At 40.7% G+C, this 288358-nt stretch overlaps 7 protein-coding genes and 2 long non-coding RNA genes across 16 annotated transcripts; 6 read left to right on the top strand and 3 right to left on the bottom strand.

The window, feature by feature from the left end:
- Positions 1-1508: 1508 nt before the first annotated feature.
- Positions 1509-45502, top strand: otud7b (OTU deubiquitinase 7B). Of its 3 annotated transcripts, none has more exons than XM_085423849.1 (12): positions 1509-1697; positions 28530-28789; positions 30121-30291; positions 31108-31335; positions 32881-32982; positions 33410-33537; positions 36510-36616; positions 36946-37073; positions 38828-38977; positions 40027-40144; positions 42353-42431; positions 43884-45502. In XM_085423849.1, the coding sequence occupies exons 2-12, from the start codon at positions 28705-28707 to the stop codon at positions 45351-45353; spliced, it is 2766 nt and encodes a 921-aa protein (XP_085279975.1). In that variant the 5' UTR covers positions 1509-1697; positions 28530-28704; the 3' UTR covers positions 45354-45502. The 3 variants fall into 3 exon arrangements, with proteins under 3 accessions (XP_085279975.1, XP_085279978.1, XP_085279977.1); XM_085423852.1 differs by having other exon boundaries at positions 40030-40144; XM_085423851.1 differs by lacking the exon at positions 1509-1697 and adding an exon at positions 10695-10740.
- An 8566-nt stretch (positions 45503-54068) lies between these two features.
- mtmr11 (myotubularin related protein 11) lies at positions 54069-92404 on the top strand. Its single transcript, XM_085423853.1, has 17 exons — positions 54069-54642; positions 65099-65168; positions 74463-74599; positions 74760-74829; positions 75714-75853; positions 75982-76066; positions 77759-77906; positions 78220-78307; positions 78764-78852; positions 80187-80314; positions 82557-82635; positions 82963-83033; positions 84616-84788; positions 85010-85180; positions 85390-85608; positions 86216-86542; positions 90217-92404. Exons 1-17 carry the CDS (start codon positions 54586-54588, stop codon positions 90667-90669), a joined length of 2505 nt encoding a protein of 834 aa, XP_085279979.1. The 5' UTR covers positions 54069-54585; the 3' UTR covers positions 90670-92404.
- Positions 92405-92884: 480 nt separating this feature from the next.
- LOC146659878 (uncharacterized) lies at positions 92885-95593 on the bottom strand. Its single transcript, XM_085423854.1, has 2 exons — positions 95225-95593; positions 92885-93347 (listed from the first exon to the last, which is right to left on the bottom strand). The coding sequence occupies exons 1-2, from the start codon at positions 95305-95307 to the stop codon at positions 92999-93001; spliced, it is 432 nt and encodes a 143-aa protein (XP_085279980.1). The 5' UTR covers positions 95308-95593; the 3' UTR covers positions 92885-92998.
- A 5303-nt stretch (positions 95594-100896) lies between these two features.
- Positions 100897-147114, top strand: sv2a (synaptic vesicle glycoprotein 2A). The gene is made up of 13 exons (XM_085423856.1): positions 100897-101348; positions 120218-121010; positions 133688-133868; positions 135711-135862; positions 136057-136190; positions 137819-137908; positions 138414-138521; positions 139659-139747; positions 141151-141315; positions 141807-141940; positions 143908-144114; positions 144743-144902; positions 145324-147114. The coding sequence occupies exons 2-13, from the start codon at positions 120401-120403 to the stop codon at positions 145505-145507; spliced, it is 2214 nt and encodes a 737-aa protein (XP_085279982.1). The 5' UTR covers positions 100897-101348; positions 120218-120400; the 3' UTR covers positions 145508-147114.
- Positions 147115-147260: 146 nt separating this feature from the next.
- Positions 147261-195975, bottom strand: LOC146659880 (uncharacterized). 6 transcript variants are annotated; one of them, XR_014913834.1, is made up of 6 exons: positions 163436-163631; positions 156322-156730; positions 154597-155060; positions 150204-150287; positions 149939-150024; positions 147261-148330 (listed from the first exon to the last, which is right to left on the bottom strand). It is a non-coding gene; the product is annotated as an uncharacterized LOC146659880 (long non-coding RNA). The 6 variants fall into 6 exon arrangements; XR_014913832.1 differs by lacking the exon at positions 163436-163631 and adding exons at positions 157368-157482; positions 159782-163411 and having other exon boundaries at positions 154597-156730; XR_014913835.1 differs by lacking the exon at positions 163436-163631 and adding an exon at positions 194994-195975 and having other exon boundaries at positions 154597-156730.
- Positions 151722-153455, top strand: bola1 (bolA family member 1). Its single transcript, XM_085423857.1, has 2 exons — positions 151722-151818; positions 152500-153455. The coding sequence occupies exon 2, from the start codon at positions 152521-152523 to the stop codon at positions 152971-152973; it is 453 nt and encodes a 150-aa protein (XP_085279983.1). The 5' UTR covers positions 151722-151818; positions 152500-152520; the 3' UTR covers positions 152974-153455.
- Positions 195976-200018: 4043 nt separating the features above from the next.
- nr2f5 (nuclear receptor subfamily 2, group F, member 5) lies at positions 200019-223398 on the top strand. The gene is made up of 4 exons (XM_085423858.1): positions 200019-201230; positions 215778-216058; positions 218222-218468; positions 221603-223398. Exons 1-4 carry the CDS (start codon positions 200864-200866, stop codon positions 221920-221922), a joined length of 1215 nt encoding a protein of 404 aa, XP_085279984.1. The 5' UTR covers positions 200019-200863; the 3' UTR covers positions 221923-223398.
- Positions 223399-257498: 34100 nt separating this feature from the next.
- Positions 257499-259724, bottom strand: LOC146659883 (uncharacterized). Its single transcript, XR_014913676.1, has 4 exons — positions 259548-259724; positions 259007-259086; positions 258535-258630; positions 257499-257772 (listed from the first exon to the last, which is right to left on the bottom strand). It is a non-coding gene; the product is annotated as an uncharacterized LOC146659883 (long non-coding RNA).
- Positions 259725-269227: 9503 nt separating this feature from the next.
- Positions 269228-281189, top strand: il21r.1 (interleukin 21 receptor, tandem duplicate 1). Its single transcript, XM_085423859.1, has 10 exons — positions 269228-269356; positions 272118-272323; positions 272615-272696; positions 272952-273063; positions 274199-274374; positions 274798-274934; positions 275049-275235; positions 275409-275484; positions 276779-276872; positions 279574-281189. The coding sequence occupies exons 3-10, from the start codon at positions 272636-272638 to the stop codon at positions 280279-280281; spliced, it is 1551 nt and encodes a 516-aa protein (XP_085279985.1). The 5' UTR covers positions 269228-269356; positions 272118-272323; positions 272615-272635; the 3' UTR covers positions 280282-281189.
- Positions 281190-288358: the final 7169 nt, after the last annotated feature.

Genomic DNA, 288358 nt, shown 5'->3' on the forward strand with positions numbered 1-288358 from the left:
TTATTATAGATTAAGTGCAAGAGTTGTTAGGTGTGGATAATTAGATTATAGTTTATTGCAATAGCAAGTTGTGCCTTGTTCTCACATAGCAAGTGGGGAGTGATATATGAAATGATGGGATGGAAGAAGAGAAGCAAAGAGTGATTCACAGGCAGAGCCTAAATTATTTCTCACAGTTTTTTGTTGCCTTATGGTTCCAAGCGCTGTCACCAATCTTTGCATTTTGTTATTATCTCATGACACTTGTTTAATCAGCTACCATCTCTCCTATGGACTTTTTAATGTCTACAGTCTCAGATCAACACAGCCCTGCCCTTCCCATATTAGATTCTTGATGAATGTGTGTTGTTGTTATTCAGCCTGGTTCAATGTGCCCCTTTTTAACTTTGAGCACCCGCCCCTTTAAACCTCTCTGCACGGCCCTGCTGCTGGCAGCCAGCTGTGCCAGAGTGACTGAGCCCCAGGCCGAGAGGCCAAGGGCACCCCACCCCCGAAGGAGCCTGAGTAAGCTCCAGGCTCCAGGCGCAGACAAGCAGCCACCAGGAGTGAGCCGGTGGGTACCTGGACGCCCATCCCCGGACACAAAGAACCACCAATGTCTGAGGGCGTCTGCCACTGGTAGGGGAAGTGGTGGAGGGAGATAGGCCTCCATACCATGGAGGGCCTGAGATGTCCCTAGAGAGAGGTGGCGTCAAACAAACAGGCACACACAGATACAAACATCCATTCCCACCCTCATGCTCTCATTGGTTCCTTTTCTTTCACTCAGTTGCAGTGCAGTCCTTGAACCTGATTATTTTCAGAGGAAGCCACTAAACAATCCCCCATGAATCATTCAAGGGCAAGGAAGAGCTTTAAATGTCTTTTAAGAAACCTGGTGAGCTATTCCCTAAAACATCTTAACGAAACACTAAGTTTGTCTTTCATGAGTAGAAAAAGTTTGACATGTACTTCCATTTATTTTTGAAAACAACAAAAAAACGTTTTGCATGCGAAAATTGACATTAATGGTCATGAAAAGTACTGAGACCTATAAAAAACAACTCTTAAGCTGCAAGCAATATTAACCATGCTAAATGTACACGTTTTGTCACAGCTTATTAGTGTTTGTACAATTCCAGAAAAGATGGATTACGGTCGGACGTGTTCCCTGCTGCGTTTTATTTAGCATCGCTAATGACGTAGGGTTTACATCATCCTGGATGACCTCATCCCGGCCACGGTGACGCCCCAGCTATTTTGTTAACTCCAAAGCACCTGTCACTCTGGCCTGAGTGCCGCACTGTCATTGGCTGCGGACACAAAAAACCCACTGGCCTCTCATTTTCTTGCAGCCAATTGGCAGGCGGATGTTTGGCGTTCTCATTTGGTGTTTACTCTAATGGGGAACGTCACTCAAAATGTTCTAGCCCGACCATTGGTTCTGATAAACGTCAATGAAAGAAAACTCCCGCCTCTGATTGGCCGAGTCCTCTCGGGGGCCGTCTGAAACCTTTGGTTGACGTTGTTGTTGTAAGTGGTGGAGAAATTACTTTGTCGCTGGTGGTCCGGTTTGGGATTTTACGCACCGTTCTCCATATGAGGACACTAAAAAGTTAGAAGTCGTTGGTACTGGAAACGTATTTGCTACTTACAAGTTGGCACTTGCTGGAAAACTGAATGGGACGATGAAAACAACATCTGCGAGGCCGCTAAAGGTAAGCAGTAGAGGGATACTCCAGCTCCTAGCGTTAACGTAAGCTACCGTTAGCTTGCTGCTGATTAGCCAGGCTTGAAGTAGCCACTTGCTAGCCAAAGGTAACGGTTCGTTCTAATAACTGAAAAAAATGTACAGGACTTCTTTATGGTGAGCATTCATGCGCATGTCTGGCAGACTTTAAATGGACGATTATAATTACTAATGGGTGCAAATAAAGTTAGTGGGATATGTTTGAACGGTGCATGAACCTCATGCGTTTGAACGCCTCAAATGCGTTTATGTAAGCATGTTTATTGTTCCCTGATATTTCTTCTTCAAAGAATAGTTCTAGCCATTAAAAGCTGGCTCAGAGTCAGCAGTGGGGACAAGCCATCATCGTGTGTAGCGTTAGGATTCAGCGCAGAGCAGAACTGGTTTCTGAATACTGCCTCAGCTGTCAGCTAAGCAGTGTGAACACTGATATCAATTTCAGCTGATCTCTTTAGTAGTTGTGCATCTGCCTGTGGAAGTAAGTTAAGTCATCATCTCGTTTTTTCTGGGAGCTTCTAGTCACGATCCAGCTTATCGGAGTCCGCCTTTTATTTAAGGTGCATGTGTGATGTAACATTGACTTAAAAGACCAGCTCACAGGAAATTACCAGAGCCAGCTCTTCACACACCACAATTTCTAACCAAAACAACTGGGTTTATTGAGTCTGAATAAGCATCTAACTCTGTGTGAGGCTCCTGCCTGAGCTGACGGGTCACAGGGTTCACTGCTTTTTACTCATTCTGAAACTAGAACTAGGTTTATTTGGCATATTTTTCTCTACATCACCACAGCGAGAAAGTATTAGGTTGCACTCTGCCTTGAATTATTTAGGTCTTGTAGTTGTGGACTCTTTTGTTTGGACAGACAGGACAGACAGCCTATATGAAAAGTAGGACAGAGGTACAAGTTCTTCAGTGTATTTGGCCTACAGCAGGGGTGTCAAAAGTAATTTTAGTGAGCAGGGTATGTACAGCTCACTTTGATCCAAAGCTTGTTTGACGTATAAAACCACTGGATAATATCCTTTATATACACAAAATGTCTTTGTGTGAAGAAGTATGGGTACTTAGGAAAAACATTTGCAAATGATAAGCAGTCAAGGATCTCTTAGGCAAAAGGAGTGCAATTAAAACCAGTATTTCCACATTTCATCACTCTATTGGTGTTACATGTATTTTAAAATATATAGTGGCTATTTAAAGGCACATGACCTTCACACATGTATTTTGGATCTCAATAACACAAGTATTTTACTTCTGTCTGTAAAAGCAGAGAGAATTGCAAGTGTCTTCTCTGAAATTTGCACGCTTTGCAAAGCCATCCAGAAGGCCAGGCTGGGTGTGCTTTGACTGCTGATTTTGATTAAAAACAAAACGCACACTGTAATAAACACACAGCAGTGAAGAGGAAGCTCGTTGAGAAGTTAGGTATGGTGTAGTAGGAAAAAGAAACACATTCAGCCCTCCACCCATACTCACTGTTTCCAGTGGCTGTGAAGGATGATGCTTGAAATGTAGGACACACAAGCAACTGCTGATCAGTACCAGTGTGGAAAGTTGAATGAAACTACCAGTGCACTTTGACTGTAATATTTGTCTTTTCGCGAGTGACTTTTGCAGCTCGATCTGATCTGATTTGATCACAGCTTTCGGTGTGTTAATTTGATCAATTTCCAAATCTTATTTTCATGTCCCTGAATTTTCAAGTCCCCATATGTACTGATTTGTGTCTATATACATAAAGTAAATATTTTTCACCTCTAAAGGGTGCAAGAAGTCTACATTTAGAGACTGGAGGGGTTGGTGGTGCTGTGAATCATTAGGATGGTTACAATTCAACAGCATTATTTTGATTATTCAAACTGCTTAATTAAAAAAAAAAAACAGAATTAAACTACAGTGGTTGTCACTTCTTTTTAGCTTAGTTTTCTTGGTTGTCAGCATGACTATGCTGGACAACAAGCCGTAGACATGAATCCTTCTTCCTGTTTAAATGCGTCACTCTCAAAGCTTTGCTAACTGTCATTACGAAAGTAGCCCAATTTTTGGCCATGAACGTGGAAAAATAGATTTTCTTCTCAACAGAGATTTTTTTTTTTTTTTTCAATTTTGTTTTTTTGTTACGTAGTTTAAAATGTAAAGAAAGAGAAAGTGTTGAAAATATAGATTATAAACTTCAAGGTGAGCATTTTAATTGTTGCCTTCTCAGTGTTTTAAAACTGGGCGTGATGTATCTGACTAAATTATGCCAAGAAGTTGTTAGATAACAACCTAAATGATCCTTTTTTTTTTTTTTCTAACAATGTCTGTAATTTGAAGAAAACAACTTTGTTTTATTCAGGATGAAATCACAGGGATTCATATGTTGCTGCATTGGTCAACTAATATGAATGCAATGAAGGGAACATTTATCAACATTTTAAACATTTTTATTTTCATAGGTGCAGTCAGTGAAGTTTTTGACCGCACCTCATATTTGCACCCATTATCTCACTGTTGGTAATTAAAGTGATAAAGCTGCCCAACAGTTCATGGTGGCAACTATTTACCATGATGCTCAGTTTTTCTGAGGGTTTGTGTCAGGTTTCATTATACAAGTCCTCAACACTTGAAGGAACATATTATATTGATTCATACAGCAGCAGAGAGAGCACCTCAGGCGAGTATTTTAAGAGGGGTGTAGCATCCTTCTGACTGCAAGACAGTTTCCAAACTGGCAGGGTGTAAAAGTAAAAAAAAGAAAACTGAAAACAAAAAGTGCTCTGCTGCTTTGTAAATATGTGGATTATAGGCACAGGTATGCAGTCTATTAAATTGCCTTCTCAGTGCACTAAACAGGCAGTAGCTCAGCCTGCATCCAGTGGAACAGAACAAAACAAACATTACTGAGTTATTGCTCTTTGATTTCCCTCGAACCATTTGAATTTGGTTGATCCAAGTTTAAATATGTGGTTTGTAATCTGCAGTGTATCATATGCATCAGATCTCTTAACAGGATTCAAATGTTATGTGGTTGGGAGTTCACAGTAGCCTCGGGTCACAGTGACACTGATGGTGCCCACTCAAGAGGTTTTGTTCTCGAAGGGAAATCACCAAGACCGGGGCTAAAATGTTTTTAATTGCTTTTTTCTAAAGTTGGTTTTAGTTTGGCTAACTTTAAAATACATTTTGCTTTATCAAAAAATAACAGGACAATGCTTACATTTATATCAACCAAAGACCTTTTACCTAAACTCAGTACAAAGCAGTCGCGCTTACCTTCATATTGACAAAGGCTTTGTTTGAGCCAGCGTGCTAAACTGTATCTCACTCAAATTTAGTTTGCAAGCTCTTTTATTGTTAATGAACGATTACAAAACTGTGTGGAGTGGGACATGAGCTTTTTCACCTTCTGAAGCATTGCATGCCCTGCTGTCATCCAAAATGATGAGATGTAACTAGACACTTATATTACCTGTGTAACAGGGTTTGTCATGACTCTGGCAACATGAAGTTTTATGAGCTGATGGTCATGGGCTTATTTGCACACTGTTTTGCAGTTACATGTGGCAATAAAGACAGAGCAGCAGTGACTCTTGAGTTATACTTCACATGACGGACAGCCAGTTGAACTTGTTTGACTTTCTGTATGACTTTCTTTAAGGTTTTGTGCCAGTTAGTGTGAGAGTGCTGTAAACATGTGTCACACACTTATTTTGCTGAATATCCTTTGTGGCTGTCTTGGTGAATATAATGTTATACAAGCTAACCTGTCTGTTTCAGCCATGCAGAGGGTATGAAAATTTAAATTTTCCTCTCGCTGAGTTCCCCCAAACAGCTGCTCACTGTCAGCGGTGCAGTGTCAGTTACACGGCCAGGCCCGTTTGGCCTACTCCCACAGGAAAACACGGTCAGATTAATAAGTAAGTAGATGAGGTTAGTAGGACAACCAGATGATTTTTTTCCTGTTAAGTGTGCATGTCCCACTGGTGGTAAGGCATGAACTAAGCCTTGTTTTGTTTGGACTCTTTGCAGATTTCCAAAAAAGACTTAAAACCCACATCCATCTGTGCTCTTATATCTTAAAGTAGCACTATTTAGAAACACAGGAAGGGGATAAGATAAAAGGCAAAAACAGTTTTAGTCTCTGCACTGCCACAGCGACACGAGGATCAATAGGTGGCTTGTCTCTAAGAGGTCTCCATGTCCAGACAGCAACTCATAAAACTCTTTGCAGCCCCACCCTCCCCACCATGGCTGGTTGCCTGCCAGTCTTGTGACACAGCAGCTAGCCAGTGCCCAGGGCCATTTGTGTCCAGGATGGGTAGATACTATGAACTGAGGTGCTTACCTGGGTGCCAGCAGCTGCTTTACTTTGAAAACATGCATGTTTGAGTCCAAAATTTGTCATTTTATACCGTTTCTTCGTTTGTTTATGAGTAAAATATTTTTATTTGTGTAAAGAAAAACACAAAAATCAGGCATCTGTTGACACTCATTATATACCGTAGTACACTATACTATAGTATAAACTATATTTGATTTATCCTCCAAACTGGGGAAACTCTGTAGTCTTTGACAAAATAGCTATGACCATTAGAGGAGTTTATAGTTCATAAAGGTGAAGTACACTTTATCAAAACAAATAAGACATTTCACTAAAATAAAAGCTAGTTTGAAATCAAAATAAATGTAATTTATATTTAAATAAAAATACTTAGTGGTAATATAATTTATAATTATTATTTTAAATTCACCCAGCAAAATACTAAATGCAGAAAAACAGCATAGCAACTATGAGATGACATTTCAGCCGGTATATGTAACAGTAAAGGTTTGTCTTGCATTTGAGAAAAAAAAGTTTTTATTTATTAAGTGGCCAAAATACAGTGCATACTTACAAAAACTCATTTTAAGCAGGTATTTGAACAGCATTGACATATACATATATTAAATACAAAATTGTTCTTAGGCTACAAGTGCAACTTAGGGATGTCACTGATACACAGGTTGAAACTTTTTACATATCAGATGATATAAGTTAAAAAAATATCAGTAAATAGATGCTGGCCACACAGGTCCTCACCCCATGTTCCAGGTCTCCACTCTACACCCATGTTAAGTTGTGGATAGCAGGATTATGCCCGGTCTGTGTTTAGTTAATTCATGCGGTTGACAGAATAGAGGCCAACGCAAACTAAGGTGTAACAGTTTTATTTGTTCCACCTGAAAAACTATAATCCAATACAGCATGGGCTGCCACTCCCATGAGAAAAGCTGTGGTAGTGAAAGCTTGTTGTATCACTTACTTTGATCACTGTACCACACCAGACTCAAGAATTTATTACAGCTGTACTTGCCAGAACCTCACAGTCTTATCTGTCATCACCACAGTGCTATTTGTCTTTCACTTTTTAAGCAGTGGTTGTTTTATCTATTGTTGCAGATACAACTTTTTCCTTTATGATAGGAATAAATGTTTTCAGCCGATTGGTCTTTGAGGAAGTTTATTATGCTCATTTCTAGCTACATGGTTTTGTTCTTTGACTCTGCAAGGGTAGCTTTGCATGAGTCACAGTTTCAAAAAATCCTCAGTTGTTTTATTGTCCTGTTTTCTCTTCTTTTGGCTGTTCATGGTAAGCAAAGGGCTTTAACAGTGTGTGGGTGGGGCTTGTGTACTCGCTATAATATCATCCAAAGCCAAGTTTAGAAAAATAGTTTGAAATGACTGCCCTATTTGTACGCTGTGTGCGTGTATGAAACTTCAGACATTTTAAAGTATTCTGGATTGTTTGGACTTCTGAAGGAGCTGGTGCACTGCAGCTGATGCATGGTTAACGCAGACCAACATAGAAGTGAATTAAATACATTGGCCCGTTTTAATCTGTACCTAGAGCTGGGCGATATGAGATTTTTTCATATCACGATATGTTTTTTTCATTTCAGGCGATAACGATATCTATCACGATATAAGCCAAATAACTATATTTGTAAGATTTAAATGTGCCGTTGCTCACAAGTAAAATGTGAAATAATCAGCAGCTTGTTTTTATTTAAATATTTATTTCCCATAATAAGTTCAACAGGGTAGATGTACTTAAGGAACATGAGACTTTTTCAGATAAATAAAGGCAAATATTGCAAACTATACAAAAGGCAGCCGCTAAAGCGTTTAAGTTTCAAAATAGAACAAACAAAACAGACTAAATTGTCAATTCCACTTAGAAACAAAATATTAATTCTAAAAATAAATCTTAGTTTGTTTTACAGAAGAACAGACAAAACTGACTAACTTTTGTCAATATCAAATAAACTGAGAACTAAAAGGAAATTCTCAACCTCTCCTTGTTGTATAGCTGAGCTTTTCAAACAGTTTTAACAGTTACTTTAGTCTGACAAAAGCCGAATGACGAATTAGCGCTTCCAGTCAGAGACTGAGGCTACGTCCACACGTACACGGGTATTTTTGAAAACGGAGATTTTCCGTTTACGTTTTAAAAAATAATCCCGTCCACACGTAAAGGCAGAAATGAAGGAAAACGCTGCTATGAACATGCCAAAGCAGCAGGTGGCGCTAGATTCCTAACCGTACCGAAATGTTGGCCAATCAGAAGTCTAGAAGCCTCGGTGGGAAAAAGTAAACAAAGCTGGGGCATAGAAGCAGAACCGAGTCGTATGTGTGGACGGACAGTAACTGTGTGTATATGTAAGCATTTAAACACTGCAGAGAGTAGAATTAACAGTATTGTAGAAATTCATTTCACCGAAACAATAACGTGGCGCACAGTGTGACGCATGCACCAGTTTATTGTATTTCCAGACTTGCTTTCGGCACATTTACAGTGCGGCTACTCTATTTTTTGTCAGACTTGAAATAGCCGAAATACCTTCACACTACGGAACTTCTATGGCTCTTCCGTTCGACAATCTCTCCGGCATTGGAACCATCATCTGTTTTCTCTTCGGTCACGCTCGGTTGATTTTTCTAGTCGGCACACTCATTTCCTCCATTACCCGCTGGCTGCTTCCCAAACAAACACACGTGCGGCTTGGCACTTGTGCTGTATGTAACAAGTCACGCGACGTGACGCTGCGGATGTGATTGGTTCGGCTCTGCGCTACTTAATTTGGATTGGCTGACCTTTTTTTTTTTTTTTTTTTTTTTTTTTTTTGAGGACAAGAGCGGCGAGGTCTATCGCGATAGCTTAATTTCTCTATCGAGTAAAAGTTATATCGCGATACATATCGTTATCGTTCTATCGCCCAGCTCTGTCTGTACCATATTTATCTTTTTGAGTCATTAGTTAATTTTGGACTTTAAAGTACTGCAGAACCATGCTGGTTCATGCAGCAGTCATGTGTCCTGTATTCCACCTTAGGGCTGTTCGATATAACGATATATATCGGATGACGATATAAAAACATCTATCGTTGTATTTTACACTATCGTTTGTATCGTGGTGTCGCAAAATAAACTGTTTACGGCAATATTTTTTCATGGTTTTGATGGTCACTGTAGTGGCTATATTCATTTCTTAAAGTTCTCTCTTTCTCTTATATTTAATATAACCACACGACTGACGGACAAGCGCCTCTTTTTATTCGTTGTCGTTAGCAACAACAACAGTAAAACCATCACGTGTCTGCTTATTTTCCACAAAGTTTTCACAATAAAGCTCAAGATCCTGTTGAGACTTTCCAAAATAAACTGAATCACGTGAAAGAGCATGCAGACTATTTACGGATGAGAAGCAAAAAAGAGCCGTCAGGTGCTAAAAAATAAACCTTAGACTCAAACGTTAGAACAGGCTTTTCCCCGCAGCACGCCGTGTAATAAATACTCACAAAGAAAACGGCGGCCGTTACAACTTATGTCTAAAAATGTATCGTTTCATGCATCGGTTAAAACACTCGACTCCAGGTACACGACGCCCAGCTGGAAACACTTCCTGCAAGTCGAGCTGCCCGAGATTCACAGAACTTTCAGAAAATGTAAAATTTTTGTGATTTATATCGTTATCGGGACGATAGATGTCTTAATATTGGGATATGAGATTTTAGTCATATCGCACAGCCCAATTCCACCTGGTAGTTTACATTGTTAGATCACAGAAAGGCACAGAGGCAGGTGGTGTCATAGTGATTTAGAAACAAACGTTAACTGGGGTTGCACATTATTGTATGGATACAATATGGATAATTAGTTTAACCAGCTATTATTTTTGCTGCTGACTAGTGAGAACAGAGATCATTTAGTTGACTGTTCCACAAAATCTAAAGGTTAACAGGACTCCATCAGGACCAAATGAGGACTTCTGACTGACGGATTCTGGTGTTTAGGTTGGCAGCTGTCTGAAATACTGAAACAAACTCCTAACAAGTGAGGTGATTTCTATTAAATTCTGTCCTTCACAGCTAGAACAACACTAACTGTAAGGTGGGTGGCAGTAAAGCTGGACTCATTGATCAGCATCAGTGTCTTTAAGTGGATGTTCAGTTTGGTAAATTCGGCAGTTGTAGTAAATCACTCAACATGTTCTTTGAGATTAATGTTTATTTCAAAGCATATTATTGGGCATGTGCCTTTTCTTGTGCAGACTAGGGGACATTATCGTCTCCTGCTCTGCCTCGTTGATCCAGGACATCAGGAGTAATCCCACACACAGCCCTAATGAGGAGCCTGTTCCCCCAGGATGACATCATATGGGGTGTGACGTGAAGTCACCCTGCTGTGTATAGCGACTGGCCTGCAGCACGTGGGGATTCACATGAGCATTAGTGCTGCATGCCTGCAGAGGCTGGTGCTTGTTTAGCCGCTGGCTTTAGATCGGGCAGGGCTTGGTTGGCTTCACATTCAGCCTGATTTAGTAGATCTTCACTGTTGTAGGTATTGTACTTGCAAGTCACAGATCCATTTTGTTTCTTGTATTAAGCAGTTTCTAAGCTCTTTTATTTACAACAGTTTTTGTATTGCAGGACTGGAACGAATGTGCTTAATTTTAAAATGGCGCAGCCGAAGATCAAGTTGGAGTGTAAGAAATGTCTTGTATTCCTTGAGGGTTGATATGCAAATGAAAGCAGTAGTCATCTCACTTGCCTTTTAAATGTGAATTATGCAATACTAATTGTTTAGACATGAAGCAAAAAGGATATTTTGGCATCAGTGTCATCCCTGTAACATCAAATATTGCCAGTTTATTTTAAAATTAATGCACGGATCAAAGCAACAGAGGAGGTGATTTTAGTCATCTTTAAGATTGGTTAGGCTTGCCAAAGCAACTTTAGACTTATCACCTTTGGTCAATAATCACAGCTCAAACACTGTAGTATGTGTTATTGTGTAGAAGTGCTTGCATTCACATTCACTTCACTTGGGTAGGACCCACAGGTACAGGGTCATCTAACTATAATTGGCAACGCCCTCTTTTTTTCCCTGCTCTTCTTTTAAAGTCCAGTTGCTGCTAATCATCTACTCTGACCTTTCTCATGTCATGTTTACTGGTAAAGTCTTGGTTACTTGGTTGGGCGGTCCTCCATGTCATTCAGCTGTATCACCAAAGATGAGCTTGTGTCATGTTTGGACATGCACATGGGAATCCTGTGCTATTATTGTAATCATCTTAATTAATTTTCTAGAGGCAAAACACACTTTGTTATTTACTGTGAAAATTTCCAGCCTTTAGAATATTTAGGTAGGCAGTTTTAAGATGGATGCAGAGGCTTGTGCTTCTTCACAGAGAATACAAATCACTGAGTCCACCAAGGCCAGCTGAGGACTTTTGTAAACCGGTTTAGAGTTTAGGATGACAGCTGCAGGAAGCAATTTATCCATCAGTCTCTGTGCTGATGTCCTTCAGAGGCACAGCAGCATTTCTCGCCGGATGTTCAGCAGCACTGGACCAGCATTTGTGTGTCTGTGCACCTCTTTTGGTCTGCAGAGCACAGACTTCCATGAAGTCATGCAGGGGTCATCATTCTTAATGTCTTATTTTGGGTTTCTTTTTGTGTGCGCCTCTGAACCAGTAATGCATTGATGGCAGATTAGCTTCCACTTCCCCCTCTCACTTTGAGGATCAAATACCCTCATTACATTTTCTGCTGTTTCAGTCACCCATCGCACTGACCCTGTGCACAAAGCAGTGTGGTCTCTGTGTGGTATGTGGGAATGCCACTTATAGTCCCCTAAAGCCCTTTTCCACAGCCGCCTGCTTCATGTGGGGTTGTTAATTATCGCTCCTTGACTGGTGATTACTGAGCCTGACTGCAGAGACATGCCCCGGGCATAGCCTAGGACCCTCTGAGGTCTAGTAAACCATCATAATGGACAGGAAAGGAGGAAATAAAGATTGGCCTGCACCTGTATGTAAATGAGTAATCATAACTATCTCAGCATTAATGCTACATGTTACTATATTAATTTCATGATAACACATGTACAGGTACAGTTAAACTAATCAGTTATTTTCTTGGTTAATCTATTAATTATTTGTCAAAACTTTGTCAGTTACTAAAAGTGAAAAGGTTCATCTGCTAAGGATGGCCTACTTTTTTGTTTTTGGAATATTTGAGTCAAGACGTTCTTGTGGATTTAAAGAATTAAATGATTAAACTTTTTCCTTTGTTTTCTTACTGGTTTTGTACATATTTAGTTTTCTAAATTTATGTAAAAGGACCATTCAGGCAGAATCTTAATGACCATGGATCAGAAATCACTTGCTGCTGTCAATTAAGGCATATCCTGTTAAAGAGGAAAATGTGTGCTTGTTTATTTTCATCGAGAAGTTGTTGATGCCACTGTATCCATTATATAAAAATCAGCGCTCACGTTTCTTGTTCTTGTCCACTGATATGTGAGTCGGGTGATTCATGCTGTGGCATTCAGAGCAGTATTTTAGAGGAAAGTGGACTAAGTGAAGTCAAACATCTCTCCTACATGCTCTGCTACACGATGACATCAGCTCTCAGACACTTTGATAAACACTTGTGTTCAGAAGCTAATACTGCCCATTTCAGCTGGCTGGACTTGGCTATTATTACTTTGCTCCAGTGAATATCAGCAAGAGTTTACGTCTGGCTGAAGAAAAAGTTGAAGCTTTCCACTGACCAGGAGACATTTTGTCCTAAACCATCACTGTACCTCAATCAGAACGCCTCTGTGTGCAGACTACATACACTACATGCACTTTGTGCTTACTTGCGTGGTGCATGTATACAGTGTTGGGAAGGTTACTTTTAAAATGTATTCCATTACAGAATACAGATTACATGCCCCAAAATGTATTCTGTAACGTATTCCGTTACGTTACTCAATGACAGTAACGGATTCTGAATACTTTGGATTATTGGATTACTTAATATATTATCATGCTGTTTACAACTACGTGAATGTACTATTGCTGTGTGATTTATTACTGTTACTGAAGGTCCGCGACTCCGAACTGTAGTAAAGGGACCTCTGACTTCTGGGTTCTGTGTCGGGCTCGTAGCCGAAAAATAGCTTTACTTTGTTGTGTGGGTCAACTTTTCTTGCGAGAGACAGAGAGAGGCGTTGAAAGACTGCTCCAACGGAACTTATTGTTTTCGGAGGAAAACACGAACACAGTGTACAGTCGAGTCTTAATAGCTTACTTACAACTGGGCTCGTCAGGCACTCTTCTTGGCTGAAGTGGTTATTATTATATTTACATGCTTCCAGCTCCCGTTTTTCCTCGATGACAACTCGTACCTTTCCACTCCCCTTTTTCTCCCTCCTCGCGCTCACAGACCCATAACGTGTATGGCAGTCCATTCTCCCTGCAACACGGACTACACTGCCCATGATGCTACATTCTTTACGGTGTGTTCACACCGAACGCGAACAGCGAACACCGAAGCTATGCTTGTAGCATTCTGCCTGTTAGCTTAGCACAACAACAACGAAAAGGCGCTCTCTCACCCAGGAAACACACAGTCGCAGAGAGAGAGAGAGCGTCGCCCTGTAACCATGGCAACCGTAAAGCTGCCGCCTGGAACAACAGAACGTAGCTGTCAAACAAAACCCAAACAGTCCTGACCCGCGACAATATGAAACAGGAAAGTACCGCAGTGTAATCCATTTATTTCAACAAAGTAACTGTATTCTGAATACCACCTTTTTAAACGGTAACTGTAACGGAATACAGTTACTCATATTTTGTATTTTAAATACGTAACGGCGGTACATGTATTCCGTTACTCCCCAACACTGCATGTATATCAACAGGGTAGTGTTGCCTCAAGTCTAACACAAAAGGTCATACACTTAACTGCTTTTTGTATACATGCAACGTGTTGGTTTCTGACCAAAACTTATGCTAAAGTCTTTTAAAAGCAACAGTTTACCATGCATGAACAGCAAATAACACCAAAATGTGTGTAATCTCACTACTTTTTACCTCCTGCCTGAAATTTGGTTGCTGGTCCCTCCTCTTAAATTACTTAAATTCTGCCATTTTGACAGTTTAATAATTAACCACTAATTAGCAGATGTCAGTGTCTGTGCATTGTACCTGTACAGATTTGAAACCAAGCTAGCTGTTTGACATAAAAAATCTGAAATGAAAATCAAGTAAATACAGTCATAAAACTTGCTGTAGATATTACATTTGTAGAGGTTGTATTTAGGACCGGACCAAAATCCAAAGAAAACAGCTTTACTGTAATGTGTGGTTGAAAAAAAGGAAATGTATATTGTGGTAAGGAATATTACAGTGTATTGTTGCGTGGTTATGTTCCCATCTTGAAAGCTCTTTATAGGAAAAGGAAAAGTCCAAAAATAAGAGATCATTTTGGTATTGTTAGGCCTTTGTTAGGCCTAAAGAGGTCTTTGACAAGCATTAATTGAGACTTTTCTTTTTAAACAGGAAACTCTGAAGACATGCATTCATACAAAGGAAAGGAAACATAAGCATACTCTAGCTTATTAGGTCATCCACTCTCTAAAAACCTTGCTAACTGGTGTTTTGTGTTTCAGTCAGCTTAAGGACCAGAGAATGATGATTCCTAAGAACAGTGCACTTTCAAAAAACATAAATGGTTTTTGTTAATGAAAATTAGCTCTGAATGATAAAGGATTTCATGCTTTCAGAAGGAGAAGATGACGTCACTGATTTGATTGTCTTTGATTGAAGCATTACACGTTCCTTGGGTTTTGTCCCCGACAGTGTTTAAATCTTAGCCATCAGCTGTTTTTGAGCTCTCGACTGTGCAGACTTTCTATGTTTAAACTGTGATTAGGAGTGGATTATTTTTAGGCTATCTGAAACAGGAGGTTGCTCTAATTCTGGCAGCTCAGATTAGATGGTAACTCTCTGTTTGCATTGGTGGTGGTGCTTACACAGTTGTTATTGCTCTGGTTTAGATGTAAAGATAGACACTCAGAACAAGTGCGCAGCTGTGTAATGGACATTCACGGACCCTGTTTTCATGAACAATGCTAATAGTTGACCTAAATGTCTGTGAATGTGTTTTTCTCCCCCTTATTACCAGTGTCGCACTATTTTTAGACCAGATAAACTGGAGGAATTTCTTGGTTCAGTCATGAAGTTTAAAACGGCTGCAGTGTGCAACTCAAATGTGAAAACTGTGATCAAATGATCTGTAAGTAAATCCTGTTTTCTTCACCTTGTTTTGCCTTGAGCACTCATCCAGGGGAAAAAACAGAGGTTCACATGGATCAGGTTTGCCTGTTTCTGAGCCAGCAAATGGGATAGGCAGGCTGTGAGAGGGACATTAGACTTTGCATATTTTTTGTTTGATGACTGGACAGCTTTTGGACTCATCCAGCTCAGGTGGCACGGCCTGGAGAGGGCGGGCATGGTGTGGAATCTCTGACATCAGCTGTGTGTGCATTCGGGATGGTGGTGTTGTCTTACGCATTACACACACAGACGCCCGCAGATGGTGGCTAAGCCAGCAGGGTTGAAATGTGTTTTTATTTTCCTTGCAGGGAGGCTCATCTCACCTACTTTGTTTAATTTTTTAAATTCCTGACTTGTTTGTAAACATTCGTTAGACCTGACACTTCTTGCAGCGTACTCTTGCAGAGACAAGCCAAGTGGAAGAAAAATAAGTAGGAATGCAGCTATCCAGCTTTTTCAGTTCTCATACCTTGCTTTCTGATCCAATACTGATCCAGTACTAGATTTACATTAAAAAGCTGGATTCCTCACTGAATCATTCTTGTTTATGCAAATCAGCTTTTTTTTTTTCTTGGATCAAAATGGGTCTTTGGGTCGTGACTGTACATGAAAGCATGATTGGTCTGCATATAGTTAATTTGTTGAAGTGTATTCATTTAACTGTTCTTTCTGCTCATTTGATCAACTAAAAGTGTATTTTATGATTATTATATTTACCCAAATGCTGGACTCGATTTAAACATTGCTTTGCCAGTGTTGTAAAAGAAACTAACAGATAATTAAGGCAACAAGAAGCGTTGGTCTGGACCTCGCACCTTTGCACCTGTCGGGACTTTATATCAGTATATAGCGGTCTTACAGGCCTGGACTTTTGCCAAGTACTGTTGGCTGTGAAAACAACAACAACTAAAGTCTCCTAAACAGAATGAGGGGGAAATGTGGTTCGGATACTTCTTTAGTTTTAATCATTATTAGATTCTTTAGATTTACATTCAACATCATACTGCAAATTGTTATAGACCCTGAGCAGGTGCTGAAAGCTGAAGCTCTGTTGTGGTGGCACATTTTGCAGTTAAATCACAAAGTACTGCAAAGACATTACAAAAGGTTGTTGGCAAATGAGCTTGAAACTCTAAATCGTTGGTCCTCCTTGCTATTTTGGCTGTCCTTACTGCAGCCAGTGGACTAAAGATACAAAGTAGGATTGTATTGATTAGATCACCTCTGTAGATTGGTTCATTGTCATGGCATCTCATATAACTTTTTAAGGCAGTATCAGAACGTATCGACATATCAGAGTAGTGTGCCTCTAAATAAAATCAATAACCTTATTTGGAAAGACTATAACCCATCTTTCCTGCAGCTACAACAGAGCTTTTGCTGTTTTTAAGACAAAAGACACTGTCTGAGTCTGATGAAGAAGCTTTTTCTTTTCTTTTTTGCTAATGGACTTGAACTGGTCCGCTAGTCCCCATAATTCATATGTCAGCAACATGCCTGTGCATTTCCCCCTGAGCTGTAGTTCAGTGGGATTATTGATTTTCCTCCAATGACCAGCTTGCTAGCATATTTCCTTTTGTCCAGGGCAATAGGCACACTCAAATTTACTCTATTGATTTCTGAGATGTAACCCAATAGCAACTGAAACCATACGTCTCTCCCTGAGAATGCAGCAGTTTAAAGTCCTAAATATTGTAATTGAATTGTGAAACTGTTTTTTTTTCTCTTCAGTGATAGTAAATTAGTTAAAAGTGCTTCATAAATGAATTAAGGGAAAATGAGAATTGATGCAGACCATGTCTGCGGCAGCCTAGCATTAGCTTGAGGCTGTTTCTGCAGTGCTTCGGCATTATACAAGCCCTTGGAAAGTGATGTGCCTACACTATTCCTATGATGCATCCATTTGCCCTTGAAGATGGGGTCAACGTAGTCGCAAAAGAAAGCATTGCCCGGCCCTATAGAAGGATATTGCAATATAATGAGAGGATTTTGCACCGCTCTGCGCTCTGTTTGCTTTGCTGTGCATTTTCTTGTCCAAGACTGTTGTCTGATAAGGCCATTCTGTTTTTTTAAGCCTTCTACTTATTATGTTGAGGAGACTGAAGCAGCACTTCCTATACACAAGCAGCAGAGCCATTGTGCTGCACCCTTCATATGAGGGCAACTTTGGAAGACCTAGGTGAAGATCTCGATTTTCCTCCATTCCTCAGCCAGGCAATGATCAGCCTCCTTCCCAGCTGTAGCTTTCTTATGTAATGAGCCAGTGTAGGCTGACTGAGCTCAGTCAGTAACCAGATTACAGCGCTCCACAGATTCAGACAGCTGAAGGACAGCCATCTCACCTAGGGCTGCTCAATTAATCGAATTTTAATCACGATTACGATCTGGGCTTTCAACGATCATTAAAAATGACTGAGCCGATTATTAGCCCCTCCCTCATTTATCCGCGACACCTTAAAGGCCGGTCCGTGAAAATATTGTCGGGCATAAACCGGTCCGTGGCGCAAAAAAGGTTGGAGACCGCTGATTAAGGGGACCCGAGGGAAGCTCGGAAAGCTAAGCAGAAATTATTTGGAGAGTGACTGCCGTTGGTTGAAAAGAGTTAAAAAAAAAAAAAAAACTTCAGTGGTGTTGCACACCATTTTATATTATTTTTTTAAAAGTCATTGTTAACCCTTTAAAGCCGGTCAGAGCAGCACGCTCCGTTTTGCGTAACTATTTTTAAATCCCTGTAGAACCTGAACCGTGTAAGCTAGCGCAATAATTTGTTTTGCATATGAAACCGGAGGAGTTGTACTTACATCTGATGCCATCAGCTTGTCCTCGGTCACGGTTTTGTTCCACATATAGCTTTGCAAAAATTGCATAAAAAGCGCTTGCAGGAACAAAAACATAATATTCCAGAAACACGCTTTGCCGATCCGATCAGCTGTTCGTAACACTTCCCACAGTGAAATGATGCACATGCTGTTTTCTTTGCAAATTTGCATCATAGGATTGTTTTTTGTTTTTCCTGCAGTATATAAAAATTGCTGTATCTCCAAAATAAAACTATGAAGACACTCAAAATAAATTTCCTGTGGTGGGAAACTATTTTTTGCAACTTTTTTTGTATTTAAAGTTTTGAGGGATAAACCTCTTAAACTTCTCCAAGTAGAAATATATGTAAACAAAACAAAAGCGATTTTCAAATTTTTTTTGTAGTTTATTGCACTTTTTTGCAATTTATGTAATTACTATGGACTTAATGCATACATATTATTAAAATATGGGCTATAACAGTTGTATTGATGTATAGCAACTTGAAATGCTCCCACAAATGGCACTACAGCATATAAAAAAAATAAATAAAAATAATATAAGCTCTGGTGGACTTGGTTCTATAGTAGGTCTTAAAGGGTTAAATAAATATCGTCAAATAATCGTGATCTCAATTTCAGTGAAAATAATCGTGATTATCATTTTTGCCATAATCGAGCAGCCCTAATCTCACCACACCTTTGTTTTTCTTTCTGCTGGCTTCCTTCAGCAGCATGGTTGGTGTTTACTGTGATTGATTGTTCGCAGCTTATCCACCCTGTTTCTGAAGCACTTAAAAACTGGCTTCGACTCACTGAGAAGAAATCGCAAGAAAGCCATTGCTCTGCTCTGTTTATATGCATGTGGCTGTTTTTTAAGGACAGTATGCTATGCCTACGCCTTGCAGACAATTCAGAGCTTACTGTGACTGACAAGTCAGACAACAAAAGAGTGATTGAGACTTGAGCACATCAGTCATGTGGCTATACAAGTATTTCCTAAAGTATCTCTCTAAAGTCCCCTTGTTAGCTGCCAGGATAGCCTGAGTAGTATTGTGTTATTTAAGCTAATAAAGATCACTGACAGGGTTTTTCCTGGATATATCATTTATATATCAAGGTTTTAGCCTTTTAATTGTAATTTAAAAAACAAGAATATTTTTGTTGATCAAATAACCAGATGTAAAAGGAAAATTCCTAGTTTTCTAAGTGTGTGACCAGTCATGCTTACATATTGAGTCAGGACTCAATCCAAAAATAAAAATCCAGATTGATACCAGAGTTATCCACAGATACACTTCACTTGGATGAACCATGCAAGTATATTAACAACCAGGGAAGTACGTGGTTATGTGTTTTGTTTTGTTTTTGTTTTGTTGTTTGTGTGTTTTTAGTTTGGTGTCTGCTAAACACCTATTCCTGGTCTAGTCAGGTTGCTGATGATGTTGTCTTCTGTTCCATTAAGCTGCTTTCCCATAGAGCAGCGGTCCTCAACCCCCGGGCCTCGGACCGGTACCGGTCCGTGAGTCGTTTGGTACCGGGCCGCGAGAGTTGAGGCTCAGGTGTGAAATGTATGGTTTTCAGGGTTTTCGTTATTTTGTTTTCGTTTTTATCATTAACTCTGTTTTCCTGGGTCTTTTCACGTGTGTTATGAATAAATCTTCTTTTTTTCGGTACCGGTACTAGTTTTATTTTGTTGTATTTATCCGCGACACCTTAAAGACCGGTCCGTGAAAATATTGTCGGGCATAAACCGGTCCGTGGCGCAAAAAAGGTTGGAGACCGCTGCCATAGAGGATCTAGTCCCAATCAGCCAGTGTTTCAGACTGCTGCTGACTGCTCTGGTGGTCTGCATATGAACAGCCGGAGAACTGGTTCATGTGCTGTTAACGATGGTGTTGTTTTTGTATTGCGAAGAGTGTTTTTCTGAGGTGCATCAGACCTAATTAGTCATTTCTGCACTTCTGCTGTAGTCACTTATTGGCAGGTGTGTACACCGAAGCAGATGGAACTGCAGTAATCTGGCCGGTTCATCAGTCTAGCTTTAGCTGCTAGTGCTCACTGCTCTGTCCAAAGACTGGAAGTTTTTTCTTTCTATCCCACCATCCCTCTGTGGTCGAGATGAAGCACTTAGTCACACTTGTCACTCCTGCTTCGACTCCCACCAGCCACATCGCCTCACCCTGTTTGTTTACCTTATGCCCTTTATCTCATTACTCATGTGGTTTTGCCAGGCAGAGAGGGTGTGTTGTGCATTTGCTGAGATCACAGGAAAGGTTTATGTGATTGAACAAAAATAGAACAGGCACATTTCTAGACACTGTGTTTTATCACATACTGACCATTAGAGGGGAACAACTCGGCCATCCTCATCTGGTGAAGTCTCAACATTATTTAGGTAAAGCATACTATCCTCATTCTTTGTGTGACAGCTTCTTTGTCTCTTAAATGTAGAGCAAAGCTTGAGTTTCACACAATCAAAGAAACCTTGCAGAGGAAAAACATGAGGCGGTGAATCTCCCCCTTCACAGGGTTTCAGTGAGAAAGAAAAAGCACAACCTGTGATGCAAATGTAAATATCAGCATTACCAAAAGTCAAAACACAGAACCTGTTCTGCCTAAAGAAGTGGCTTCACTTAACTAACAACTCACTTATTTTTTGTCTTTAACTTAATCTCAGTGCTTTACTTTGCCAGTGTCCATTCAGGCAGGAGTGGAAAACATTAGTATTTGCATCTGTACTGTAAAAATGCATCAGCTGTTATTTATTTAGCTTTTTACAGACAAACAAATTAGATGAGCGATCACAGTTGTAGAGTAGAATTACAGAAGCACGAGAATGAGGCATAGCTTTACTGAATTCTGTCACAATTGGACAGAATTGTTATGTCGATTATTTAACATATTAATTTATTGCACTTAAAGTGTCTTTCTTAAAGGTATTTTCTTAAACAGTCTTGAATGGCCTTAGGAAAGTTGCAGACTTTTGCAAGTTGCATCATTGAGCTGAAGTCAAAAGCCAGCTTTGAGAATAATCAATGCAAAGATATGTGTGCTAAGAAAAAAAAATCTTGTGAATGATGATTCAGACATCTGGAACCAGATTAGCCAGTCATATGTAGAAATCTCCTCGTTTTGTTGTAATGCTGCTTTTCCTTTTACATATCTTTTAAAAAAAAAATCATTTGACCAGTATTCATACAGCATTTCTTTCATACAAATGATCAATTCTCTGCATGTCTGTTAGTGTAGACAGTCAGACTGCTCTGTAGTTTCAGGCCAGAGGAAAACGTGGTTCATAACTCGTGGTTTGCAAACAATGTTGCTGAGCGAGTAATAAGAAGTGAAGGCTTTTGGAGAGTGCGAGATGGAAATTTACAGCAATGAGGGCAGCTCGATGTTTTTGTTTCAGTCGTTTTTGTTTGTCTTACCATAATAGGACTCCACACCATCCCAGCTCTGCCACAGATCTGAGAGATTTTATGCTACATATATATTTTAAAAAGTGCTTTTATCTGTTTGCTTTTTTCAGAAATCAGTTTTTAGGTGTGGCAAAGCTCAGCTTTGTTTTTATTTTGAAATTAGATTTAATTTAACCTGCATTCATGGTAAATTAGTCCCAGTGAAGAATGTGGCAACCATTGTTTCTGGGTTGAGGAAATAAAGAGTAGGGAATAATTTAGCCTGCTGGAACTGGGGAACAAAAAGTGGACAGATATTAGCTGAACAGCTGGAGGGGCATGGTGTTGAGTCTTAATATGCAATCTTAATATTATTTGTTAACTTTTTTGAAAGTATTATGCAGTTATTGAACCTAAAAAACATGCCATTTAAGATTAATTTTAATGTTAATCTATAGGGCTGGGCCATATCATACCGTTCACGGTAATACCATTATAACCTTAGGCAATGATAAGAAAATGAAATATTGTGGTAGAATATGGGTGAACCGCGCATGCGCAGTGCCTTTTTTTTCATACGCACATGGCAGAAAAAGCATGGCGGCGACGGAGAATGAGAAGGGTGAAATAGTTGAATGAAACAGATGAACCAGAATTGGTTTGTGAAAATGCTGCAACTTCAGTGATGTGGAGCTGGTTTGGCTTTCGTCTGTCAGATACACACCACAGCACAATTTTAGGTAGAGCATGTAAGCGGGCCGTCATTATTACAGTGTTTTTCTGAAAATACGTCGCTTTTAAAATCCTTTTATTTTCGGAAAAATCGACAGTGCCCCTTATAATCCGGTGCGTGATAATGGTGATAAATATTTTTGGCCATATTGCCCTTCCATATTAATCTATAATGAAAAACAAATCAATTTATGAAAAAAGCATTAACACCGTCAATATCCAGTAGGGAATTTTGTAGCCCCACCACACAGTGGCCACCACAGGTCCTCCTCCTCCTCAAGAGAAGTTTATGGTTTCAGACTGTGATGAATTAAAGACGTAGGCAGCACTCAGGAAAACTACCTGGTAGTCACAGCAGGAGTAACGGAGTCAAAAGTATACCAGATGAGAAACAGTTTGAAAGCAAGACCTACTGATAAATTCTTCTACTGAAATATTTTGAGTTTTAAATATAGATCTTTTACACCAAGGGCCCCTTTCAGTCATCTTGTTTGGAGCTGAAGTAAACAGTGAGTGAGACCGAGCTTTTAGGGAAGGACAGAAACGCAGAACTTTGAAGGAAAATGCGAGTATCCAGTAGGACAGATCGAGTGGCAAATGTTTTCCTCTGGATTAAACGTTCTTTGTGATAAAGACAATATTGAAGAGAGATCAGGTGGATGGATACAAAATGTAATTAAATCCATAAAAAGCACAAAAACATGATAATTCAAAATGACAAGATATAGATGCTAGAGCTGCAGTTCTCAGAGTTTTGCCAAAATTCACGCCAAAAAAAACCAACAACAAAGATTTTATCCCAATTATTTTGCTATCATAATCATACGAAGCCAGCATTGATTTATTACCAATTTAATATTGTAACACCATACTACTTCAGGGCTCGCAAAATCGCTAGCCCGACGTCCCGGAGCTAGCGATATCTCTGGTCAGGTGACCAAAATCTATCTCAGCCCCGCCCGTCGGGCTATATGATAACCCAACGGGTGGGGCTGAGATAGATTTTGGTCGCCTGACTGGAGATATCGCTAGCTCCGGGACGTCGGGCTAGCAATTTTGCGAGCCCTGTAACTTGTAATTTCACCATAACAAGTGGATAGTTCGTTTGTTTGTTTTTTGCTCACTTTCCACAGCCCTCGTGTAAAACCATAAAAAATGTGTCCTCCTTAAATACTGTAAAGAACAGCAAAGCAAACTTGCAGTCCCAATCCAAGCAACAAAGTGACCCCCTCAGCCCACCAACGGCTGACGCAGTGGGCTGCGGTGACCTCTCCGTCTCCCTCCGTGATCCAGGCCGTTCTCCTGCCCTCAGCTCAGCACCCACGTGTTGTCAGCAGCTCCTGTTACGTAAGCGCTCCTGCCAGACAAAAGCTCAGCCATCCCTGATACAAATCACTGGCTGGCCCATGTTGGCAGCAGCGATAGTACTGCTCAGTAATCCACGCAGGGTCTCTCTTGTTGAGAATGTTTTTTCCCTGGCTGCCAAATGGAAATTTTTGACAATGTAATAATAGATTTTGAGGGCATGAAATACAAGGTATTTGTTAGACGTCATGTTTTGTTGTTTTAAGCCCGCTATGACCATAAAGGTGAACTCTGGCTTTGTAATTACCTTAGGGTGTCAAACTCTGGTGAAGTTTCACAGTGTGCGCCAACACCACAACAATTGATGAGCATTTGATGGATGCCATAAACTTATGGCCTCCCACACTTCCTCTTTCCCTTCAGGGTGTTCAGTGTCATAAACATTTTTATTGCGGTCTTAATGACTTTAATTTCCGCCATAATTTAATCCTGTGTTATCACTTTAGTTTTATTGTACAGCACCATTAAAAAGTTTTACAGTTAAGAAGTAACTGTGATCGAAACGGTTGATTCATGAGTGACCTGATGCGCTCAGATCTTATCCAGCACAGAATAAAAAATAAAATATGTGACTTTTATTATAGTGTAATGCGAGAAGACTTGGAGGACACAGACTGTCATTTTTACCAACTTGATCCTGGAAAAAAGTGTTTTTGAAGGAGGTGCCATTTGATGGTTTTAGTTTTACACATCAGCAGCAGCTAGGTTTCTATTAGTGTGCGAGAACATTCTGTCCACAGCCCTCTGTTTATCACCCTTCCACTTTTTTTTTATATTTAATGGCTCTGAGTACTTTTTGCCTGTGCTGGGAGACTATACATCACATAATGGCACAGGATTATAAGAAAACACAGATTTACATCGTAACTAGACGACCTCTGTCCTCTGCTAAAGCCATCATAGTTGGTAAAACGTGTTGATGCTGCTGCTAAAGCCATCACTGTTTAGCCATCAGAACTTAAGGTGCAGCCTGTACATCTACTATGCTGTGGTATTGTCACAACTTAGTAGCTTCCTGTTTGTATGTTTTAATCTGCTTTCTCCTTTTTAAACGCTTTCATTTCTGTCATTATTATACCAGGGAAAAAAAAGAATTTGCCAGAAAGCTGCGATGATAATTTGAATAGTTCAGTTTTCTTGCAGTGGGCCTCACTTCATTTACAGCATGTCCCTGTCAGTGTAGTAGTTATAGTAGTTATGCTATATCATTTTTTTTTTACTAATGCAATAAAATTGCCCTAATTTGTTTTGTTTTATAACAAAGGCTTGTTAGACAGTGACTCAAAACCTGTCGCAGTGATTCCCAGAGTGTCGGTCGTGGCTTCTGGTCGGCCACAAATGTGCTGTTGGTCAGAATACAGTCTAATCTACGTTTCTGTATCAGTTCAAATGAGATCTCCGCCTGTTTCGTTACACTGCGTGTATGTGGATCAGAAGATCTCACTTAACTGACAAACTGCAAGAATATTGGGAGGCCCTGCAGAGGAGACTGTCGAGCCGCTGACTTTGCAAAGAATGCTCTAGAAATACAGTGCTGCCTGAGAAAGTCTGTTTCTCCCCCGTGTGCCTGCGTGCCTTTAATAATGATAAAGAAACCGAGGGAGGCAGGGAAAGCGAGAGAACGGTGGAGAGGTGTAAGAAGAGTAAACTCGTGACTCATCAGGCACAATGGAAAAGAGTTCACTGAGTCAGATGAAGCAGGAACACTAGGTGGTGGATGAGCCATGAGACTGATGGGAATAGATGACTGTAGGTATTTTATTTTGGGAGTCAGCAGTCACTATAATATATTATTTTGCTCATCAAACTAGTGATTTACAGGCATATAGAGTAACATTTAAAAAACAAACTATCTATAGTTACATTTTATTTCCTTTTTGAACCACATTGATCAGAAAAAAGGGTGGATAATAAGGCTAGGCCATGACAGATCCCTGCTAGTAGTTTGTACCTAAATCACTACTTCATTCCTCCTCCTCATGCTGCTTATCAATAAAATGGAAGTAAAGTGAATAAAAACTCTGCACCACACTACAGTGGATAACAGCATAATTCCCACTTCCTCTTAGTGGTAATTTTTCTTCTTCTGTTACGCATATTCTAGATGATACTGAAATATAATTGAGTGTATTATGACTGTATTATAAGAAAATATATAAAAAAGAAATTGTTTGCCAAATGTTTGGCAAAGACGGATGGAAGCCCTCTGAAGACATAGTAAAGTGCTTACCAGCTCTGTATTTTTAATGTTGGACTAATTCTTTTTTACCTCATAGTGGCCATTCGTGCAGCCCTTCAGTTAATTGTTTGTTTGAAACTAACTGTTGTAGCTCCCCCTTTTGGAAACAAGGTCTTGACAGCAGCTGGATGGAGCTTATGTCTTCACATCCAAAGTTGTGTGGCTTAGATGACCATGTCATGGGTATCTACTCTCACCAATATCATACAGAGCCCAAGAAAAAACAAACACACAAAAAAAACCCACAGTGAAGCATCCTGAGACCTGAGCTTTTGGTGCACCGGGTTTACGTATGCACCCCTCAAACATTCACTAAGGGTGAAAGGGAAAGCATTAGAGATTTTTTTTTCTCTTTATTTCGTATCTCCAACTGAATATTTTTGGTTAATTGATCACGTTGGCTACAGCACCAAAACAAAATAGAGGCCCCTTTGGTTTGATTTGGTCCCAAATTACATCCGTCAGACCAGGGCTACTTTGATTCATAGTCTTTGTCTGCTGTGCATCGATTGCCCTCTATATCCTTTATGCCAACGGCCCGTCGATCCTTACTCTGTCTTTATTTCAGTCCCGATGATGTTTCTGTATTGATTTTAGTGCCAAACTGAAGCTTGCTCACTGTGGGTCCTTCGGCTCTGCCATTGAAATTTGAAGACTAATTGATTTCAAATGAGCGAAAGGCACGACGTGTTTCCTCATACCAAACCACTCCCTCAGGCTGTACTTGGATGTGACACGTCTTCACTTCTTTTACCTCTTGCTTTGCCAGACAGTTATTTCTTTGCTTTATCTTAAATTTATCTTAGTCTTTGCTTAATCTACACTCGATGTACAAGAGTAAATATAAAGTACAGATGTGGCAGCACTGGACTTCAGCTTGTTGGTTCCACAGATAGTATAAAAGATGGCAAATTACCAGTTGGTTAGTGAAGTCTGGTGAGACTTCAAGGTGCCTGTTTTTGTCACCATCCTGGTGTTTTGAAACTTCCTTTCTGACTCCTGATGACCATGAAGGCAATTTAAAAAATGCCTTGGGAATTTTATTCAGTAATACCAGAAACTAGCAGTTCAGTAATCTAGTTCTTAAATGCATCGGGGAAAAATGTTTACTGAGAGCATAGTTCCAGGAAAGATGCATGCACAAGTTGTCCATTCCCATCTTTTTAATTTCTGGTTGAACAACACTTTCATAGCAACAGTTATGAATAATTTGGAAAGTCGCCATTCTCGTTTGTTGGTTAGTAGGGATTTTCTTGGTAAAAGCCATGACCTTTTCCAGTTAATGTTTTCAGAAATATTCATACAGGGTGTTGGTGTTGGTATTTCTGTGAACAAGGTTTCCCATTATTTTCTTGACTGCTTGCTGACTGGTCATTGTGGAGCAATCATAGTCATAATCATTGGACTAAACGAGTGGTATGAAATTTTATATGTAGGTGAAGATGCTGAAATGCTGTCTGCATCAACAACAATATTTTCTGCATTTTACAGGAAATGAATAGCAGCTGACCCAGGGGCTGACAGTTACTACCAATCAAAACAAATCTTCTTTTTACATTAAATGGGAATAAAATTCTTTTGAAGAAACTTTCAGTTAAGATGGTTTAAATGTGAATAAGATGAATCTTTCACATATTTTTTGTTTTACACAACAGCACAACTAAATTAAAAAGTTGGAATAAGAAGCTCTACATGCAGATCAACTCTTTGTCTAGTTTGACACAATTTACATTTGATTGATTTCTTTCTTAATTGCAAACATACAACAACCCTGCTTTCTAGCAGAGATAAGTGCAGCATGCAGGATGGATATATAGATATATAAATTACAAAAAATATATAAATTCTAAAAAGTACTATATTTTTATAGATAAAGGTATCTTTTTTGATGGGCTAGTAAATATCTATAGGGCCAGTAAATTGCTCAATAGCAAAAATGCAGTCTTGGTGTATAGTAGATATGTTGCAGTTGCGCCGTAACAGAAAATGTTGAACAACGTTAAACCAAAGTAAAATTTCCACCAAGCACACCAATCAGTTGTGTGACACTCCATTCTCTCTTTAGATGAGATGCGGAGACACTTCCTCAAATAAATGTAGTTTAGTGGGAAACCATGTAGTAAATTATACTTGGTGCACACTCATTTACTCTTTCAGCAGGTCATATTTGCAGGTGTGATTGAAGCACTTGTCTTGATTCCAGATTTTACAGGGATCATGAGTCATGACTTTTAAATTTTTAACTTGTCAGCTTTAATTAAAGAGTCTTCATAAAAGCAGCTGAAACCACACAGTAAAGTTTCCCACATGACAAACATCACACCTCGCAGAGCTACTCGACTTGTCATTTGACTCCCGTTAGTTTCTGTTCAAGCAGTTAGTGAAACCTGTGCTCTTTGTGTCTCTGCTGTTTTCATGGGCGGGACAAGTGACTGTGAAAGGTGTCAAGTTCAAAAACATCCAGGCCACAACTGGTTTATATTCAAAAAGGGGTTGAATAAGGTTATTATATCACCTTTTGCACTCTTTTCATTTCTTATAAGCTGATTAATGTGGATGTTTAAACTCTGATGGGTTTTTACCTGCAGCCTTAATCTTACTTTGTCGTCTTTCCCCCCTTTTTTTCAGGTGTGGCTGACAGACTAGCTGAAGGTAGAGGCCGACTCCACCTTATCCATTCACTTTGCTGCCCTGTCGGGGAGAGCAGAGTACAGTCTTTTTTGTTTTGTTTTTTTCTTTCTCTCTCTCTCTCTTTCTTTTTAATGCCTGGATGCAACCTGCCAACTTGTGAATTCATGATCACATGACCGTGGATATGGACGCAGTCCTGTCCGACTTTGTCCGTTCCACTGGAGCTGAACCGGGATTGGCCAGAGACCTGCTAGAGGGTGAGTTACTGAGGATAGTAGAATTTCATTATTAACAATATTGTAAAGCTAAAGTGATGAATGCAACATGACGTTTCCTTTCCCCTTCCTTAATGGATGTTAGTTCAGACTGAGCCTTAATTTAAAGTATAGTTTATTGTTTAAATTAAGACTTGAACTTAAATATTAAGACTAAACAAGCAGCAGTGTTTTAATGATGTATTTCACGATGTATAAAATAGTTGGTGATAGCTGGACCCAGGCATAAAGCTTGCTTTGCTTTATATTTATGCTTCTCGCACTTGTGGTTTGATGTGATATTTATTAGCTTTTTGACTGCAAATAATTAGATTGAGATTGAATTAATGAGAGCTGCTGTTGTCACTTTTCTTTCACAGTAGTGCGGTGATTAGTGCTTGGTTTGAATCTTCTAACGTGTTGGGAGTTTCCTGTGTGGAGTTTACATGTTTCTTCTGGCCCTGTGCAGATTTCTCTGTGGGTTTTCCAGCTTCCTCCCACAGTTCAAATAAATCCTTTTTTTAAGTTGATTGGTGGTTCTAAATTGGCCAAGGATGTGAGATAAACAAAGTGTGTGATGATTATGGAATAAAGACGTGTATGAATGCGGCTAACTGTGGTCGAAGGTTCCTGGAGTTGTAAGGCTAAAAAAGCCCTATAAATGCCATTTCTGTTTCCTCCACCTGAGTTCACGCTCTCTATCTCAGCACAGCTTTGTTGCATCACCAGCGTTGCGTTCCAGCTGTGTTTTCCACATCATTAGAAAGCACCACTTTCTTCTAGTAGCTTCCTTCAATGTGAAAATACAGATGTAAAGCGAAAACTTATCAGATCTGTTTGTCTTTACACTTTGATCCCTTCTATTTTTAATCTATTAATTTCATTTCTGCTTCAAGTGAACTTAAAAAAAAAGCAGAAGTGGGGATGTAGTTATAGGAAGTTAACTGGAGATGATGTTCCAGGCAGTGGACTCAGTAAGTGCTTTTGGCTTTTTACTGTTAATTATGCTATCAAAGTCTAATAGAACGTAGGTATTACTAGTGTCAGCAGGGCTCCTGTTGCCTAGCAGCAGCACAAGTTGCAGATAAGAATATGGGTTAAAATGTAATGCATTGCAGCAACATCAGCAAGACAGCGAGCTGAGGCGTTTATCCAATAAAGGAATGTGTCAGCGGCCTTTGGGTACAACAGAAAGCCCGTGTTGCATTGACTTGTGGTAAATATTTAAACTGATGAGGAATCAGTCATTTGCTGGCCAAAAAGATTCAGGTAGTCCTGTTGGAGCAGTTAACTCAGACAGATGTTTCTGTCTCTCCCTTCCTCTCTCTTCCTAGGCAAGAACTGGGATTTCACTGCTGCCCTCAGTGACTTTGAGCAGCTGCGACAGGTGCATGCTGGGAACCTGTCGTATTCGTTCACAGAAGACCGAACGTATCTGGCCCCTGAAAAGGAGATGGCTCGGGTAGGACGGCCTATACTCCATCGCCAAGATGAGGTGGTGCAAGGTGAGGTTCTCAGGAAGTGAGTTAGTCCAAAACATGAGTTCAGTTTGCAGTTTATTAGGTGCACCAACTTAATCTAAATGTTTTGACTACAACAAACATGCAGTGACTACATATCAGCTGATAAAGTGACAATTACAGAGGGTTTAAACCTCACAGTATTTTTGTAATCTGGTGCTCGCAATGGAGGCTTGAGGCTCGAGCGTGTGAGTTGGTGCAGTTTAGGAACCCAGATGACACAGGGATGTAACTGCAAAGGTTGGAAAAGATGAGAAGTTTAAACTTTCTGTATTACTTTTTCATGGTTAAACACTGATATATTATTTTTTCTTTCTTTTTTCCTGAATAGCGACAGTGGTTTAGGAGTAGACTGCAGTAGTTTCAATATGAGTAAAAATGGTTGCAGAGCTGGGTTGATGTCACAGCTTCTGTGATGACCACGGTGTAACGCTGACAACAGCACCAAGTCAGCGAGCAGTTTTCTGATAATAAGCCCTGTTGGTGTTTCAGCTGTGATATGCAAAATTCTACGTTACAATTTACATTGGATGTTTGGGCGAAAGTTTAGTTGAGCTGTCTCTTAGTTTAGGTGAGTCCACACTTTTTAAAATGCAGGCATGTCCCCCTGCTGCCAAAAATAATGTATCATTCCCGAAAGGTTACTAATGCACAGTTTCATTCCTTATCAAATAAAAATACTAGCAATTGTCCTACCGCTTAATATTCTGGTCTACCCTGAGACTAAACATAATAACTACAAATCATAATGTGCAAATATGCACTTCGTGCAACACCTTTTTTTTCTCTCTCTCTCTGTAGCTACAGAGAAGCGTTTGTCGAGGGGTATTTCTCATGCTAGCTCTACCATCGTTTCTCTGGCCCGCTCTCACGTCTCGAGCACCGGCGGTAGCAGCAATGAGCCTCTTCTGGACACGCCCCTGTGCACTTTCCAACTGCCAGACCTCACTGTGTACCGGGACGACTTCAGGAACTTCATTGAGAGGGACCTTATTGAGCAGTCCATGATGGTGGCCTTGGAGCAAGCTGGTTAGTATAACTCTGTACCATACATGAGATTTTAGGCTTGACTTGGTTGCAGATAAAAGACAGTTCTTACCCCCCACGTGCTTTTGAAGTGACACGAGTGTTTGTTGTTTCTATTCCAAAATATATTGCCTACTCCTGCATTTATAAGACAACAGATCTACTGCTTCTGTTTTAAATATTTGGATTTAAAATCACGACATGCTGTTTTAAGTGACGTTTGTTGTGACTAGTTCATGTTAAATTACCAACAAGGGTAAAATGCTATTTTGCAGTGGTAGCTTGGCCCCTTTGAAGAACTTGTTGTGGTGTTACTTTGACCCGCCACTTCCAAATGTAAATTTTGTATCCAGAGTGTCAGCTGGTGGTTTTGTGAAATATATTTTGAGACATTTCTTGTTCAGTCCTTGCCTCTCTGTCTTCCGTCTTCTCCTTGTCGTCACCTCGCTGGGCAGGCAGCATGGACAGCTAAGTTTGTGAATGCCATAATTCGAGAATGAGTCGATGTAGGAGCTTCAAATTTATACCATAGGTGTATCTACTAAACCTCTTTGACAAGTTCGAATCTCAGTGACCTAGACTTAAAGGTCAAAGGTCAAGATCCTGAACATTTGTAAATGTGATAACTTGAAACCAAGGTCTTCTAATATGTGTCTTCTAAGACGCTGAGCGGTAACACTGTCGCCAGTATTTTTAATTTTTTTTCCCTTTCTCCAATGGCTGCCCCACCACGAGTCTAGTTGTGCTCGAAGTTTGTTAAAAGGTTCTTCGTTCCCAAACTTGCCAACTGCTACTCAGAACAGATAATCTGGTTATCGAGTAGTGCTGGGCGATATGACGATATATATCGTGTGGACGATAGAAAAGTGTATTTCGTGCCATTTGTCTTCTATTGTTTCTAACCTAATTTTATAAATTATTACATAAAATATATCATTAACCCTTTAAAACCGGTCGGAGCAGTCACACTCCGTTTTGCCTATCTATTTTTGAATCCCTGTAGAACTGGAACCACATAAGCTAGCGCAATAATTTTTTTTGTTTTGTGTATGAAACCGGAGGAGTTGTACTTACATCTTATGCCATTAGCTTTTCCTAGGTCAAGGGCAATAAAATTGAATCACAATTTGTGTTGAATTTCTTATTTTGTGCTCACCTCGTGTGTGCAGCTAGGGCAGGAAAATAGACTGTTTTCAACATCATTATATTAAATTGTGACAGTAAACGTATAACTCATTCAAACAGCTCTGACAGTTGTAGCAAAATCTGAATACCTGTAAAGGCAGAGGTGTTGTAATCACTAACTCATAATTATAGGCTATGACTTTTGAAGGTGAATTGTTTCATTCCAAAATAAGACAAAATGACACACTGCTAAGACTGCTGACACGAGAGGAAAACCTTCTCTGGAAGTCTTTTGACTTGAAAATCACATGTTGACACAAATGACTATCTTTTTGAGGACTTGCACAGCAGTTGTTTTGGATGAATACTTCACCATATTTGTCATGCAAACATGTGAGTTAAACATTTATTATTCACCTGCAGGGCGGCTGAACTGGTGGACAAAAGTGGTTTCAAACTGCCAGAGTCTGCTACCTCTGGCAACAAGCGGAGATGGAAATTGCCTGCTGCATGCAGCCTCACTCGGTGAGTATCACGGGCCTTTCAAACAAGACCCCAATACAGTGTAGGTTCACACTCCATTAGCATTCATTAAGGGAACTCCAGTGTTAGCTTAAGCACTAATTGCATTTTACAATGTTGCCGTGCACGTTCACTTTGCCTTTACAGCCCACTTAGGACTCCTAGCTCAGAAAATTAATAATGCTCCAACTGTGCAGGCATTGTTCCAGACTTTTATAGTAGGTGTGAGTATAATATTCATGTGCTTAACTTGTTCTCATTAAAAGACAGTTAGACCCTTTAGCCATTGTAAGTTTGTAGTTTTTTTTTATTTGGGACATGACAATACAGAAAAACCCCTGAAACATCTGCACACCTATATGATTAGATGTGGTTGTACAAAAGATTCTGTTGATGTGTGTTTAACGACCTGATTTTGTTTCTGTTGCAGGTATGTGGGGCTTTCACGACCGAGACTTGATGCTGCGGAAGTCCCTGTACGCGCTGATGGATCACGGGTTGGAGAGAGAGGCACTGAAGCGCAGGTGGAGGTGGCAGCAGACCCAGCAGAACAAAGAGGTCTGTCACAGAGGCTGCACATTAGTCTTGACTATCTTTGTTATTCCCATGACTGTATTAGGGCGGTGCACAGAGAAGTTACTAGGCAAGTTGAGGCTTTTCACATGCCTTGCATGCCAGATAAGTCAGCCTGCATAACATTTGATATTTAACGAGTAGCATGCAGTTCAGAAGATGAAGGGGCAGCGCTAGTGCACCGAATAAGATAAACAAGATGTAGTTTGAATTCTGAATCATTAGAATTTAGTTTTCGTTTTTATTTAGTTTCCTCCACTACTGCTACATTTTTAACTGTAAATACTTTAGCTATGGACAAGACTGTCTTCCTCACTCGAGTTTTGAAAATTCAGTTAACTTTGATTTACAATAATTAGTAAAACAAGATATGGGGTTGCACCAGGAAGGGCATCTGTGGTAAAACTGAGAAAGCCTGTGGTGTGGGAGCAGCTGAAAGGAGTAAAACAGGTACATTCGATAAATTGTCTTTTGGCCTTCATTTTCATCAAAAGAAAACTTTTTTTTTTAAATATATTTTTGTAAACCCCTTACCTTCCTGAATTCACTCTGTTCCTGGTTGTGTTATGTTTAGTTTAGTTATTTAAGTTATTCTTTGTTTTTTTCAGTTAAATTATAATTAAAGTACAAAGAAATGGAAACTTGTAAATCTATTTTCCCGCATTTTTGACCAGTATTTAGGATTTATTATTTTATTTTTTAAATTTATTTTTAATTGTGCAGCAGTACTCTGGATTAAATTCAAACATTTTTAGCAGCGCTGTTGTATTTAAAAAAAAAAAAAAGTGGCACTTGCAGGTTTACATATCAAACCAAATTCCCATGTAACTCATTATTGGTTAACTAACTTTTGAAAATTGTTGTTTTTACCATGAAAAGTCACCTTTGTCCTTTTTTTGCAGCCATAGCAACATGACTGACGGCCATATCAAATGCAAACATTGATTCTGAGATGTAACTCTAAGCACAAGTATCTCCACCTTTTTTCTTAGTTGCGTGCTGATAACGCTTTTTCGCAATGTGTCAAAAACAGGATTTTAGAGCCTGTTTTACAAAACACAACTTTTATCCTCATGAAAGCTTAAAATTGTAGCACAGCAAGTATGTTTTTTTTTTTTTTAAAAAAGTGGATGCAGACAGCATGCACATACCCACAGTAAGAGGAAACCACATGAATGACTGCATAATGTTCACAGCAGAATATCTGAGGCATCCTCAAGCAAATCACTTAAACCAAACACGCTCTAGTGGAGCTGCTCCGTGGGCAGTGCTCGGGCCTGTGGCTGCTCTGTGTGAATTTAGGTCATTGATTTTATTTGGTGGCTGTCAAAACTGGCCAAAAATCAAGTTTGACCATTCATTTAAACAAAACATTTGAATATCGTACTTTGTGCATTAATTCCTCACGAGTACAAAACCAGAGTGAGATATAACTGCTTCTATAGCTTCTATATTTATTTCAACATAGAGATGTCCTTTATAAGCTCTATGTAGCATTAACAAATACAGTTATTGGGTTAAGCTATAGAAGAATGGCCGGTTGATACGCTGAGTAAGCTCTGCTGTGACAAACATGGAATAATCTTTTCCTCAACATAAAATTCAAACCTCCAGGGACCTGCAGCGCTTGAAGTTTTTATCACTCATCTATTCATTACTCAGTAAGAAGAGTTAATGTTCCACTATGCTAAGTTTGTAATGTTTACAGACAGGGCTCTGAGTGTTAATCACTCTGTGTTTAGCAGTGTTGGGTTGTGAACTATTTACCATCATTATCACACAGTTGTTATTGTTACTTCCTGTAAGTGTGGCAGTGACAGAGACATTAACATCTGTAATAGGTCTCTTTAATTTTCTATAATAATAATTTTAATATGCAGCATAAACACGTGTCGTTGTTAAGCAACAAGGTAATACCTCTGTGAAACAAAATGTAATATGCTCTAATTACCTCTGGCTTGCTCAGTTTGCTAATGTGATAGCTTGTCTGCCGTCAGTGTAGACCTTTGTGTTTTTCTTGCTTTGCTCATAGTTGGTTCTGAAGTCTTCTCTCCTTCCTGCATTTTGTTAAAGTGGAAGCAGGAAGGAGAAGAATTTAAAATTATTAACTCCAAGTTTGAAATGAAAGCTCACTTTTACTTGTGATGGCAGAGCAATGCAGACGCACCAGCACAGGTCTATATGCAAACGGCAATGTTGACCACTTATAGCAGGAATTAAACACAGTACTATAAATTTAACCTTTGAGATCAGCAGCTTGGACAGAGTTAAGTTCACATCTATCCCTTACATCTGAATTGTACTTCTGGGTCAGAGCCATGTTATAACCAGAACAGCTTTTTAACCCTGCACCGCAATATTCAACGTAACCTGACGTGCACCTCCCAAGAAATGGAACTACAAATCGGGTCAACGCATACCCCGACGTCTTGAATGGCGTGGAAGGTTGCAGTGTAGGGACAAAAGGAGTTTCCGGTTACTACTCAAGATTTAAAGTCTAAATCAAGCTTCAAGTTTGCATCTAAAGGTCATATGGAGCTTTAACCTATTTGGCATCCCTATCATTTAACATACTCTGGACGCGTTTGCCTTGAGTTGTTCAGCTGATATTTGTCCTCTTATGTTTCCTAATTGTCAGTTTAACTGCACACTCGATCACTGCTCTCTTCTCATGCCAGCAGCAGTGCAGCTTTTCCAGATTTTCCACAGATGATTATTGATTCTCGCGAACCAATGGCAGTTTAATTTAATAAAATTTAGAATATGTGTTGACAGCTCTGCTCTGTCGCTACTGTACGAGCGACAGTATGTTTCTAAAGGCTCTAGGCTCAATTGTCTGCATGTAACCTTGAGGTGAGACGCCATAACGTCAGTACATGCTTTTGTGACATTTGACACGGCCTCTCTAAATGGCAGTTGTGTTTGTGTGTGTGTGTGTGCCCTTCTTTTCTCCTCAGTCTGGGCTGGTGTACACGGAGGAGGAGTGGCAGAAAGAGTGGAATGAACTGTTGAAGCTCGCCTCCAGCGAACCGAGAATACACTACAGCACCAACGGCACCAACGGGTAAGGCCTGGCCCGGACAATGCAGTGACTGTTAACCCAGCACACTTAGTCACAGTCATGTTTTTATTCATGAACAGACAAGCACACTCACAGTCACAACTGAGTGACCGGCCCTCATTAGTCCATCTGCTTTTTTACTGTGGCAAAAAAAAGTCCACTGGGTCGAATGCAGTGACTGTAAAGCTATAAAAACCAAAGCCACACTAACACAATGTGGTTTTTAAGTTTTACTGTTAGCCAAAGTTTCAAGTTGGTAGTAATAAACTGTTATCTTTAGTGTAAACAATCATCTCTGATAAACAAGAAACTGTTGCTGTCGTTGTTTCCAGAGTGGAGTCTTCAGACGAGCCGGTTTATGAGAGTTTGGAGGAGTTTCACGTCTTTGTCTTGGCTCATGTCCTTAGAAGGCCCATCGTGGTGGTCGCTGACACCATGCTGAGGGACTCGGGAGGAGAGGGTAAATAAGCCTGAAAAGACTTTTCATTATTTCACTTTCAGTTTAGTTTTATTGTTTTTCAATGTTCCATTTTCATTAGTTTCCATTTTTAACCTGCAGCCATGAAAGTCTGATGAGGGATTGTTGTCAGCCCTCCGGGCGTGCGGCGTGAACACCCAACTTTCTGAGCACTCTAAGCCGAGATCGAGGGGACGTAGGATTTTCAAATTAATGCCTTAGCTACATTTACTAAAACTCTTCGATGTTTGAATAAACCTTTACCTCAAGGTCAGAGGTCAGGTTTTTGGAAAATCTCGTGAACACAATGAGTTAAAAAAAGATGTCACTGTAGATTTTTAGGTTTTTATTAGATGCAAGTTGTAAGTAGTTCAGAATACTTATTACAATACACATGTAAAGATGTCACAGTAAATATACACTCAACTGCCACCTTATTAGTTACAGCAGAAATTAACTAAGTCTGACAACATTTACTGGCTGTCAGGAGTGGCACACAGTGTGGTCCTCTGCTGCTGTAGCCCGTCTTCTGTTTTTTGTTTTTGGACCATCATCTGTAAAAACCTTAGAGCTGCTCGTGTGGGTCATCTTCACTATCAGTGGGTGGGATTGTTGATTTGACCAAACTGACAAAAACTACGGTACAACTAAAGGTGTTTCCTGTATGTTTTTTTTTTTTAATTCCCAATGACCCACTGAAGCCGTGGTCTGCACATCGACAGTCTTTCTGTGCACATGCTGCAGCTTCAAGCTAACAGGCTAGCTGAGACAGAAAGCGATGAAAGCTGTTGATGGAAGACACAAAAGTGGTGTTGCCGGCCTCCTTACACAAATGTAGCAGGGCCTGTTTATTTTCTGTCCAGTTATACCCAGAAAATGTATTTTTCCCCTTCAAAGATCATAATCTGTCTTCATTTGGATCCTCGAATCTCCAGCTTATGAAAGATATGAAGTCACAGACCAGAAATGGGCTTTTCATAAAGTCACGGAACCAGAAAACATTAGCAGCTGCAGCACAACAATCTCAAAGTGATGTAAAGGCTAGTTTTATTTGTATGAGCAGCCAGTTTATGAAAAACTGTGTTTTCCAGCGTTAGTGGAAATTAGTTGGGTACATTCACGTGGGATTAAGATTCCAGATGAGCTCAGCTTTTTTTAAGACTATTTTTCTGTGAACAGGAGTGTAGATGTTTGTCATTTACAGATTACAAAACTGAGGCCAAACAAAAGCTTTGAACCAGATAATCCATGATTCATGATTGCAGTATTTCAAATGAACTCTGCCCTTCTGATATCTTAAAGTTAAAACAAACAGTATGAACTCCTGGCAGCCTTTTATGTTTTCCCCGTGCTTCAGAGGGTTTCTCTGGTTACAGCTGGGCTGTGACGGCTTGCCTGTCTCGTCCCAGGACAGGTCTCACAAAAGACTCATCTTAATAACATTAGAGTTTCACTTCCTTGTGGAATAAGGTTAAATAAATATATTGGAGCACTTTGTTTGGAAAAACAAATGTGAAACCAGCATTCTTGGGAATAAACTGAAGCATGAACAGTTTGCTATCTTTTAGTAGCTGTTGTTGTTTTTTGATAATGATCTTTTCCATTTCAAGTAGATTAAAAATCTTCCAACAAGTGAGGTATTGTCCTTGTATATCTTTATTGTTTACTCGTATGTTTCTGTTGTGCTTTACTGACTGAGAAACAGAGCTGAGGTCCCGTTTCGCAGATGTTTAATGTGCTTATTACTCACCCTCCAGCTTTTGCTCCCATCCCATTCGGAGGCATCTACCTACCGCTGGAAGTGCCAGCTGCCAAGTGCCACCGCTCTCCGCTGGTCCTGGCATACGATCAGGCGCACTTCTCTGCTCTGGTCTCCATGGAACAGAAGGACAGCTCGAAAGAGCAAGGTGATGCTCTCCATCATCCTTTAAAATGATCGCATAAATATTGATTCCTTTTTCAAGGGCTGGTAGTAAGCAGCTGATATCTTAAAGCCATAAAGGCGAGTACATCAATCAGGGGAATGCTTATACAAATATTCCCCCAGAGAAGTTGATGAGTTTCTAGTAAGCACTAGGGGTTTCTTTCTTACTTTACAGCTTGGTGCCGCTGCTTGATGGGGAAGTCCTTTTTGCGTATTGTTCTTGATGATTTATTTGGGAATGATGACTAAAGAGAACTGGGCTTCCATGATCCATGGAGCTCAGCTTCAGGTTGGGCTAAAAATACAAGATGAAAGATGTTATCAGGGGTCCAGTAATGATGCTAACTGGGATATTTTTAAAATGTGTTTTTGTGTTGTTGTTGTTGTTGTTTTTAAACAACTGGAAAAAAAAGATATTATTAACATTAGAGCACCAGCACACTCATGTGTAGATTGGTTTTCCATTTAGTCACAGCTCTCTTCTCTTTTTGTAAGTACTGCACTCTCGCCTGAACTTGGCTAAACTACGGTGAATGCCTCTGACAGTATTTGCACACTAAAAAACTGCCCACAAAAAAACCCCAGTGACCCCAGGAATCCAAGGCTGTGCTTCTGGCTCGGACGTGGCTGGTCTGCTCCTTCACTTTGTGACTTCTTTGGCATGCAGTGAATCTTGGGATAGGTCGAGTCACATTTGTGGGGAGCCTTGTTTATACTACTCCTGATGCAGCCTTGGAAGGATTTGCAATCAAATAAGGACGCAGCCATAGTCTGAATTCCCATGCTAATGTCAATAGCATGGGAATTCAGACCATGCAGTGATTTAATGTTTTCCGATTGCAAGAGTGGAGTCTAAATCCTGATTTTATGCACAGTTCTATACTTGAAATTCACTGCACAGAAAACTCAAAACCATCCAAAGCCAACTGCTAAATATTAAATAGGAGATGAAAGATGCTGTTTGCCCACAGTCCTCACTTATGTAGGTGTATTTTTTTATTGTTTTCTGATGTTTATTCTTGTTTCCACCAGCAGTTGTGATCCCTCTCACTGACTCAGAGCACAAAATGCTGCCACTGCACTTTGCTGTGGATCCAGGGAAGGACTGGGAGTGGGGGAAAGATGACACAGACAACGTGATGCTAGCAAGGTACAAAAAGATTTTACTTTTTTAAATCCAGCTTTGGTTGTCTGTTCTGTTTGGTTTGTCACTTACAAAGGACACGGTTAACAACTAGAGTGGCACATGCTCACTTGTGCGTGCTTGCCCTTATTGACAGCTGTCTCTTTAACACGAGTCTCAGTGTGTAGGGATTGACTGCTGACTCCAGATTAGTGACAGTTAGATTAGCTCAGACGCTTCTCTATGAATGAACCAGAGGAACGAGCACTAAAATAGCCGCTCTGCAAAAAAAACCAAAAAACTTCCACCCTATTTACGTCAGTGAGTGACACCAGAGGTCTTATTCAGATGAAACGGCGGGCTGAGATGATGTTATGTGAGTGGCTGTTAACATTGTTTGAAAAGGTCATTGACTTAAAAGGCCATAGCACAACAAGAGTATACGACAATGAGATGCTTTTAGTGATTTTGCCATTTACTCCACCATTTAGATCCATGTGAGTCTTTACTTACTTTATTTTAACTTTACCTTTAAAGAGCACGTATTCTCATTATTTCCAGCTCAGTCTTTGTACTCGGGGACTCTGACAGAGCAGCTTTCTATGAGTCACTGTTTGGATTAATTCCTTATTTTGTACAGGAGCTTATTTTAAAGTGACTTTTGGTCACACTTTATAATACCCATCATTAATTGTGAGTTGATAGGCAGTGAGAAAGATGGCTTATCTGAGTGAAAGGGCAGGTTTACAAGATGGTAATAAGACCTGCTATGATGGGTGGTTTGGTCATGGTGGCACTAAAAAGAAAAAGAAAAAAAAGAGGAGGCAGAGCCGAGCCAAGGATGTTAAGATTTTTACTTGGAGTGAACAGGAATGACAGGATTAGAAGTCAGTGCATCAGAGGGACGGCTCAGGTCGAGCGAGGCAAGGCTGAGATTGTTTGGACATGTGCAGAGGAGGGACAGTGGATATATTAGACAGATGATGTACATGGAGCTGCCTGGTAGGAGGAGAAAAGAACACCTCAGATAAGATTCATGGATACAGTGACGGAGGACATGCAGACTGTTGGCGTGACAGAGGAGGATGCTAGGGGCAGGGTGAGATGGAGGCGAGTCTTCGAGGCAGATTTTGATGACATGCACACACGGTTGTATATGTCACGTACTTGAAGCTATTTGCTTGTTTACGATTGTAAAACATGGGGGAAAAAGACACCTGTCTTTTTAATATTTGTAAAACAAGTAATAGTAATATAAATTTCAGTTTTTTAAAAGCCAACCACAATTATATTTATAGATGCACTGCAGTGTTTAGCTGTCCTCAGTCTGTTGTTATGCTGTTATATAATAGAAATGGAAATAATAGAAATATCCTTTATTATCCTCATTAAGGAAATTCATGTGTTCCAGCAGGAAAGTGAAAAATGGAGTATGCAGATTCACACACAAGTAAAGAATAAAATAGAAGAAATAAGACAAGAAATAAGTATTTCCTTTACTTATTCGAATAATGGTGCAATTAATCAGCATCTCCTCAACATTACACAGGGCAAATTTACAACAAAAGAAAAAAAATACAGTGAATGTTACATTAAATGGCAAAATTTACTTGTTACTGTTTATTTATGAGCAATTAAAAGTATTGCCCAGCTTTCTTATGCTTAACGACAATGCTGCGTATCCGAGGTGACCATATTAGAGACATTGTTGCTTAATGACATCATTCAGAACCAAAAATGAAAAAAAAAAACCCCATCAGAAATTGAACATTTACAGCAGCCTGAACTTTAGGCTCACCAGGGATTACTTATACGTATGCCAACCTCCTTATTTGATAGATATAGCTGTAGATGTAGGTTCACTCTAAGAAGGCAACTGACTGCCATTTATCACATGAAACAACTTATGTTCTGTTTTTATGCTTTCACATCTTGTTCTCACTGTAAGACCTAAATCTCTCTTCACCGCTGTGTTTTTGTTGTTGACTTCCCTTTGCAGCTTGTTTTGTATCTATTTTTCTGCCCGTTATTATGATGCTTTAGAATCCAGCTCATGACTGTTGTCTGTGTAATGACAAAAACGCTGTTACATTATAAAAATAACGTGATCGGCTACCCAAACAACAACAGTAATTACTTTTCCATTAGCACAGGAAGCCCTGGCAGAAAGTTCCCTCTCACTGAACTTTACCTTGTTTTTCTCTCTCTCTCCCTTTCCTTCCCCCTTCGACCCAGTGTGGCTCTTTCTTTGGAGGCCAAGCTCCAGATGTTGCACAGCTACATGACGGTCACCTGGCTGCCCCTGCCATGCGAGGTAAGGATTTTTAATCCAGCACTTCTTGTGAAATGGCTGACAAGTTAGCTGAGGAAGATGGCTCAGAATTGAAGACTTCTTTAATACTTTGCCAGACAAATCTGGTTTTGGGTTATTAGAAAAGGAACTAAATCCTGATGTAATCAGATAAATGCTTCAGGGGTTGGTGATGAATGTTAATTCCTTCAATTATTACAAACAAGAGCAGAATTTCTTTCCTTTTCCTTTGGGCCAGCTCTCCCTCTGACTGCTGTATATGTGAAAACAAACAACAGTGGCCCGTTCAGGTCAAAAAGTCACGCCATGTAAACACTATCACAAAGCTCCTCTTGTGTCCCATGTGGTAACGTCAGGAAGCTCGGACGAGCAAGTTCATAGCAGTTTCATGGTTATGCTACAAGGAATGGCAGCTTACATGAAGCCCTGTGTTGTTAGAGGGAGTTTTTCTGTTTCCACAGGATAGCCACGTGATGGCTTAGTTTCTGAAAAATGGTGCATTTATCTGATTTCGGTCACTGCATCACTGCAGGTCGTGTTTGTAGAAGTTAAATGACATCTGGACATGTTTTTTTTTTTTTTTCAGCATTTGGGAGCAAAAAAGAGCTTCTTGAATCACTTTTTTCACTTTCTTCATACCTTTCTTCTTTTTTTTTTTTTTTTTTTTTTGGCCTGTCCCGTTTGGCTCTTTTGCCATCAGAATTGTTGTCTAAAGGCAAAGAAAGATGCCCAACGGATTTACTTTACCAAACTGACCATCCCAGCCTTGCCGTAATGGTCCATTTGATTCACCTTTTATTGTTTATTTTATTTTCACTTACTGAATACGGGACAGACTTGACTGGGGGAAAGAAGGGGAGAAAGAAAGAGGGAAAGAGAAACAGCTGAGAAGAGGGACGGGGGAGAAGGGCAAAAGACAAAAACCAACAGAACGGGCAGAGAAAAAAAAATGCATATATCAATCACCTGGATCACCTGCTGAGAAAGAAAAAAGAAAGCAAGCAGAAGAGAACAAGAGTAATAGAATAAACAACATCACAATGATATATGGGAATATGACAGTAAATACTAAATGTTAAACATTATTGTGCAGCACATAAGATCAACAGAACACAGTGTGCTTTGAGGTAGGAGCCAAAAAGGGTGTAGTTTGTGGGTGTGATCACCCGTGTGTACACCTGTGAGCATGGACGCGCTTGTTTTTTGTTTTTTAAAAGGTTCCTTCATGTAATAATCTGCTAGAGGGTGTGGGGGGGGCCACAGCCCCGTCCTCCAGGGCGTGAAGCAGGTATGGAGGAGATCAAAACTCCAGACATCCAGAGGCCCCCAGAACACAAGAGACCATACCTTTCTTCTGCCATAAATGTGGTGGACCTTGGTTATATAGTTGTATAATTTTCTCCTACTTGTCTGCAATTTTTTTCACTAGAACTTGTTCTGCTTTGTTTGTTGCAGCAAGCCCCGCTGGCCCAGCCGGAGTCTCCTACGGCATCAGCTGGAGAAGATGCCCGGTCGCCTCCTGACTCCGGAGAATCGGACAAGGAGTCTGTCAGCAGCAGCTCCAATGGCAACGGAGACACAACCACAGGATCAACAGTCAATGGAGGGGGATCTTTGGCCAAGAACAGCTCCTCCTCTTCATCTAGTTCATCCAGCAGTGGATCAGCAGGGAAGGACAAAACCAAGAAGGAGAAGGACAAGGATAAAGACAAGAAGAGGGCAGACTCTGTGGCCAATAAGCTTGGCAGTTTTGGAAAGAGCCTGGGCAGCAAGTTTAAGAAAAACGTGGGTGGGCTGATGCCAGGAAAAAATGTTGGAGCTGGAGGTGCCAAGCAAGAGGGTGGGGAGAAGAAGAAAGGCTCATTTAGAGGGAGGAAGGGCAGCAAGGATAGCTCGCCTTCTGCCAACGCCTCTGAGGATTCTGGGAAAGGCTCTCCCTCCTCGGGCAGCGAGCGTCTCAATGGAGCCGGGAGCAGCATGAGCAGCAGTGGTGGGAGCAGCACTGAGAGCGAGCCCTACAAGTACAGCGCCGATGTGAAGGTCAGCCTCGGCATCCTGCGGGCCGCCATGCAGGGGGAGAGGAAGTTCATCTTTGCCAGCCTCCTCACCACCAGCAACAGGCAGCCCTTCCAGGAGGAGATGATCCAGCGTTACCTCGCCGATGCAGAGGAGCGCTTCCGGGCTGAGCAGGAACAACAGCGCCGCGAGGCAGAGAGGAAAAGCATCGCTAACAGCCTCCAACCCCCCAAGAAGGAGGTGGTTGGTTGTTCAGAGCTAAGTTACCGGCCTTACGAGCCCAAAGAGGAGCTATCGGAGAACTCGTCGCCTTCCTTCAACACGCTTAAGCTGTCTCCTTTGAGTCCCTCTATGTACTCGGCTGTTGTGCCCATCCCCAGGCCCTCCTTCATTGACCAGCCTCTTCCTGCAGCCCCCCTGACCCAGCATCTTCACATGCATAGCTACGTTGATAATCGACGCCAGCTAGCTGGTGGCTCCTCGGCAATCTCTTACCCTGGCCTCCCCTCGTATGCAACCCTCCCCCGGCACGGCCCCACTGCACAGCCTCCCTCCCATCCCCAGTACAATAACTCGCAAGGCCCCTCCTCCCTCAGTCCTTCCCGCCTCGCACCCTCATATCCCCCCGAATTCGACCCACCGGACTACCCCGGGGCTGAACTCACCACTGGGAACTACACCAACGGCTTCCAGGACATGAGCTCCAATCTAGACTGTCGGAACGGGCAGCCCCCTGTCAGACACTACTCGTTGGGCAGTGCTAGCGGATTGGCCGGCCTGCAGTCCAGCCGCTGTCGGACACCCAACTGCAACTACTACGGACACCCCGAGACGGGCAACTACTGCTCCTACTGTTACCGGGAAGAGCTGAAGAAGAGGGAGACAGAACCGGCCATCCACAGGTTCTGAGCAGACCCCGTTGTGGCTTGAATTTGACGAGTGGCCTTTTTCACGACTGGAGCGGATCAGCCTGTGGATGGACGAGGGACAGGGCAACCACCTCCCTCATCTTTTATTCTTAGCCGTGTCATTACCTGTTGAAAGTACCAAGTGAGGCTACATAACTACAGGATACACAAGGTGGTCTTTGACTGCCAGGGTCACGTTAGACCGTAGAGTAAACTGCACTTCTGTTACATTTTGCTGTGGCTCTTATGCAGGCGTTGTGTACGAGTGTGTGTGTCTGTGTGTGTGCGCGTGTGTGTGCGCGCGTGAGAGAGAGAACTGCAAACTCTCCTCAAGTCTTGGAGTTGGAACGCCTTGCTACTATCTCCTCCTAGTGGAGCGAATGTATATGGCAGGCATCATACATGACACTCATCAATACATGTACAGAACACACATCCACACTAAGTAATACTTACACTACAACATAAACAGAGATGCAAGCACAAACGGAAAAGGCGTGAGTGTCTCTGCTCCATTTCTATTCTGTGATGATTGGATTGGTTCATTAAGGGATGTTTGAAGTCACGTCTGGTTATAAGGTGATTTCAGTGTTACAGATACAGATATTAACACTATTATCATTAGATGCTTGTACCTTGGGAAACAGCACAATTAATCCTCGTCGAGTTGCTTTTTTTCCTCTTTTGTCGCATAAAATGCACACTGAAACTGTCGTGTGATGCTCATGATAAGCGTTCTGTAGGCTGCTGCGGTGCTAATGTTACAGAACGCGTTTAAGACGACTGCTCTGCACTGCACTCATTCGGGCAAAGTAACTATCACTTAAAAAAAATCTGCATTTTTGTCCAATGCTGTAAATTGGATTATGAAGATGTCAGCCCCCCCCCCTTTTTTTTTTTCTCTTTAATATTAAGAGCTATTGACCGGGTCACATGATTGACCGGGCATCATAGATCAAAGACAAGATAGAAACATAGTACGATGGTAAGGTACTGTCCCGGTCCAGAGTATTTCTTCTGTTTGTTGGAATGTTTTTCTTTTTGTACTCGGGTCTTCCTGTTTCCTGTTACAATGGTTGATGTTTGTGTGGCCTCGAGATGCAATAATATGTGAAATGTGAGATGAAACTTAACGTTCAGAACAGCAGATTTTTGGAGACAACAGTCAATAACTTAATTTAGTTGAACATTAGTAAGCACATTTTGGGATTTTTTTAGGAGAAAATTTATGGCTTTGTTACCAAACATGTTGCGTTAATCAGTGGCGATTTCTCTCTCCATGACGCAAACTGACACAAACACTCGCCTGGATGTGAGAAACTGACATGGTATTAACAAATTCTGGGGGGTTTTTTTGTTGTTTTTTTTAAAATATTAATTTTATAATATTTTCCCTCTGTTCTCTCTGAAGGTTTAGAAATGTAAAACATGTTTTATGTGGTCTCCCCTGAAATTTTAATTAATAAGGTGTTCTGATTAATTAGCTGCTTATTGGTTTGGCTATTTACTGCAAATTTAGAGGTTCTGCTGAAGTTTTTTTTTGTTTTTGTTTTTTATTTTTGCATTCGGTCTGTCAAAGTTGGTTGTTTTTGCACAAATTTGAGCACTTTTCCTGATGTCTGTGAACTCAGAGCTTTACTGGTTTTTAGTTGGTGCAGACACTGCCACCTCTGGTTCTGGGAAGTCGGAGACCACGGGTCAGACGATTTTTTGTTGCAGGACGCAGAAGATGGTGTCACCATCTCGCTCAGTGTCCCAGTTGCCTTTTTTCAGCATTTGCAAACCAAGAGGCCGACTTCAAGTATCCACTGCTTGCCTGCAGTTTTCACAAATTCTGTACCCAAAACTCAGCAAATTATTTCATGAGTCTGATGAAGTGGTTCAGTTTGATTTTTTTCTTCTTCTTTTTTTCTTTAAGACTGTTTTAGTTGTTGACAAATTAATTTCTAATATTTATTATTTCCCCCTGTAATTAAGCTATGGTGATTAACTTTGACAGAGCAACTCTGGTTGTTGTACTCTTGTCCTTTTCAGACGTGAGATACTTGACATCATGCTGTTATTGCTTTCTAACACTGGCGACACTGATGAAGAGATCCACTGTGTACATCCATATGTGCAAAATACTTTACGTCAGCTCGAGAAGTCTGACTGTGTTTAATTCGCAGTCTGAACCGCCACATCAGATTCAGAGAAAGAGGTCTGTCTCTTCTGGACTGAGTAAAGAAAGAAGTATCAAATAAGTAACACAGTCAGAGATGTCGTGACGTGGCTGTAATTTGTGTTTCTGGTTTTCTCTGATGAGCTGAGCTAGTGTCAGTCAATGTTTTCATTTTAGTACAATTCCCACATTACTTACTAAACCTAAAAGAATACAGTAATCCTCACCTGCAGCTGGAGCACAGCTGGCTCCCGCGTGACCGGCCTCAAAAGAAAGCATACCTAAACCTCAACTGGCAGTTGGCCTCGTAGATTTGCTGTTGTGACCTTTTACAGAAAAGGATCAGGGTGTCTGCAAAGGGCTTTAGAGAAGCACAATTCAGTCTGCAATACACTGCCTCTTCCAAACGAGGGCGCCCTTCTTTCGTTTTTCTTGGTTTGTACTTTTCTCTCCTGCAAACCTGCAAACACACAAAAACCAAATGTTTCTGACTAATTTCTTCAGGCTTAATTTCACTCTGTGTAACACAGTATTTTCTCTAATGCTGGTCAAAGGACCAGAATTTCTTCAGCTTTTTTCTTTTTGCTGTGCTTTATAGCTTTAACAACATTAAAACACTGACGTTTTGCTCTTTCCCCAAAAGGCATTTGCTGTGTTTGTGTGTCATCATGTGTTCATGAAAGTGGATTTGTTTTCATTGAGATGAGACCCGACCGGCAAGCGTTTCTCTGAGTGCTGATGCCTGTTTTGTTTTTTGTTTTTTTAAATTTAATTATTTTTTTATGTGTATGTGTGCATACCCTTTCCTTCCCTCCATAGTAATAATTAGCTTACAAACCTTTTTTCAATTTAATTTTTTTGCAATGACATGGATGCCTCAGAAACATGTAAAACATCAGACTTTACAGGCTACGAACACTTTTTTTGTATTGAAGAAAAAAAAAAAACAGTGAGAGGATGTATAAATATGTTCGGAGTTATTTTTGTAAGCCCAAAGTTTTACAGTGTTTTTAAAGGGTAAGAATGTATATTGTTGGACATGAAAACAGGTCGGGATTGTAAGAGGCTGTATTTGGGGTATAACTGGCGTTAGGAATAAAGACATTTTGGCTGTTGAAGGTGACCCCGCAGACGAGCCTTTTCATACTCGAGGCTCTCTCATTGCAAACTAATTTCCTCAATGCTGACCTAATAATTCGAGAATATATATTTATAGTGAGATTTTTTTTTTTTAAAATAGGGTTCCTTGTGGAATGTTTAGTTGAAATGATTTTAGGATGTTCTTTCTCACATGGCTAATTGTCTAGCAGTCTGGCTTTTATTTTATTGCCCTTTTTTTTTCTTCTTCTTTAATTTGTAAATGAGGTTTTATTTGCTGCAGCAACCATTTCCTGTGCCAGGTGATATTGACCCAGCTCATTTCCTCCAAACCAGAAGAGAAATGGCTCAGAATTAGTTTGGTGACAAAACCGATCCGATTATATTTTTCTATATCGTTGACACTGTCGTTTCTGTGAGAGCAGAAGATTCCTCCTCAGAAACATTAACATGGAATACTTTTGAGTTGCATGGGACTGAAAATGTTGCATGTAAATGGCAAAACATTCTACCAAATTTGTGCATTATCTGAGCTTAATTTCAGCTGTCCTGGTATTTTAGTTGGTTTTATTTTATTTATTTTATTTTTATCGAATAAATATTTTTCTTTTTTCCTTTTAGTTTTGAGAGGAGAGCTCTAAGGCTGTGTGACAGTGCAATCTGGACAGAAAGAACATCAGATTTTATGTTAGGTTGTTATTATTATTATTATAATTATTAATTTTTTTGCACCGTTTGAATAAATTCTCATTGTATTAAAGAAAGCTTTGTTTTCTCTTTCATGTGCTTTTCATAAGCAAAGTTTCTTTTGTAAAAAATCTCCAAATTCTTTAGTTGTAAAAGGTAAAGCCACAAAGTTTGTGCTATGAAATGAATCCATAATGTTGAAGAGCTACTGCAGAATTGAGTCCATACACCTTAAACCTAAATTGGGGGACCAAGCACAGAACAGTCATCAACAAGTCATTCTCACCTCACCAAAGAGGCGTCCATCCCACTCAGATTCATGAACCACATTAACTGTACAACTGACTCAAAGGGGCAGAGGGTCGTTAAGGATGGTCCCAAACACCTTTAAAGCAATAGAAGTTTCTGGCACAAACCTACTTAAGGTACATAAAGAAGGAAAAATAAGCCAAAACTCTGCAACACTTACATAAAACAACTTATTCTTAGACTGCCCTGTTTTAGCTCGTGGCTTTCATCAGCATGATCAGAAATCATTATTAAAATCAATATTTCTTCTGAGTCTTAGTCAGAAAAAAAAGTGCATTTTTAACATTATTGCGTCACTTTACTGATTGAGCTAAAATCTGGCATATTGTACTCTTAATTGATCATGATTGCAATCACAGAAATTTCTTCTTTTGTATTCTGTCATTAACCTAAGTTCATACAGTCGGGGTTTACGGTTTTCCTATAACTGGGCAGCTCCCAGAAAACATCCTCCAAAAGCAGGGCACCAAATCCCTCCCACCCCTGAGTGCAAGTACAAAAGACCCACGCAGTTTCAGACCACTCACTTTATCAGGAGTTTATTAAAGTAGTTTAGAAGAAACACAAAGAGATTTCACTGAAACAGAATAAACTCAGCAGTTTTCATTGTGTTAATACTTGTGTGTTTCATCTTAACCTTGCTGCATTATACATCGCTGAATAACTCCAGCTCAGATGATGCACGGTCCTGTGTCTGGGACTGTTTTATATATCAGAGAAATCGGAGACCCTTATGTAATATTGAACAGTTTCCCATGTGGTAAAAAATCCAGACCTCTCTCTATTATAGTTCACAGGGACACGTTCTCCCCACCTGTTGAGCAGGGCTCAGTGTCGCTCTACACTATTCAGACTTTCCCTGTTCTCGCTGGAAAGGAATTTCCTCTAAATAGGTTTTCTGTTTGTCTGAAAGAGAGACTGACGCTTTATTTGCTCAGGTTTGGATGAGAGAGAAGAGGACTCTGCAACAGGATCAGAAAAGGAAACAAAAAGAAGGTAAACTAGCAGGATTGTTCTCTTCTTTTTTCTGGTTTCTAACAGCAGAGAGATTAATTTCTATTTTTTTTTTTTTAAATAGATGTTGGCTCAGTGGCTCTGCTACAGTTTCCAGACCAAAGAACTTGACAAATGTGATTCATTCATTGTTTTCTTGGAAACATTTAAGGCCAAACTAGTCGAATTTTCTTCATATGAACTTAAAACAGTTTTCATCTGTATGAAAATAAACACACACAGAGGTCAGCTTTGGCACTACTGTGCACAAACACAAACCCTAATAAGAAGTTTGCAATACTGATGTATTTTCTTCTTTTCTTAAAATAACTATTTCTTGCAAAATTACACATATTTAAAGAACAACTGGTACATTTATAACATGTGTCTCATGGACATACTCCACTGACATGTGTAAACATACACAGTATATAGGCCAAAACTAGGCAGATTTTTTTGTAATTTCTTTAGGTATTCTTTTTTTTTTTTTTTTTTCACTTACTGAATACGGGACAGACTTGACTGGGGGAAAGAAGGGGAGAAAGAAAGAGGGAAAGAGAAACAGCTGAGAAGAGGGACGGGGGAGAAGGGCAAAAGACAAAAACCAACAGAACGGGCAGAGAAAAAAAATGCATATATCAATCACCTGGATCACCTGCTGAGAAAGAAAAAAGAAAGCAAGCAGAAGAGAACAAGAGTAATAGAATAAACAACATCACAATGATATATGGGAATATGACAGTAAATACTAAATGTTAAACATTATTGTGCAGCACATAAGATCAACAGAACACAGTGTGCTTTGAGGTAGGAGCCAAAAAGGGTGTAGTTTGTGGGTGTGATCACCCGTGTGTACACCTGTGAGCATGGACGCGCTTGTTTTTTGTTTTTTAAAAGGTTCCTTCATGTAATAATCTGCTAGAGGGTGTGGGGGGGCCACAGCCCCGTCCTCCAGGGCGTGAAGCAGGTGTGGAGGAGATCAAAACTCCAGACATCCAGAGGCCCCCAGAACACAAGAGACCAAGGAAGACCAACAGAGGGGCAGCTGCGCCACTGTCCCGGAAAGAGCTGAGGAGAGTCCCAGATGAGGGCTCACTCAGCAGCCGCGGAGCAGAAGCCAGGGGGGGTTGCAGTGACGCGCCCGTGAGCTCCGCTGGCAGCCAGCTGCGCCTGAGTGACCGAGCCCCAGGCCGAGAGGCCGGGGGCACCCCACTTCCGAAGTGGCCCGAGCGAGCCCCAGGCTCCAGGCCCCGATAAGCGGCCGCCAAGGAGTGAGCCAGTGTGTACCTGGACGCCCATCCCCAGACACAAAGAACCACCAACGCACCGACGTCTGAGGGAGTCCGCCACTGGCAGGGGAAGTGGTGGTAGGGAGAGATAGGCCTCCAAACCTTGGAGGGCCTGAGATGTCCCCAGAGAGGTGGCGCCTGACACCCAACCTGACATATAGACACAGATATACAGGCACACACAGATACAAACATCCATTCCCCCCCCTCATGCTCTCATATGCACTTACTCCACACTCAACCAACGTGGAGACAGACATAAAGAGACGTTGTACACACGATCACACTCCCCAAGCGTACTCTACAAACCGGGTCTAGGTGCCCCCGCCCCTGGAGGGGGGAACTGCACCCAGACCCAGGTGGTGTTTCCCTTTTCCCTGCGGTGGGGGGAGGCAGACCGCCCCGACTCCGCAGCAGCAGGAAGGCTCCACACTCCAGACCGCAGTCGGACAGCCAACTCCTCCTCCTAGCCCCCCTGCTCCAGCAGGTCGCAGAGAATGGGGGTGAGAGAAGACTCCAAACCTCCCTCCACCCGCTCATTGTAGTGTTGATGCATGTGTGTTTTAGGGTGCATTTAAAACCCAGGAGGGCATGGAGCTACCTGCCAGAGAGCAGCAGGTAAGCGCATGGTCCCTCCTGCTAGCCCTCAATGTCTATGTGTATTTAAAATTGAGAGGTGGGCAACGATGCCAGGGGTGGGGTGTACACCCTGATGGTACTTTGGACTCTGTGTATCGTGCCCACCCCCAAGATCCTATATGTATGTGTAATGAGAGTGTGAGTAATGTGAATGTCTAAGTTGTGGGATAAAATTGAGGCAGAGGCAGCCAGAAGGGGACAGAGGGGGGGGGGGGGTAGCCTCCTCTGCACCCTGGTGACATACCCCTACTCCAAGGCCCTGCATGTGTGGGTGGTTGTGGTGGAGCGGGAAGAGGGAGGCAGCTGGAGATGGGGAGGGAAGGAAGGGAGGGGCAAGTGACCCCTTTGTTCTTCTTTGGATGTTGGCTGCCTTTTTGTTGTAGCCCTTGTCATGATGACCCCACACTGCTTCCATAATGTTGAAGTGTGGACTCTGGAAAGGTCAATCTGTGGCTGATAATTTCCCATTGTGTATGTGTGTGTGTTTTTTATTCACTGTACTTGCAGTGTGTTTGGGATCATTGTCAAGTTGTAAAACAAATCCGTTGCCAATCAGATCTTTTCTGGGTGGTATTTCATGGCGCACCAAGACCTGTCACTTCTTTTGTCTTCCACTTGCTCAGCTTCCTCAAAATTGACTTTACCATGGTGAGATTAAGCCTTCAGTTATTAGCTCTCTGGGAATCGCCTTGTTGTGGCAAAATATTTTATGTCGGTCTTTGGTATTTTTTCTGCAGATTAAAATAAAGAAATATAAAACAAATTTTGTGCTTTGCCACAAGGTGCTAGTGACAAAATAACTAAAGATACATTTAAAAATTGGTTCTTTCTTAAGTTTACTTTTATGGGTAAACACAAACTGGGAGTTAGCACACGGTGGTACTGTACACTGGATTTAAAGTAGTCTGGGTACAGCAGAGCTAAAGATAGAATCACATTTTGTGATGTTAGAACAGAGGCCTGATACCATGCTTAGAGTCCTGATTATCATAAAGTATTATAGATACTGTAGCAGTAATGTAATTTATCCCAATGTTTCATTTTTAACAGATATTTTTAGGTCAGTACAGATTATTTTTCCCGCTTTACATTTGCGCATTGCATTTAATTCATTTTAACTTACATAATGCCAGTTCACAAGAACAGATATTAATGAGTTTACAACTTTACAATATTAGAGAAAGAGTCCCAATGATCAAATGTTTCTCTATGAGAAAACACTTGATGGCAGTGGGGAGGAAGAACCCCTTTTTAACCTGAAAAATACCACGGGCCTCGACTGGTTAAGGTAAGAAGTGAAAGAGAAGAGAGAAAAGACGAAAGTATATTAAAATATGATTAAAGTAGTCTGTGAGTCATGAAAAACGAAGTTAAGCGTGTTACTTGTCATCACTTTACTCCAGTTTTCACATTTCTACCGCTATATCTCTGTGTTGAGTTCAAGGGGTTAAGTGAAAGTAGGTAAAACGGTTGTTCAAAGGAATATGACAAAACTTCCTGTCACAGTCTTTCTTCCCTCCCTTATTAACTTTCCATTTGGCAGTAAAGATGTCCTGTGCCTTTAAGAAGCTCCACACCGCTGCTGCGCTTGGCTTTTCTGTTTTTTCCACCGGTGTGTTTCACTATGGCGAAGGCATAAACAAATAGAGCGCTACGCAATGGGCAGCAAAGCCCCAGTTAACGGTGAACACATCTCTCCGTCACGCCACTTCATAAGAGTCCTCACGGTCTTAGTTCAGTAGGTTGTGCTTTCGCTTTTTTTTTTAATATTTGGTGTGGTCATAGTCTCAGATGCTGTCAGTGACAACAGCGATGAAAATAGTTTGCGTGTCCACAGTGAACACCTCAGTTGTAGCAGCAGCCGGTGATACAGGCTAGCCGAGCGTAGCTGCTCGCCCCCGGACGTTTCTTTCGCGTTTTAACGACTGAACATGGGAAGAGGAGAGCGCTAACGTCGCGACCGTCAGCTCATAACAACACAGATTTTTTTGATCCACTCTGCGAGCTTTAGTCCGCTCCTGCTCTTCAGTTCAGTGCGAGTTGAGCCGTCGTGAAAAATGTTGACAGGATCTAAAACCACGTTCAAAGTGAGACAAATGCTCCCAGACATCAAGGTAAGGTCACAACGCTCCGGCACGGCTTTGTTATTCACTGATACAGGCTTTGGTTTTTTGATCCTTTCATTTGTGACCGCTCGTTTTCCTTCTTCTGTCTTTCTCACACTCACCACGGAGCTTTTCTACACTTGTTTTGGGCTCGCTCCTGCAGCATGTAGCTTCAGTATGAATGGTGCACGCAATTATCGCCTTGATTTATGATTTTTTTTAGAGCAGGTTTGACCTCTTTAAATTGATCTCGCAGTGCTATAACTCATCAGCACTCCTTGCGTGATTAAACACCTCACAGGCCACAGAGCAGGCAGTGTCATCATGCAGGAAACACTGACCGTCATTCACCAAACTGAGCTATAAATGTACAGTCATGTAGTCAGGTTGCAACCAAAAATCTGCAGTCCCTGCTCAGAGGTTCTTCAGGAGTGTTCACCACTCAGAGCTGGAGCTTTGCAGGGGGGAAACGAGCAAAGGCTGCCTCTGCTTCCCTCTGTGGGGATAACAAGGAGATTTATAATTACAGTAAGGGTACATCGTGTCACCATCGTTGGCTGCACACCTAATTAAAGGCCAGTGAAAGGATGGGGAATCTTAATCACCTCTGGGATTCTGGTGTGGGGATTAAATTGTAGCACATAAAGACAAACGGTGCAGATGGTCTTCATCATTAACGTCAGAGAGCTGTGCGGTGAGCGTTTCAGCCTGCTTTTGTTTACTATTAAAGGTCACCTACAGGGGTGTGTCCACAGATTGGGACATGAGGTGGCCACAGGTCCACCCTGAAATATGAATGTGCCAAAAGTGCTGTAGATACGGGCTTTACAGAGGGTTTTATATATAGAAAAAAAGAAATTACCTTTTTTCTATCTATATGACTACATTATTATACTTACCTTATTATGAATCCAGTCCTGTCGGGGCTGTAAAGGGTCTATTTGTTGCAGTTTCTGTTTTAATCCGTTTTCAAAAAACACTTTTTACCTGGATTAATAAAGGACATATAAAAGTCCCTTTGCCCAAAGCTGATTGCAGCTTCTGGCTTGAGATGTGTTTGGGATATGCTAGAATAGGTTATTTCAAATTCTGTATTATGCAGCTTTTTACTTCTACTCCAGTGCGCTTTGGACATAAATAGTGCATTTTGTACTCAGTACCTTTTATTTGAAAGTTTAAGGAAGTTATTATTTTGCAGATTTTTAAAAATATCAATTTACTAGTATATCATTAATTATAGGTAGCTAAAACGACATTAAAGTACTGTACAGATCAGTAATTATGATCCAATGATGTAATTTAGATCATTCTGAATAATGAGTACTTTTACTTTAGGTAATGCATGTTGATCCTGCAGCCTTGAATCACTTTCTTAAAAATACCAGACTTTTACTTGAATAACTCAAGTACAGAGTCCAAATATGTGTTTATCTGCTTTACAAAACACGTTGTGTGTCCACTTTGTGGTGAGAACAGCCATTAATTGTGCAGGGTGTTGCTATATCTCGTGTACAACCAACATGCAAAATGTCATGTAGCCCATAAGCATGTTGTTTATCACAGAATGCTTATTTCCTGTTGCAGTATGACTGTGACTCAAAATTAGCATGTAAACACCTCCAGGTCCACACTCTTATCAAGCGTTTGAAGCTTGGGGCAGATTAGAGAATGAATGAGTCAGTTTCTTTACGTCATGGTGCTGGAAATATGCTCTTCAATGAAAACTCAAAGGCTTTGCAGTTTAGCATCGTTGGGCTGATGGAGCTGATTAAAGGTTGATCTGATTAAATCTCTAGAATGAGCTTGTTAACATATAATGCCTGGAAATGGCAGAAATGGCAGCAGAATTGCACGTTAAATGGCAGACTTCCTGTTGTGTTCAGATGATGGCTATGTCTTGGAATTTTACTTTTGCACACATGTATGCAAAATACAGCTCTGGGGCTACTTTGTTGAAATTTTGTTGGGGTGCATGAACTATGTAAATTTCCAGCACTTCTGATGCGTGTGCAAAATTTGTGTTTAGGAACTCAAAAATGGGATTTCTTTCTCTCTTTTTTTTTTTTTTGTTTTTTGTTACATGCATAAATAATAAAAAAAACAGAGCAATTCCATCATAATTTATGACTGTCACAAAATCAAAAGCCGCCTCATTTGGGAACCGTTGGTTTTAGTCAACTAGGTCAATTCTCTCCACTGTATTTAGTTCTGGCGAAATATTTTGGCTTCCTGTGGCCCCCTTCCTCCTTCTTTGGTCTCTGTTGATAATTTCCTGGTCACGTGATGTTGTAATGAACGGCTTTGACACAGTAAAGGTGATTTTTTTTGATGCTGTCCCCATTTAGGAGCTCCTGAGGGGGTGGGGATTTGAAGAGGCCGTTGGTTTGATGTGCAGCACAAAGCTGTGCGTACACACAGGCAGTATGAATGCGTCAGGATCCGCCTTTTTCCTTCGGGAACAGACTCTTGGCTGTGTCTTTGTGTTGCCTGTCTCTCCTCGGTTATTTTCAGCAGCCGCAGGGGGAAATGGTAACAGATGCCTGTACTCTGCCCTCAAGCGAGGCTTGCATGTGGAGTCGGGTGGGGAGGTGATGTGCGCTGCACAACATCTGGCTGTCACCATGGAGACAGTGGTTTTGCGGTTCAAGACATTTGAATTTGATTACCTCAGAACGAGACTTTCAGGAATCATCACATCCCCCCCGCCTGAACCCCATGTGCCTGAGATTTAGGAAATTAACGTATCTTAACTTCAGCTTCAATGCTTTTATTCATTTCATACCCTCAGCTCACTACTACTCTGAGTTACTGTAATGTAGAGGCTGTGCAGAGGCCACCCACACACTCTTATGTTTCAGTGCCATGAGCATGTGTTAAGATTGGTTTTAAAAAACTGAATCCAACCTGGGCTCATCTCGGACCAGATGGCTTTGCCGTTTGGACGTTTAATCTTCTTGAATCCTGGTGTGTTGCAAAAGGCAAACAAACCGTAATCACACATGGATTTTCATCAGAATTGAGATTATAAATACTTAACACAACAGTGTGACTTTTGAAACATAATGAATTTAACGTTTAAGAAAAATGAATTAAAACCAAAGTGCTTCCAGAGCACTGAATTAAATATTAATGTCGGTTTTCTTGACTTGTGAGGAGTGAGGTTCGGTTTTAGAGGATAAAAGAGCATCTCTGTGACAAAAATGAACAAAAAAAGACAGATGATAAATAATTGTTTGTTTGTTTTTTCCCCAATTATTTTTTATCTTTTCAATTATCAGCTGCTCCCTTATTTCTGAGGGGTCACCATCGTGGATAGATTTGCATATTCAATTTGATTTATCAACATGCACTGGGAGTGCACAGGGCTGGCTTTGTGTCTCCTACTGCAGTCTAAGTGGGATCTTTTGCTTGGGAGGAAAATGTGTTAACCAAAGGGAGTTTGTGACGTCCTAATTTATCAACTAGTGCTGGCGATCTCTGGTATGAAGCTGCACTCAGAAACTGTGCTAATTAGTGCAAATATTAAATTTAAAAGTTGAACCAAGAAGATTGAAAGATGAAAGTCAAGGTCAACTTTATATTTCCAGCACATGTAAAACCAGCGTTAACAAAGATCTCCTGTAATTATTAGTGCAGTTTTTAAGTGCAGCTTCCTGTCTAAGGTTTAATTTGACTTAAAGGCTGAAGAGTAAAAATTAATCTTGAGCAAAGACTTAAATGTAGGAGTAGTTTGTGAATTTCTAAAGTGAATTTAATCATTCCACAGATTTGAAAAAGCTCCCTCACCTCTAGTTTAAAGTCTCAGTTTCAGCTCAGTGAAACAGAAAACAACAGCAGCACTTAAATGCTACAAGGATGCGCAGGCCTGCATCTTGACAGAATAACAGGCATATTCAAGCTTGTTTTGGCTGCGCATTCCCCCTGAGTTCACTCTATCTGCATCTCCCAGCCAGCTTTGAAGCAGTCAGCATGAAAGGCACACACCACAAAGCTCCACAGAATCAAAAATGCCAGAGGACGGATCATCTGAGCGCTATTCAGAGTGGCTTAAGATCTCAGCCCCAATAGAAGTGGGCCAAAGCAGTACAGTCACCCACACCCGCTCCCACGGGGCCCCGGCAACACATTCATCACTAGCCTCTGTGCTGCAGATGCTCCCACGGCTTAAACAGAGCGTAACAATGGGTTCCTCTTAACCCCACAGCAGATTTATGGTCCGGTTAGAAGGGGTATTGATCTGGCATTGGGTGATAATTAACTAGCGGCACCATTCGCTAACGGAGAGGCTTGGCTTGTAGAGGCTCGGTCGTTTGTCTCTTTGACTGTATGGAGTGACTGTGATAATGTCACACACGGGTGGTGAACTGTCACACTTGGATAATGTTCAAGTCCAGCGCTGGTATTTCATTTAAGCCATTTGAGACATTAATCTGCTAGAGAGAGACGAGAGAGTGCTGCAGAGACCAGGCGGAGGACGTGGTGCTGCTGATGGGCACGCTGGCCGCTGCGCATCAGACTTATAACCTTTAAGTCACCGAGTCATCTGTCTAGTGGCCATGCAGCCCTCCCCTCCCTTAAATGAAGAGTGTTGTCAGGGATCCTCTGACAGGAAGTGTAGCGACTGATGACATTTGCTGTCAGATTTCATTCAGGGCTTGTGACAGGGCTGCTTCTGTCGTTTGTTCATGTTTGTCTGGTTTCTATAAACAGATATCTGCACAGAGAGATGTTTTTGGTACTGGAGGCTTTCTGGCTTTGCTTTTAGTCCATGTATTGATTGATCAGTCCATTTGGGTGGGTTTTGCTTGCGTGCAGATAATCCTTCAGTGTGATGAGCCCATGACAAACGTGTTTGCAGAGATTCAGTCATGTAACTAAGAGCTATTGTCTGAGTCATTTTTCCTCTTCTCAGTTATTAATCCATTAGTGTGGATTGATTAATTGATCATTTTTAATTAAAGGTGTGAATGTGAGTGCGAATGGTTGTCTGTCTCTCTTCATTAGCCCAGCTGTTGCTAACATAGGTAACTTGTCCCTGTCCTGTGGTAGCTGGGATAGGCTCCAACAACTCTGAAGTGGATAAGCGGGAGAAAATAGATGGATGGATTATTTTCTCGTACTTCATTCAAACCTATGACTGAAGCATGGAACAGGAAGTGTATCTGCTGACTCCACAGAAGGATCCTATGATTGCTGTGCTCAGAGGTTGAGTCGTCAGAAGTTACCTGGTATCTGATCATTGCCAAGTTAGTGGCATACGGGTGATGGTGACTTAAGAGGTGAATCTTATTGATCTGGTAAAATGTCAAGGACTATCAGTGTTTGTCTAAAGTTGGCATTTAATCTCACAAATCTGTTGACTGCTCTGCTCTCCCATCATAACCAAAGCACTGTTTTCATTTCGTGTGACCTTTGAGCCTCACCGTACCGATCTGACAGTGTGTCATTGTCTGACAGTCTACCACAGCCAGACGGGAATAATGTAGAGGCAGATATAATGAAAGACCATCTGTGTTCTTTTTCTTTTTTATTCAAGCTGAGGGTCAAAGTTCAAGACACATTACAAATCGTAGTGGAGACACAATGGTTTGTTTAAACCAATTACCAACCCGCAGTTCTTTCCAAAGTACAACCGATAGCTGGAAACATTTAACATTAACCTTTGATCGAAGCTCCAGAGTTCACCGCAGTGTCAGGGCATATCTGCACATGATCTTAGTAAAGATGTGTAATCATCGTTTTCTTGGCTAACTGTATCCGTTGTGTAAATTAGCGTTACATTTTGAAGTGCACCGGACATCAGGGCTGGACATCAGCCACAAGTCCAGCGTCAAACATTTTTTAGTCACCGTCCCATTAATGGTAAAAGAAAAAAGTCCTGTGACCGTTGAAATTGAAGTTGTTGGTCTTTCTTGGGCTGCTCAGTTACATCAAAAACCATAATCTCAGTTTAAATGTAGCTGATATTGGAGACAGTCAGAGGCAGCTGCTGCCTTAATGATCCTGATCACAGGTTAATCAATGAAACGTTTCTTGGAATTTACTTGTTCTGTGGAAAGATCGTCTTTCCAGCCCGAGCTCTACTAAACTGTGAGTGAGTCTGAGCTGTTATGGAAAGATGGAGGCGTTGCTGTGAAGGAAGGAGTTGGTTTGATTCAAAAGACAAGAGCTTCATATTCATGAGTGCAGAAAAGGAACAAATTTATCCTGATTTAATAATGATTTCGAACAAAAGTCACAATTTGAATAAAAATTAAAATTGGTTGGCCCAGCTCAGTAAGTGGGCCTCGGACTTGGTGAAGCAAAACAACGACTGAATTGTGAGATTTGCTTGTGGGAGGACTTTGACAGTGCGTCCAATTGTATGCATATGGTTTGTTATGGTACTTGCTTTGTGGGGGCCGCTGTTTGATGTAGGAAATGCATTCCTGGTGCAGGGACACCATAAACACATCGTTATTATCAGTGTTTTTATGTCTACACTGACAGTGTTTTTATATATATAACAAAGTCTTGTTAGCAGACAGTCATGATAAAAGATTTAGAATGATTGCTTCAAGGTTTTCTACAGAAATGGGTTAAACTGGATGTTCACTATAGGCCGACGCATCAATTTCCACATTAAATATTAACCACTAGAATGCCCAGCTCATTAAAGATTGATAAATATTGATGTATAATTTAATATATTTAATAAACAGTTTCTCTAATTTCTGTGTTTCCTTTTATTAAGATCAAATGGAGCTTTGGCTGAAATTCTGCTGTTTGTCAGCATTTAGTAAAGGCTTGGTGCATTTCCACAGAGGTTGGTTGCCCTTCAGGTTTTTCCTTTTGAGTGCGATTCTATCAGATCTTTTGCTTCTGTGGTATCATCTACAGTAAAATATCACAGGTCTAGCTCTAAAGCAAATCCAACGTTCTGTTTTATGTCTGCCGAGAAAAACACTTCAAAGTGGTCCCTGTTTAGCAAAACTGCATCACGTCCTGATTTTTCCTTCCGAGTCACAATGCCATGTGACTTCCCTCATTCATGTAAGGAAATGAAAAGCACAATATAAATAAACAGGCTGTGGGAGAATGGTGGCTAAAAGCTAATGTGCGTGTGCTATAAGCCAGGCATTACACAGTGGGGGTAGCTTTCAAAATAGACCCAGGATTGTTCATATTAACAATAGAGTCCAAATTTTAACTGTATGTTTTGGTAAAAGACTGCAAATAAAATTCCTTCTCCACCAACTGAGGATATTTAACTTCAACATCATTGTTTTTGGACTGGTTAGATCGCCATTCAAGACTTTTGGTGAAGCAGAGACTCCTCAGAGTGATGCAAATTAAAATAATTTTTAAGATGCGGTAAGCAGTTTAAATATAGGGAATGAAAATGGAACATGATGAGATGTATGTCTACCAAAAAATAAGTTTGTTCCCTCGTGATTTTGGCCACGTGTTTGGGGAAAGAAGTTTGTTCCCGACCCAGGAACAAGGCACGCTTACTGCAGAAGTCTGGCTGCAGTAGCAAAGGGAAGCCATGAGCAATGGAAACTGCAATAAGCCCTGGCCACAGTCCCCGAGGGTAAGAGGGAGGGAGTTTGAGGAGGGCAAAAGTGGGGCAGAGAGGGAGACGGGTGGGGGTGGGCAATGAAAGTGATATAGTAGGGTATTCAAAAGCCACACAATGAAAGCAAAAGTGACATGTCAGCAGAAACACGGCCCTGGAAATGTGGTTTTTAAGTGACACGTGAGTCCGAGATTTAAGGGCGGCCTTACTGTGGTCAAAGTATGTTTAAGTTAAAGTAGACATTATCTCAGTTTTCCTTATCTCTTCCTGATTTGCCTTGGTTGTGCAAAACTTGCTTGTGAAGGTTAAATTCTCTGCATTTCACATGTTCTAAAAGTGGGAATCATTCATTCCTCTCCTCTCGTATCACAGCCGGCGCTTCACCTTGTGTTTTGCTGTGTTATTAAAGTGAGTTTACTCGCCTTTCGCGGTGAGGACATGTAGACTTGAGAAATAAATGAATATCTTTGATGTATTTAAAGGGGAATGTGGGTTTTCTGTGGGTGTTGATGGAGAGACAGAAAGAATGTGCAGACATTTTAAAGCCAGATGGGGAAAAAAAAATGAACAATGCTCTGGCACAAACGAAGGCTTGTAAAAAAAACTTTAGTGTCCTAACTTTTGTTTTTCTTTAGCGAGGTCTCGTAGCAGACAGTTTTATTCATTTTAGTTTAGCTCGTAAAATGGCTGAAAATAATCATATTTATGATCTTTTGGAAAATATTTGCAGGGAGAACTGCAATTAGCTGATTCCTGTTGTTTTATTAGAGATTTAAGAGTCTGGATTTTGATTTCAAAGCAAGAAATTTTCCAACTTGACATTATTAAGTGCTCGTAGTATTTTATTGTTCTGTTTTCAAAACGTCACCAAAACTTTGAGTTAACAGCTACAGTACACGTGCACACGCAGGAGTTTTTCCTGCTGAAGAAATGTCAAAAGGCTTCGGGTTTCCTGAGGAAAAACACCACAGCTGTGATCAAAATATTTACCTTTTTGTAAATAATAGGAACATGCATGTTAATCAAAATAATACCGATAATAAATACTCTTTGACTTGATTATATGGAAAACAGTTGCGCTTACACGCACAGCAACTCCCCGAGCACTCAGTTTGAGCCAGGAAAAGCCTGGCAATAAGACAAGCAACAGGTTTCATTTACTCACCTTAAAAAGTAGTGAACTGATAACACGAAAACGAAAAACCATGTGAGGCTTCATTAGCTGAGGTATAAATTTAATATTTTTTATTAAATGACCAGAAATAACAGGAAAAGGGTAAAACGGATAAATGGGCCTCCCAAAGGCCGATTTTGAATCAGGCAGTGATGACTCTGGTATATACACAATACATCTTAGTGTTCACCAAAAGAGGCTCTGGTCTGCCCCAGGACTGGGTTTTAATTTAATTGAAGCCTTATAATAAACTGTTGTTGGTGAAATGGCCAAAAATAACAGGGAAAGGCAAAGATTTCTGTGAAGTAAGCAAAGTTTATCCCCACAAAGTCAAATCACCAGCATTGTAATAAAAATACTTCTAACCAGTTTTTCCACAATATGTTTCTGTTAACGCAGTAAATCTGTGTAAGTTCACAGATTTACTGCCTCGATTAAAAACACAATATGTCGCGTAAGCGTTCGTAGCCACACCTCCAAAGGCTAACATGGAGCCGTGCACACATGTTACATACGCATGGATTTAAAAGCATCGGTACCAAGCAGCACAATTTGTGGGTTTTTTACTACAGAGACAGCCAGACGCTCTCACAGAAAGACAGAAAAGTCAGAGCCATGATGTGTGATTTTACAACCTTCACAGGGAGCAAAGGTCCTCTTTGTCAAGCGCTCCCAGTTTCTTCTTTTCATCAAGGCCCACAAAGCTTACAGCGTCAGGTTTTCACGAGCAGGCCGCTAAAACAGAATTCACCACGCTGCAAAATTGTTAGCATAACACAGGCGACTGAGTGGATTCATTGTTATTGTTCGCGCCTCCTTGCTGACTCGGAGTCTTTTCACGATAAAGCCGGTGCATTAAACGGTGATTAATAGTTTCACTGTGCGCCAAACGCAGCCAGAAGTGTTTGGAGAGAAATCTGAGGCTCTGCAATGTAAATTTGGGCCTTTCCTCTGTTCTGTACTATTTTAAAGCTTTCTTTGCCACCTGTATAATCATACCATCCTCTCACATTGCAGACCTCGGCTTATTATGGGCTCTTAAGGCGATAAATGTAAATGGCCTTCACAAAGGGGGGTTAGTAGCAAAGTTAAGTGGAAGCATGTGTGCTAGTAAGCTCACGGCCTGATTATAGAAACCTCAGTGGCTCTGTGGGCTTGGATTCTGCTCCCAGTCCTGCTCAAGTACGTGAGACCAGAGAAAGCAGGAACAAACAGAAAAGCAACATGGAAATTAAGAATCATGGGACTTTGTGCGGTTGGCTTTGTTTCTTTGTCTTTGAAAACAAGTCCACTGAGACTGAGAGTCAGACTTTAATGAGGGCGTCGGCCAGAGCCATGGTTTAAATGTAATCAAGGCCGGAGGTGACGCGATGCTCCCACCAGGAGTCGACTCGCTGTTGTTTTGTCTGCATTTGGATTTCTCGTGTAAACAGTTTGTGGTCGAGGTCAGAAATAGATTATTCATTTCAAAAGTAGAAAACTTTCATTGCCAGTGTGGTGTTTAGGGTCTCTGTAAAGTGTTGGTGAGGAGGGTTATTTGCTTATCTGATTTGATGAACTCTGTGGGCTGAGGAGCTGGTTGGTTATCTGAGCAAATATGGGACAAAGGTTCATTTCAACTAATGAAGGGGTTAAATATAAAATGAGCCTCGTACGTGCAGGTATATTTTTACGTTTGTACAGAGCTTGTTTGGCTATTAAATGATGTTTATGTCTGCTGTCTTTGCCTTCAGGAGAGGATGCTGAGTCAGACCGGGGTAAACGCGAGGAGTCGAGATCTGTTTGGGCTCCGATGCCTACCAGGTAAGATTATGCTTTTACAAACTGATTTTGTAGTTATGTCTAAAGACATCATTGAAATAGTCACTACTGTGGATGGCAAAGTAATCTGATTTGACTTCCAATTAGGATTTTTGCTTTTTTACAAAAACAAACATTGCATTAATTTTCCCTGTTTGGTTTTGTTTTATAAAGCAGATGCTCTGTTTTCCTTTGCAAATGTGTTTGGAAGTTGGATAAAACACGGGGGGGGGGGGGGACCCCTGTGTTTAAATTTTGGATCCAGTCACTAGTTTCAGATTATTTTGGATAAAATATAAAGTTCACTTTTGAAGTTTTGCTAATTTTTAGAGTCACAAAATTGGATGTGTCAGTTTGATGCTACATAATGCAAACATCACTGTGATGCCTTCCATCTTTTACATACAGGCTCTTTCCTGGACTTGTTTTGTTTCTATGATTTGGAAAAAAAAAAAAAAAGAAACAGCTGCAACATTAAGCCTAAATCCGAACCACATGTTTCCCTCCCCGTGTTCTCCTCTGTTTATTCATTTATGTTTTTCACCTCAAATCTGCTGAATACTCGTATTACAACGTCATTTGCTCTTGTCTTGCTTTGGACTGATTAAAATCTCTGTCAATTTAGTCAGCACAAACTCCACAATGATTTTCCCTGTAGCTTCAAGGTCAGTAAAAATATCTCCACATAAAGCTGCTGCTGCTGCTTTCATTGTTCTCTTCGGGTTAAAATTTCCATATTACACTTGTAGCCCCGCCGGATGGAGGAATGCCACAGCAGGTGCTTTGCCTTTGATGTAGGAAAACATCTGCAGTGGAAAAGCTTGAAACACACATGAGAGAAATCTGTAAACCTCTATGAAGAATAATACAATACATTAGATAAAATCAGAAAGTCAGGTGGCTTTATTGTCGAATGAAATGTGGTCAGACGGAAGCAGGAAGTGCGTTAGTTTCGCACATGTAAATCAGTTCCTGATGAAGATAAAGCCCCTCGTCCTTAAAGCTGCTGTGATGTCAGTGATTTGGGAGCAGTGATGGTGCCTGTGAGTTTCAGTTCATGCTGAGCAGTGTAGAGAGTTTTGTGTCATATGGGTTTCAGCAGCGGGGACTGATCTATGGTGCACTTACACAGGAATTTAATCCTTTCACAAAACAAGTGTTGCATATTACACTTCTTCTTCTTTTTTTTATATATATATCAGATGTTTTTTGGAGATATAACCTTACATGTGTCAGCCTGAAATCACTTTCTTGTGCCTTCCTCGGCTGGTAAAACTCCTGCTGTGGAGAGAATTTAGCCTTCTAGGTTTACCAGGGGTCAAGCCTCTTCCCGAGGGATAATCTGCTGACCAGTGCAGGACTGCCGGTATACAGTGTGGGTTATTCGCTGAGCCAAGGCCTGCTCATATTCTTGTGTCAGCACTGGAGGTTTCCACAAGAATGGCAGCAGACCACAGTTCCTTGATCTGACGCAGGCTAATCTTTAACGCTGCGTATCAGCAGCTTCTCCCAGCTCAGCATCCCAGAGCAGACTGAGTAGAAATGTGTTTGCATGTGTGAGCTGTTTGGGAGTTTATGAGGTCAGGAATCCTATTTGACCCTTTTCAGGTTCAGTGTGTGTGGAATGTTTTGTCCAATTCTTCTCGGTTTTTGTCATTTTGCTCCTTTTATTTTTCAAAGGCGCGATAACAAAGCTGCTAAAGCTAACAGCAGCAATTGCCCTACAGAGCGCATTGACCTGAACCACAGGTCTAATAAACTTAAACCCCTATCAAGTACTTTTTAACCTATGTGTAACTGCTAGTATAAAAGTATATTTATCCTGAGTATAAACACATATTAAATACTGCACCAACCCTATTTTCTCTTTTATTGTTTCCTGTATATGTGTGTCACTGTGACCATTTGGGCCTTGGGGACAGCTGATGAGGTGGAAGTGACCATGAAACTGGTGTGTAAATGAGGTCAGTGTAAAGGTTGCAGTTGAATATAGGTGTGGTTTGACAACTCATTTGTGCTGGTCTGATAGCAGTGAAAGGTTTTATATAAGTCTTCTTTTAGTCTTGTGTGTGTGCATGCATCACTGTGGAAAATGAGGACCTGCTGAGGTTCAAACTGAACGTCAGAATGAGGAATATAGGTGATTTAAGAGACTTTAAACGTGGTGTGGTTGCTGGTGCCAGAGGGGCAGGTCTGAGTATTTCAGAAACTGCTGAACTACTGGGATTTTCCCAGACAACTATCTTGTTTACAGAGGATAGTCAGAAGAAGAGAAAATAGTCGGTGAGCGGCAGTTCTCTAATCACTTATTGATGCCAGAGGTCAAAAGTGGATATCAAGACTGCTTTCAGCTGATAGGAAGGTAACAGTAACTCAAACAATCACTTCTTATAAAAGTATGGAGAAGAGCATCTCTGAATACGGCGGACAGGCTACAGTAGCAGAAGACCAGTCCTGCCAGCTAAGAACAGGAAACTGAGGCTACCACTAAGATGGTAAAACGTGGACTGATCTGATGAGTCTCAATTTGTGCTGCGACATTCAGATGATGAAAGCATGGATCCATCCGGGTATCAGTGGTTCAGGCTGCTGCTGGTGGTGTCTGGGATATTTTCATGGCACACTTTGGGCCCGTTATTACCATTTAAGCATAATTTAAACAAGACAGCCTAATAGCTGCATCTAGGAGGTAAAGTGCCATGTCACGAAGCTCGGACCATCTCAAAATGGTTCATTGAACATGCCAGTAAGTTCACTGTGCTCAAATGGCCTCCCCAGTCACTGGATCTCAGTCCAACAGAGCACCTTTGGGATGGAACATGAGATTCACATCACGGATGTGCAGCCAGCAAATCTGCAGCAACTGTGTGATGCTGTCACGCCAACATGGAGCAAAACCTCTGATAAATATTTCCAGAACGTTGTTGAATCAGTGCCACGAGAACTAAAGTAGCTGTGAAGGTAAAAGGGGGTCCAACCCTGCACTAGCCAGGTGTTCCTGATGGTGTCCGGTGACTTTGTGCGCTTCCACTGACTGACCTTACACACAAACACAACGCATTGTTTTATCTTTTTTTTTAAAGACACACACTTCCTTAATTTATCTAGCCAGCATAATTTGTTTTCCAGCAGTGAGTGTGTTTTCAGCAAACACTCACCGGACACTGCAAATGGTTGACGGCACACATGTGCACGCACGCACGCGCACACAAGTGCAAAGTCTATTCTTAGCCGTTAGCATTTCACTGTGAAATGTCGAAAGTCTCTCCTGCACATTTTTTCCCCTGCTGGCTTTAAACTTCATCTCCTTCTCCAACAGCATCTTACTGTTCTCTGAAGTCTTTCTTCTCCTTCTCCACCTTCATTCCAGCCAGATTAGGAACACAGCTGTCCACAAGAACCTGCCTTATATTAATAGACAGAAGTCAGATGTGTATTTGGAGCCTTGTCATGATTTTTTTTCTTTTTCTGTTGAGATCTAAATTTTCTGTCCTAAAACTACAGACTTGGATTTCAGGCAGGGGAATTTATCCTCTGTAGAGAAAGTGTTGAGGCAATTTGTGAGAACAAGTTGACTTTCAGACACAAAGAAATCACGAGTTAGTGTTACCGATCTGAGTGAAGGGGCTCACGTTGCACCCGTCGACTCGCTCTTTCTCTCTCCCTGCTTGAATGCATACATGCAGACACTCTTCAGAAGAATGGCTCATTTGTCAACCCTCCTCATGTTAAAACCGTCTCATTGGGTCTCGTGCCACCAGCACAGTGATGTTTTTGTTACTTTGTAGCCCGTCTCAAGCTGTGATTAAAAAGGGTCTTAAATATGTGTCCTCTCAAGCCAGACGCATTGATGAGCTGAAAAAGCAGTTTGTGGAATCCAAAATATATTTGCAGACATTGTCTTGTTCTGTCAGTAGTTAAAGGGCAGCATGAGACATCAATGGTGTTCTCATGTGACACCAGGACACAGGACCTCAGAAACCGAGCCGGCCTGCAGGAGGCCTAAACGGGTCAGGACAGCTCAGCAGCCATAGGTAGATCATGTACCGCTTCAATGCTGTGACTGGGGAAGGGGGGAGATACTGTCCATTCACACACAAAGCCAAGAGGCCAGGACCCCCTTCAGAGCATCTTCACAATCCCCTCTTTCCAGAGTCTAATGTTACTGTGGGATTTAAAGGCTGTCAACCAGCTTTACAGCTTGTTGATTGATGGACAAGAGACCTCAGCATCGATATTTGCATACTTGGGTTTCGATCTCGATGTTGAGAAAGGTATTAAATTTTCTTTGTGTTCGTTGCTTTAGATGGATGTCTCAGTAAAACAGTTAAAAAAATAAAAGGATTTTTCACCTTGATAGACACGATCACTATCACATTATCACATGGAACAGGAAGTTTTCTGACACTGGGAGGCTGAGGATTGTTTCTGTGTCCAGTATTTTCTTTGTCAGTACGGATACCACTGTTTCCAAACCTGAGCTTATCCTCCCTGTTGGTTCAAGAGGACAGAAACCTTTCACTCTGCATGCGTCTAGCTGAAAATGAGAAACAAATGTGCATGGAAACAAATAAAACACACATGGTTCACATGCATCTCAGCTGTATTTTCTCATCCTCCACATCGTTCTCTCTCATCTAAACTGAAGTTAGCGTGAAGGAAAGCCCCGTATGCTGCTAAAGTAACACATCCTGTACTCAGTCAACAATGTGAGAAATCCTGACAGTCAAAAACTGTTTCCTGTTTGGACTGAATGTTTTTCTGCTCTGAGAATAGTCTGAGTTATTGAATATGTACTGGCCTTGAGCGTCCAAACTCCAACCCAACATTTTGTTTTGGTGAGCTCTTCCTCCTGTAATGTTTTCAAAGACTAATTCACCTGGAATGTGTAAAGCTGCTGTTGCCATCAAACAGTTTTAATGATATTTGTCTGTTACATGACGCACAGCTGGCCTGACACCTGGCAGAGTCTCAACTCTTTATAGTCTGTTTCCATCTCTGTCTGACTTTCTTTCTGGGAATTTCAATTTTACGAAACCAGTTGATGGAGGAAAAAAAAAAAAGAAAAAAGGGTGGAGCGGAGTGGCAAAAGATGCTGCCTCAGGCGGAGGAGTTTTATGTATCCAAGGATCTCATTCATTCATTTGGGATGCCAAGGTGAAAAGTGAGCTGGACTGGCATGTTTGTGCTGAACCTTCATTTTGAAGATCGACTTGAGCCAGAATGCGAAGCTTTTGTTCCACCGTCAGCAACAATAATGAGATATTGCTATCGAAGGAATCGGGTTGCAGGTAGAAGCATATGAAATTAGTTTCCCCTCCTAGTTTTCTAGTTTTTGCTCTCAGTCTTGGAGACATCACGAGGAGCCCAGGATGGATTTTTAAGTCTTAGCACTGAAAGGATCCAGCTCAGGCCTCACTCAGTAAACTGGGTGAATACAACAGATTAGTGCTAAGAGACTAATACAATACTATAATTTCATCAATACCTACACTAACCAAACTTTTCCATTTAAAAAAATATCCTGCTTTCATAGGCACTACTATCATGGAAAATGCAGAGGTCGAGTTGGGGGACTCTAATTAGTGGAGATGAGACCTAACAGACAGTAATGAGCTACAGCTTTCTGTGTGTTAGGGAGAAACTATCCATAGAAGTGAAAACAGTTTTTCTTTTTTAACCTGCTGTAAACCTGACTTTTAATGCTAAAGTTGGACATTTTAACAGTTGAGTCTGTGGTACTTACTTTACGGCACTACTGTAGCATAATTTTCAGTTCTGGGAGGATTGATGGATGCATGGATGCATGACCACCATGACACCGCACTAGTTTTGCAAGTATTTTTTGCCTTTCCTTTCAGTAGTTATGCATCACTCACTCACAGACAACTTGACAACTGTCCATAGCACTAACAGGATACTCATTAATTGTCGCTGCCAGCTTGTTGAATTATGTTTTTATGTCTTCAGTTTTATATGATTAGACTTCAAGCTGGTTAAGTCGAAGGTCTGAACCCAGGTTTAACTGTTCTTTTACGACATTTGTTACTTACATCGACTCTTTCCTTGGCTTGTATAAACTGTTACAGACTGAATGAAAGTTTTCAGCAAACCACACAAAATCCCCTAAGTATCCAATACCGATAATAATGATTTGTAATTTTTAATGTAAATTGATGAATTTTGTACTTCTAAAAAACGTAAAAGTTGCTACAAGTTGTTACAGCAGTTGTAAAACTGTACCTGGAGCTATTCAGGAAGAGCATAAAAGACTACTGGATTAAACTGTCTCATAAACACCTTCCCTTGTCTAGCTGACTCATGCTGGGATGAATCACCTGCTTACACAAACTTTTTAAATCTCAATAGAGAATGCAAATTCTTCTCCTTTCTCTGCAGGCGTCTCAAATCTGCCAGCTACACGAATGTTTTCGGCTCTGCTGCTCCCCGGAGTGATATTAAAAAGAGGCATGCAAAACCCCAGATTGTCTCTTTTAAAGACTCGTGTTCACTGCCCAAAGAATCCTAAATCTCTGTAGCTGGGTCATGTGTGGTTGGGTTTAATTGATAAGCCCAGCCTAGAGGGTTTTTAATGGATGCTTTTAAAGGCTAAAGGGCATAAGCATAATCACAGGGCATACTGTTTAAGCTCCTCTTGCGCAATCAGCAAATTATGGCTTGTCTTCTTTTTCTTTCTCTCGCGGCATAAATGAGGGTTTTATGTGCAAGGGAAAAGAAATGTCCGTTTCCTGTTTGTGCTTTGGTATGCTCCAAAACATTCATTAAACACAGCCAACATCTCCGCTGTCATTTTTCATATCAGGGCCGTGTTATTGCAGTTCTTTCATTATCCTGAGAAGGAATTCAGTGTTTCCTCAGCACGTTTTTCTTTTTTCAGTTTGGTCTTCCCCCATCTTTTTTTTTTTTTTTTAAATTGTCTTTTGAATGAAATGAAAACATTTGCTTTGTCATGGACAAAAAGGCCATTTTCTCCACGTCTACCCAAGCCCAGACCCTGTTGCTATGGAAACCCACAGTCTAACTGGCAGAGGCTTTGTGTTCCTGTGGTAGACTGTTACCTCACTGCTGTGTGTGTGTGTGTGTGTGTGTGTGTGTGTGTGTGTGTGTGTGTGTGTGTGTGTGATGGTTTTCCTTTGTTCTTCTTTTGTGTTCTCTTAGTGTTTCTGCACATCTGTGTTTGTGTGTGAAAGACTTTTGTGGGTGAAAAGTTTTGTTTTTGGAACTTTGTCCTGGAATTTCAGACGCTTCTTTTCTTTCTTTCCATTTACCCAGAGACATTCTTAACAGGATTACTAGCACACATAAGTACGCTGTTTAGGATGTTATGTGTTATCAAAGCTGGAAAAACGTTCTTTCCTGGGATGATTCCTGCAGACTTTTTGTCTGTGTTGCACTGAACGACTTGTCCAGTGATGCAGTAAAAATGCAGGTTTTCTGATGTAGTTCAAGCTTCTCGTCCTGATCGTGTAAAGGACAAAATGGCTACAACGATCAGAGTTCTGAAGTCAAGTCAAACATGTTTAAGTACTTTGGCTTAGTTCAAGCAACCAGTGAAGTTCAATCATGTGACCATAGCCAACAGCCAAAACATGCACCGCCCCATCTTTGTATTCGCTTTTTCTTTTGGGCTGAGAAAATCGCTGCACACACTTGTTTCAGCTCTATTGTTCATCATCTTGTTCTTGAAAGTTTCACAAAGCAAAGAAGAGAATGGATGGAAAACCATTTTGAAATGAATCTCATTGTTGTTGTGAAAGAATTCAAGTGTTTGTGAAATATTGTAGTGACTCAGAGCTCTGACTCTACTGTTATTTTCAGATAATCGAGTGAAAGTTCCAGACTTTCCGTGTGTGTGTGTGTGTGTGTGTGTGTGTGTGTGTGTGTGTGTGTGTGTGTGTGTGTGCATGGAAGCCAACAGTTAGTCTACACATACAGAGATTTAAGCTGCCACTAAAGATTCCCTCAAATTGTAGATCTGAGTTTTAAACATTTTTGACACACTGCTATTTCAGGATGCACCTATATTCATATCTGTTTAAATAAAAATAAAAAAAAGCCCCTGTGGTGTCTTCTTTTGATCGTACTGTCAGGTGAAGGCAGTTTTGTAGGCTTTGCAGGTCTTTTCTTTTCTTTTCTAAAACTTGTGGTCATCACATTATCTTAGACATTTGCAGTCTAGCAAAAAATCTTGCTGCTTCTGTTTGGATGCACTACCCTTTGAAGCAGGTCGTGTTTCTTTCAGATTTTCATACAAAACCTAAATGCCCCAAAATCACATTAACAGCCTCTATAATTGCATTTCACAGCATCAGATAAATATAGCAGCTCATCGTACTGCACACAGTAACAAATGTTGGAGGCAACATGTTCAAAACAGCAACTTGACAGTAACTTACTGTACCGCAGCCATGTTGGAAAACAGTTTGAGCTGAGTACACACAGACACACACAGGTATCTACGTTATCACACACAATTAAAATGTTAAATTGTGAGTGTGTGTAATTTGTCTTCTTTAAAGGGAATAAAGGTATCCACAGCACACACTTGCAGTTGTATATTGTGGTAATAATAGTACTGTTTACTTGGATTTGCTTGACCTGTCGATGATATTCAAACACCATCACTTCCTGTGCTCCCAAGCGGTTTCTCTTGCAGGTCATCTGCAAATAACCTTTGCAGATGACCTCTGGACAATTGTTTTGTGTTATTTGAGCAGAAATAGATTTTTAAAGAAAATTGCTTTGGTAATGCCGGGCCATACCTGTGGTTAAAATGATTGTTTATGTGCTTGGAAAAAAAAATCTGCCTCATTTTTTCCCACTTTTTTTTTTTTAACCAATAAATTGAACCAAAATCTCAGATGTACCAAAAGCGATACAACTTAAAACTCATATATGCAAATTCATATTTCATTTCTTTTCTTTTTTTGATTTGTCAGAATGTTCAATAAACACTTTGGTTTAAAAAAAAAAGTGGCTATTTCATGGTTCAGGCTTTGCAGGGTTCAGTACAGCGTCGCTGCATTCGTTGCTCTTCTCTGTCCATCCAGTCAAGGACTTGCAACAATTCAAGGACGTAACTTGTGGTTTAAGGATGTTGTTACACCCACTCCCTGCAGCCCACTCTCTTTCATACTTCTTGTTTATCTTTTGTATACTTCCTGTTATGTGCAGGAGAGGACACAGTCATGGTTAGACATGTGCAATATTGAAACTTCTGCCTGATGTGTATCGTCGATGAATTCTTATAACACTTGTGCCACATGTCCTCTTTAGGCGAGTGTGTACTTCAGAGAGCTGTTATGGTGAGGAAGAAGTTGACTGCCAGGGAAGGAAGAGGCTGGCTGTCTGGGACCCTCTTCTGTACTCACTTCAGAGTGGCCTTTGTGCCCCAGGACAGTCCCAAACCTGACGTGAGTCCCTACGCTGCACTGAATAAACACTAAAACATACAGATGTTTGTGTTAACAGTGTGTTTCTATCTTCTGTTTTAAAAGAATGACCCTTGAAAATGTATAAAGTGCATCTGACATCATGGGAACTTTATTTCTTTGAATGATATTTATGACGCAGGACAATGCAGACCCAGTGCTACTAGGAGACCACGATGTGGCTTTGGCATCTATAGAGAAAGTTGTTGTTGGTGAGTAAAACTTCCTTTTTACTCATGGCTTCCAAAAGCATTTCCATTCATGCTATTGATTGATGTTTACTTGGTAAATTATTGCCTTTGTACGACTTCCAGTCACCGGATAGATAAATTGTCTATCATGTCACTTACTGTGAACACAATGACGCAAAGGTTACTAAAAATAAGTTCAAAGAACAGTCTGATAATGTGCAGATTGTTAACTGAGATATTTCTTTGTATCAGTATCGCTGTCAGGAAGTTCACAAAAAAATTGTCTTTGATTCAAAAGGGGACTGATGATGCTCATTTCCAGGTTCATGCTTTCATCCTGGTACACAAAGTCTTTGCGTGTATCGCAACTCACAATAATCCTTATTTATCATTCACTGAGCCTTGCTGCAGCCCCTCAGTTCATGCTCTGTCTCAAACAAGCAGCATTTGTTCCTCTCCCTTCAAACAGAGCCCCCTCTGTTTAAGTCAGCTGATTGGCTGCCCCTCACAAAGCCTAGCCTGGAATAGAAGGTGGGGAGGACTGTTGTGCTCACAGCCACACAGCTATGTACCTGACATAACTGTATAAGGGCTCACAGGGATTATATGTAGAGTATTGGACACGTTTTATATTTTTGATTTATCATCAGTGGATAATCCACTCTTATTTTGAAAGTTGAGTTGCCTGGCGATTCTGGTGCTCTCATACTGGTGCAGTCTGATGGACTACCATCACTACCACTGTTTTAATAAAGTGAGACATCTTTTCACATACCTTGCTTCTCAAATAATATTTAAAGTTTTATTTCAGTTTGCAGGCTGATTTAAAACTCTGTACTCCAGGACTCCGCTGGGCTCTGGAGTCGTCTATGAATCTAAAATGTAACTTTGCTCTTGTGTTTCAGTGGGCCCAAACAGGACCAAGCTGGTGACACCAAACTCCTCGCTGAAGTTCACTCCGGAGGAGCTGGTGCTTTACTGCAGGGACATGCGAGTCGTCTGCTTCCTTTTTGACCGCCTCACTCCTGAGTCACAAGTCCAAGAGGTGTCTCCTTAGCCTAAGCATGTATCCCTAGAGAAGCTGATCTATGCCACAGCCCAGTGATCAGACACTGTGGTGAAAGCTGACGACCTTTGTCATGTTGATGCACTCACTGTGGTTTCCCTCCTCAGATGACCTACAGCATCGCTAAGACCTACCAGCCTCCCAAACCAGGGTCTGTGTTATCTTTCCAGAACGCCGCCCTCGGCAGTGTAGGTGAGTAGATTAAAGTATACAGCTGGCCACTCCTTTCCTGGCACAGAGACGGTATCTTATCTCCACCATTGCAGCCTGTCTGTCATTCTGTTAACCGTTGGCTCTCCCAGGAGCCGTTTAATAACACTCGTGCTTTTGAGCTTACTTTGTTTTGTTCTCGTCCGTATGGATGCAGCCACAGAAATGCTTCTTGGGGCACTGCTGCCTCATGTGTGCCTGCTGGGATGGTAATGATATTAAAATGACTGCGAGTCAATGATCTAAAGTATTTATTACAATCTGTCTATCATTCTGTGCATATTTTAGCTCTAATGAATATTCATAGGAACAACAGCTCAGTTAAAGTGAGAATCACATGCTGTCGTGAATCAGAAACCCTGCAGGAATGTGTTAGGACACACTTGTACAGATTTAAAGCACAGCACATGACTAAGTGTGGTTCTCACCCATTCCAGCTCCCGAAACAGAATGTACTTAAGCTGTGATCACACTTTATCATTTCCCTCCTGTGACTTCAGCTCATTATCATTTTTTTTTTAATTTTTTGCTCCTGTCGATTTCCATCATCCGAATGTGATGTTGCAGATCCTAAAAGTGGGACAAAAATGAACCCAGAACCTTAATGGTTTCTGTTCAGACCATAATGACACATAACACTCACATCCTCTGTGGCTGGCGAGATTAAAAACACTCCCCTCTGTGATGCCACAGTAAAAATACTCTCTCTGAAAACATATGTGAGGCAATCTTTCATCGGATTCAGCAGAAGTTTATGTTAACAATGATTTAAAGTGTGGCTGTGGGAAAGATTAAACCTTGTTTTATGTTCTTTCCCCTTTTTTTTTTCTTAATTAAGCTTCTCAGCTTCAAATGCAAACGAGCCACAATTCACATGTCGTTAATAAAGGCCTGCTCTAAACACCCGCCCTCCATATAGGGACATTTGAGCCTGTCTCTGCAGTATAGTATGCTTAGTGTGCTACATTCAAGCTACGCTAGGCTGGCCAGGCTGAGGATGAATGCCAGTTCTTGGATAAATAATGCAAGCCCCCCTCTGAAACAAGTCATTAGATGACCTACAGTTCACCTCCGCCCTATGGGTCAAGTGTGTCCAGTGTGTGGTCAGTTCTTTGTGTTTTGAATAATACAAGAAGAGCTTCACCTCTGCCAGCGTCCACGCTCTGTTTGACACCAACATGAAACGGTCGCTCTCTTTGCCCATGCGCCGTGTCTCCACCAAGCTTTATGATATTATTCAGCTTCGTACAGAGAAATGTGTCCCAGGCATCCCAAGTTTTTTCCCACGGCTGACCCAGAGAAATAGTTTCTCCTGTCCTCCAAAAAGAGTTTTGTTGGAAAAGGATGCAAAAGCTCAGAATAGATTTCTTAAGAAGCCGTGCCTGCTTGCTGAGCAGCCAGTGCTTTTTAAAATTCTGTTTCTGCCCGGTCTTTATATCACGATAAAAAAGGCAAAAACTTATACCAGAGAAGCTAAACAGTAAAATTATAATTAGCTTCACTGCTGGACTCCCATTAAGATTAGGTTTAAATCCTGCCTTTAAAATGAATAGTGTTGTGTTTGTATAAAATACGATTCAAAGCAGTCACAGTATTATCACACTGCACCTGATCTTGCACCTTTAAAGTGCCGCGAGCATCAAAACGAGTGTTTCAATCACTTCCCGCCTACAGAAATGAAGCAGTTTCTAAGCAACCGTCGCCGAGACGCCCACATGAACTGGTTTGAATCTGCCTCGGACTGGGAGCAGGAGCTGGAACGCTGTGGAGCCACTAGCTGGAGGGTCAGCTCAGTCAATGACCGCTTTGAAATGTCAACCAGGTAAATTCACAAGTGTAACCACACATAACACTAACCAGGTATGCAATGTAATAAAACACATAGAATGTCTGTCAGTGTTATATCAGATTTAACACCAATCCCCTCTTTAGTATGCAAAGCAGCACATTTCAGGAATGTTGCTCGTCCTCGATAAGAGAAAGATTCCACGGCACTAACGCCTTAAAAGATGGTGCTCTAAGTTTTTTACATTTTTTTTTATATGCAGTGACTCATACATCTTCCACTGCTGTTGTAAATTTGCTATTTATATCTCGTCAATAAAACTGAGCACTTTTTTTCTGCTTCCTGTCAGCCTGCCTCGCTTCATCGTGGTCCCACAGAAGGTTTTAGACACCGAGCTGAAGAAAAGCTTCGCCCACTTCAATGAAGGACGCATCCCTGTGAGTGTTCTGGAGTCATGTTTTGTTTTAAATTAACACTTTGCCATTTGTGATTCACCAATTTCTAGGAAGTGTTTGGAAGTATATGCTTCAGAAAATATTCAGCTGGATTTTTTGCAAACACATGCAGAGCTGGGCTGTGGGGATGCTGTTACAATATTCCACATTTGTGTCCAAGAACTCAAGAAAGCACCCAGAAGCACTATTTTCACAGATATCTTCCTGCCTTGAGAAACATTTAAAACTTTTCTTGCAACTCAAATGAAAAAAACAGAAGTTCCTCAGACTTGGTGCCTGTTTCCCAAGTGTCTTTAATATATTATGTCAGAATGATCTCTGAGCTGCAATCATGTGTCTGTATTCGCTGCTTATTATCATTCCAGCGAGACTAATTATAAGATGAATGCTGCAGTAAGAGCGTGTTATTAAAGAGGGTGAAACTGTTTTGTGTCACAGCGCTGGTGTTGGCGACATCCCAGAGGCAGTGATCTACTGCGAATGGCCAGCTTCCAGAATAACATCTACCATGAGAAAGATGACATCAGGTGTGTGTGTTCAATGCTTTGCAAATGGATTCTAGTGCATCAACATTTGACCACCCGCACTTGAGTCTGAGCTGTAGGGTGCAACTTTCACACAGCAAAGTACAGGTTACAGTAAAGTAATAACAGGTCGTCTGCTGGACTCCAGATCCTAAGCTTTAGTCCAGAATGAAGATGCAGACTAAGAAGACTTGGTTCACAGACTTTTGAAAGTGTCTGCACATGGCTTGTTAGATACATTTACATTTGAAGATGCTCAGATTCATAATTTTAAAACCTTCTTCTGCTTTAACTCACCTGTGTGCATTTATTTCTATCACCCGAGAAAATCTATCGATGAACACAAAGAACGAATGAGAGAAACAGAACACTTTGAGGTGAATATTGCAAATCGTGAAAGAAGCACGAGGCTGCAGTTTAACGTGTGAGGTCAGAATATGTTGCAGAATCATTTTACACCAACTGTCATTTTTCAGTATTAACTGCGAAGCTTTTGGCAAAATCAGTACAACTTTTCCCTCCAAGCTGAAACGACATTTGAACCAGTTCCTTCTTTCTGGGGAAATAATAGTCTGCTTTGCACCTTTGCTTCCCAAAGGGCCATTTCATAGATTTATATCCATATGTTATGTTGTGGGTTTGAATTCCACGGCACAGAAAATTACACGGTGTCATGTAGGATTCGGGGAATGAATTGGCATGCATCACTGGTCAGTTTCATTATTTTGCGTGTATTATTTCAGTTTTCTGCCTCCTTGATTATTCAGCTGATAGACATTTGTTTTTATGCATGAATGAAGCGCCATGGACACCTTATTAAATGCTCAACAGCTTTAGTACAACGTACCAGTGTGGACACCCCCATCACTGTGTCAGACAAATATCTGAGCTAACTGCTCTCCCGTAGGCCTAAGAGAACTTATGAGATTTTAAGATTTTAATAACTATTTTTAAAGCCCCTTGAGTCCTCAGTCTCTGACCTGTGAGCTCTGTATGTTCCAGTATGTAGAAGCCTTTTGTCCCAGCGGCCTGCTGCTGAAAGAGGGGATAGCTGAAACCATGAAGTAACTGCAAGATTTTTCACACTTTCTGAAAAAACATCTGCATATAGATTTGCATAAAAGAGTTTTAATTAGTATCGTTTTGCTATATTTTTGGTTACTTTATTGCTCAGAAATGATTCATTCAGGTTTTTTTTTTTGGGAAAAAGTGAATCTCATCAATGATGTAAAGCGATATCAGCTTGCTTACAAATGTTACACTGCCAGTGACAAATGTTTCACAAAGTACGGCAGGCTCGTTGCCATTCGTTAACAGCTGGATGTGCTCTTGTGTAGAAACCTGGAGATGATCCTGTTTGGTTGCCAGTCCTCTTTGTGTGTGGTGGTGGAGCTGGGCGAGGAGCTGCCCTCGCCTGCCGACATCCAGCTGGCACACAGCCGCCTGCGCGCCCTTTGTCTGGGAGGTAAGGACAGAAACGCACACGTCCACACCTGAATGTGTGTTTACACACAGCACAGAGAGGAGAAAGGAGGCATCACAACTGCCGTTATTGATAATCCGCTGCTCATATAAACCTCTGTCAGGACAGGTGTGTGGTCTGAAGGGTCAAAAAAGGGACAATATTTAGCACAGTGGAACAGTGGTTAGCACTGTTGCCTCACAGCAAGAAGGTCCTGAGTTCAATTCCTCCATCTGGCGTGCTTGTTCCCCCCTTGTTTGTGTGGGTTCTTTCTGGGTACTCTGGCTTCCTCCCACAGTCTAAAGACATGCAGTTAGTGAGGATAGGAATGTAAGTGAGAATGGTTGTTTGTGCATATGTGTTAGCCCTGCCACACACTGATGACCTGTCCAGGATGTACCCGCCAGCAACCCTGAAAAGGATAAGCAGAAGAGGATGGATTGTATAGAAGTCTGGGAGTCACTTCTTTTGTGACTTCAGTAACTAATTTTCTAAAGAGTTCTCAGTTGCTGCTTTAACCTCCTAAGACTTTTGGTCTAAATCAGCGGTCCCCAACCTTTTTTGCGCCACGGACCGGTTTATGCCCGACAATATTTTCATGGACCGGCCTTTAAGGTGTCGCGGATAAATACAACAAAATAAAACTAGTACCGGTACCGAAAAAAAGAAGATTTATTCATAACACACGTGAAAAGACCCAGGAAAACCGAGTTAATGATAAAAACTATAACAAAATAACGCTGAAAACCGATAAAAACCCTGAAAACCAGACATTTCACACCTGAGCCTCAACTCTCACAGCCCGGTACCAAACGACTCACGGACCGGTACCGGTCCGAGGCCCGGGGGTTGGGGACCGCTGGTCCAAATAACCCAAAATGTGATGTCCACATATGTGGACGCCAGGTCCTAGGAGGTTAAAGACTTATTTGATACGTGATTATCATTTCATAAATTATGGCCCCATTTTGAAGCAGATTGGAGATGAAGCTTTATTCACCTTGAATTTAACAAGTCATGTCTCGGTGAGTTCTTGTTTGTCACTTCTGAGTCAGAGCAGAAAATGCTTCATCTATCTTTTCTAAGCAGTCTATGGAATTTCCGTGTTAAGCTTCTGCATTTCTCCTACTTCCTGAACAGTCTTTTGATTTAAATCACACCCTGACGTGATCTGCTTTAGTTTAGTTAAAGTCGTGTTTCCAGATCATTCTCTCCTGTTTTAAATAGTTGTTCGGGGCATTCCTGCTCAGATCACAACACTCTTTGTGAGACGGCTCTTACTGGTGCTTTTGTCATATGAGCACAGGCAGCACATTCCACTTAAGAGCAGAGAGGCCAGAGGCCAGAGTGGTCTCAAACTACTGGAAATGCTGAGCCATCTTTCTAACTGTCTCTCTGTCTGACACACACACACACACACACACACACACACACACACACACACACACACACACACAGGAACAGTGTGTAAAGGTCACAGTACTACACACGTTTGTCACCTCAGTGTTTTGTCTCGTTGTGTGCGAGTGTTTCACAGTCCAGAGGATTATTCTGTAGAAATGAAAACTCTGGTACATCTTCACCACAACTAGATTAGAAAATTAGTCTGAACTGAGGATCGTCTTAGCCGGCCGTTCATTTGCATTTATGTGCGTTTTACACTTTTAGGGAGAAAATTGTTATTCTGTCTAATACGTTGATCGTGGCTTTGGCAGTAATAACCACACAGCAGTATTAAAACACCCAGTAGGTGCCACATTTACTGATTTTCAACAAATGAGACATTCGATCGTGGCTCAAGAGTTGGGAGTTCGCCTCGTAATCGGAAGGTTGCTGGTTCGAGCCCCGGCTTGGACAGTCTCGGTCGTTGTGTCCTTGGGCAAGACACTTCACCCGTTGCCTACTGGTGGTGGTCAGAGGGCCCGGTGGCGCCAGTGTCCGGCAGCCTCGCCTCTGTCAGTGCGCCCCAGGGTGGCTGTGGCTACAATGTAGCTGCCATCACCAGTGTGTGAATGGGTGGATGACTGGATATGTAAAGCGCTTTGGGGTCCTTAGGGACTAGTAAAGCGCTATACAAATACAGGCCATTTACCATTCGTGAGACATTGATGAGAATACATAATATTTTAAAGGTATTTAAAGCTTCAGTCTCCAAACTGCAGAAATTGATTTCTTCTTTCATGCATTTGTATTTATGATGCTGCCTGAATATGATCTGGTGCTCTTTTTCTGTTTTGACTTGTAGATATCTCCACATCTATGTCGGTGCCTGATGACAAATGGTTATCTACCCTGGAAAGCACCCACTGGCTAGACTACACAAGGTAACGGCTCTGATTGGCCAGACTGGCAGTGCATATCATCCCTAACAGAAGACACAAGTCTAACAAAACGAAGCCTTTTTGACAGTTTGCTGGCTAAAGAATTCAAAAACTGCGTTCAGGGTCCTGTAAAAACGAACATTTTGCAGACAAATCGAAGCCATGAAAGTTTGCACTCCTCATTTAACAGCATTTAAAAATTGAATTTTATGTTTATAACTTTATAGCTAACACTAATATACAATATGCAAATTGTGTTTGTTAGGTATTGTAACTGTATTTCTTATGTGCCGATTCTGGTGCATGTCACGAACCTGCCTCTGCCTCCAGGTCCTGTTTGAGGAAGGCTTCAGAGGTAGCCTGCTTGCTTCGTGGTGGTCACCTGACTGTGGCACTTCAAGGTGAGTCACGTGACTCCAGAGCCCGTCTCATATTATTCAGTTCATTCATTATTCACAGCACTTCCCTCTCATTAATGCCACATTAGGGCTTACCTTGGAGTAGACATCAGATAAGCAATTGGCCTTCTAAGTTAATTATAGCGTTTAATTAATGAGTTCAAGGAAAATATTCTGTGTCTGACGTCGTATTTTGGTGGACTTTTGAATCTCTTTTTTGGTTTAAACTTCTGTTGTTGGCACATGGATCCATTAAGGCTATTTATAGGTGTGATGCGGTGTTATTGACACTTTGTTCTATTCAGGTGCCAGATGACTCTGCAAGGTTTTCCCTGCGTAAAGAAACGTTTGAGGTTTTGGTCACCCCACCAAGGATAATGCCGTTCCCCCTTCCACTGTTACACAATCATGGTTTGGCTTGCAGCTGAAGGACATTCTGTTAAATAAGCTGAAAGACTCATTGTCTTTAGTATGCGTGGATCGATCAATCTTACAGGCATGTGCAATCGGGCCCTGCTGTGGTGGGAAAGAAGACCTCTGCACACCAAGCTCCTTGGATGGATGCTGGGCTAATGTTGCTTTATGTGGCAGGAGGTGCAGAGGGGGTGCGTCTCTGTGTTGCGTCTCTGTGTTGCAAAGAGGAACGTGCTGACTTTTGTTTGTTTGGACCCGAGCTGTCAACTGATCACCGCTCAGCAGCGAGGCGTTTCAGGTGACGAGGAAACGCTACTAGGCAGGCCGGGTAAACCCAAGCATGCTGCGAGGGTGACCTCAGCGTGCCTGACTGGGACTCTGCTTCACAGAGACAGGCTCTGGCCAACAGATGACATGGTTTTCTTCCACAGAGGAATTTTCAGTGCCCAGCAAAGCAGTTGTAGGGTTATTATTTACTTAAATGTAACAGATGTTTTTGTTTATCAGATGCTTAGAAAAACATGAAATCTAAACTATTTCTGTCAAATAAGGTAACACAGACCAGTCTCGCATACTTTATCCAGACCAGTCATGTTTACTTGCACATTAACTGCCTAAAAGGCCCACTTTGAGTGGGATGGAAAATCACTGGATGATTGTGTTGTTGTTGTTCTGACTCCTGACGTTCTCATTGTTTAGTCTCCCACTGACGTTAAACTTTTGTTGGCCTGTGGCCACGCTGTGCATGAACGTGAAGTAAACAAATCAAACAAAGGGGCATGTCAGAAGATGATCATTTGTAATATTCCTTTAGATTTCATTTTGACTCATTTTACAGACATTTGGCGGATTTCTGACCATCTGGTCTGGCTTCCTGTTGCACGCTCAGTGTAACACTACATTGCTCAGACAATGGCCGTTTTCAGCTGAGGATGTTTACTGCTTGCTGCTGATCTTTCACTTTCTCTACCAGCTAGGCTGAAAGGACGACAGAGCCATGCTCAGTTTGGGTCTGCTAACGTTTTCCTGCACTCTGAGTTGAGCATTAAGAGCAGAATTGATGAATCACTTGCTGGATTGTTTGGTTTTTGCTGTTGCTCAGTGACTGAGTGAGCTACTCGAATAGAAGGCGCGGCATTCAGCATGTGCTCTTCCTGTTCTGACGTCACAGAGGTGGAGGACCGGGACATGAGTTGCGTGGTCTCCAGCCTGGTGCAGGTGATGTGTGACCCCCACTGTCGGACAATGTATGGTTTCCAGGGTCTGGTGCAGAAGGAGTGGGTGATGGGCGCGCACCGCTTCTACAGCCGCATTAACTACCACCGTGACAACGACAAGGAGGAGGTGAGCGGCCATTTTTGAACCCATTTATTTTTCCTCCTAACAAACACAGCCACAAGTTTCCAAAGCTCTTGGTTTCTAACCCTAGTCCCACCCTCACCCTTATTTTGCTTCTGTTTCCTCCTCCTTCACCTTCTGTCTCTCACTTCCATCATTCATTCATCTCTTCCTGTTTGTGCTCTAACTTTATTTACTATGCTCTCTCACTTGATCTTTCCTTCAAGGCTCCAGTCTTCCTGCTCTTCCTGGACTGCGTTTGGCAGCTGTGGTCCCAGTATCCCTCTCGCTTCCAGCTGACAGAAGACTTCCTGTTGGCACTGCATGACAGCGTCCACCTGCCACTCTTCTCCACCTTCCTGTCAAACTGCCAGCGAGAGAGATGCAAACGCTCCCAGGTACTGAACGCCCCCCTATATAATGATTAGTTCAAATAGTGGTGAAGTAATTGATTAACATGCAGTTGCTCCTCATTAGTTAGAACAGCAAATGCTGACTCTGATTCTCCAGATGATTGTAATGATGATGATGATGAGTAGGAAGATGTAGACTGCAGAAAACAGACATTTTCATAATAAATGACACCTCCTACCTCCGCTATACTCAGAATCTCGGGCAGTGCTACACGCCCGTCAACGGCTGGAGAGATGTGCTGCATCCAGATTCTTCCACAGATCCGTCTGACCCTCCACTGCCCCCGGTGTGGGACTGGTCCCTGCAGTACAGCAAGCCGAGACAAAGCCGTTTCACGCAGCCCGTGCCCCCGACTCCTCCGCTCCAACCGCTGCTCAACGGCAACCTCAACACCAACCCCGACAAACACAGGGTGAGGCTGGCTCGTCTACTGCATGGTGCAACACGTCCCCCTAGTGGCCGTGTTTAGAGTCTAGTCTGTGTTAAAGTATATCAGCAGAAATAGGTGTGGGATATTTTTGCTTTTGGTTGGACAGCGACACTTAAGACTTCAGATTGGATTCTACCTAAGCAGCAATTTGTAAACACACAAGTTTAACTTCAGGGCAGAAGAGAAGAAGAGCAGACCACCAGTGTGAGGGTGCAAGAAGAGCTGTTGCAGAGGTTTTCGCATGCATATTTTTAGTAGACTGATATCTTAAGAACTTGGATGTTTGCGTCATACCACTGCTCCTGCTTATGGTACTCGTTAAAGATGCAGCCACTTCAAACTCACTTGTCTTGATTGTCCATAATGGCCTTTAAACTATCTTCTCAGTTTACAGATGTATTATTTTACTTTTATCTAGATAAATGCAAATCAGTGGAATTAACCAGGAAAAGTAGAACCTGCAGGCTCCCAGAGAAAATGTCTTGCGACTGGAAGTTAAACCGCCAAATGTTTTCAGTTCAAATGTACGATTACTGTTGTAGGTGTGTTACAGTTTGCCTGATTCTGACCTCTGACATCTGCCCACCAGCTGACCGACGCCGTCCCGGGCTCAGTGTTTCTGCTCTCGCGGGGCACCTTCTCCTGTCCAACTAACCTGCTTCCGTGGCGCAACAGCAGCAGCAGCAGTTCAGGTGTTTACAAAAAGAGCCACCGGAGGGCGCTGTCCTCTGAGAATGTGCCTGGCCTGGAGAGACTGCTGAAAGCTTGGGCTCTAGTTGAGTTTCCCCAGGCCCTCACATCTACGTCTGGACCTCAAGGACCACTTGACCCCTATGAGCCCTTACTGCCCCTTCTTATGGGCCCCTGCATGGGCCTGTGGAGGGAGTGCTACCTGCGCGGGGCGCTCCATGCGCAGGTATGTCAACAGTCTGATGCAGGCATATAGAAATTATTCATTAAGAATGAGCGGGTATTGTTAGTGAAGCTTCATATGCAGTTTCTCTGTGCATTCGAATGAAGACCACAAAGAGTCCTGAATGTGATGATGTCTTCTGCTTAACACTTAAAGTTTCCAGCTATATTAAACAGAATATTATTAATAATGTAAATATAAACTAAAAGGTCAGTTTAGGAAAGAAAATGTATAAAACACTCAGTTTGAGCTGCACTATTCTAGTTCAAATATGGAGGACTGAAACTGCCAAATTTTAAATGCATCTCAGAGTGACTCAATTACATGTTAATATCTTACAAAATATAAATATAAAATGATTATTGGAATTAATAAATAAATAATTAATTCTGTTTCTATATGTTTATGCATTGACTTATCCATTTTCTTTATTTACAGTCTATTTATTTTTTAAATAATATATTGTTTCTGTTATTTTTACCTTTTAGTCATTTTTACTTTAATAAATTATTTTATTATTTTTTACATTGTTTGCATCTTGCTTGTATATTTATTTATTTATTTATTTATTTATGCTTCATGCAGTTGATGAGCGTTCATTCAAATGATCTCATGAGGTAAACTTTGCACTTGTTTGTTCATTGATGCCAAACTCAAAACAACTGGAACACATCTGAAGGTGATCAGCTGAATAAATGCAGCCAGTCAGGTGTGGCTGTTGTTTTTCTTTTCAAGCGCTGGTGACATTTAAAAAGTTGTAATCTACGTATACACAAAAATAACTGATTTATAAAATGAAATAACTAAATGAAATAAATTACCAGCTCAGTCAACCAGTAGGTGAAAAGCTTACTCCATGACAGCCTCGCTCATTTGCATAATGAAGCAGAAATTTTGGAAAAAAACAGAAAGAATAGGAGTAAATTTGTCAAACAAAAATAAATAATGTAAACCAAATACAAATATAAATACACACATAAATATTAAATGAAAGTTAATAATGGTAAAAGGAAATTAAAAAAATAAAATAAAATGATCTTACCATCTTTTTTATAACTCCTAATTTTATTATTTAAATATTTATCTAATTATATGATTTATTTTCTATTACTGTACTATTATTATTATTGAAATCTTGGCATATTTTAGGGCATATATGCATAACTTTTTGATGCCAGTAGTTTCAGTCCTCTGTATAATTATTATACTGTATCAAAGTTAAGTGTGTAAACCCGGACGTGGGTACCCGTGAACCTTCCTGAAGCCCCCGTCGCGAGCGCTGCACTCCTGTGTCCCGTGTTACATCCTCTCACTTCCATTCCGCTCCTTCAGTAGATGACGTCCTCTTTGATGCGAAGATTAGTCAGAGCAGTTATGAGCAGCTCCAAATATGGACATGGTTCAGCCTTTGTGATGTCTGTACATCAGCGCGTCTATCAGCGTCCCCATGGTGATGTTAAGAATAGTTGAGCACCGTGTGGGTGGGTGGGTGCCTGCAGCTATTTTAAAAGCACTGTGGAGAAATTCTGTCAGGCTGCTGAAAAACCATTTCAGGTTTCAGAGACAGTTTTGTTTCACACACTGCTGAATGTTCCCTTCAGGAACACGAGTTCCTCTTCTTTCTTTTGTTAGAAGCATGGATTCATTCAGGCATTACTCAGTGTTTGTGGTCTGCATAGTTCACGTATTAAACAAACACCTGTTAGTCTCTGTGTTTTTTAATAATAATAATAATGATAATGCATTTTATTTAAAAAAATAGCACCTTTCAAAGCACCCAAGGACTGTTTTTATCTGAAGAACACACACTTCAGGATAATTAAAAAAACACTTACTACAAAATTCAGACTGACTAGAAAACCACTCTAACTGGGTCAGTATCTATAGGTAGGGGGAAGCATTCGTTCCTAGGCTTTAGGGCTCATGAGGTCTTACCTTGAAGCGTTCCCTCACCATAGACTGCATATTCAATGCAAAGTACTGCTGATATACTTTACGTGTTTTTGTGACAAAAACATACAAAACCAACAACGCATCCGTCACTCGAAACTTTGCGGCATCTTTAGAGGCCTTTGCGCTGGACACACCTTTGTCCTGAGGCCTGGACCCTGACCTCGCTGGACAGGAAGAACAGGCAACACTCCGCTCCTCCCAGTTTAGCAGCATAGTTATTGTACAACAGCAGGTAGCAGCTCTGTGGCAGGTTTTTCCTACAGTAGGATGCAGATGTTGAACAAGTTTATTCTGGATTTTATTTGGAACCAGCTGCTAATGCTGGTATGTTTTCACTCCTACTAGTAGTGTGTTCATACATACCGTCCCAATTTCTTGTTTTTGCATATTTGTCACATTTATATGTTTCAGTTCATCGAACAAAGATACGCAAAGTCACACAAAGATAAACGGAGTAAATACAAAATGCACTTTTTAAATGATGATTGTAAAAAATGAGGTTTTTCAAACCTACTGGGCCTGTGTGGAAAAAAGTAGTTGCCCCCTAAACTTAACTGGTTGAACAAACCTTAACAGCAACAACTACAATCAAGTGTTTCTAAAAACTGACAGCGAGTCTTTTCGCTGTGGATCAACGGTGGCTCAGTCTTCTTTGCAGAATTGTTTCAGCCACATTGGAGGGTTTTTCAGCACGAACATCCTGTTTACGAACTATCTCAGTCACATTTATGTCCTGACTTTAACAAGGCCACTTCAAAACCTTCATTTTATTTATTTTTTTCCATTCAGATTAGACTTGCTGGTGTGTTTTGGATCATTGTCCTGCTGCACAACCTGAGTACTTTTGTGCTTCAGAGCATGAACTGATACCTGGACAATGTCCTTCATCAACATGTTTTTTAGCCTTTTTTTTGAGGTTTTTTGGACAGCGGTGGTTTTCTCCTTGAACCCTCCCCTGGAGGCCATTTTCACCCAGTCTCTCTCTTATTGTTGAATCATAACCTCTGACTTTAACTGAGGCAAGTGAGGCCTACAGTTTTTTAAATTTCATTCTGGGTTCTTCTGTGTCCTCGTGGATGAGTTTGAATGCGCTCTTGGTGTACTTATGGTAGGCTGGTTACTCCTGGGAAGGTTCACCACTGTTCCAAGTTTTCTATTTGTGTATGACAACGGGATTCAATGGAGTCCCAAAGCCTTAGAAATGGCTTTTTGACCCTTTCCAGACTGACAGATATCAGGGACTTTTTTTTCTGCACTGATGTTGTTTCTTTAGGTTGTAAAACTGAACTCAGCTTTCCAAAGAAATGTGATTAATCGGTTATGTCATGATTTTAAATGGGGTTTTGATCTGAAACTGTATGACAAATATGCAAAAAATAAGATGTTAGAAAGGGGACGACTACTTTTTCACAGCACTATGATGTGGTCACAATGTTCTGATGTCTTACAACTGCAGCTTGAAATACTGATACATAAATATTTTCTCCACTCATCTTTTCAGTAAGAGTTTCCTCTGGACAAGTTAGTGTCATTAATGGAAAGCAACAATGAAGGTCACTTTTAAAAAGCAGTTTTTAATACCTTATCATTGCTTTCATGCTTTTTAGTTTGTAGTTTTGGTCCCAGAAAAATGCAGGATGAGAAACCTTCAGATTGAGATGAGGTTGGATTAAAGTTGCTGAGCAGTCCCGTAAGTAAAACTTTCTTCTGCTTTCTATTCTCAGGCGTTCTCTCACCCCCTCTCTGCCAACCACCTCCACCCTGTGGAGAGGCTAGCGCAGGAGGTGCAGCAGCTCAAAGACAAGCTAGAACAAGTCTCCACCAGCACGGATCCTACCCCGCCCGCCGTGACAGCCGAGCCCCGGAGAGCCGACACCAACCTGAACCAGAACACCAACAACGGCACCTTCCTCTTCCCGGCGTCGAGGCCTCAGAGCGCAGGCGCTCTCAGAGCAGCACCCCTCCCTACCTCGGCCAACCAACACACCTCCAGGGGCGCTCCCGCCGCCTCTGCTCCACAATCCAGGCCTGCTCACAAAGACACGGGTGGCAGCAGCAAGCACACATTCCTGTTTGGGCACTCGTCTGTGATTGATGCACATCCTGACCAGCGATACTACTCGGCGTCCAGTAACGCCAAGCTGCCTAAGAGTAACGGACCCTCGCTAGCTTCCTGAGATCTGACCGTTTTCCACCCCGTGACCGGGTACTCTAACCAAATGACACAGACATGTCCCTCAGTGGTGCCACGAACTGAGAGGAGCAGACGTGTAATAACGTGTCCATAAGGCGATTAGAAACAGAGACATTGTGACGGACCACATTGAACTGAAGCTGTATGAAATGATCAGTGCAAGAGCTCTTTCCTCTGCTACTTATCACGTGTACTGTATCAAATAATGTGACAAGTCTTTTGTATATTTGAATAAATATTCCTTTAATTAAATTGCAAAGAAAAAAAGTCATGCCTGAAGGTGCTGAATGCTGGAAGTACACCTCACAGTATGCAGAAACCGTCGCCGAGACTATTTCTTTGTAAACTTCCTGATGTCACCCTTTAAGAAAGAGACAGAAAGCTTGTCGTTTCTATTTTTACCTTCTTATCCACGGGGGGGTTGCACTGACAGGGCGGAGTGGAGATAAATGTGTTAAGCGATGGGTCCTACAGGCACTTTTCAGGACGTGATCTAGAATGGACACACTTGAGCGTTTCAATGGATTTAACCTCTGACCTGTGTGCCCTTAAGGCTCCATGCCTCCAGAAGACTTTTTTTTTTAAGTTGGTAACTCTTAATGATTTTTTTCTTTGTTGCTGTTTGTTAACGTCAAATAGAAGATTAAATTATTGTTTGGAAAATAATAATTTCCAAAAACCGTCATTTTCTAACTCCAGGCGCTGCGACCAGTTGAATTTAGGGCATGAGCGCTATTTTGGTACCGCTGTGCTCTCATATCTCTCCGCTCACATGCACGCTGCTCGGGAGCAGCGAGAGGCCTATATTCAGTTTATGGTGTTATGTCAGCCTGGAGTTTTCTGGATGTTTCTGCAGTTCCTGCATGATGAAGATCATTTCAGGGCTTTAGTATGATATGTGTTTGTATTGATCGCTAATGGACATGTGGATACGTGTGATTATTTTCAACCAAAGTTGGTATTATTTGAAAATGTTTCCATCATTTTTATGGTGGTGAAAAAAAACAAACATAATTGTGCTCTTTTGGACTTCTGTACCTTGAGAAGGTAGCAGTGTTTGAAGTAAAGGGAGGCTCAGTTCCTCCTGTGTTTACCTTCTATTTGATCTCCTCACGTCCTGCCTGCTGCCGTATTAGTATGCAGTCAGCATTTAGGTCAAGGATTTGTCTGAAAAGCACAGAGGGAAGTATTTGGTCCTGCACCTTTAAATCCAAACAGTTTGCATGATGTGGGTGTCGAGTAGATGCACTGGCGTCATTCCCACGGATGAATGAATTTGCACCATTGCTAAAAGGGATGTTTAAAGTATCCATTATCATTATTCTTTCTTTTTAAACGCAGGATAACAGTTGTCAGATGTCCGTCTGATACCGGCCTTCTCTCATGTCAAAAGGTACCTCACTTGATAGCACTATGAATTATTCAATTGCTGTAAATATTCATTATGTCAATATTAAGGCATTGACTTCAGCTACAGTTTCAGAGCTTTCCAGGTGTGATGCCAATGGATTTGCTGGTCTTCTGCGGAAAAAGGGGAAAAAAAGTCATCGTTGTCCCGTTGCATGGAAGATCTAATTTGATCTTCAGCTCACACCTGCTGCTGTGTCTTTGTATCATTTCATGTTTTTGGTACTTACATTTGCCAGATGTACATATTTTTCTTTTTTTGTACTCGCATGTTTTGATCCCTGATAAATAAAAAGAGAAGTGTTACCAGCTCTGATTGTAATGACACGGCGTGCTCGTACACTGTTCACACAACCTTTTTATTTTTTAACAAAATAAATATTTACAATATGATCTGGAACACCTAAAAGTAGCACGGCACTGTACAGTGAAGTCGAGATTTCAAACCCAGCTGCATCAAACATACAGTCAGTGTGAAACGGCTTGAGAATCATGTGCAAAATGATCAGTACTTTCACAGGAAATGTTCAGAGTAACAGCGTCTTCTGACAGGAAATGTTAAATATACAAAATATCTACTCCGGTTCGCTTGTGTTCATCTCGGGTTTGGGTTATTTCTGTTTTTCAGAGCTCAGTAGAAAACCTGATAGGATAGGAAACCTCTCCATGATGTCGTGAAGTCTATGGAGATGCATTTGGGCACTTAAATCTATGCATGTTAATGTCATGCATTCTCAGACGTTTCACCTGATTAGCACAAACAACAGAGCAAGATGAAATAAAGTAGGATGACCACGACTCCAAAGTCAACAGGTGGCTTTCATGGCAGTGAATTTAAAAGTCAATCAGGTCACAGCTTAAGAAGTCCAGAGAGTCGGCATCACCCCCGTGAAGCGGCTTCACGTTTACCCCCACTGGCTGCCGTGCTCCTTCCCTGTGTATTGCTCCTGCAGGATGCTGTAGGGTCCATTGAAGTACCCGGAGGAAGATGGACCCAGGCCTCCCAGCTGCCGGATGGACTTGCACATGGGGCAGGGGTAGTCCGACAGACCCTCGATGTCCTCGAAGGCCAGGTTGACGATCTGATCGCAGCAGGGATCGCAGTAAAGATGCCCGCAGGAGAGGCGCTTGAGGCGGGCCTCGTAGGAGATGCAACACTGGCAGTGCGGCAGGTCGGGGCCCAGCGACAGGGAGCTGGTCAGGGAGCTGCTCTCCAGGCTGCCGGCTTGGCTGGAGCTCAACTTAGTGGGAGACCTGAGAGGGAGAGGGAACAGGACGTGAAGACAGCCTGAAAACTACACATTGCATCAAGCTGTTCAAAATAAAATATGATTGTTTAAATCGCAGGTGTAGATTTCAGAGGGATGAGATTTAGACCCCACGTTTGTCCCCTCAGAATAAAAAACACAAAGGCTGCAAAGACCTTACTTAGAAATTCCCCAAATATGGAGGTTTCCTAACTGGTGCTTGATTTGGTGCTTTTCTTTGCACAACAATTCCCCCATGTACTGGTAAAAAAATAAAGTTACAAAATTTGTTTTAAATTAAGAAAAGTAAGCTTTGATTCTCCTGGGGGAGGACATCCCATCTATTATATTTGATACTATTATACTCAACAACAAAGTGGCTTAAATTCTGTACTTTTTCAAGCCAAAGAACTAATATTTGCTGGTTCCAGCTTCTCAAATGGAGCCTGTCTAATTATGTGTTTTTCTTGAGATAAATAAAGACATTTCCATCATAAATGCAAAAAATGTTCCCGTTTTATGATTCCCATTTCTAATATTAGCTTTGTTTGCAGGGTAGAATGAAACATTTGAAGAAGTGACTCAGGATTGCGCTGGTTTCTGAGTCATGTTAATTCATTTTATAGAAATAATAAATCATTAAATACAATGCAACCCTAATCCAATAAATGCATGTAAATTCACAAAGCAATGTGTCATTTTCATGGTTCTTCAATGGCTCTTTACTAGTAAAAATCTCCAACTCAGAATTTTTTTTCCAAATTTGCAATGAATCCATCTCTTATACAGAACAAACCAAATAAAACAAGCATATATATTAGACTACACATACCAGAAATACTGAAAAACTACGACAAAAAAACATTTTAATGAAATATATATAATGTAAAGCCAGGTTGTTTTCCTTTGATTCCAAGCGTCCCAGCTGTGGCCTCACACACAACATCATCTCGTTGACCATCTTAATAGAAGGATTCATGTTAAAATAACAAACACGACAACCAATCAAGTTTTTATGAAAGATAAGAGCTGTAGATATAAGTAAATGGTGCTTTGATGACAAACCTAATTTCTTTGGGACTTGGCAAAACAAAAACAGGACAAATAAGTAGATATTTTGGCTGCTGGTTTATTTAAACCAAGACAGTCTGGGGGTGACAACTATTACTAGTCAAAGCCATGAAAACAGGACACGGCAGGTGTGATGGGATCAGGTTTTTCTGGTGCACGCTGAACACAGATGGTGTTGCTGTGCACACATTTGTTCCTTGGAAAAAACCAATAACTGGTAAAACAAGACTTGGTCACAGTTAGGGTGGAGTTAAGAGGATTGTGCAAGAACTTCAGTGTGTGCTGATACAAATGCGTCTGAGCCTCATTCCCAGCCTGAGTGGACAGCTACCTGTTAACCTCAGGTTCTCAGATTAGGACTTCTTCTCACTGCAGAGTGTGGAAATGCAAGCAGAAAAACAGGGTTTCATTTGAAATGTCGCTGGCAGGATTTCCGAGTTGTGTAACATGAACTGGCTTTCAGGAGGCAAAGCTGGAGCGATTCTGGAAACCTGTTGTCATAACAACTGTGAAGGACGGTATATAAAAACCCCACTCTGATGTGATTTATCATCACAACCTGATTTTAAAACGCCCTCTACGAGAAAACATTGTGCACCAGTGACCCTGTGTGGGGAGTAGTACACGATTAAGGATTAGACAGAGTGCTGAAATTCAGATTGAATAAGCGGACAGATTCGACTCAAACATCGGGCTGTGTTGCAAAAGCACGTCATAAAACCCCGAAACACGAACAGCGAGTGCGGCATTCTGTGGATTTGAGGCTGTGTCCTGTAAACCTGATGAAATTCAGGCTGATCAATCACCGCTCACCTTGACGACGCTGAATCTTTGAAGCAGTCGAAGCTGAAGGCTGCAAGGATCCTCCAGAGCAGATCCATGCCGGTTCCTCTCATGGTAAAATCCAAATTTCATCGACCTGCTTTCTGCCCAGCTTCATGTTTTTCCTTAAAAGCGGAGTCTCTTTAAATTGAGATAGAAACAGTCTTGCGCCACCCCCTTCTCCCTCCACGCGATTTTACACAGACGAATGAAAACGAGGCGCGTTCGTCCTCATCACCATTATCATCATCATGGCCATCCGCGGGCGTCTGAAAGGACGTAAACAACGCGCAGCTTTCATTCCAAGCTGCTGTGCGCGCTGCTTTCTGCTCTCGCTTTTCCTCCTCCGCAGAAAGAGGTGCTTCATTTGCATCAATCAGAGGCACACACACGCGCGCCTGACCCGATCTCACCAATGAGCTCAAAGTGGAGCAGGACACTGAAATGGCCTCAAAATACCTCGGGCTATAAAACAAACGGGTAATCTGGCACTTGCTGCTAAATCTGAACAAAACACATTCTCAGATCAAATCTGCAAACAGCCCCACGTGCCTGCAAGTGCTGCGTTTATTATGTTTATTATGCATTATAAAAATGTTTATAAATTTTTGTCCGTATTGAGCTTGTTGTGCAGTACATTAAAAGTGTGCACATTCACAGGAACAGTGTATTTGAAAGCTTCAAATAATTTTTATCTGTTAACTCAGATATTTTATCCATTTATCTTAAACAAAAGATCACATCTGTAGTTTTTTAATTAAAAATAGGTTTTTCTTTGAATTTAGCATTTTATTTAGTGGTGCAATGACACTGCCGGTTTAGTTCATGTAGGTATTCATTGTTTGGGTTCTTTTAGACATTTTCAGCAGGTTTTTGCATTTTTTCAGATTTCTTAACAATGAATACCATCTCCCTTTTCCAGAAATACTCCAGCAGTTCTTTCACTTAAACAAAACTACATTTTAACTGTAATGTTTTGCAGGATTTGGCCACCAGATGGCGACAAATATTTATTCTTAACCTATATGAGTCATACTTTAGTTACTGGTTGTTTCATATTTCATATTTGAGGCAGGCTTGGGGGGAGAACCTCTCCAGGATGCGACAAAGACAGAACATGAAGCGGAGGTCTATAAAAACCTATATAATTCCTTTTCAATATTACAACACATGCATTAAAATAAAATCACGACTGAACTGTGGTTTCACTTGAAACGTTTGCTGGTTGCAGATTCTGAAATAAAAAGGAATTATTTAAGAAAACAGGTGCCTGAATTTATTTTGTCTTTACACAAATAAAAACATCTCCCTCAGAAACTGATGCAGAGTTGCAAGTTGGTGCAGGCTCAGAAAATTAAGAGTCTGGTGATTAACATTTCCTTCTCAGAGCCACCAAATAATTTTGCTCATAGTTTTAAATGTATCAGTTTTCAGGCAACAATATAAAATAATCCAATAACAATTGTCCTGCTTACTTTTAACTAGAGCACCACACTTGTTCTCTAGTTCTACTGAAAGAAAGAAAACCCTTAAATTCTTTGTGACAGTTTGAGTCATTCTGTGGTTAATGAAGGGTTTCAAAAATAGACACAAGGTCCAATATATTCACACAGATGAGGGCTGCAGTCTTACCCAGGCCGCTCATCATAAGTCCCAGTGCAAGCTTGCATAGTCTGTGTTTCCTCCTGGAGTGATTCATACAGCTTTTAGTGTAATGAATTGCAGATAAGTGCTGCCAGAAGCACAACATTAAACTGGCCCTGACTGAGTTACTGTGTGCAGGAAATTTGATCCTGTTCAGTAATTAAATCGCACATGAACTGGCATTTTGTTACAGCAGGCAAAGAAGATGGAACTGAACACAGTTAGATTCATCAGCTGCAGACAGACACGGACATGCACATGCTCTAGAGCTGCAGCCATCTGCCTTGACTGGTTTGTTCTGTATAAGTGATGGATTCATTGCAAAAAATGGGGGAGAAGACAAAAGAGCAATTTGAGCTTTGGTTCAAAGGCTGGCCTTCATGTTTGAGTATCCACCATTGTGACAGTATGGTCATGTTCCCTGATGTTTGTGTTCCCTGTCTCTGACTGCGTGCTAGTTTTTCTAATATATGTCCAATTCTGTTTCTTTTTTCTACCTTTTCTCTCCTTCTGATTGTCTGCCCCTCTGTGTATATGTAGTCCTGTCTTTCCCTCTGTGTGTCCTCCTTCCATCTGTTGTCTGTGTCCCACATTTCATCGCCTGCGCCACCTTCTTGGCTTTTTTTGTTACTTTGTTTGGACTGTGATGATCGACTTTGTTAATAAAGCTCGTCTTTTATTTTGTCAGTCCGTAATCATTTCTGTCCAACACAATTATTAGGAGAACCTGGTAAATTTCCTAAAGGCTCCCTGAGAGCTCCATTTTCTCATAGATGCACTTCTCTTCATTGCCTTCGTATTATATTCAGAAGTGCAGTCTGCAGGCTTAACTGTGACTTCTAGAGTTTCCCAAAGCTGAATGGTAGGCAGAGCCTTCAGCCACCAGGTTGCTGAGAAACCAGCTTCCAGTCTGGATTCAGGAGAGAGAGAGAAACCCTCTCTAAGACCAGGAGATTAAGTACCTCCTAGCTCCTTAAAATCTCACTGACCTCAAGGGAAGGCAGGTAGGAGAATTCATAAGGATTTAGGAAAGACATAAAACGGTGCACTGAGAAACCGGACAACATTATGCTACGCTCCCTAACACCATGATGCCAGATGTGTACTGTTTTGAAACTACACTGTGCAGAAAATGGGCTACAAAATGCCCATTTTACTCACTGCAATGTCCTCTTAAGATATGAAAATACATCTTTTAACCTAAAAAGCTGCTGTATTTTGTAAAAGCGCACAGTGTCACTGAAAGTTGAGCACAGACGTATTTCTGTGGCCGGTCTTATGTCCTATGAAAGAGGAGAATATTTAAACGAATCTTCTTGTGGTGCAAATTTTTGTTTGCACCACAAGAAACACATCTGAAGCCTGACGTTGTTGTGATAATGACTTCTAGGGTTGTTTATCATTTGCCAAGGTGAGAACATCTTATGAGTAATGAGTGTGTAATTGTCACTTTTGGATGGGTGATTCATGGATTTGAGTGCAGTGTTAAAACTTTGGCACTGTCCTAAAACTCTTCCTCTCTCAGTTCTCATGCTGAGGGTTTACAGCCAAGCACCACTGAGTTCTGTTCCTCTGTTGTACTTTTGCTTTCTCTCTAATCCTTCCTCTCATTGATCTGGGCTGCTTTGCTGTTTTTAGAGAGAAAAACATTCCTAAAACCTGAGCTTACACTGGATTATTTTGTTTAGTAGGCCTACATCAGTCTCTTCCTCATCAGGTCTGATGGTGTTTGAGCCTCTAATTTGTTCTGCTTTTAGCAGAATGCTGGTTATTACTGAAGTGGACTTGCGGGGTCTTTGTATATCAAGTAGTAGTGCACTGTTACTAGATCACCCTGCGACTGCAGCATCACAATAATTTACACTGCTTGGTAAATCTGTCCCATATCTGCTGGATAGTAAGCCAGTGCAACTTTTCCTTCTCATTGTTTGGGATTTCTGTCCAAAATGCCATCTAACCCACCATCCATCTCTTATCCCAGGTAACCTTAAAAGTTGCCGTACAACAAGGGACCTTAATAATTCAAACCAAATTATACAAAACCTTGAATTCAATTTGATATCAGTTAATAGTTCACTAGATTTAGAGAGCTGATATAAATCTACATTGTTCATTCAGCCACATTCAGAGTTTGTTCTTGAAATTTACAAATATTTTAGCAGCTTTAGGGATGAAATTAAAAATTCAATTATTTATTTTATTTATTTATTTTTTTTATTGAGCAAAAAAAAATTCAATTATAATTAACATTTAGGTGATGAGCGCCACTTTGTCAGCGTTCACTGTTTTCACAAATGGTTGGATGGGCCGTCACTATGAATTATGGGATGGCATTTGCTCCTCATAAAGGACGATCCCAGTGTATCCTCTGCTAAAGAAGGTATAAAAGGAAGCACTGAAGAATAAAGTCAGGTGAGCTGCTACAGGCTCTCAGACAGCTAGGGGACTTCCCATGATGCACTTAGCACTTCTCGTCCACTCCCATTCGTTCACACTGCATGTGTTCAGAGGCCAGTACCGTGTGTCATTAACTTTTGCCTTCTCTCTCCTGCAGTTGCTAGTTTGTCCTGTTTGCTGTTGATGGTCTCTCTGCTCCTCTTTTCCTCTCTCTCTTCTTCCTCATTACCCAGCCTGTCGTGGCAGATGCCTGCTCCTCCCTGAGCCTAATTCTGCCAGAGGTTTTTTTTTTTTGAGGGAGCTCTCCTTGTACAAAGTGCTGTTCATAAGTGATAATAAGATGGGATTCTTTTTCTAATATTGTAAGGCTTCGCACAGTTTCATCACCCTCTACTATCAGCATTAGCAGGAGGAGGAGGGACTGGTGCTGGCAGATAGCAGCTCTTTATTCCAATCTGATCAATAGATGACCCAAACAGACAACAGCAGCTGAAAGCCTGAAGCCAAATGAAAGGCCACATCTGATCTGAATGCTCCTGATGACAATCAGACCACAGCTGCAGCGTCAGTGAAAATCTGACAGGAAGTCAGAAGCACTGAAGGCACAGTGGGGGTGTTACGCACAGAGAGAGCAGGCATGATTTTAGACCAATCAGAGTCAAGGTGATAGTATCCTAAGCTGGGGTGTTTCCAGGATTTTTAAAAATGGGGTGGTACAAGAACATTCCAAGAACCAGTCGGGAGGGGGGTCATGGGAAATTCTATCAAAAATAAACACCATATCAAACGGACCATAATTCATTAGGTGTGCTTCATTAGTTACACCTGTTCAACGGCTCATTAATGCAAATATATGATCAGCCAATCACATGGTTGTAATGCAATAGATGCATTCACGTAGAATGGTTAAGATGACACATTAAAGTTCAAGCTGAGCATCAGAATGAGAAAGAAAAGTGATTTCAGTGACTTTTAAGGTAGCATGTTTATTGGTCTGGTGTGCGTGGATTTTCCCACACATACATCTCTAGTTTACAGCGTGTCAGTCCTCTGGGTGTAAATGCCAGATGTCAGAGAAGAACGGCCAAATCAGGGTATGCAGAAGAGCATCTAGCACCTTGAAGCAGAAGAACTACAGCAGCAGAAGACCACACACACGACAAGAGAGACAACCATTCACAACTGTGGGCGATTTAGAATCACCAGTTAACCTACAGTAACATGGCTTTGGACTGCTGGAGTGTCCGGAGAGAACCCACAGCCAGGCACACTGAGAATATTTAAACTCCACACAGTAAGGACCCGGCTGCCAATAAATAACATAAAAACACTAATATAAAAATATACTATCTCCAGTAATAACCTGATTTTTTTACAGCTACAAATGTGCAGTATATTCCTGCATTGAACGGTCTGCAGTTTCCAAAACTGGGATTCTGAATTCCTTTGAGATTCCTTGTAAAAATGTATCACATCCTCACAATATTAAAACCAAAAGGTTTCCTATTGACGCATCCTTGTCATCACCCACACTTTTTTAACACAGCCAATTACAGGCACGAGCCCGAACACGTGCAAGGAGAGGCTCGTCTTGCACACTTCATTGCACCAACCATTTGGGGCACATGGACCAAATGACAGTCTGAGCGAGCTCCACTGATCACGAGCGACAAGAGCGCGTTTTCTACCTGAATGTGCGCGTCCAGAGTGACTTCACAGTATTCAAACTCACCAACGGTTGAATCACAGGGCAGAAAAATGAATCACCTTCACTTCACTTCCTCATGTACAAACCAGCGACCCCCCTCTGGTTCGTCAGAGGAATGGTGCCTGCTGTAAGAGAGATGGGAGCACAGGGAGCAGGAGGGGGAGGAAGCAGAGGGGGCGGTGTCTCCATCTAAGAAGGATGCTGTGTAGTAAGTGAAGGGGCTGGAGGAGGGGAGGAGGAGAGTGCAGCTCTTTGCTACTACGTCAGCGTACATCACAGGATCGCACAGGACCTTTTTTTGCTTCCAATAGTCGGGGTGACTTCCTTGCGCTGAAAATCCCGGTCACCCTAAAACCTCCCAGTAAGGTAAGAAAATGAATAATCTGCTCTGATCAGATCATTTTGTCTTTGCGTCACTTCTTTAATTTTCATAACTGCGTTGTTCCCAAAGGCGAATGACATTCGGGAATATCCGTGTATTTCTGACACAAATCGAGATCTATTTTCCACTAAAACACGAGTTTATAGGCCTGCGCTGCGCAATGCGTTGACCCCTACACATGCATCCAAAGACAGTCAATATTACGCAGAGAATTAATAAGAAACATTACAGCTGGAGAGAAATTAAGGCTAATTTGGGAGTAAAAGGCGCCGTCCGCTCTTGTTCCTGCGGGCAGGTCTTGTGCGCTAAGAGCCATTCTCGTCTTCATCCGTCCCGGCGCACAGATTTCAGACATGAAGAGAAGGATAGGAGCAGATATGAGGTTATATTTTATTACCTTTGAACAGTAAAGAAGACCAGCTTCAAATCACTGCTCCAGTCTAATTAGCGGTGTTGTTGGCACCAATGCCCTTGCCCTTCCTGCCTCTCCTGTTCCGCCTTCCGCTACCACTACACGGTCACAAATGTGCCACCTTAAACCAGCTGCACTCTTCTCTCACTATTTAGAAAGTTTCCGAGCTTGAGTTACGTTTAATTTGTGCGATCAGCTCAAAGGTGCCCGTGTGGCCGGGGTTTCGTGCGCTGCGTCGTGCACCAGAATGACCTTGTAGAAACCCAGCGGGAAGAACGTGACGGAGAAAGAGTGATGGGCATTTTTTTTCTGCTTTCCTCTGTGGTTTTGCTTTGCGGTGGTTTGTGTCAGCGGTGCTGAGAGGACTCTTCTCTGAGAGGATGCTGTTTGGTGTTCATGGCCACAAAATGCTGTAAACTGCGTTTTGAAGGCGGAATATTGCAGTTAATGGATGCGGGAAAACAAATTAGTGATTTGTTTATCGTAGATGATGCATTTTACAACTTTGCATGTGTGATGTCTCGTCCCTGCGGCAGCCATCACTGCAGCTCAGTCAGCCTCTGAGCTATTTATGCATCCAGCCAACAGGAGGGGTTGCAGATACTGTTTCAAACATACAGGATTACTGACAGCACTTAAAAAATGTAAATATTTATCCCCCTATTTAGGCTCGAAACACAGCGCTTGTTACAGGATCTATAATTTGGCTTTCATGTATCTGACATCCAATGACGACCAGTTTATTCTTCAGGAAATGTGTCTTCTGTGTGCAGTTTTCATCCAGTGCAGCTTGTTCTGCATGCAGATGCTTTGGACCTGCAGGTATGGGTGTTTCCACTGAAGCACCAGGAGGGGATGAACCATGCTTACATTTCTAGGCAGAGAGGCCCAATCCAACTACTGCAGTCAAATCCAAAGTCAAATTCAATTCAGTTTTAATTATATAGCACCAAATCACAAAAACAGTCACCTCGAGGTGCTTTATATTGTAATTTTAAGACCTAGAATAATATATACTCCCTCAAACAACCTGGCTGTTGTTGCAGATATGCAACAGAAAATGATTGCTTCAAACATTATTAGATGATTTTGGTAGGCACCAGGAATCAAATACATAAGATAACACTTGCTTCCTTTATTTATGGTGTAAGATTACATTCTGACATTTTCCAAACAAAAGACTGATTAAAAAAATGTCAGAATGTAAACAATCTTAATCTCTAAATGGGTAATTTGGCTGTTTTCTGAATTTTTCAAAAGATTTGACAGAATTTATAAAAGCCTATCAAGATTTTGTATAGTTTATACACCGAAGCATCACTCAAGGCTCTATAAAAACAGGCTGAGGTGCAGGTGAAGGTGTTTGCTAAGCTTGATCCAAAGGAGCAAAGGGAGCTGCTCTGTTTGGTGTTCTCATTTTGTGCCTGCTACCCCTGCTGATTGGGCCGTGCTCCGGTGTGTCCGCTGAGATTAGCCTCGTCACAAGTTACAACTCGCCTCTCCCTGCAGCTGGGGGTGGTGGTGCCGGATATATTTGCATAATGGCTGAAAAAATGCATTAAATAAGTAGGTATGACTGTCTGCGGCAGTGTGGAACACAACTACACACCTGTCAACTTCTCCATCCGGGTGTTGTAAAGTTCAGCAATTAGCACAGCTGTTCCACCACTTCAGTGAAACGCTTCATGGCTTCTCCAGACAGATCAGCTCTTGGCTCGTGATGCTGCTGCTGCTGAGACACTACTCCCTGCTGAAGATTTACTGCAAGGGTGAAAGATAATCGATGGCCTTTTCCCTCATCTCCACATGGTGGTGGGGGGAGTTCAAGCAGCAATTAATGTCAAGCACATAACTCTCCATTAACAACTGAAAGTGCATTTGTTTGTTATCGGCCAGAACCAATATTGTCTCTTCTGCTTTTAATTAGCCTTCAGAAGCTCTTTTATTTTTTCATTTTTGATATACAGTATGGAGTTATGTAATAAATGATTGGTGGTAATAAATCTTAGAGTAAAAGTTCCAAACCTTCCATCATAAAAATTATTTCACAGGTTGAATTTATTCATACCTGTCTCTGGAAAGACTGAGCGACTCAATAGTAATAAATCAGACTAATTATTACATGATTTTACAGACGTGACTGCATATTTTAGAATGAAATATTTCTGTCACTGAAATTCTACTAGCTTTTTCTATTACCTCAAACCTGCTGGTTTATTTCTATAAATTTCGGATAAAAAAAACAATTTTTAAAAGAAGCGCTCTTTTAGTCATTCCTGTGTTTTGTTCTCAGACAGAAAGGGAAGCACAGAGTAGAAATATGATATACTTTATTGGTCTTTGTGGGAATTTAATCCATTACAATCATTAGAGGCTGTGGGAAGCCAGTGTACAGTACCCAGGGACGCCAGTGACTTGGTCAAGGTCACAATGACTGAGCATGTTTTCATTGTGGCAGAAACCAGAAGTGCTGGAGGAAACACACAAAAGCACAGCGAGTAGTGGAGATAAACCTGTGTTCTTTATAATCCCAGCAGGGGGGCAAGTCATCATGTTGTATGGAAATTTACAGGAAAATGGGTCTCAGTTCCCTTATGTTCTGACCTCCACATACAGTAAGGGATCTGCAAAATAATAAAGAAAGACCAGAAAGATTAGAGGATAAGAGAGGGAATCCTCATTAGCTAATGACTTTTCAGTTTCAAGTCTAGTTTCAAAACAGCAACATGGCAATGGGGAAAGCCATCAGCTCGAGGATTCACAGGGCTTCACCAACCAATAAGAGACGTCGTGGTGACTACATGCGTCTGTTATAAACGGTCTCTGGTTTGATCCCAGGATCGTGTCCTTTGAGGCAACAGTGCTGATCCTCATAAACACAGCCTGGTATTATTACCTTGTGAGTGTGGATTAAGCAGATATACTGAGAATTAGCAAGCTTTACCGGTGCTGCGTATATTTTGAAGCAATAAAAATAATCCTGGAGGAAATTCTCAGCTAACTAATCATCTTCTGCCTCCAGGTAAATATATAGTTATTGTTATGTACCAGTACTGACCATAACTGTAATAATTAAAAAAATAACTTTTGGTTCCTCACAAAATATTGATATGAATATTTTGTGTTTCTTCATTTAGTTTTGATTTATTTGCCTTTGTATCACTGAAAGTGTTAGTTCAGATCTTCTCCACTGTAATATTTGACTTATTGGAATACATGGAAGGATTATGAAGCAGATTATGAAGAAACCATGGACGCTGTAATTTAGCACCTCTTCTTCTTTCCTCTTGCTACTATAAATACTGTGTCCAGTAGAATAAAACATGCTCTGTTATGAGATGAAACTGTTTGCTGCTCCAGTTTTACACAAATACCTTTCATGTGCAGGGACCCAAGAGCAAAGCTTGTAGTGGCAACAATCTAATTCACACAAGCATGAAAAAACATTGCACCCATTGTTCACTGGGAGAGAAGAGCTACAGCAGAGTATCTGCAAAGTGCACTGCTAATGATATCTACATGCTGAGTTTGGCCTACAGCAGCTTTATAGCCTCCTTGTGTAATCCCTGCAGCATATTCTTGGGTGTTGGGAAGACTTTAGCTCCAGCCACGGTACGGCATCCTGCTGGAGCAGAACTCCACAATGCACACCTTCACAAGGATGATGCAGAGTTCTTGTCACTGGATTCTAAAGCGTAAGCATGCAAACGTCTAGACCCCAGGGGCCACGGACTCCAGAGGTGTCATTTTTCTTCTTTCTAAGATCATCACTGATGTAATGATCATCTAACAAATATTCTCTTTTGAAGGTCACTTGCTATTACGACATGTGCTTTTGGTTGTCATGGTTGCATCCTGTTCCCAAATATTTACTTTTCTGTGACCTCTGATTATACCTTCATACTTACTTCTTTATAACTGCTTGTTCTCACACTGCCTTCCAGCCTAAATTATCTTCAGCACAGCCACATGTTCCCCAGCTATAGGGCTGGATATTATGACCCTTATTTAAATAGCATTGGGTAAATGAAACCTTAGGAACCCCAACTTTTTACCACCCCCTTGCAGAGCTTCCTAAGTGATGGTGTAACGTTGAGTGCACTTAGTTTTCATTCACCTGTTCCAAGGATGTTTTCATCCTTCTCGAAAAGAATTCCATCTTATCATATTTTATCATTTCAATTTCTTCAAGACTGCCTGCTCAGAGGCTCATCATGGTCATATTGTGAAACAAACCCCCCACCCCACCTCACCCTACGGACAGTGGCTCTTCCAGTTCCTCTTGGTATGATGCAGTGGGACTCAAACCTTCCAAAACCTCATCTTTGGATATTTTCCAAGATGTTTTTTGGCAAATGTGAGACAAGCCTTTGTGGTTTTTTTGGTCAGTAGTGGTTTTCTTCTTGAACTCTTCCATGGAGGTCATTTTTGCCCGGTCTCTTTCTTATGTTGAATAATGAGCTCTGACCTTAACTGAGACATGTGAAGTCTGTGGTTCTTTTTTGACCTCTTGGATGAGTCGTCGCTGCAGTCCTCGGTCACTCCTCAGAAGCTTCACCACTGTTCTAAGTTTTCTCAGCTTGTGGCTCTCACCCTGGTTAAGTGGAGTCCCAAAGCCTCAGAAATGGCTCTGTTACCCTTCCCAGACTGATAGATTTCAGCGGCTTTGTTTCTCAAGTGTTTCTTTAGATTGTGGCTCGATGTGTTGCTGTTTGAGATATTTTAGCCCGCTTTACTTTATCAGACAGGTTCTAGTTAAGTGATTTCTCAAGTGATTCCAACAGGTCTGCCAGTAATCAGGCCCGAGTGTATTTATGGAAACTGAACAAAAAAATGTGGTCAATCACAGTTAATTCACCATTTAACAAGAGGTGCAATTACTTTTTCACACAGGACCAGGTAGGTTTGGTTACTCAGGTTATCTTTGTCTAATATTAAAATTTGTTTGAAACATGTGAGTGTGACAAATATGTAAAATGCTGGGAAATCAGGAAGGAGGCAAACACTTTTTCACACCACTGCATCAAATCAATGACTGTGATATTTGCACCTCCAGTGCAGTTTTCATCCCTCCTTGCACCGCTTACAATCACGCTGGCAAGTGGGGCATTTAATGTGCAGTGGGTCTCTTATTTTGAAAACCGAGCAGGTTCTTTATTCTGTTTCCTGTCCTTTTCATCTGCTCTGTGTAGCTGGATGTGATTGTGATGTGTCTGACTGAGTTGCACCAGCTGTATATCCAGGATTAAATATCTCAGTTATTACCCACAGAGGATAAATCTCACAACTTTCCACCCAGCACTTTATAAATAAGTCCAATAAGTGAACATATCATTCGTTCTTCAAGGCCATCAAGTTAAACCCTACCACATTTCACTTTATCCCCCCAAATCAGGGGTGCTGATACTCCTCTACTCATTCAACTGGAAGATCTTATATAGAGTACATCTGTAACCCGCGCTCACCCCAGCTCGCACTTCCATGCAGTTTGTGTCTGAATCCCGCTTGTGTCTATTGTGATAATAGCGGCTCTGTTCTGTTCTGTGCTGCTTTCCCTGCATCAGAGTTTCCACATATGGAAAGTCGTTGAAGTTTGAAAGCAGACACATGCTGACAGATATACTGCAGATGGAAATCTGCTTTTGACTCTGGCAGTATAATACTGCAGTGTGTCTTTGTAACCCCCCACCGAGCTGTCGTTATGGTTGTAGACTTCTAGCTTATCGTGTCATTAATGCTTAATTCGCTGTAACTGACACATATTTGTACATATTTGTCAGTTTCTAACAAACACACATTCAGCTGCACTGAAACTGCAGTGGACTTGTGGAGACGGTGCACCAGTGCTGAATACTAATGAACTAAAATGACATTAAAGTGAGCTGCTGTAATATGTTCATGTTGTCCACACAGCTTTTTCAGGAATTGAGCTGAACCTCTGCAGCTGCCCTGGGTCTGACTCCTCTTCAGTCCATTTTGCAGCGTGGAAAGCCAAAATGGATGCAGAGAGCTGACGTCACAGTGTTTGACACGGTGTTGCTAGCCACTTTGGTGCCACCAGGGTGACGGTGCACACTGAGCAGGGAGCAGTGATGTGAGTCATGTTAGTTGGGCTGCAGATTCTCCCAGAGGGGAATTGTGCATGCACAACCTAGCTTTGGGATGGGGGTGCAATCTAGTCAGTCTATACCAACCAAACATCGCACCCTCCTCTTATGGCTTTACCCTGGATGGGCCCGAGGCCATGCAGGAACGTGGTGCAGCTGAATAGCTGTCACTTCCTGTGTGACCCTGTGCAGATGTCTCAGTGCGGCTGGTGCGGATGAAAAAGCAGGAACTGGACAGAGATGGTGAGAAGTGGTTTATCGCACCAATACATCACTCCTGAGGGACGAGCCGAATCAGGCACCTCTGTCCTTGTGGCCAGAAAACAAGACATGAATAATTGATGGAATATTCACATGGTCTCAGCTGGAGTTCCCTGGATGCTTAGACTAGGCTAGCTGATAGAAAAATGATGAATGAGGAAGGATGAAAAATGCCGGGTGAAGCTGCCTGAGGAAGATTGGCTGGAGCAGGCTGATGAGTAAAAGCCAGTGTGTTTGTGTGCAACACCTTCAAAACAATGCAGATTGTTCCAGCTCACCCTTCTTAAGACTACAGGGCATTTCAGTGACTTTTACAAGCAGGGGACAAAAACACATACATGAGGATTATTATTAGTGGCAGATATTAATGTTGATGATATCAGACCCGTAGAATGAATAAAAAATTAGCCAATATAAATCACTTTAAACAAAAAACGAGTCAGTTTAATGAGGAGCTTTATATCATTTGTAGTAAGATCTTATTTATGAGTGATGATTAAATGGAGTTGGTGGGTCAGGGCAGTTACAGTTGTCATTATCTCTGGGTAACTGTACCAATACAGCTTACAGATTTAACACATTATTGTTCTGGGAAAAGTGTTTTACCTTTAAGGCAAGCTTCTTTATTTAAATCTAGAAGATTCAGCTCTTAAAAATGGCAGCTCATCAAAAGTGTGCCAGTTTGCAGGTTGATTGGCTAATTGGACTCAGGTGAGACACATTCAAAGAGGGGAAACTCGTAAGTGCGGGGCAGGTGATTACAAGGAGGGAAAACTTCCAAAGCAAAGCAAACAGAGACACAGAAAGAGAGCTGGTGCCAAAACGGAAACAGGAAGTATGGTGAATATCAGAGACACAGACAAAGAAACACAAGCGACATGGACAAGGTGAACAATGGGGAAACACAATAAAAACAAAATAACTTGGATAAAAAGGCAACATTAGACTATCAGCGCCATCCCCACTTATTTTTCCCATAAACTGTCTTTAGATTTTCATAACTGCTCTGTTTGTACAGCCTCCCACAGCCAGTGAAACACATCTATATACTATAGACAGTCAGCTGGCACGTCTCGCTTTTCCACTTTAGTGAGCTGATATGAAATGAACCCGTGGCTGAATGTAATCTCCTCCTGTGGTCTGAGCTCATAATGGCAGCGGAGACCGTGCTTTATTATGAGCATTGGTGGTTGTTGACTGAGTATTTGGGAGGGGGTGGGTGGACCTTACTGACCCCACCCAGAATGCAATGCTCCCGATGCACTCAAGAGAGCAGAAAAGACTGTATGTATCTGAGATATCAGTAGGCTGAGAATGAACACACAGATGTCTGTGTGCTCGGGAGGATTTTATGTGCATCTTAATGGGCTGTGAATAATTAGTTAGATTAGACCTGTTTCCCCTTATTTTCCAGTGTTGATTATAAAGAAAAAGTGTCCAGCAAATGATGGAAGGGCACAGGAAACTGGACTGAAAGCTGGGTGTGAGAAAGCACCACTGAAAAGCAGTTATAACGCCTGAGTCGCCTTGATGAAAGGCCTTGGCTTTAGTTCTACTTGTGTTGACTTCAGAGGGGATTGTGACAGCAACTTACCTGGCATCATGATGATTGCAGTGCTTGTTGTTGCCAAGAAACTGAAAGGTTTGTCCTAAAATACCTTGGTACCAATGAATTTGACACCACAACCTCAGACACCCCCTCAGTCTATTAACACCACGGATTGAGAATGTGATGTGTAATTTGAAGGCCAGCCCGTGAAAGGTACACAATATTGTGAAATACACTGAAAATTATATTAATTTTAAGCCGATTTAATGTCTTTTTGATTCTGGAATGAATCTTTTTCTATCTATCAACATGTCATCTTGATCAAGATGTGCTGAGCCACAGGGACAATCAGAGGAGAATATTCACTACGTGCGTCACAGCATGAAATCAAAGATGTCAGGAGGAATGAATTCAGTGCATGACATTACCAGCCATCTGCAGCTTGCAGGAATTACCACTGGGCCGTCTTTGGCTTTTTCACACTGCTTTTTTTTAATCACTCTGACTCTGCTCGTAACTGACATTAACTTGGATGTGGGGGGCGATCTGATCCCACCTGGATCACTCACTTAAGGTCAGGTGTGGAAAAGGCTTTCAGCTCTCTAAGGCTCACCTCTACGTACAAACATTTGCAGCGATTCACAGAGAAGCTCTCATCACTCAGGCTCGTCTCTGTCACGCTTGCTAATTACTGCGTCTGTGCTGTCAAATGCGCAACAAAATTCAGTGTGTCAATAAGAGCTTGGGTAATAATTATGAATATTTACTGGGTTCATGTTGGTTAGCTTTTTATAATAAGTTGCAAAAATCGTTGCAAGTTTTTACCTTTTAATGTAATGACTGTTATATTTTGCATGGATTGCCATATTGTGCATTGTGCAAGCTGTGCAACAAGTAACATAAATGCTGGTGAGGGTAGTTTTTTTTTTTAAAGAAGTTTTGATCTTCAGTAATAACTCTGCAATCATTTCACCACTCAAGTGGAGAGATGATGGGACAGCTAACCTTTCAGGTTATAGGATTGTCGTGTTTTAGAAGCAGGACAGAGAGGTGTGGTGAGTGCAGGTGAAGGTTTACGTGTTGATGACGACAGGTAATTAACAATGTGCAGTGAAGGGTGGGGGGTGTTACGTTATGTGACTCTGGAAAACACACGGCTTTGCAGTGAGTGTTCCATGTGCTTCATTGTCTAAATTGCACTGCACTTGTCCCACTGAGTTTTATGACCTCTTGTTGTCTTTCACTTTATCCTATAAACTCACTTATTCATGTAAATTCTGGTGCCAATAATCAGTTTGCATTGGCAGTGCACAACCTAATTGGGGGCTTGATATATGAATCCTTCTCAGGTCACTAACGAACACAGTGCAGAGCCTAAAAAGCCCAGTCCTGTCTGGGTGGAGAGGACGATCAGGTGGTTTATTGTATCAGGTTGAAGAGTATGACAACACTTGTCATAAACAGCTGCTGATTGATGAGAACAAACCAACCAGTGAAGCTGTGGTTCAGGAAACCAAAACAAACTGTTGCAAAGATGCTCTCCAAAGAGCCGAGGGCAACTCACTGCAGTAGGCTGCAGCTGCGATCACATTGTGAGATGGACATCAATAACTTTCTGACATGGTCTGAACTTTGTCCCACACCAGTCTTTGGTTTATAATGGCCAATTTTCAGCCTCTATCTGGGTGGTTCTGAGATCAACGCTTAATAGCAGTGATCTGTGTGCTCAATATTCTTTTTCACTTGTGTAACATGTGTGTCAAGTGTGATGGGATCTGATCGAAGCCAGTCTGTTCAGATGATGTTTTCAGTGTTGTTTTATAAAGTGGTTTAAGGGTGATGCTGCTGCGCGATGAACTCTGCATTGGTTTCTTCTACCTCATCCATCTCCTCTCAGCACACCACTGCTTATCTTTTTCTGGGCCGAAACCTGTCTGCTGCTAAGTGGGTCTTGGATTTCCACAAAATAAAATGTCTCATTCTTATCAGTGCGTGCCACAGCCTGGTGTCAATGACAACATCCATTTTATTAGCTCAGTTTAACAGATGCTTTGGATTTTTTTTCTCTGTATGAAAGAGTAACTGTTGAAAGCTCAGGGCCATCAGCGAGCGTTATGAATGGTGGTTATACGCTGCTGTCGATAGAAGTGCCTCATCATTTAGACTAATTTAGTGGCAGATGGGAATCTCCAGTGCTCTTTGAAAGGAATATCAGTGAGGCTTACAGTTTAAAATACCACCGGTTATATGGATAGCTGCAACAAAACAGATTAATGATCACATTATCTTGTCTTAACGAGGGGAAAACCCAAAGTCTGGTTTTAAAAGGTCAATTCTCACAGATACAAACAACATTATGCTTCTTCCATTATCCCTGTAGTGGTTTTTATTTGGAGCAGGTTCAAAGGTGCGCTCAGAATTTAAGGGCTGATGTACTTTGTCTGAGATTCATTACTTAAGTAATTTTTGGTCACAATATATTAACACATGAACACTTTATTCTAACCTGCGAATCTGTTAAGTGAAGCAAATAAAGTCACAAAGATTGCAGTTCCTCAAATGGCCACTTGGGGCTTACTTCAAATGGATGTCAAGCTGCATAGGCTTGTTTGTAAAATGCCAACACATTCTTGGTCCCAAAGCGTAACATATTACGCTATGTGACAAGTTGTCAGAAAATGCCTGACTTTAGAACAAAGATAAACAATGCTGATTTTCTCCTACATAACAACAAAAGAAGGTGAATTTTCATAAAATGCAGATTTAAGGTTTAAAGGTATGCATCATTATAACACTCTGCCTTGACTGACGTGTATTTCCGCTAGCTGTCTGCACTCTTCCACCTTAGTTTATTTCAGTCACTGAACTCTTGACTTTGTGGTGTTGTAACTGTTTGGACAAGTTTACCAGCAGAGACCTTTTAGGCAGGCGGCCTGGTTGGTAATGTGCGCGATGTAGTTGTGCTGTTGCGGGAAATGAGAGACCACACCTCACTGCTTGGTCAAAGAGTGAGAGTAGCAAGACTGTGTGAGAGACTATGGCAGCCAAAAATGTGTCTAGATAGCTTAATTTGAGGTAAGACAGTTATCAACCTGCTGCATGCTGTGTTTGATGCCTTTGGAAAAGGTCAAGTTTGCTGCAGGTTTGCATCGATGACTCTGCTCGTCTCGCCATTTCTTCAAATTTGTCTGTGATTATGAGCCTCGGGTCCACTGAGGTATCGATGTTTGTGTCAAAATGTGGGGACCTGTCCATAAATACACAAACCATGTGCGATGTAAGGCTACATCCATCTATTGTATTCTTTCTGTGATTCATACACATTTAGGAACCACAAGTAACAACAGTATTTATGGATTCATGTTTTTGACCACATGCCAACCGTACGTCCAATATCACAGCTCCTTTTAGCTCTCTTTGTCTCCACCAGCTCCTGAATTACGTACTCATTTACCAGTTCTGCAGCTGGTGGTAAAAGAATGAGCTGTTAATGGTGAAAATGTATTGGCCTTGAATGCAAATATGGCTTTCACCATAAGTAGCCTACTGGCATATTCATTTATTAGAACTAAGATCCTCATGTGTTAAGTTGTTTAAGCAGATATTTTTCTATTTTCTGAAGCAGTTCCTCCACCCGAGTGTGTGACTTGTAACTGTGTGACTTGTGCAGTCTAGACTGCAGTGTAGCTCCAAGACAGCATCATTTATTTAACTCCCATATTTTTTGTTTTGTTAGCATGCTTTTAGGCTGCCGCATTTTATGTTGCATGTGTGGCTGTGTGTAAGGCAGTGCTTCCCAACCCTCTGGCATTGTCTCTGCTCACTGGAAGAAAATAGGATTACATAATTAAGTCTTTCATCAGCAGCCAACGACAGGCGGAGTATTTGCTCGGTTCCCCATTTGACTGTTAATTTATTATCATTTTACACGTCTTCGGAGATGACAGAGCAGTTTGGGAAAATGCTTTGTTTCACAATAATTCTTTGCACGGCACAACTCAGCCAGCCATTTCTGTAAAACTCCCAAAGGCCAGCAAAAGTGTATATTTATTGAAAATCTGTGAACAGGGAGATATTTTCAGTGCTGAGGAAGCAGCCACAGCTGCACACTAACCCTACAAATGCACTCCACCAAACTGTTTGTTATTCATAGGCAGCGAGTCAAGCAGAACACACTCTCATCTCAGCGTCTCCGGCTTGTGAAAGGCTTATCATAAGGTGATGGGATACTTCGTTATATTCAGATGGGCCTCAAGAGTCCCCTGGTACAAAGGTTGTGACCATGGTGATGAAAGAGGATCAGTTATTCGGTTGGCTTCTTAAAGAGTGGTTGATAATAGATTGAGCCATATGCAAACATGGATGTAGAACATTGTGGCTCTATAATGGCTAAAAATAGAGAAACAGACAAACAAATTTGTCATCTGACATGTGACGTAGCTAAGGTGATGCAGGATCAAAAGGTCAGAAATAAGTTAAGAGTTAATGTTACCAACAGTGATAGTAACAGCCTAACACAGTGGTAAGACCCGCCTCCATGTCCTTTTTTGTCACAAGTCATAAAGGTAGAGAGTGGACTGGTTGTTTTGACTGGCTGCTGTCATTTCAAATGACTTCTTCTACTGCAAAGCATTTTCAGTGTTTAGGCAGCTCACTTCATTAGGATGAGTCAGCATTTAAACACTTGAATGCACTGTACTCCAGTCCATTTAAGAGTGTATATTTTCCCTTTCAGATCATCTCTTTGATCCTTTCTAATTTGTGCTGCAGTCTTTACGCTACAGAACACAGACAAAGTGTCTTCCTGCTCTGTCGCACAGTGATTCAGACAGGATGGTGGATAAAAGCTGGAGTCTCAGGTTTATCACTTCTCTCTTTGCAGCCGTGAAATTCATCTTTTTCTGCAGCAGCAAGCACAGCCATCACGGCTGACGTGTTTCTTAATGTGTTCTTGGTAGAATCGCTCTCAAAATTGCTTCTAAAACACAGATCAGAGGAAGTTAAAGCTTTAGACTCAAAGGGGGAAAACCATATACACTTTATACGCCCATCTCTGGCAGTTATCTTCATTATATGAATTCATCCAACACCATCAGGTTGGTGCTAAATTCTAAATTTTATTAATAACGTGTGTTAATTAGGTAACACTTACAAACAGGTTCTGATATTGATGTCGGACAATATGAGACCAAATGGCATTATTTACTTTTTTAATCTTTTGCATATTGTAAGTTCCAATCATATTAAAAATTATACACTAATCAGCCAATTTACTATAGCCAAACCTTGCTAGTACTGGTTTAGACCCACTTTTACCTTCAAAACTGACTTTTGGTTGACTCAACTAGCCAGTTAAGATGCAGGTCATATCCATATTTGTCAGATTGTTATATACAAAAGAGTCTGTAGAATTTAATAAAAGGTCTGTTTAACTGTTTTATGCTTGGTTGTTAAATCTGATAAGCAGTCACTGCTTTCAAATACGAATCTGCAAAGATGTGTAGATTCTTCACACACATCTTCAACCCAGTGACAGAGAAGACCCCCGTTTTAAAGTGTCAGTGTAAAATATGATCTCCACCCTGGCGTCCGGTGCTGCGTTCTGGGGTGGAATAATGGCTAAAAGGATTATTGAATATTATGTCACAGTAAAGCCAATCTTTGACCCTTTAAATGTAAAATGTTATCATGGCATTATTTCCTCCCATTACACATTTGTGTGGACTAACTTCTGAGTTTCTCAGTTTCTTCTGCTTCAACATTTCTAACCTTCTTATTCGTGGGACTGCTGACCAGGCAACAGATTGATTAGCAGCAGGTGAACATGTGAGTCCAAGCTGAGCAACCAAAACAAAGCAGTTTGTTAATATGTCTGTACTGCCTTTATCCTCCGTATGTTTCTGATTTTCTATCTGCCTGCTGTATCTCTATAGAAACGACATTGATGCTTGTTTTGCTTGTTAATAACACATGTTTGAATCTCCTGGCTGGAGCTCCATGAATTGGTCATTCACTTAACACAAACATGCAAGTGAAGACTAATAATGAGCAATGAGCAGGATGAGATCCAGGCTGATGACCAAGCACCAAATGCCTTTCACAGCATTTGCTCGTGCTGTGATGCTGCGCTTCACAGTGTGAATGTGTGGAAAACAAAGATCTCCAGTCTGTTTAAGATAACCTCAGTGCGAATGATGATGGATAGGTGGACCAATAAGTGATGTTGGATGAACTATAAGAATAATTAAATCTGTGCAGCAACCTGAATAGTTTCTGTCAAAATCCATCCAGAGTCTGCGACCTGAGGGACTCACTGTAAGCCAAAAAATCCAAAGCAATAACTCAGCTCCAAATATTTGCTTTTCTCTCACTTGATTTGAGCAGAACTGTTAAGTGAGAAATTTAGTGACCCTGCACCGTACCTCTGAGGCCCAACTAACTTATGTACACAAGAAATCGATGTAACCTCGACTGCTTGTCGCTGCAGTTCAATCTGAAGTGTTTGTGTTTTTGACCCCTGTGTGTTTGTGACTGATGCAGTTCAGCAGTCATTAATCCTTAATTCTCTGCCTGTATAAAGTACAGTGGTGGGAAAAATACTGGAAGAATCAGCTTCTTCACACTGGAAGAAGCTGAACTAGAACAGATACCTGAATTCAAGCTCCTTAGAAAAGATAGCTCAAGCTATAGATTAGTACAAAGAAGTCATCCTGATTGGGCTTTCATCAGCACAGAAAAGAAGATCAGACACCAACTAGGGAGGATCAGAAAGACAAACGCAACAACACTGTCATCCCCTCTGTATCGGAAAAACTCAGGAGAGTCTTCTCCAAGCACGACATCCCAGTGTACTTCAGGCCCAGCCGCACACTCAGACAAACACTGGTTCATCCCAAAGACAAAACTCCTAAACATAAGCTTAACAATTAGAGTATGCTATACAGTGTAGCAAGGAATGCTCAGACCTCTACATTGGAGAGACCAAACAGCCACTTCACAAACGCATGGCACAACATAGAAGAGCCACCTCCACGGGTGTCCACCTGCATCTAAAGGACAAAGGTCACTCTTTCGAAGATGCCAGTGTTCACATTTTGGACGGAGAAGACAGTTTGAAAAAGGGGTGAAAGAAGCCATCTATATCCACTGTGAGCGACCATCTTTGAACAGAGGTGAAGAGGCGAAGGTAGACATTTGGTGGTCTGCCATCTATAATCCAGTTCTGAGATCCCTTCCCACACGCCTTAATGCCCACTCACATCCTGGTCCATCCGGGGGGACACTCCCACTGGGCTTAAATCTGGGACTCTCCACCATTTGACCCTAAAACTAAAGAAGCTTCTTGAATGAGAGGTGAAACATCTTCAAGCAACTTAAAGAAGTCCAGATGCTTTTCTTTCCAAGCTCCTTAGACAGCTTTAAGGATCCTTTGACTTTTCCTTTAGCGCTGGCATAATATCGGCATTTGTTCTTTTTTGTGTGATGTGTCTACACTGTTGGATGCATAGGGCCTTTTCATGTTAGCATGTAGCTCAGAGCACTGCTCTGTCTCACTGTTGCGTCCTTGTGGGAAGATCTTGGTTTAACTTTATTTTTGACATTTTTCACCTTTCATTCTGAGAGGTACAGAGCATAGACAGGAAAGCAGGGAGAAGGTGGATTTACATGCAGGTGATACAGGTGCCATTTAAGTAGATTTGTATTCTGTAACCTCTGCATTTATTTTGCTGTTCTCTTCTAATCCTGACAGCCAGAGTGAAAGAGGATCTCACTGATGCAGTTTTCTCTCGTCTCCTTGGGTTTTGCTTTCAGCTGGCTCTCACTGAGCTTGTTCTTAGACACTCAGTTGTCCCAGCAGACCTCTGGGTCGTGTGATGTTGGCTCGGCAGTCTGTCTGTTCATCACCCCCGAGGCTACACAGGAAGTTTTCAGGGATTCCCTCCCTCCTACCTTCCCAGTATTTAACATCCTGCCCCCTGTTTTGCATCTGTAATTTTCTTGCTATAATAATATCATTGTGCACTTGTTAACACTTTTACAAATGGGCCAGTGTTATTTATAATGAGCAGGAACAATGATAATGAGGTTAGCTTGGCACTTACCCAGTGTTGTTTAATACTGCCCATCTGTAGTGCCTGACATGTTTCTCTAATTACACTGTCCACTGATTTATTGATCCGAGCTCTCTCTGCACATCTGATCACTCCCTGAACATTCGGGCAACATAGTACACTTTTTATGAAGTCCAATATTTCCCCCCAACAGGAGAGAAGGTTTTCCAGGGCCTTTTAATGTCACAAAATGACAACTTTAAAGAATCATTTGAACCTTTTTATTTTGTTATTACTGGTGCCAGCTTCTTGACTACTAAGAGTAACTTTCGTGTTAGAGCCATGAAATAGATCGTAAAATAATTACACACATAATTTCTTTTTATTTTGTACCAATAATATTTTTAAATATTTTTTTGTGAAAGACAATAACAGGGGACTAAGCGAGGAAGAGAATACTTTATACTTTTTTGAGAACACTTCAGGTTAGTGTTCATAATTAGTGAGTAACTATTACAATTCAGTAAAACAAGATTGTAAGAATTTCAACTGTTGATCATTTTTACCTTTGTGACCTGAATATTTCACACTACTGAATATTTACATCATGGTGTGCTTGTACTGATCATATTCACTCTAAGCAGGCAGATAGCGCTGTTCTTTTGACCTGCTGCAGAACATTCAGCCAGCGTTTGTAGCCGTGACGCTCGGAGCTGCTTGATCCCTCAGGCTGAACGTTGTCTTTCTCTCTCCCACTGAGCTGCTGCTGCTGCTGCTGCAGTTCTCTTTAAAGAGACTGTGGAAAGCTACTAAAATTACTTCAGTGCCTGCTACAGCTGCAGTCGACCCTCAGAGACTTTCTCTCCAAGGACACGTCATCTCTGCCTGTTCTCCTGAGCACATACATGTCGAAGATTTGTCATCGCTGCAGGCAAACAGTAAACAATCTTGGAGAAATTCTGCATGGCGGGCAGATGTCACGGCTTTATTAGCTTCCATGTTTGCTTGTGATTTCTTAAGATGAAGCAATGGGATGGAGAGATTTTGTGTCTCAGAATTATTTGATTTACAACCCTGTTAAACTTTACACCATCACTAATGGGTGTCATTGGGTGCAGCCTTTTAATTAGTAACCACGGCAAAGACTGACACCACAGGAAATTGGAATAAATGACCTCACTTCAGTAAGATGACTAGTTAAATCCACTGGACACTAAATAATTTACAGGGTTAATAACCTGCTCACTAAATACATATTATTATTCTTAGACTATACTAGAGTAGCTTTGCATGATTTACATGAATAGTTCATAACAATACTTGTTTGTCTTACGCTAGGCCTCAGTACAGCCCCTCTAAAACAAGCTTTTTATCAATATTTAAGCAAACTTCTTGACTGCCCCTCATAAACAAAAGACTTGCTATAGTTCATGTGAGCATCCACCATTATAAGAATGGATGTGTGATAGAAAATAAGAAACAGTGAAATAGATCCCATTTGAGGATTTCTAAGGACTCAAAGAGGCGAATGTGTCCAGTATTTAACACAATATAAATTGAGACACATTTTATCTCCTTCTTAATGTGGTGAATCATCACATTAATCCTTCCAGTCGGGAACTGTTCGTAGGATGCCAAATTGATCATACAGTAAATGCTCAGTTTATTATGTCTATTTGTTGAGCTTACAGCCTTTTCCTTTGGCACAGCATGCTCCTGTCAGTAAGACAAAACAGAGCAGCTTCACAGAGACAGAGGTGCTATGAAAAAGAGCAGGCAGTCCTGCTGATACAATCAGGATTGCTAATTATGACTCAATGAGGAAAGACAAGTTCTTTTCTGTACAAACTAAATATTTTATAAATACCTAATGATGTCTTGAAAAGGGAATCCTCTATGTGGGAATGACTCTTCAGACCATTTTGAAGTAGTATTATATTCTGACTGTGATATCATGGGATTGCCTGACTGTTTCAAGTATTCAGTGTCTGGATTTAAAAACAGTACATGGATTATAATCACAAGTGTTCTTGGGGTAAACTTGAATTTAACCCCCACCACGGCGGTACTTTCTGTATATGCTGACCTTTGCTGCAGCTCTTTGCTTGTTAATTGCACAGACCTGTGTCACAGCATGGACCATTATATGTTCGGTAGCTCTGTGGTGCACCGCTGTAAATGCCACAGAGTGATTTGGGCTGTAGAGAGAGCTGTGAGATAACTATTAATATAGGCCACTGAGCTCTAGACTCAGTTGTCAGCTTCTTAAAGCTGTCATGTCCTTTTTTTTTCTCCAACCATTAGTGCTGAGCCAGATAATATGTCCTGCAAATGTCAATGCGATGTGAATGCCTGTGGTCCTGTGCATTTCAGTATTAATTACCTTGAACCTAGACTGTTTAAAAATGTGTCTCTGCCTGACAGGTATTGTATGACTCATGCTAACTCTACTCTTTTCTTTGCTTTTCCACAGGATTTATTGTGTCTGAGCCGACTCTGTCCAGCAGCAGCAGCAGTGCAGTGGAGCTGGGAGCTGTCCTCAGTGCTGAATTTATCAGCTCACATAAATACCCATTGCACACTCATGTGCCTGGGCTGCTCCTGATACTTCCTATTCCTTGCAGCAACTGACCAACACCACCTCTACATATCCAAGATGGACGATGACGGTCGCTACAGAGACAGCCGCTCAGACTTCGTCCGTGGCGCCAAGGACATTGCCAAAGTTGCTAAGAAGCAGGTCGGTAAGAAGGTGGGGCGTGGCATGGACAAAATGACAGATGAGTACACCAAACGCTCTTATAAACGATTTGAAGAGGAAGATGACGACGACGATTATGCTGGCGTGCCGAGCAATGATGGCGGATATTATCGCAACGACAGCCGTGCCAATGATGAAGAAGGCCACAGCGACTCCACTGAAGGACACGATGAGGATGACGAGATCTATGAGGGCGAGTACCAGGGCATCCCAAGAGCTGAATCGGGGAAGGCTGGCAGCATGGATGGCGTGACAGCCGCACAGGCACAGCAGTTCAGGGATCTTTCGGCCTATGAGGGCGAGAGGAGAAAAGATCAGGAGGAGTTGGCACAGCAGTATGAGGCCATCCTGCAGGAGTGTGGCCACGGGAAGTTCCAGTGGACGCTCTACTTTGTCCTGGGCCTGGCACTAATGGCAGATGGTGTGGAGATCTTTGTTGTTGGCTTCGTGTTGCCCAGTGCTCAAATAGACATGTGTCTCTCCGAGCCCAACAAAGGCATGCTGGGTAAGACATCCAGATTTCACTCTCTTGCTTGCCCTGAGCTCGCTTGTCAACACTCAGGAGGGGGGATTACATAAGAGCCAATGTGCAACTTTTCTTTCAACTAGTCTACTCTGTATTGTCTCTCTCTCTTTATTTTTTATCTGTGTGCCTCCTTTGGCAGCGTAGGCCACCACTTCACATTTTATCTCTGCCTCATCTTAGCCATTACCTTTGCAGCTTATTCCCTGGTAATTGGTTTTCGACGGCCTCGTTGGCAGTGGAACTACAGCTATTTAAGATTCAACTGCCCATGCAGCTCCTGAACAGCAGCAGAATTTAAAATCGAACGCTCAGCCAGTCCAAACATAGTGTTCTCTGCTTCACTTCAGCTGTTTTTAGCTGGATACAATGTGTGTATTTATGTGTATGCATGTGTGTGTGTGTGTGTGTTCACACTCAGAAAATGAGGCACCTTCTTGGAGTCCAACCGCTTGTTTCTGTGCTGGTACCCTCTAAAGCAGGGGTCCCCAATCCCAGTCCACGAGGGCCGGTGTCCCTGCAGGTTTCAGATGTGTCCTTGATCCATCACAGCTGATTTAAATGGATAAATTACCTTCTCAGCATGTCTTGAAGTTCTCCAGAGGCCTGGTAATGAACTAATCATGTGATTCAGGTGTGTTGACCCAGGGTGAGATCTAAAACCTGCAGGGACACCGGCCCTCGTGGACTGGGATTGGGGACCCCTGCTCTAAAGTAATGATGTAGTACCATGGACAGGGCACACCAGTCTTGAACTTCCTGTAAAATGTATATTTTAATGTATATTCTAATGCACATTTTCTTTGTTTTTTTTCTTTGCACCTTTAAATTTAGAGTAGATAGTTTAAATATTTACCTTTGTAAACCCAGAATATCTGGTCAGGCTCCGAATCCTACCACGCCATCTGTCATTGGCTGTACACCAAAGGCCTGAGTAAGTGAGGGTGAGTATCTGAGGGTGGTGCTGGACGTGTATGGGTACCTCAACACAGTGAGGAGGTGTGTGGTAGCAGTAACAGATGGGTTCAAGGTGGGGTTAGGATTACATCAGCTCTGATGCCCGTATTGTTTTCAGTGGCTGACAGATGAGATCAGGCAGGAATGTTTGTGGACCACAATGTTTGCAGACGATATTGTGATCTGTGGTGAGAACCTGGAGAAGTGTAGGTTTGTTCTGGAGAGAAGAAGAATGAAAATCAGTAGAAGTATGGTGTGAAGATGGTGGAGTTTTAATTGGGAGTGACCAGGATGGACATGACTAGAAATCATTACATTTTTAATCTCATGATGAGCAGTTTGGAGACAAATTGAGAAAGATGTGCAGAAGAAGGATAGTAGATCAGGTAGGAGGAAAACAGGAAGACCTCAGGGACGATTCATAGCTGTAGTGAAGGAGGACCTGCAGAGTGGTGGTGTGACAGGGAAGGATATTAGGGATAGGGTGAGATACAGGCAGATGATGTGCTATGGTCGCCCCGAAAGGCAGGAAGAAGAAGAAGAAGAAAAAGGAGAAGTAAATACACTTCAGTGAAAGCGACGCATGATTTTGATTGAAGCACTGCTGAATCCACTAACAGATCCCTGTTAGAGCTCTGCCTGGACTCTGTGTTGTTGGTTTTATTTACTGTAATGTTGATGAGTTGGATGCGTTCTGATTACATAATTTCCTCTCAGAGGGGTGTTGACTGTTCAACTGTATGCTGCTCGATGCACATCGTCGCAGCAGATGTGGATGTTGAATATCTGTGGTGTTTAAAGTGAACATCATGGGTTCATAAAAGTGTCCTCTGTACAAACATTACCTGTTAATTCTGATTGACAGTTCAAGTGCTCAAAGTTTGTTTCAGCATGAAACTTTCATTTCAGATTAATTTGAACTTTTGGTGATGATAGACATTCTGATTAAGTGCAGGATGTTTTTATCAACAGTATTATATGATTGATTAACTGGGCTATGCATAAATCAATGGAAACAGCCCAAACAGGCTTATGAGACACAATTAAATAAAAAGAAATCAGGGCCATGAAGTGAAAATAAGACAAAAAGCATGATGCCACCTGAGAAGGGCTAATTTACCCATATCCCCAAAAGAACATTTCATTCTGTCGCCCTCAGTGCACCAAAACATTGAATTTTAAAGATTTGGATATTCTTGCATCTTAATCAGGACAGAACGTCTTCTAATTTACATAACTCACACAGTCCGTTATCCTCCTGGATGTTTTTAAATCTGCCAGCTTCAAGGACAAGAGGAAGGGTTCCCCGTAATGTCTTTGATTCCTCAGTGATTTTGCAGTATAAGGTTCAGAATCACAGTTAAGCTTCATTTCAATATTTTTTTGTAGTTTTGGCTTCAACAAAATGTCTTTTTCAAATCTAGTAAACATCTTTGTTCTAATTTCATGTTGGTCATATTAAATTATTCAACATGAAATTCTATATCGCTCATGGAGAGCTGTGTGAAACCTTGTTATTGAGTCGATCTTCTGCCAAATTAAGCAAATTCATCATTTTACATTTTTGCTTTCTGATCCAGGAATCCATGTCAGAAAAGTCAATGTACAAAAGAAATTATGAACATACAGCTAAAGCTGGTCTGTACAGAGTCTGCTGCAGTTTATTATAAATGATTAGTGCCACATTTATGCAAGATTATCACTCAGTATGGTAACACCCAGAGCATGAGTTACTGTATATGTGTAATACATGAAAATACATGCTCAATTGTCCAGATACAGAGGTCCACAAGATCACTTTTGTTCATCTGGGAAGACCTTACCAGAAACGTTCATCAAGATGTATGCTTACGACAGCCAATGGTATTCATGAATGTAGCCTGTATATAAAAGATGGAAATGGTCACAGTGACATCACCCATTGGTTCTGGACTTTGTTGCCACAAATAATCATACTTCTCAGTTAACAACAGCAAGTTCTTACCACTGATAAGACAGAGAGGTCCAACTCAGTGATGACGACGAAAAGGAAAGATGGAAGAAACAGGAAAGAGGCGGAAGGGCAAATTATTAAAGAAAGCCAATGAAATAACTACTTGTATATAATTTTTCAAAATATTAAAAATTATTACATTTTTCAAAACATTTTCCCTCCAGCTCTCAGACAAACACATTAGCCAGTGCATATGATGGATCATTCTAAAAGGAAGTGGAGCAAAATTAGAAAACTTGCGACTTGAATTGCTGCCTAGTCTGGCTGCCATCTATACCTCCTTTCCCCTTCTTTCTCCCTCTGGGTTTGTGTCATGCTGGGGGAGGGGCAGGGAGACACGACTGGCCTCCATTCCCTCCCCTCTTCCTGTTACGCAACATTCCTGACTCATGCGAGAGAGCCTCTTGTGCTCGTACCTCTCTGCATGCAGTCTCCTCTTCCGAACCCCATCCTCAGGCTCCATCTCAGCCTATCCTGCTAGCTGCTCTTACCCCACGCAGTGTTCTGGATCATCTGTTTTGTGTGTGCATTAGTATGTGCATGTAATGGGTGACTGCAACAATGTCGACATGATCACGGATCCGTCGTTTGACATTTCAGCAACACAAAAACTAGAATTAAATAAGGATCAAACACAGGAAATGATGACAGATCGAGCGGTCTAAATAAAACCCTGGTGCAGCGTTTCTGCTCGACGAGCTCGACGAAACACATCGACACAGCAGTGAAACAGTGAAGTGGTTGTCATTGATTTGCCCTTGTTGTGAAGCTGCAGTGGACTGTAGCTTTTTTGTCATATAGGAGACGGGAGTTTGTTCCATGCAGGATATGTGCAGGATCAGCGCATCCTCAGCCTTTTGGTGTTAAGAAGTTTTCTCACTGCTCAGCATTCAGTGTATTTCCAGCCACAGTTCTGTTAAATATAGTCTTGAGAAGGTTTTTTAAATCTGTAACCTTTGCTACAATATGTTCACTGCCTCCTCTAATTATTGCAGTTGCATGGCTGCATTTTGAGACAGCGACTGCACAGTTCTCCTCAGGCTAAAAGGAACCTTTGTGTAATATAATGTATCCTCAGCCTTTTCATGGACATGGAATAAGTAACTGAAATCAAGGATGAAGGGATAAAATGGGTGAAAACAGTCAATCGGTCCTGGGGATGATCTGTCAGAGAAAACTGTAGGCAAAAAGATTTGGATATTGTAGCCTGCTGTACATGTATGAGCATCAGAAAGATGTTAAGTTTGCATATCAGTACTTCTCCAATACTAGAAAATTAATATTGAAGCTCCTGGGTTACATATTCATTTGAAAAACACTGAGCTTTGTTATCAAAATGAGCTTTTTCTCAAATTTCATTTGTATTTTTATAAACCACTAAAAGTAATATTTCCAGTCAGTACAGAAACAGCAGTCGTAAATTATCTTTACTACACGCAACACACAAATAAGCCTTATAACAAATGATTCAGAATACCAGAAAAAACACCTGACTTTGTTTACAAAATTGGAAGCAGCGTAAACAGTGCGGAGGATTTGATGAGTGCTGCCAAACAGAGCTGCAGGTAACCGAGCAAACAGCTTATTCAGGAGATATTTCCCCTCTTTTTGAAGGCATTTTAATCAGCTGCTGCAGTGTTTGTTTGGACCAAACACCCTTATTCACACTACCATCACAAAGTGAGACCACTGCAAAGCACTTATAGCATTTATTACTTCAGCTTTCAGTGGTAGCAGTGGATATTTGCTGGCTGACTTTCAGTCACCACAAGAAACTGCAGCTGTATTCTCCTCCTGCGCTACTTTTTATTTAGTTGTTCAATAAAAACAAAGCAGGGGAAGCACCACAAAGGAGAACCATGCTAATTTTTGCAGGTGATATGAAGGAAAACTAGAAGTTTACAGAAGACATCTCAGCTCACTGTGCTTCACAAGCAAATCGAAAAGTCATAAAATCCACAAACAACAAACCACTGGATGAAAAGTGAATTATTTAAATCACACAGGAAAATGAAATAAATAGACTAATATATAATAAGTAGGGTATAGAGGATGCATATGCTTTTTACTGAAAGACTGACCTTAAATGAACTCCTTTTGAGACATTTTAAATGCTTTTCATTTAACTTATATAAATCTTAAAACCTAAGTGAAAAGATAATCGTTTGCTCAACAGTTGAACACTGACTGTCTACTGATATTGGACCTTAATATCTAGAAGACATGTACATGTACCTTTTGCTTCCTGTGAACATATTGTGTCCTTAAAGGAACCCATAATTACCTTGAACCCTAATAATGAACCCTGAGGGGCACATTTGTGTAGATTGTACCTGTAGGAATACAATTTGGCTTTACTGTACCCTGTTTCTGAGACTTGTAAGTTCATGAGAGAAGAACACTGCAGTGTAAGCCATCTATAAATGATCAGTTCTGCTCTACAAGAGCTGCTAACATGTCTCCCTCACTGGATCCTTAAACAAGCCCCGTGTACTCTGCTAGTTGGGGAAAACCTGCTATTAATAGAAGCCTCCTGCCCTGCCCCCTCTTCATGCACATAGACACACAGTCTCGCACACTTTTGTCCATTTCCACACACATGCATATACACTACCCTGGAGCCCTTGGGAGTTCTGTCACAGCGCTGACTGGCCATCGTCCTCCCCCCTTTCTCACCCCCCCCCCCCCCCCCCCCCCTCCTCCCCTCCCCCTCATTCAGAGTGCAAAGGTGCTCAGCTGTCTGGAGATTTCTGCTTCTCTCCTTTCTCTTCATTTTGCACCTCGTCCTGCTCACCTCTCTCCTTCCGTCTCTCTTTCTGTCTTCACCACATTTTGTTTCAGCTTTCTCTGAAAAACAAAACGCAAAACGCGTCTCATGAATGATTAAAATGTAGACGAATAGAAAGCAGTGGTTGTTTTGATGTTACTGAGCATCTGCAGCTTACTGCAGCATCAGATTCACTGGAATTCAATGAAGTGTGTTACTAGTGGTTTGAAAATCATGAAAACGTCACCAATAGGAACATTATTTAATTGAATGCAATTCTAGATTCAAGAGTTTGTTGGGAAAACTGTCAAATAAAAAAAAATCACAAAGAAATAGTCGGGATCTCATTACTGCTGAAGGATTTCAAATACAAAAGCTGTTGGCAGCAGAACTGTTTTTGATAGGATGCTTCACCTCCACACTGTAGGCTGTAATGGCTTTTCTGTCTCCTTCTCCTTTTATTTAACTGGAATGAGGCTCAAGCTGTAGACTGTGCAGAGTGAATGCAGCCATGAATGTAGCATCTTCTCCAGCTTGGTGTTGTGAACCCAGGCATGATGAAACAGAGGAATTAAATCATATATTGCTTTATTTTCTGGTTTCTTTTCACTGAATCATACTATAGTTTACAAAAGAAATGGCATGCTATATTGAACTAGTGCTTCAGGCTATTAACCTAATCAGGTAAGGTCATTTCCTCATAGAATTCTCTGTGAATGAACTTCTTTGCAGGTCAGTTTTGCCCTTAAAACATCATTTGTTCACTATAAAATCCATATGCTGCCTTTTTGCCATTTCTACCCCATTTCCATACAGTTTACATCATATGGTTCATGTTCTGCTGTAGTCCCTGTTGGTGGTGACCCCATTTAATCCCATAAGGGTGTAGCCAGAACAACCTGCACAAGCATCAATCACAGCATCCCATCAGGCACCACTACTGCTAAGAACTGGGTCATTGCAGTGGTTATGTTTTTTTTTTTTTTTTTTTTGCACTATGATGCTTCCTTATTTAACAGTTTAAAACAAAAGCACAGTGTTGTCTCTTTGGCCATTAAATAATAAACTTTTTTCATTAGCTTTTTGGAAACATTTCTGTTTTCTGCTGATTGGTTTGCAGCTTTTCCCTGTAAAGAGCTCCCTGCTGTGGCCAAAACCAGCTCCACGAGTGTAAAAGTCCACAGGCTGTAAAAAAAAAAGAAATACCTGAAAGAAGCCACCTGTTCATCCACTGGGAATATAGTAGTATTGATTGGTCTTTCGACTGTTATGTGCATCTTTAGGAATTTGGTGAAAAATATTGTTTTTACTGCCAGAATGTATTTTACCTTTAATATTTTAGTTGGTTTCTGCCGTATTTGTCCATTTAAAAGTACATAAAAGCAACAACTTGGGCTTAAATCAAACTCTTCCCTAAGATGATGTTATTTTATTAGTCAAACTAAATATTGATGACATTGTGGTTTAGCTTTAAGGCGAGCTTTGTTAGCCTCTTAATTAATTATTTTACCCCTCAGATATAGAAGAGCGATAAATTGGGACACAATTCATCCTCAAGCCAAAAGCAGCTGCTAATGCATTCTAGCCACATAGACAAGCAAATGTGATGACAGGGGAAATGATAATGACGTGGTTACTGGTCACGACAGCAATCAGGCTTCCAGCTCCCAGCTGGATATGGTGGTTTAGAAAGAAATATTTACCATTTGATCCATCCTACTCACTATGGCTGTCTGTCTGTTTGTTTACTTTGATGCTGCTGCAATGCGGCGACATTTATCATCACCATCACTTGCTAGTTGTTGCTGCTGCTATGAAGGATATTTCCAGGAGAAGTAGCTCACAGCGGTACCGCTGCTTTGGAACACACACAGCTTTATGATTCCTTATCTTCAGCGGACTTTCTGCTGTACTTCTTAATCTCCTGAAGATTTAACCTAATTCTATAGGATGTTAGCAGTGAGTGAAAAGGAAATAAAGCATAAAACAAGTCACCAGATATGATTGGGTGACCATTAATAACACACACACTTGTTCAATGAAGGGAATGAAAGTCACCTTGCTCCTCATTTCACAGCTGCAAAAGTTTACACTGAAATATACAACCAAAGGACAGACAGCAGGAATGAAACATGTGCAGCCAGAAACAAATACACACTTCAATAATTTCATTTAAAGGTCTTTTCATTTAAAAAGAAAAAGGACGCCCACCGTCACATTATTCTAGTTCAGGACATCCATCCTCTGTGTTAACCTGGCTTTTCAACCAGCTTCATCATCCCAGCACTTTGCACCTCTGTCAGACTGTTTAATAACGGATCGTATTACCAGATGCGTTTAAAACCTGTGTAGAATTATTTTTTCCTGCCTAATTCAGTATTTTTTCTGGATGTCTTACACCAGCGGTCCCCAACCTCTTTTGCGCCACGGACCGGTTTATGCCCGACAATATTTTCACGGACCGGCCTTTAAGGTGTCGCGGATAAATACAACAAAATAAAACTAGTACTGGTACCGAAAAAAAGAAAATTTATTCATAACACACGTGAAAACCGAGTAAACGATAAAAACGATAACAAAACAACGCTGAAAACTGTTAAAAACCCTGAAAACTATACATTTCACATCTGAGCCTCAACTCTCGCGGCCCGGTACCAAACGACTCACGGGCCGGTACCGGTCCGAGGCCCGGGGGTTGGGGACCGCTGTCTTACCCACTAGCAGTTGGCAGGACTGTGTTGTTTTTGTTATGCAAGAAACAATATTAAATGTAACAATGTGATTCCCATGGCATTGAGTATAGTTTGTGCCTTGATTACTGGTACTTGTCCTCAGGTTAATGACCGTTTCAGATTTTCCCCATGAATTCTACCTTGAAATAGCAGTCAGCCTTTTCGGTCAGAAACTGAAAAATCTTGTCATGATAAAACAATGTCATCTCAAGGTTCACTGATACACTTATACCAGGACCTGTGTAGCAATAAATCTATTATAGCCCAGCAGTCCTTAATGAATCTGTTCCTTGGCATTGACACTACATGCACAGCTCATGTTCATGAACTGTGTGCTGAATGTTTCTCAGTAAACCACTCTGCTGAATGGATGGTGTGTCTCTGGCTCTTCACCTTTACTGTTTGCACCTTACCTGAAGGATAAAGCTCACAGGGTGACATTAAAGGATCAGTGTCTGAGCCATGCTGCTTCACAGCAGGAATTCGACAAGACGTCGTCTTGGGCCTTGTTCTGTCTTACACATACACTCTGCTTCTTGTACCACTGTGGTGTTGAATTCAGTTAGAAGTTCACAATTCAGTAGAAGAAGTAATTGTCACCTGTCTGGTTGATGTCTCAGAGTTTAAGTCAAACCTGGACAAAATGGTGCTACTGTTCCTCTGGGACAAAATATCTCAGTGAGACCGGATCTGTCCTTCATCACTTTGCTGGTTCTAGTCATAGACTGTACATAAAAGATGGATACAGCCACTATGACATCACCCAGTGGTTTGCATTCTGTAGCTTCCTGGTTGTATTATTTATCAGGTCATTCCATTATAATTACCCCAGTACACAACAACATCAAAAATTATGTTTGAGAACTTCATTTCAATAAGGTGACGCTAACACTGTTATTTGAAGAGAGACCACGCCCCTATCATTAACAAAATCCAGAAGTACTGTTGTTATGAAGAGCAAACTCAGCAACAAAGGTCAAAGTGGACTGGGATATAAATGCATATTCAACCTCTGAAGTTGGGAATTTTCACAGTGAATGGAGTTTTTAGGGATTAACATTGTCATTATCATTTATCTGCCATAACAATGACACTCATTTCATGTGCATGTGCAGTAGTGGTGCAGCAACTGATCAAAAATCTCACGGATCGGATCAGATCACGGTTTTAAGTCACGGGTCGGATCAATTTTCGGATCAGCAAAAAAAAGAAAAAAGACAAAAATGTAACATTTACTTAATGAAGTATTTTTTGCCTGTTAAAAACATTCAACTCAAGACTCATTCCACGCAATTATTTAAAAAAAAAAATGATACAATATAGGGCAGTGTAGGGCTTTGTATCTACCACTCAATTCAATTCAATTTTATTTGTAAAGCGCCAAATCACAACAACAGTCACCTCAAGGCGCTTTATATTGTAAGGTAGACCCTACAATAATACATACCGCTCATTATATCGCACTCTGCTGTGATATAATGAGCTGTCACGGTCACGTAGCTTTCCGTTGCCCTGGAGGTCCACAAATTTGTAGTAGTTAGAGCAACAGAAGATGCCTGGGACAGTTCAGCCATAACTTTAAACTTTTCCTGCTCATACATGCTTGGAACAATCTTGCCACTAAAGCGGACGCGCAACGGGATATCATCAAGCACGTTCATCATAGTTTAAACCCCTTGTTTTGCACAACGGAATACGGCCTCCTGTCTGCAGCTAAACACCCCAATAGCTTCTGTAATAGCTTCAGCCCGGTCGGACTGGGCTGCTTAAATGCCGCAGACCGCTAGCGCTGGCCATAACTATCGCTTGACAGACCCACCACGCGCACCATACACATACTTTTTTTCCTTCTTTTTCGAATCTTCAGATCACGTGTGTACCGAACCGTGGAGTGGGATCGGTTCGGATTACGGATCAACCGTGATCCGTTGCACCACTAATGTGCAGATACTGTGGAAAGCATAAAGGGTCCCCAAAAACGTGACTCAGTCTAATGGGTTTTTGCAATAGTCAGTAATCAGCAACCTGTGGAGCTCTAGGCATTGCATTATTCTATGCATTTTAACACTTTTTCAAAATTTCAGCATCACAGTTAATTGAGACATTTTCTACTCGATCTTTTGAAATGTCAGATAAAACAGTCAGAACAGAACTGTGACCCTGTGCTCTTAGAGTAATGAGCCTTAAAAATACTCCACAAAATTTAACTAAATCTTTCACCTCCAGGGGGTAGTATTTCACAAAAGGGTGATTTAAAATGATTTTGGATCTGGTTCGATGTTCTTTTTACTTTTTAGCACTTTGACTGTTTTATCAACTGTCTTTGCCACTTAAATTAATCCTTAATCAATAAAATTGACTGAGAAATTTGACTCTAATGCACTAGAAAAAATACATTGTGCTTATTCTCCAATCCAATTGAATATTTTGAGAGCTTTGGGGTTAATTCTTGCCAAAAAATAGTATACAAATGCATGATTACTACCTTTTCACATACAAAAAAGTGATAATGAGAATTTAAATATAGATGTCACAATCAGACACAGTATGGTGAAAAGTTTCTCCTTAAATATTCAGAGTGATCTCACCAATAACTTGTCTCACTGAACACCCTCAGAGTGCGAACACTGTTGACAGGATGTCAATAAGGTGCTGATTGCAGGAGAACAACTGGTGTATGTGTGGTGTGGGAGCATCATCAGTTTTGCAGAGAGAGAAAAGGTTTGACAGACAGAGTGTGGGATATGAGTCATGTTGGCACCTTAAATCACAAGTCGGGTTGACAAAGGTGCTGCTTGTTTCTGTTAACGGCATCTCCTCCCTGGTGGCAACTTCCTGATGCAGAAGAGAATAAAGCAGTTTTATCCACGGGTTTCAGTTTATACTGTTTGGCTGTATAGAGAATTTCATTTGGGTAGAAACACCAGGAAGCAGCCACTAAAGGGATTGTATTGAAGTTGTAAAAGAATAAAATCTTTAGGGGCAGCGAGTGATGAAAAGGTTTCTTCAGATTCAAACAGAGGTGTCATTTATAGGAAAGCAACACAACATGTATACTTATTTTAAGGCTGCAGCAGTTTGTTCCTGTTCTCTGGTTCCAGCCTTTGTCTAAGATTTTTTTATCAGCACTTTCATGTTTTGGAAGATTGTCACCTTTTTGGTGACCTCATTATTAAGCCCAGGTCTTTAATGCATGCTAGCTCATTCAACTTAGCCAGTGTCTCAGATGAGTATATATCCATGTATGTCACTAAAACTATTCAGTGTAATTATATAAACCTTATAGTTTCCAAAACACTAATATTTCATATTATGAATGTAATAAAGCTCTAGTTAAAGCTAATAATCATTTACCAACACCTCTAAAGTTCATTTATTTGATCTGATTACAGATTATACCATATTTGAGCTTGAATATAAGCTCAGCATGGCCCATTTCCTAGGTTTGTGCTAACATCAGCTAATTGCCACCTGCATTTTGCTCCATGCTCCAGTTTTAGAGATTCATCTTTTGCCTGCTCACACTTTCTGAAATACACATCTGAAATATTGCAACAAGGAAACAAGGAAAAAAATGCTTAACTGTCTTTTGTGTGAAACCCAGCTCTCAGTTACAACCTGATTATACTATAATACTATAATACGTGTGTATTGTACTATAATACACATGGTCTTGATTAAATTTGAGAACCCCTTGAAACCACCTCCCTGTTTAAGTCTCCTGTCTCTTCTCGGTCACTTACTGTTACTCAAACTAGTATTGTCCAGTAATCAGTCTCTCTGGTTCCTTTACTTTACTGCTTTTTAAAAGAAAAATACATTTATACAATTTAGGGATAGATCAGTGTTTCTTTTTTATTATACACATAGTGAAGGATGATATTTTGCATATTTCACAAAATCTGTTGTGAATAAGATGTACGCCACGACCCTCTCTGCTATGAAATATATGGTTTGGATGATTATATTGCATTAACTTGCTGTTTCATGCTTAATGCAAAATGCTTGAGTCCAGTGAGGCAGTCAGATGAGCTAATTTACTGGGCAGTGGAAGTTTAATGAAAGTGCAAGTGGAGGCTGGAAGTAATATCAATGAGTTTACTGATGAATAATAACTCATTATCTTGCCCTTTGTCTCTCTCCGTCTCATTATCTCTTCCCATGACGTTCTCTTCCATTACTCTTCCCTCTTAATCCCCCCTCCCTCCAGGTCTGATTGTGTACCTGGGGATGATGGTTGGGGCGTTTTTGTGGGGCGGCCTGGCCGACCGAATCGGGCGACGGCAGACCCTCCTCATCTCCCTCTCCATCAACAGTGTGTTTGCCTTCTTCTCGTCCTTCGTCCAGGGCTACAGCTCCTTCCTGTTGTGCCGCCTGATCTCTGGTGTGGGGTAAGGGGATAGATGAGTCACTCAGACACAGCTGCCAGAGCTGGAGATGAGGCAGTCACGACCCACTGTAGTACATCAGTCAAACTGATAAGCAGAGCAATGTCACGTGGCACAGAGCAGATTAAATATGAAGTGGCTATATTTCATTAAAAGAAAAAAAAAATAGTGTGCCCTTAGATACTGGTTGTATTTGGTGTTTGCTGTATCTCAGGTGAAGTGTTGAAAGGTACTTTTGGGCCTCCCATTTCCTCAGGTTTGGGCTTAGAAACGTCAACAGCTTCCATAACATGGTCCAAAGTCATTGACTAACAATGTGAACACTGACCTACTGCAACAAGCCAACCTGTCTGTAGTTTTACTTGCATGCAGCATCTTAAGGCTGTTGTAAAAGGATTTTAGTCAAAGCATTTTGTGCTCATTGCTGGTGGTTATAGCAGAATGCCAGCAGAATGACAGCCTGCATGAAATCATGCCCTTTCAGCTGGTTGTAAGAAATAATTCATAAATATTTTTCTGTTTTCATTTTTGGTGAAATCCATTAAAACGATTTGCTGTACATGCTATAAATATTTCCTATCATTTATATGCGGACGACATCCAACTATACATTTCTTTTAAATCCTGGGAATTAGACAAGCTATCCACTCTTATGGACTGTCTTAAGGAAATCAATCTTTGGATGACAAACAATTTTCTGCAGTTGAACGCAGACAAGACCGAGTGCTTAATCCTAGCCCCGGAGAATATCAAGCCACAGATTAGTCAACATCTGGGTGCTTTTTCATCGTCGATAAAAGCCACTGCCCGGAATCTTGGGATAATTTTCGACCAATCTTTGTCCTTTGATGTCCATGTTAAATCCGTGACCCGCTCTTGCTTTTTTCACTTAAGAAATATTGCCAAACTCAGGACTATTGTCTCCACAACCGAACTGGAGATGCTTGTCCACGCCTTTATCTCCTCCCGGCTGGATTATTGTAATGCACTCTTTTCCTGCGTATCTAAGGCCTCACTAAATCGGCTCCAAGCGGTTCAGAATGCTGCAGCAAGGCTTTTGACCCATAGCAATAAATTTTCCCATATCACTCCTATACTAAAATCCCTGCATTGGCTTCCGGTTGAGTATAGATATAAGTTCAAAATCCTCACCTTTACGTTTATGTCTCTACAAGGTGGGGCCCCCATCTATATCTCGGAGCTTCTCCAGCCCTATTCTCCAAAGCGAACTCTTAGATCCACTGATAGCGGTCGTCTATCTATCCCACGGACTCGTCTGAAAACAAAGGGGGATCACGCATTTCAAACCCTGGCTCCTATACTGTGGAATGGTTTACCCCCCCCACTACGCACCATCGACACGATGGCTTCTTTCAAAAAACAGCTTAAAACTCATCTGTTTAGACAGGCATTTGGGAAATGTTAATGCGTAACATGTTGTTTTATTTTATATTTATATTGTACTATTGCTTTTTTTTTTTTTTGATGATATGCTTTTATACTTTCTTTATGTTGCTATATTGTTTGTTTGACATGTTTTCTTGTGAAGCACTTTGTAACAGCGTTTTGTCTTAAAAAAGTGCTATATAAATAAATTTTACTTACTTACTTACTATAGTTAAAAGACACAAACAGAATTAATATCTATATTACAAATCTTTAGAAATATTTCATTTAATATTAGCACACATGCAAGAAAGTATGTATATAATACCAAGATGGACAGTTCAATGAATTCTCAGTCATTCACTGATAAATAAAAAAAATCACAAATGACTGAATCTTTTGTTATGGGAACAGATGCTACCTTTTCTAATTCGGTTACCTTCCGTTTTAACTCCACAGCATTGGTGGCTCCATCCCAATTGTGTTTTCTTATTACTCTGAGTTCCTCGCCCAAGAGAAGCGAGGAGAGCATCTGTCCTGGCTCTGCATGTTCTGGATGATTGGTGGCATCTACGCATCTGCTATGGCTTGGGCCATCATCCCACACTATGGTAAGAAAATGTACAGTATTTAAATATGAACATTCTAAGCTTCGAGATTGTTTCCTCACGCACCAGTAGGCCAGTATCCATTCTAAGCTATGTAAATGCTAATTTTGTCTTTACATTTCTCTACAGTTTTTATTGCAAATGACAAATGCTGCAGTTCTGTCTCACGTCTCTTCTTGCTTCCTTTCCTCATGTAGGCTGGAGTTTCCAGATGGGCTCAGCCTACCAGTTCCATAGCTGGCGTGTCTTTGTGTTGGTGTGTGCCTTCCCCTCTGTGGCGGCCATCTCTGCCCTCACCACCATGCCTGAGAGCCCCCGCTTTTACCTTGAGGTCAGCCTGACAGCTCATACCCCACTTAGACCTTGTGGAAATATATTTTTGAATACATTTTGAATGCTTGAAAGCATAAACAGCCTTAAAGACAAAGTGCTGCTTATGCACTTTTCCAAAACATTTTGAATAACTTAATATGTACATATTTATCGTCCAGGAGAAATCTGAACATTGGAGATTCTGAAATATACATCATAGATTCTGAATTCAGTTCAGTATGTTTTAAACACTGACACAGAAAAAAAAACTGATTTTTATTTAAAAATGCCCAATATATAAAAAAAAATCAGGCATGTTGTCAGTATTTTAGTACTAAACCACTTTTAGCTAATCATGTTAGCTGCTGGTTTATACCACCAGATGTTCTCACTTCTTGTATCTCCTTGTTTCTACATATTTACTTATTTATTTTATTTTACACCTGCACTCACGTCCCACGCACTTTCATTCACATCAGAATATCTCAGTTTAGTAAATGAAGCTGCAGCTGGTGGCAGACAAAGATAAAACACTGTAGAATCAACAACCTCTCATTTGGCATTTTGAAACATTTCCACGTGTACTGTGTGTGGTTTAGTCTCGATTTGGACTGAAATGTAGTCAGGCTTTCACATAAACATAACTGCAGCACTTACTGAAATTTAACGAAGAATAAGAATCAAATGGAGGGCAAGATTACAGGCAGAGAAATAAATGCAGAGGCAGCAGACTGAGGTAAAATCCAAAGCAAAATGAAAAGGTCATAAAATACAAAACAAGACGCTGGGTGAGGAACATGAACTGACAACTGAAGACTCTGCACTATATATAACCTGCACATTCTTAATCATCCAGGTCATGGTATTCTGAAGGCTAGAAATAAAAGCAAGTGGATTTCTTTTTGATTCATGAAAATATTCAGTTTCTAATCCAAGAGGCCATCTATGTCCACTGTGAAAGATCATCACTGAACAGAGGTGGTGGCTCACGACACCAGCTATCAGCTGCCCATAACGCAGTCTCGAGATTCTTTGCGAGCCAATTGTGACCAGCGTAACTTTAATAGCTCAAAGGATGTTGAAGTATGGCTGTGTTTCAGAAAGTAGCCACACCCCTGGCTCGCGTGAATCTCAGAACCACCTCCAAGGGCACGAAGGTTACATCTTTATCTGTTTAAGAAAAACAAAAATGTAATTTATCTAAGTGTGCACATTGTTTAATAGTTGTATAAATATGGATTTATCTGAATGTGACTCTAAGTACTGCACAAGATTTCCTATATGCCCAGACCTAGTTTACAAACGGTAAATGAAAGATCTTGTCTTTATCTAGGATTTTAAGTACTGAAGAAACCAAAAAGACGTCCAGTTGCCTTCAGTTCAAATGGTTAGGAATAAACTAAGTTAAGATAACTTGAAAACGAGTGTCACATTAAAATTAAAAATCTATTCATAATAAAACAAACAATGAACTAAAAACAAACAAAACAAAAAACCCCAAACAAATAATCATCCATGATGGAAAGACAACAACACCAAATGAAAACTAATATAATAAATAAATAATAAAATATAAGCTGCGTTAATTTAACTGAAAATGGAAATGAAAGATCTGCTAAACATCTTTTTTTGTGCCCCTCCTAAAAGAATGGCAAACATGACGAGGCGTGGATGATTCTGAAGCAAGTTCACGACACCAACATGAGGGCCAAGGGTTACCCCGAGAGGGTCTTCTCTGTAAGTAACACTCAAGAATGTTAAGCTTCTTTCATGCTAACACTTTTGCATTAATGCAGAAAATAACATCATCGTAATAGTTTGCAGTTTGTGGGCTTATAGAGTGCAGCAGGTTTAGAGCTCTGTGCTGCATATTTTTGCATATTAATGAGTTAAAACAGATGCTCTTTAAACTTCTGTAATCTCTTTATGCCTCAGGCTGTACAGTTCATATTAATAATTTAAATGAAAAATGGTGATTCAAAGATGTTTTATAATCTTTTCTTTGAGTAAAATTATTAAAACAACTTTCTGTTTTACAGATTGTGGTGTTACTGGTCAGCTGTTAGCCTCATAACGTGGATACATTGTAATACTAACTGAACTTTAATGGAAAAATACATCATTTTATATGAAGTTGTGTGATTATTCTATGAAACTTTTTTAACAAAGAGATTTGTAAAGCACTCTCAAGAGGAGCACGATTAACAATCGTTAAACAGAACAATTAAATCATACCTCCCAGGTGACCACCATCAAAACAGTGAAGCAGATGGATGAGCTGGTAAACCTGGGCGATGGTGCTGCCTGGCATGAGAAATGGAGGATAAAGCTCACCACGCTCTTCCATCAGGTAAGAAAAAACCCTGATTATTCTTTTTTAAAATCAATTTCTTACTTGATACATATTTAAATGAAAAAGAACGAGAATGAAAAGGAGAAAGGATTCAAACTACTTGTGGCTCAGGAGGTTGTCCATTAATTAGAAGGTCTGTTTTGATCCGTGGCTACTCCAGAACCAGGTGTAATGGATAAAGTGCCTGAAATGAATAGAATAAATAACTGAATGTTTCTGTAAATGGTCTCATGTGGTTTGTAGTGTAAAGTGTTCTGAGCAGTCAACAACACTAGAAAAGCAAAACACAATTCATTAACCTTGTTGCTGCAAATGGACAAGAAAATGTGCACAGCAAATTTGTGATATCAGCGATACATTTACATACAGCTACTTTAACTTGAAAACAATCAGTGGATTTGAAAAATTTATACAGTCTTTTGATAACACTTTTTGTTGCTTTACTTAGTCCTACGTCTGTGGAAACATAGACTGTGTATTAACCTCCTAGGACCTGCCGTTCACATATGTGGACATCACATTTTTTACATTCATCGGGCCCCAATATGTCCAAATATCAAAGAGAAATTAAAATGCATGCCGTGGAAGAGTTCGGGTCTTAGGAGGTTAAAGATGGATCTAGTCTCCCACTGGTTTGTGTTGTCCTGGTCTGGAGGCTCAAACGGAACATTTTTTGCCATCGTTGCTTTGATCTTTTAAAACTGGGACGACTGAAGGTTGTGTCTGAGAAGCCAAGAGCCACAGAATCAAATGGCAGCATCTTGTTTTCTGTGACGATCAGAACTCCACTGACAGGCTTTGAGTTGGCTTCACTTGTTAAAATGGACCTGGTCTTGATCTGAAGGAATTGTAACTAAAAAGAAGGTATATTAAAAATCTCACCAAGGCTCTGTTTATCTTGTTAGATCTTATTGTGTGTTTAGTGATTCTGTGTGTTTGTGTTCTCCCTTTTCGGTCTTTGTTTACACTAAAACTGGAAAGGGATTCTGGGAGATGCTTTTTATTTCTCACAGTTGGTGAAAAGAACCCTGTTTTCAGAAATGTCTGAAGTCTATTGACTTTTTAGCTGAGTGTACTTTACATTTATTACTTTCTCTTTGCACATCTCTTGTGTCTGTCTGTGTGTTTCTTCAGGTTTGGAGTAATTTCCAGACCATTTTCTCTCCCGAGTACCGGCGCACCACCTACATGATGATGGCTGTGTGGTTCTCTATGTCCTTCAGGTAGGATCAGGTGTATTAACTAATGCAGGATTTTCTGTGTTGCATAGTGAAATCTGTTTATTTGTCTAAACTAAAAAGAGCAGATGGCTGTTGATCACAGCGGCTTTGTGTTTGTTTATCAGGAGTCAGTTGGCTGTTGGTGATTTAAATGTAAAGGCCAACATTATCTCCTGGTCTAGCTGGCCACGGCAGGTTCATAATTATAATAGTTGGTGAAAGCAGGAATTTATCAGTGAGTATAAAACAAAAAGGGGCTTGAAGCAGGATCTGCGAATGGATGCGATCACTTTCATGTCATTTAGTGTCAGCAGTGCTGCTGAATCACTCAAATGGCTCTTTTTGTAGCTGAGAATGAAAAAGCAGAATCAAATAGAGATTCACCCTGAACCCATGACCCCTCCCACAGGGTTATGCTGTTTTGTTGGCATGAGCACTACAAATCAATACGAACAAAGTCTTGGGCGATCACGTTTATTCTGTGATCATCATTTCTATCCTGATGGGATCTGTTCCAGGATGACAGCACTGCTTTCTGCAGGGTCCAAAGAGTTATTCATGGTGTCTCTCTCATGGCCATCTTGGTGTTCATCATGTTACTGTTGCTCCACAGTCATCGTTACATCTGAAGAATCATGCGGCTGTGATGCCATTGCAGCCTGGCCACTATACCAAAGCACAGCTTGCCCTATTTCACAGAAATATTCATGTATTAAATAATCTTTAACACATATCCTAAAAATGTGATTGTCCTCAGGCACCACTTACCACGTTGCGGAAGGTGCAATAAAATATTATGCCTTATTTAAAAGAATGTGAATCATGTGCTGCAATCTTTATAACGATCCACAAAATTAATAAATTGATGTGAATTTATTTTAACGTTCAAGGGCATGTAAGACAATAAATTTTCACCAGTGAACCTTTACTAAGCCTGGTAAACAGGTTCAGTTTGATACAGTAGTTTGCTAAAGCAAAACATAACATTACTTGGATTTATCTAACATTTATTTCAGTTAGTGCCAATATATTATGTATATAACTAATAACGAATATAAATCCATAAAGCCGTAGTGCACTGAAATATTAATTTACTCAGTAACGCTCGTCTTCCAACATCCTTCTAGAAGCCAGTCACTAATCAAATTTCCCTGGACGTTATATTCTATTGTTCCTGAGCAAAAGTACACAACATTATGTTTAATTAAAGGCTTAATCGAAGGCTTAATTACCTCGAGCTCTCTCCAACAGAGCGCTGAACAAACGGCTTGCAAATTCATATTATGTAGATGGTAAAAAAGAAATGACACTTATGTATAACCATAAAGCGTCACTGGCTCTTTTTTCCCTTTTCTCTTAGAGGTAAATTGATCTTTTCTGTGAGAGAATTTTTCTTTGTCTTCCAGCTACTATGGTTTGACGGTGTGGTTCCCCGACATGATCAAATACCTGCAGAAGCAGGAGTACTCCTCGCGCACCAAGGTTTTTGTCAAGGAGAAGGTAGAACACGTCACCTTTAACTTCACCCTGGAAAACCAGGTTCACCGTCAAGGAGAGTACTTTAACGACAAGTGAGTTGTCTTTTACTCCTCATTAGTGTTTGCGTTTTGAATGACAGCGAATCCTTTGGAATTGGGCTTCATGTCAGTCAGATGCCTTTTGGTCCAATGCTTAATGAATGAATTCATTCAGACAGAACTAGCTTGTGGTGGACGGCAACAAATGAGATGCAAATATAAATGAGGCTCCGAAATGTTTTATTCTAAACACTGGTTTGATTGCATGAAAGCCCTGGGGACTTTTTCATGTTCAACTAGCCTGTCTTTGATGTTTCCTTTGACCTTGCCTTTTCAGCCTGAACTCTGCATGTGATTTCAGATGTTACAAATTTACAGCATTATGCTAATGCCATATCTGACACTCTTGTGATAAATCACTTGTTTCTCTGTCTCTTTGCATCTTCCTTTGTCTCTGTCTGCTCTCCACCTCCGTGCTGCACCTGTTCATTTTCTCCATGCCTCCATTCCTTAATTCCACTGTTCCTCCGTGTGTTCGCTTGCAGGTTTATGAACCTGAAAATGAAGTCTATGGTTTTTGAGGATTCCCTCTTTGAGGAGTGTTACTTTGAGGACATCACCTCCACCAACACCTTCTTCAAGAACTGCACCTTCATTGCCACCCTTTTCTACAACACTGGTAGGGAACACACATACAAACACTCGCAGGTGTTTTATAATAGGAAAATATGGTCTTGTATAAGTGAAACCTTTAAATTAGAAGCTTTTATGTGTGTTTCAGCAGGCCCTGAAAAAATGCAGAATAAATTATATATGGACATTTATGGTAAAAATGTAATGTTGCTGTTGCTCTGTGCCCCTGTTCTTTCTTTGCTATTTATAGACCTTTCAGAGGTCTCTTTATAAATAACTTCCTTGCAAGTAGTTCTACTGGCTCAGTTTCACTCCTGTGTTTTCTGTTGAAAAGTGACAGTTTGTTGCTACTGTCTAGTAAATACATTGTTACCGGTGAGTTCTGTGCGCTCTGTGTGTTCTCTGAGCAGTTTGGCTGTTTGTCAGACTGCTAAATTGCTTCCTTATTCACCTTCACAGAATGACTGGATCTATACTGAACTGAGTATTCTGGAGCTGCAAAATCCCCTTACACACCGGGGGATTGTTATATTAATGTTATTCTTTCTTCACTGAAAAAGACAAATGATACCACATGTGGAAATCTATATCACACAGTTTCAGATTCAGCAGCTGTGTCCACACATGCAAACACCGCCCTGGTCTCGCTTTGTTGGTTATTTGCAGTCTTTACACAAGTCAAGCGATCACTCAGCTGTGCTATCACTGCTGGCCAGGAGTTCCTTGTTATAATGGAAATTAGAAACTTGTTTGCTTATTAAGGATTAAGGTCTCTTTGGGTTTTCTATGCAGAACTTGAGACTTTAGTGCTAGTTGCCATGGTGCACCTTATTTTTACACTGCAGAATGACGAGGAAATAACACATGAAAAATGCAGCTGGGCTGTACCTCATTTTAGTCTTTGAATGTACAGATCTACAGGTTTAAAAAAGGCTCAACTTTGCACACTTTCATTTTCTAAGGTCTGACATATCAGGAAATCTTTTTAGAATAATAATTGTAACATATGGCTGCATGTACCGTATCTGCGTGAGTCAATCTGAATGAAGCTTAGCATAAATATCGTCACATTTTCAGAGATGATTAACATCTTTATATTTTAAAAAACATCTAATACAATCCCAGTTCTTTTGCACCCAGGTGTTTCATATTCATCTTACATTCTCCATTTGCATTTGTGTCGCATGTCATGTTCAATGTACGTTGCCTATCATCAAAATTTGGATACGCAACAGAAGTTTGTTTGATTCACCTCTAAATACAGACTGAAGAATTGGAAAAGGCACCACAGGTCTGGTAATAAAAAAAATCATCTAATCCTGAGTAAAAATGTCATGAATGTTTAACTTTCACAGTGTTTGACTGTGCCCATAAAAATTAAGTGGGGTCGACATTAAATGGAGAAAAGTCCATAACAATCAGCTCTCAGTTTTCTTCTTTTAGGTTTATTTGGGCTAAGCGTCATGCTTCAGTATGGCTGCATGTGTCCAGCTCCAGGGTAGCAAAATACCCCCAGAATGTGGATTTGAGCTACTGTAGTTTAATTTTCTCTCTCCTTTTCATTTCCTCACATTCATCCTTCGGTTGTTTCCATTATTCTCCACTTGGCAGTGAATGATAGATGATTTTCTCTTCTGGGAAATATTTTGGAATTGCTGCTCATCCTATAGGTTCATTACTAGAGAGCTTAATTTTGACAGGACCTGCTCATTGTAATCTTGTGTTCTTTATTTCGTAAATTCAGCACCAAAGCAGCTTTTTTATGCTGCTTAGTGAATACAACTTGTGTGAATTTTCTGATCGACAGATTTTCTGTGACCCCTCTGTGGTCCAAGAGTAATATTTGATCTTGCAAATGTTGTCCTCTTAGTATCATTCACTGAGTGTTAATAAAGTGTCTTGCTTTGTCCACCTGACAGCAGTTTACTGACCAGTTCTTTGAACCTCTTACTCTTTCTGTCTCCTCTCCTGCTATCCTGAACATCGCTCCTTATCCCTTCTTTCTCCTCACAGATCTTTTCAAGTACAGGTTGATCAACTGTAAGCTCATCAACAGCACTTTCCTGCACAACAAAGAGGGCTGCCTGCTCAGTGACATAAGCGATGAAAATAATGCCTACATGGTCTACTTTGTCAGTTTCCTGGGTACCTTGGCTGTGTTGCCAGGCAACATCGTCTCTGCGCTGCTCATGGACAAGATCGGACGGTTGAGGATGCTTGGTATGGGCCATGTTACTCAGTGGTGCTTGAATCAGAAGTTAGGCCTGCTTTGATCCAATTCATTTTTAAATATAAATACAGCACACGTTTAAATATAACTCCCTCTGCACTGTAAATCACTTGTTTTAAAGAACTTTTATCAGCTGCTGCCTGAGGGCATGAAAAGACAACTTTCCTGTGGAAGATTACTTCTTTTGCCGTGTGGTGCTAAAAGAGCCAACAAGTAGCACTGTCCAGATTGTGAAAAAAGAAACCCACAAACCTTATTATGTGTAGTTTTCCTACATTAACCTGCTCATGATAAGATTTCTGGATGCCATCTAGTTCTGTTCAAGGGCAACTCATCCAAAAGCAATATAGATGGAACAATGGAACAATTTTGTTTGGTCTGGAAACGTATCCTATTGGTCAGAATGAGAAATTATAGCTATAGATTTAGATAAGAAAAAGAAAAATAGAGGGAGATAAAGAGAGATCATTTTATTTTATCTGTTTAATAAGTGTTCTGTGGAATAGAGATTTATGTGCAAAGGTGCAAAATGATTTGATCCTCAGTCATTTTCAGCTGAGTTATGCAGGAATCCCATCAGTTCTTCTGACATCATTCTTTCCCCCTCTTTATCCACAGCGGGCTCAAGCGTGATATCTTGCATCAGCTGTTTCTTCCTTTCTTTTGGCAACAGCGAATCAGCTATGATTGCCCTGCTCTGCCTGTTTGGAGGAATTAGCATCGCCTCCTGGAATTCCCTGGACGTGCTGACCGTCGAGCTCTATCCCTCTGACAAGAGGTAGGTAATCCAGGCAAGCCCAGAAATCTCCCTGACACCATAAAGGCTGTGACGTGTTAAGTTATGTCATAACAGATGCCCCTTTATGATTGGTTGGCTTGCAGGGATGGATGACATTGTGGGATTCTGGGTTTTCTTGATTCCAAATAATGGTTTTAAAAGGAGCTTCTCTGGGTTCCACTTTATATTTATAACTTGTAGTATAATATATATATATTGAAAGTAATATAAAGTAAGAGCACCTGTGTTGTCAGACTCATCAAAGAGGAGCACTACCTTTAGTAGCGTGCCAAACGCTGTTGATTTTTAGGAGCTCTAGCACCACCCTGTGGTAACTCAAGCAACTGTTTTCTCTGCTGGTTTACTTTAAACATGCTCAGGCACCGAAGTGACTCTGTGCTTCTTATCTTTCTTTTCTCAGAACCACAGCATTTGGCTTCCTCAACGCCCTCTGTAAATTAGCGGCGGTGTTAGGCATAAGCATCTTCACTTCGTTCGTTGGCATAACCAAGGCTGTACCCATCCTGTTTGCCTCAGGTGCACTGGCAGCAGGCAGTTTTCTGGCCCTCAAACTACCTGAGACGCGGGGCCAGGTGCTGCAATAATGTGGCACCAACAACTTTCCAGAGGGCAGAAGAGTTTTTGCCACACTGTGAACGAATAGCTCAAGAGCCCTCCAAATCCTGCACTCTAACCTCTCCCCATCTACAAGAGTAAATTGTAATGCAGGTAAATATTAGTAATTATTTGATTGGTACAACTCCATTCCACAAAGAGCTGTAAAAAAGAAAAAGCTAAAGTAAAATCTGCTGCCTGTGCCTCATTGTTACTCTAAATTGGAAAAGATGAAAACACCAGAAACATAGTTAATGACATATTTAGTTATTAGAGTCTGTCTCCCACACTGTAAATACATTCCTCTGGGGTTGGAGGTCAGGGATGGGGACTCTTGATGATGAGCCATGCAAATAGACTCATAGAAATGACCACTAGCCATTGTTGCAGAATTCTCTGTAGTCACCTCCATTCTTCCGAGCAAATCCAACTCACCTTTCCAGTCTTGAGTGCTTTACCATTGTTGGACACTGACTCAAAAATGCAACATTTTCTGCCTTGATTTGAAGCATTTTTGACTTTGCGAGGTAAAACCAAGACACTCTTCTCTTGGCTTCCTCCTTAACAAAGATCTGTCGTCATTCTTTATCTCCTGAGGTCTTGTGTTGGTGTACAGACTAACTGCCATTTTTTTAGATAATAGAACATTCCAGGTTTGCTTTTGTTGCGATAAGGAGCTCCATTGAGCTCCTCTCTCCCTTTATTGCATTGCTATAGTGAAACACCGCTCACCTCCAAGCAGCCATAAGATCATACATACACATTTCCCACTCAAAGGGAAAACTGCATTCTACCATGAAACCCATTTAAATCACAAAGGTGAAGATATCTGTTGAAATGTACATGTAAAGCACAACCACTTGTCAGTGTGAGTGCCCCTAACATTTTCCTGACTTGAAGAAAATGTTTAGAATCTCACACTCAATCATCGTTTCCAGCCACTCTGTATATCCCTTTGTGAGAAATGCCTTTTTAGTACTCTTTCTCCCAGACTTACAGTATGTTTGTCTCTTGTATGCTTTGGAGGGTGTTCTGCATGTCACAACGTATGTATGTAACGTTATGAAAACTGAGAGTACAACATGTAAGCAGCACATGTTGCATCTGCCCATCAATTACTCTGAATTAAGTTGTATTTTGATATTTTTTATCCATAAAAGACAGCACAGTGCTTTTATTCTGATGTAGGGATCCAATACTTCTGAACTGTTCTTAAAGCACATGCCACAGATTTAATCTGGTTATTACACATGAAAAAAAAGAAGAAGATAATAGAAAGTTTTTTAAATGTTACCCCACAAGCTAATGTTTTAGATGCAGCCATAGATTGTGTTAGATGTGTAAGCTGACCTAAATACCTTTATCTGTTTGAGCTGAATGTTTTCATTAATGTGAGTGTGCTTCTTGGTGCAATATTGAACCTCTGTGCAATATTGAATATTTTGTTTTTATTTATTTATTTTGTCTTCTACCATTTCACAAATGCAACTTTGATTTGTGGATGGATGTGGAGTAACCTATCTAATATACAGTAGATAACTAACAAGGCACGATAACATACAGTACTGGACATGATTAAAGGACAGTTCAAACCAAATCAGATTTGCATGTTTTTTTCACCCAAACTCCACAAACCTCGATTTGAATAATGTTACACATAAATAATTTTCTCTCCATTGTCTCCACCTCCCCACCAAAAGAAGTTTGCAGCGAGCTAACATGGCAGCAGTATTTATATCCTGTCACTCTGTCATTTGCACATCATGAGCTTCTCGTCATGTGTAGATGAAGAGCGATGCTGAGTAATACCACTGGCTGGTGTAGTTCAATAGAAAAACCAAACCAAACAAAAGAAACAGGAAAATATTGCAACATCTCATTTGTAAGCCTGTCGTGGACCACAGTCAGCAGCTTTAACCTGGACACGCCCAGGGTTCCAGCACAGTCCTCTGTAGGTTTGAGAGCCTACAGGTGTGAGGCAGAAACACTAACCACTGAGCCACTGTGCTGCCACCTGAAAATACTGAGTAGCTAGGTCATGATTTCTGTAAAGATGCTATTGTTGATTTTTGGGCACTTGGTGCACGCCAACGCAAGTGTCATCTGATTCTCTTAGATTCAGGAGAGGGAACGATGCTTTCCACAGCTTACACCGAAGCAAGGTGGAACAATAGCACTTTAAGTCAGAGAACAAAAAAACTGTCCCTTAATCTGTCTTTTGCTCTTGAAACAAGAAAAAATACAGTTCAACAGTTGGAGAGTAAATATTTGAGCTGTTGTAAAGTACTTCAGGCAAAGTAAAGGACATGTGATCGCACGAGAGTTATTCATCTTAATTGTTCTTATTTTGGGGCTTGTATGTTCTTTAGGCCTGTTACAGGATTTACTGCATTTCAAGGGGATTGTTATGCTGATGAGAGTGTGAATTTTGGACATTGTGTTTAAGTCTGCTGTATGGTTGAAAGGTATCCAGATATAACATGAAATTCATCATAGAGAACTCACTGCCAAGGGCTGACTGTCATAAATTCCACACATACAACAGCACAGAAAATATTGCCACATTCCCCTGATCCGCAAAATGATTATGATGTGTTCACATTTGCAATGTTTAAGAAAAACAATCATCGACATGCCAGATTAACAAGAATACAATCCTTTTCTCCAGACTGCCATTTTCTTAGGATAGCAGCCATACGTAGACTCGAGACAGTCGAAAACAACAGACAAACCATTGCACTAAATGAACACTGTCATAAAGGCACAGTGGAGAATCCCTCGATTCCTTCTCGACACATCTGGATGCGGCCTTGCTAGAAAGTGAAGTGAAAGACAAGGTTTAGCAAGAGCACAATGACCAAAATCTACCAAATGACAATTTTGTAATTGTGAACATGAGGTGCTCACGCAAACCCCCCCCTCCACCAGGACAGTGACCTGCCCTTTTCCCGTCTCACTCTGATCCAAATCTGACATCGGACCCCTCATCTATGAGTGTGCCATGAGACCACCTCTCATTAATTATTGCCAAATATTTCCTATGCCCTGAGTTTACATATGATACCATTAATTCTCTGTTATACATATGAAGATATGTAAATAAAAATAACTAATGTAACTAATAAGATAAGCCTTTCAAACCAATGTTGCAGTCAGTCTTTGCCACCCGTCACATGAAACAAGAACATCTGGACTTTTCATCTTTTCACGACTTAACAAATCTGACTTTAAGGGTTCAGATGTTCTTGTTGGAAATCTGCAACAAATAACATCTTTAGAAGCCCAAACGGCCAGCGAGCCTGAAAATAAAATTAGCCAGATCCTCCCTTAAGAGCACACTGATACACAAACGCACATTCACAGCATAAATATAAATGCCAAGCGTTAGCAGTTCAATTCTCTGTATATCGTCCTGTATCACCCATGAAATTAAGAGCAAGGATGTCAAGATAATCGTTGTATTTGTTTAGCATGGTACACTGTCAAGACGCTAACATGTCTCGGTGACTCGGTTCACGTCAAGATTGTCTCTTGTAGATACATATCCTAGCTTATGTTACAGGGTTTTTTCTATAATTAACGTGTGGCCTGAGCAACAGTCAATTGTGAGTGCAAAAAGTTATCAAAGCAATAAGTGTTTGGATATTTGTCTTTTATTCTCTCCTTTGAAGTTATTGGGAATCGGAGCACATTAGCTATACGCTGGCCTTGTCCACGGAAATGCTGGTTGTTGGCTCAATAATGACACAGAAATAAACAGCTGACATTTGTGTGTACTCTCTGAAGCTACCCTAAGTCTTGACGCCTTTGTCAATAAAATTGCATTGCCATTAATTAAATGTAAGGAAGAATTTATCACCCTTGTCACTGTACTGTGCTGTAGAAACTGTAGTTGATTGTAAGTTTAGAAACTGTGGTATCATAAATATTAAAAAACAAAAAGCTGTAAAAAAAAAAAAAAGCAGTGTAAATGAACAATACTGTATGTTGTCTTTGATTTTATGTATTTTGTAAATGAGAATGAAACACAAGTAAATACATCAATGTTAAATACCAGTTATAAATCATAATTAGAGTAAATATGGCGGCATCATTTCTGTTTAAAGGTGTGTGAGATTTTTTTTTCTTATATTTTCTCATTGTTGATTTTTGGGTTTACATTTTTCTGTGACCCTTTGGAATCACAATGGATAACAAAGAATCATGATGAATAAACAAATTAAAAGAATTATTTTGTTTTTTATATTACCATTAAGTATAATGGGATATTCACTCGCCCTAGGTACTATTGTTCATCCACTCATTGCCACAAATATCTAATAGACCAATCAGATGGCAGCGACTGAAAGTATGTAGACAAGATTACCTGCTGAATTTCAGGCTGAACATCAGAATGGGGAAGAAAGGTAAGTGACACTTACTTAATACAGCTGTTGGTTGTCAGACAGGCTGTCTGAGTGTCTCAGAAACTGATTGTCTACTGGGATTTTCCCCGTCACAGCCATCTCTAGGATTTACAGACAAAGGTCAAAAGAAGAGAAAAATACCCAGTGAGCAGCAGTTCTTTGGTCAGACAGGAATGGTCGGAATGCTGTGAGGTGATAAGAAGGGCAGAATAACTCAGATTACTACTTGTTAAAAGCAAACTATGCAGAAGAGCATCTCTAAACACACAATACATTGTACCTGGAAGCAGATGTGCTACAGCAGCAGCAGAAGACGACACTGGGTTTCATTCCTGCTAAACCAGCTAAGACCAGGAACCTGAGACTATGTTGAAAAAACAAACAAAAAAACCTCAAAAACATTGCTTGGTCTGATGAGCCTCAGTTTCTTCTGCAACATTTCGGATGGCATTATGGACTGATGATTTCACCTTATATTTCCTCCAGCGTGTGTCAGAATTTAGAGTAAACAATATAAAAGCATTGATTCACCCTGTTCCATGTGGTAGGACAGGAGATTCAAATCATGGATGAAGAGAGTGACAACTCTGCAGCAACTGTGTGATACTGTCAGGTCAATATACATCTGAATCTTGGAGGAATGTTTCCACACATTGTTGAACCTGTGCCACAAAGAATTAAGGCAGTTCTGATGACAAAACAGGGTGGAAATCTGCATTAGCAAGGGTGTACTCAGTCAGATGCACTGCCTGAAACAGGAAAATATAATGCAGGGTGATGTGTTATTTGAGGGAAAGAGTATTCCAGAAGATATTCTCTTATTGGGTGTTTTGATGAAGGTAATGAACAACATGGTTGGTTACACTGGTTGCTTAAGCAACCCTACACATTTACTTAGGTTTAGATGATTCACATAATCATCATAATCCTTGAACCACCTGGTGTCCAATGCATGTGCAAACATACTAGTTTGATTTCTTGTATGTTTGTTTATATGTTTGCCAGCATACAAGAAATCCAAAGACGAAGAATACAGCCAGAAACGGCTTTTCCTGCACAAGAAGACTTATTTATCCAAGATAGGCTAAGACTTTGTTAATATGGGCTTAGGGGTGGGTTCATCTTACTGGCAAAATCCTGATAATAAGTGTGAGTGAGACGACTCAGAGAGACTCAATCGTGAAAATGACTCTCCTCAGAGTGCTTTTTAAAAATGCCTGGCAGCTGGAGCCCTGATGCTACTCTTCACACCATGCTTAACCTGGACAAATTTGATTACAGAAACTTATGGAACGTCTACATGACTGTGGGCTGTTTAATAAACTATAAATATAAATGCATTAAAAATGGAGTGGGTGTGCAAACAATAAATGGCAACAATATACTAGCGATGCATCCAGTATGCTCAAACTCAAGAAGAAGCAGAACAAATGAAATTGGAAATAAAGGTAATAATACCATTCAAAGAAGAAGAAAACGGCGACAATGTAACAGCAGAGGGGGGCGAAGCGGGAGATGATACACCCTTATTCAGTATACAGAAAAATATTGGTAAAAGCTTATTTATTTTAGAAATATGAAATCAATGGTAGGCAGAAGGTAATTTTAGTTATTTTATTGAAAAGTCTTATCAATTATGGAATGACAACATTTTTCTTTTTAAGAGAGACAGACTTTTTAAGAGAGTCTAGAGATGAAATATAAAATGAAGTAGTTTGCTGTGTGTAGAAAACCTTCGTGAAACAGGAACTTCCCATTTCCTGCCGCAGATTTGCATTTGGGGGTGTTGTGTATTTACTCCAGCCCAGCAGGTGGCAGTAACACGCTGGTTGTCAACATCCAAAGCCAAGTAGAACAACGAGACAGCAGCAGCACTGAGCATACTTTGCTGGAAGGTTAGTAGCCAAATTTACTTTGGTTAATTATTATCTTGTCAATTATTATAGTTATAATATTAAAGACAGAGTGTGCGTGTCTTGTGTGAAAATGTTCGGTGTAAACACAGCTTCCTTCTCTCAGTTTTTACTATGAAAGCTGGAAATCTCAAGCTAGCAAGCAACGACTTCATGCCACCAAGCAAACAGTTACACAACCGTCCTTTCGGTCGGTGTACCTTTGTAAAAGGGACAATGGGAGAGCTGTGAGGTCTTTATTAAGTTGCCAGGGTAATGCAGTCTGTAAAAATTAAATGCGCATGTGTCATTTTAATCCATGCATGAATGACTGACTGCATGAAGTCGGTTTTGGCGCTGAAGCTGCTCTCACGGCAGCACAGTGGCTAAATAAGAGCCTCCTCACCAAGCTAACAGATATTTTCCTGTTATATGGTGAATCAAAAGCATCCTAACCCAGACATGATAAAGACACAATACCCTAATTCTTTTTCAGAGATAATTTGTGCCTCAACAGAAGAAGATATCTGTTTATTGCTTTTATCATGTAATGGGCATCGACTAAAACTGCTTTTTCACCCCAGCTGAAGCCCTGAACATGTCTTTACTTGATTCTCCAGATGTTGTCCTGAACACAAGTATGTCACATTACCTTACATGTCACATGTTTTTATGCCTTCCTAGTTGGTCAACTGCTACAGCTTGATGCTTCCCAGCGTCCTCCGCTGTGCTCGGCCCGTATCCTCCCATCCTGCTTTAACCCGTCCCTTTGCCCACTTCAGACCACATATGGACCCAGACCCCAGCCGGCCCGTTCAAAGGGCTATCACAACCAAACTGACCGACGCGCTGAAGCCAGACCACTTAGAAGTCCAAAATGAAAGCCACATGCACGCTGTGCCCCCCGGTTCGGAATCCCATTTCCATGTCCTTGTTGTCAGCTCCAAATTTGAGGGCCTGCCGCTGATTCAGCGTCACCGTCTGGTTAACGAAGCTTTGAAGGAGGAGTTAAGTAGCTGTGTTCATGCACTGGCGATCCAAGCAAAGACTCCTGAGCAGTGGCAAAGTAACCCTACCGTGGCTAAGAGTCCGCCCTGCATGGGAGGTTCGAAAGGTGATCACACAGTGGAGGAGAAGTTAAAGGCTGGGCGAGAATGAAGTGTTGGACTGTGAAGTAGTTTCACTGTGCTGAGGGACTGAAATGTGAAGACTACAGGAAAATACTTGACAAGTATAAAGAGCAGCATTTCCTCTTTTATTTGGAGATCATTTTGTTGTGGTCTTATTTCTAAATCTTTTTTTAAATTCATTAATAATGCAAAATTTGGTTTGAATGGTTCTGTTGTTATAAAACTGCATATAAATTATATGATTTTAGATGGTCACAGGTGTTTTTATCATCCAGGTGCTGCATGAATACAATACAGGGATGCACTCTTCTTCTTTAAGCTACTGTATGGTTTTATTTTTGTTTGATTTGTGCTCATAGCATTTAGTGATTTTCCTGAAATCTAAATTTCAGGAAAGCCCCTATTTGCCTGTATACTTGCATTTACTTAGTCACCTCTTAGAATAAAGCAATGCTTGCATTGCTGTGAGTGGCAATAAAAAGTTCCATTTGTGAGACTTGATAATTAAAAGTTTGAATGAAGTTATTCGAGTAGGTATTGGGTATTGAGTATTGGGGATAATACGTGAGTGCAGTTTAGTGTTTCTTACTATTAAGTCTGAAGAAACAGGTCTTCTGTGTTTGCTCAACCATTAAGTTACAGTTTTCCACAGTGGTATACTACAAAGTGGGTACAAAAAGGCAGATTTTCTTTGTGTTGGAAGGCTCAACATCTGAAACCCCAGTAAGAGATGGGGTGAAGTCAGGGTTGTGCACCTTCAAGCAAACGGTAGATATATCAGGTGCTTCTTAGCAGCAGTTCTGGCAGGATGAACTGTGAAGAGTTTGGGGCTTTACTCTGCTCAGATTCAGCAAAATGCTGCAAAACCAGTTGGATAGAGCTTCACCGTGCAACTGTATAATGAAGCGAACTGCAAAAGCAAACCAAGAATTACTTAAAGCAAAGATGGGATCTCTGCCCACCAGAACATGTTTTCAGTTATTAAATGCAAAACTGAATGCAGGAAGGTTGTTCGTCCAAGTATTAAATGCAACCAAGTGTTTCAAACATATGTTCATTTTAGCCTCTGAAAATGGGGCCTGTGTGTAAAACTGTCTGCAATTCTAAAGTAGTTAGTTCAATACTTTTGTTAAAGCGCTTTAATTAAACCTGAAAGTCTGCAGTTCAGTTACAGAAGAAAAAAAGTTATTGTCTAAATGCTGTGGACATAAAACGAACTCATGAGATGCTGCTGGTGTTCAGGGAGATGACGGCAGTGTTGCAGTTTCAACACTAGAGGGCAGTATGTGTGAACAAATCGGATTATTTGAATGGCTAAATCAAAAAACAAAACAAAAACGTTGACCTAGTGTTGGATATCAGTTATTGTGCTGCTTTTTAATTTTCTCCTTATGATTATGCATGTAGTGATATTAAAAACACAAACTGGTATAATGCTCAAATCCCAGGACTAAGCTAAGAGAAGCTTATCAACAAAATACACTTTAAGACAAAAATGTGTTTATTTAAATAGAAGTATTTTATTGCTAATTTGTAAATTAGATGTATTTTGAATTATAATTCATGTATTTTTGTTCTCAGAGTTTCACATTGAACTTTTACACAAAAAGTACAAAATGGAGTTTCTGCTTGTTCTCAGGATGATGCATACTTTACAGTCAGTTTGCGTGCGCTGTATGTGGGTGGGCGTCTATTTTTGAGTCGTGTCACTGTAAAGGTCTTCCTGTCCTGTCCTCAACCCTGATGATGGCCAAAAATCACCTCTCACGCCTGCCAAATAGATAAGACAAGAAAAATAACTGGAGGGAGTCTGACTCAACATAAGGTTTCATTCAACTGAAAGATTCATTTGAGTTTTGTTCAGATTACGTGTAGGACAAAAGCAGCAATGCCAAGCAGATATCACCGAGCCAAAGCAAGCGTTAAACGCTGTGCTGCAAAACTGTTCAAAGTTATTGTTAGCTCAAGACAAGTTGCTGAACTCAGGCCTTTGGTGGAATGTGATGTCACCTCAAGGTAATGCGTGTCATCTTCTACAATCATCCCCTGCCTGGAATTGACAGCCTGTCAGGCCGCACAAAAGGCTTCGGTGAGGAAGGTGAACAACTGGTGTCACTGGTTTGGAAAAAGGAAAAACAGAAACAACCACTTTATGACCCCTGCTTGCCCATTAGAGTCAGACCTAAGGGTGCAAGAAATGAAGCTGGGGCTGTGAGAGAAAGCCGTACGTTGGGCTGCAAGGCCCCGGGACCTGCAGACTGTCTCTGCTGACGTAATTTATTGGTCACAATTCCAGGTGCTGTTATGGATGGAGAGGGAAAAGACATCAAGGATGATGAGGTGGAGTGCAGGGACTTGTTTTGCACTTAAAAGGTTGGACTGTTTTACATGCGCTTCTAGTACATCACCTATTCAGCCGTGGCAGTTATACGGGAAAATAATAGGGTTGCTCGGTCACTGTTTTGGCCAGAGGTGCAGTTCTAAGTGTATCCAGAGATCAGTAATTTAGCTTTCACTGAAATGGCTGTTCATTAAATAATTGGGTCAACTAGCTCAGCTAGGAAAATAAAATTTAAGAGTTGCCTGTAGCAGTACAATTAGCGTCCAGTCAGATGGAGACTCCACTCATGGTTGTTTGGAAGGTGACAGTTCAGTGAGAGTGAACGTTCATTACTTCAGTTTAAAAAGTTTTTTCTTTTTACATGTTCTTATTTTTGTTTGTTTTTTCTTTCTTACTGTATTTAATCTTTACAGTCAGCTTGGCACATTTGGTCTAAAGACTTATTAGGATAGTCTAGTATTTTTCCCACATTTTTAAAAATGCTGAAGTAGAGACATCAAAAGAAAGAGACATGTAACTCAAAGGATCCTGTAACTTCCAACTGAGAAATGTCTTTTTTTCTTTTGATCCAAATAAAACAATTAAAACAGTTTTTATTTTTAGCCAGTTATTCCACAGCTGTTCTTTTTATGTCCCTTTCGCCTTTAAAATTAAAGTTAATTATTAAATGCTTCAAAATAAGTAATAAGAGATGTTTCAGGGTGGCTGCTGAGTGGCTAGAGTTTATGAAAGGGCTTGATTGATGTTTGGATGTGCCAAGTTAATGTAAAGACGTACTTTTATGAGCAGTGTTTTATTCTATTAGTTATAAAACGCCAGTTAAACACCAACTTCGCTAAATATATGCAAGGTGTATTTTATGTATTAATTTCTGCAGGTACTCGTCTATCAGAAATTCACTGTAAAGCTATGGTTTTTATGATGTAACTGACTATAGTTTACCATAAGGAATTTCTGTTATTGTTGAAAATGGGGTTCATTCTTCCCTTGTATCAGCTCATTCTCACACAGAACTACTGTTCACTAGATGTATACCATGCCTCTTCCATCATCTCCAGACTCCAGCAGTGATGGATCTGTCTCCGGTCTCAGATCTGGCCTGCATGGCCTGGGGGGTGCACCAGGTCAGTGGGAACCCACCTTGGCAGTTCTGTTTCTGCGTCAGAGGCCTGGGACAGATGGTGCCAGCCTGGGCTGGGACCCCGGGCAGGGCAGGGTTCCCGCGATGAACAGTCCCTGATTTACGCTGCGGCTCCGGACCGAGGGCCGGAGTGCAGGGGGCTCCCTTTGCGCAGCTGACCCTGGCTGGCCGCAGGGTCATCCATCGGTAGGGACAGAGAGGGGGGAGGTGGGGTGGGTACGACAAATGGGTGTCTGAGAAAGGGTGGTTTGTCTGTCTCGAGGGACTGGCGTCTTCTTTTGGCCCCCTGGGCAGCTGCAGGATCTGTGCAGCATGTGTGGAGGAAGAGTCGCCTGTTAAACACATTTCATTTAAACCCCTCTAAGAACAACACTCATTACATTTACTGCCTTTAATGCCAAACCTGGTGTACTGCACAGTACCAATAGCTCAACAAAAGCACCCAGTTTGGTCCTTTAGTCTTTGGTGTTAATTGGAACAATTCTATATCACAGACTCAATATTAGCAAAAAGGTCTCAAAATGATCAGTCCTACTTACAATTTAATAATTACCGAATTACTTTTATGAGCTCCCGTGCTCCTCTGCTGGTGATTAATCTTTAGCTTGTTTCATGTTGTAAAAAAGAAAAAAAAGAGTTGAACTAAAGGTGATGGTAATAGGCTATTAAGGCTTTTTAATTGGAAAGCCCCCACCCTCACCAACTCTCTCACACCACACCGCTGACTAATGAAATCAGTGAATAGCTGCCTTGAAAGGAAAGGACAAAAGCAGAGATAGGGAGAAAACAATATCCTTGTGTGGGAGAATTAGTTACACTCGGTAGTCTAAGTATTCAAAGCGCAGAAAAAAAAAGATTTGGGGGGTGGAGGAGGATTAAGAGAAAAGTCTACACAGGTGGGTTGCTGGGAGGGAGGAGGGGTCACATGACAGCACATTACCTCGTTTGATAAACAACAGCCGGGGCCCACAGGAAGGAGGAAGGGAGTTATTTTATAGGCGGAATTAACTGCTTCACCACATCAGGTATTCATTATGGTAAATCTCCCAGGTGTGCTGTACATGCAAGTAAAAGCAAACAACTTAGGAGGTTGGACTAGATGCAAAACAACTTGTGCTGATAGGTACAAGGTTTGCTGAATGAACTGCTTCCTAATCACAGCTGAAGTGTTAAATGTGATTTCAAGAAACAACCCGCTCCCCCCCCCCCCCCCCCCCCCCCATCCTTTTATTGTACAAGCACTCACTGCCATTTGTGCACCTTCATTATTGCCAAATGTTTAAGACTGTGCCAAAAGTTACATGTAATTTACTAGATGAATGAGATAAAGTCATTAAAGCGCTCATGTACATAAGCAAAACCACATTTTATGTTACAATAGAGAGAAGTGTTACTAGTTGGCTACAGATGGCGATTATTTATATTAGATAACTAAAAATATTAGTTATCTAATATAAATAAGTATAAAATAATCCAATCAAAAAAGAATAAATAACTGAAAGTAACAGATGAAATTTAGTTTCCTGAAGAAAATTTTCAGTGTAAAATAATCTTTAGTGTCTCAGGAAATAGGTTGGTGATTGTAACTCTTAAACTTAATAATGAGAAGAAATTAAACTTTTATTTATATTTTAGAACGTCACCTCATAGATGCTCATTCCACTTTCATGAGTTAAAAGTCCCAGTTTTCAATGATTTTCGATAATTGCTATTTAATCACAGACTGTATATAAGAGATGCATGTAGCAATTGTGACATTACCCATGGATTAACAATGTCCTGTCTTGCATTTGAGAGCTGAGCGGTTTTCCGTTGCTTTGCTGGTGGCTTGGAAACTACAGATGTGAATCTGACTGAGAAACTGAGCACACTGCACACTCTTCACTTCACAAGATAACCCACCCTAAATTAAAGCCTGTTTAATACTCTTTTTTACTTTAATGGGAGCAGTAATGTACAAAATAAACATTATGTGGTCTATTCAGTACGACTTCAAAATAATGATTGAGACCATAAACTCATCAGAAAAATGTTTACTGAAGTCATAGAAGGAGGGATGTACTACCAACAAAGTTCAACAAAGCAGACTCTCCTTTAGTCTATCGTGGTTGACAAAACCTAAAACCCAAGTCACAAGTTTCATGTTGGTGGTTATTGACTTTGTCTTTGAACCCAGGCTTTCTATTTCAGGCTGTGTGCGTGTTCACATAAAAAGGGGCGTGTGTGAGTTTTGCCTACTCTGATCAGTGACATTATCTGCAATTATGATGAAATATACGAAGACCACAGAGAATGTAACAATAAAATGCAACACTGTTGCAAATATGAGAAGAGATCAACGCAGCAGAAAATTACTAATCTGGTGTTTTAGCGCACAGAACGGTAAAAAACCTCCAAACACTTTAATTGCAGTTAACTATTTTAACATTGAGTGTGCTCTAAGTGGTGACAGCTGCTCGTTACAACTCTGAAACTTTAAACTGGTTACATTTAAATATTAAAGGTTATTGTTTCACAACCTAATAAGGGAAACATGGAAATTGCTTTGTAACTTTACATTTATTTAAAAAAGGAAATCAATAAAAAACACTTAATTTGTGACATTTGTGAGGTATGGCTCAACTTGAACATATAAAACATTTTCCCCCAGCAGGAGGTTGTATATGTACATATTGGGAAAAAAAATGAAGTCATGGTTGACCCGGCTGATTTTAAAACAAAACTGAACATAATCCGCTCCTGTTTATTAAAAAAAAGTTACCATGGAGACTAACTTGTCTCACAAACCCATTAATGTTGCTAACTGAGAAGAATGTAGGTTTAAAGCGCCTTAAGATTAAATAACATTTATATAAAGTCTTTGGTTGAACTCATTTCAAAAATCACGCTTTTCCATGAATTAAAAGGTTCATCTCCAAAAGTTGAATTCGTTCATTTGGACGTAGCGTTTTGTGGGAGAAATGTTTCGTCACTCATCCAAATGACTTCTTCAGTCTCAGCTGACTGCAGGTTTCCCCAATCTTATAAACAGTGGGCTGGTTTCAGTCATTATGCAAATGTACTGTTTATAAGATTGGGGAAACCTGCAGTCAGCTGAGACTGAAGAAGTCACTTGGATGAGTGACGAAACGTTTCTCCCACAAAACGCTACGTCCAGATGAACGGATTCAACTTTTGGAGATTTACTTTCCTGGATGATTGAGAATGCATTAAAAGGTTCGTCATTCATCTGGGCTTGACTAACAAAATGTGTGACAAATCAGCTGACAGCTATGGTGAAGAGAAAAGCGAGAGAAGAAGAGAAAGAAAGTAACATCTTTATCTTCACTGACGTGTGACACCCTTTTTCCTTACTCTGTTTTTAGTTCCCAGTGTAGAGCTCAGTCAATCACATGATCACAGCAGTAAGTCACGGGAGTTTTTCCTGGGGGTGTTAAAGCATGGGGCTGGTTAGGCTAGTTTTTGGGCCAGAGTGCACAGGCCAATGCCTTAGCCCTAAGCCTTGTGCACTCAGTAACTGACACGCATGCAGCTCCCCTTCCCTCCCCTCCAGGGCACTAACCAGAGGAGTGTGCATGTCAAGACAGATGGGTCACAGATAAGACTCTTTCAAGGCCTTCTCTTGCGACTCACTCATTACCCTCTCCCAGCTCTCCCTCAACCTTTTTGCTCGACATCTGTGATCTTCCTACTCCTGCTCACAGACTTCAAACCGGTGTCTCATTCCTGTTGCACCTCAACTGCTGTCAATCACATCATTCTCAGTGCAAGTCATGACCCAGTTTGCACACTTGGGCTAGCTGCTCCTTGCCTTAAGTGGCATTCTCCTCATAAACTTATTTTGACCTCTCTTTATCAGCTTTCATTCAGCATTTTAAAGAGTGCTCCTTAATGCTGAGCTGAACATGCTCCGTGTTCCCTCTTCACTCAGCCTCTCTGGGGTTCCCAGGTATTCATGACTGAACCCTGACACAAGACTTTCTTTGCCTCTATTTCCCACCCCATTTTTTAGCACTATGTCTCAAGGAGGGTTGCATTCACTTAACCCCCTGGAGTACTCTACACTCTATATGATCATGTTTATATCTCATGCACAGCCTGAAGCTATTATCATATTATCATATCATATCACCATATTATATTATCACCTCTCCCTTTGGGTATTACTCGGTGCTTATGTTTTTAGTCAAGAGGTTGTAAGTTATTCAAACACCAGTGTTTAGAATATTTTGTGGGATTTGAGTGACAGCCGGTGTGTAAGAACGTTCAGCTGACCAACAAAGCTCATGATATTCACACAGCTGCTTTTATATTTGCTGCAGAAAGACACATAAACCTGTGCTCATAAAGCTCCACTCCAATAAGTTTATCATCATAAAATCAGAGTGAGAGTTAACAGACACTGGTCACATTTATGGCTCAGCTCCAAATATCATAAACGGAACTGATCAGCATCGAGTTTTCTCTTGTGGTCATTGGTGTCACTCTGCACCTGCTGCACATTAGTTTTCGATGATGGACGTATGCATTAGCAGTGTTAGGAGTATGTAGGGATGTCTGTTGGACAGTCAGTCTAATGCTTTGGTTGACAATATCTGTAAGTACTGACTGAGTGGTTGGCACAGTGGTAGCTGTGTTTCCTCCACAATCCAAAGACATGGACGTTAGCTTAGTTCAGAGGTGGGCAATTCCAGGCCCCGAGGGCCGGTGTCCTGCAGGTTTTAGATCTCACCTTGGGTCAACACACCTGAATCACATGATTAGTTCGTTACCAGGCCTCTGGAGAACTTCAGGACATGTTGAGGAGCTAATTTAGCCATTTAAATCAGCTGTGTTGGTTTAAGGACACATCTAAAACCTGCAGTTGCCTGGAGTTGCCCACCCCTGGCTTAGTTGGTCACTGTAAATTAATTCAATGTGATTCAATTGTATTTATAAAATGCCAAATCAAAGCAACAGTCACCTCAAGGCACTTTATATACAGAGAAGCCCCAACAGTCCGATTAGATTTGATTCTGGATTTAACTGTGAGAAAATGAAGAGAAACCAATATGAGAGAAATATGCGGATTACTGGCACGGAAGTTGCCTCGAATGCTTGTCTGTCTCTGTGTTGTTTGCCTGTGATGGGTTGGTGACCTGTCCATTATCAGCTGTGTTAGAGACCCTGGCCTTGTGACCCTTGTTGGATAAGTTTTAGAACAATAGATAACTGACTCTTGGATGCCACAACAGAGTGCTACAGAGGTAGTGCAACCTATGTTAACATCACTCTGGTTCACTCAACAAAAAGCCAGTTTTCTCACATAATAAGCTCCTTTTGAGCGTGCCTTGCAGGTAAAAGTCTGTGTGGACAGTGAAAGAAGAAACCCATTTGCTGAAATCCAATCTCGGCTCCATCAGCTACAGTCTGAGTAAGATTCATAAATAATAGCCAGCAGGCGGAGCAGGACGTCTTAAACCTGATATCCACAATTTGGATATCCCAGATAAACCAGCAGGTGCTTATTCTTGTTTTGGCCAGTACTATCATGATTAAATGTTCATTTTTACAGGGGTTCTCACTCTGGCCTTGGGAGGGGGACACATGCACATGCAATGCAGACTTTATCATTAGACAGACAGAGTTGTGTATCAGAGCAAGAGTTTTGGACTCAACATTAAATGATCTTTAACTGGAATCTTCACTGTATAAAATCATGTAATGTAAAATGACACACATTTGAGAATAGCCAAAGTAACTGTTAAGTAAATAGATAGTGGGTCTAATGTTTCCTGCCTGCCTTCTGCACACTCTACCCAGACAGCGCAGTTGTCAAGGCTCAGATCTAGACTCAGACACAAGACACTGAAATAAAAGTTTAACAGATTTATTGCAGGCATGGAGAATAAACAGGTATTGCAAGGCAGTAATTTTGGAGCAGATGGTCAACTGAAACACTCTCAGTTTATCTTTGGATGGTGTGGTAGTGGAGAGCAAGAATAGAGAATGGGGGAAGACATACAACTAAGGGCTCCAGGCCGGACTAAAACTGTTGCATTTCAGCCTAAGGAGATAGCTATCTGCTCAGTCCATGAGCTAAACTGGCACCCTGCTTTCAGATTCTTGTTCTCATGGCTTCACAGAGGTAAGCCAGGTTAGATCAAGGTAAGCAAACCCAGTAACATAGCCCATACGGACCATAGAAGTCAAACAACACCATCACAGTAGCAACAACGAGGCATTTCTTTAGACTTGAGTAGCAGGTAGGTTAATGACCAATTGTACACAGGTTACTTGATTGCAAACAGCTTTCAGGTGTGTCAGTTGTGCAGGGAGTGCAGGGAAATCCTGTGTCTGAAAGGCAGCATAAACCCATAATGCATACCGACAGGAGAGAGAGGGAGAGAAAAAACAAAGTCGAAGGACAGAAACGGCAGGTTAGCATCAAGGACCAGAGGACCACAACAGGCATGGCAAAGTTTTTCCACTGGTGGGAATGCATCCTGAGCTTCTGCTGCATGTTCCCTAGACACTCTTTGTGATTGTAAATTATCCTGAAAAGTTTTTCAGAAGGAGTTGTGCAGTAAACAAACAAATAAAAAAAGGTATCTGCTTCACTCAGGTTGTCGGTTGTGGTCTAAAGTAAATTGCATTGGACACAACCCCCTAAATTTAATGCCACTGCATTGGAAATAGATTTCCAAAGCTGTTTCATCCTCTGACAATCTGTTTTGCAGTAGGATCTGTACAGATTAAGTGCAGCCTCAGAAAACCAGTGGTGTGCCTTTCACGCTTCCATTTTGATTCCAACTGAAAACAGCCAGCTGTTGTAATCTCCTAAAAACATGCAACACTTTTGTAGTTTTTCAATCACGTCTAAAAAGGATGCCCCCTCTATGGGGTATCTTTAACTTCTATAATATCCCATAAGCAATATTGTTAAGGCTGCAGCTCAGGTCAAAGGGGTCAGCCATATGCAAGGCCAGCAAGCACAGGGTTAATCTTGGCTCTTCCAGATGTACTCACCAACTCAAAGGACCTGCGAACGCTCTGGTTGGACTTCCACAGAACGTGATCTATTGTTCGTCTGTCAGCTGCTCCGTGATATATTCTATCCTACTCTCGTGGACAAAACATATCTGAGCGATTATACAAGTGAGGCCATTTGCCCTGCAACAACGGCAGCCCGGTGACTGTGGACACCAGGCAGCTTGACCTCAGGGTCTCGCGCTTCTTTGTTTCCTTTGACCTATGTTTCTTTTACCCCCCTCTGAACCTAAAACCTCTGTCCTTCCAGTTCTCTCCCCCCGCCTCTATTCCATGCCCTTTTCTCCCACAGACTCTTCACACACATACAAATAAAGAAATGGGGCCCCCTTCAGTTTATTTTATTAGCACTTTGAAACCCGGGCCTTTTACAGGGGAAAGGACGGAAAAATAATAGGAAAGAGGTTTAATTAGGAGAGTTGTTAGGGTTCAAATAAAACAACAGGGTCAGGGGGAAGTGTTGGGTCAAATAGGAGTGTGTGGGTGTTGATATGAGGACTTTGTCATCTTTGGGTTTGACCCCCATATCCACAGAAAAAGGAAGGGCAACACTGAAGACCTGAAAAGTGTCTTAAGATAGGGGCACACTTTCTCTGAAGTGTTAGCAAGGCCACGGGCAATTCTTTTACGAATCCAAAGTGAGAATGTGAATGAAGGAGTTCAAGGTGTTGCACACTTTCTACTCTCTGAGGATTTACATTGTTCCTACAAAAGGATGGCTGCTCACCACATAAAGCAGTATGTACAGTTTCAGCTGTGTGTCTGTGTATACATATGTGTTTGTTCAGTACCAGGTGTGCCGTCCCCTTCCTTTGTGATCAGCCCATCTGTGGATTGTGACATGGAAACCCCTGCAATTTCCTTTACTCAACTCTTTACCGGCTTCCGACTCCCTGAGCGTACGATCCCCTTCTGTCCCCCTTCTCGCGTTCCCTCTCCTCCATTTCCCCTTCCCCTCTTCCTCTCCTCCCGAGTGGCCGCTCCCTTCGGCTTTCTCGCTGTTTACCAAACATACCAACGGCCTCCTCCTCCCTCTTCCCTTGCTCCTGCACATGCATGTCTTTGTTTGCGCTCATCTGAGTAGAAAATGCTTTCCAACTATTGGTGCGGCTGCAGTGTGAGACAGAAGGCCTTAAGTGGTGCTCGCCAGGGGGGAAATCGGGGGCTCTGGATGCTGCTGAGTGCTAAGACACTCCATCCACCTCCTCCAAGGGTGTGCAGGGGGTGAGGGAGGGTGAGAAAGGATGATGCAGAGGAGGGGAATCCCCAGAGCTTGGCACAAAGAGAGCCTGCACTGTGATCAGTGAAGTCTTAACACCATATCATCAGAGGCAGACAAAGAACATGATGAATATATTGCAAAACTTTGTTTGTTTTTCAAACCATGGCTTCTTGCCACTGTTTCACAGATGAAACAGTCTAAACATTTCTAAGGTAAGAAATGGATCTGTATGATTTTTATATATGTATATATATATCTATATATACATATAGATATTGGTATATCAATCTTTATGCTTTTTGCCAGTGGTGGTGTGTTTTTAAAGGAAGCATTCTGTATCTAATTTTATGTGAGCTTTATAGCTTGTCCCCACATGTGAAATCATATGACAAATCCCTAGAGATTTGGATTAAAAAGGAAACAATGCATTTCCCGGAATTCTGTAAGCGGTACAATATTCGGCACAAAGGGATTAAACCTTTATCTCTAAACTTTTGCATCAGTCACAGTCAGATGTTGCTGCCAAAGAGCCCTGCAGATGGGATGATGAGCGTGCTGCTCGGTGAGATGTAGGTATTATAAGTGGCTTGCTCCAGGATGACCAAGTAGGTCAAGAGAATCAAGGCGGGAGTGAAGGGGCTCACAAAGCTGTGAGGGGAAGGTCAAGCGTGAAATCCCTCCCTCCTTGCCGCTGTGACCCCCCAGGGAGGATCTGTGGACAAGCAGTGAGGTTTGTGCGTTTGTAGCTGTACTGATGTGGCAGTAGTGCCAGTCAAGCAGAGTCCTGAAAAATCCATGTTACATAAGTTAAACTACCTGAAGGACCTATTTAGTGGTACAAAACAACCTTGGCAAGGTTGTTTTTAATAAAGTCCTTTCCTTCTTTCACAGTTTAAAGTGCTTTGCTGTATCAGCAGCAGCTATTTTCAGGACATAGAACAAAGGAGTATCTCATGAGAAGGCTGTCCAGCTGACCTTTAATGCAGAAATGCCTTTAAGTGTAGCAGGTGCATCTATTGGAGCACAGATACTCCAGGTAGGCAGTCCTGGAATGTAGTCTAAAGTAAAGTGAAAAAATCAGCTTTATACAAGTATGTGGGTGTTGGCCCCGTGGTTATGTGTGAAGTTGAAGAAAGTGTTTGAAGAAGCAAATGTTGAATTTACTTACTGTCTGTTAATAAAGGTGATATATTGATATACTTATATTTCAACTAATAAAAAGACAGTCACAACTCTACATTTATCACAGCTTTAAATCTATTTAATTAGAATCAACCGTTTCAACTCAAGTGCCAATGACTCGGATATTCTTTGTGATTGACAGGTGGTATCTGTTTTATTTAAACCTGTGACATGTTTAGTCTGGCCTCATCTTAGTTATTGGACAGTGATCTAAAGGCCAAAGCCTCAGAAAAATTCAAATGAGCCTGACAGGGTATTTAAAAAGATTTCCAATTATTTATTTTAATAAATAATTCCACTGTTATAGAGCTAAAATACAAGTGGCAGAGATTTCAAGCAACGTGTCAGTTCAACATGACCAGCAATTTCAACCTTAGAGTAAATAAAATGTTCAAGAACCCCAACAGTCTCATCACAGCATCTTTGCAGCTACTGGTGCATCCATATGCAATCAGAAAGAGTTTTACAAATTTGATTTTCATTTAATAAATTACTGATAAGATCATGTTCCTTTTGGTTGTATTCAGTTTTCTTTATCTGGCAAGACAACTGCTTCTTGTTCAAATATATGTAGCTTCTTTTTCATATATCTGTATATATAAGATACTCATGCATGCAGGCTTCATCTAGGGGCTCATCTTCCTCCAGCCAGAATGTGTTAGCATGCACTGCCGCCTCCATTTTTGTCCATATTTTGTTGCCTCGAATGCTTGTCTGTCTCTGTGTTGTTTGCCTGTGATGGGTTGGTGACCTGTCCATTATCAGCTGTGTTAGAGACCCTGGCCTTGTGACCCTTGTTGGATAAGTTTTAGAACAATAGATAACTGACTCTTGGATGCCACAACAGAGTGCTACAGAGGTAGTGCAACCCATAAATGTTTTACAGGTGAAACTGTGAGTTTACTGGCATTAATTAAGAATTTATTTATCCTTCAAAGAGTCACTAAAGTTGCAAACACTGGGCTCATTGTGTTGTAATTAACACTGTTAAGGCTTTGCAATGTCATATTGTCTGCAGTAACATTAAAGTGCCTTATCAGGATGTCAGTTACATAGGGGTACCATGTCTTGATGATCCCTAATACCAAGACAAAAGCAAGAAACCCAGGCATGTCCGACAGCGAGAGCTGTATCAGGTCCGGATGGTAACAAAAAATGGGAGCAGCTTCAACAACTTCCAAACCAGCACAATGCTACTACTGCACATTCACCTAATGTATATAATATATAATGTTTTTCCTCTCTCCCCCCTTTTGCACAAGTCGAGGAGCGTGTCAGGTTACATTTCACTGCGTGTTATACTTGTATAACTATGCATGTGACGAATAAAGAATCTTGAATCTTGAATGTTTTCAAATTATGCAAGAAAACTGTCTCCGCTAAACGTGGAGACAACATACTTGTTTCATGCATGCAGTGGGAGATATGAGCAGCTGGTGATGGTCTGAAAGCAAACAAATGACTCACCCGAGGAGGAAGCTTTTGGTGGAGCCTGTGATATTTGTGCTCGACAAGCAGAGCCCTAGAAAAAAAATCCCAATTTCAGTATTATTATTTTATTATTATTAATTATAGTTTTATTATTTATGTGACAATATTGTGCAGGGTCCTGAAGAATTGCATGGTTAAGTCACTTTTATGTTAGACTGAAGGCTTAAGCAGTTATTTTGTACTTTTACTTGAAATTTACAAGGAAAACACTACAAAGATTTGGCTTCTGCTGTGTCACTATGATTGCACCACAATGCTACTGCACTTTGTGGCAAGTGAGGCCACAATCTGAAATAGTTAGTCTGTCAACAATGACAGAAGCTCATTGGAAAAGAAGGATAGAAAGTCCCTTTCATTTTGTTTTCACTAATAAAAGCTGTTGCCTCCAAGCTGCAATATCAAATACAGCAAATTTCCTTGAAATTGTTATATTGTTATATAATTTGGAGGTTATATTATCCAACCCTACAGGCTCCTTGGAGTGGCTGACGAGCTGGACAAGTACACACTGAAAGCATGATTGATTAATGGATTACATACGTTCATAACTATACTAGAAACAATAAATACTAAATAATTTTCCCACAGTGTTTTATGGTTGATACCTGATCTGTAAAGAATGAGTAAATTAGGTTATCTTATTACAAAGTGGTGCCTTTGATGTACATGTTGAGTATATGTGTGTAGGTGTGTCATTGTGTGAGGAAGATTCCTTCTTGTGTGCCCTGCAGTCGGGTTGCTTATCCTGTCACACCCTGTTGCCTTCATGTCACTCCTGCACGGTGCCTGCTTTTCTCACTCTCTCTCCACCTCAACGACCAGCAGCAGAGAGACCCCCCCACCCCCCAGTCTTCAGACTTCTATTTGTCTGAAGACTGAAAAATAAAATAACTTCTTAATGAGTTGTTTAGATTAAGTGTGCACAACTTTTACATTTCACTTAACATTGGAATGATAAAATATGATTACATGCTGCAGTTTCCATTAATGAAGCAGAGTTGTTGCTTTGTGATGTAACTGTTGAACTTTAAATGGATCCATAAAACAGAAAGGCTTTTAGATTCTTATGAGACGAGGCTCTGTGGTAAACATTATTAAATTAAATGAGTATAAACTGAAGAACTACTGCTAGCTTTGATAATTAAATATGTGTTTATGTGAACTAAATATGAATTTCCATGACAGTGTAGACAAGCCTCTAGGTGGAACGACCAACTTTTCTGGGCTCCTGGTGTCAGCATGTTGTCTGGATAACAGGTAACGGCTGTTATTTTTCTTCTTTTTATGTTCCACGGGCTGGTTGTTAATTACAGATGCATTTTACAAAGTGTAATTAATATCAGATTACTCCACGAAAATCACTCCACAAGTGGGATAGAAACAGAAGGTAGAAAACTCCCACTATCACAACCCTGTCCTTTGCCATAGCTGTTTACAGAGGGCAGCTCGGTGATTGGTCGGTTCCAGGTTCCTCCCACAGTCCAAAGACATGCATTTAGTGGGGTTAGGTTAGCTGGCGATTCTTAATTGCCCATAGGTGTGAACGTGGGTGCGAATGGTTGTCTGTGTCTATGTGGTAGCCCTGCGAAGATCGGTGACCTGTCCAGGGTTTACCCTGCGTCTCACTGTATGATAGCTGAGATAGGCTCCAGCCCCTCTGCAACCCTGTTAATGATGAGTGGAAGAGGATGGAAGCTTACAGAGGTTTTGACCATTACAAACCAAACCACCTTACTCTGAGAAATCTCTGTTGAGATAAAGTACAAATTCATTAAGGACATTAAGGCATAAAGACAGCCTGACCGATTTTTCAGTTTCAGATTAAAAGACTATAGGTGTCATTTGTCTAAAGAATATAATGCAAACATTTACACATGTAGAGCTCACCAGGTCTCTTCAAATCTCTACAATACTCAGGAAAGGAAATAATTACTCAGGATTAAAATGGAAACATGACTTAAAGCCCTGAGACCAGGCTTCCCAGGAAGTATACACCGGGACTGGGAAGGAAGGAGGGGAAGTTTCCCTCTTGAGACCTCTAAAGTAACTGCGTCAAAAAAACAAAACAACTTTCTCTACCATTAATTAACTTGGAAAAGCTCCTTTCACTGGCTTTAAGTAATTGAGAATTTAAAAACTTAATTGGTAAACTAACCAATATGCTTTTGTTTCTATGGCAGCAATACATCATCATCACAATGACAGCAGAAAGCCTGATTTCCCTTGTGAGGAAAGATGTGCAATGCATCAGGCTTAGATAATGAATGGCAAGTAACTTAACTGAGGCTGAGTGACTATTGGCAAGTGATGACTTAAAGGTTTCCTTTAACATGCTGTCACAGAGAATAATGCAGCTGCCACAGAAGAATGTCCAGCTGAACGCTGGTGTTTTCGTTTGCCTGAATTTTAGGTTGGAAGACTGTTATTATGTTGAGTACTTTTCATGACCCCTTAGGCACGGAGTCCTTTCCAAAACAGGTAAAGGTGGTGAGGTTTGTTTCATCTGTCAGCAGCCCTCAGCACCATGTGTGAGGTGAGAGGGAATGAAGTGCACTCCCAAGTGCTCCCTAGCACATCAGCATTACAGTTGTTATAATCTCTGGTGCATGTTTCATGCAGACGTGAATGTGATTGTGTGTGAAGAATGATTGATAAATTTTACATACGTTAGGTCCCTGCGGACCCCAAGAATAACTTATTGCAAGAAGCAAATATAACTGTATTACATTACAGTTAATTTCCATGTATTGTAAAATTAAAAATCTTCACTTTTCTTTACTAAAACTACAACTTTAATCCCAAGTACAATACATATGATTTCTTAAAAGGTTATTTACCATCCTTTGATTTTTGTATCACTTACTTTCAGCAAAACGGTGTGTGCTGTATTTATATGAAAAAACCAATCTGGGTCATTTTGACCCCAGTATAAAAGTAAATGAAATAAAGACAAGCAGACCACCAGCCAAAGACATAACTTCTCCAGCAGGTCCCAGGCCTGCCCCAGGGCCTCCATTACATGCTAGAAACACCTCAGCTTATCAAACAGGTACATCCTGCTCAGGTGCTCCAACTACGGCTCCTTTCGATGTGGAGCTATAGTGACTTTACTCTAAGACCCTCACACATGATTAAGCTCTTTACCCTCTCCCTAAGGCTTAGCATAGGAATGTAGCTCAGCTGGTAAATCGACAGCTTCACTTTCACACTCAGCTCTCTCTTCACTACAGGCCAGCACAGAGTTTGACTGCACCAATCTGTCTGTCAGCTTCCTGCTCCACTCTCACCTCACTCATGAACAAACCTACAGACACTTAAACTTCATCACTTGAGGCAGCAACGTGTTCCTGACCCAGAAAAAGCACTCCACCCTTTTTGGGTTAAGAACTGTGGTCTCAGACTTGAAGGTGCTAATTCTCATCCCAGCTGCTTCACACTCAACTGCAGACAGTCCCAGCACATGCTGGAGATCGTGACCTGATGAAGCTAACAATACCACATCATCTGCAACAAGCTGAGATGAGATCCTGATATCACTGAACCCTCCACTAATTGGCTCTGACTAGAAATTCTGCAGCAAATCTGACTTATTGCTGGCAATGTGAACCACCGCTAACTGTGGTTGTACATGGACCAAAAACAACAAATTTGAACACACACTAGAGGCAGTTATAGCACTCAGTTTGCTGCATGCTATGTCCAGGGCATGCTTGCATATGACAGGAGAAGCAAACAGCTGTTTGCCTATCTTTCAGGACAAAAGGCATCACCTTTTTCAAATACATTTTCAGCTGAACATTCCACACATCAGCAGGTAGAGTTTTCCTCACTCTTAGGAGGATCATTGCTGTGCAGGTTCGGGTTTGCACCATAGCAGCATCAGCTCTCTTTTTCATGTGGCACAACCCAGTACTCTCAGATAGATCAAGTTGATTGTAAGCCCAACAAAGGACAATTGTTGAAAATTAGCAATAGCTATAAACCTATGTGCGTTACATCAGTTTCATGTTTTGTACTTGAACTATGTTAAACTAAATAAATTCAAATTACATCTCCACCATTCTTATAATGTCCAGTTTACAAAGCTTCCCAAAAGATGCACGCAGTGAGGGCATCTCAGCTTTTCTTCTGAGTGCCAGCACAAGGTTATCTATGGACATAACAATTTTACGGTGAAAAGTTTGGACATAATTGCTGTGAAATTTTATCTTCATATATCAAATACTTTTAAAGATATATATATATTTTTGAAAAATGGTTCATCTACCCACTTTTAAGGTAACTTTTTTGCTACATTGAAATCCTAGAAAGTATTTAAACATGAATTTCTCAAACATTTGAATCCTGAAATTTTCACTGATCTTCAACATCAAAATGAATCAGGATCTTTAATTTGGGACAGATACATCAAAACATAACTGAATACTGGCTGGGTAAAATATGAAAAAAAAACCTGTCCTTTGAATTCAAATATTTTAGCTCGTGCTAAAGAAAAACTTTACAAAAGAAAATTGGCAACAATGTCTGAATGTTATATAGTTACAGTTCACAAAAGTAGAAAACCAAAACAAAAAAACCCCAGAATACATTTTTACGTGAAATTCTCAAGAAAATTAAGAAAATGCTATGAAAAAATAATAATAATATGGCAAATCAATTAAGGGGAATAAAAAAAGGATCATCTAATGTGAGTAGTTTTACATAACCGGACTGCTGTGTCCACATGGTGCAACTGAAGATGCTAACCTTAAACCCCTAATCCTAACACCTAACCCCCTAACACAACCAGAGCCAAGCAGGGATCAGGCAGTGAGTATGCTAACTGTCTGAATGACTGCTGCAAGAATTTGCATATTTTAAACTCCAGTCTTTCATCATTTTTCAAAAAGATGCATTTTGGAATATATTTGACGTGTGAAGTTAAAATTTCACAGGACTCATTCTATATTTTCAAGCCTTTTACCATAAACTTTTTATTCAAGTCAGAGATGGTCGAGCTGAAAATGTTCTAAAAAACTGGCTGATTTGAGATGGAGCGAACCTTTGGACAAAGTAACTAAAAGTGTTAAATAAATCTAGTCAAAATCATTTCCCCTCTGAAATATGGTTACTGTAATACTGCTCCATGCATGCAAACAGTGAATGCATAAGAGTGAAAGTTTGTATGTGTGTATTACTGAGTAGGAGGCGGGCCTGTTGGCGGATTGGGTCAGCAGGTAGAAAGGCAGTGGGCTGAGCCGGGAGCCACAGCCCCTCCCACGGGTCAGAGCAAAAGAGGATGAAACCTGTCATTAGGGAGGTGTGGGGAAGAAAGCTCTCAGCAGGGAGGGCATTGTCCTGGGGGCGGGCTGGTGGGACGGCTCTTTAGTGCCTCAAATAACACGGCCCCTGGCAGCCATTGTTACTAAGTGAAAGGGCCCAATGGGGGGGGTCACAGGGGTGAGGGGGCTATTCTCAACACTGGTCAGTGGGAGAAAGGACTCCGTGGGTGAGGTGGCGGAGAGGGGTGGGGAGCGAGTGGGGGTCGGGGGCTTTTATACAGTTGTTTTCCTCTTCTTTGTTGACAGCTCATCCAGAACAAGGTTCCTGTGGTTGTCTCTAGCTGCAGGAGATTCATCAAGTGTGTGCACTACAGAGTCAAATATCATTGTATAAAACAATAACTTGCATGTGCAGTTTCCTCTTTTCTTATTTATCAGATTTTTAGATTTCACGTGTATTTCTGTTTATTTCTGCATGCACGTGTTTGTGCTTCCTCTTCCTGCAGTGAGGGTGCATCAGCGTGCCTGCTGAATAGCAAAGGTTGACATCTATGCTAGAGCTCAGTGCAGAGTCAGGACCTTTCACTCTTTCAGAGTGTTTTAAGGGGATGGGTCACACAGATAATGGTGAACCCGAGAAAAAGACCAAAGCTTTCCTCTTTACTGGAGGTCGTGGACAGCCTGTCACTCCTCTGCACACCAGACAACAAATAGGACACAATATATCTAGATGACAGCTTAAGTTGTGAATTCATTTGCCGGCAATTCTCTTTCACGTTTGGAAAGAGTTATAAAGATTATATTAGCGTGGAATCATCAGAGAGACAAATAAATTAGCCAATAAAATAAGCAGATGTTTGTGGAGGTGAGAAAAAAACTCAAACTGTTTATTTTTGGCTGATTTATTTCTAACTGTTAAACTAAGGAATCCAATATAGACAATTTACAGAAGCCGGCAGTCTTAGCTGACATTGCTTTTGAAAAGACAGGAAACTATATACATGCATTAGTTTTTATAGTGGCAACAAACCTGAAAATATTTCTTTTAAGATTTTTTTTCTGAACAAGGTGAACTTTTTGCACTTTAACCCATGGGGCCACTTCTTTGCTAATGATGTATACTTTACTTTATATGTCAAAGCTGTTTCCACAGCCAGAGTACCTAATAAACCGATAAACTGGACCAATTACCAACTTCATTAGTGGGCTTTCATCCAATCACAAAGCACTGATGACTTTAGAGGGCCAATAAATTTGCTAGGTTGTGACCTTAACGTTAAGGGACCTAAACAGAACGAGAGGGGACAGATGGGGGTCAACAACATCTCACACTTGTCACACCCTGGTGTGAAAGTGTGTTTACATCTCACTTTTGTATGAGCTTTGCTCACTTTTTTTTTTAAAAAGAGAGGCTAATTGGTCAAAAGGAAGAAAAGTTAATGGAAAGACTCAGTTTTATTTTTATATTAATTCATTTAGATTAATTTGTTCTTGGAATCAAAAGAGTTTTAAAGATTTACTCTGCAGGAAGCAACATAAATAACAGGATATGTTTGTTAATTAATAAGATTAATATATAAATACATTTGTTAAGCTGTTTGGATTTCTGGAGTAAAACAAAAATATTTAATTAGACTGTTTTTTTAATTTTTAATTTTATTTTGCTCCTGTAATTATTTTACCAAGACCTTGAATGTTTTGAGAAAAGAAACAATGCTCTGTTAATGGTAATAATTGCTGTTTAAGTAGTGGCGAAATTTACCTTTTAAATTGAGTTTGTTCACGGTGTTTCATTTACCAGCTTTAAGAAAATTTGCTTCAGTCGTACATTAGGGAAGTGAAGAAGTTAGCAGCAGGCCCCACTAAAACTGTTACAACCTGTTTTTTCAGGGGAAATGGAGGAGAGGTGGAGGAGGAGGAGAGAGGCAAAGCTAATCACTTTCCCTGCTGACTTCACATGATGGAGGGAGGTAAAGATCACAGCTCTACGAGCACATTGCAGCCGTCCTCCTCTCCTCCCTCCGCTCCTCCCGGCCTTTTGAAGGAAGGCCTGGGGTGCCTGCTTCGCTCCCTCTGCCCACTGGGCTATTGAAGGGAGTGATGGATGGCTTCATAAGGAGACTAGATCCATCTTTCATTCACAAGCCTTCTCCTTCTTAGAAAGACTTTTTCATTTTCCGTTCATCACTCCGTCTCCTTGCAGTTACTCTGCGTGGTCAGTGATAACAGTCCTCACTTTTTTTTCATCAGGTCCAGTTTCTTTTTCTTTTTTTCTTTCTTTAATCCATCCATCCTTCCTATGTATGAAGGAATGTTTCCCTGTCCATCATATTCCTTCTGTCGTCCTGGTGCTGGGGACAGATGTAGAGGCCTTCTTTTCCCAGCATTCCCTGGGGAGAGTAGGGACAGGTCTTAACACCCTTCTGGTGAAGGGAGGGGGGAAAGGCAAGATGCCAGGGCAGTTTGTTGTTCAAAGGGTCATGTAGTGGGAGTCAAGTGATGCATAAGTAATGCTTTGTTTGGACTGATCATGGGGAAGGAATTTTCTTAATTTAGTTTTAATTTGGTTATTTTTCTTTGAAATGCCTTTTGAAACAAAGACTGGGGAGGTGAAAAGGCTCTGAAGGTTCACCAAACTCTGAACGGTGTCAAAAACATCATTTTTCATTACAATTACTCAACCAGCTCAAAACTGTGAAATTCTGCAAAACTCCCACACTTGTAAGTCATAAAGAGGAAAACAAATATCTATGTGGTGTTATTTCTACATCATTTCAGGGCAATATCCATCCATCCTCTTATCCATTTTTTTTTTATTATCAACTACAATTCAATTCAATTTAATTTAAACACACACAGTCACAATAACAGTTGCCTCAAGACCCTTTATATTGTAAGGTAGACCCTACGGTAACACATACAGCAAACCCCCCCCCCCCCCGAACAATCATATGACCCTTTATGAGCAAGCACTTTGGCGACAGTGGGAAGGAAAAACTCCTTTTTAATAGGAAGAAGTCTCCGGTAGAACCAGACTCAGGGAGGGGCGTCCATCTGCTGATCAAAGTATCTGTTTAGCAGCAATCTGACAGTGTTGACCACTGAGCTGCCCAGTCTGACTACATCACGGATACAGCCCTGGTAGGACGTACAACCCACTCTGTGATGCTACAATTGCAAATCTGGCCTGATAATAATAATTTTTCTAAAAAGAAAAAGGTTTGCCAAAGTTAGGAGGTTTCATCTAATGCTCAGCTTGATTTCATGTCACTCCATCCATTAGTTGTTTGGGCCACTGTGTTTGTGGTGCAAATTCTTAGTATGGCTTGCCCAGTTTATAATTTAAAACTACAAAGAGGAACTTTTCGTACATTCTTTTAATGATATTTCATCTTATCTTGACAAGAAGGGGAAAATTAAATAACCCCAGGTGACATGCCTCAATCCCATGCACATTTTGGACAGAAGTTGCCAGGGCTATGATTTTTTTTTAGACATTTACCTCCCCAGTGCTGAGCACTAAGCAGCATGCTACTTATCGGCTCTTTGCTCCACAAACCAGCAGTGTGGTCAGTCTGTGAGGATCCATTCAGATCTTTCAGGCTTCCTCAGTCCAGGCGTGAAAATCGGCTACATTTAATCAGCCACGGTGGAGAATTTAAAGAAAGGGATCAAGAGAGCTTTGTCTTAATGGATTGGCTACAGTTTAGGGGTCCGGGAGACTGAGTTATACCTAGTTAAAAGCACATCACTTTCTAACAATATAATTCATATCACATGATGTGTCCCTGCAAGATTCTCGCATTCAGAATGATATAGAAAAAAAAAGTATGGTTTTAATATTTTTCTTTGTTATTTGACATTCAAGGGCCAAGTGAATTTGTGCAGTTTAACTCCAAAGATGATTTTTGATTGATTGTTCATTCAATTATTCCATCAATGTTCAAAAAACAAAAAATGAAAGAATAAACCAGCTTTTGTGTGCTGGAAGTACATCAAGCTGAGTCGCTCATATAGTGGGTCAATTCTTTCGGTCTGTCTGTACATTAGAATTTCAAGCTTACGGCCATGGCAATTCTTACCAATACAGTAAGGCCATACAAGACGGAGGCGACATTCAGAAAAGGGCCAGTGCAGTCAAACAAAGCAGTAAATCAAGTGGCTTGACACATGCTCACCAGACAGTTTGCCATTTGTCACAGTGCCTGAATGGAACTAAAAGCAAAGTTGTGGACGCATCGGGGTGATCGGCATTGCTCAGATACTGCACAAGAGCCCTTTTCAGACAGCTGCAACACTGATTACATTGTGTGAAGGCCAATCAAAGGGGAAAATGACGAGAGCAGTCACGCCGGACACACACAATGCACAAATGGCAGCGGTCAGATGGTGGAGGAGAGAGGTGGTGCTCCAGAGATTTTAAAGGCGGATTTTGGGATACAAGGCCAGGAATATTGAAAAGTCTCTCACAGCCAACATGCAGTATAAACAACTTCATAATATCTGAGTTAGACTAATTCAACAAGTGGAAGTAAATGTTTTAACCATTCTTCATGTTCATGTGTGATCAGTCCAGCTCAGTAATCAGTTCATCACTAAAGGTAACAAAATAACATCAAACCCATCCGAGCAGTGTCAGTTCTTTCTTTGTTCTGTGATTTGTGTTTACTTGTTTTTGTCAGTTGTATGTATGTCAGTAACAATTATGTCTCCATTTTAAGTGGAAAGTTCAGTAAAATTACAAGAAAGAAAGTACCTTTGCAATATTTCATACAAGCATTGCAATAAAGACATTAATTTATTATAACTACTTGCTTAATTATTCGACAGCAACGTGTTTTAATCTCATCTGCTATCAAGTGCTTCTTTAAACACTCGGGCACCTTGTAGCACACTCACATTGACCATTTCATCATATTTTACCATATCAACTTCACCTTGTTGGTGATCGTTAATCCGAACATTAACTAAACGTTAAATGCGATGTAATAAAAGACAGCAAACTAGAACCAACTGAGTTTATGGACAGACTGCCAGAGCTGCAAACAAGCGATGCCACAGTGGCAGATTATTGGTTACTGCGTCAGCATTATGAGGCCGCCGGATACAGTTACAGCTCGGTGCATATTGCATTTTGTTTCACGGAAGGAATCTTTGTGCAAATCAATCGGCTGTGTTCATATTGATTTGTGTGGAACACTTGTGAACGTTACAGTGTCCGGTGCAAATGGAAGAGAGCTTTGATAGTACATTCCTCTACGGAACTAAGATAAGAGATAAGATAAGACTAATGCAGCTGCACTTTATTTAAGTATTTCTTTGTTATTCCACTTTCTTTTTTTTCTCCACTATATTTTGGATGCAAGTTTGAACACGCAGCTTTAGTGCTCAACTACTTTAAAGTTTTTTTTTTATTTAAATCTACCAGTAAATAATTATTTTTATGGATAAAGCTACTAAGTAGCATATAAGTCATTGAAAGTGTCTTAAGTATATTCTGATGCTAAAACATTTGTACTGTAGGATTAGGACTTAAATATTCTAAATATTTACTTCACCACTTTGGAAAACAGTTATTGAGTACACAAAATTCATGTTTTCTATTCCTTTTTACAAAATGTAAATACTTCTAATCAAATATTCTGATTACCCATAAATCACACTGCCTTATGCTCCTTGTGCAATTTTTAAAACTCTCAAAATCAGATGTAGCCAAAGTCGATGGGTTAGCTGAAAACCATGTGATTTCTGTCACTGTGAGTGAGCAGCAGGGCTGTAAAACTTTTTAACTAATCCAATTGTGTCACCTTTGCTCAACACACCTGGAGGCAGTGATACTGTTTCTTTATAGAGATGTAAGTGTGAATCATATTTAAAGCCAGAGGGAGCCTGTACAACAAGACACACAACATACCGTTTCCTTATCTGACTTACGCTAACATTGCCAATTTAATCATTGAGTACTTACACGTGTATATTTGTATATAGCCAATGCTAATTTCCTACACTTGCCCACTTATTGCCATTAATTGACTGAACTGTTAATAGGAATGTTGTGTAATACCAAGTAAAATGAATATATAAAACAACTGAAATAAATCAAAACGAATCAAAACTACATTTATAGCATGACTTTATGTAACTAGTTAATGTTAGGATTGTATGTCTGGACTAAACTGTTTTACAGAGAATCTGCTTTAAACTGGCAGGTAGAGAATTCCAGCAAGCTGTGTCTTTAATTGAGACCACAGTTTGTGCAAAGGAAGGCTCTACAGTTTCCTTCTGATATATTATCCCAGAGAGCAGTCACACAAAAGCGGTTATAAGCTTGTTAAGTAAACCCAGGGTTTCCCCACTCTAACTATGAATGCATTTACGTAAAACAGGCTGTTGGCAGCGTTTGATCAAATGCAAACATTTGTGAGTCTTACAGCAGAAAAGTATAACTTGGAGAAAATATGAAATGGTCAAACATATAATCTGATCTGCGTCCAGCGCAGCAGTGTGTGAGCGGAGTGTGTTAGAGTCAAGATGGCAATTAAATCAATTAATTGACTTAACAGCACAATGACTACACCTGTAAGACGTTTTTAGCCTTATTTTGTTTCAATAGTAAAAAACACATAGATGAAAACAAACAAACAGCATTCAATGCAAAATTTTCAAAAGGATTCAAGGAAACAATTCAAAAGGCCCTCTTTTGAATTGTTTCCTTGAATCCTTTTTGAAAATTTCAACAAGTATGAAGGGTTAGGATCCCTGTTTAAGGATGACACTGCCTTTTTACGGCTAGTTGCTTAAAAAAAAAAATCAAAGACAGTATCTATAAACCATTGATCTTATCTGCACACTCAAGTCCACGGGATCTTCCAGGAACGGTGACGTGATGTTTCAAGGAATTGACTGATGAATAGGCAGCAGTTTTGTACTTGTTGATCTCTTATCTTGCTGCAGAGCAGGTTATGTTACCTTGCTAAGCCCCAAATCCTACCCCATAGTACAGACCGCATAAATGTTATTTGCAGATATGCAAAACACACACTCAGAGAGACAGGAGCCAAATAACAGAAACATATGGCTGTGCCACTCTCTCTTTCAGTCTCTTGTTCTCAGCTGAGAACAATGATAAAAAAAAGTATGATGAAGATGATGGTAGTAATAACAACAACTGTCTGTTTGCTTTGAGCTCCTTTACAAAACCCTCAAAGCTTTAACAGCTTTAATAGCTCAGTGGTGTCTTTGCAATGTGAAACATGCACTGAAGGGGTTTAAAAGTCAAAGTTTCTCTCACTGACCTGTTCTTTCTGTTTGTTTCATGACACACACACACACACACACACACACACACACACACACACACACGTATTTGCTACCTACGTATCAAGAATCATTTTGATCATGTGCCTCACGGGAACCAGAGAGAGTGTTTAGCCTCAAGGCATCCCAAATGGGAATCCGTGTGTGTGCGCGTTTACTGTTTGTGTGTGTGTGCCCGTTCATGCGTGGGAGGGCTGCTAGAACAGGAGATTTTTTGTGCTGGGGAAGAGAGAGGCTTGGGCACTTCATCTTCTCTTCTGTGCACTGCCAAAAAGGGCAGAGGTCAAAAGTCAGGGCGATTGGAGAATTCCGCGCTGCATGCCGACAGATCGGGTTTCAGGGGTGGGGGAGGGTCACGGATCAGCCTGGAGGGATAGGTGCTTGTGTGCGAGCATTTGTGAGCGCGTTTGCATGTGTTCATATATGCATGTATCTGTTGTGAGGGTGCACATGTACGTATTTATGACAGGGCTTGTTCAGGCAGCACTTTTTAAAAAGACATCTCACCAGAGCTTTAATGCTCAGAGAATCCGGAAGTTGCTCTTGATGTTCGTTGCTTTACAGGAGTCACTGGAGGAGACTCACCCATCACAAGACAACACCTAAACTCAGAAGTCAGTTTTAAAACATCTATTGAAAATATGCTTTAGATCCATTTTGGTGTATTTGTTCATTTGTTTGTCACCCAGGAAAAAATCTGAAACCTGTTCTGATTGGTGGAAGCAGAACTGCTATTAGTTAAATTTCAATAATCATTTAGTAATATTTGTTTAAAGTAATAGGTCCTTATTGTTATCATAAGGCACTTTCCCTGCTCAGACAGAACTGATTTGTGGCTGTTTTGGGTAAATCCATTTTTAATTGACTTGAATCAAAGATTTAAGGCCTAAACACTAGAAATATTGTAGTCACATCCTGCTGTTGATTTTGGTCTTATGGTTCTGCTTCATAGAACATAAAAATAAAATTGTGTTAAATAATAGTTTATGTTAAAGTTAATATAAAAAAAGCTTTAAAGAAATCATTGATTGTTGTGATTCTCAAGTGGCTTTACGACTAACACGAGTTAGTCTGAGTAAGACTAGAACTGTCGACTCAACCTCCATCAATCCTTAGGGACGTGTCTTGGGTTTAAACATTTAGCAGAAGGTGGAGTCATTGAAATGGTTTGATATGTAAAGGGAGTACAGACCTCAGCAACTAGCAGCTCCAACTGTGGCCTTTGTATGTGATCATTAACGAACATGTGCTCTGGGTATTCGCTGGCTCCTGGGGAGCCCGGACTGATCACCACAGCTGTGTTTCTATTGTGCTTACCCGCCATGCTGAAAAATAACACAACACCGCAGCTCTGGCTATGTGCTGGAATTTATTGTATTTACTTTCCAAGGCGTAAAAGAAGCAAAGGTTGAAAACAACCCTGCAGTGGCCCAGCACTCAGGAAACATTAAGACGGATAATGGGAGCAATTTTATGAAACCGAATGACGGAGTGATTTATGCTGGTGTGTGCTGGGGAAAGATTATCTTACATGAAATACTGACAAGGAGGTGTAAAGAAAAGTGGGGTGTAAGCTCTCTAGTTCTTGTAATGTTTCAGTAGCTAGGTTTAAAAGCCTGAGTGGAATAAACATCCTGTGTGAACACCTCACTCAGAATAAAATCGCCCAAAATGGTGAAACTGTCTGGAGTAAACTAAAGAGAAATTGCACCATATAAACAATTCAGTGGTTATTGCATACTTCCTGCACATGCCCTTTGCTATGTGTGCATGTGTGCTGTGTTACCAAAAGTACACAAGGATGTAAATGTATGTCCTTTCAAAAAATTGTGACTTCAGAATTGAATTGCTGTGTTGAATGAATAATAGATATCTGTCCTCGAGGAACTGATCAGACGTGCTAGAAAAAGGATAGCATTCACCATCCATGCAAACAGCCAGGAATTTTCAATTAGAATGAAAAAAAAGTGTTCAAACCACTTACTGCACTGCATGTGTCCCATCCCAGCACAATCTTGTAGAGAACTGGTTCCCAGTAGTCGTTCCTTAGAATTGTTAGTCCTCCTGCCTATCGATCCCACTTATTGTTTCCACTTGCACTCGTGCTTCAGTCACCTGATTTCAGTTGATGTGTCAGAGGAGGAAATGGGGGCACAGTCTCCAGCGTGATATGGACATTTTATTTAGATTTTGTTGCACAAAAGGATGAGATCATGATGTAACTTTGGCTCTTTACAAGCATCCACACAGACAGCATGCTAATGCTAAGGTAGCCAACAATCCAGAGTGATTTAAAGCTGAGTGAACAGTTAACAGGTAACAAGGTGATGAGCAGTTAGGCTCCAGCCTCCGTTTCTTCCTGTTCGTGTTTCTAAAGAAGAATCATTGTTTTAAAGTTTCTTTGTGGTGGTTTTATCTTTGCCTTGTGTTGCCGGCTTTGTGTTCGTACCTTTATTTTGTAAAATGGTAATTATGTGACATTTTTCTGAGAAACATGAAAGTAATGTAACAAGTTGTGTAACAAATTACTTTCTCCTGGAAGTAGCTAATTAGCTGCATTACTTTTAAGAAAAGTGTTTTGTGTTATATGTGTAATAATTACTTTTTGAGTAATGATCCAAACATTGATCAGAACTAAGAGGCGAAATACCTGCAATATGCATGAACATTTGACCAGACAGCATGCACTCAGTTTGCACAGATGTGATGTCTTTGACATGCTGCTTAACGATGATGGTGACTGTCAAAGAGGAGCCAATGAGAACCCGATGAGAACTGATAAGGAATCAAATCAATAAGTGATACTGATAATGGAATCAGAATTGCTTAATTCATATCAATTTCCATCCCTAGTTCTGGGACACTGACACCTACACATAACACTTGCAGCAGCTGCTCAGCCATAGAAATCCATGCCATGAAGCTCCTGGCAGTTTCTGTGCTGATGGTAGCACCAAAGGAAGTTTGGAAGTCTTCAGTCACTGAGTCAGCCGAGCATTGGCAACTTTCACCTCAGTACTCAGTGATCTCGTTCTGTAATTTTGCCACTTCATGGCTGAGTTGCTGTGCTTCCTAAACGTGTTCACTTTATAATACTACCAATTTGTTTACATATATGAAGGATTAAAGCAGTGCTGCAGGTTTTTTACAAAACAGACAGATTTCTTAAATTGAATGAGACTTTTATGCTTTTGAGTTTCATGAATGTGGTTTGCTTTTCACTTTCAGTGTGCATTCGCAACTGTCTGTCTAACTTTTTAGAAAACGTCAAAATATGTCAAACAAGGTTAAAATCACAAACTGTGTAGCTAATGACATAAACACCAGCAAAATGAGAAAAAAAAGGAAAATTAAAAAAATATACGGTGCCAGTTTTGTTGTTTCCAAGGAAACTCAAATAACTACACTGAACAAAAATATAAACGCAACACTTTTGTTTTTGCTCCCATTCCCCATGGGATGGACGTAGAGACCTAAAATTCATTCCAGATACACAATATAACCATCCCTCCCAAACAGTGGTCACAAATCAGTCCAAATGTGTGGTAGTGGGCACATCTGCTATATTGAGATAATCCATCCCACCTCACAGGTGTGCCACATCAGGATGCTGATCTGACATCATGAGTAGTGCACAGGTGTACCTCAGACTGCCCACAACAAAAGGCCACCCTGGAATGTGCAGTTTTTTGCACTATTGGGGGTCTGGGGACCCAGAACCGGTCAGTATCTGGTGTGACCACCATTTGCCTCATGCAGTGCAACACATCGTCGCATGGAGTCTATCAGATTGTCAATTGTGGCCTGTGGAATGTTGGTCCACTCCACTTCAATGGCTGTGCGAGGTTGTTGGATATTCGTGGGAACTGGTACACGCTGTCGTATACGCCGGTCAAGCACATCCCGAACATGCTCAATGGGTGACATGTCCGGTGAGTATGCTGGCCATGCAAGAACTGGGACATTCTCAGCTGCCATCTGCCCTGAACAATGTGAACCATGATTCATCCGTGAAGCGCACACCTCTCCAACGTGCCAGACGCCATCGAATGTGAGTATTTGCCCACACAAGTCTGTTACAGCGACGAGCTGGAGTCAGGTCAAGACCCCGATGAGGACGACGGGCATGCAGTTGAGCGTCCCTGAGACGGTTTCTGACAGTTTGTGCAGAAATTGTTTGGTTGTGCAAACCAATTGTTCCAGCAGCTGTCTGGGTGGCTGGTCTCAGACGATCTTGGAGGTGAACCTGCTGGATGTGGAGGTCCTGGGCTGGTGTGGTTACACGAGGTCTGCGGTTGTGAGGCCGGTTGGATGTGCTGCCATATTCTCTGAAACGCCTGTGGAGAGACGGCTTATGGTTGAGAAATGAACATTCAATGCACGGGCGACAGATCTGGTTGACATTCCTGCTGTCAGCATGCCAATTGCACGCTCCCTCATTGCTTGTGGCATCTGTGACATTTTGCTGTGAGACAAAACTGCACATTCCAGGGTGGCCTTTTGTTGTGGGCAGTCTGAGGTACACCTGTGCACTACTCATGATGTCAGATCAGCATCCTGATGTGGCACACCTGTGAGGTGGGATGGATTATCTCAATATGGCAGATGTGCCCACTACCACACATTTGGACTGATTTGTGACCACTGTTTGGGAGGGATGGTTATATTGTGTATCTGGACTGAATTTTAGGTCTCTACGTCCATCCCATGGGGAATGGGAGCAAAAACAAAAGTGTTGCGTTTATATTTTTGTTCAGTGTATTTGCCAAAAACTAGGCATATTTTGGCAGGGTTTGCAGTGTGCCCTTAAAATATTTGAGGACACTAGATAAGTGAGCAAATGAAAAGTATCTAACAGCCATCTTAGTAAAAGGCAACAACCTGACCAAGACCTTAGAGCTGGATTAGAAATTTTGATTCAAACCATCATTAATATATATAGAGGAGGTCAGAAGACAGTTACAGCAGCAAGTGTCTATAGTGATCTGTAAAGCAGAGTGGAGGCTCTGTCATGATTTCAGTCAGTGGTCTTGGGGATCTTATCACAACTGATACAAATATGAATGAACAAAAGTATCCCAAAATGAAATCACTGCCAGCATCTGGCTGACACTAGCTATATTTTACAGCATGACATGGATCCCAAACACACTGTCAGTGCAGTAAAAGCATACCTGGATTGGACCCAAGACCTCAAGGGGTGCAGATCATCTCGACAGAAAACAGAACAAAAAGCAAAAAGCATCTAAAGAAGGACTTTGAATGTCATTCATGAAGCCTGGAGAACTATTCCTGAAGACTACCTAAGAAATTACAAGTGAGCTTGCCTAAGAGAGTTAAAGCTATGTTAAAGAATAAAGGTCGTCATACCAAATGTTGACATTAATGCTCATTAAAATTGTACAAACTCTGTTTTTGTCTTATATTCTGCATTTCCATGTCTGTTTTTACACACCTCAAAAAAGAAAGAAAGATAAGAAAATGAGGTCTTGCTCAAGACTCAAGACTTGAAAGTATTTAAAAAAAACCTGGATACTGGTATCTAAGTTGGGAAGCAAAAGATGTGGAGCTCCATCTTCTATCAGTTATTCATTGTTATGATACAATATAAATTTTAAGACCATATTGCAGCACACTTATTTTACTTTATATTCGATTTTGCTTCACTACATTTGCAGAGCTGTGCCTTTGGCTGTTGTTGTGGTGGACACAGGAAGTTTTTTTTCACCAGTGAATTCTGAACAAAAGGGCCTCTCTCTGTGGTTTCCACGCAAGACACCGGGGCCAAAGGATCAGCTCAGTCACAAAAAACAGATATTGTACGACAGTACTGTATGCAAATTCGTTTAACCCCTCGCTGGTTTGGACACCGGTTTATAGAGATTGACAGACCACGTGACTTTCGCGCGTTGCATTGTGGGTACCAGTGGCAACAAAATCAAAACACTGCATCAAGCGCTAGCATTTCCAGCACAGGTAATCATTAATTCTGCGGTTTTAATCACTACTTGCATTTTATTTGCCCCAAAACAGTTATGTAGAAAACAACGGAGAACACGGCAGGTCCACACAAAGACAGACGTGATGAAAAGGCAAAAAAAAGTAGGAGAAAAACATCAAAGGAGTGAAAGGGTGAGACCCATACGAGCATACAGAGTGGAGTAAGGACGTTAGCGTGCTGCCCGACTTTCATCACGCACATATTTATTATTATATGATCCTAAGTGTGAGTGCATACACTCACAAAATGTTTAGTAACGTCAGATCCCTGCAACAAGCCCAGGTCCAGTTTACTTTGGTGATTTGGACTATTCCATTTCACAGCTGTTGTTAATTTTTTCCTTTATCTCCTGTACAGGCAAACACATCTATTTGTTGTTTCAGGTTGTAGTGTTACACAACATTTTCAGATCTAATAGAAATATAATAAGTGTTTCATAATTCACTCAATTTATTGTCTTTATTTATAACTGGCATTATTGTTTCATTCTATTATAGAATCTTACAAGATAGAGGCAAATTTGTATTCCATTGTGCTTTATTAGCTGCTTTGGTGAAAAACAAATCAACAATGCAAAAAAACAAAACAAAAAAACATTTCAGAACAACATACTGGAAAACAGTTATTCATCACTTGCTTGCTTCAATACAACACTTGGGCACGTATATGTGTGACTTTTCGTGGCTGTTTTGATCTCGCTCTTTCTCTTACCCGATCAAATCTGGCTGTGGTAGCAGCTTTAAACTCGGTCTGACCCAGGTTGATAGAGGGGGCACAGTCTGGATCACATTCCAGCATTTTGTAGGCTGGTTTTCCTACAAAACACAACAAACATTAGCTTGCAAAGCCACAGTGAACAACGCAGTATAGCGCAACGAATTCAATTCAAATCAATATAAGACTTATTTGTAACCTACATCAACTATTATGTTATGATAAATTACGTAATAACTACAACAGAAGACTGACCTTTGTGGAAATGCTTGGAGCAGACTAACATGTGAGCTGGAGTGTTCTGGGACGTTACATTTGGTCTTCGAATGGCTGCAATCCAGGCCATCCCTCGGCTCTTTGTTACTTCGGAAACATGGCTTGAACAATTTCTCTTCCACGGAATCCGATAAAAAAAATTAGGCGTCGGCTTCCCGTGGCTGTCATGCAACCGGCAATTGCAGTTAATAATACAACAGCTTCTTGCCATTCTTTGTGTTTCTTTTTATCGCTGTGTGACTGTTTTCATGTGAAAGCCTGTGTGCGCTAGTACCGCTTGCCACTCGTACCTACAATTCTTTGCGGTTTTACCCCGGAAATGGAAAACATTATTTAAAATTTCTGTTAAACTTTCCAAAGAGTTTATATTTGTTTGACTGTAACAGCCAAGGAATACTAATGGTGATTGTGCGATTATTTTTGCTGAGATTAACCATAAAAAATTATCATTAAATTACTGAACAATGATTAATAATGAATCTTCTTTTATTACTCACCACAACCCAGTCAGGTGATTTTAAATAATTCTAATTTTTATTTTAACAGATGATGAGAAATTAAAAAAATAATTTATTAAAACATTATTTTATTATTATTATTCTTTCATTTAATATATAATAATGAGTGAGTAGGTAGATTTAGCTGAACAAGGACTCGTTAGCTGCTTATTCCTATTTCCAATCCAGTTCCAGGCCTGGATTTTAGCTTATAGCTAACACTGATCTTCATTGTCCAAGTCCACATGCATTAACTTAAAGTCATAATTTTTCTTTATCAGTCTCTCACAGAGTTGTGGAGAAATTTTAGCCTGCTCTTCTTTACAGTATTACTTCAGTTCATTGAGGTTTGCTAGCATTTGTTTGTGCACAACTCTTTTAAGCTCCTACTTAAACCATTTCATTTGATGACCATGATTTGACCATGATGTTTCAGACAAGCTTTAGCTGTCAGATGGATGGTCTCATATTTGACACTAGAATACTTTGGTATTCAGAGGAGTTCATAGTGACTACAAAGTGCTCAAGTCATTAAAGTTAAATCATCATCCCCTTAACTGCTGTACTTGAATTTGAGTTGGTATGAGATGTTTGTGCTAATATGCTATATTTGGTTTTTTTTGTCAAACCTGGCACTGTGCATATTGGCCAAACATTTCTATTTGGTCGCCCCTATCCAAAGAACATTGTTCCAGACGTCTGCTGATTTCTTCAGATGGACCTCTGCAAATCTAAGCTGTGCTGCCACATACTCTGAAGATGGTATCCCCTTGCAACCCTTGCAAACAAGCCAGACCTGCTTAATCTCTTTTAAATGTATTATCACAACATTTAATATTAAGCATGCTAACTGAGGCCAGCAGAGTCTTAGATGAAGCTACTGATTTCTGTAAGCATTCCACAGTTAGTTTAACCTCGGAGTGAATTTGCTGGGATGTTCACTCCTGGAAAGATTTGCATCTGTCTTCGATGTGAAGATTCTTTCTCATAGTTGAATGATGGACTTTAAATTGACCTTATAACCCTTCCTAGGTTGATGGGCAGTGTTAATATCTTTCCCCTTTGAGACAGCGTTAAGGCACAGTTGAGTTTTGGCAGTTTGCTTCAGAAATAGACCTGCCAAAATTTGCACTTTCATAGAGTTACTCATACTTGCTGGTGACTAAGTTATCAGGTACATTTGATTAGCAACCTCTGAATGTTATTTACCCCCCATGGAAACAGTAATCTTTCATATACTGCTGCATTTAATCTTTCACACATTGCTTCTGCCTTTTGGCTGAGCTTGTGTTAAATAAAAATTACACAGATTTGTTTGGTTGTTCATCTGAGGCTGTAATTTTGTAAGATTTTGTAAAAAAACAACCAAAAAACCCCCCAAAAAGCTGGTTTCAAACTCTAGAGTTTGACAAGAGTATTACACCACAGCCACTACCTGCTGCCCCTAATGCAGATTTAGTAGCTACTCTGTCAATTTGGACAATTAGTCTGAGCACTTTTTGTATCTTTTACAGATATTTTGCCACTGTTTTCATGCTTTGCTGTGGTTTATTTTTCCTTTTTGACATGCCCGGGGTTCATGAAAGAGTGCAAATGAGTCAATGATGAATTGGATAGAGCAGTCTAAATGTGGGGTTGATCTCCCTGCCCCTCTCTTTTTCCACTCCCCGGGCTGTTTGAGCAGAGTGTTCGGATCAGGGCCGACTCTCGGGCCCTAATGGAGGCAACTCATTTCAAGAGGGCTTGTATCTTTGATGCGGAGCTGGTTAACAATGCATCCTTTCTTTCACTGAGTTAGAACTCTCCAGCAGGGTTCCAGAGAGAGGGGAAAATGTAAACTGGGGATTAGCTGGACTAATGGCCCCAACTTGTCGTTGATGTTAATTAGTGTTAATTAGGACTCTCTTCATTTAGCAGGTGGGACTGAAAGTCCAGGGCAAACTTTTGGTGTTTTTGCAAATGTCCTGGCACATTTTTATGCACGTATGGTCAAATCCTCGTACACACATTTTCACACTTGCACACAAGCCAGAGCCCCTTCTTGTTAATTTCAGCATCCCGTCAGCGCTAGCACTTGTACACTGACGGCTTTCTTCTGTTTGTTCTTTCCTAGTTGTCAGAGGCCATTTGCTTTCGGCACAATGACTCCCTTTTACTGGGTTTGATCTTCACAGCTATTCAACCTCCTCTTTTCTAGTGGTCAAGATAAGACTCCACCATTTCATCTCTACTCTTTGCACAGCCTAAAATCTTACCATATCCCCTCCCCCTTCTGTATGTTTGTGTGCCCAGTGATCCAAGAGAAAGACAGTGGTTGGATTTGGAATCTTTTCTGCTTCCAATGTCCTGCTACTGACACATAATTGACCACTTTGTTTGGTCAGTTAACCCTTTATTGTTCCAGAGGCCCTTTGGAGCCATTGAGGTTGCCAGTAGTGGACTGTTGTGCATCATATGCATGTGCAAACACATCTACATACATTCAGGATATGGGTGACCCTCTCATATGCACACACACACACACACACACACACACACACACACACACACACACACACACACACACACACACACACACACACACACAGAGGGCATGTCCCAAACTCTACTTGAGGGGTGTTTTTACTTTGACATGCACGGCCACCCCTTCTAACAGGCTCACTCTCAGGCTTGATGTCCCAGCAGGATTTCGTGGTGTGAAATGGGGGGCCCAAAGTTTGTTGCTGGTGGGAGTTCAGAGAGAAGAAGGGGGAAATGTTTCTCTCTGGCCAACACCTGGTATCACTTTATTAACCCTTGGCTGCCTTGACCCCTATGAGCCAAGAAACTGCAGGGCCAAAGGGGGCCACAAGGGAGCAAGAGGCAAGGGGTGGAAGAGGAGAAGGGGTGCAAGGGGTGTATGGACGTCACTGCGCAGCCTTTGAAGGCAGAAGCGATGCCCCTGCATCGGAGGCATGGCGATGACTTTACCACTACTGTGACCCCCCTTGACCCTGCCCCCTCCCCACCCCGTGTACACCCCAAACCCCACCCCCTCTGATTGCAGCTGCTGGATCCCATTGGACTGCCATAGACTGCCGTGGCAGCGGGAAGAAGAGAAGGAGAGATGGAAGGAAAGAAGGGAGTGGAGAGATAGACGGGGAACAGAAAGATGGGCCTATGGAAAAGGTCAACTGTTGGTCAGAGGTTTTTATTGGGATTGCAAGAGGGAGGGAGTGGGAGAATGTGTTAAAGACCACCGTCTGAGATTTTAACAACAGGGAGGGGAATTTGGCCTTTTTCCACCCCTACACACGTTTAACTGTTAGATGATGGCCTCTCAGTAGATCTGTGTGCAAGTGGCCTAATGGTTAAGTATGCAGAAGTTGGGTGCACCTCTGGACACTGCTGGGTCGCTTTCAGCTTTCAACTTTTGGGATATCCTGCATCTTGACTGGTACTGTACAGCAGCCAGACAGAAAACTTCAGTACCAGCACAGAGGATGTCCTCACACCATTTCCATTGCTTATTAAGAGTTATCCAAGATCTCCTGGGTCAAGTAATTATAAAGGGTCTAGTAGGCCGGTGGAAATTCCATCAAAGAGACATCATACTGGAGGATTTAAACTTATCCAATCAAAAGTTATGATCAGTCCGAGCTGAGACAGGAAACCCTAAATGAGCCCCTGATTAGTTACTGGCAGAGTCAACAGGGAGTGATGATCCACAAATAGAACCTGTAGGAACAAGTTAGCTCCTCTGACCTTTCACAAAAGTTCCATCAAGTTGCTAACTTGCTGTTTGTCTTACTTGTATTCTAACCAGCTGCTGCACATTTATAAGCAAAAATACATTTTGAACTCTTAAACTTGTAACTTAGAGGCAAATTATTTTATCTGAACATTTCATAGATTTTAAGGTGACCAAGTTACTTCATTTCCCAAAGAAACAAAACACAATCTCCCCTCTGCTCAGGAATATTTTTTTTGATTGTAGTATTACTTGTTTGACTGGCAACATTTTCAGAATAATGTGTACTAATGTAGAATTTTAACCTTTCAGAATGGGTATACTTTTACTTTATACTTTTAGTAACTGGACAGCTTATGTTGTGAGCCATTTACTGTACAGTATGGAAACACTTAAGGCCTGTTTGTAGACAGTCTGCTGTCACAAGTCTTGACATTGCATAAAGAATGGTGGTCAAAATGCTTAGATATTCTGTCACAACTGCCTCTGCTTACATGATCACTTACATCTTTGTATGCATTGTGAGGGGGGAGATATTTTCCTCCAGTGGTCATGCAGTGCAGTAAACTACAGTAAGCAGAAAAATCCTGGAAATTTGCAAAGCGTTACACAAAACAAAGCAAAAGAAAAACGTATATACGAGCAAATAAAGCATTGACACTATTACAGTAACAACAACAGTGCTAGGAATCACTGGACTTCCTGACGTTCTTCCACTTTTGGACACAGATTCTCATCCCCCTTAAAGCTGACCTTCTACATCTTCCTATGTCTTCTCTATGCTATACATGCTTACAGCTCTTCTTCCATTGGAAGGTGTTTCTGGCCTTAAAATGTTTATTTGAACAGGGTCTCAGTGACAACTATATCTCAGTTTTCTATTTGTTTAACAACTTCTTATGTTAGCAAGTTAAATTGTAACCTACACATTTATACTCCACTAGGTTAACCCTTTCTTGGGCGAGGAACCATGTTTGCTCACTTCACTGACCTTGATTTGCAACAGAAAAATAAAAAATGTTGAAAAAAATCAATCAAATAAAAAAGTGCTGTGATATAATTTAATAATACTTGAAATGTTGAATTTCCATTCACTCAGTAAGTGCCCTATAAACGGTTAAACCTGTTATACATCATCTTATTATACCTTGTCCTTGCCTCTAAATTCATATTGGCTCTCCAAAAACCTCTGAATGGTGTAAGGCAATATGTTTTTATCTTTATTTGTGGAGTGGTGAGTTCAATTAAGTCATGACATTGTATTCTTCTAAACACGTCTGAAGTTGATCTTTAATTTAGGATAAAAATAGTGGAAAGGTTAAACCAACGTGGCTTTTTTTGCTCAACATAGACAAATATTCAGTCATTAAAATAAATTGGTATTTATAATTCTATCTACAAAAAGAAAATCACTTTTTTTTATGATCAAAGCACTTTTTTGGTTCCAGATACATTCATTCATGAAACTGCAGACAGATTTCCCCACTCTAGGAGCCACAAGATGACTTCAAACTACCCTCACTATCTCCAGCCTCTTTGCTGTGAGCAGACATATTGCCTAATTTTTACTGCTCCCCCTATCACCTCCTGAGCTGAACACAAATATGACATCTGTCCAAAGACACAAGTCCTCAGTGAGCCTCTTTCTGTGGAGGGGGCAGATTAGATGCTTTTTCCATGGTCTAGTTGGGCCTGCATCCTGGCTCTAGTGCATGATCAGGAGGTTGTCTCCTGACTCAACCTCTGCAGTGTCAACACTGTTCTGTTGCAGCTCACCTCGATCAGTGAGTCACAAGGGCTCCGGCTTCAGCCAGGGTCCAGAGATTAATTTATGGCCTGACTGCAAGACCACTGTTTGAGAGCCAAAATGGCCACAAACACTGCATGAGGAAGGTGGAATAGATAGATAGATAGATAGATAGATAGATAGATAGATAGATAGATAGATAGATAGATAGATAGATAGATAGATAGATAGATAGATAGATAGATAGATAGATAGATAGATAGATAGATAGATAGATAGATAGATAGATAGATCGATCTATCTCTCCTTTTTTCTCTCTCTTCCTTTTCTTTCTTTCCCTCTTTCTCTCTGTGGGCATCTTTTTATGGAACTGACATTCCTGGAGTGATCGAAACAGAAGCCCTTGTTTAGAGGCGAATCCCTCCCACCCTAACCCCCTTTTTCATCTTCCTAGTTTTGGAGCCCTGGGTCAGAGGTCAAGACCCCCTCCAGCTTCAGAGACATGCCAGGTCATGCAAGCCACATAGCATTCCCTGTATAGTTCCCCCCCCCCCCCCCCCCCCACACACACACACACCAGCCCACCACACCACCCTGCCTTCCCTTCACCTCAGCAAAAAGGCCTGATGCCTCTTAACACTGACTAACACGCTTACACAAGAGGTGTGACACTATGTTTGACTGAGTAAGTGCACGCGTGACATTTTGAGAGATGCCGAGTACTACAGATAGTGAGTACATGGGATCACTTGTGGATTTTACATTGGTGAAGATGAGTTTGGGATGTCGTGTGATAACGTTTTAAGCTTTCAAATATGACGCGTTTCAAGACAAAAAGCTGTCTAGTTAGGCAAGTCGGTAAAAATGTATTAACGAAGCAGGGAAATTCTACTTTAGATCTGACCTACTGTGAGTAGAAAGGGAAACATCCCTCTATAGAATTTTGTTTGCCCCCGATAATATGATAAATGTAAAAACCAAAGTAAATAAACAGAAGATGTCATGTCACAAAACAAATTGGTGATGTGAATAAATGTGCTTAAAACAAATCCTTTCCTGAAATGATAAGCTAATGCTTCATCTGCCAGAATTTTAAACTCTCTTTCACCGTGTCTGTGAAAAGACGCAAGCACTTTAATGAAATAATACAAAAATAGGAAATAAAGGGTAATAAATTAAAGCCCAGCTGAATTAGAACTGTCAGGAAGCAATTAGGAAAACACCATAATTCCTCTAAATGGGGCCAAAGTTGAACAGATAGCAAAATGTGTTAAATGAAAATAACCAATTTTGGGAGCGTATCGCTGCCAAATGTTAAAGGTCACGAGACTCGGTGGGGCCTTCACTCGTGTCCTCTTTGCTTAGTCAGCAAATGGAACCAACGTTGAATCCCACAAGAAACAAGATGAAAAATGGGTTTGAGATGCACAAACAGGGCAGAGATGTAGTGCAGAAAAGGGTGACCCCTTCCAACAGATAAACAAATAACTAAATAAATCCTGGGGACACTGGGGGTGAGGGAAGCTACCCCCGAGGGGTCAGAGCAGGAACAGATAAATCTCCCTTAAAGACGCCATGACTCTCCACAGTTAACCTCTTAATCAACCCCAATCGCCCAAAGGAAACAGCAGTGACTTTCAAAAACTCAGCCCAGTGTCTTTGCAGTGAGTAAACACACTTGTGTATTTGTGTTCCCTAATAAATGTATAGAAATAAGGAATCATTCGCTTCAGTTTGATGACAATTTAATCATAAAGAGCTGTAGAAAAGGGGAAGTTCTGTGGAGTTCATTTCCAGCATCTGAAGGAAATTTAGATTGCACATACCTTTTTAGTCAACGTGATCGTTTTTTCATGCACAGAAATACATGTTCAGGCAAACACACTCATTTCCCAGTGAATCTAAATTTCACTTCTTCCTTGTCTGTCTGTCAATACTCTTTTCTGAAGCACCACACAAGCAATTAATAAATTGTGCCTCTGAGCACAAAACACTCAGATACTATCTTTTCGAGGGTCATGCAAGGCACAAGACGTCATAACAAACATGTCATTCTTGCCTTTGAATTTCTATTTCAGTCATGTGCTCAGGTTGCATACCTGCTCACTTGATGGCTTCTTTCCTCAACGGGACGCATTTAGCATCAGCTGAAGTGCAGTTGCATTGTTGGCACGGGTGTTGTCAGGTTGTCCATAAATTAACAACTAAACCAGTGGCCCTTGCATTTCCTAGGCCATCCGGTGTGGTCATGTTTACCACCCCTTGCCCTCAGCCTGACACCCTCATGTGTCAAAGCCTCCTGAACCAGTTGGTCCAGCAGTCCTTCATGAGCATCAAACAGAAGAGGCAAACTGTCATATGTGCTGGTTTTGAGATATATCTGGGTATGAAAGGGGAAAGGTTACCCTGATGAGGGCAGATATCCTGATACTTAATTTATTAAACACTACTTTTTTATGGTGTTTGAACACCATGACCCTGCTATATGGCCTTTTGCACCACTACAAACTTTCAACTAGTGGCTCTGTAGTGGTGTGCTTTACTCATTCACCTAACAAGTGAGAGATCTCCGGTTATGGAGTTGTGTCATGAAGGGCATCCAGTGTAAAAATGTGCCAAATCAAACATGCAAAATGACCCCTTGTGAATAAGAGAACAGCTGAAAGTAGCTTCTTCTACAGTTCTGAAACAGGATGAATCAAAGACATGTAACAGGACGAAAACAAACATTTTCAAGCCAATCACTAAGACAGAGTTTGATCACACATGGCTTCTTTTGTACAAGCGCGTAAGAAAGAGACATTTTTTTCTAATCTACTTCAACTGAATGGAGACAAAATTAAGAATCTTTAAAAGTATGTTCAGATCAAGTTTGTATGGTAGCTCAGAAAGCCAAAATCTTGATGTTCTTATTATTAATTTTTGACCTGTGACACTTTTACTGTCATTTCAGCACAAAGATGATACTATGACCCAAATGACTAACCTGGGAAATTTTGTGGATATGTGAGTGTTGCATTATAACATGCCAAGATGGAAACAGTGCTTTTAAATTTTTGCTATGTCCTTGTTTCTTCAGATATTTTTGTCACCTCTTTACATCCAATATATAACTGGTGACCCACTTAGGATTAATGTTAGGGGTAGGATTTGGTTAACACCCTCTTATATTGAATTTTCACCTTTCTGGATCACCCAGATGGATATGATTTTATCATATAAGTTTGAATACTCAAATACAACATCTGCTTTGTGAAAAGCAGGACACGTGTATTTGTCTCCTCCAAACTGAGAAATCACTAAGAAAAAAACATTACTCAGTGCTCAGTACAATAACTCTGACAGGGACGGGACTTTATTCATCAACAATGGGCCTTTTCTTTAATTTACAGAGTTCATACCACCACTAAATCTTTGGGAGTAAATTATAATTATCTTTGACAAACGCATGCACATACACACAGAACTGTGATCTCAGTCATCAGCTGCATTATTATATTCCAGATAGTTCTGCCATAAATGGATGCAGAAAAGCTACGTACTGACCCAGAAACATTAATCAGAGTGCAGGAAATGAAGTTTAAGATTTCCTGGGGAAGGAACTACTTTCAATTAATGCCCAAGCCCAATGCAGAAACAAAACCTACGCCCATGAATTTACAGTAACTACCCGTGATGACCAGCTTCTGCTTGTGAAAGCATCACGGGATGTAAAGATCAACAACACTCTGCTCAGCTGAGCTGCAGTGTTAGCTAGCTCCAAGTTCATTTGGTTAGGACCAACAGAAGGTTGAAAAAATAGGTCCTAAATTAAACTGATTCAAAAATTATTGATTTTACTTATTTACTGTATTTTGAATAAACTGATCACAGTTCTTTTCTAATATATTCTTTTGGAGCTTTGAGCACCCAGATATCATATATAATATCAGTTATATCAGTTTATCAATAAAAGTTAGCGATCTCTACGTCTTATATCCAACAAACTGGGCAACTCATGCTAAAAACAGTTTAGACAGATATATACATCCTCTGGTCTATAATCCTTTGATATTACAGCCCAGATATAAAATGTGCAAATATAATTACAAGTCATAATTTTATCTCATTTTCTTGATTTTTAAACTTTCCCTATAGACATTAATCTGTTTGTGAAGGTCTAAATCAGGAGTGTCCAACTTGTTATAGTTCATGGATCACAATCTGATTATAATAACCTGTGTGGAAAAAACAAAAAAACATATAAAAAAGTAAATGTACATTTGGTAAACTGTGACATTTTCACAGCTCATAAACCATCAGTTTAAGAAAAGATCCTAAGATTTTTTTTAAAGAAAAATAGACATGTAGAGTCGTAGTTTGTGTCTTTTGTTTCACATCAGTCTAAAAACACTTGTATACACATATTTTCACCACACCGGAAATTGTAGCACATTGAACTGAAAATCACCTAAGGAATTAATGACGTCACTATAATTTTTAACACTCTCCACACAAGTGGACGGACCATGCAGTGGGCCAGTTCTGGCCCCTGGGCCCTATGTTTGACACCCTTGGTCAACATAAGAATTAAACCACGGTTCACAAAACACGTCTTTGTTTTCATTTGGTACAATGTTATTACTCAAAGAAGGCATGTAACAATGGCCTTTTCTCGTCTTAATGAAAGACTTAAAGAAGAGTCTCTGCACTGATGTGGTCTTAATTGAGGGATTAATGAATGGATATTACGTACATTACCAAACCATATGCTGATCCTCGTTTAATTAGACTCTTTTCGTGAAATCCTGGTCAAATTGATCGTAAGCCGGGTCGAGTCGAGTTACACTCTAATTATTAGGCCCCAAACCCTGAGGTGCCCTTGGTCACTGGCTCTACAGCTCATGGGATCTCCTAATGGAGAGTCGCGGGGCTAATTGGGACACAGGTAAGGTTACATGTGACAGCAATTAAGCCGAGCAAAGGGCCAACTGTGTGGCCTCCGGCGATCCCGGCGCAGCACTCGCGATCCCTGAGTGCTGTTTTTGTCTTTTTAGCGCTTTTTTCTTTTTTGGGAGAAGCAAAGCTGAGAAGTTTCCCCCCTTTAGTCTATAGCAGAGATCAGATTATGTAGAGAGCCTAAATCCCATATCGTTTTCAGCTACTCTGGACATATAAATTGCTAAAACGTTTGCGTTTTACTTTGTTTTTAGTTCACTTTTCCATTTTATTTTATATATATATATATATATATATATATATATATATATATATATATATATATATATATATATATATATATATATATATATAGATATATTGATATATTGATATATATATATATATATATAAATTTTATTTAACGCACACATGTTACAACGTTTATTTAAAGACTTATATGTAACAAGAAACCTGGTTTATTCAATTTCATCGTTTCCATTAGATAAACAATTATTTTCCCAGAAATCAGAGACAACTATCATGTAAACTGACAGTAAGAAAACCAGAGACTGTAGTTATTGGAAGAAAAAACAAAAGCCAAAACCAAAAAACAGCCTGCGTGTTGTCCAGAGGGGAAGTGCGAGAGCGTGTCTAAACGCATTATCACTTTTCAAACCTCGGTCTCATGCAGCACGGGGCGGTGGGACACTCGACCCCCTGGCAGCGGTGTTGCTGGAATTACCTACACATGACAAATCAAGACCATATCTGGGAAAATAATCGGGTCCCCGCTGCGTGAAAACTCCCATTAGGGAACAACACTGCCACTGTTAATTATCGAAATGGGCTTTTGTTCGCTGGCAGAGACTATAACTACAACACAACAAACCCGAAAAATCAACACTTTCTCCATTGCTGGCCGATTTAGCTTGGTGAGACCTTTGGCACCTTTTGCTCTTGTTGACTTTGTGGAGGACACGGGGGCTGTTTGCAAACACCGCCAGCATTTAAGATATTCAGTTATTATTCTGCAAGTTTGCCCGCGGCGCTGTTTTTACAGTATTTAATTGGTGGATAGGAAACTGCACGATTTCAGTGATGACCAGTTTATCAGGAACCATCTGGAGTGTTTCGTCCACGCCGACAGTTGGTCTGAGATTGGTCACAAGGCTGTGGCGTATAGATAAAACAGTTGGCAAACCATGACCTCTAGTCGTTCATTAGTGGGAAAAACATTTCCAGAAAAATACCAGAAATATGTTCTAACTTATAATAAGAAATAACTTATGATTTCAAGAAACACACAATTTCCTGATTCTTAAAGATGCTCCTTTAATATGGCAAAAAGCTTTAACGAGTCGAATAGTTTTTTAAATCCAAAACTTTCATTTTAATAAAAAAAATCGAAACTTCACTTTAGTTTTAAGTCGTAGGCAACTGTAAATACTGAAATATTGTTCATTCCAAAAGTTTAGTAGGCGATATTTCTTCCGCCTCCGTAAACTACATCGTTGTGCATTTGCGCTGTGGGATTCAAACCTTTGTAAGACTCATATGCATTAAGATTAGTTTCCAAAGTAGATGCAATGCCATAGACGTCTGCTCATTTGTGCACTTCTTAAACTGGGAGTTAAGTTGAACACGGGGCTTTGAGCCCCGCCGGAGTGGAATGTGAAAACTGCCCTCTCGCCTTCAAGCATCTAAATAATGACAACTAATGGGCTTTTATGCGGGTAAGCCACTTAAAATGTCTCTCACTCCCATCATTAAGGTTTAACCTTTAAAAGACGTAAAATCTTTTTAAAGAACAAAACTATTTGAAATTATTAGAGAAATCTACAAAGCTACCACACGTGTTCAGCAGCTTCTATTTTATTAACTTCTTAAAATTGCTTATTGGTCATTGGTTATAATGCACAAAATGCACAGTAAGCTTATAATTTCTATTGGACATTGATGGAGCCCACTTAAAAGTACTTGTATCGCAACAAGCGCCACTGTCTGTCAATCCCATCCAGTCATACGATGTCCAATCAGGTTGCCCCTTTTTCCTTTTTTCTTTTTTTAACCACACTTTTGGGGCCTATCACGCCGGGCCCTCAAGCTCTCACTTCTCCAGCTGAGGGGAGGGGATACGACCTTATTTGGGATTTATGACCTTATATGGAGCGCCGCCAGTGGAGGGCAGCCGTAGGAGGCAGCCTTGCCAGTGACACTTTGCCGAAATTGTAGCTTTGACTCTCAGACAGTCGAAGGGTAAAGCGATAGTACAGTCGAGCGGCAAAGCTTGTTCAGCGAGGTGTTTCTATTTAGACTCTTCCACACTGACGATCATCCAGAAGACACTGGAGATATTTCGCCCGTGTAGTTGGTAAATAAATGTCAGAGCGCCCACTGACGTCGCTTTCCAAATCGTCACCTCGGCGCGCAAGAAAAAGAGGAACAAGGATTGCGTGCTCCCCGGGACTTGCGCTCCATGGGCTGCGTTATCCAGAAGCTTGCTGGGACTAAATACATCGAATGATATGAGCATGTAGTCAGTGTTAATTCTGCTTTTCATTCAATTTAGACGTAGTGTTGAGCTTGTGGCTGAAGAAAGGCGCATGAGGCAACACGTTTTCTTCTATATTCAGTTTCATTTGTCCAACTTTAAATTCTAGAGGCAAGCAAATAATCAGACGGCTTTTAATTTTGACAGCAGAGACTCTGACTTACTGGACTGACTTTCCCGAGAGGTTACGCTCTGAAGAACAACGTGTTTATGGATATCTGCGCAGCAAGGAACATCGGGAGTTGTAGGCTTTGCACTTCTGAGTCGATCATGTTGATACCTTGCTTTTACTGTAAACTTTGATAGATGTTTACAGGAAGATTTCGGCGACAATAAGAAATCACAGTTCTGATACGCTCAGACTGACCTCTGGGGAAAGTGGGACGCGCTTTTTCGCCCTCCCTCGTTTTTTTCTCCCGAGACGTCAGGACGGATCTCTATCACGCAATCTGACTCTGCTTCTGTGGTTTAAACAAAGACCAAGTGTTTTGGGATAGCATGGCAATGGTAGTAAATCAATGGCCAGAGAACATTTCTGCAGATCCGGGGTCTCAACTCCAGATATGCGGCCAGGAGCCCGGCGGGGCACCTGGAACACCAAACGGTTCTACCCCAGGGAACGACGCACTTTCCGGGGACAAGATCCCCAACGTGGACTGCATGGTGTGTGGGGACAAGTCCAGTGGGAAGCATTACGGTCAGTTCACCTGCGAGGGATGCAAAAGCTTCTTTAAGCGTTCTGTGAGGCGGAACCTCACTTACACCTGCCGGGGGAACCGAGACTGCCCCATCGACCAGCACCACCGGAACCAGTGTCAGTACTGCCGGCTGAAGAAGTGCCTCAAAGTCGGCATGAGGAGAGAAGGTAAGGCTGGCTGCTCTCTCTCTCTCTCTCTCTCTCTCTCTCTCTCTCTCTCTCTCTCTCTGCGTGTGTGTGTGTCGGATGTCAGACTGTATTTGTAACACTGCAGACATTTATTTACAAAACGTATTTATGTGCGTAAAGCTGTGCGCAGTATTCTCAGTTTTTAAAACAAGAGTGCCATTAAGTCTGGAATTCAGTCGTAAAAGATGTAAATGTTTCTCTGGTTTCACTTGTTTCATTACTTCTTAAAAACACATTTGAAACAAGAAAACACGAGTGCAGACGAACCCCTATCAAAAGCAGGCGAAAGAAATCAATAGACAAACCGAAGGCAGTCTTCACTTTGACAGATTTGCTCTGACTGCAAGAAAACAATGCATTCAAACCTAAATTCATGTGACGCTCACACAAAAAGATATGTGTGTAAAAGAAAACCTCGTGCCATCTTTTGTTTTGCATGCACCCTGACTGGTTTACGCGTCTTCACTTTTTAGTTATTATTATAATCAGCATGCTTAGACCTTCTCACACTTCACTTTTTTTTTACTGAATCTGAACCATTCATCCCAGCGCTCTCTGTTCCGTGAAATCCTCCCTTTGTCACGCAGTTTTAATTATGCTGTTTGCACACCGACACCCCGAGCCGCTATAAGAGGATGCCGCTACATTTGTTGCATTGTGTTGGATTAACAACGGGTCAGTTAGTGCCAAAGAGGAGCGGAGCAAACGTGCTGGAGAAGAGCTTTCCCTTATGTATTGTCATTCGGTAGCGCTGCATCGAATCAGGAAGCATGAGATTGTGCATATTTAAAATAAGAACCAGCATGTCTTCTGGTTGAGTTATAGATTCATTAAAGTAGTTTCTGCATTTTGGAAAGAAAATAAAGAAGAACGGGGTACTTTTAATTTGACCGATCACTATAATGGAAATGTCATATTACTATTACGCACGATGTTACACAAACTGTGCACATAAGCCATATGCGAACAGGTGAGATATGAGCAGTTAGGTTTTAATTATACCGAGTGAAAAAGTGGCGTGACTTCAGCGGTCCTCAAGAGACTTTAATGAAGATGTCACACTTCGCCGTTTTTTATTTTCCCTCTCAGAGGACAGAATAAGGTCAGCAGCTGCGTCACCGTGAGCAGTCCTCCAAAGGCACTAGGCAGTGGAAGTTGAAGGACAGACCCCGCCGCCTTTTGCCACAGCCAAAATGTAAATAGCAGACAAAGACGTTGGAAATAACCCGCTCTCCTTAGAGACGAGCTGAGAGGAGATGATCCCTCAAGGGTTAGTGTGATTGAAGTCTGTGCCTCTGGCAGTGTATGTGTGTGTTCACTGTACACACAGTATTACCTCATGTTAAGTACCCGCAAGCCACACCAACTCAGTCATGCTCCATTCCGACTGAATGAACCCGAGGAAATCTCCTGACGCGCCGCTGCGTGGAGAATAGCCAGTCCTTCTGATTCGGTCTGTAAGAAGGAAAATGTTAAAGAGCTGAAAAGACATCAGTGAAAGGGAGTTTTGGTCACAGTTTGCACGAAAATATAGTGAAATAAATACGTTACAAGAAAGCAAAATATTAATAATTTAAGCGTAACATCTTAGAAGGCGTTTATGGGAAATGAACTGTTTTACAGCCATTTTTTAAGAATATTTCTTGGCGAGGCTGAGACATTAAAATTAAGCATTTTCTCATCATCTGTAGAAATCACAGTTTTTTTTGTCTTTTGGCACAAATAGATTCTTCTAATTCAGTCGGGCAAAAACCAAAAGTTAAAAAAATGTTTCTCATTTAAATAAAACCTGAAAATATCAGTCGACTGAAGAAAGAGTGTGAAAAAAATCACGAAAGGTCTCATTTTGAAGGCAGTCGCTCATTTACTTGTTTATATTGACCATTTCTGCAGTGTTGGTTTTTAGTTGTGTGCAAAAGGCTTAAATGTGGAGTAGGTCAACTTACACTGGATGAGCTCATCTGTTGGTCCATTTGGGGTCAGTTGGATTAATCGCTGTCTTTAAATCCTCTTTGTCGACAGACTTCTGTTTATCAGCGATCATTTGTCTAGTTAGGACCATATTTGCTAAAGCATATTCATTGTCGGGGAATTTTTTACTGTGATTTTAATGGCAGGACGATTTCCAAATACAGAAGGAAATAGAAGTGAATTAGACGTTTCAGGGGCGTTAAAAACAGCTAAACTGCGTAAACACGATTTTTCATAAACATTAAAAAATAAAAAATAAATCCTGACGTCTAACTTTATTATTCAATCTCGCATTAACCAGCCTAGAAGTTAAAGATGATGGGTGTTAAAGAAAAAGTTTAACGACTTTTAAATCATATGTTCTCTCTCACCGTAGAGAGCATATATAAATATTGTTTTCTTCATATTTTTTCAACAGGCTAAAGTTTTCAAACAGATGCACATTTTAAAATTATGATTTACACAAGACATCTGCTAAATTCCAAAGTTTGACGATACTTTTAAAATAAAGCAGCAGATGTGCATGAAGATGTAGTTTGTTGAGCTGATTTGTCATTCTGTTAATTATTTAGAAGCCTTTTCACTTCCCTTCAAATGTGCTCGGTGATAGCATGTAGGTCATATGTGGGTGCAGTTGGCTAGGACATGTTATGCAATTATTATATAACATGGTTCACCGGCTTCATAGATGGAGTATTAGGATATGGGAAGATTATGTTTTTGGATAGCAGAGGAGAGTTGGTGATTAACCTAGTTTTCATCTTCTCGTCATTCCGCCTCATGTAGAAGCAAGAGAACGCATGCTTCAAGTTCATCAATGACAGCGCTTCATGATATTTCTGCTACAATAAATAAATATTGATCTGCCTGAGAAGTCGTGCTAAAAGTTTTATGAGTGGATTGTGGCAGATTCTGAAATTCTTTGCTTTCAAGTGAGTGGTATTTGTTTCCCAAAGGGGACATTTGACCTCTTTCTGTAGACTGCTGTGTTGAACATAATATCATTTGTTGGAGACTCTTAACCAGGGCACCTTTCAGCAGCATGACAGCAAACATTTCACTGCTGGCTTCAGTAGGAGTCAAGCCCCTAAAACCTTGGCAGCGTTAGTGTCATTGTCTCACCAGGCAGCTACATAGAACCTCCACTTGTTCCTCTGTCAGTGCAGTTTCTAGGATGACTAAGCAGAGAGGCAAAAAGAATCAGCCTGACAGTTCCTTTGAACCAGAGTGAATGTTTTAATTTTGAAACACGCTGCAAGGACGAGCCACTGACTTTAGTGAGGACGGAAAAGACACGTGGGAGTTTACTGCTCTGATTAATTCATTCATACACAGTGATAAGGTCATCTTGTCTCTTGTATGTGTCTTGAATCAGCTGTATGCACGCAACATTTGTGGACACACGCACAGCTTTTGGAGTCTAGTGATAGTAAATAGTCTCAACATCCATTTGTAGCACAAGAATCTGTAATACCCAAACTGAACATGCTCGGTGGGGAGACTGCTGCCTCCTCTGACCCACAAAATGCCAACAGCAGTGAAAAATATAGGTCAACCAAATCTAAAACATTAATAACACACAGGCTGAAGTCAAAGTCCAAAAGTGTGAACCGTCAGGGGCCTCTACGGTGAATAAATACCCTGCTGGAGTGCTAAAGTCTAACACGGTATTAACTAATCCATCCTCCACAGCGAGCAGGCAATTTAACACCAAAACACTGCAGTTTGGCCTAATTTTGGCACTAAAAATCTTTACGTATCCCAGTTGTTTGGCTATCGACAAATTTAAACACTTAACCCCTGTAACTAGACTCATGAGCTAAGTCATTACCAGAGAGCTCTCAGAGGAAAATGACTACCAGTCAAATGGCAAAACCACACAGTTTTCTCCAGGGTTGAAAAATGAAGCAAATGCAAAAGTGCCAAATACTGCAGTTCCTCAGTTAGCCAGTTGAGACCGGTAACAAAAAGAAAGTAATTTCCCATAGATTCCTATTCTACGCCATGAATTTTAGTTTTACAGAGGAAAAAAAACACGTCACCCTACTTTTGGGGAACTTGGTGCTCCTTGTTTATATATGTTTAAAAAAATGTTTGGAACTCTATGAAACAGAGGTGGATGTCACGTTTCTGTCATTTGACATTTGGAGTACCGTTACATCCTGGTACCTTACATCTCCCTTCATAAAATCTTGATTCTGATTCTGCGATCCTCTCGTACCTGCTGTCACTCTCATCCAGTTTCCTGTCCTCACAGAGGGAGTGACCCTTACTGTCCAATCAAATTCTTTCCTGTTCTTGCCCTCATTTCCTGCAACTTTTTACATGCTCATTTTAGTGCATGATTTGATCGCTTACACATCCCATCACGTCCCAATCCCTGCTCCAACACACCTGATTCAAATAACCAACTGGGTATTATGTGCTACAGCTGTCTAAATCCGGTGTTTTGCAGTACTGAAACACCTAAAAACCTAAAACAAGCTGTCCCGAGGACCAAAATATAGAACCACTGCTTTACTATTATTGCCCAAAGAAAACTGTCCTAACTAACTAAAAATACTTCTTCACATTTTCTTGAACTTGCATGTGTTTTTTAAAATATGCTTAGCTCAAGTTAAACATACAAAAAAAAGATTTTGTTCTTAGCAGTCGCTAGCATTCTGTCACATGCACATTTGACTCCTGAAATAATTGCTCCACCCCAATGTCAAAGGTCAAACCGTCTGCTACTCATCATTTTACTGAACACTGAAGTGTTTTGTGTCACAAAATAAATAAATACATGGGGATAGTATGATCACCAAAAATTTGGTTTGCTGCCTGAGGGCAACACCATGGCATAGAAGGTTATAAAGTCCAACTTCAAAGCAGAAAAAGGATGTTTACAGCTGTTTTTCGGCACTATAGCTAATTTCCCCTCTCAGAAATATTGTAAGGGGATATTTTTTAATAGCTCACCCTTTTAAACTCCAGTCAAGTTTGAATATTAGGAGTGCGTCTGATTTGACTGATGGGTGAGTGACGACATATGCAGATGCCTGTCATGGTTCGACTGCTAATTTGAGTCGCCTCTCTACTGTGTGTGAGTCACTTCTCTACTTGGTGCCTTTTGAAGCATTTTTAATGCAATGAATTCATATGACCTGCTGTGTGGTAATTATATTAAAAGCTTAAGGATAAATCCGTGTTCCACTTTTGGTGAGTGGAACACGGATTCTAAGATTTTCTTTAAAATCGAATGTGGTCCTGACCAAAATCTGAGTGTTAAGGCTTCAAAAGTTAGCTTCATAAACCAATGGGTGATGCACGGCGGCTACATTCTAGTGATGGGTCGGTTGCGAACGAAATGGCTCTTAGAGCCGGGTCTTTGACGTGAACGACGCGAGCCGGCTCCTTATCGCAAGCTGTGGTTTTTTTTTTTTCTTTCTCTCACCCTCTCTCTCGCACTTATTTCCGCTTCACTCCGCAGGTGAGCCTTGTGCTTTACGCTGGGAAGAGGGGGGAGGGGCGGTAGTTACACTCAGTTGCACAGGAACAGAGCGGGAGGGAGAGAGAGAGAAAGAGAGCCAGGGACAACAAGGTATAGTGATGATCCACAACTATTTTCAGTTGCAGATGATAAAGGATTCAGAAAGTTTATTCATGCAGGTCCATATGACAAAGAATATGCATGTTCTTTTAGTTTTCATATTATAATTTACATTTAATTGTGTTGTGGTTTGCAGTGTTTTGTGTTGTTTCACTTTAAATTTGTAAAAGGAAAAAGCTGAAAACTTAAATAGTTAAAAGTTGAAATGTGAATAGTTGGTTTTTGTATTATATGATTTATTTATTACATTTTATGTGAAGTGAATAAATAAAAGTATATTTACAGTGGCCCCTACAGACAAAGCACATACAAACTTCAAATCACGTACGAACCCTGGAGCACGTACAAACTCCAAAACACGTAAAAACTCAGAAGCACATAAAAACTCAAAACACGTAGAAAAGACAACAGAAGTGCTCCAGGATGCTAGCGGCAGTGTTGAACTTTTGTTACCTAGTGGCTACACAAGCCAGCAAGTACCAACGACCGGATTTGGTGTGTGGTAGTAACAGGTAAATGAACTTTTTTTTAAAAATTTGACTATATATGAATGCTTGTGTATAAATACACAAACGATACACATATGCTTTCATGCTTTCAATTGTGTAATTTAAGTGATCTAGGTAGCTCTGTTTTGGAAGTTCAGAGCTACCTAGGTCACTTATGCTAGAAATGCTAGAAATGCGTTTTGGAGTTTGTACGTGTTTTGTCTCTAGGGGCCACGTCATATATTTATATATAAACATATATAAATATAACAACTTTTTTTTTTTACATTAGTAATTCCTTTTGTGCATAATTTTATATTATTGTTAACAATAAATTAATTAAAGCAACAAAACAACCTGAAGAGCTGGTTCGGAGCCGAAAGAGCCGGCTCTTTTTAGTGAGCCGAACCGAAAGAGCCGATTCTCTAAAAAGAGCCAGAAATCCCATCACTACTACATTCATCTTTTATAGGCAGTTTATGAGCAAAATATATTTTAAGGTGTTACAATTGTGCCTATAGTATTATCTCCAGTGCTAAGGCGTTGTATTGCTGTGTACTACTGATGGAAAGGTATTCGTATGCCATTTCTTGCTCATCCCACAGAATCACCAATGCAACAACAGCAAACGTAATGTGACCTTTCTGGTCCATTCACTCAGTCACTCCAGCAAACTGACTCTGAACTGTTTTGCTTGCAACTGAAGTAGCTCAACCTGTTTTCATGTGTCACTCAGGTCACTTGTACTAATGCACAGTCGAGAAAGAGTCATTAAATATGTCAGTCTGTGCGATGTGAACACCCCAACAGCCTTCTCCTTTAATCTGCCACACATGTGTTCCCTAACATAGCACTACTGGGAAGCCATGAACATTTATATTTTAGGGGCTTAGCTGATGATCTTATTCATGCCCGTTGGGTAGAAGTGTAGTAGAAGTATTTATAGCCGTACCAATAAAAGTTGGAGATGAAGCTCTAATGCGCCATAAACAAATGCACCTTTACATGATAATAATTCAAGAGGGACATCTTAGTCCTGCTGTGGCTCGCTGTGTGGTAAATAAAGTCAAGAGGAGGGGCGTGTGGAAGTGTAAATAAGTGTAACATGAATCAGACCCACTGGGCTGAATTCACTTTGCTAATTAATTTAGGAACTGCCTCAACTGCCTGTGCTTGTAACTGTAACTTCGGTCGTTGCTGTGCTTTTTGGAAGTCGAATTTCCCAGAGGAACCCACCCGAGGGATTAATAAAGTTCTATCCTATCCTATCCTATCCATCCTCATCAAAGTCTGAGAGAAAGAATGAGGCAACCTCGGCGATGCAGCAAAGCTACCAAACTTCCTCACGCAAAGCTCCTCTCATCCCTCCACGTCTCTTGTCTCTCTCTGTCTGTGTCACCTCACTTCTCTGCCGCTCCTGCACTGCCTCCGGTTTTTCTGCGCTCCCGTTCTGTTGTGTCTCTCACGTTCGCTGCATACCTCAGCTCCTTCATGATGTTTGACAGACAACTGGGGACACAGCCAGTCCTCCTACAGCGTGCAGGTGGTTTGTTCTCAAAACATTTCTCTTAAGATGGAACCAAAAAAAGGGTAGTGAAGTTGAGTGAAGAAATACTATTATCGACCAACTTTTCATTTGTCTACATTTTATTTCTCTTTGAAGTGTTGCATTCATTTATATAGAGCTTTGTAAAACCAAACAGTGAAGTGCAGGAGGCTTAAGATCGCTTTCAAGTGTTGCAGTCAGCCATGACTGCACTGCAGGGTACAGACACCTGCATTTAGTTTGCATACTACCCTGGCAATTAGTAACTGATATTTTTACAACCTGAGCCAGCTTAAACGTGTTGCAATCACAAGACTAACATATCTATTTCACGAGGAAGGAACAGGCCTTCACACATTTTGATAGTGAATATTGGATTGGTGAGGATCAGTGACATGCGTGCTGCAGTTTCTTCGATTTTGGAAGCCTCGTCCCCGAGAGAGAGGGAGGGGGCACGGAAATGAAAAAAAAAAAAGGTGTGTACAACAGGTAGGCATTTATAGACGCATGGCAGGAAGGCTTGTGTTTGAGGCGTGGTCCTGCTCCTGAACCTTAGATAAAGTTACTTCCAGCTTATGGAATTTAGCAACATTAGCATTCATGTTTGTTTCTTATGAATAAAAGTCTCTCCTTTTAACTCTGCCCTTCACCAGCTCCTGAGAGTAAAATCTGTCTTTAACTACCAAATGCTCCACTGTATTTCCTTGCTGTCTGCTAACTTTTTCATGCCTGACAGGGTGCATGCACTGTTATCAAAGGTTAACATCATTATGTATACAAAATGGAAGATAGAGGAGTACAAGCAAACCAAAATAGTAAAGCTGTGGGCTGACACATTGAAACAACGACCCGTAAAAGTCACACAGCTCATCGGAGCTGAGGGAAGCCGCTCTTTAGGTCCAATAAATGTAAATAGGTTCACTGACAGCTGTGAAATCCACTGTTGTTCTAAAATTTTGTGTCACGGTCATTTTAATAAAGAACTGTTTTGTGATTTCCTGAAGTGCTGGATAAAGTGCTTCATGGTGTTTGTGGTAGCTAAAATATTTCTGTGAGATAAACAGAAGGAATAAAAAAATAAGAGCCTGCTATTGAACAATACCACTCCATGGGCTAGGTGAGTGAACCATGGACCACACAGCACAATATTTGTAGATACCACATAAAGGTCATTCTTTGGAAGAATTAGCACAAAACCCCGAGCTACAGTGTAATCATTATAGAAATAGCTGGCTCAAGTTTTTCTTAAAAAATATGAATGAAAAAAAAAAAAAGCCAAAAGATTAATAGCAGTGCTTACAAGCTCCAAGACCGAGAACTGAGAATGAATTCCAAATGAAAGTTGAAAAAAAAAACCCCAGCTAAACATTTAATTATTTCTTTTTTTTAAACTTTGCTTTAATTGCAGGAGTTTCGAACGCCTCACGGACACAAACACACACGTGACCTCTCTCTGTGACATGACTCAGGGACGCAGTTTCATTTTGGGAAACGTGTTTATTGTTTGCTTGCCAGTGGAAGTTTTAGAAATGGAAAAGCTACTTATTAAATGCAGCTATTAGACTGAGACAAATCTATAATGCGTCTGTGTTGCCCCGGCACTGTGACCTTTTAGTCCAAATGTTGATAGGCCTTAATTGTATTTAGCTGCTGTAATTCCACTAACAGTCTGACCCAGAGGCTAATCCAGGGCAGCCAGGCAGCGAACTGTGCTCTCTGCCAGCTGCCATTTGCTGAAGTGGCATTTTGAAAGTCGCAGCTGAAATGTCCCATGGTACCTCTGTTTGCATGCACTTTCCTCCTCTCCCTCATTCTTTTGCCCTCATTTCATGGCCTACCTACACAGGATGCTGTTTTGTTTGGGGTTTTAGGGATGTATTTGCCTTTTTAACTGCTTTCTCTGCCCTCAATTTGGATTCAGATTAATTTTATTTAAGAGAAAAAAACAAAAACTGTTTATCTTTTTAAAGTTACTATCTGACAAGCTCAGTCAATTGCATTAAGGTCAAGCACAGTCCACCAATTAAAAAGCCGGAAACGGATTATGGCACAAACTCAAATCTGACCTTATACTCCCATCCCCCTTTTAATTCTCTGTTTCCTTTTTTTTGTCTGTTTCTATCTAATGTCATTTCTGTCTCTTTTGCTCTCCCTTGGCCCATCTCCGTGTAAATATATCACATCTCTTTGTCTCTGCACTGGCCTTTCTACCTCTCCATTTCTTTGGACCTTACTCCAATCACCCTTCTGCCCTTTCCTTTTTATCTGTTCCAGAGTCTTGTACAGCAGCTGTAGGCGAGTAAAAACAGAGAGCGATGTGTTTTAGTCAGGCGTACTCAAGTGCTCTGCCTCTCAGGCACGAGTGACCCCCACAATGAGGCTTTTGAAAAGTCAAGTGGATCAAGTAGATTCACCAACATCTGCGGGATTAACCACTAATCAATATGAGAACATATCAATAGCTGTGAATTCACAAATAAGGGACATAAGGAGCAGGGGCGGATCTAGAGAAATTTTCTTAGGGTGGCATAGAAATCAAACGGGGTGGCAAAATCGAAGCCCTTTTTTTCATACACTTATGCAGGTGGTTATATATGATTAAAATAATCCAAATGCAGTAAGCATACACGTTTTTCATATAAATAAAGTCTATAACTTAATTATTGTCTGTAGCCCACATAATTAAACACTTTAGCTACATAAAACATGTGAGTTTTGATGCTATGTACTGTACAGCCTGTGTGATGAATAAATATGTAGCCCAATAAGTATAAAATCCAGAGAGCTACACAACATGGGGCGGTTCATTTACAAATGCAAGTCTAACTTAGGTTTACACTGTTTGTTGTCAGAAAACAGTCACATTGTTACAGCTTAAATTACACAAAATGTCAGAAATCTGCACTGTCATGAACAAAAATTGAAACCTAATTTTTTCATGATTTGTTGGATTAATCCACTGAGGTCTGAAATACAACCGGCAATTTCTGACTCCTTTTGAGTTTACGTTTGTATTTCACCCTCAAATTGTTTATTTTTTATTCTTTTCCCTTGCCTTGTTTGGTATCTTTTCAGCTCAACTTAATTTAGTTGTTTTGACTGACATACTGCATTAGTATTACTGACCTGAAATGAAATCACACAAATAACTTAAAATCCTAGTAGTATTTTTTTACTGCAAAAAAAAAACCCCACACAGACATGTTGAGTAAATTTTTATAACTTGAAATGCAAATATAAAATGTACATTTTGTAAACATATACAACTATTTATCTAAAAATGCAGCCAATACACCTGCTGTTGTTTTTTCATTTTGTATAGGAATTTGTAAAATATTACTAAAACTAAAAGGAGAGAACAATCAGGTGTCGCAATAAGATGCCCCACAAATGATGTGTGCCAGTAAAAAATAAGTTTGTCCACCAAAAGACAGGAGAACAGCACAGGGATAAACCTGCAGCCCTGACAACAGGAGGTGTATCACTCAGCTGGTTTTCTAGTGACAGTGTTTACATTGCAAATGTGCCTTTGTGACATTCATTAGTGCCCTCACCGACACACAAAACAAAACAACGACTACACAACACAACAACTACATAACACAACACACTAAGTATACACTCCACACTAAACGTTACAAATCTGCCACATCTAAAAACTCTCTCTCTCACTCGCTCTGTCTCATAAACATGGCTTGCTATGGGCTGAACCATTTGTTAATGGTGCAGGGGGGGAACACTATGCAATATATTCAGTTTTAGCATTTATATTCACTGTTGACTGTAACTACACTCAAACTGTTAATGCTATCTTATTTTAATAAACAACACTGTCATATGCAAAACTGGGGTGACACTTGGGGTGGCAAGGGATCATTTTAGGGTGGCACTTGCCACCCCATGCCACCCTTCTAGATCCGCCCCTGATAAGGAGCAGCGGGGTCTAAAAAAAAAAACTGTTTCTTTCAATTTAAATTGTGATGAATTTAATAAATTCCTCTTGGAGTTCAGGCACACTGTTTTACAATTTACTCAGTGCATAAAGGGGAAAGTCAAAAGTAGTTAAAACCAGGTTGTTCGCAGTAGAAGATTTTTTTTTACATGAAACCAGGACAGAGTGACAGATTCAGGTCACAGAAGTGCTCTGACTTAGATATGGACCAAAGCGCCTTTTGAGTCTGTCTCCCTAAAGAAGTTACCAGACAGAGTCTTTTTAAAAGTGCCCTTTTTGGGATCTGCTACAGCATTTTTATACTATAAGCTAAATAAAGGATGCATGTCACCTGCTGTTTTGTAAAAGGCCATTGTGTTTTATTTTATTTTATCCTATTTTTTATGCTGCAAAAGACACGAAAACCATCAAGAGGTCCAAATTCAGTGCTTAGAATTAGCTGTAGTGAAGGTTAGCTACCAGCAGCAGCTGCCTGTGTTGGCAACTGCCTGTCAGTTAATGCATACATTTAAGCCTTTAGAAAATGTATACAGTACATTAAAAAAATCACCTACTGTGCATTGGAATGAAGGAGGAAGTTAGCCACATGTTAGTTTCATCTCTGAAGTTCATTATAGGATTCTGTGGGGTTGACTCACTTAACCCCATGTGGTCACTGGAGAAAGTGCAGTTTTTAGCATTTCTTTTTAGCCTTTTTAGCTGTATTTGGCTTTTAGAGAAAGCAACTTTATTCACCTTAATTTAACACAGTTCTTGGTGAACAAATTAGGAAGTCAGCTGATGTTTTCACAGAGAAAAAGTTTGCAAAAGACAAGTTCAGGAAAGCCTCCCAGTAAACTGCAAATATGAACATATTTCTCAGATCCATTCTCCTTTACCATCATCAGAGTCACCCTTTAACCATGTTGTTATTGATTCAATCGCAAAGTTAAAGATTTCATAATCTTTGAGAAGTACATATTCCAACCTGAACCCCAATGTTTCCTGTGTGTCTCTAAGATGTCTCTGTGCAAAAACCTCACTGTCAGATTATATACATACATATATACACAGATATATTTTTCATTAAGGGATTTTGAATGGTTTTAAAAAGGCAAATAAAAAAATCTTTGTGTAAGAAGGAGTTATAAGCAACATTTTCTCTAATCTGGAAAATCATTCACAAGCCTGTATTACAATAAAATGTCTGACTGAAAGGATCAGCAGTGTATGATTTAGCAGTCTTTCACTTCACACTTAAAGCACCTCAGAGTGACAAAAAACCATATTTGGCCAGGTAATCTCTGTGGAAATTGCAACGACTTGCTCCCGGAGCACTTTCACTCCTGCTGCTCAGAGTGCAGTTTTATTTTCCCTTGTTTGTGAAATCCTGCAAAGACAGATGCATGTGGCTAATCTGACAGCCATCTTTTGCAAAGCGAGACAGGAGCCGCTGGAGTGCAAGCGACGAGGAATGTCCCGTTGTGCAACATTGTCTTTGAGACAGGCAAAACCTCTTCATAGCTCAGCAAAGTGAGACTGCGCTGTTTGCCAGAAGAGATCACATTCTTTTTTCGGGCACACGGGTTGACACAAGTTCACAAGGAAAACTAGTACTTTGAGGTCAACACCTTTTGTGCAGAGGTATTTTTTTCTGTTAAAAGGACAGGCTAGAATTAAAGGCATTTTTATAACTTATGAGTGATTTGACCTCTCGTTTTTCCAGACGTGCCATGGTGCGTTCAATTGGCACAGCTGCTGTGTGTGAGGTGACAGGTGATGGAGAGTTAAAAAGCATTTTCCAAGCCCTTCGTCCTCCCTTTTCTTTCACCCCCTCCCTCCACCTGTCTCTTTATGTAAACCACAGCTTTCTATCTGAAGCCCCATCTCGGGCTATATTCAAGAACATTGAACTCTGCACCTTCTCTCTCTTTCCATCGCTCCACTCTTCCCCAGACCTCGCATCGCCCCCATCTCCCTTTTCTCAACTTATCACCTTCCACTCACTCTTTCTCCTCCTTATCTCACCATTTCAGCCTTTTGCCTCATTTTTTCAACCCCTCTTTGCATTTTCATTGCGTCTCTCCTCTCGCTTGCCTTTCTCGCTGGCTCTGTGTAACTGAAGATGGAGTTATTAGTCAGACAGTGGATGACTGAACAGGTGTTTTCCAAATGGGCCTTTGAGCACTCGCCGCATCATCATTGCTCCACACCAGAGGGGGGTGGGGGTGGAGGTTAGGGCTTTGTGTGTATGTGTGTGTGCAAGAGCTTGGCCTCTGCGTGCCCCTTTCACCTCAGGCTGGGCCATTTGCCAGTGCAGGGACTGAGGGCGGGGGTGTTACCGTACGTATCCATGAGTGTGTATGCATGTGTGGGTGCATAACATATGTAGGTGTGAAGAAGTGTTATATTTTTACCAGCTGCTGCTTGTCGTTACTCATTGAGGCACAACAGCACTGTAGAATAGCCTTGGCCTGGCCACTTTCCATCCCTTCGCTGAAAAGACGAGCGCTGACACTTTTAGGGGTACGAGAAATGTTGTGTTGCTACACTTGTCAACCCTTAACCCCCATCCTGCCCCCCCGATCACCCGGCACATTTGACATGCTCAATTTGCTTCTTTCTTCTCTGTCTTCGTCGCGTCTCCCTTCTGTTACTCCTGCAGGTTTTTAGGACCTTGACCGTGCAGCGCCCCTTTGGATGTAGTAATTCTGTAAACTACTATAACAAGCTTGCTAAATGATAAAAGTTTCATAACAAACTGATGGAAGATTGCAAAAAACGCAGTTCTTGGCCTGTCTTCCAGAAACATCCAGCGGCCTGCTTCCAGAGGAAACAGTGGATCTGGAACACAGATATGAGTTTATATTAGTGTGCTCCAGTCCCATTTAGTCCTTAATGACTTGTGTAATTAAATAAAAATGCTGAAGCACTGTTAAAAAGTCTCAGGTTCACCCAGATAAAAGTTCAACTCATCCTCTTCTTTGTTTTCAAACAGCAGTACAACGAGGACGTACATCAAACTCCCAGAGCAGTCCAGGGCAGTACCTGAACAATGGCACCGACCCGTACAACGGCCAACCCTACCTGTCGGGCTTCATCTCTCTGCTGCTTCGCGCTGAGCCGTACCCAACGTCTCGCTACGGGGCTCAGTGTATGCAGGGGAACAACCTCATGGGTATCGAGAACATCTGCGAGCTGGCGGCCAGGCTGCTGTTCAGCGCTGTGGAGTGGGCCAAGAACATCCCCTTCTTTCCTGATCTGCAGCTCATGGATCAGGTGAGTGTGAAGAATGACCAGAGTAGACCAAACCTAATGAGAATGAGACCAGGCCAGGCTAACTGCTTTCTACTGTTTTCAGTCTTTATATTGGATTAAGTCACACAAACATGAGAGCGGTATCTGTATTTATTTTCATCTAACTCGCAATAAGAAAATAATTTTATATCTATATATCTATATATATATCTATATAGATATATATAGATATATATATAGTTCTACAATGGTAAATTGTTCCTTAATAGATCATGCACAGAGAAATGCCAGAAAACAAAAAAAAGTAAAGTAATAACTCATAGTTCAAAACACTATTTTCAAGCTACTGGCTAAAAATTCATAAAATGTCATCCCCACTTACATTTTGAACAGAACTAAGCTAATAAATATTTGAAAAACACATTAATATTTTTATTCCTCTTTTGTTAACCATCATGTCGCAGCACATCTGTTTTGGCACAAACCTCAACTCCCAACATTTGGTTCAGATCGACCTGACATCAATCATGCATATATAGATTTATATCAGCTATAAAGTCTTGGCACAGAGTAATCCCCTGACCTATAAATATCCACATGCACCTCTGACAGACATAGTCATCACAAATATGTCCGCTGTATCTGCACCAAATCATTAACATATCATTAATGTCAAGTTCACATGTTGAATATTTCTGACCTGTAATGTCAGCATGCACTCAGGTGTTTTCTGCAAACCCCACTCTTTTTAGACATGTTATCAAAATCCATGTAGGTTTTCTCTTTTCAATATCAAAGCGCTGATATTGTGTCAAACACTGTCTCAGAGATACACAGCGGGTGCCCTTTGGCATCTGTGTGTGCAGGTCTGTCACTGTTCAATTCAATTCAATTCAATTCAATTCAATTTTATTTATATAGCGCCAAATCACAACAAAAGTTGCCTCAAGGCGCTTCATAGATACAGAGAAAAACCCAACAATCATATGACCCCCTATGAGCAAGCACTTTGGCGACAGTGGGAAGGAAAAACTCCCTTTTAACAGGAAGAAACCTCTGGCAGAACCAGGCTCAGGGGGGGGTCGGGGCCATCTGCTGCGACCGGTTGGGGTGAGAGAAGGAATTCCACATGTGTAAAGGACCCCTTTGGATCACATTTAAAACTATATGTGTAACTTTTCCAGCATCCAAAGTTAGTGGTGGGAAACATGCAAAGTAGAACTTCAAGTCTAAACCTAACCAGTAAAAAAGAAGTAAAAATAGAAATCCCCAAATGGGACACAAACTGTATTCTCCTGGCAGACAAACTTGTGACTTGCTCCATCGCCCCTTTAACCTCCTACTTTGTGGACTTTGTAGCTTTTGCAAGGAGAACTATTGACACTCGCCATTCAGTGTTACTGCGGCTGGTGCAGAGGGCACAGATGCTAAAGGACACTCTGTGCTTATCTCGGTTATACCGGCCAAATCTGATAGAGCAGCAGTATTTGATGCCCTAGGATGACAACTTGTTGGGTCACCTCAATAAATTCTAATTATTTTTTTAATGTTTAACCACATCTCCAAACATGTTTCTGTTACATAAGAAAAGTTTAATCCTCTTCTACCTGTCACAGTGCATGCTTTCTCACCCTCTTGTATCCTTTCCAATCTTTTAAAAGTAACAATAAACACCTCATCAGACTAGCTGTCTAATTTCTGACGGGTAGGCGTGTCAGGAATGTTCTGTCATTCCACCGTTTCTGTGTGCTTCCCTATTCTGTAGTGAATAGGTACCTGTTTGAATGAATGAAGCTCTTGTATGTAATTTGCATTAAGTATTGGATAATGTTACCAAATTCATATCATCTCCAGGTGATATGTGGTAGTTTAAATGACCGAATGTTAAATATACCCTGTGTCCTTCTTCGCTCTGGATTAATGTGTATGTGTTGCTCTCTGGTTACATGTCAGTGATGGGTGTAAATGCTGTCTGAAGCCTGCTGAACTCTAACTGGAGGGCACTCAAAGTGCTCAAACTCTGAGCAATTCTCAAAAGGGCTGTCACAGTTTTAGGCTTCAGACACATTTTGCCTTTATTCATTTTATATTTGCAACTAAAAGCAGAAAGGCCAAAGCCAAATTAGTCATCCACATGGGTAATCTGAACAAAAGTAATAATCATCCTATACCGCTTGTTTCTAGGTGGCTCTGCTGCGAATGTCATGGAGCGAACTCTTTGTTCTAAATGCTGCCCAGTGCTCCATGCCGCTTCATGTGGCTCCTCTGTTGGCAGCGGCCGGCCTGCACGCATCACCTATGTCAGCAGAGCGTGTTGTGGCCTTCATGGACCACATCCGAGTCTTCCAAGAGCAGGTGGAGAAGCTGAAGGCCCTGCAGGTCGACACAGCTGAATATTCTTGTCTCAAGTCCATTGTGCTCTTTACATCTGGTGAGTTTAAGTGAAAAAATGTGGTGTAGATTAATTTAAATGACAACTATAAATCATTAAAATGCTGTGCAAAGGTGCTACCTATACCTGCTACCCATAGGTGATATAAAAAAAATGCTCAGATTCATCCTAAAAGTTGCAAATACAAGCTTTAAGAAAGAAACAAAAGGTTTGTTAACACAAACCCCTGTACGACATACACCTTGTCTGAGGTGCATTTGAATGGAAACCAGTACTATGGCTGACTGAGAGGTGACCTCTAATGCTGCAGTAGATTGTGTCTCATTGGCTCCATATGTAAATGCTGCTGTTAGTCAGTCATGGTCTCTGCCCTCCATGAATTTGACTGTAATTTGATCACTTTGTCATACTGTAAAAGGCAGCTCTTGACCCCTGTGAGCTGCTCGTGCCTCACTTGAACCTCTTTGTTTTGCTAAATAGAAGAATAAGCTTTCACTACGCATTATAAACTTTGCATTTGTATTTTGAATTCTGTCCATTTGTGGGAACGACTCTTTGAAAAGCAATTTATTTCTTAATTTACAGTAGCAAAAAGAATCTGTTTATATAAAGTTCAAGAAACAACAGATTCATTATATTGTATTGTTGCATGCCTACTATTTGGACCCAAAAATCCAGTGTTATAAACCCCTTATTATACACAGTACAGTACTCGACAACAAAGAAAATGCCTTTAGATTTGTCGGTTTGCATCCAAAGCTTAGAAAAACAGGGCTCTTGAGCCTCACAACCTTACATTATGTGGCAATATGTCCTCCCCACTGAGTGACAGAGAGAATTAAATCAAAATATAATAGTTTTACTTCTTGGCAAAACCCCTGGCATCTGCATTGTTTTGATCCTGCTTATACACAAAGCCTGTTGAGGTTTATCCCAGCAGTCACTGGGCTCCAGTGTCAGCCAAAATACTGTCACATCTGGGATATTTCAGAGAGAGATCATGCTTTGTGACCCAGGGGGAAATGGATGGTGAAGAAGCCAACACTGAGATGTCTATCGTCTGTGTTATTTTACTGCTTTTTCCCCCCTTTCCCATCTTGCATGGCTTGTCAGATTCACTCTCTGCCTACTGAGCATCTTCACCAAGCTCTCTGTATGTAGGTAGCCAAGGATCCTCCTCTCCCTTCTTTTGCCTGTTTTCATCAGCCATCTCGCCTTCATGATCCCATCTATTATTAAAACCAGTCATCCACCCCTCCTCCCAACGCTCCCCAAACCCTAAACTCCAAGACCAGCACAACCCAAGCCCCAGGACCCCTGCCCCCACCACAGGAGTTGAATTATGTATGGTGCATTTCAGTGAGAAGGAGGATTCGCCATGACCTACATAACCCCTATAGCCCTAAGCATCCCATGTGACCTCCCTATATGCGCAGAAGCACATGTATACACATTAAAAAGCTGCACATCTTGGCAAGACCCTCGAACAGGATATTGTATGTCTTTGTGAAATATTCACACTTTAATGATCAAATCCTGAATTTGATGTAAACATGCACACACCGTAAATAGACCTGTTAATAAATCTGACCCTTGCAGACCTGGTAGGATGACCTAACAAGCTCAGACAAACACCAATTGTCTCCCACCTCCCTCTGAGTCCCCTCCCACCACTCCCCCTGTGAAGCCCAGTCCGATCAAGCTACATCAGAGAGCGGGCATCTCAGTCCTGCCACCCTGATCCTTCACCCCCAATGACCCGGTGAGTGCCCAAGGATCAGACAAAAGAACACGGCACTTGGCGTAGAAGGGCACCCACAGAGCTGTCGCTTCAGCACACGAAGTGGTTTCAGTCACACAGACAGCTTCGCTAATCCCGACCGGGCAGTGACTGCCTTGTCACGAAGGACTCCAAAATGGTCGGGCTGACAAAAACGCAGTCCATCTGCCTCCCGAGTGGATGGAAATACAACCAAAGTGGGAACAATTATTCACCCGGAATGATGAGAATAGCGGCTGCTGGGCGGGTGGGGAGGGATTGACATGCTTGATTAAAATATGAGGTGAATTAATTATTTTTTTGTGGAACTGAGGCAGGGTTTTACACAGGGGACAGATCAAAGTGTGAGAAGACAAAGGAGACCTGTGATGCAGGGTGACGGGTTAAAACTCACGGGCCAACGCCTTTTAACCGAAAGACTAAGCTTGAGAATAAATAACCCTCATCGAATACCTGCCTTCAATATGTGGGTTCACGCAGGGGGCAGGGTCAAAGAGCACTCCCACTTCTCGTACAGTATGTGGCAGAGTACAGTAGAATGCGTCTTTGTTTTGAGTTCACACATCTCTGACCTGCTTTGCAAAATCCCCTGTGATCTCCGCTCCACACACAGGGTGTGAAAAGCACCGCGTGCTGCGTTACACACTCTTGGTTGTGCGAGACTCTTGCCCAAGGTGGGGGCCGGTGAGACGAGAGGTAGAAGGAGTTGGAAGGCAGAAAGTGTCTCCCCAGCTGAGGAGAAAGTGAACACAGACCACAGGGGTGGAAGTAGATCTCCGCTGTGACAACCTTGATTTTGTCAAGTTGTAGCCAGATTTCTCTGAAAGGAAAATGCCCAGTTACATCCTGGTTCTTTCTGGCAATGAATAAGTATTAGGTGAAGACACCACTCTGCCACATACTAAAAGGTTTTGTTAAAATCTTGCACAATTGAAGCTTCTTTCACTAAGAACAAATTTCATCATATGCCAAACAGTATTAGCCTAACATAACATTAATCCAGAACATTAGTAACCAAAATATGGTATGAGAAGTCATTTTTCTTATGCAGTTATTCCTCGTCCTGCAATTCTGACTTACGTTTTGACACATGACATACTGGAACCCGCAGAACACTGGTTATTATTCCATGGCTAACACCTGATTTATCCTTCAACATAAAATCTACACAGTAAGCTATAATGTAGCCGCAAACCCCTCTGACCCATCAGTCTAACCTAGCAAATGCAAAGCAGCCCACAACTACTCTGGTTGGCCTAAAATGAAATGAAAGTCAGTGTGTCACAAAACTCACCTTAATGTCATACAGTCATTCTCACAAAAAGACTACTGCTTAAGTTGGATAAATGCTTATATCAGTTCTAAATCTTCACTTTGTATTCCTTTCTACTAGACGCCATGGGCTTGTCAGACGTCGCCCACGTGGAGAGCATCCAGGAGAAGTCTCAGTGTGCTCTGGAGGAGTATGTAAGAAACCAGTACCCCAGCCAGCCGAACCGCTTTGGACGCCTCCTCCTCCGCCTGCCGTCCCTGCGCATTGTCTCCTCTCCAGTCATCGAACAGCTGTTTTTTGTGCGCCTCGTCGGCAAGACTCCAATTGAGACGCTCCTCCGTGACATGCTGCTCTCGGGCTCCAGCTACAACTGGCCCTACATGCCCACAGTACAGCGAGAGCGACCGATCTCTCTCCACTACAATGAGAATGGGCCCTGAAGTGGAAGGACAGACCAAGGAGAAGCTACGGGGGAAATTACGGTTGAAGGCTGACCTGACTGCTCATCAATCCATCTCTCCTTCCCTTCATTGTCTGCGTTCAACTTCTCAGCTTCCCAAGAAGAAGTATCTCCCTCACCATTCCGCTTTAAACACTGACATTGATACACCATCATCCCAGTTACACAAGCCAGGCTAGCTTTCACTATCGCTAATACAGAGACTTTGTGGCCCGTTGCAGCTCCTCAGCCGAGTCTACATTTGAGATGTGGCGTGAGATGGACAGGTTGGTAGAATGGGTTATTGCGCAGTTCACCAGCAGGTCTGTTGGACTCACTTCAGATGTCATTCTCAAAAACCATGCAAACAATTTCAGCGAGCATTTGCTTCATTTTCGGTGATACACCTACACATACGGAAACTGTGTGCTAGCATCTGCGTACGAGCATGGAGAATACTGAGCAAGGGCTTTACCAATGGGACAGCCAAGAGCACAAAGCCTGTTGTAAATATACCAATTTTTAAAAAGAGAAAACCAGAAGCCATTAAAAAAAGACAAATGCCAAAATGTCTTGAACTTTTGCAGAGGATGTTTTATTGTGTGTTTGTATTAGCACTGTTTATATGGAGAGAAAACCCATGATTGTGTCCATATGTACAGTATATCATCGATTCATAGACATCTAAGGCATATTAGGGTTCAATTGGGGAAGCTCAGGTTCAGAGGGTGGGCAGACGGGCATGTCAATATCAGAACAAAAAAGACAAACCCAGCAAATTTTACACTTATCAGCAGCCTGTGCCAAAGCTGACAAATCATACGGTTTGGAGTATTTTTGTGATAGTGTTGGCTATTAAAAGAAAAGTTTGGTTTGTCTATAATTTGACTTGTTGTGGGGTCTGAGGGGCGAGAAGGAGTTTGTAATGAATACAAATAAAAGCGTAGGCACTTGCATTGAAAAGTAGTCAGTTTGAATCTGCAGAATCACAGCACTGGTAGATTGTTTCTACCCTTACCCTGTTTGACTGAAGTATATTTTTTCTTACTCTAAAGACCCATGGTGTTAACATCGGGGTGGCAAAGCTCATCCTCCTTATTGTCATTACTTTTTTTTTTTTTTGTCAGTATTGGACCCTTTAGACAGGGGAGTGGGAGGATGGTATGGGCTTTTACAAAAGTAGCTGTACTTGCCTTAGAACAAAGATTCTGTCACTGAGCATTTATCTTATGACTGTGCCATAATCTCTCGTTACCTGTTATAACAGGTATTATGTCCTGTCAGGATTGGAAATGAGTTTGCATGAAGTTAAAATGTGATGTGCAACATGTCATTGAAGAGTCATGCACAATCCAAATATTTTAATTGAGTTAATGCAGAATCCCTTCTGCTTTTTCTTATTATATACACACACACACACACACACACACACACACACACACACACACACACACACACACATATACATATACATACATATATATATATATATATATATATATATATATATATAATTTGAATTTGTATATGTACTTCCTGTCAGCCAAAAGCCCGGGCTTCAGACAGTTCAAATCAGAAAGTCTTTTCCTCCTCTTCACTCTGTTTAATCAGTAAATTTCTAATATGGTTATCTCAGACAGAGCTCTGGCTGTGAGAACACAAGTCCTACACACCTGCTGTTCAAACCTTTGTTTATGAGGGTCAGCCAATCAAAAGACTAAGGATTAACTGAGCGGCTGCACTGAGGCCCAATATAAGATGAATAAAGATTGCTCTGATTTCCCTTTGCTGGGAGAAGGCACAACTGAACCATTTTGACATCTTTCGCACTTTCTGTTTTTAGACCTCATGCAAGCTCTTTTGATATCCTGGTGATATTGTTGTGTAGGGAAACCCCCTCGATTCATGTCATTTGAGCTTATCGTACCGATACCATAAAGTAATGTATCACTAACCTCTGAAAACCTCAGTCTATGTTACAATATTATCCCCAATGGACTTATGACTGTGACTTAGCTTAGGACTATTTTAAGTTGGTTTTTATTGTTTGACAACTTGTCTTGCATGTCCAGCACGGCACCCTAGTGTCAACCACCAGTGTTGATACTGAAAAAGCCACCTTGGACTGTAGAAAGCTGTTTGTTGGTGAATAAATTGACAGAAAGTTTCTATGAATTGTTTTTATCCCCTCTACTTTTGTTTGGAAATATGGATTATCCGTTAATTAAAATAAAATTGTTTTGTTCACACTAACTTTTCTAATGTCTTTTACTATCATCTTAAAGTAAATGCATAAGAAAAAATGCAAGCCATTCCGCATTAAGCTTTTTTTGTCCCCTGAGCTCTTTAAGTTTGAGGAACACTAGCTCCTAATAATGCAATTTAACAGAAAATCTTACAAAGAAGTAAATATTAAAATATTTAAAATTTTTTTTAAATTCCTTTGGGTCCTTTGGTGACCCTTCAGATATCATTTCTATGCAAAAAATGGACTCAGAGGCACAGATTTAATCTGTCATAATTCAGAACATTTTGTTTGTTTGTAATTTTCTAGTTGTCAAGTGAAAAGAAATCTTAATGTGAGTAGACAAAAGCTTTAGAATATATCATAATTATCTTGGCACTGTGGCTCTTAGGTAGAGACCTGCAGAAAATAAATCTTAGCTTATTAGTGATTGGATATTTCTTGCCTAAACCTTACATCTTCATTGTTTCAGGGTAAAATAAGTCACTTGGTTGAGCAGATGACCCATGAGCTGTAAAGCTGCAGGTCATTCTGCCTTGTGCATCCATCTCTGCTCTCCAATGCCCCTGCCAAATAGAGGCTGAAAATAGCTTTTATCTATCCATATCTCATCAAAGCAGCAGGACATTACCACTCCTATGAAAAAAAACAAAGAATTAATTGTTCACATTGTCTATGCATAGACAATGCAACATGGGAAAGCCTTTTATTTGCATGTAATCAACTAGGTTTCACCTGTTTTACAAAGCTGTAAGACCATCATATATCTGCCTCATATAACTGAGCTGACAGAGACTGTCTTTATATCAAAGATGGGAAATTGTCAGTTTTATGCATCTGATGTATCTAAACTGACCATTTTAATGTTTGATCTTACTTAACTGATTTTTTGGCGCTAAAAGCAACAAGAAGATGAATACCAAATAATCAATTATGCTAGTAAGCCTGACATAATTACCTGCTAATTAGTGCTAAGAACAAAATAATAAAATCCTAGAATTTCACCAAAGCAGAAGAGCGAGGTTATTAGATGGGTTGCTGTACAGGTAAGTGTGCAGCGAGTCATTATTTGTTAAAAACTCAGCTAAGAAGTCCAGGATCAATTAGCACAGGTAAAGCCATCAGAGAGCTACCAGCTTCAATCACCTGTCAGTCAAATCAGTCAAACCTTTGGTAAAGCAACTTTTATAAAACATAAAATATTTTAAGCACGCAAAGATAGAATTCACCAGTTGTTATGAAAAGTACACTAGAAAGAAAATTTATTTCTGATGTAACAGAATGAGCATTTCAACATGGGAGTCCATGAAAAGAACCTCTTTTTAAGCCATCTGCTAGCAGACATTTGAGTCAACTTCAGGTTTTGGAATTTCCAGGTGGTTTCATTTTTTTCATAAACAGATGAACTGATGCTTTAAAAGCTTGGGGTCTGTTCTTTATTTTATTTGTAATGCTTGGCCCATGTCTTGTACAATCCAGACACAAATGGTAATCTTTTGATTCTAATACATCCATATGCTGACTTTGGATTATGTCCTACCATAGCAAAAGATCAGACGTTTAAGTTTTGACAACACACACAAATAAAACATTACCTGTCACCTCAAAGAATTTAGGGTAAATCCATTAACTGGTCAATTATACATAAAATACTTTGATTCAAGGAGGGAAAGAGACACCAATCAATACTGTGGATCAGTCAGTGATTTTAAAATAAATAGGGGATTTTGTGTGCTCGCGTTAGGAAGCAGCTCAAATGTTGATAGAGGCCTGGTTGATGCATGACAGAAAGTAAACAAAAACTGTGACCCAGAGCACACATGCTCTGTGACCTTTGGGTTCAAGGTGTGTCACCAGGTGTATGCACGTGTGTGGCTGCACATGTGCTCAGGTTTGAGCACATATAGCTGCTGGTCAGCTCTCAGTGTTCACATCGGACAAAGAGGAGAGAAAAGAAAAATAGAGCAAAAACGGCTTGTAACTTTAACATGTCAAGTTCTCTTCTTCCCACCGCAAAAACACAAGGGCTCACACAAAACACACTCCCCCACATGGTAACCTTGTGCCCTTTACACCCAACCTCCCCTCCTCCACCTCCCTCTTCAATCCTTCAATCTCCGCCCTCTACCCTAACCACCCGCCGCCATCTCACCTCCCACCCCAACCCGTGTGTGTGCGTTTGTGTGTGTGTATGGAGAGTAGCCGATTGACTTATGCCTTCATTTCAGAGCTGTCACTCCTGGCCAAACACCATGACCCTTCAACCTCCATTTTGGAGCTGCACATTTTTTTCGTTCCCTCACCATATGAATATAAAAAACACATGTGGCCAAAAGGTGTGTGTGTATGTGTGAATGTTTATGTGCACAGGTAAATCAAACTGACAGAGCTCCTTTGAATGGCAGGAGCTGAATTACTTTTGCACTTCAATTTTGCACACCTGCCATTTATGGCAAACACTAGGCCCAGCATAAACCATAAAAGCAAAATACGTTGCTTCAAGATACAAATCAGAGCCAGTAAATATCACAACCTCCAGAGCCAGCTGCAGCAATTACAGTCCTTTTTTTTTTTTACTCTGAAGTTAAATTACTTGGGATATTAGAAATTACTGAATACTACAGTTGGTCTACTTTATAGGCTAATATGTAAAGACTTAGTTTTTCCTTTGAACAGAACAGCTGAAAATATTCTATAAACAGTTTGTGTCCCTTTTAGCACAGTACATTCATGTAGTGCACTACGTGTAGTAGTGACTAATGTGTGAATTTTTGGAAAGAAAGCGTTGCTCAGTTTTAATCCTACCAGATACGACAGTTGCAGTGTTAGATTGCAGCTGCTGAACATTTGCAACTTCTATCAACTTGCCTTTGTAGTACTAAACTCTAGCTAACATCATCACTGGTGCTGATGATATACCCTACTTCTACTAGGTTAAAATTGGTTAGTGGTCCCTTCTTTTGCACTGCAAAGCCCAGATGGAACTCAGTGAGGGTAACAACGTTATACTATGAGTGCACATGCCGGTACTTAAAGTGCACTTTATGTACAGTAGCCTTGGTTGGCAGCACGAAAAAAAACTACATTAAAAATTGATGAAGTTTCTGCGTGTAGAATTAAAACACCTTCAAATGACTGTTGTGAAAAGTTTTTCACAGAACTGTTCTGCAGCCCTGTGAAAAGCTAAGTACCCTCACTGTTGCCACAATGGGGGTAAGTAGCAGCCAGGCACTGACAATCAAAGCATTTGATCAACTGATTATCAGCAAGTTATAAGAATAGAATTTTGTGAGTGCACTCGTCTGGAGCATTTACGTGGGTGTTAACACAATACCACAAAAACCTAAGAGCTATATCTCAGACTCTACTTGAGTTCAATTTTAAAGTTCATGACTGCACAATCAGGAAAGGACGGAACAAGAAGAATTCTCCTTGTAAGTAAGAAGGCTGACCAGGAGGACGCCCCTTCTCTTGAACATGGCAGCATGGTGAAGATTTGTAAATTAACCACAAGACCTGTGGAGTAACGTCTTTTGGACAGATGAGACAAAAGTGGTGATGTTTGGTCATAATGCACAGTGCCATTGTTGGCGAAAACCAATCACAACACATCAGCACCTCTAGCACAAACACCTCACACAACCTTCAAGCACGGAGGTGGAATGGTTTTGATTTTGGCTTGTTTTGCAGCCACAAGTCCTGGGCACCTTACAGCCATTGAGTCAACCACAAATTCATCTGTATACCAACGTTTTCTGGATTCAAATGTTAGGCCATAGGTCCAACAGTTAAAGTTGACCCAAATATTAGAAGCAACAGCTTAGACAACAGAATTGCTGAAAATGCACAGAATCAAGGTGTTGTTTTGATGCAGTCAAGGTCCAGACCAAATTGCTTGAAATGTTGTGATGGCACATCATTGGAGCAGTGCATACAGAAAATGAATAGTTCAACTTATTGCTGCTGAAGCTGGCTCTAAAGAGTCCTGTAAAAACATTATTTTTAATGTGACTGGTTTAAATTTGCAAGATAAACATAAACCAGTGGGTCATCTCATCGTGTTTACATCCATCTTTCATGTGCAGTCTATAACACACACATGGCTATGGATGCAAGAATGCATTTTGAGACACGGCTAGTCACTAATTGACTAATTTAAACAGTTTTTTAGGGGGACTATTCAGCGTTAATCTGGTATTTGTTTCACTTATTTTCTGTGGTTTCTCTTTTCAAAACATCTTTATTATATCAACCAATTATTTAATTGTATAACCTTTTAACTTCACTTCAAGATTTTTTTCACCTAAAACCAAGTGAGAGTCAATTCAGTGTCAGTGTAGTGCCACACTATATTTACATTCACACATACACAGAAACAATGTATCCATCTGACTTGTCTGTAGGTAAGTGGCCATACCAATCAGGTCCCAGCCAGAGGTCGACATGACAAACACAATAAGGCAGCAGATTCATCACCCTGTGCGCTCTGACAGTAATTGTCCTGTGTCCATGTCACGGTTCCACCTTGTTAAAAATACTAGGGATGCTCCTTTGACAGAGATGACATCGGCCCCAGTCACATACATTTAAGCCAGACACCTTCGCCATTTGTTATGACACACTTTCAATTTAACAAAAGGGCCCCACTGAAGATGAACAGTGCCCTACGTGGGAGGAGAAAGGCCGATGAATATAGGGCAGTGTGTGTGTGTGTGTGTGTGTGTGTGTGTGTGTGTGCGTGTATAATTTAGTCTTTGGTAGATGAGGTGAGACATCTGGAGGGATTTTGTTTAATAAAAAGGCACATTTCGTCTTGTTGCTAAATGTGAATGTTAGCAGCACAAGAGCAAGCCAGACGTCCATCTCTGGAGAATACGGCAGTGCAGATCGATAGGTGGGATGTCAGATTGAATTGAGGTCACTCTTTGTCTCCCCAAAGAGGTGCCACTTACTGGCAAAATAAAGCGGGTATTAAGTTAAGAGTGTGGGGGGCGGTGGGAGTGGTCGACTCATATCTGTGACCCCTCTCTTGTCGGCGTGGTGAGGCTTTTTGTGCTGCAACATGTTCATTCTCTGTTGTCTGGAGGGAAGGTGAACATTTGACACCGAGAGAGTCTATTCTTTGAGGGATCAATAACCTGATGGATGTGGTGAGACTGCTGTTCCTCAGTTAGACCCGCCACCATAGTCGACCTTAAAATGTTGACTCTTTTATTTTGCACATTTTTAGATTGAGTAATGTGGTGGACTGGTGGTGTGAGGCAAATGGAGTCACTGCAGTCTGGGGCTTTATTGATTAGTCAGTGGAGCAATCATTTGTTTGTCTGAAACCATTTCTAATATGTGTTTTAGTTATGTTAAGACGGCTACAATTGAAATACTAAAAGTTTGTTGTTTTCTTCTGCTACTCATTGCTACAATAGCTATGGGTTTTTATGACTGCCCAGACAGTATAAATCAGTGTAAGGACTGGCTGAGTGGTGGAGGACACACACTTGGAGGCAGAAATGATCTTCGACTTGATTTATTTACAACTCTTACCAGACAAACAAAGCCATTCAGGGTGATTTTAAAAGAAAAAAAAAACTAGGAAAGCTGAAAAGAACAGAAGAAAACGAGCAGTCAGACAAAAGAAAATCCATTGGAACTATCTTAAACTGTGTAGAAAATTGAATATAGACCCCATGAATCCAACTATTTTATGCTGAAGTCCCTTTGTAAAGAATGCTAATATTGGAAACCTGGCATGTTGAAAGAGAAGTGACACTTCCTGGGAAACCAGAGGACACTACACACTCATATGGATGTGACCTGTTAGCTCAATCATGTTATATTCAGTAATACTTTAAACTGGTAACTGATCCCACAAATTCATCAGTAAACTCTCAGTTGCGCAGGCCTAGAGACCAGTCAGTGACACCCCGGGCAACCTTTGGTGAGATGTTGCAAAGGTTTCTGTATATTTGTGAGTGAAATTGGGTGCAAATAGGGTGCTGCACTAAATAACTTGTTGTGATTGTTTGATTACTAGCAGATTGTTGTGGTCACTGAACGTAATCCTTGTGTACCTTGTAGTTCTGGTGTGGTTAAGGGAAGATAGCATCTGGGAAGGTATCTGGCAGAAAATGTTTGCCAAAGCAAATATATGAATTACCACAAAAGTTCATACCATCGGTCAGGGTTTCAGGTTAACAACAACAGCCTCAGGTGTTGTTCGCCAACAGGGTGCTGGTGGAAACTGTGCTACTGTTGGCCAAAAAGGGGGAGGGATATGAGGAGGCAGTGAGAAAGCAGAAAAGGAAGAAATGCGTTGATTAGAGGAAGGAATTAAAATGTAGGAACCATGACTGCCATAGTGAGAGAGATGACTAATAAAATGGAATGTGGGGCAGGTATGGTGTTAAGGAAGGAAATGTGGACGAACAGTCAGTGGTGGAGTTTGCTAAAAGAATGGAAATGGCTGTGGTAAACACATATTTCAAGAAGAGGAAGGAACATAGAGTAACGTGTAAGAGTGAAGAAAGGTAATCACAGCTGGGACTACCTACTATGCAGAAGGTGCAATCTGAAAAAGATTGCAAGGTGGTGTCAGGGGAGAGTGTAGCTATGCACCATCACATGGTAGGCTGTAGGATGGCTTTTGAAATAAAGACGAGGAAGCGAATGAAGCAATAAGCAAGGATACAATGTTTTTAAGTTGAAGAGAGATGAATGTTGTTCAAATTTCAGGGAGGAATTGAGACAAGCTTTAGGTGTTAGGCAAGTGTTACCAGATGACTGAGAAAGTACACCTGCCCACAAGGTATTTGGTGCATCCTCTGGACAAAGGAAAGAAGACAAGGTGACTTGGTGATGGAATGATGAAGTACAAGAAAGTATTCAAAGGAAGAAGTAAGAAATTTAAAAAGTGGTATAGTCAGGGAGAAGAAGAAAGTAGACAGGATTACTGGGACACCAGGCATATAGCAAAAAAGAGAAAGGTGGTATATGTGACACTGGCCACTATGTATCAATTGGCTAGACAGACGGAGAGATTGAGTTGGAAAGGATGTTAGAGTGATTAAGGATAGATATGGAAATGTACGAGCAAGTGAGGAGAGTGTGCTGAGAATGGGGAAGGAATACCTCGAGGAGCTCATCAATGAAAAAAAATGACAGCACAAGGAGGACGTGTGGAGGACACTCACTGAATAAGGAAATGCAGACGATAAGTAAGGAGGAAGTGAGGACGGCTCTGAAGCAGCTATGACATACCTGTGCAGGTATGGGGATGCCTAGGCGAGAGCGGTGGATGTTTTAACCAGGTTGGTTAATACAATCATGGATTGTGATTGGATTGGATAATTGAGAACTGGATTTTCAAGAATGAGTGTGACGTGCAGAGCTGTAGTAACTATACAGGGATAAAGTTAATGAGCCGTACCATGACGATGTGCGAAAGAGTTGTTGAGTATTTTGGAGAGAAAGTTAGAAAGATGAAGCTGGGATGGTTTGGAAATGTGCAGAGGAGAGACAGTGGATATATTGGATGAAGGATGTGGAACTTGGAGCCGTCAGGCAGGAGGAAAAAAGAGAAAGAAAGGTTTCATTGATGTAGTGAAGCAGCAAAAGCAGAAGGCTGCTGTGATAGAGACTCCCTAAAGGGACCAGCTGAAAGAGGAAAAAGAAAATCTGTTAAGCCCTTTAATGACTTTCTTATTGTCTGCTTTTATGTCCCCCCAACTATAGTATTTTGTTCAGTCGCATCAGTCTCATTGTGGCGTCATCTGTAGCTAAAAGCTCTAAACACCTAAATGACAACACGAGGGATAAGTGACGATCAAAGCAGTTAGCATCTAAAGAGCTAGACATTTCCCTGAGGAGGTACTTTAAGCTACATGATAATTAAATATACTGGACTAAAATTGTAAAAAAAAAAAAAAGTTAAATAAAAACAACCAAAATTAAAGCTAACATTGTTTTATACATAACTTGATCTAATAAGGCGGTAATACAGTAGGGCTGTCTTGTATCTAATCATGAGTTACATGTTCATTTTTACTTGTTCGGCTGCTATGTCACTACAGAAAAGCTTTGACTTTTGTAACCTGTATTTTCACGGAGCTCGACAAATGCAGCTGAAAATCTCAACCACCAGTGTATGCTGTGTAAATGGTTTATGAGAACAAGACAAAGTCAAAGTTCATTTTTACTTTCATTAATTTCCTCACTTGTTCTGTCTTTCTGTGATTTATATCTGCATGCATGAAAAGGGCCAGGCCTGAAACTCTTTACTGAGCACACCCTCCGGACACTTGATATACCGTGTAGAGCAATGCATCTCCAAAACTAATATTGTAATAAATTGGATCTGTGTCTACGTGTGTGGCCCAACAGTGGACTGTTTGTGAAGATGTCCCAAAAGCAATACCTCCATTTCCAGAATCAACAGACCCCAATTTAGCATTCCTAGATCCCCTGAAATGAAACTTTCATTTTTTTCCCCACAACCATCATCTCCGGCAAAGCATTGCGAGGGAATTGGATCTGTCTCAGCACAACCCCTCTCCACTCAGATCTAATCAAGCGTGGGTTGGAGTCACCCCTCTCCCACGGAAATTGCTCTGAACGGCAGGAAAATGTACATCATTGAGGTGCCGACCAAAAACGGCTTCGCTCCCCTTCTCACACAGACAGCAGCCCCCCACTCAGCATTCGTCTTATAAATCCTTAAAAAGGGCCCTGACTCCAATGTATGGCAACACCATCAATATTGATGTGGGAGAAAGTTCTTCCAAAGCCGCCTCAGTCACAGAACATTAATATTGATAGTGTTGTGCACCAGCCCGGACGCTCGGTGTGACTCTAAAATGGTAATGGCATCTGGACCGAGGGTTAGAGGCCAATATCGTTGCTGAATATGGACATAGCTGTTTAGCTGCAAGCAGGACAGGAGGCCATGCCAATCACTGCGTCCTCTTCGTCAGCCTGACCAACCCAAGAAAGCTATGTCGGGGTTGCTGACAAACTTTGACTTTTACTTCATTTGATTTTATTCTTCCAGCGAACTTTCACATCGTGGACAGGCCCTGTGGGCTTACAGATGTTTTTTCATAAGGGGGATTCAATTAAGGTGTTGCATTATGGCACAGGCATTGACTGTGTCAGTGATTAATTTACCTTTTTTCTCTTGTGGAGTGCTTCTAAAGCACACATGTTACTATGCACATGGAGTGTTTAAAAGGAAACCAGTGCAAAGGTACTAATGGGCAGTTGAGGCTGGGTGTAAAACTGAATTAAGTGTCACAGAGACCAACATACGATAGAATAGCTTCATATTGTCATTGTACATGTACAGTAAAACAGTGGGTGCTTCAGACTAGCTGTGCAGGAAATTTAGATTTAAAGCATTAAAATCAGCCTAGTATAAAAACGGTTTTCGGTTTTATGGATAGTTTCATCCTTCATAACAACTGCACAGTAGTTACATTTTTATATCATTTTATTTTTTACACTAGACTGTACCCGTTATCCTTGTATGCGCTGGCTGTCCGCTAGGTCGTACCTTTTCTAATCCAGTTCCAGCTCCAAGCTGTTATTCCATTCATTAAAGCTGCTGTCCCTAAAATAATCAGGGGTCACTGTTGGCCTCCCTGGCTTTTTATTAGAACTTCATGTGCAGCACGTCTTTAAGCTCAGTTTTTAAAACCATATGATGCAACTGCAGCTTGAACACTCACAGTTTGCCACCAAATATTTGAAAAGTTCAAAAAAGCTAAGTGTGATTTCAATGCGTACATGAAGCTCAGGTAGGATCAGGAATTTTTCATATGAATCATTCAAACCACACAGCAGCATATTATTGACTAACCTTATGTTAAGGATGAATCACTTCAGATGTTCTCGTGTCTGAAGTTTGGTCCATTTTCAGAAATAAAAGAAATTTGAACCCAAAAACTACTACTAATGAACTAATACTAATAAAATGCTAATAACTACTAATGACATAAGACTAAGACGCTGGCTGAAGTCATTGAACTGGACTGTTCCAATCTCTCTTTGGTGTTTTTACATAATTATTTGACAAATAGTAAGACTAAGGGCAGCACAGTGGCGTGGTGACTACCACTGTTACCTCACACCAAGAAGGTCCTGAGTTCGACTTTACCATCTCAGCAGGGCCTTTCTGTGTGGAGTTTGCGTGGGTTCTCTCTGGGTACTTTAACTTCCTCCCAAGTATTTGATTAGTCTGTTACCTAGCACTAATTAGAAGACATACTTAACCTACATAACCATGCACCTGCACAGTCTCTAGGTGCAGGTTGCTAATCCAACTTATTAACATTAGCGAACTTAGAACTGCAACTCCAGTCTAACGCGTCTAGCTCCAAATACAGCTTCAGTCAGAACACTAATGTTAAGACTTTAAAATGCACAATACAGAAACTAGTGGGCGAGTTTATGGATTTTATGCCGCTGTATCCTTTTTTTTTTAGCATTTGAAGATGCAGACTGAATCATGATAAATGTAGAGTGCATTTTCTTCAGGTTGAGCCGTTCTAGGGCTCTAAAGTCATAACACTATGCCCTGATTTTGGCAATTTGTACTTTATTCTATTCTCCTTTATTTCAAGAATGTAGGAGTAGTTATGGCTTGGGAGAGCGGTCATCCTCAAGTCAGAAGTTTGGTAGTTCTATTTCTAGCTCATTCAGTCTTCGTGTCGATGTGTCTTCGGGCAAAATACTGAAATTCCTAAAGTTTACTCCGTGTGTCAGTGCATGTGTGTTGTATATATAAAAAGTGCTTTATGAATAGTTGAATGTGACTTTGTAGGGATGCAATATCCTTTAATGTTAATCACTAGACGACCCTCTGAAGAACATTTTACAGCAAATACCTGATTTAATCATTCACTGCATGATTTTATCAAACTTAAATAATTGATAGACATGCTTTGTTTGCATGTGACTTCAGTGCATTTACCTGTGATGCATACTATTAAATATACTGTGCTTTTCATAATAAGAAATAGCCCACTGGCCCCAATGATATCATGGCTCCATGTTGTGTCCTCTGTTTGTCCAAACATTAGATTATGCTGAGGTTGTTTTCTGGGTCAGTAAGTTAAATATTTCAGATGGTTTATTTTTAGCGCCATCTGTTTCCACTTTGTGCATGCTCTGCATGTTTGCGTGTTTGTGTGTATGCGTTGGTGCATCTCTTGCTCTGTCTGCAGGCTGCATTTGACCCAGTAAGTCATCTTCACGTGCCCCTGGGGTTTATCAATTGAGTGTTGTATGCAGAAACAGGCCATCACAATTAGTGGCCAAATAACTGTTAACACCTCTGATAGGGTACAGTGGGGTAACAGAACTCTTGAAACATCACATAGATCTGTACAAAGCTACTTGTATTTATTGTTGTTCTGTTGCTTTCACCAAACTAGTGCAATCACAACGCACCTCGGTATAAAATATCCAGTGTGCTTAAAGCAGTGGGGAAACCAAATCCCAGTAGATCACTTGTACATGGCATTGAACTGTCACGGTGCAAAGAGGGCACTGTAATTGCTGCACAGACGAGTGGTCATTGAACTGTAAAAAGCAGGGAGGGTTTTCCACAGATTATGAAAAACAGAATGATTGGAAACTGCCCAGAGGCAGAGCTCCCATGATAATTTCTGACCCTACCATGTATGTGGAATCAATGCAGGGCTCTGTTGTTGACCTTTGCTGTTCTCTGCAACAAATACCGTTGCTATGTTCTGTAAAGACAGCCCTCCTACAGTATCTCTCCTACTCCTTTCTTTTCTCTTCTTCAGCTAACCTTTCTCTGACTTTCTTTGTTTGTAGTTGCTTTGATCCTTTGATCTGTCTCACTTGAAACTTTGTGGAAATCAGGTTTTGTATCTCTCTGAAGTACACCTCTCTTATCTCTGTTCATTCTATTGTTTTTTTTTTGGTTTGTTGGGTTTTTTGTGTATTTGCAGTGAAGGAAACAGTATTGTTTCTGTGGCTTAAAGTTCAGAACAATGTATTGATTGTGTTGGAATATTACTTAACAATTAGATTCTGCTATTGTATTTTTTATTACTGAACAATCTGAAAGAAAACACATAAATAAAAAGGAAAAAATGCTTTGGAGCAAATTTAAATGCAGGAGAATGACTTGATTTAAGGGCTTTTAAAAACACTATGGAGTTAAGTATGACAACACTGTATATTTGCAAAAATGTTTTAGCAGAAATGAGCATACATATGTTTTTAAAGGGCAACAGAAAAAGGTTGTTTGTCCCACATTTATTCTGGCATTCTCAGCACAGGTAATCCCTGAAGTCTACATCATAATTTGTTACTGTGACTTTATAACACTAACTGTGCATGATTCAAAGGTGAAATAATCCTGGGTGTACATCTTAACCATTAACAATCTGAAATGAGTTCCTCCTGCTTTCAGGTCACCCTCCCTTTACACCAGCTTTCATCTCATTGGCTGTGCTTTAAAAACAGAAGGATGAACAGCAGTTAGGTTTCCTGCTGTACTCAGAGAGAGATTTGTGAGATACCTGAGATAGCGATGTTAGCAATATATTTATTCGCTCTTATCTGAGTTCGTGCACATCTAAGAGTAGAAAGTAACTCTCTGAAACAAGCATTAAGAGCAGTCAAGCTTTTGGCTTCCAGGGATTGTTAGATACATAGACTTACCTCATTTTAAAGTTTAAATATCTTCCTTTGGCCATTTGTTACAAATGCAGTGAAATAAACTGATATCAAGAAACCTCGAATGAAGCTGTCTGTTCTTAAAAGCCCTGTTTCTAAAGTAGTTCTAGCTGAGCAGTTCTTCTGTGAATGGCCTTGCAGCCGTTCCAGGCGATGCCACAGGGCTCCATTGTGCCTCTGCCAAGCTGTGACAGAACCATGTCCAACTTCTCACCTGCAGCATTGTGCACCCGGAGAGCTCAGTGCAGAATAATTGGGAGCTGAGATTCCAGGACAAGTTCCTTTTTGTCCATTTTGTGGGAATTACTGACCCGGAAGTGTGAGGTCACAGCTGTGGTAATTGTTGTTGGGTGATGCAGCTGTGTGTATCTGTCCCTACATGTGTGTTTGTGTGTGTATACTTCCATCTGTGTACTATTTTTTCTACATTACACAGGGTGTGTATGGACAGTATTAGCAATGCAGACTTTTTTTTAGATTGAGTTTTTCCCAGATTTGCTGCATCTGTCTTTAATCTGCAAAGATGGGAGCTGATTCTCTTTATGTGACATGCTACATTTTAAATTCAAGGAGAACCAGCAGCGAAGTAAATTTGTTCCACTAAATATGATGCGATGTACAACACAATCACTTCTTTATCCACTCAAAAGTGAACAGAATGATGAGAAATTAGACTCTTAATTATGGGGAAAATCAAAAACCGAGCCTGGCTCTTTTCCAAACGGTGTCTTCTCCATCTGCGCTACTGAGTGTTACTCTGCATGAAGTCACACTCGCAGCAGTGAAGGACACTCCAGATTAAGGTTAAGGGTATAAATAAACAGGTACTGTGGGGCACACTCGCTTACTATTCATCATGAGCAGGAAACAGTATACTATAGACATTCACGGACTCCTTGACTTTATTGTTATTCATTTTTTCCTGCTCATACATGTAGATTAAATGCAGGATAACAACATTTGGGGTTTCTTTAAATTTCTTGCACTGTACAGTTAAATGTGTTGTTGTTCTGCACTTTTAAACAATTTAAACTGTTCCTTAACCTCATCCTTAATTCCTTATTGTACATTTTAGTTTCCTACACTTGTTTGATCTTGTCAGCACTGGCTGGATATTTGTTCACACTAGTTTGGCAGTCTTTTTTATGAAATAGTGGCATTTTCTCTGACTGTGTCCAACAAAAGACATACTAGTGATGCACAAGTGTCATCAAAATCCCAGCTTGTTACCTCTAGTGGCCCTGTTATACTATTAGCACCCTTATTCCTATTGTTCAGACTTTGGTGCTGTTAATGTGGTACCTGATGTCATTAAAACTCCCCCGTGTTTGAAATAAGTAGACAAAAGTGAATAATCTCCATGATTTGCATGTAAGCAGCTTTAACATACATGAGACACATTGTAAAGTTGACTTTTTAAAAGTCATGCATTGTTTGCATCCAGTTATTGGCTTCCTCACCTCCTTATAATTATATATGATTAGATTTCTTGGCACATTACTGCCACAAACTGTCAGTCTGAGGAACAGCACAAGGCCAACATCAGGATTGGGATCATGTTGTGCTCTGGTCTCATTATGTTTGATACAAAGAAAACAGATTGTCCTAGCAAAAACATCGTTTGATGACATTACCAAGAGTCAAAAGGGTTATAGAATACCTTTAAATACCTTTCATTTCCACACTTTGGCAAAGTTTGAAAATTGATCCATGAAGACGCTGCAGCCAGCTAACTGTTTGGCATAAGATGGATGGCCAAAATCCCTGTTTGAGGAACTGGTGTGCCATCTGTAAAAGAGAAAATGGGGCCAAAGTAACATCATACAACAAAAAAAGAAATATACATAGACATATTCCAAATGATGAACAGATTAATTAATAATTATGGTGGTTTATGTGTTAAATCTACACAAATCAGAAAGTGTATAGATGGATTAGTGAAAAGTTTTCTATGAGAGCTGCATGGTTTTAACACAGTGGAGAGGTGGGTGGGCAGAGACAACCTCAAACTAGCCTCTCTCCAGGCCCCAAAGCATGGGACACCCTGGTTCTGTAGGTGCATGTGTACCACTGATGATATTGCTAAAGGTCTGTAGGTCTGGAAACAGACCACAAATCAACAGTAGGGCAAGTAGAAGCTGTCAACAAAAATTATACACATGCAATTGAAGCCATCTGTTAGCACAAAAATGTTGCTTGACGATGGAAACTTCTTGGACCTGGACGCACTGACCCCTCTTTGGCCCTGGAGGTGAAACCCCATCCCAGGTCAGGATAGCTGCTGCTGACACCAGCCTCCCCCCTGTCAGTCTACATGTAGCCTGGGTGTTCACTGCCTGATCTCCTCAGCAGTTGCTTGCATTAGCACGGCTTTGGGACACCACCACCTGTCATGACCTAGGGGAAAACTAAATACCGCTTTATTTTTAATTTCAACATTTTGCCTATAAACAAGCATCTCGCTATATGAGTGAGGCTTTGCTCTAGAGATGTTTACAGTAAAAATCTGATTTTACTTGATTCAAAAAGATCTGTTCAAAATCCTGTACTGAGAAAAAGACACGATTTTCTAGGTATAGACTAATCCACTTTACATTATGGGATCAGGGTTTAACAGGGGGTATTGACCCGTGGATGGGTCAGTTTACCTCGAGCTGTCAACAAAGTTGCCAGGTCACTGCCACTGACAGGCAATCTCTGTGCTCTGTAAAGTAATAATGGAAAAAATGCTCAAAAAAAAGGAACCACTTTTTGAAAGGTTTCATCACATGATAAATCTGACCAGCCAAAACTATTTAATTTTGATCTGCAGTGACCCTTCCCTGTGCTATAGAAGTGGGAAATTAATTTCCCCACAGAGCTACAAGTACATGTTGGTATATGTTTTTCCTTTATTTTGACACCTATCTGAATATTACAGCTGCATCATGTTAAAATGTGGTGATTAAGAGCAGTGTTTATAAAGGCTGAGGTACTCACAACATGGTGCCAGAAAACAGTAACAAAAGAAAAACAAGGTAATTTTCTGCAGCAGAACCATCGTGATTACACCGAAGACAGAAAGGAAGAGGGATACTGATGTAGCACTCTCATGTTAATGGACATAATACATTACACAAAGGCTATTACGCATGACTGGCAATTTGAAAAGGGCATAATGTAGCGCAGTCAGAGGATTTTAGCTTAGTGCAGTTCACAAAACAAGGAAAAAGCTTGAAAATATACATTTTTATAGTTTCTGGTTTTTTTTTTCATGGATTCTGGGATTAATTCAGTTAAAATATTCATGATATGGTGCATATTTAAAAACACTTTGGTATTAGTATTGTAGCCTGTGGATCCACCGGGCATTTTCCCGGTGGGCTGACAAACTTTTGGGCCATTGGCCCGGCCCGCTGTGCACCGGCCGTACAAGCACTGACAGCAGCTCATTGGCTCATTTTTATTAGTGACACTGTATTCTCCAATCTGATCTCTTAATACGAACGGCCTCTACCCTGCCTGCACTGTGTACTAACACAGGTTGCAGAAAAGGTTTAATGTGGAAGAAGGTGGAGCTGAAAATCTGAGAAAAAACAATAAAAACTAAAAATAGATGCAGCAAAATGTGTCAGATTAACAGACATGTTAGCTGTAGTAACAACAACAACTAGTAACCTCACAGTCACTGTAGGCTGCTGCTGCTGCTGGCACCAGCTGTGGAGAAGTGAGGGAGATGAAATTAATGCAGTACGAAAATAGATGAAGGGACATAATCAGGAAGGGAGAGAGTCAAGAATTCAGGTAAAATGAGCCACTGCTAATAGCAAAAGTCTAGCTTTTAATTATTGTCACATGCCGCAGTGCAACTAAGAAATAACCTGAACCAGATAACTGTACCAACCTGATTAAAACCTGTTTCAATATGTGTAATCAAACAAAATGAAATATATACTTAACATGTGTCTGCATTATCTATATAGCATTTAAGGTGGGCCACCTGGACGGAAAATGCCAGGGCTCTGACACACACTGTCAGTCTATAAACAACAGGGTCTCCCGGCCATACCTCCAGGGATGGCTCGGTGACCTTTTCACATACAATGTGTGTAGTCGCACAAGTAACACAACTTGTTCTGGCAGAACTGATGGCCCCCAGGCTGGACACCAGCATGAGGTCCATGTGTGACACACACACACACACACACACACACACACACACACACACACACACACACACACACACACACACACACACACACACACACACACACACACAGACATGCTGTCACTGTCATCTCTGCATCTCTGGCTGACACACTCTGTGACCTTAGAGGAGACCAATGTTAATGCAAAAGACAAGAGATCAATGGGAAACAACTGTCTTAATAACCATTTGCACGAGTCTGAAATGCATAATATCCTTATGCTCATTAGATCTAACTAATATAATGTAATCTACGGTTGTCTAGACCACACAAACCCTTACAGTTTAATTAGCTTTGAATATTGTTGAAAAATGTGTGTCTGCTTCTATCTTAGGAACGCAGCCACAGTAATCATTTTGAATTGTTAGGTTTTTATTTTTGTTACTATAATTGTGTCGATGGCAGTAATGTTATTGCACATCTTAGATTTATTTCTCCACTATAGAGAAATATGTGCCATTTATTTGTCTAGTACCATAGATATCTGAAATGCTACACTCTAACAGTAAAGTGTTAGACTTCACAATTTTAAAAATGAAGCCATAAAAATTAATTTCTCATTCCTGGTGGACTCTTATTGCCCATCCTACTTAATTATTCACATTTATTCTTATTTTTTTTTAACATATCTTTTCTAAAGTTCTTAATTATCTTGTTTTTTGTGTTTTATTGGTAAATCGTATGACAAAATAACTTTTATTTACATTATTTTCAACATTTAGCTTTTTGTAAAGTATATATTTTGTGTTTTCATTAATAAATAGATCCTAGGTGCATTAAGATACACTGACATTACAAAGATGTGGGATTAAATGATAGGTCAATGTTTTAATTAGAAAAAAATGAGGTTTAATCCAGTGTCTGTTCAGGTGTGTGCAGCGAAGTACAACTACTTCACATGTACAAGTAAGACAATGTAATTGAAAGCCATAATTCAATGGATGTTTATGTATTTTTGACTTCCTTAAAAAACATAAAATCAACCTTGCAGGCTGACAGAAGAGGTGAGTACACCAGGAAAACAGCTGACTCAGACTCATCTGTAACAAAAGCAGAACAAAAAGCAACATTTTAAAAACAGGTGGCTGGGAATGCAGTTATTTTAAGCTCTTGCACTCTGAGTGCTGTATTTGTGCATGTTAGACTTCTCTGTTTCATGGGTAGATGTTGAAATGGCAAATACTAGAAAGCTGAAAACGCTCAGCGCTCAGCCATAAAAGCTATAAAAATAAAAGAGTTCTGAGACATTTTACTGAGCGTGAAAGCCCATCATTGTCTTTTGATTTTCCTGCAGAGCTGACCTTATCTGAAGCAGCTGGTATGAACATTAGTTAGTCCTACCCCCGGTTTCGTTAGTCTTGGAGTGATGGCACACAGATGGGATAAAGCCTCGATCGCCATTGGATTATTAAGGTTTAAATTCCAGACAGTTTTTATTTGCCCACAGGGATATTAACTCCGATAAAATTAACTAACTAATAATTTTTTTTTCTTTACAAAATAATTTTAAGACTAATCTGCCAAACCTATCTTGTCCTGATTGCCTTTCTTCCTTTTTATCTCCTTTCGAAACACTTTGCTGTGCTGCTGAGTGTTACTATTCAAATACACTTGCACTGCCTCTGCACTATAACCAAGGACATTATTTCTGTCTCTGGAACAGCTCTGCCTCTAAGAAATGTTTGTATAACTGAGATGCCAGTCTGCCCTTCGACAGCCACCATCAGGATGCCCTTGACCTGCCAGCTGCTCAACTGGAGCTGGACACCAGCCTGCAGTCGTGCACTGTGGTTGTACCGAGCAGCTCCCTGGAGTGAATTTGTGTAAATGTACCACTGCCAGGTATAGTGGTCCTTAAAATGAGCATGCATGCTTGAGAAAGCTGTTCTCCGGGTAAGGGTTGAACTTGAATTACCATTTTCTTTTAAGGTCCATTTGTTGGAATATATACCTCCACTTTCGTCCTCGAGTTGAACCTCCGGGATATAAAATCTGTCATTAGAGGAAAGTCTTATTTTGCCAGTCAGCTGAATACAAAAGTCAGGTCACTTCTTGTTTCCGAGAGTAAGGTGAGTCACTTGTATGCTGTAAGAGGAACCCTTTGATATATTGCCACATTTTCTTAAAGTTTGCTGTCTGTCAAACAGAGAAAGAGAACATACCACAGAGCACATGTCACAGAGTAATTTTAATTCAAAATATTCTAACCAAAATTATTTATCATTTATATATTTCTCCTGTACTTCTTATCTAATGTAGCGCCAGCATTAAACGTCAAAGATCTGAAAATAGTGGGAAAGAAGATTATTTATACATATCAGTTTTAATTAAGTAGCAATAATCTGATGCAGAATGTAATTTTTATAAGTGTTAAAACGCTACCAACAGGTTTTAATCAAGGAAAACAGAAGGTTTTTTTCTACCCTGAGCTATATTCATCACTCCTCTTCCTCCCTGTCTCTGTCTGTCTGTCTGTGTGCTGGGCAGAAGACAGAAGTGGGATCATTATATGGTGTGGTGGCCTGTCCATGACCCCACAGTGGAGTGCTGTGCCCTACTGGGTGTGCCACGGGGGGTGGTGGTTAAAGAGCCAGCGCAACCTCTGAGATGTCTGGTGGAGTGTTATGTTATATGTGCAAAAATGTGTGTGTGTACTTTTTTTTTGTTTACACGTATATTTGTGCGTGCGGATCACACGTCTTTACGTTCAGTGTGTTACTTTTCTACAAGTTCACAAAGCCCTATGGAATAACATGTACCAGCTAAAAAAAAAGGCATGCAGGGTGAAGGTCACGGCTAACGTGCGTGCAGTGAGGATCAATATGTGGATGTTTGGGGTTGTTTTTGTGCCTGTGTGCAAATTAAGTGGAACTGGAATAGTTTCAAGTGGATTTGTTTACGCTACAATGATGATGAGGATAGAATTATTGCTGGGTAACACTGTAAAGTGTGTGCGCTTATTGTCAGCTTGTACTGGATGTGTGTGACTGTTGTGTTGTGTGTGTGTCTGAGTGAGCATCATTCTGTGGGCTAGCTGCCACAGTTTGTAGCTCCCAGGGAGATCTGTGATGCTCAAGTTTAGGGTTCATCTTCAGTTCAGAGAGAGGTTCAACTGCCGGTCAGCGGGCCACTGTTAAAGCTTGTTCTCTCTCTCTGCTTTGATTCCCTAATACCAACACCCCCCCCAACTCCAACACCACCACCACCACCACTGCATACTTTCTCTCTCCCTTTCTGTACATGCAGCTCTCTGTTTTATTCAAATTCCTCCCCTCTCTGTTTCTCTTATCCGATAATTTGCCTTCTGTTTGAACCAGGTTGAGGGCCAATCAGTGGGCAAACTAGCTCAACAAAAACAAGATGATGCATTTTGTTAGGCTACCTTCTTAGCTGAGATCCTAAATGCTGCCAGTTTGCTTCATAAGGCGATAGTCCAGATTTGCCTCGTCTTAATATAGCAAATATGGCTCTTTAAGAAAGCAAATATGTGCGGGTCTCATGCACAAAGTCCTTCACTGCCAAGTTATTTGGTAAATTAAGTGTATTTGTTCATGCCTTAACATGTTTTCACTCTGACTTGCCCTTTTCGGTACATAAAGCATAAGCATAAAAGCAAAGTGCTTTTCACCGAAAGCCAAAGGTTTTGATTTGTTGACTTGAATTGACTCAGCATTAATCCCTTTTTTCAGGTCATTTATCCACATCATACAAATGGACCTGAAAGCTTTTGTTTTGGTTTTATGATTGGAATTTTGATGAGGACATACAGTCCTTTTCTGCTTCACTAACATGTGCCGTGAGCCCGATGACCGTTATGTCTGCAAAATTTAATCAGAAACCCCTTTGTCTCTCATTACAGGAGCTGACCTCAAACAAAGTGCAGCTGAGAGTGTTGAGACTCGATTTGTGGGCTGAGCCACGTAAAGTGGCTGACCGGAGCTGGCTCACAAGATTAAAGCCAAATGGAGCAAATCACTTTAAAATACTGCGAAACATTAAAATCTATTCAACTATGTGTTCTCTACTTATCTCTACTGATTCTGTTTTTCACTTTGCAGGGTGTGCTTTGTTGGTGTCAGAAGCTGAACAGGTGTTGCCCTTGTTGACTTTATCGGTAAAACAGACTGGTTTTCACCTATTTCTCCTCTTGATGTTAACGCAGCTTCTGCCCAAATGCAACCGCTCTATGTGCAATAACCAGGTTCATTATTTCACAGCAGCTGTTTCCAGTCTGAGCAGAAATGTTCGGACAATTGCCGTTATCTCAGACCCGAACACAGAATAAAGATTTAATCAAGACTATTGTTCCAAAGCATATAACATGAGAGCACTTACAGAACAGGACCCAATTAAATCATTTTAATTGGTCAGGTGTTTTAGAGATTACTTAAGACAGACGACCTAGGTGCGTTTGAATGCAAAGCCTTTTGGAGATTATCTATTATGTCCTGACATTTAACCTGTCATCTGGCCTTTTCTTTTGGACAAATTGAGCTCCACTATGTTGCTCTTGGGTGAATTTTATCACCACCCCTGCAGCTGAAAAAGTACTCAGTGAAGAACAAAAAGGAAAATCTAATTTATGTGTCTATGTTTCTCTTGTCAGTAGAAATGCCTTCCTTCTCTTGAATAGAAGAGAACTAGAGGTCTCTTCTGGTGCTTAACAAGTTTTCTAAAAAAAAATCCAAAACTTTTGTTGTGAGCAAATTTGCATAGGAACTATTTCCTTTCTATTGAACTACACCTGCAAAAATCCAGAGGTTAAGAGGTCCCTGGTTGTGACAAGATGTTTTAGAAATGTTTCACTGATGCTTTGAGCGCAATTCAGGTGCATTATATTCAAAACTCATTCCTATCCCTGCCACCCCCAGTTTTTGCCTTTTGAGAAAGGCCAGTGCTGTTTCAGCTTCAGCAAATCACAGCTAGTATCACAGCCAGTATCACAGCGGGCTTTGCCATTACATACAGTGCATATTTGCTTGCTGTGCTCACCCTTCACCTCACCTCTCCACCCCTCCTGCCTCCTGCTTTTCTGCCCTGATGTGGCCTGGCTTGTTAAACCAGCTCACTGGCTTTCATCCAAGAGGGATAATGCCAGATTGAGGGGGTGAGAGGCAGGGTAAGAGTTTACCACATGATACAGCCAAGATGTGACAATGGACAAAACAAACCCAGTCTCACATTATTGGCTTAGTTAAGATGAGATGCTGGACTCTTAATGCAGCGCACTGTGGCACTAGTGTGCAAAACAAAGAGGGAATCATACAAAATATTCAATACACTGGTTTATTTTCAAAGGTAAGATATACAAACAACAACAACAATAACAATGCCCACCAAAATATAATATACATTTTGGCATGATTTTGAGTTGACAATTTTGAATTTTAATGAAGCATAACATTACATCAGCCAGGGCGAAAAGTCATCACAAACCAGCTGATTTCAGTGCATGCCAAAATCAGCTGACGGCTCAGCTACACATTCATTTAGCAACCTAAATGCTAACATTTGACATTGGTTCAACTTAAGTTGCTTTAATCTGCAAACTGCTTTGCAACCTACACCCACAAGCTAGTTCTGACTTAATGTCAGCTACACCACGGATCATTGATGTTTGGTATATCCTTTGCTCGTGCTGCAAACGATTTTTAAAATATTGAAAAAAAAGATTATTGATAAATTATTTTATGATAATTGTGCGGACAGACATGGAAACTTTATAGGGAGATTTCTTTAAACATACATTTTTAGTTCAGAATGAATATTTCAGAGTTTTAGGCATGCAGATTTTAGACAACATGCAAACATTATTCCAAGTCATTAATTCGACCACCTCTATGCACAGGCAGCATTTTGTGGGGTTGGATCAAACTATGGGCTCAGCATTGGCACCTGGCGATGGCGTTGAAGCCATCTTATCAGAGCCCAACCTCTGCTGCCTCTGCTCTTTGGCTCCCACCGTGATATCGTATTGCTGAGTCTCACTTTGCATGAGAAATCGAAGTGCTGTCCTGTTCTTTATGGCTGCTGCCCGCGACCTTTTTCAGCCCAGCGAATTAACCTAGAGGCGTATCAGCTGCGCTGGCCCTTTTCTCCTACAGCCCGTCCTATTAACTGAGTGAGCTGCACGGTGAGGGTCACACTTAAGTAACCTTATCTTGTAATTGGGTTCAAGGTTAAGTGACCCTGGAGCATGGAGGTCTGGGGGTTAAGGTCACAATGTCAGGCAGAAGGGGGAACTTTTAATCACTGATGGGGCTCCAAATCAAGACCCGGGCTTCTGCTATCTGGGTAAGCCTGACCTGCCACCCCCGTCCCCTCAAGCCTCACCCTCACTCACCCATGTCCCACACAAAGATGTCCATGCACACTGGAACAGGATGGAGTTTAGGGGGGTCGCACAGAGCAGTTGCCAGGCAACCCATATTTAAACCAAGGTCTCACAAGCTTTTAACCTTAGCGCAAATCGATATAGACAGCAATTGGTCTAATATTCATCGAGCAGATGGGAAAATTAGGTGCAAGTCTGCCTGCAGGAGAGGAGACATGCTGTCCACCCAACAGTCACTGCATCGTTCAGTATACTCAAACTGAATGTTTCTGCAGCGAAAGAAAAGTTTAGAAAGGATGACAGCATGAAGAAGATGTGACATGCTTTTTACTAACGTGGCATCTCATCGGGTTATTTTCTTTTTCTCCTAAATTGTCTTTCTTTTCATCATGCATATGACTTTTCTTACATCGCCCCTTGTTTCTCCCTCTTCTCTGCTGTTACAGCCTCATTCATTTTGTATTTCAGCTTTCCTGTTGAGATTCTATGAGATATCCAAGTTGTTCTTTTTTTCTCTAGGTGAAATTTTGCTTTTTCACAAAAATTCAGAAAGGATTAGCAATAAATCTGAGACTAATTAATATCTAAAACCCCCCTCATTTTTACGTGTTTTAGTTTTCGGTTCATTCTGCAAAATTGCTTTGTGAGTATCAGTCAACTGCTCTCTATACAACATTTCACAGCTGTCTTTAAATTTTTCTCAACCACACACTCGTCCCTCCTTCCCTCCCATACCTCTCACTCCCTGTCTTTTAAAAAAGGAGATGGATGACCACTGATGGAGGGGTTCATGCAGCGTGACCCACAGACCTATCCATTGCCAAGGGCGAGGAAATCGCCCAGATTAAAGAGCTTGTAAATAATGGCCCATAAACATCTGCCTGTTAGTTTGGCCAATCCATCTCCGTCTCCCATCTGGTCCTCTCTTTCTCTCACACTCACACTCTCTTTTGATTTCCTCACTGTGAATGGTCCACAGGGCAAATGCATCATCAGACCAAAGTCAGTCATATTCCAGTACAAACAAACACTGAGACTGACCCTGGGGTCAGGTACAGTTCACATCCCCACCAGTCGATGCACCCGTGACTCAGCCCAAAGATAACAACACAGAGGATTAGCTTTGTTTTCTTTCCTTGGATTTCCTGTGTATGTTGTTTTGTTAGAATAGCTCATATGGTAAACGTGGATGCATGCATGTATTTATGTGCAACTAATTATTACTGCATGATTACAGTTATTTTTTTAGTCCGCCCTACTCTTTGCCAAACCTTGACTGGAGGCCTTGTTAACAGGGTTTCATTAGAACCCCACCCTAATTAGTAATTAGGTATTGTTAATGTCTGGATCCCAACATCTGCCTAAAGGACTGACCACTTCACTCTCAGTTCACGATGCAATCTGGCTCGAGCTGTGTGAATAAATCGCCAGCACAGATATTAACTACCTCAGATGTGGCCCAACTGCAGGTGGCAAATTAGACCAAACAAAGGGCAGATTGCCCACAGACTGAGGCTGCGTTCCAGCCGAAAACCCAGTAAATGCTTTGCCTTTTCTGTTGCATACAAGTTCTGAACAGTTTCCCAGCTGATTCAAACATTGTGTTTTGTATTTTTGTTCAGCAGGGACTATGTCAAAACAGGCACAAAACACCAACAGCTATTTGAATTTTTTGTCCAGTCTTTATTGGGCGGGTAAACAGCTCCCTGTGGTACGTGTATGCTAACAGCAGTTGCAAAGGCCATTGATGCTTTAACAAATAAGTCAGCGAGGCTCGCATTATACTGAGCATTTGATTTTGTTTACAGATGTGCCAGTGGGTCTGTGGGGTTGTACTCAAGCACACCACTGACCTAAACGCCAAGGCAATGCTTGGATGTTACAACAATGACAATGATAACATGCTAATCTTTAGCAGGTGTTACATATTTTGGTTTATGGTTTTCTAACATCTGCTGTCTAACACGTAACACAGTATAACTGAGGGCGATTGCAGTTGATGGCATTCATTTTGCAGGTGTTTGTGGATCATAAACCAATGTGGGCAACATGAATGTCTGCTCCAAAGTTCACACTAATCCTAACAGATCATTGTAACACAATGCTGCAAACACACGGGTGTTTTACAGTGATATAGCATTATCTGATATTACAGTTCAGCCTATTTTAAAAGTGTTTGTTTGTAATCACTTATTGCAAACCACAGTATCCTTTTTGTAAAATGTAAAATAAGTTTCAGTTAGCTGCCACTACAACCTCAGCATTGCAGTGTCACAAAAGAAACTCATTAACATTGGGGGCCACAGAGACACACTGTCATCCTCAGTGGGACCAGTAAAACTCCCCTTTCTGTCAGTGTAAATAGGTTTAGCTGCACATTTAATCTCAGTAACCAAAAGAAGTGCAATTTCAACAGCACGCCTCCGTTTTACTACATGATAACGAAATGCTGCTCTGATGTTCTGGTAATTTACTGCCCAGAGAAAAAAATCTTATCTATTTATTTTACTGTGGACACATCATAAAACACTGAAAGTTGTGTTGAAAAAACATAATTTTTTCTGTCATTGTTTATCTTTTACACTGTGGAGTTGGAAAAGCTGTTAATTTGATCAAAATACAGTTAAAAGTCCAAAATGTATGCCCTCCACCTTTTCCAAAGGTGTCCAGTTTGCCGGGCTGATTCTGGCCCGCAGGCCTTACGCTTGACAACCCTATAATAGAGTAAAATCACATCCAAAGTCCTTTGACAACCATCTATGACTGCATCTGTGTTTGCAACAGTTCATGAGATATTTTATACTGGACCAAATAACCAGCCAATATTTGTTGCTGCTAGTGTGGTTGAAATTAAATACAAAGCTATAAATTAGTGGACGGTGTGTGAGATAAAATTTGCATAAAATACGTGTCACCTTACATCAGTGCCATGTGCATGTGCGTGCACACACATGCAGTTATTGTGCTTACACTGGCAAAGCAGCTCATTGGCATTGGAGGGGAGTGGTGTGGAAGTAAATGTGATCTGCAACGCATGCAAAATTGAAAATGAGTGAAATGCAAGCTTGGAGAATCATCAAATAATGTATTGATCTCACTGAACTTCTTAATTGTAAAAGAAGCAATCTTTTTTTTTTTTTTAATGGCTCAGCAAACGGTGTTCAACTCAGTATTACATGTTAAAGACACTTTTTATCTGTCCTGTGGAAGAACAGTTATCTGACCTAGGCTAAATACATAATCTAGAATTAGATGTTAATTTCTGTTTTACTTCTGTTAAGGAGCTTAACAGGAACCATGAAACCATGTTTCACAAACACCCCTCAGTAGTTTTAGAAGAGCCAGCCACTTATCATTCTGCTCTCTGACAGTCAATGTCACAATTGACAGCACACACTTACCTCAACAAGACTTATAAGTTTGAATGGGAGGCAGATTTTCCAGGCAGGTGAGCTGCAACTAAAGCTTCATGATCTCACATCACTGAGGGGGACACTGTCCTTCACTTCTCAAATGAGCCCTCTAACCTCACACTGTCAAAATGACTGATATGGCATCTTAGCTCTGGGTCTCACCCAAGGTAAGGTGTCCAATGATGACATCTTATGTGTCTTGCCTTTATTCAGCTCAAAAACTGCACAGTATTCTGCTCCAGATAGTTTAACTTTTTTTTGAAACGTCATCCAATTTTTCATTGTGAAGCTGCTTTCTCCTCCAAAGCCCCATCTTCTCACTTCCCTCTTAAAGTCATGCTTAGCTTCAATTTATGAGGTGCCATTCGTGACCTAGTGAGTGACCCCACACCTTAAACACATTCCAAAGGAGCTAACACATTTATTTGGCAGATAAATCATTGCTTACCCAATGCTGGTTGTGTGCAAGGTCACAGTTGTGGAAGGGGATAAAAATGAAATTATAGAGACAGTAGGTCAAGCTGAGTGCCAATATCAACGTCCTATGTGTTGGTGCTCATAAACAGTTTAGAAAGAGGTTTGATCCTCCCACTCTTTTCTATGGATTTAAACAAATGAAGCTAACAGCGAGCAGGTCATGGTCGGTGTCCTGTTGTAGAACTGAGCTTCATACAATAAACGACTACCGTATTGATCTTGATTTGACTGCACGAAGCAAAATTAACACATTAATTCCTGACACAGGCCCATTTTGAATTTTCTCCTGCCCAACAGTCAATGTGACTGAACAATGGACTCTAACAGTAACTCTTTAGTCTGTTTCATATGAGAGCTATATATAGTTGTAATATAAAGACATGTAAAAAAAAAAAAAAACTCCAGATATTTTAATTAATGAAATTACAGGAGATATATATGTAATCAGGCACATAACACATAATTTCCAGCTGCAGCTAGGGCTGGCTCTTGAAAACTCCCAGTTTCAGCCTTATTTGCATTTTTCACCTTGGCTCTCTACCATCACCTGTCTTACTGATTAATATTTTTCTCGGTTGCCATAACTCTGGTACTCTGATGATTTTCTAATGCCAGTGCTGTTTCCTGCCGTGACTCAACTACCCCAACTTCTTTCTCAGTCATGAAGCAATTTCTGCCCTTCAAGGGAGCTCTGTACTCTATAATTGTTTGTAATAAATGGTTGGTTGTTATAAAGCGTCTCTGACTGAACTGTGGGAGGAGGTGACTAAGAGTTTGATATCTAACACATTACAGTTGCTGTATAAACTGCACTGTTTTTCAGTTGTTGTTCTTAGGTTTTTCTCACAAGTGAGGCGATTGATCTAAGACGCTGTTCACAGAAGGTGGGCCTGGCCCAAAGCAAACACCTCATTATTATTTATTTGACTCTTAATGTTTACACAATTTACAAAATGAACACTGTGTTCTATTTAATAACATTTTAAACCAGCAACTGTCGTACATCAAGTAGACAGTAGGGTCTTTCCCCCATAGACTATCTCTTTTATTTGTGTAACCAAAGCCCCCCACCCACCCTGTTTGGCCATTTAAGGCACTTCCATTTTGGCTTATTGGACCTTAAAGTACTCGCTGTATTTAAAGCAAGTCACAAGCTACATAATGGGAGTGATCGTGGCTCAAGAGTTGGGAGTTCGCCTTGTAATCAGAAGGTTGCTGGTTTGAGCCCCGGCTTGGACAGTCTCGGTTGTTGTGTCCTTGGGCAAGACACTTCACCCGTTGCCTACTGGTGGTGGTCAGAGGGCCCGGTGGCACCAGTGTCCGGCAGCCTCGCCTCTGTCAGTGCGCCCCAGCTATAATGTAGCTGCCATCACCAGTGTGTGAATGTGTGTGTGGATGACAGGTTGTGTAAAGCGCTTTGGGGTCCTTAGGGACTAGAAAAGCGCTATATAAATACAGGCCATTTACCATAATCATCTAGACTTCTTTCCATAGCATTTTCTTCTTGTCATCATTTCTTCTCTTTAGAAATTTTTGAACTGATACTTGATTGTGAGCTTTACAAGACTGCTATGAAGCAATGCTAATTGAAAAAGACATTGTTTCCTTGTCATAAGCACAGCATTACCCATGATAGTAACTGGTTGCATAATTATTATGCAATACTTTTTTTTTCTCGAAGTCCCATGCTGTGGTTTGCGTGCTGTGGTAAGCTTATTCTGACACTTGTGAAAGTAGATCATCCTCTTCCAGGGACAGAATGACAAAGCGAGTAATCCTATAGCTTTATACATTATCCTGTGCTGGTAAAAACCCTAGACTACAAATAGTGTTATGTCTGAATGATTGTACCATTCTCGGTAGAGCTACAGATCAAGATCTACATGCATGAATCCACCTCACCTCATTCTTCCTGGGTGGCGGTTTGGGGCGGGATCACCAGTGAATGCTAATTTGATTTGTCTGACCAATCACCCGACAGCATGGCTTATCCATGACCTCTGAACCAGTGAGTTTTCCAGTTGGCTGATCACCCCGACAACCTTCACTTGACCCGCTTTAGCCTGCATGGTAAATGGTATACTTGGGGGAGGGGCACTGATCAAACTGGGTCAGTGCAGCAGAAGCTGAAGCCCAGTAGCATAACTCAATTTGGGAATGTCCAAGTAACATGATGTCTGAGAAAAGAACACATTTTTATTAATCTGATTAAAAGAATTTCAAAGTGCAAAACTGCAAAACTATAAAATGATTACACATGAGACTAATATTAGTGATTTAAAAACAAATGTTAAAGAAGATTGGATATTTTTGCCATATGACATGCTGCAGACATCATGCGGAAAGTCCTGTTTAAATGCCAGCATGCTTCTAGTTTACGTACAGCCACAAGCAGCAGTTAATGACCAATCTGTAAACTTATCAGCTAATGAGCTGACTCAGCCTCTGGGAGAATGGCTGGAGAACAAAGCGTAAATATCCATTTCAAGACTTTCAGAATGCAAATAAAATGTAATAAAAGGCTAAATTGTTGTCAGACACTAGCTGATGGTTTCCAGATTCAGCAGAGACTCTGGCCAGAGTCATCCCTTGCACCTGATTTGTACTGGCCCTACAAAATGTAGCCTCAAAGCTAAATCCCCACCATGCATCTGATATTAAATGCATTAATGTAGTTTTTGTTTTCCTTTTTGTTTTACAATTTGTTTTGTTCTTTTTCATTTGCTCTTTCTGTTTGTTTTCAGTCATTTTTTCACAATAAAAAAAAGTTTTAAATACGCCCCTTCACAGAGGTCCCTTGCAAACCTCCACATATGATGAACTGGGGGTAGCAGACACCTTTCATTATTGCCACAACTTAATGTACATGTCAGCATCTGCATAAAAAGCAAGAATCTACTGCACAAAATACAGAGATGTCTACTGAGGCACTGGAAATGAGAACTGGCTGATGCAGGCTACGGTTAAAGCTACAATATTTTTTCTATTTGCAGAAGACTGTACTGAAATAGGGGAACTGCTGCATCCAACTAAAAAATACCAAAACATAACCATAACAAAAACACATTATATAGGCACACAATTGTAAGCACAGACAAAACAATGGATGTGTTCGAGGATGTGTATAATCCTCTGCCCGGTATCGCTGATGATCGCAGGTATACAGTAAGAGGGATTTCCTGGTCATAACTCCAAAGCCCTGAGAAAGCACGCACGGCTTTACATGGAAATGCTGCGATCAGAGTGCTGGCACTCAATTAGCTACTGTTGTGGGTGGGGGTGGAGAGTGAGCAGAGGTCCAAATCCTCTCTTGCAGGCCCAGCTGGGGAGATTAAGAATGGTTCCTGTCCCGTGGCTGACCTCTTCAAAGCCTGTGCAGATGTCTTGATCCCCCCCCACACACACCCACACCGCACTCAAAAAAGCCCTCTTCTTTAAGCTTTCCCTCAACTTCTCAACCAAAACAAGCACTCAGGTGACACCTCTTATCACCCGGTGTTTGTGTATCTAATATCTCATCTGCTCCCACATGTATCTTGCTCATCAGTTCATATCAATTTAATTCAAAGATGCTTTTTTGCCCGGGATGCAGACATTACATTACTAAATTAAGCATATAATATTTTATATACAATTAAGTAAAATATAACCAAAAATGTAGACTTGCAGTTGAAAGGATGCGAAAAGAAATAATTAAAAACAATATAAACACTGAAAATATGGAATTTTTTATGTATACAAACATATTTAATGATAGGGTTGTTGTTTGTTGTTATTTTTGTGTGTACAGTAAGAATGGCCATGATTGATTTCCACTTCTTACAGTGGCTGCACATTTCCAGGGTTAAACTGTTGAATAGTTTTTATTTTCATTTCCTATCAGTTGGCCTACCCTGAGCTTTCTCTGCCTGTTTCTGTCACAGCTTGTGTTTGGGAACTTATCACAATATCAATTGGGTAATTAAGTTGGAGACAACAAAGATGGATGGGCTGGGAGGTTTTTTTGGGGGTTTTTTTTGGAAGTTTACTTATAGGTAACAACAAAGTTCTGTGTGATACAGCAGAGTAATCCAAAACACAATAAAATCCTAAGAGCAAATGAATTGAAAATAAATAAATAGATCTAGCAGCCAAAAACCATAAGAGGAACTCAAGAACAAGAAGCAGCTGACTAAATACACACACCAGGGAGTGGGAAAATAAGATATGGGTGCACTCGAAGTAAAACGGAACAAAGGAAGTAAAAACACAGAAGAAAACAAAAACTAAGACCTCTACAGAAATCCAAGGAGAGTGAGGAATTTGGACTGAATGTAAGAAGCATGAAAAAAATAATCAAATATCAAAAACACACAGATGATAAGCACAAGCAGTGGCAGTATTGGGTAGTTTTCCTTGTAACACATGGTTTCACTTCACTCTGAAGAAGTTCTTCTATCTTCTGACTTTTGCTATCTCTGCAGCAGGGGCTAAGGTAAAGGACCAAGCACAAACATATTTGGACACTGCCCCCGGTGGCAGTACACAGCTACAACATTGAGACAATGGTTTGCTAATGTCAGCAAAGGACAACAAACACACAACCATCACAGGCTCTTAAGAGTCTTTCTGCAGGAGGACGATTCCTTTCTTTTCAGTGAGTTAAATTTTAATTCTCTCTTTTGAAAAGGGTATTTAAAAATGTAATGGGAGTCAGAACTTTCAGTGTTCTGGCCCCTCTTAAAGATTAGGGTATAAACTTTCATTACTGATAAAGTTTATTGTTAGGATCGGCTCAGGTGACCCTGAATCCTCACTTAGTTCAGCTGCTATAGGCTGGGGGCTTCCTATGACACTCAGAGTGTTTCTTCTTCACTCACATTTCACTTTCACTGTGCCTCCCTGAGCCTGGTTCTGTGGTTTCTTCTTGTTAAAAGGGAGTTTTTCCTTCCTGCTGTCACCAAAGCGCTTACTCATAGGGAGTCGTATGATTGTTGGGGTTTTCTTCGTATTGTTGTAGGATCTTTACCTTGCAGTATAAAGCACCTTGAGGTGACTGTTGTCTGGATCTGGTGCTATATAAACAAAACTGACCTGAAATGAACTGAAAATGGAATTGAATCTGTATAACTTGTAGGTATTTTGTAAATTAGCTTGTGAGCCTCTGACCTTGCCCCCAAAAATAAAGGAAATGGAAACAGGTTCTGTGACTATACTCTAATGTTATAAGCTAGTTTGTGATATCCAAACTGATGATCCTTTAATCCAAGGATCAGGTTTTGTTAAAGTAGTACAAACTTTCTTTTTCTTGATCCCTTTTTGTCCCTCTCTTCCCAAAAGAGGTTCCTTCCGGCCTCAGCTGTCCTTTAATACTGAGCATGGTCAGATTTCTCAATGACTGTAGCATGGAAATGAGTCTGTCACTTTCAATACACTGCACTGTAAACCCGAACAAGTTGACTGAACTTAAAACTTTTGTGGAAACTGATTACCTCAAAAGATTTAAGTACAAAAACTCATATCTTCTAAGTATGGGGTACTCAAAATTTGTATTTATTGTTAACCTAAAAATTTTAAATTATATTTTATATTTTATTAATTGAGCTTTACTCAAAGACTGTATACTTTAATTTCAATATTTTTGTGTTTCTTGTAGTTTATTATTTTGATGCAACACAATGCAATTATATTACAACCTAAACTCAAATTATCTGATTATTAATTAAAAGATATGTTGTGAGTGTAGACTACTAAAAAAAAAAAAGTACGGAAATTCAGTTACTTTACATTTTGTTTATTTAACATTTTTTCATGAAAATTTAAAAACATCACAAATGTTTTTATAAATCAACTAACATGGACATCGGCACCATAAAGTGAGCATTATAAATTCTGTGTAGAACATTTATCTTTTTATAAACTCACAAAGGACGACATCAGTCCTAATTGCATCTTTCTCAAAATACACAAAAATGCAAAACAAAAAGTCAAATACTAATCACTTTTTTTTAAATAGAAATGAAAAACAATTTTTTAAAATGGGTACAAAGATGATCAGCTTCCAAATAACCAGATAAGGCAGTCAAGTATAGGAAAATTAGGTAAACTGATGGAGTTAAATCCACCCAAAGCCTGTAGTAAACTTAAAGTGCTTAAAGTGCTTCAAACAAAGTGCTCAGTAACAGAGTGCGTGTCCTAACAAACATTGCCTTATATTCCTTAAGAGCATGTAGACAGGGGTTTGCCGTCATCAAGCCCCATGAAGATATTTTGGACTAAGGCAAATGTGTGAACCAGCTTCCTGGGGTAGTCTAAATGCAGAGCATAGATCAAGCCAAACAATAAAGCAAATGCATTTGCAAATCTGGGAATATCACGCATCACCTAGTCGCCTTTCACCAAAACAGCCATGCTTGAGGAAGTAAAATGGACTGGACTGGGAAGCGCCGTCGGTAACCACTGTGAGAAGGGCAACTGAAGTGTCAATGAGGGTCGACTCATCCAATGCGTCCGCCTGGAATAGACACAGTATCAATGGTAAATGGCCTGTATTTGTATAGCGCTTTACACATTCAGTCATCCAGACATTCACACCCATTCACACACTGGTGATGGCAGCTACATTGTAGCCACAGCCACCCTGGGGCGCACTGACAGAGGCGAGGCTGCCGGACACTGGCACCAGCGGGCCCTCTGACCACCACCAGTAGGCAACGGGTGAAGTGTCTTGCCCAAGGACACAACGACCGAGACTGTCGGAGCCAGGGCTCGAACCGGCAACCTTCTGATTACAAGGCGAACTCCCAACTCTTGAGCCACGATCGCCCCAATTAAATAAGTAAGGTTGGTTTGAGAGAATGTGACAAGCATGACCTGTAATCTAGCAAAACATTCAGCAGTGTAGTGGGTTACTTTGTAACGAGTTAGGGTACTCTACTTTTTTTGAAAAATGTACATTAACGTGTTAGCTTCTTGCATTACATAATTTGTATTTTTATTATTTTTCTAAAAAAAAAAGTAATTTTTTATTTCATGACTTTATCTCAAAAAGAAACTAAATCTTGACTTCAGCCTGGTTTTTGGGCCACCTGCAGCATAGCCATAGTGCTGTGATACGCCTGTGCCCTGCTCCTGACCTGTGTGTGTGTGGGTTTTCTACAGAGAGGGTATTTTGTTTGTACAATTTGGTAGCTGCTAGGGTATTAAATTGTATTTAAAAAAATCCATAGCATTTTATCTTACTGGCAGAATTTAAGTAATGCAAAAATACACTTACATTACATGTCTAAAAGAATTCTGGGTCCTCCTCCCGCAGGTATACAGGAAGGGCACGAAGTACTGCAGTGCGTTTCACGTTGATATCAGGCGCCTCCTAAAAAGGGAAAAGAAAAGTTCATTTAACGCAAAGTTTTCAGGTGTCATTCTTTGGGGAGAATACATGTTTATGAAACTGCATGACATCAGACTCTACTAAATTTTGGAGACTTTTCTTTTAAGATACAACCTTTCTGTCTCTTGTGACAGAGAGTATGTTTCTTAATCATTTGACAAAAACCCTACACAGTATTTTAAAATAGTGTTCTCCAGATCAGAGCTGTGATCTATATAGAACATGGGGTTCAAAGCAAGGAAAAATTGTGTTTATCAGTGAAACTTTTAATTTGTGTTAATTTTATCATTATCAATATATGAAATCTTCACCTTAAGGGACTTAATGAATGGTTTCTTCAATAGATCTTTCAACTCACCTGTGTTTACTGTCTCCACCTGAAATTAATTGCAGTCTGAATTTTTTTTTTCTTCTGTCTTTTTGTCTTTGGCCTTCAGCCTTGGAAGAAAAAATAAAAATATTGAAAACCTTATCAGCACACTAAATATACAACACCTTGCTATATTTCAATTGTTTTAGATAGAAGTTGCCACTGCTAGCTAAGTCACTTTTGAATGATGCTAATGAGAAGAAAAAAAAAAACCTGCCGAACAATGAGGCTGCTGTTGTAAAAACGCCAACTTTCTTGCGTTGGCAAGGGGTCGTTAAAATATCACTAAGACCCTTTCTTTATGTGTGATTCTTCGTAAAACTGTGTTTTAATCGGTTAAAACTGTAAAACTGACGACATAATCTATGTTTGAAAAAGAGCGCGAACAACCGCGAACAACTATTCACCACCTGGGTCTGTGCTTTTTAACACAACAGCGCATTCGAAAACAAGTTATTGGCTGCAACATATTAATATACTTGCTTTTTTACGGAAAAAATAAACATAACGAAGGTTCAGTTTTACTTACAAGTTTCTCCAAATGTGTTCTCCAGTCGCTCGAGAAGGGCAGCCATATTGAACAGAATTTTCTGTCAACGTCGTTCAGGTTAGAGAGAAGACGTCATGACGTCATGACGTCCACATGCGGAGCTCGGAAAAAAACATTTACTCAAAAATCATAATTAAGAAAGCAGTATTTACTCTTAACTTCTAAGCCATGTACAATTATAACTGTTTGAATCGTTAACCGAACAGAAAAGTTTTAAGTTGTTTCAACTTTGTGAGGAATTTTAATTGTTATATCCACAAACTTTATAAGTCAGGTAGACTGTTGGGGTTTACAGTGTGCTGCCCTTTGGTTTAAGTGTGTTTTCAAAAAAGAAGCCAAGGTCAAGAGGCAGTGGCAGAAACACTGAGTGATGCTGAAGGGCACATCTAGGAAATAAACACTTTCTATGAAGGTTGCTGAGTGGCCCGCTGAGATCAGGGGCTACGGTCATATGTTTACCAAGATAATGACCACCCAATCGTAGCGCCATTTAACACTAAGACGGACACAATGAACAATGAATGGATTTAATCCCTTTTGGGTGGCGTGGGGGCACAATCCCAGATTACTTTAATCAAAAGACTCTCACGAATCTGAAAATAATCCAAATGTGAGATTAGTTATGTAGAAAATTATATTTCGTTTAAGTCCCTGCCTCGATGGGCTGAGACTTCAAAGATGGCGCCGGTGAGGTCGGCTGCCGTCACGACTGCTCCGACCACTTTTTCTTTGTCTTTGTTTTTTAAGTTAGTTTTCAGCATTTCTAAATCGGCAAAATCACCACCATTGGGTACATTAGGTATGACAGTGACACTCTTGTTTCTATTGGTTTACAATGTACTCACAATTCGAAGTTTTTAACTTCGGATCCGAGCTGGCCGAGTGAGATCTTGAGGGAGAACAAAGGGAAGCGGCGGCGGCCTAGAGGGAAGCGAGCCTGCGTCAGGAACAGGCTGAGAGCTCGTGCACACCGCACACCTCTGCCTAGCATCCTGCTCGCCAACGTCCAGTCACTGGAGAACAAGCTTGACGACCTCAGGGCCAGGGTAAAGTTCCAGAGAGACATTCGGGACTGCAATCTCCTCTGCTTCACCGAGACATGGCTGAACCCAGCGGTGCCGGACCACGCCATCCAGCCGGCCGAGTTCTTCTCGGTTCACCGCATGGACAGGACACGGGACTCGGGGAAGTCAAGGGGAGGCGGCGTGTGTTTAATGGTGAACAACAACTGGTGCAACAGTGCGAACGTTGTTCCTCTCACACGCTCCTGCACACCAAATCTGGAACTACTGTCCATCATGTGTCGTCCTTTTTATCTACCTCGGGAATTTACATCGGTCATTATAAGTGCCGTTTATATTCCACCACAAGCGGACACGGTCACCGCCTTATGCGAGCTGCATGAGGCACTCACACAGCACCAGACACAACACCGGGACGCTGCGCTTATTGTGACGGGGGACTTTAATAGCGCCAACCTCAAACGCGCAGCGCCGAACTTTTATCAACACATCTCCTGCCCCACCAGAGGTGAAAGGACACTGGACCACTGCTACACTACGGTCAAGGACGGCTACAAGGCACAATCCCGCCCCCCGTTTGGCAAATCTGATCACGCCGCCATCTTCCTCATCCCAAAATACAAACAAAGGCTGAAACAGGAAGTTCCGGTTCAGAGGAAGGTCGCGCGCTGGACGGATCAATCGGTGGCCGCGTTACAGGACGCACTCAATGACGCAGACTGGGGCATGTTCAGAAACAGCTCCGATGATGATGTCAACGTGTTTACGGAAGCGGTTGTGGGATTCATCGGGAAACTAGCGGATGATACCGTGGAGACAAAGACTATCACAACGTTTCCCAACCAGAAGCCGTGGGTGGATAAAACCATCCGCGACGCTCTGAGATCCCGCACCGCTGCCTACAACACGGGACTCACGACGGGGGACATGGACCCGTACAAAGCCGCGTCATATAACGTGCGGAGGGCGGTGAAAGAGGCGAAGCAGCGCTACGGGAGGAAACTAGAGTCACAACTCCAACAGAGTGACTCTAGGAGCCTGTGGCGGGGACTAAGGACAATAGCGGCCGTGACTCTGGCAGACGAGCTGAACACTTTCTATGCTCGCTTCGAGGCTGCAGCTAAGGACTCCAACAATGCTAGTGTTAGCGGCGCTAACGGCTGCAGACAGGAAGATACTGCCAGCACCGGAAACGTGCTCGTCATCTCCGAGCATGAAGTAAGGACAGCCTTCAAGAGAGTGAACACCAGGAAAGCAGCAGGACCAGACGGCATCCCAGGTCGTATCCTAAGAGACTGCGCATACCAGCTAGCTCCTGTGTTCACTGAGATATTCAACATCTCTTTATCTCAGTCGGTGATCCCCACATGCTTCAAAGAGTCCATCATTGTTCCTGTCCCGAAGAAACCCCACCCTGCTTCTCTCAATGACTATCGCCCTGTAGCCCTCACCTCAGTAGTGATGAAGTGCTTTAAACGCCTGGTCAGAGACTTCATCATTTCTTCACTACCAGACACACTGGACCCACTACAGTTTGCTTACCGTCCAAATCGTTCCACAGACGATGCCATCTCTCATCTCCTCCACACATCACTCACTCACTTGGACACTAGAAGGGGGAATTATGTTAAAATGCTCTTCATAGACTACAGCTCTGCATTTAACACCATAATTCCCTCCACACTCACCACCAAGCTGGAGCATCTGGGACTCAGCTCATCTATGTGTCAGTGGATCTCCAACTTCCTAACTGGCAGACCACAGGCAGTAAGGATGGGCGGACATGTCTCAGCCTCCACCACTCTCAGCACTGGAGCCCCCCAGGGGTGTGTTCTGAGCCCCCTGCTGTACTCTTTGTACACATATGACTGTGTGGCCACTACCAGCTCCACCACCATCATCAAGTTTGCTGACGACACCGTCGTGGTGGGCCTGATCTCTGATAACAACGAGACGGCCTACCTGAAGGAGATTAGGAATCTGGAGAACTGGTGCCAGAGGAACAACCTCCTTCTAAACGTCAGTAAGACAAAGGAGCTGATAGTGGACTTCAGCACTAAGCAGGAGAGGAACTACCAGACCCCTGTCATCAACGAGTGCCCAGTGGAGAGAGTGGACAGCTTCAAATACCTCGGAGTTCACATCACGCAGGACCTGTCATGGTCCTGTCACATCAACACCGTGGTGAAAAAGGCCCGTCAGCGTCTCTACCACCTCAGACGCTTGAGAGACTTCCAACTGCCCTCCAAGGTGCTCAGGAACTTTTACTCCTGCACCATAGAGAGCATCCTGACGGGAAACATCTTAACCTGGTTCGGGAACAGCACCATGCAGGACAGACGAGCTCTACAGAGGGTTGTGCGGTCAGCTGAGCGCACCATCCGCTCCGAGCTCCCTGACCTGCACTCAATCTACAGCAGGCGGTGCTGGACCAAGGCCAGGAAGATGGTGAAGGACCTCAGCCATCCCAACAACAGACTGTTCTCTCTGTTGAGGTCAGGAAAGCGATTCCGCTCCCTGAAGACCAACACAGAGAGATTGAGGAGGAGCTTCTTCCCGCAGGCGATACGGTCTCTCAATCACACCACCACACAGTACTGACCCACACATACAGTTCTTACACACACTGGACATTCTGGACATTGTTTCACTTCATTACTTAAATCACGCTGCTGTTATTGTGTATATGCTGCTGTTATTGTGTATATATTTATTTATATTTCTTCATACATTCTTATATAGTTCTATATTGTGTATTTTGTTGTACAGTTATTTTATTTTCAACTTTAATTTATATATTTTATCTTATTCTCCCAGTTAAATTTACCCTTCATTCTAATTTGTGTTGTACAGTTATTTCATTTTTAACCTTAATTTATATTTTATTCCTTCCTAGTTAAATTTACCCTTTTTAATTTTTCATATTTATTTCCTATCTTATTCATAGCCTTTTCCTTTTTTGTTTTCTTTAGGTCACGAGCAGTTGTCCAAGCATTTCACTACATATCGTACTGTGTATGACTGTGTACGTGACAAATAAAATTTGAATTTGAATTTGATTTGAATTTGACTTTACCCCCAAAGATTCGATAGTTGGCAAATGTCAATACACGATAATTATACAAAATGTCAAATTTTGTGGTAACAGTGAAAAACCTGCAAAAAATGTTCACTTTCCGTCTAGTAGTGCATGAGATCTGTGGTTAAAGTGAGGGACATATCATGCTTATAGTTGAAAAATGCTGCAGTCAAATCGCATGTCATTACTTAATTGCCACTTGTAGAACTTTAAATTTAATTTAGGTCTTTAGTTTTTATGCTTACACTGAGCTATCTATACTTTTGCATCTATACTTGTTTAATTTAATAATTTGTGCTTTGTTTTTTATGAATTTGGATCTGTTCCCTACTGGTAAGCACCAGCGTTCAAGTTAAAAAAATATTAGTGAAGTCTGGTCATTGTTTTTAGTTAAGCTGTGTTTAGATTTTGATCGCTGTGAAGTGTGAGTGACTTTGTCACTGAGAACAGTGCTAAGGTTGATCCAAGTGACAGGCATAACTGTAGTTCCTCTAATGGCCACTTGAGAATTGGCCCAATTGTCAGTCATTTATCAATTCATCAATTTAGTATTTAAAAACTGTAACTCTAGATTATCCTTTTATATCCCATTTGGGTGATTTCTTTTTAACTGACCCGTTTTTTTAATGGTTTAATGTTAGGGTCATGGCCAGTATGACTGACAGGCTGACTTCTGCTAATTTGACCACTGTGGTGGTGTGTTTGTGTGCTTTGGAGTATTTTTTTTATATAACTATATGACAAAGATTATGGGTTGCTATAAAGTACAGATCATCCGAGAAATTTACACTTCAGTTTTTGTGAGTGATTGTGGTTTCTGGCTCTAAGAAAAACAAATAGCCTGAGGCTTTAAATTGGTCATCCCATTTTATGTATATAGTCTGTGGGTTTAGCTAACGACTGGCAGCCATGACCAAGATTCTTGTAGTGACCTCTGGCCTGGTTTCCTATTTTGTGGCTATAGATCAAAAATTAATTAAAGCATCTCCATCTCACATTATCCCTGACATCCTCCTCTGCCACACCAACCCTCTGCATGTCCTTTGCTACAACCACGAAGTTTCTGTGGTTTCCTGTTTTCCTCCTTCCTGGCAACTCAATCACTTAATAACTCAATGTCCCTCTGCACACGTTCAAACCATCTCAGTAAAGTCAATATTATTTACTTAGTATGTTTAAAACCTTTACATTGAAAACAAAAATAAAAATAAAGACAACGCTATAGTCATAGTTTTTAGATGTAGACTACAATACATTAAAAATATTTAGAAAAAACTCTTTGCACCTTTGTCTATTTATGAGCAACGGTTTCTCAGGAGAAAAAGCCCAAATGAAGAGAAAAGACACTGCAGAATGTGGACATGACGGTGAATGCAAGGATGAGACAAAGTCTGTCCAAAAACAGTGACTCGCCCCCATCTCTAACAAAAAAGATGAAAGCATTAGCATAAGAAACACGAGTTCCTGCTGTAGTTGGCCAGTTTAAAAAGTAACAAGTGGGTTTTAAATAAAAGGTATGCAAACATCTCGTCTTAGTCAACTGCAGTAAGATGGTGAGTCAGATAACATGTTTGCTTTTAGTGTGTGGTATACTGTAACTAGCAGCAGCTATTACTACCTCCCACCTGTAGGTGGGGCAGTGTTATTGTATGTGTTCTGAGCTTATGGAGTAAAAGTCCGGACCTCCACCATAGCCTCGTCTCAGTCCTCTGTGCTTGGTCTAAAGTTATTATTGGCCACAACCCACGCTACACGGGCAGTTGGAGCAACACTGCATAAAGTTACAACATAGTGTGCACTTCAGAAATCGTGTTGCCCTGAATCCAAATGATTTTTTAAATTTTAGTCTCTCTGTCATTTGTCCAATGTCAGAACAAAATCATGTGTTTTTCTCAAGGTTACGATTGACTCAGTCATTTTGATCATTCGCTGTCTGGTTATATAGTCTATAACCAGTCTGCCTTTTAAAAATGTTGTTAATGTCCCCCAGGGAGAGATCACATTCATGCATCACATTAAACGATCGTGGCTCAAGAGTTGGGTGTTCGTCTTGTAATCGGAAGGTTGTCGGTTCGAGCCCCGGCTCAGACAGTCTCGGTCGTTGTGTCCTTGGGCAAGACACTTCACCTACCGCCTACTGGTGATGGCCAGAGGGGCCGATGGCGCGATATGGCAGCCTCGCCTCTGTCAGTCTGCCCCAGGGCAGCTGTGGCTACAACTGTAGCTGCCTCCACCAGTGTGGGAGAGTGAATGAATAGTGGTATTGTAAAGCACTTTGAGGGGTCCCGAAAAGCGCTATATAAATGCAATCCATTATTATTATTAAACATGTTTCACATCAATAAAAGCTTTTGTGTCTCAGCTCATGAACAAGGTGACGCTGAATCATGTGAGCATGTCATTTTAAGTGGGAGCAGATGGAGTTGGAAACACTTCTAGAATAATTTAGAAGTGCAATATACAGATCTCTTGAGTGCCTGTCTCTTCTCCTTCTGATCAGTCGTCAGCTGCTTGTTTCTCTTCCAATCTGTCCATCTTCACTTTCCACTGTCACTTGCGTGTTTGTAGCGTCTGCCGCTCCATCCGTCCATCTCTGCATTTTTCCTCATTCCCTCCATCTCTCCCTCCCACCCCTTCATTACCCCCCCCACCTCAGCACAAGGCTGTCAGAGTTTTAGGGATTCGGTGAGCTGTGAAATCGCACAAATTGCTGTTGCTTTGCGTCTGGCCCAGCAAGAGAGAGAGAGAGGGAGAGAGAGAGATTTTATGCTTCAACACTTCTGACCCTTCCTCCCCTTATTCACTCAGACATGGACAAGCACACGCACAGCTGCAACACCGCGTTTCTGCCCACTACAACCCAAACACCCTCCCCCGGCACACACACACACAATCAACTTCTTCACCCCACCATTACCGCCACCTCTGAGCATGTAACAGCACCACCGCCTTTGCCACCCTCACGGTAAAGACACCTCCACCACTTTGCTTTAGTGTGCGGGTCACTTCACAGAACAACTCAACGAGAGCCTGCAGCCCTCGAGAGGGATAAAAAGCCTTCTCAACCTGAGGAGTGCTGTTTCAGCCACCTCGACTAAAAAGAGCAAACTCCCCCTCAACCTCACCCCCCAACACACACACACTGTGCCCCCAGGAGCACCTCTCAGATATGACAAAACTGACAAAGGTCACAAACATACATGTTGTAACTGTTTTTGAACTCTTTTTTAAATGATTTCTTTGGTTTTCTTGTTGCCATTGAGAAGTTTGTGCCACAGAATGTGGACGGGCATAACTTAGCTTACACTTTTTGGTCTCTGGTATTCTTTTGTTTATTCAAAATACTGTGAAGACTACTTTTAATTTACAGTGTCTTAGTTAGGTTACGTTTGACCTTGTGCAGCAGTGGTAAATAAGACACAATGGGCTCAAAGAAACAAATAACAAACATTACAATTCAAAGTCAAACTAAAGAAGGAACCAGCAGTTTGTGGATTGTTTTCATTTTTAAAACGTTTTGAATTAAAATAAACACCCCCCATAAAAATACTACATGAAGAACTTTTCTTGTTATTCACTAAAATAAGCACGGCGGTGTGCTGATTAGCACTGTTCCCTCACAGCAAGAAGGTTCTGAGTTGGACTCTCCCACCTAGCCAGGGTCTTTCTGTGTGGAGTCTCCATGTTCCCGCCATGCCTCCGTGGGTTCTCTCAGTGTACTCCAGCTTCCTCCCACAGTCCAAAGACATGCAATTAGTGGGGTTAGGTTAACTGGTGAATCTAAATTGCACATAGGTGTGAATGGTTGTGTGTCTCTTTGTGTTACCCCTGTGACAGACTGGTGACCTGTTCAGGGTGTACCCACCTCTCGCCCTATGGTAGCTGGTATAGGCTCCAGCCCCCCTACAACCCTGTTAAGGTTAAGGGGAAGAGAATGGTTGGATGGTAAGTCTTGTTTTCAGTATCCTGTTACTGAAAAGACACTTTTCCTCTGTTTTGGATCCCTTTTCACTATTCTGTGTGAAAAATGAATAAAACCTGAGTAATTAGTCACTGGAGCAAACACAAACTATTAAAATAAACAATTTAATTACTATCTGTGTGTATGCACAAAAAGAAATAAAGCTGTAAAACTACTTGTGGTTTTACTTCCCATAAAACAAAACTGTCTATACTGCCACCCAGTGGAAAAGGTTGTCTACTGCTCCAGGCGGAGATCTTGTCACACGAAACTTTTGCTTTATGGTCGCTCTGAAAGGAAAAGTCTGAAACATTTGAGTTTGAAACACCTATTCTGTCTATTTTTTTTATTATCTATCTTATTAACATTATAATTTATATATGCATATGCGTGCATGTATAAAATAAGAACTCTGCAGACTTCAGGAAAAAAAATTAATGAAACAATGAAGTTGATTAGACTTTCCAGGAGTTTCTCTGACTACTGTTCCGCATTTATCGTCATGAAAATATTTTTAACACCTCCAAATAAAAATATTTCAAGATTTTTTAAGAACTTCATAAACCTGCAAGTTTACATAAGTAAAATTTAAAGGGACGAGCAAAGGTAGATGCGGTTATTTGTAAGTAATCACTTTCAGGGACAAATGATGAGCACACATAACATAAACATAAAGAGCAAAAGCATTTTAACAGATGGGATGGTGAATTGTTTAAGACATATCTACTACCGAGATGCAATGTTCTTCTTCTTCTCGTGTATTATTAACAGTTTTGTCACATGAAAGTTTGGGGCTATCCAAAAACAAAGGGACAGAGAAGGGGAATAACATCGCCACAAAGGACATGTCACGAGTTTCCTTGTATGACTGGGCATCAATCTTTATTTATACAGGGAAAATTCCCAAACCATACTTAGTTTTCTAGTTTAATCTTTTTTTACTTTCTTTCTTCAGCAACTCTAAGACTGAGCTCAGCACTTTACCAAAGTGTTTTTGTTTTGTTTTGTTTTTACTATAGATAGAATCATGAAATGGAAAAATAACACAATGACAAAAAGTATATTGCTGATTGGTACACACAGCAAAGAGTGTTGCACTTCCACCGTGGAGGTGCAAAACTTGCAAAGTAAGAAGCAAGCTAGAAAGGAAAGGTGCAGCAGAAGGAGGAAGCTGATCTCAAGAGGTGAGGTCTGAGAACCTCTTTACCTCCCAAATACATGTGCAAGAAAAAATACAAATCATGACTAATATATAGTATAATATTATCAATTTTTGCTTCAGCACCACATTAACTTAGTTTAACTGACATATTAATTAAATGTTTAATAGACATTAAATATTAACTTTTACTAGAGTATTTTACATGCGTCTCCAGACATGCCAGAGTCTCCTGAATGTCTCTCACTAATAAAATCAAAGGTTGTCAAGTTGTTGCTGACTTATTTTGGCCCGTTTGTTACGGTGGAATTTGGTAACTTTAAGGAATGTCGTTGCTATAACGAGACTGGACCACACATGGGCGCTGTGTATTTCATATAGGGTCTGTAAACTGATAAACTGATAGGAAGGGGCTGGTACGTGCACCAAAGGTTCTCTTCCACTTTTTGGATTCTCAGTCTCCAAAAAAGTTTGGAGTCAAAAACGTCCCAGAGTCTCCCGGTAGATACAAATATCGTGTCTGAAAACAAGAGGTTCTCTTTAAAAAAAAAAGCTGCTAATAAATTGGTGAGTACATTCAACAGGTAATTACGTGAAATTACATGAATGTCAGGTGGTGGTGACGGGATGGGGGGGGAGAGAGAGAGAAATTATAGAGCAAAATTTTAAAAATTAAAAAAGCAACGAAAAGAAAGAACTGCTGGGACAAAACGAGTCTCAACATGAGTCCACAAAGTGAAAACGAAACGAGGAAAACATCGTTGCGGGCTTCCCCGGTGAGTACATGAACCATATCCAAAATTAGGTCTGCGCGTACTGTAAGAGTGTGTCGCGCGAAAAAAAGGCCCGCCAGTAAAGTCACGCATGCATTAAAACAAAACAAAAAGAAAAACAGTTTTACATATTGTATTATTATTGTATTTAAACTGTTATAATATGATTAAATGCAATTTAACCGCTGGCTTTTACAGCCGTGGTTTGTGTGCTACTATTTTCACATCTCTGATAACTAACATGGTGGCTCTTTTAATGTGACTCCTGAACGCCTTTTATAAGCTATAAGCTGAACCTTTTATATTTGTTCGATAAAAACGCAAATGTCCACGTAAAAGCTGGGAAACGCAGCAGAAGCAGATTTCAAGTGTCGAATTATTTTAAAAATAAGCAGTACAAGTCTGAATTCACTGCCTTTGCTTTTTTGCACATACTCTCTAGTTTCTAAGGGAAGAAGAACCAGAACTCAGTTAATGTGTTGGTCAAATCAGCAGTTCACATTAAAACCTGGGGGGGCAGGGGGGTTTAAAGTGACGCTCATGTACAGCGCCCTCCAGTGACTATGGAGCGTTTGTGCAAGCCTCAGCAGCTGCGTGTAAACATTTCCTGATCAATCATTTTTCAATACAGAACAGCGGAGCAGTTTATTGGATTTAGGTTTTGAAATTTACAACAAGGTAAAATATAATAATTAAAGTATATTTTCTGACAGAGCAAAAATAGGAAGAACAACCTTGTGTCTCGTGTTACACTCGGTCACAGCCCAAGAAGAGGCGAGACCAGATAAAGTGGTAACTTCAAAAATGATACTTTGTAAAAACATATTTGTCAGTGGTGTAAAGCGTACACGTACACATGGCAGAGTGTGTCTAAAACACAGAATCGTGCTGTTGCTAAGCTGGTGAACATCTGAAGGCTGGCTGTCACTGCAGGAAGGAAGACGCTTTTATATTGCTGCTCAGTTACCTGCTGCAAAACAAAGCACAGAACACAACAAACGAAGTGGAGATGCCTAGAGATCAACACAGCTGTTATATGAATGTGATACTACCCGGCACATCTATATACTGATGATTTTCTCTTGTATCAAAAACGTAAAGCACTTCTCACTATAATGCAGAGGTCTGGGAAATCTAAAAGGCCAGCAGGCCCACTGCAAAGACAAATCAACTGTCTTTTAGATTTATAAAGAAAGCGATCTATGTGCAAAACACAACAGGATTGTCCTGTGTCTGAATTTTTATAAGTAAAAGGTCTAAATATACTATTCGTGTTGTGTGTTAGCAAAGAGGGCTGCACATCAGCTGGAAATTTGTGCCCGGTGTTTTCACTCCCATTTTCTCAGCTGCATGATTTCATAAGATTAAACTTGGTAGATTTTGTCTAATCATGCTGAGAAACATGAGGACAGACAGACAAACCACACAGGAATTACAGGAGCCATCGTCACTTCTTTTCTTATTTACATTTAGGTGTCTAACCGCTAAATGGTGGTTAGTGTTTTGTTTGAGAGTTGCACTTGAGGAAGAGGAAGACGAGCAGTGCTGCTTTCAGTGAATGCTCGGTTTGCTTGTCAAAGCTCCATTTTGCTAATAATTTGGCTTTAGCCCTTACTAACCTTTAGACTCTTCAGACAGAGTAATAAAGAAAGATATATGACTGTGCAAACGTATTGTTTATTGTATTATGCACGACTTCCCTTGCACATCTTTTGCATGTTTCTTTTTTTATTTTATTTGCCTGTCCTGTCCGGCACTGGAGCAATCAGAATTATCGTCTGAAGGCTTTAGAAGAAGTCATGGGGTGAAGTGATATTTTAAGCTTTGCTCTGTTCCACTGACTCTTTGTTATTTTTTTCACTTTTGTCTTTTAACCTAGTTAAAGACACTGCAGATGCTTGGCTTTGTGTAATTGTGTGGTAAAATGGCATTTGGATTTGACTAATATTGATACAATGACATTAAATAGACATGTCTGCACACCCACACGGTGATGTCAATCTGATTACACCCCCCTGATATAAAGCTTGATACTGTGCTCTTTTATATTTAAGATAATAAACTGTTTACACCTGGAATGCGACTCGAGAAAGCTGCTATTAAATGGGTGAGCTGCAAATATTTAGAGCTAATTTGATTACTGAAAGCGAGTGCCGAGGGGCTCAGCATCAGCATTATGACTCATATGGCTAGACGTATTGCAGTTTGCTGGAATCTTCTAAAAAAGCCCCAATTAAGTGTTATTAGGTGGTAAGTAGGTGTGTGATGGGGTCTTTTGGAAGGTGTCAAAATTATTACAGGAATGAAACATGTTTTGAACAAATGATGCATTATTAAAGTTATATTATTATATGATATTCTTCTAAGAGTAAAACATTTTACGACAGTCGGTAAAAGAATAAAATGTTCTGGGGTTCTAAATATGCTAAAATGGATTCACCCCTCGGTCTTCAAAAATCTATTTTTGTCCTGCTTTTTGTTAAAATTAGGTGACACAAATATGGCAGCATTGTCTTGATGATAATTTCAGTTTCCTGTTGACGTTTTCTCTCTAGTTGTCTGTTGCATATTCATAGTGGTGGGAAGCACCACACTGACTCTGCTCAAAGAGTCTGAAACCACATCCTTAGTCACGCTTGTGACTATGACGCCCGACAGCCTCAGCTTTGTTCCGCTTGGCGTTCTCACACAGACATCAGCGCATCTGTGACTCTGACGCTTCGCTCACCGGTAAAGTTGCTGGAGTTTTAATTAGAATACGGTAAGATCATAATTTATTTTTCTCAGTGAAAAACTGAAAATGCCAAGATTATGATCATCCAGTATTAATTTGATTATTTTTGGATTTAGAATTTGTTAAGAAAAGTATACGGTGTAGTGTTCTTGCTAAACCTGACGCTCATCTCGTCGGATATTCATTTTTAGCCACTTACTCACTTTGTCCAAGTTTAGAAGTCAGTTACAAAAAAGCTATTTATTTATATCTTTTTAAAACACTTTTTTTCTGCCACACAACCACAGCTTTTTCTAAATTCTTCTGTGTTTAATGCAGCTGTTAGCAGCGGGTGGCCCCATGGCTCCCCAACATGTGTTCTTTTTCTTGCTGTGGTGCCTCGCTCTTTTCCTTCATGGAGGTAAGCAAGCTCTTTGTAATCTTTTTGTTTTCTTACTTCATTGATTTCTGTAGTTATTGATCCATTTATTGTATTTCGGATGCGCTGACTGTACGCTGTGGGTTTGTCTTGTCGTGGTTTTTGTGGCTACATTTTTTATTAAAATTAATTTCTTCAATTGAGTAAAACTGAGTAAAACTGCAAAAAAAGAAATGCTTTGATTTTGAAGAGTATTGTTAAACTGGAAAACTAATAAATGTTAATGTTTTTTTTTAGCATCTACATCATTTTGCAATGTCACCTGCTGGACAGACTACGATGAGTTGTTGAACTGTTCGTGCGCAGCCTCTGTGCCGATGAATCCCCTTAACATCAGTGTCATTTGCAGGTAAAAGTTGCAGTGTGGCTATTTATGCAAACACTTTGTGGAGGCTTGTTTGAAATGATTGATTGGTTTATGCATTACCAGCTTCAGTAACTTTTTTATGGTATAGATGTGTTGTCAAATCGTCCAGTTTTAGTGCATAAACTGATTTTCATCTGTTTGCCATAGTTGGCATGAGGAGCTGATCGACCAGTGTTGCATTTATACCAGTGTTTGTGAATTAAATACAACAATAATAGGCTATCTTAGACTATATTTCTTGGTCAATCCAACCACAAGTGGACACATCAGAACTTTCTTGTGTCTATATCATTTGGGTCCAAAATTCCCTGACTTTTGGTGTCATTTCAACTAGAAGGTTGAGGATCTCCCCTGCACACTTTGCTTAGGGAGAATTATGCAAAAAAGTTTTCCCATCTAATGTGTGTGTAGCCCTACAGGCCACTCCAACTGGTGACACTGACATCGCAATTTGTGACTTGCAATAGGGTGCAGGAGATGCCAATGAAGGACCACCACGTCCTGCACTGATGACGTATTTTGTTGTTGGGGTCTCGTTGGGGACACATCAGGACACATTAGCTTTTAGTCTACAAAGCAACCCTTACTTAGCCTATTGGTGGTTGTTTACACTTGCACGAACAGCCGTCTCCGTGTGAACTGATTGCCCAAGATGGGTTTAAAACAAGTGTAAGCCTTTAATCGTTATCTGTATGTCACAGAAAACAGGTGGCACGAACAAACATTTTTAGATTTATGTCTCATTAAAGAGACAGTATGTAGCATACAGTGTATGTACCAGAGAGACAAACTGCACTCCCTGGCGGCGACACTGTTTCAACACCACTGAAGTTTTAATCGCTTTAGTTCATATTCATTATATTTATTAAATATTTAGCGCTCCTCAGTTGATCAGTTGATGCTTTTCTTTTTCATATATGATAATACAAATAAAAAATGTTTGGGTTTTTAAAAATCACTTTAAATATTTAACAGTGGGCTTCAAAAAATGTTAATGGGCTAATGAATATTTATGTTTTTATTCAGGTGTATTTTGCTTATAGAAATATTAGCGCATGACTGAACCACCTGCAAATCATCAGGACACCATTAAAAACAGTCAGTTTTGTTTTTTTAGGGGTGAAGATGAAGACGTTGATGGCAGCTGTGTTATCCGACCGCCTCAGTCCTGGTGTCAAATTGATAAGCCCTTTATTGATGTTGCATCAGTTGGAACAGTCTGCAGCACGACAGTCAGTGAAGAAGGCAGCTCATTCATAAATGAGTCATCCAGCTGGAACCTGAGTGAAGTGGGTAAGTAAAACTGATAACTCCTCAGTCTGACATTTCACTATTTGTCATCTCTGCTGAACACATAAAAAAGTCATCAAAACTGTTACAGAAAACAGCCTGTTGGTCCTCCAGTGACATTTCAGTCGCATCAAAATGTGTGTTAAAGACAAATTAAGGCATGTTAAATATGTTCCCTATTTTGGTTATTGATCACCCTCCATACATTAAACAATTTTCAACACAGATTGAGAGTTCAGAAAATCCAGAAGTTACAAGAATCATTCTGGCAACTTTCCCAATTTACCCGAATTGTTGTTTGCCGGTGAATGCCCACCTGTCTGTTTTATACTCGAAATTAAAACAAAAGCTAAAAATAATGTTCAGCTGCCATTTCTGGGCATGCACACATTTTCATAATATTCCCCTGGGGCTTTGTTTTCACAGTGAAACTTAAGCCTCCTTTAAACGTTCAAGTTGAAAACGCAGCGGAATTCTACAACATAACCTGGAGCCATGACAGCGCTGCCGCCGACTGCCTCAGATACAGAGTCCGCATAAGAACGAGCGAAAACTTGTTGAAGGTAATAGCAATATAAAAACCAATAACTTGGACGTGAGATTGAAAAAAACATTACTGTGAAATTTCTCAAAAATTCTCACAAAATTCTGATGTTTTTTTATTTTGTTCCTAACAGGATCCAGTTTTCTCCAAGGAAAGAGTGTCAGAAATGCAAATTCTGATAAACCACAATGAACTACAACCACATACCAATTATACTGTGGATGTTCAAGCCACATTTTGTCCTACATATGTCCTTCAGGGTCCATGGAGTGAATGGAGTTCCACTACAAACTGGAAAACAGAGGCGTTAAATGTCAAAGGTAGCCTTAATGTTCAAAGTAGCATCAATATTGAAGGTGAAAACTTATCCGAATTTATTTGAAAGTGTTTTATGCGTTTACGTTCTGCATGTGTCTTCGTGCATACACTTCAGTAACAGGAAGGGTGTCATTTGTTTGTCTAAGACTAAAAATTTTAAATGCCTTCTTTCCAGGTACTTGGTGGCACATCTTCCTGCCCATCATTATGGTCTTCTTTTTTTGCCTGTGTCTGTGTTATTCACAGAAAACGTAAGTATTTGAAACACTGTTTTGTTTGTCTTTTCTTTTTTAAACCCCAGCAAACAATCACGATTAAAAACGTAATCGTTTGCATTGTCAGATTTCCGCTGAAACTTCATTAATTGCACAAAAAAGAAATAACTCAGCAGAGTTGAAACAATTTAATACTGGAGGTCAACAGTAACGCTTCCAGTAAATGATTAACAAAGCTTTAATCTGCATTTTCCTGGCATCACCTCCCACATATAGAAAAACCACTGCAGCATGTACGTGTGCAGCTCTTGCACTGAAAAGGCTAGCAGACATAGGAAGTTATGCAGAGCATCAGTGTCAGAGAACCGAGAACACCTCGCTTATCAAGTGCACACGGTTACAAGAAACCTACACAAGTTCACAAAAGCACATGAACTCTGTGCTTACATTTGTTCTGTTTGTTTTTTTTGCTTTCTCTTTCTTACCTGTTTCAAATAATGATGATGAAATGTTCTTCTCAGTGGAGTGATCACACCTTTTGATATTGGGTTTTTGAAATTATTCTAACTCATCTCTCTCGGGTACAGATGAATGGCTAACACTGTGCCAGTGGCTAACACAGTGTTAGCCACTGGCACAGTGTTAGCCACAGCTGAAAGTGATTCTACACTGATAAACCTTGAACGATCAGTTTTAGTAGAAACTGTTTCAGGGACAAACTGTTGGATTCAGCTTTGTTTATTTTAAACCTGTGGCTTGTTTTATACCGAAAAATGCTCCAAGTGACACGACATGTGTCACATGTCATAATTATTGCAGAGAGCTCTATAATAAAAAAAAGTCCTTTGTTATCATTCCAGCCCAGAGAATCATCTCAGTTTAGGCAACAAACAACGCTGAAACGTGCGTCAAAGTTTTCCTCGTCTTACGGCGGTAAAGAATCCTTTCAAAGAATAAATCTAAATCCAGACAAGGATTAGTCGGGTCAAGTCGCAGCGCGGTTAACAACTTTCAAGTGTTCATTTCATAGAAAGGAAAATTTTCTCTACTACTAATAAACTTATCATTTTGTCTTATAGATAACAAATAGTCAAATAGCAAGATGTGACTAATGAATTCTGCTTAACTCTGTACAGTCTTTCACATGACATCTGTTGTGTTATCAGCATTTCTAGTTTGTAGCTGTTGCCTTTGACCACAGCTTCATAACTGCTCAGCTCACGTACTGAAAACGAAAATCACCTCCATAAGACGTGACACTGAGCTATAAATGTCATTTTCCCTTCTCTGCCTGTTGTTTGGTTTTAAAATCATTTCACATTTGTCTCAGGTATTGGCAGAGAAAACTTCAGGTGATTACGTACATCCCGAGGCCGGATGAGTTTTTCAAACCCCTGTATCACAACTACGAAGGGAACTTCAAGGTAAGACAGCAAAACAAGGTCACTCATTGCGTTTTTGTGTAATTTCCAAATTAAGCCAGCAGGTGCTGCCACAGGGGGGACTTTCTGCACATCTGGACCCTGTTTTGTGGGACTTTCCCCAGACTTCACACTAAGGGACTCTGTGATGTGAATGAGTCAGTGTGTAGGGGCTTCAAGAACCTTTTCAGATATCAGTATGAAATCTTGTGGGTTGATATTTGTGTATAAAAGTCAAACCTGTTCCACCCCAGTGGAAAATACCACCGGTGAATCTATTTTGATCTTTGATTTGACATAGTATTAGACTAAAAACAGCCTGCTCTTCACCTAAAAGGCACACAAGTGAAAAGGTTGTGGTTTGCACTTTTGAAATAGTTTTGCTGTTTCTTTATGAATCGCTTCATCTTCTATTACCCTGTGTATTTACCCTAATGTGATTTATGCTATTTTTCTTTCTAAGCTTAGGGAAATGTTGATCGTTATTTCTCCCTTTTCTTTATGTTAACTCATTTCAAATCCAAGCGGATAGAGTCTGCACTGTATTTCTAAATAGCTGGGTTAAAATGTCTCTTACATAAAGCACCTTATCATGTCTGCTTTTGCTTCTCATTTGCTGCTTCTTTAGAATAAAAACAATCCAGTACAGCAGCTTCACCACATCTCGCTTATAAAGGAGTGTAGAGCACATTGAAAGAACCTGCTAGTATAATTTAAACATACCTTTAAAATAGACCTTTTACCGCAGAACGGTTCTTCCATTGCAAATGTTCCACATCCCCAGAAAGTATAAAATTAGCCCCGCAGCAATCTTGGTGACAGACCAAAAAAAACCCACACCTCCGCCTCAGTTCTCACTCTAGTTGATGAATTTCACCCGAGTACGAGCAACAAGTTGAATTTATTAGCTTTGGCCATGAATGCAGTTGCACACATTGTTCAGTAGAGTGCGCTGCTGCAGCAAATGTCAGAAACAACATCAGGCAAGAGGAGATTATTCTTACTTGGTTTGATAAACAGTAATTCTTTTATTTAACTTTGAGGAATGTAGCTGATAACATACAAGATATAGTAGTTTAAAATTACAACTTTTAAGTTACTGATTTAAACCCATTTTTACAGTTACTTTTGTTTTGGAAACAGAGTCAATGTTGACTGCATACTGTCCCACTGTAACTCTTTATTTGGCACCAGTTCTTATCAGAAGGTGGCAGTATTGTTATTGGTAATTGAACCTTTTTCGGGGGGGCTTAAAACACACTTTACTGCAAACCACATTCACCTATTCCCACACGCTTTCATAAAGAATGCCTAGGGTGCTTTAAGCACCAAACAGAGTTGATTATTTTGCTCAAGGAACATTTGAGGAGTGGGGCTTTGCACTGCTTCCCTTCTAATTGTTGGGTAACCCACTCCACCGCCACTTACCCACTTTAAGTTCTTAAAAACAATCTTTGATTTTAAAGACAGTGTAGTCTTTTTCCTTTCTTTCCGTCCTTCTTTTTTTTGACTCTGTATTACGTCTTTCTCTCAGATATGGTTGTAGTTTGTTTGCAGTGTCTTTCACCCTTGTGGTGCAGAGTGCTTCCTTTCTCTCAGCGATTTTAAAAAGATTGTTGTGCTGAAGAGCTTTTTTTCCAGGATGTGGTGGCCTATGCTTTGAGAAACTGATTCATGCTTATCTGGCCATCAGCTTGCTGCAAGCCAGTGGTAATTGCAGAAAGTTTACACCTCATTGCCACATATGGGTTGCTGTAAAGGAATGTGCATTTTAAGAAAGAGATATACTTTAATAGTGCATTAAAGTAAGAATCACTAATATTTTCTTAGAGGATAGGACATATATGCTCCTTTTGAGCTACTCCTGCAGTCTTTCCACATGCGACTAGTCACAGCTTAATTCCTGTTTGTCTAGTTTGCTAAAAAAATAATGATTTCTAATGGCTAAAATGTCAGATATTTTCAAACTGTATTTGTATTAGTAGGAACAAAAAATTTCAGGACCTGTACCATTTTAACATTTCTGGTCCTGGCACTAACAGTTAAATCTTTTGATCCTGTGAAAGCCCCAGACACTTAGGTACTTGTCCGGATGTCTCAACCACACTTGCAAAAGAACCTAAGATAAGGACAAGGTTCTCAACATTAAAGCGAACTTGTTTTGCTTTTTTAAAAGGTGATTTTTAATTAAGTATTAGTTCTTTGGTAAAACATGGTAACAGTGAAAATACTGAAATCCATTATCTACCACAAAAGTCAAATGAACTGATATTTCCGCCAGCAGTCTGGCAGCTTTGCTCTCCTCTGGGACCTCCCCATCCTTCCACATACATACACTGAAAGCTGGAGGTGGGGAGAGAAACGGCAAGACCCCCACACATTAGAGCAATGATAATAGATATGATATTCAAATGCAAACACTTCCTGAGTGGAAAAGTGGATGTAGTGGGTTGTAAAGCAGCTTCTGCACGACCTTTTGGATGTGCAGAAGGGTAGCAGCATGCTTGGCAGGCACTCACACTGCAGCCAGTGAATGACACTGTTAGGAAAGAGAGAAAGACTTTTAATTCTCATGCAAATCATTTGGTGCACACTGTTTCCTTGAGAAGATGACAAAGCACACTCTTAAACATTCAGCTGACACTTTTTTAGCATTTCTTTAGTCCAGCATTTTGATGTTTTCCCCTTTTTTTTTCTCTTACAGGAATGGGTGAAGCCTGTATTCAGTGAATATGATTACCTGAGGATCAGTCCAAATGTTCAGATGATGAGTGAGAAGCAGCATGACATACTTCACTGGAGCGACGAGAAGCAGCGAGACAATGAGGACAACGAGACGAATCAAGGTGGCGACATCCACCACATGCTGCAGCCTCACAGCAACATGCTGCTGCACTTTCCAGACGGTGACAGTTCACAGGGCAACAGCCACTCCACTGGACACATCTCCATCCATACTGTAACCTTATCTGGAGAAGATTTTGATGAGGAAGTTACATCACAGAGCTCCCTCAGAAGTTACCAAGATGGAGCAAGCTTGGGTTCCTTTGAGGAAGACAACAGAGAGCATGCCAGCTATGCTTTAGAGGAGCCTCACATGTCCAGGATGAACAGACAAAGTGGAGTATTACCACAGCATGAAAACCGCATATCCAATGACCTACTAGTGGAAAACCTAAACTTCCAGCCTCATGATCAGTTTAATGAACCAGAGAGGGTATCCCTTGACTCGTTTGAGCAGTCAGAAGATGGCTACCCTCATGTGGACCTGGACACAATTGATAGTGGTTTTGGGGAGTGTGGCAGCCCCGGAGCATCAGACTCAAATACAGCAGATCAGATCAACTCTGATTTATTTCATCAGCACACGAACTCAAATTCAAATTATGTTAAGCAGTGGATGATAATGTAGCACTATTCAAGAAGACTCAAGCCACCTGGAGAATGAACTCCATGAATCACAATGATTCAAAGTCGACTGACTGCTACCGTTTCAGATTGTTGGGCTGTGGGGCACACGTTTATTTAAGACTTGGATTTGTTGATGATATTTGAATTAGAAAAAGAACCTAGTTGAGTGGTCATGCTGTAATGTTGTGTATTTTTTATAGTTGAATGTTTTTTTTTCTTGCACTATAGTCTTGTTCCGTTATTTTAAAAGAACAGCTCCAAGGGAGAGGAGAGAGAGAAAGAGACTCTATGCCTGAAAATATCAGTAGATAAAAATAAATGAAATAAATAATATTTAATAAAAATACAGTGATTCTGTGAAATGCAAATTCATTTACATACATACTTATAAGTGTTGATTTAATTTAATAATAAAATGCTGCAAAAGTCTGATTAGTTCCATGCTGACTCAACAGAATTTAACAAATCCTCAATCAAAATTCTGCTTTGATTTAGATTGCCTGAACATTTTTTGAAATCCAATTATTTTCTCGTGGTCATGCATGCTTTGTTAGTTTGTTACTATCAAAGCATGGTTTGTTAGCATGCATGCTGCCTTATCAAGATATTGATAATGTCTGTTTTCCTTGCAAATGCATTTTGGCAGAAACCACTGAAAGTCCTGCTTTGTGCAATGTCAGACAAAAGTGCAAATTTGGAGCAAAATGTTATCTGAGGATGATTATTTCACTGGTCTTCATCTCATTCATCAGCAGGAAGGAGACAAATGCGTCAGAAAAACTTCATCTCCTGTTGTAAAGAGTCTGCTTGTGTGTCTTCTTTCTTCAGACATTGTGTTTCACTTGAAAGTGTTAAATGTAACTTCATCCATATTTAAAACAGTTTAAAACATTGATCAGTAAAATAAAAGTGTCAACACAATCAATGAATAATAGATGAGATGTTCTATGGTAAATGTTTTTGCATTGTTACGGAGATGTCATTGCACCTCAAAATTTAATATTGTGTCAATTTTGCATCATACAAAGTTTAAGCATGAAAGTGCAAATTTTCTCAGACATAAGTCTGAAAAAATTTGTAATACATGTTACTAAATTTTTTTAGTATCTTCTGCAAAAATGTATTGGGTTAAAGTAAATATCTAGATAAAGTTGATTAATAGTGCAAATTCATGGTTTGCAAATCACTGTGACATTGTGTAACTTTTAACTGATCAAGACGGAATCAAATAAGTTAGAAAGGATATTTAAAGATGAATTATGCTGCGATCACAATATTGCTTTAGCATGTCATCTTTTAGCATCCATATAATTTTCACATTCTATCAGTGATAGCCTTGAGGCGCTTTTTACTGTGACATAAAGACCCTGCAATATTAGAGAACAAGCCCCAACCATCAGAAGGTCCCCTATGAGCATCAATTAGAGACTTTGTGAAATAAGAACTCCTTTTTATTGACAGCATCTCCAGCAGCACCAGGCCAGAAAGGGCCAGCCAGAAAGAAAAACAACTTAAAACTAGAGAGTGAGATTATACAAATGCTACTGGCATGCAATAGTTGCATATAATGGGGCTACAGATGTAAGGTACTTGCAGTCATATAGCTCTTTTCTGTTCTTATTGACCACTCAATATTTGGAATGGTAAATGGACAGATTCTTATTTAGCTCTTTTCTACTCTCCCAGAGCACTCAAAGCACTTTATAACACATGCCACATTCACACGCATTCATCAGAGAGCAACTTAGGATTGCTTAGGTTAGTGACTTGCCCAAGGATATTTGGCATACAGACTTGGGGGAGCCAGGGGTTGAACCACCAGCCAAAGAGAGCTCCCGAGCTACAACCACCCCAGTGGACTGCAAGTCAAGGTGAGAAGGCTCCTGGTTTGACCCCGGCTGGGTCTTTCTGTGTAGCAGTGGTACAACATTTTCTACCACCTTGCCACTCGAGAGGGAAGTAGGCATGAGTGGAGTAAGGCTTGGTGCATCATGGTCCCCAGTAACTGAGAAGCGTAACTTTGGGATGGTTCAGGGTCAGTTGATCCATTTACATATCTACTATTTGCTCGATGATATTCGAATGCAGTTAATAGGCTTGAAAACTAAAATAATACTTTATACACAGAGTTTTGTGTTGGTCATCCCATGAAAAACCTTTACAAGTCAGCTGATTTTTATTTAATGTTTTTGTACAATAGCTTTATTGAGTGTACCCATGTAAACATTTACCTCCACACTAAATATTTTGAGTTACAGGTTCTGAAAGTACATGTGAATGGGTCAAATTTTTAAAACAACTCTTGATAAGTACAGGAGACTTTTCAGGGCTGAGAAACACTCTGTTTAAAAGAAAAACAGTGCAACCAAATTTACACCCACTCCAAGTATCACAATCTGAAGCCAAAATCTTGTTTCTGTTCAGCACGATTATTTCTGTAACCGACACTGAGCATCAACATCATGTATATCATAATAGTTTCAGAATCAAAACATAACCAGTTTTTTAGATTTGTGAGGGGTGGACTAGCAAAGCAAGCACTGGTATTATAAGAGATAAGATAAGATAAGATAGAACTTTATTAATCCCTCGGGTGGGTTCCTCTGGGAAATTCGACTTCCAAAAAAGCACAGCAACGACCGAAGTTACAGTTACAGAATTGTTATATATATATATACACACACACACACACACACACACACACACACACACACACACACACACACACACACACACACACACACACACACATATATAAATACAGAGACAAATATAAATAAAATATACAAAGGGGATAAATAGAATAAATAGGAATAAAAAAAAAAAATACAAGTGAATTGCACATTTCAAGTATTGAGGTCTATTGCACTGTTGACTATTTACAAAAGTATTGCACAAAGGTATTGTACAGTGAGGTGAAGAGGCACTACAGCTTAGTTGTTCCCCCCTCCTTTGTCCTCCTGTTTCCTGTTTCCCCTCCCTCTCCCCTCCAGAGAGGAGTTAAACAGTCTGATGGCGTGTGGGACAAAGGAGTTTTTAAGTCTGTTAGTTCTTGTCTTGGGGAGAAGCAACCTGTCACTGAACAGACTCTTCTGATTGTTAATGGCCGTGTGCAGAGGATGCCCAGCATTGTTCATAATGTCCAGCAGCTTTTTTAATGTCCTTTTCTCTGCCACTGTCACCAGAGTGTCCAGCTTCATGCCGACCACAGAGCTAGCCTTCCTGATCAGTTTCTCCAGCCTGCATGAGTCCCTCTTTGCTGTGCTGCTCCCCCAGCACACCACAGCATAGAAAAGTACTCCAGCAACCACCGACTGGTAAAACATCCTCAGGAGCTTCCTGCAGATGTTAAAAGACCTCAGCCTCCTGAGGAAGTACAGTCGGCTTTGGGCTTTTTTATACAGGTGCTCTGTGTTGCATGACCAGTCCAGTTTATTGTCCACCCACAGCCCGAGGTACTTGTACTTGTTGACCACCTCCACCTCCTCCCCCTCTATCTGAACCGGCAGTGGACCTTCTCTGGACCTCCCGAAGTCCACAACCAGTTCCTTAGTCTTTGAGGTGTTGAGTTGCAGGTGGTTTGTGTGACTCCATGCGACAAAGTTCCTCACCAGACTTCTGTACTCCTCTTCCTGATCATCCCAGATACACCCCATGATGGCCGTGTCATCTGCAAACTTCTGAATATGGCATAATTCAGAGTTGTAGCAGAAGTCAGAGGTGTACAGGGTGAAGAGAAGAGGGGACAGCACAGTTCCCTGTGGTGCTCCTGTGCTGCTGACCACAGTGTCAGACGTGATCATTTACTGGAGCCGACTTCAAAAAGTGTATTTCTGAGTATGAGCATGTCGTACTTATATGTTACAGCAATTATATATGAGAGTAATGTTTGGTAAAGTGAGTACAAGAGACACCACCTTTAGCAAAAGGTAAGCCGAGCAGGTAATGAAGCAACAATTGTGAATTCACCATCTAATGGTGCACACTCTTCTGTGTGTTCAAATTGCATTCAGGATTTTCTCTGTGCATTTATCAAATCAGAATGAGTGATGGACATTAAAAGTGAAGTAAGTGAGGGAAAGGAGAAAACGTGTGACCATAGTCAGTCTAATAGTTGCTTCAACAGGACTTTTGGACCTGGAATCCACAAGTGGGGATAGGTTAACTGCATCAAAACATCTCAGTTTAGTCTTCATGATTAATTTGACACATTACATCCTTTAAACATAATCTCTGGCTCTCTTCCACAGCACGTCTTCCTTCTCTCACCCCAACCGGTCGCAGCATATGGCCCCTCCCTGAGCCTGGTTCTGCCTGATGTTTCTTCCTGTTTCAGTTTCCTTCCCACTGTCGCTAAAGTGCTTGCTCAGAGGTGGTCTCATGATTGTTGGGTTTTTCTCTGTATGTATTATTACAATACACAGCCCCTTGAGGTGACTGTTGTGAGTTGGTGCTGTATAAATAAAATTGAATTGAATTGAATTAAACTTTCACCTGAGGCCACAAGTGAGTGAAGGATAATAAAACCAATAAAGATTCTGAATTATCATTGCCGTAATTGCACGTGTTTTCTTTATCAAACACCTGGAAAAATATGTGAACTACTGATATTTTTAAAAATGCATTTAAAAGTTGTTCAAACTTTACCCTGGAGGTTTTCTTTTGTTTTTTTTAAAGAATGTGCTCACAGTATCTTAATTTTTACATTTAGCTGCATTCACACTGTTACTTCTGTTTATTATGAACATTTCTGACTTTTCAATAAATATTATTTACCTTTTATAACATAATGAATTAACAGCAAGGCAAAGAAGGCAAGAAGAAATTGTTAACAACCATCAATAAACAGCTGCTATAAGAGAGCTGACTTCACATTCTGATTCATGAACCTTTTTCTGAAAGAAAATCAGGAAGGAAAAACTGGGAAAGTGTGACTAATTATTAGTGCCACATTAAGAAAAAAATGTTGTCCCTTTTGAAATTTTAAAGTTAAACATGAAATGGTGTTTTCAGAGAAAAGAGGGGAGGCTATTTTGAGGAAAGAAAGTAAAAATATGGAGATTACAGTTGTCCTTTCAACCCTAACAAATGCCACGGCTTGAATAACCTCTACAAAAAGACTTGTGTCCATCTTATTGTGTCTTGTGATACATACATCCCCTTTATTTGTTGTTGGCCAGAGGGGCCGATGGCGCGATATGGCAGCCTCGCTTCTGTCAGTCTGCCCCAGGGCAGCTGTGCCTACAACTGTAGCTGCCTCCACCAGTGTGTGAATGTGAGAGTGAATGAATAGTGGCATTGTAAAGCGCTTTGGGTGCCTTGAAAAGCGCTATATAAATCCAATCCATTATTATTATTATTATTATTTATTGCACTAGGGTGTAACCATCAATATTAATGCAACTGTCCATTGTCAGCGACATCAACGCTCTCGTTCAGAACTGAGGAGAAAAAGTCAAAAATATCCACTTTTTGTTTTCTTCCACTGTAGGTCCAGATTTTCTGTTCCAACACATTTACAATGAAGCTGAATTCACTTAACATTACAGGAAGTCTGGTTCAGCGCTCTAATTAAAAAGTCCTATTCTGATTCTATGAATATTATGGCAACACAGAGTTTAGATGGAGCCTAAGGATGGGTGAGGGGATTCACCCAGTACTAACTACCCTGTTACCTACCCTGCCCCTATGGTAAAAATGAGCAGAGAAAAAGTCAAAAATAATAAAACCAACTTGTAGGTCCACTATGGTTGGGTGGTGGTGGCTCCTCTGGCACTACCTGTTGGCACTACCATTTCTAACTACGGACCTCAGGGACTGAATCTTCAGATGATGTCTTCTGCTCATCGCAAGAACTAGATGAAAAAGCACAGCAAATGCCCATTTGCCTCCCCATCTCTCTTTCCTATCTTGACGGTCACCGATGTCACCTGATATCCAGCCACACTCTATCATCACCTCCATCTTCGACCTTTCACTTCTAACTAAGGCAAAGGTTGCTTCATTGATATTACGTCATTACGTTTTACTCTTTTCCATGTTATACTTAACATAATTCGTCAAGTCAGTAACTATCAGTCACATATGAATTAGGATTATGTATTATCATTACAACACTTAATACCATTTCTCTTATTCAAAATCATGTATAATGACAGTTTGGCGACAAAGTTCTTATATTTTCACATTCCTGCAGACACACACAAATCTACCAAGGTCACAGCTGGATCCTGTCCACACACAAGATTAAGACATTAGAACAGTGATTTTCGCATTTTACATATTGGCCAAACTTACATTTTGATTATATATTTGATTAAGAATAAAGATGATTTACTATTAACAAATATGGTCGAGGTCGTTTTTAGCATCTGGTATCATTTCAAACATGAAAGTCTGGATGTTGTTTTAGACTCTTAGATGCAGGGAGAGGAAAGCTACAGGGCTTCAGCCACTCTCTGTCCCACCTCTCCCGATGACCTATCTGAAAGTGATACTTAGGTATTTCAGTGATGGAGTGCCTTCAAACAGTGATGTTGATAGCTTTGGTATGACGCTTGACCTTTGATTCTAGTCTAGTGTTTTGATTTTCTGTGGCTCATCTGCATGCATTTGCAAACATGCAAACAAAGCAAAGTTTTTTTTTACATGTACTGAGCGATGTCTGTTTACTGTGAATGTGTCTTTTCTCACAATCTGATGTCTATCAGTTTCCTCTCCATGTCTAGTTCTCATTCCTGGTTTGTGAATTGTTCAACAAATGAAAACCTGCTCTTTGTAAAGTGAACATCCAAGTCTAGAAATAATAAGAAATTAAAGGGAAACCAGTGGAGGATCTCAGTCATCTGTCAGGATTATATAATAAATAAAATAAAGTGTCTAATGTAGAGAGGAGCAAGTGTATTTAAACTTTATAGACAGTTAAAAGAGCTTTTGAATAATTTCCTACAGTTGCTTAGTGCAGCTTCTTTAGCTGTGGGGAAGTGTGATCCATTTTATGTGCTTGACAGCTAGAATCTAATTTTTGGAGAATGCAATTTTTGTTTTCTAACTTCTCCTCTCTACACCAGATAGTGCCAGATAAGTATTCCCAAGAAAACTTAACAAGAAATGCATCTTGGGACTTCCTGTTTACTTTTATTTGTGGTTGTGAAACGGGAATGTTGAGTTTAATTGTTGAATTGTTGTTAAATATGCACATAACTCATTGAAACATATTGGTATAATTGCAGTGCAGTAGTAAAACGTCAGTATTTTAACAAGATGATGTATTTCTGAAATGGATGATACAAAGGACCTGTATGTGCAGCGCAGAGCAGCCATTTTCTGACGAGGTCATCTGTGTGTTCCGGTATTGCAAGTAAACTGAGATTGCTGTGGAATATAAGTGTTTATAGAAAATGTATGTAACACTTCCACATTTTTTAAAGGAGCCTTGTGTGATTTAGCTCTTTGTAATTTGTTCTGCACAGAGAGAGGCCACTGCCGTATTTTTGTGTTTGTATTTTATTTCATTTCCCTTATTCCTCGCACTGGCGCATCTTTTTATTTATCGTTTATCCTGTTACTTTGCCACGTTACCTCTCATACTGTTGATGTTCAGTACAAGTCCATATGGCTGCCGTTTCACAAAAGTGAAGGTCAAAGGACATTTTTGTTTATTCAGTTGCCATTGGCAATAAAAACTGCACATTAAGAACCCCAGTAATTGTGTCCTGTGTGGCTAAGCATTTCCCAGGCTACATTTAAAGGACCTTGTAATAAGAATAAAAAAGAATCTAAATCTAAAGTCCCCGCCAAGCTTGTTTTTACAGTTTTTGCAAACAGCTGTGTTGTTCAAAACTTTTTCCACACCAAATGAGATTTAAATCTTGATAAGGAAAAACGTTCAGAGACAGCCATCCTCTCGAGCCTATCTCTATCAACTTGTGGTTGGTAGCTTCACTGAAGTGTGAGAAACCCAGCAAAAGTCACAAGCAAACCAGTGCAGTAGTTCTCAGATTGGTATTTGTGTTCAGAGCTGTGTCCAGGATCTTCACTTGTTCTAGTGCTTAATTATCATTCTAACATGAAGCATT

This window comes from Rhamphochromis longiceps, linkage group LG11 (genome assembly GCF_057381845.1).
Source record: "Rhamphochromis longiceps isolate RC_006_pf linkage group LG11, R_longiceps_female_GT1.1, whole genome shotgun sequence".
Taxonomy (NCBI): Eukaryota; Metazoa; Chordata; class Actinopteri; order Cichliformes; family Cichlidae; genus Rhamphochromis; species Rhamphochromis longiceps.

Bases quoted from the DNA above. Each gene is read 5' to 3' on its own strand.
- otud7b (XM_085423849.1), top strand. From the start codon at position 28,705: ATGACCGTGGATATGGACGCAGTCCTGTCCGACTTTGTCCGTTCCACT. The intron at 28,790-30,120 runs GTGAGTTACTGA...CTCTCTTCCTAG, and splicing joins GGCCAGAGACCTGCTAGAGG to GCAAGAACTGGGATTTCACT. The intron at 36,617-36,945 runs GTAAGGCCTGGC...CGTTGTTTCCAG, and splicing joins AGCACCAACGGCACCAACGG to AGTGGAGTCTTCAGACGAGC.
- mtmr11 (XM_085423853.1), top strand. From the start codon at position 54,586: ATGTTGACAGGATCTAAAACCACGTTCAAAGTGAGACAAATGCTCCCA. The intron at 74,830-75,713 runs GTGAGTAAAACT...CTTGTGTTTCAG, and splicing joins TATAGAGAAAGTTGTTGTTG to TGGGCCCAAACAGGACCAAG. The intron at 86,543-90,216 runs GTATGTCAACAG...TTCTATTCTCAG, and splicing joins GCGGGGCGCTCCATGCGCAG to GCGTTCTCTCACCCCCTCTC.
- LOC146659878 (XM_085423854.1), bottom strand. From the start codon at position 95,307: ATGAGAGGAACCGGCATGGATCTGCTCTGGAGGATCCTTGCAGCCTTC. The intron at 93,348-95,224 runs GTGAGCGGTGAT...TCTCCCTCTCAG, and splicing joins AAAGATTCAGCGTCGTCAAG to GTCTCCCACTAAGTTGAGCT.
- sv2a (XM_085423856.1), top strand. From the start codon at position 120,401: ATGGACGATGACGGTCGCTACAGAGACAGCCGCTCAGACTTCGTCCGT. The intron at 135,863-136,056 runs GTAAGAAAATGT...TTCCTCATGTAG, and splicing joins GGCCATCATCCCACACTATG to GCTGGAGTTTCCAGATGGGC. The intron at 139,748-141,150 runs GTAGGATCAGGT...TTTGTCTTCCAG, and splicing joins TGGTTCTCTATGTCCTTCAG to CTACTATGGTTTGACGGTGT.
- bola1 (XM_085423857.1), top strand. From the start codon at position 152,521: ATGCTTCCCAGCGTCCTCCGCTGTGCTCGGCCCGTATCCTCCCATCCT.
- nr2f5 (XM_085423858.1), top strand. From the start codon at position 200,864: ATGGCAATGGTAGTAAATCAATGGCCAGAGAACATTTCTGCAGATCCG. The intron at 201,231-215,777 runs GTAAGGCTGGCT...GTTTTCAAACAG, and splicing joins AGTCGGCATGAGGAGAGAAG to CAGTACAACGAGGACGTACA. The intron at 216,059-218,221 runs GTGAGTGTGAAG...GCTTGTTTCTAG, and splicing joins ATCTGCAGCTCATGGATCAG to GTGGCTCTGCTGCGAATGTC.
- il21r.1 (XM_085423859.1), top strand. From the start codon at position 272,636: ATGGCTCCCCAACATGTGTTCTTTTTCTTGCTGTGGTGCCTCGCTCTT. The intron at 275,236-275,408 runs GTAGCCTTAATG...CCTTCTTTCCAG, and splicing joins AGAGGCGTTAAATGTCAAAG to GTACTTGGTGGCACATCTTC. The intron at 276,873-279,573 runs GTAAGACAGCAA...TTTCTCTTACAG, and splicing joins ACTACGAAGGGAACTTCAAG to GAATGGGTGAAGCCTGTATT.